At 31.6% G+C, this 248978-nt stretch overlaps 5 protein-coding genes, 50 non-coding genes and 9 pseudogenes across 55 annotated transcripts; 60 read left to right on the top strand and 4 right to left on the bottom strand.

Annotated features, from left to right (window-relative positions):
• The first annotated feature begins 16778 nt into the window (after positions 1-16778).
• On the top strand, positions 16779-17261 carry LOC142242009 (larval cuticle protein 65Ab1-like). Its single transcript, XM_075313915.1, has 2 exons — positions 16779-16924; positions 16987-17261. The coding sequence occupies exons 1-2, from the start codon at positions 16803-16805 to the stop codon at positions 17195-17197; spliced, it is 333 nt and encodes a 110-aa protein (XP_075170030.1). The 5' UTR covers positions 16779-16802; the 3' UTR covers positions 17198-17261.
• Positions 17262-22779: 5518 nt separating this feature from the next.
• Positions 22780-22861, top strand: TRNAS-GCU (transfer RNA serine (anticodon GCU)). Its single transcript has one exon. It is a non-coding gene; the product is annotated as a tRNA-Ser (tRNA).
• A 6424-nt stretch (positions 22862-29285) lies between these two features.
• On the top strand, positions 29286-29404 carry LOC142222752 (5S ribosomal RNA; annotated as a pseudogene).
• Positions 29405-33092: 3688 nt separating this feature from the next.
• LOC142222861 (5S ribosomal RNA) lies at positions 33093-33211 on the top strand. The gene has a single exon (XR_012718454.1). It is a non-coding gene; the product is annotated as a 5S ribosomal RNA (ribosomal RNA).
• Positions 33212-36325: 3114 nt separating this feature from the next.
• Positions 36326-36444, top strand: LOC142222672 (5S ribosomal RNA). The gene has a single exon (XR_012718342.1). It is a non-coding gene; the product is annotated as a 5S ribosomal RNA (ribosomal RNA).
• Positions 36445-36844: 400 nt separating this feature from the next.
• Positions 36845-36963, top strand: LOC142222707 (5S ribosomal RNA). Its single transcript, XR_012718375.1, has one exon. It is a non-coding gene; the product is annotated as a 5S ribosomal RNA (ribosomal RNA).
• Positions 36964-40074: 3111 nt separating this feature from the next.
• On the top strand, positions 40075-40193 carry LOC142222862 (5S ribosomal RNA). The gene has a single exon (XR_012718455.1). It is a non-coding gene; the product is annotated as a 5S ribosomal RNA (ribosomal RNA).
• Positions 40194-40593: 400 nt separating this feature from the next.
• LOC142222732 (5S ribosomal RNA) lies at positions 40594-40712 on the top strand (annotated as a pseudogene).
• Positions 40713-44923: 4211 nt separating this feature from the next.
• On the top strand, positions 44924-45042 carry LOC142222674 (5S ribosomal RNA). Its single transcript, XR_012718343.1, has one exon. It is a non-coding gene; the product is annotated as a 5S ribosomal RNA (ribosomal RNA).
• Positions 45043-45476: 434 nt separating this feature from the next.
• LOC142222863 (5S ribosomal RNA) lies at positions 45477-45595 on the top strand. The gene has a single exon (XR_012718456.1). It is a non-coding gene; the product is annotated as a 5S ribosomal RNA (ribosomal RNA).
• A 3109-nt stretch (positions 45596-48704) lies between these two features.
• LOC142222676 (5S ribosomal RNA) lies at positions 48705-48823 on the top strand. Its single transcript, XR_012718345.1, has one exon. It is a non-coding gene; the product is annotated as a 5S ribosomal RNA (ribosomal RNA).
• Positions 48824-49223: 400 nt separating this feature from the next.
• Positions 49224-49342, top strand: LOC142222734 (5S ribosomal RNA; annotated as a pseudogene).
• A 4213-nt stretch (positions 49343-53555) lies between these two features.
• Positions 53556-53674, top strand: LOC142222677 (5S ribosomal RNA). Its single transcript, XR_012718346.1, has one exon. It is a non-coding gene; the product is annotated as a 5S ribosomal RNA (ribosomal RNA).
• Positions 53675-54108: 434 nt separating this feature from the next.
• LOC142222708 (5S ribosomal RNA) lies at positions 54109-54227 on the top strand. Its single transcript, XR_012718376.1, has one exon. It is a non-coding gene; the product is annotated as a 5S ribosomal RNA (ribosomal RNA).
• Positions 54228-57319: 3092 nt separating this feature from the next.
• On the top strand, positions 57320-57439 carry LOC142222754 (5S ribosomal RNA; annotated as a pseudogene).
• A 400-nt stretch (positions 57440-57839) lies between these two features.
• On the top strand, positions 57840-57958 carry LOC142222678 (5S ribosomal RNA). The gene has a single exon (XR_012718347.1). It is a non-coding gene; the product is annotated as a 5S ribosomal RNA (ribosomal RNA).
• A 3108-nt stretch (positions 57959-61066) lies between these two features.
• On the top strand, positions 61067-61185 carry LOC142222864 (5S ribosomal RNA). Its single transcript, XR_012718457.1, has one exon. It is a non-coding gene; the product is annotated as a 5S ribosomal RNA (ribosomal RNA).
• A 401-nt stretch (positions 61186-61586) lies between these two features.
• On the top strand, positions 61587-61705 carry LOC142222710 (5S ribosomal RNA). Its single transcript, XR_012718378.1, has one exon. It is a non-coding gene; the product is annotated as a 5S ribosomal RNA (ribosomal RNA).
• Positions 61706-64795: 3090 nt separating this feature from the next.
• On the top strand, positions 64796-64914 carry LOC142222746 (5S ribosomal RNA; annotated as a pseudogene).
• A 401-nt stretch (positions 64915-65315) lies between these two features.
• LOC142222711 (5S ribosomal RNA) lies at positions 65316-65434 on the top strand. Its single transcript, XR_012718379.1, has one exon. It is a non-coding gene; the product is annotated as a 5S ribosomal RNA (ribosomal RNA).
• Positions 65435-68517: 3083 nt separating this feature from the next.
• On the top strand, positions 68518-68636 carry LOC142222865 (5S ribosomal RNA). The gene has a single exon (XR_012718458.1). It is a non-coding gene; the product is annotated as a 5S ribosomal RNA (ribosomal RNA).
• A 433-nt stretch (positions 68637-69069) lies between these two features.
• On the top strand, positions 69070-69188 carry LOC142222866 (5S ribosomal RNA). Its single transcript, XR_012718459.1, has one exon. It is a non-coding gene; the product is annotated as a 5S ribosomal RNA (ribosomal RNA).
• Positions 69189-72279: 3091 nt separating this feature from the next.
• LOC142222868 (5S ribosomal RNA) lies at positions 72280-72398 on the top strand. The gene has a single exon (XR_012718460.1). It is a non-coding gene; the product is annotated as a 5S ribosomal RNA (ribosomal RNA).
• Positions 72399-72831: 433 nt separating this feature from the next.
• LOC142222869 (5S ribosomal RNA) lies at positions 72832-72950 on the top strand. Its single transcript, XR_012718461.1, has one exon. It is a non-coding gene; the product is annotated as a 5S ribosomal RNA (ribosomal RNA).
• A 3091-nt stretch (positions 72951-76041) lies between these two features.
• On the top strand, positions 76042-76160 carry LOC142222712 (5S ribosomal RNA). The gene has a single exon (XR_012718380.1). It is a non-coding gene; the product is annotated as a 5S ribosomal RNA (ribosomal RNA).
• Positions 76161-76593: 433 nt separating this feature from the next.
• Positions 76594-76712, top strand: LOC142222713 (5S ribosomal RNA). Its single transcript, XR_012718381.1, has one exon. It is a non-coding gene; the product is annotated as a 5S ribosomal RNA (ribosomal RNA).
• Positions 76713-79824: 3112 nt separating this feature from the next.
• On the top strand, positions 79825-79943 carry LOC142222747 (5S ribosomal RNA; annotated as a pseudogene).
• A 2620-nt stretch (positions 79944-82563) lies between these two features.
• On the top strand, positions 82564-82682 carry LOC142222714 (5S ribosomal RNA). The gene has a single exon (XR_012718382.1). It is a non-coding gene; the product is annotated as a 5S ribosomal RNA (ribosomal RNA).
• Positions 82683-85776: 3094 nt separating this feature from the next.
• On the top strand, positions 85777-85896 carry LOC142222756 (5S ribosomal RNA; annotated as a pseudogene).
• Positions 85897-86329: 433 nt separating this feature from the next.
• Positions 86330-86448, top strand: LOC142222706 (5S ribosomal RNA). Its single transcript, XR_012718374.1, has one exon. It is a non-coding gene; the product is annotated as a 5S ribosomal RNA (ribosomal RNA).
• Positions 86449-90245: 3797 nt separating this feature from the next.
• Positions 90246-90364, top strand: LOC142222679 (5S ribosomal RNA). Its single transcript, XR_012718348.1, has one exon. It is a non-coding gene; the product is annotated as a 5S ribosomal RNA (ribosomal RNA).
• A 401-nt stretch (positions 90365-90765) lies between these two features.
• On the top strand, positions 90766-90884 carry LOC142222715 (5S ribosomal RNA). Its single transcript, XR_012718383.1, has one exon. It is a non-coding gene; the product is annotated as a 5S ribosomal RNA (ribosomal RNA).
• A 3051-nt stretch (positions 90885-93935) lies between these two features.
• Positions 93936-94054, top strand: LOC142222680 (5S ribosomal RNA). Its single transcript, XR_012718349.1, has one exon. It is a non-coding gene; the product is annotated as a 5S ribosomal RNA (ribosomal RNA).
• A 433-nt stretch (positions 94055-94487) lies between these two features.
• LOC142222681 (5S ribosomal RNA) lies at positions 94488-94606 on the top strand. Its single transcript, XR_012718350.1, has one exon. It is a non-coding gene; the product is annotated as a 5S ribosomal RNA (ribosomal RNA).
• Positions 94607-97689: 3083 nt separating this feature from the next.
• On the top strand, positions 97690-97808 carry LOC142222682 (5S ribosomal RNA). The gene has a single exon (XR_012718351.1). It is a non-coding gene; the product is annotated as a 5S ribosomal RNA (ribosomal RNA).
• A 433-nt stretch (positions 97809-98241) lies between these two features.
• On the top strand, positions 98242-98360 carry LOC142222870 (5S ribosomal RNA). The gene has a single exon (XR_012718462.1). It is a non-coding gene; the product is annotated as a 5S ribosomal RNA (ribosomal RNA).
• Positions 98361-101680: 3320 nt separating this feature from the next.
• On the top strand, positions 101681-101799 carry LOC142222872 (5S ribosomal RNA). The gene has a single exon (XR_012718464.1). It is a non-coding gene; the product is annotated as a 5S ribosomal RNA (ribosomal RNA).
• Positions 101800-102227: 428 nt separating this feature from the next.
• Positions 102228-102346, top strand: LOC142222683 (5S ribosomal RNA). Its single transcript, XR_012718352.1, has one exon. It is a non-coding gene; the product is annotated as a 5S ribosomal RNA (ribosomal RNA).
• A 438-nt stretch (positions 102347-102784) lies between these two features.
• On the top strand, positions 102785-102904 carry LOC142222778 (5S ribosomal RNA; annotated as a pseudogene).
• Positions 102905-103337: 433 nt separating this feature from the next.
• Positions 103338-103456, top strand: LOC142222873 (5S ribosomal RNA). The gene has a single exon (XR_012718465.1). It is a non-coding gene; the product is annotated as a 5S ribosomal RNA (ribosomal RNA).
• Positions 103457-106777: 3321 nt separating this feature from the next.
• LOC142222874 (5S ribosomal RNA) lies at positions 106778-106896 on the top strand. The gene has a single exon (XR_012718466.1). It is a non-coding gene; the product is annotated as a 5S ribosomal RNA (ribosomal RNA).
• A 428-nt stretch (positions 106897-107324) lies between these two features.
• LOC142222684 (5S ribosomal RNA) lies at positions 107325-107443 on the top strand. Its single transcript, XR_012718353.1, has one exon. It is a non-coding gene; the product is annotated as a 5S ribosomal RNA (ribosomal RNA).
• Positions 107444-107881: 438 nt separating this feature from the next.
• On the top strand, positions 107882-108001 carry LOC142222780 (5S ribosomal RNA; annotated as a pseudogene).
• Positions 108002-108434: 433 nt separating this feature from the next.
• LOC142222875 (5S ribosomal RNA) lies at positions 108435-108553 on the top strand. Its single transcript, XR_012718467.1, has one exon. It is a non-coding gene; the product is annotated as a 5S ribosomal RNA (ribosomal RNA).
• Positions 108554-111638: 3085 nt separating this feature from the next.
• LOC142222685 (5S ribosomal RNA) lies at positions 111639-111757 on the top strand. The gene has a single exon (XR_012718354.1). It is a non-coding gene; the product is annotated as a 5S ribosomal RNA (ribosomal RNA).
• Positions 111758-112190: 433 nt separating this feature from the next.
• On the top strand, positions 112191-112309 carry LOC142222876 (5S ribosomal RNA). The gene has a single exon (XR_012718468.1). It is a non-coding gene; the product is annotated as a 5S ribosomal RNA (ribosomal RNA).
• A 3096-nt stretch (positions 112310-115405) lies between these two features.
• Positions 115406-115524, top strand: LOC142222719 (5S ribosomal RNA). The gene has a single exon (XR_012718387.1). It is a non-coding gene; the product is annotated as a 5S ribosomal RNA (ribosomal RNA).
• A 434-nt stretch (positions 115525-115958) lies between these two features.
• LOC142222887 (5S ribosomal RNA) lies at positions 115959-116077 on the top strand. The gene has a single exon (XR_012718477.1). It is a non-coding gene; the product is annotated as a 5S ribosomal RNA (ribosomal RNA).
• Positions 116078-118892: 2815 nt separating this feature from the next.
• LOC142222877 (5S ribosomal RNA) lies at positions 118893-119011 on the top strand. Its single transcript, XR_012718469.1, has one exon. It is a non-coding gene; the product is annotated as a 5S ribosomal RNA (ribosomal RNA).
• Positions 119012-122305: 3294 nt separating this feature from the next.
• LOC142231716 (uncharacterized) lies at positions 122306-124195 on the bottom strand. The gene is made up of 3 exons (XM_075302342.1): positions 123970-124195; positions 122676-123899; positions 122306-122520 (listed from the first exon to the last, which is right to left on the bottom strand). The coding sequence occupies exons 1-3, from the start codon at positions 124193-124195 to the stop codon at positions 122306-122308; spliced, it is 1665 nt and encodes a 554-aa protein (XP_075158457.1).
• Positions 124196-129594: 5399 nt separating this feature from the next.
• LOC142222687 (5S ribosomal RNA) lies at positions 129595-129713 on the top strand. The gene has a single exon (XR_012718356.1). It is a non-coding gene; the product is annotated as a 5S ribosomal RNA (ribosomal RNA).
• A 6171-nt stretch (positions 129714-135884) lies between these two features.
• On the top strand, positions 135885-136003 carry LOC142222688 (5S ribosomal RNA). Its single transcript, XR_012718357.1, has one exon. It is a non-coding gene; the product is annotated as a 5S ribosomal RNA (ribosomal RNA).
• A 434-nt stretch (positions 136004-136437) lies between these two features.
• LOC142222690 (5S ribosomal RNA) lies at positions 136438-136556 on the top strand. Its single transcript, XR_012718358.1, has one exon. It is a non-coding gene; the product is annotated as a 5S ribosomal RNA (ribosomal RNA).
• Positions 136557-139645: 3089 nt separating this feature from the next.
• On the top strand, positions 139646-139764 carry LOC142222716 (5S ribosomal RNA). The gene has a single exon (XR_012718384.1). It is a non-coding gene; the product is annotated as a 5S ribosomal RNA (ribosomal RNA).
• A 433-nt stretch (positions 139765-140197) lies between these two features.
• Positions 140198-140316, top strand: LOC142222878 (5S ribosomal RNA). Its single transcript, XR_012718470.1, has one exon. It is a non-coding gene; the product is annotated as a 5S ribosomal RNA (ribosomal RNA).
• Positions 140317-140750: 434 nt separating this feature from the next.
• On the top strand, positions 140751-140869 carry LOC142222691 (5S ribosomal RNA). The gene has a single exon (XR_012718359.1). It is a non-coding gene; the product is annotated as a 5S ribosomal RNA (ribosomal RNA).
• Positions 140870-147324: 6455 nt separating this feature from the next.
• Positions 147325-147443, top strand: LOC142222879 (5S ribosomal RNA). Its single transcript, XR_012718471.1, has one exon. It is a non-coding gene; the product is annotated as a 5S ribosomal RNA (ribosomal RNA).
• A 434-nt stretch (positions 147444-147877) lies between these two features.
• LOC142222880 (5S ribosomal RNA) lies at positions 147878-147996 on the top strand. Its single transcript, XR_012718472.1, has one exon. It is a non-coding gene; the product is annotated as a 5S ribosomal RNA (ribosomal RNA).
• A 3075-nt stretch (positions 147997-151071) lies between these two features.
• On the top strand, positions 151072-151190 carry LOC142222717 (5S ribosomal RNA). The gene has a single exon (XR_012718385.1). It is a non-coding gene; the product is annotated as a 5S ribosomal RNA (ribosomal RNA).
• Positions 151191-160422: 9232 nt separating this feature from the next.
• On the top strand, positions 160423-160504 carry TRNAS-GCU (transfer RNA serine (anticodon GCU)). Its single transcript has one exon. It is a non-coding gene; the product is annotated as a tRNA-Ser (tRNA).
• Positions 160505-160646: 142 nt separating this feature from the next.
• TRNAS-GCU (transfer RNA serine (anticodon GCU)) lies at positions 160647-160728 on the bottom strand. Its single transcript has one exon. It is a non-coding gene; the product is annotated as a tRNA-Ser (tRNA).
• A 28528-nt stretch (positions 160729-189256) lies between these two features.
• Positions 189257-203604, top strand: LOC142221820 (uncharacterized). The gene is made up of 2 exons (XM_075291653.1): positions 189257-189398; positions 201837-203604. The coding sequence occupies exon 2, from the start codon at positions 201933-201935 to the stop codon at positions 203361-203363; it is 1431 nt and encodes a 476-aa protein (XP_075147768.1). The 5' UTR covers positions 189257-189398; positions 201837-201932; the 3' UTR covers positions 203364-203604.
• Positions 203605-206449: 2845 nt separating this feature from the next.
• Positions 206450-207650, bottom strand: LOC142231730 (uncharacterized). The gene is made up of 3 exons (XM_075302358.1): positions 207454-207650; positions 206919-207390; positions 206450-206672 (listed from the first exon to the last, which is right to left on the bottom strand). The coding sequence occupies exons 1-3, from the start codon at positions 207605-207607 to the stop codon at positions 206450-206452; spliced, it is 849 nt and encodes a 282-aa protein (XP_075158473.1). The 5' UTR covers positions 207608-207650.
• Positions 207651-214571: 6921 nt separating this feature from the next.
• Sgsh (N-sulfoglucosamine sulfohydrolase) lies at positions 214572-216476 on the bottom strand. The gene is made up of 2 exons (XM_075291654.1): positions 216366-216476; positions 214572-216285 (listed from the first exon to the last, which is right to left on the bottom strand). The coding sequence occupies exon 2, from the start codon at positions 216243-216245 to the stop codon at positions 214671-214673; it is 1575 nt and encodes a 524-aa protein (XP_075147769.1). The 5' UTR covers positions 216246-216285; positions 216366-216476; the 3' UTR covers positions 214572-214670.
• Positions 216477-248978: the final 32502 nt, after the last annotated feature.

The raw sequence follows: 248978 nt of genomic DNA on the forward strand, positions 1-248978 counted from the left end.
TTAAAAAATTAATTGGATCAATTAATTTCGTGATTGAATCAGAAAAAAATTTTTTTGTGTGTATAATGAAAGTAAATTTTGTTTGACTAAGGTCAACTTGGCTTTAACAAATCTGAAAAATCCTTCAAAATAATGAAACTGTGTATAAATTTGTTGTCTTTTTGCATCTTAACTACAAAGCAAAAAAAGAAAGGCGTTTAAAAAGATGAGTTTTTTTCAACACTTTAACTTGAAACAAAGCCTAATTTCTACTTGTAGTCCGAATTTGAAAATTTAGAGGGCTCCTCGATGAGTGAGTTCGTTAACGTAACTGAAAGATTCGCTCTCTCCCTCTCTAAATATGAGTTAACTGATTTCAATTCCAAGTATTCCATTATAATTTATGCAACTCTTCAGTATTTTTAAATCCTTATCCGTAAAAGTGGTGTGTGTCTTCTTCTCCATAAACATTTTTCAAATAAAATTTGCATTTCCATAATGTATTTACTACATTAATGAGTTAGCCATCGTATATTATTATTTTTCTGAATTTCTTAAGAAAAATATAATAAAAAGTTTATATGATGCTAATGTTACCGAAACCTGCCAACAACTAAAGAGCGCACCCTCTCTCAAAAGAAATCAATGTTAAGGTCATTCGAAGAATAAACCCTCATAAAAAATTTAGAGAGTATATTCGAAAGCAATTAAATATATGCCTTACCCCCACTTCTATTACCAGAGTTGTTAGCTTATCTTCATGGTATTAGAAGGTGGAAGCTTGTGTTACCGTATCCACCAGAAAAAAGCCTTCTAATTCGATTCATTCCATCAACTAGCCGCAGCAATAAATTGAACCCAACCAAAAACAAAAAAAAAACAAAGTGAACTTTAAAAGGTTATTGACCATCACTTTTCGACCACTATGTACGCAATGAGCATAAACTACCCTCGCTACACTACACGCTTACCATTTATCCAAGTATTTGGAGTTGGTCAATCGTAGATGGGAGTTGGTCTCGATGATTATGAGGTAATACGAGTGGTAATAGCTGAGGCTCACAGCGATTATCTGGTTAACAAAAACGATGTCCAAACAAGCTATGCCACGGGTGGTCAGTAGCATTAGAAAATGTTACCATCGTAATTTTTGTCTCGAATGTGTTGAAACATGCTGAGCATAGCCAGAGTTGTAAATTGGCAGTTTTAATAGCCTCCTACTAGCTTACCCAAGCAAGGTCAATGTAAGAAATGTTTGTAGAGATATAAGAACAAAACCCCTAGATTTAATTAGGGAATATGAAAGTTAATTTAGCGCGAATTAGAAATAAATTTCATTAATTTTATTATTTTGACAATGAAACGGGAGAGGAATAATGGATGTCATGAGTAATTCGCAGACTTAGATATGCCCGAAAACATTTAGTTTTACAAACTACAAAGGAATAATTTGATAATTTTCTGTAGAAAAATCAAGAAGGAAATATTTTTATATAAATTTATTGCTTGACCAGCATCAATGTATAAACTGTTTTCCACGCGGATGCAAATTACTGTTTTTGATATGTTTCGGTATAAAAATGATATGTTTGGAACTTAAATATTTAGCACGTTATTTGTAAGTGCAAGTATATAATGTTCATAAACCAATATAACATGTTTGGGACATGGTTAGGTTAGGTTATGTGGCAACCCGATGTATCAGGCTCACTTCTCTTCTCTCTGAGTGCTGCCCGATTCCATGTTAAGCTCAATGACAAGGGACCTCCTTTTTATAGCCGAGTCCGAACGGCGTTCCACATTACAGTGAAACCACTTAGAGAAGCTTTGAACCCCCAGAAATGTCACCAGCATTACAGAGGTGGGATAATCCACCGCTGAAAAACTTTTTGGTGTTCGGTCGTAGCAGGAATCGAACCCACGACCTTGTGTATGCACGGCGGGCATGCTAACCATTGCACCACGGTGGCTCCCTTTGGGACATATATGTTAATATGTTAGAACATAACAGGTTGGCTGATAAGTCCCCGATCTAACAAAGAAAAACACATTTTTTTGTCAAAATTCGTTTTTATTATTCAACATAGTTCCCTTCAAGAGCGATAAAACGATTATGACGACCTTCCAATTTTTTGATACCATTTTGGTAGTACTCCTTCGGTTTTGCCTCAAAATAGGCCTCAGTTTCGGCGATCACCTCTTCATTGCAGCCAAATTTTTTTCCCTGCGAGCATCCTTTTGAGGTCTAAGAACAAGAAAAAGTCGCTGGGGGCCAGATCTGGAGAATACGGTGGGTGGGGAAGCAATTCGAAGCCCAATTCATGAATTTTTGCCATCGTTCTCAATGACTTGTGGCACGGTGCGATGTCTTGGTGGAACAACACTTTTTTGTTCTTCATATGGGACCGTTTTGCCGCGATTTCGACCTTCAAACGCTCCAATAACGCCATATAACAGTCACTGTTGATGGATTTTCCCTTCTCAAGATAATCGATAAAAATTATTCCATGCGCATCCCAAAAAACAGAGGCCATTAGTTTGTCAGCGGACTTTTGAGTCTTTCCACGCTTCGGAGACGGTTCACCGGTCGTTGTCAGCCGACTGTCGATTGGACTCAGGAGTGTAGTGATGGAGCCATGTTTCATCCATTGTCACATATTGACGGAAAAACTCGGGTGTATTACGACTTAACAGCTGCAAACACCGCTCAGAATCATCAACACGTTGTTGTTTTTGGTCAAATGTGAGCTCGCGCGGCACCCATTTTGTACAGAGCTTCCGCATATCCAAATATTGATGAATAATGTGACCAACACGTTCCTTTGATATCTTTAAGGCCTCTGCTATCTCGATCAACTTCATTTTACGGTCATTCAAAATCATGATGTTTTCGTCGGTAACCACCTCTTTCGGGCGTCCACTGTGTTCACCGTCCTCCGTGCTCATTTCGCCACGCTTGAATTTTGCATACCAATCAATTATTGTTGATTTCCCTGGGGCAGAGTCCGGAAACTCATTATCAAGCCAAGTTTTTGCTTCCACCGTATTTTTCCCCTTCAGAAAACAGTATTATATCAAAACACGAAATTCCTTTTTTTCCATTTTTTTTCACAATAACAAAAGTTGCTTCACAAAAGACGCTTTATCTCACAAACTAATTGACTTACAGACAAATTTTGACACGAATCAGATGAACGTTGGTACTATATAAAAATAATATGCATTTAATACTACCGACGCCATCTATGTGTCAGACCGGGCACTTATCAGCCAAACTGTTAGAAGACGTATTTCTGTAATATAAAGTTTTTTCTTTGTCTAAAAGACGATAAACCTTTCACTGAAGTCGTATTGTCCTTATAATTGCGTGATTTAACTTAAAAATGGGTATCATAAAATGAAAGAAAAAATTTTTTGGGGTAAAGTCAACTTGACTTAATTAATAAAAAAAATCTTTTAAATAAATTAATTGTCTTTAAATTTGCTGCCTTTTTGCATCTTGACTACAAAGCAAAAAATCAAAAATTGAAAAATAGGACATGCTTTTCAATACTTTATTTTAAAGACTTTTTTACTTGAAACATACATACTTTATTTTAAAGACTTTTTTACTTGAAACAAAGCATAATTTCTACTGGAAGTCGAGTCTTAATTTGGAAAATAAAGTCGTCGCTAACTCGTTTTTAAAGGACTTTGATAGCATATGAAGAAAAAAAGCTGAAAAAAAACGAAAAATTAAAATTTGCTTCCTAGAAGCAAGAACACAAAAGCCAAATTTAAAGGAGAATTGTGTCTTAAATGTATACTTTCTTGTATTCTCGGCTTCTTTGACTCGGAATTAATACCAAAATTGTTAAAGTAAAGACAAACTCTTTGGAACCTGACATGCATTTTTATACCCTCCACCATAGGATGGGGGGTATATTAACTTTGTCATTCCGTTTGTAACACATCGAAATATTGCTCTAAGACCCCATAAAGTATATATATTCTGGGTCGTGGTGAAATTCTGAGTCGATCTGAGCATGTCCGTCTGTTGAAATCACGCTAACTTCCGAACGAAACAAGCTATCGACTTGAAACTTGGCACAAGTAATTGTTATTGATGTAGGTCGGATGGTATTGTCGGTCCACCCTTATGTATAGCCCCCATATAAACGGACCCCCAAATTTGGCTTGCGAGGCCACGCTAACTTCCGAACGAAACAAGCTATCGACTTGAAACTTGGCACAAGTAATTGTTATTGATGTAGGTCGGATGGTATTGTCGGTCCACCCTTATGTATAGCCCCCATATAAACGGACCCCCAAATTTGGCTTGCGAGGCCTCTAAGAGAAGCAAATTTCATCCGATCCGGCTGAAATTTGGTACATGGTGTTAGTATACGGTCTCTAACAACCATGCAAAAATTGGTCCACATCGGTCCATAATTATATATAGCCCCCATATAAACCGATCCCCCGATTTGGCTAGCAGAGCCTCTAAGAGAAACAATTTTCATCCGATCCGGCTGAAATTTGGTACATGGTGTTAGTATATGGTCTCTAACAACCATGCAAAAATTGGTCCACATCGGTCCATAATTATATATAGCCCCCATATAAACCGATCCCCCGATTTGGCTTGCGGAGCCTCTAAGAGAAGCAAATTTCATCCGATCCGGCTGAAATTTGGTACATGGTGTTAGTATATGGTCTCTAACAACCATGCAAAAATTGGTTCACATCGGTCCATAATTATATATAGCCCCCATATAAACGGATCCCCCGATTTGGCTTGCGGAACCTCTAAGAGAAGCAAATTCATCCGATCTGGCTGAAATTTGGTACATGGTGTTAGTATATGCACCACATCGGTGCATAATTTTATATAGCCCCCATATAAACCGATCACCAGATTTGACCTTCGGAGCCTCTTGGAAGACCAAAATTCATCTGATTCAGTTGAAATTTGGTACGATGTGTTAATATATGACCTCAAATACCCATGCAAAAATTGATCGAAATCGGTCCATTATTATATATAGCCCCCATATAAACCGATCCTCAGATTTGACCTCCGGAGCCCCTTGGAAGAGCAAAATTCATCCGATTCGGTTGAAATTTGGTACGTGATGTTAGTATATGGTATCCAACAACCATGCAGGAATTGGTTCATATCAGTCCATAATTATATATAGCCCCCATATAAACCGATCCCCAGATTTGACCTCCAGTGCCTTTTGGAGGAGCAAACTTCATCCGATCTGGTTGAAATTTGGTACGTGGTGGTTGTATATGATATTTAACAACCATGTGAGTTGAAATTTGTGGATGACAGTCTTTCGTAGAAGTTTCTACGCAATCCATGGTGGAGGGCAGGGCTGTGGAGCCTGAAGATTTTGCTGGAGTTTTGTAACTAAGCAAGTTTTTACGCAAATTAGTTTCCATTGCGTTATTCATTCGATCAATGTACAGCATGATTGTAAATGAAAATCAACTTCCATTACGGCTATCTTTTTATGTTTCCTAGAATGTTAGTCTAGCAGATGGGCTGGATCGATCCACTTTAATGCCCATATCAATTTATTTGAAATATTTCGAACAATTGAATTTATTTTTTTAATTTTATTTTAAGGCCATATACATATGTGGAATATTGACAGAACCTTTTTTCAAAGTTGTGTTTTTTATAGAAAATTTTTTCAAAATATTATTTCTATAAAAAGTTTTGTCAAAATTTTTTTCTATTGCAAATTTTGTCAAAATTTTATTTCAATAAAAAATTTATTCAAAATTTTATTACTATAGAAATATTTTTTGTATAGAAAATTTAGTCAAAATTTTATTTCTATAGAAAATTAAGTCAAAATTTTGTTTCTAGAGAATATTTTGCAAAATTGTATTTCTATAGAAAAATTTGCAAAATTTTGTTTGTTACACAAAAATTTTTTCAAAATTTTATTTCTATTGATAATTTTATTTCTATAAAAATTTAAGTCAAAATTTTATTTCTATAGAAAATTTTGCCAAAATTTTATAGTAATAGATTTTTTTATTAGAACACAATATTTTGCAGAATTTTATTTACTACACAAAAAATTGTATTTTTATTGATAATTTTTTCAAAATGTTATTTCTATAAGAAAAAAATGTCAAATTTTATTTCTATAGCAAATTTTCTCAAAATTTTTTTCTTACTGATGCTCACTGATACTCACTGCTATAAAAAATGTATTCAAAATTTTATTACTATAGAAATATTTTTTTTTTTTCTATATAAAATTTAGTCAAAATTTTGTTTCTGTAGAAAATTAGTCAAAATTTTGTTTCTATAGAATATTTTGCAAAATTTTATTTCTATAGAAAATTTTGCAAAATTTTATTTGCTACACAATTTTTATACCCTTCACCACTACTGTGGCACAGGGTATAATAAGTTTGTGCATGTGTATGTAACGCCAAGAAGGAGTAATCATAGACCAACCTTTTAGTATACGGATCGGCTGAGTCGATTTAGCGATGTCCGTCTGTCTGTCTGTCCGTCTGTCTGTCTGTCTGTTGATGTATTTTTGTGTGCAAAGTAGAGCTCGCAGTTTTAGTCCGATTGTTCTAAAATTTGGTATAGGGTCCTGTTTCGGCTCAAAGACGATCCCTATTGATTTTGGAAAAAAACGGTTCAGATTTAGATATAGCTGCCATATATATTTTTCACCGATCTGGTCATAATTGGCGTGTATATCAACCGATCTTCTTCAAATTCGGTACATCCGAATATTTTATGAGTCTCGAAAAGCTTGCAAAATATCAGCAAAATCGGTTCAGATTTAGATATAGCTCCCATATATAGCTTTCGCCCGATTTACACTCATTTGCCCACAGAGGCCAATTGTTTGCTCCGATTTAGTTGAAATTTTGCATAGGGAGTAGAATTAGCGTTGTAACTATGCGTGCCAAATTTGCTTGAAATCGGTTCAGATTTGGATATATCTCCCATATAAAGCTTTCGCCCGATTTACACTCATATGACCACAGAGGCAAATTTTTAACTCCGATTTAGTTGAAATTTTGCACAGGTAGTAGAATTAGCATTGTAGCTATGCGTGCCAAATTTGGTTGAAATCGGTTCAGATTTAGATATAGCTTCCATATATATGTTTTTCTGATTTCGACAAAAATGGTCAAAATACCAACATTTTCCTTGTAAAATCGCCACTGCTTAGTCGAAAAGTTGAAAAAATGACTCTAATTTTCTTAAACTTCTAATACATATATATCGAGCGATAAATCATAAATAAACTTTTGCGAAGTTTCCTTAAAATTGCCTCAGATTTAAATGTTTCCCATATTTTTTTACTAACATTGTGTTCCACCCTAGTCCATTAGCCGACTTAAATTTTGAGTCTATAGATTTTGTAAAAGTCTATCAAATTCTGTCCAAATTGAGTGATATTTAAATGTATGTATTTGGGACAAACCTTTATATATAGCACCCAACACATTTGACAGATGTGATATGGTATCGAAAATTTAGATCTACAAAGTGGTGCAGATCTACAATATAGTCGGCCCCGCCCGACTTTGGACTTTCCTTACTGGTTTTTAAATTGTATTTCTATTGATAATTTTTTCAAACTTTTATTTCTATAAAAATTGTATTTCTATATATTTGGTCAAAATTTGATTTCTATAGAAAATTTTGCCAAAATTATATTTCTATAGAAAATTTAGTCAAAATTTTGTTTCTGTAGAAAATTTTATAAATTTTATACAGAAATAAAATTTTGCAAAATTTTATTTACTAGACAAAATTTTTTCCAAAATTGTATGCTCACTGATACTCACTGCTAAGTTGAAAACTTGTAGAAATGACTCAAATTTTCAAATTTTTCAATGAATGAATCATAAATGCATTTTTGCGAAATTGTCTAAACAATTATAAATATTTCCCAAATATTGCCCGAGATTTTGTAGAAGTCTGATTTGAGATTTTATCAAAATGTAGATCTAAATACAAAGTTGTGCAGAGTATATTATAATCGGCCCGCCCGACTTTATTTATATCATTATTTTATTTATTAAACATTGCCCTAAATTTGAAATATAGAGTTCAATTGGCATCTAATGTGAAATTAAGACCTTTTTTTGCACACATAAATAAATACGATACTTTATATCGATCCACTTACGGTACCCCCACAATATAACTACAAATTAGTGGTATTAAAATGAGATTTAGTTATATTACCCGGAGTCGAGCTGATGAAAAATGCTGGAGTCGGAGTCGAGCAAAATTGGCTCGACTCCACAGCCCTGGTGGAAGGTACATAAGATTCGGTCTGGCCGAACTTACGGCCGTATATACTTGTTATATAGTATTTTTACTTCAAATAAAACCTTTTTCAAATCAAATGAATCCTTTTTCAGATCAAATGAAATCTTATTCAAATCAAATGAAATCTTTTTCAAGTCAAATGAAGCCTTTTTCAAATCAAATGAAACCTTTTTAAATCAAAGAAACTCTTTCTAATGAATGCATTTATAGTTAGCCCACAAAATTATTATCGAATAAATTACTTTCTTACGTGTAGAGGTTTAGGAAAATTAGAGCCATTTTTACAATTTTTCGACTAAGCAGTCGATTTCACAAGGAAAATGTTGGTATTTTGACCATTTTTGTCGAAATCAGAAAAACATATATCAATAGGGTTCTATTCTGAGCCAAAACACATACTTGTGCCAAATTTGAAGTCGATTGGACTAAAACTGCGACCTAGACTTTGATTACAAAAATGTGTTCACGGACAGACGGACATGGCTATATCGACTCTGGAGCCCACCCTGAGCATTTTTGCCAAAGACACCATGTGTCTATCTCGTCTCCTTCTGGATGTTGCAAACATATGCACTAAAAATGTGTGGATGTATAGAATTTTATATGCTTTTACAATATTTGGTGTCTCATCAAGAAAACAAAGGAAATCACTCAATTGCAGACGTAAAAGAGCCCTCTACGATGTGCAGACAAACTACAGCGCTGTAGATTCACTTGAGATATCTATACCTTAATTGGTCTATGTATAAACTCCCAAACATATTCTGCTTCAAATATATATATTTTCAGAAAGTGTTCAAACATAAAATTGTTTGTACTGAGCAAACATATTATGCTTAGGTGAAGCATATATTTTTTAAGGTTCCAAATATTTAATTTCAATTTCTACTAATTTGTTTTGTAGCAGCAAAATGTCTTATATAATGTCGATAAGCAATCATGGGCGTTTAGTCAGCAAACTACACTTTAATTTGTTGTAATTAAATTTTTTTTACATATCTTTAAAAAATTTTTGTTATCTATCTCCCTCGCTATCTAAAAGGTTGGCTGATAAGTCCCCGGTCTAACGAAGAAAAACACATTTTTTTGTCAAAATTCGTTTTTATTATTCAACATAGTTCCCTTCAAGAGCGATACAACGATTATAACGACCTTCCAATTTTTTGATACCATTTTGGTAGTACTCCTTCGGTTTTGCCTCAATATAGGCCTCAGTTTCGGCGATCACCTCTTCATTGCAGCCAAATTTTTTCCCTGCGAGCATCCTTTTGAGGTCTGAGAACAAGAAAAAGTAGCTGGGGGCCAGATCAGGAGAATACGGTGGTTGGGGAAACAATTCGAAGCCCAATTCATGAATTTTAGCCATCGTTCTCAATGACTTGTGGCACGGTGCGTTGTCTTGGTGCAACAACACTTTTTTGTTCTTCATATGGGGCCGTTTTGCCGCGATTTCGACCTTCAAATGCTCCAATAACGCCATATAATAGTCACTGTTGATGGTTTTTCCCTTCTCAAGATAATCGATAAAAATTATTCCATGTGCATCCCAAAAAACGGAGGCCATTAGTTTGCCAGCGGACTTTTGAGTCTTTCCACGCTTCGGAGACGGTTCACCGGTCGCTGTCCACTCAGCCGACTGTCGATTGGACTCAGGAGTGTAGTGATGGAGCCATGTTTCATCCATTGTCACATATCGACGGAAAAACTCGGGTGTATTACGACTTAACAGCTGCTAACACCGCTCAGAATCATCAACACATTGTTGTTTTTGGTCAAATGAGAGATTGCGCGGCACCCATTTTGCACAGAGCTTCCGCATATCCAAATATTGATGAATGCTATGACCAACACGTTCCTTTGATATCTTTAAGGCCTCTGCTATCTCGATCAACTTCATTTTACGGTAATTAAAAATCATTTTGTGGACTTTTTTGATGTTTTCGTCGGTAACCAACTCTTTCGGGCGTCCACTGCGTTCACCGTCCTCCGTGCTCATTTCACCACGCCTGAATTTTGCATACCAATCAATTATTGTTGATTTCCCTGGGGCAGAGTCCGGAAACTAATTATCAAGCCAAGTTTTTGCTTCCACCGTATTTTTCCCCTTCAGAAAACAGTATTTTATCAAAACACGAAATTCCTTTTTTTTTCATTTTTTTCACAATAACAAAAGACGCTCTATCTCACAAACTAATTGACTTACAGTCGTCAAATTTTGACACGAATCATTTGAAGGTTGGTACTATATAAAAATAATATGCATTTAATACTAGTGACGCCATCTTTGTGTCAGACCGGGGACTTATCAGCCAACCTGTTATTTCCCCGGATACTTTTCTTAATAAATTAATTCCAAAAGACAAAGCTATCCATGCTTTACGAATTTTCCATACATGATTCGAAATGTTAAAAATATAATCGTCTTCATATGTGTTGTCGCACTTCTAATTTAGAGTTTTGGTTGAAATCCCAAACATAGTACCCGCCTTTAACTGAAGTACACAATCAATTAATATTTTAACTAATTCAATAAATCAATTATTATTATTTTTTTAATTTATTTAGTAATTTTTTTAATTAATTGATTTAATAGTGGTAGAAATGGGTAATAAAATTCTCGTAGACCCAAAATGTGTTCTCTCCAGCCACAAACATTAAGGAAATTCGCTTTAGCCTGCGAAGAAACATGTATAGCTAGGCTTGTGTAGATTGGTATCTAGCGGAGGTGGTGCGAGTAGCACTTTTTTAGGTTTTCTAAACTCAAACGTAGTAAATGTCAAAAATACCTACAAACACTTCTCAGCAAAAGAAGCGTCGCCAAAAAAGCAGTGAAAATGTTCTTTTTGGATCCGGAAGTGGTGCAAAATTGGCGCACAAGTGATGAATTTAACATGGGCTTGTCATAGGACGGATGTCCTTTCAACAGATGAATTTGCATCACTTCTTAAGGTGTGATCCGAATGCAGTGTTTTGGATGTGAATTAAAAAGTTTTGTGATATTTTGCTAAATAAATAATTTATTTAATTATTTATGATTTTTTATGCATTCTAACGCTTGTCTGCAACCTTCGACTTCAAAAATGTACAAAAGATCGCAATTTTTCTAGAATGGATATTGCATTTTTTTCTACAAAATTTTAATAATTTGTACCATTTTATTAATTCTTACTCAGTTTTTAACTTATTTGAAACAAAAAAGTTAAAAATACCCATTAACAATATGTAAAAGTGTAGTTATAAAAATTGAATTAAAAGAACTTCCCCTGTAGTTAAACAAAAAACATCATTGGGAGGACATTTTTGGAAGTTCTTTTAAAGTTGTTCCTTTAGAAGAACTTCCAATTTTTTCGCTGGGTATTTTTAATATCCTACGTCATGAAAACGTCGTTTTGAAGTATTATAGATTTTTTTTATAAAAATATTTTGAAATTTTTATTTGCACAATTTTCAGGCATAAACTTATGAATTCAACGCGTTTTCAATTTGCTTCGGATTTAGGTACAACGTGATGGCATGCAAAATACCAACCACGCAGATTTAAATTTATTAATAACTCCGACTTTAATACGGCTATATGAAATCCAACTGGCAGTAGTACGCCTATATTTACTATTTTTTTTTATAAGGAACTTCTCCAATCAAGTAAGACATAAATGGTTCTAAAAAACGTATGCTGTACCTAAAATACTTTTATTGCATTTGTTTTTTCGATTTGCATTTAGATTTGCAATCGTTTTTTTTTAGTTTGCATTTTGATTTGGAATTGCTTTTTTTTTTGGTTTGCATTTTTGATATGTTTTTTTGGTTTGCATTTTGATTTGGAATCGTTTTTTTTTGGTTTGCATTTTCGGTATGTTTTTTTGGTTTGCATTTTGGTTTGGAATCGTTTTATTTTTTTTTTTGGTTTGCATTTTTGATTTGTTTTTTTGGTCGTTTTCCGACTATATAAAGTATATATATTCTTGATCAGGGAGAAATTCTAAGACGATATAACGATGTCCGTCTGTCTGTTGTAATCACGCTACAGTCTTCAATAATGAAGCAATCGTGCTGAAATTTTGCACAAACTCGTCTTTTGGCTGCAGGCAGGTCAAGTTCGAAGATGGACTATATCGGTCCATATTTTGGTATATCCCCCATATAAACCGATCTCCCGATTTTACTTCTTGGGCTTATAGAAACCGCAGTTTTTATCCAATTTGCCTGAAATTTGAAATCTAGAGGTATTTTATGACCATAAAGAGGTGTGCCAAAAATGGTGAGCATCGGTCCCTGTTTTGGTATAGCCCCCATATAAACCGACCTCCCGATTTGGGGTCTTGGGCTTATAGAAACCGTAGTTTTTATCCAATTTGCCTGAAATTGAAAATCTAGAGGTACTTGAGGACCATCAAAAGATGTGAAAATGGTCCGTATCGTTCCATGTTTTGGTATAGCCCCCATATAGACCGAACTCCCGATTTTACATCTTGGGTTTATAGAATCCGTAGTTTATATACAATTTGCCTGAAATTGGAAATTTATAGGTATTTTAGGACCATAAAGAGGTGTGCCGAAAATGGTGAGTATCGGTCCATATTTTGGTATAGCCTCCATATAGACCGATCTCCCGATTTTACTTCTTGGGCTTATAGAAACCGCAGTTTTTATTCAATTTACCTGAAATTCGAAATCTAGAGGTATAGTAGAACCACAAATACGTGTGCCAAAAATTGTGAGTATCGGTCCATATTTTGGTATAGCCCCCATATAAACCGACCTCCCGATTTGGGGTCTTGGGCTTATAGAAACCGTAGTTTTTATCCAATTTGCCTGAAATTGAAAATCTAGAGGTACTTGAGGACCATCAAAAGATGTGAAAATGGTCCGTATCGTTCCATGTTTTGGTATAGCCCCCATATAGACCGAACTCCCGATTTTACATCTTGGGTTTATAGAATCCGTAGTTTATATACAATTTGCCTGAAATTGGAAATTTATAGGTATTTTAGGACCATAAAGAGGTGTGCCGAAAATGGTGAGTATCGGTCCATATTTTGGTATAGCCCCCATATAGACCGATATCCCGATTTTACTTCTTGGGCTTCTAGAATCCGAAGTTTTTATTCAATTTACCTGAAATTGAAAATCTAGAGGTATTGTAGGACCACAAATACGTGTGCCAAGAATTATGAGTATCGGTCCATATTTTGGTATAGCCCCCATATAAACCGATCTCCCGATTTTACTTCTTGGGCTTATAGAAACCGCAGTTTTTATTCAATTTACCTGAAATTGAAAATCTAGAGGTATTGTAGGACCACAAATACGTGTGCCAAAAATCGTGTGTATCGGTCCATGTTTTGGTATGGTACTCATATAAAACGACCTCCCGATTTGGGGTCTTGGGCTTATAGAAACCGTAGTTGTTATCCAATTTGTCTGAAATTGGAAATCTAGAGGTATTTTAGGACCATAAAGAGGTGTGCCGAAAATGGTGAGTATCGGTCCATATTTTGGTATAGCCCCCATATAGACCGATATCCCGATTTTACTTCTTGGGCTTCTAGAATCCGAAGTTTTTATCCTATTTGCCTGAAATTGGAAATCTAGAGGTATTTTCGGGTCATAAAGAGGTGTGCCGAAAACGGTGAGTATCGGTCCATATTTTAGTATAGCCCCCATAAGAACGATCTCCCGATTTAACTCCTTGGGTTTCTAGAAACCGTAGTTTTTATTTGATTTGCCTGAAATTGTAAATATTCTGGTATTTTAGGCTCACAAAAATTAAGTTTTTATCGGTCCATGTGGTAATGCCTCCATATAGACCGACTTCACTTCTTGAGGGTGTAGAAGGCGCAAATCAAGACGTTATTTTATAATTTTCTTGCACACTTACAAGAGATGTTAATAATTCCTCTAAAACTCAAACAAAAATGGTTCCAGAATCTGATATAGTCCTCATAGGTGAAATCTTTAAATTTATCTTCGGGAAGTGTCCTCAAGTCCTCAAGCTCTCCTGAAATTTCAAAGAAAACCCTAATATGTGGTTCATGGTGGTGGGTATTTGAGATTCGGCCCGGCCGAATTTACTGCTGTATATATTTGTTTTTTTTTTTTTTTTTTTTTTTTTGGTTTGCATTTTTGATATGTTTTTTTTTTTGGTTTGCATTTTGATTTGGAATAATTTTTTTTGGTTTGCATTTTGATTTAGAATCGTTTTTTTGGTTTGCATTTTGATTTGGAATCGTTTTTTGGCTTGCATTTTTGATATGTTTTTTTTTTCGTTTGCATTCGTTGCATCGTTTTTTTTATACAAAGAAATCGTTTTTTTATATAAAGAAATCGTCTTTAACTCAACTGACATATTGCAGCTTTAAAATTAAGATAAAATCGCTTCAAATATAGGCTAAGACTTATTTTAAGGAATTGCATCTTTGGTTTAAAGTGTTTTTTTAACATTAAGAAAATGTTTTTACTTTGAAGTACCTGTCATAATTTGGATTTTAAATTGGAATTTGTTTGTACATAAATACCTTTATTAATATATCGCGAAAAGAGGATAAAAATTCGATGAATAGGATCTGTATCTAATTTTAATTTTATTTATCCTAGATTTACAGCCAGGAAGGTCCGTCAAAGATGTCTTTATTTTAAAGAAGCCGCATCTTTGGCTCGGAATCAATACCAAAATCCTTAAGGAAAGGTCAAAGTCTTTGGATCCAAGTAAACTTTTTTTTTGAGTGAACCATGCAAAACTTGGTTCATATCAGTCCATAATTATATATAGCCCCCATATAAATCGATCCCCAGATTTGACCTCCGAAACCTCTTGGAGGAGCAAAATTCATTCGATTCGGTTGAAATTTGGTACATTGTGCTAATATATGGCCGCTAACAGCCATGCAAAAATTGGTCCATATCGGTCTAGTTATATATAGTCAATGGCCAATCACACAAAAATTGGTCCATATCGCCAAAAATAATCTACCAAAATTTTATTACTATAGAAACTTTTGTCAAAATTTTATTACTATAGAAAGTTTTGTCAAAATTTTATTTCTGTAGAAAATTTTGTCAAAATTTTATTTCTATAGAAAATTTTGTCAAAATTTTATTTCTATAGAAAATTTTATTAAAATTTTATTTCTATAGAAAATTTTGTTTTGTTTAATATATCCCCCGCCCCCGCATGGACTAACTTACAATTTAGAAGACGTTGTTAAGGATTTTTTAAGATACCTTGCCATCGGCATGTGTTTCCGCAATCCAAGTAATTCGATTGTGGATGACAGTCTTTAGTAGAAGTTTCTACGCAATCCATGGTGGAGGGTACATAAGATTCGGCCTGGCCGAACTTACGGCCGTATATACTTGTTAAACTTGCATTTGTTTGTACGTGAATAGATTTATAAATATAACCCGAAAAGAGAGGGAAAATTCGATAAATGAGATTTGTATACTCATTTTAATTTTATTGATCCTTTATTAACCCTTTCACTACCGAAATAAACCTAATGTTAAAAACTTTAATTTTTCTTCTGTTTTTACTTGTACTAACAGCATGTAGAACAAAAATTGTCATTTTGAGAACCTACCTCAATTACTTCAAGAGCTATATGAGCTTGTTCTGAAAACTTGATTCTTGAATTGTGACCAAATGGCCTTACGAAAATAAGCGCTATTTGGCCTATAATAACTTTTAAAGTGTGAGCAAAACTACAAAAAAGAACACGAAACAGTATCAGCTATAGTTTTTGTATGAATGTCCATTTACTAGAAACATACAGTAGAAAAATTGTCTCAATTTTTCGTTCATTGTTAAAGAAGTTTATAAAAATGTGTTTTAGTGCTCACCAATATGGAAAATATTCATAGCTTATTTAGATTAAAGCCTCTACTCTAAAATAACATCGATAAATAAATCGAAACTAAGTGGGAAAATAGAATTTTGTGTCTTTTTCGAATGTCCTTCTAAGTGGACATCGGAACTGAAAGGGTTAAAAGCCAGATAGGTCGCTAAAAAATTACCTTATTTTGAAGAAGCCGCATCTTTGGCTCGGAATCAATGCCAAAATCTTTAAGGGAAGTGCTTAAAATTTCATAAAAATATATGAACCTTCGGATCGAAGTAATTTTTTGTCCTAAATTAATATTGAGAGAATCCGTTATAGAAAATAATACTTTTGACTAGTTCTTATTCCCTCTAGTATCCGTCGTTTGTCTTTAATATGACCCTAATAGAATTTTGATATTTAGAAAAAAATTGCATTTATTTCTAACTGCACATAAATATCAAAACTAAAGGCTAAATAAATATGAAACAGGTATATTAACTAAACCTTATTATTTATGTTATTATATAGCTAAACATGAGAATTCGGTTATTAAACCAGAACAAGTTCTTGCAAATTGAGATTAACATTTCGTGAACACTAGCTTCTAGACTATAAAAATGCTAGCTTATCGTATCATTGTTATCCACAAAGTTGTGTACTTTCTCTGGAACAGAAACCAATCACTAGCAAACATGAAATTCCTCATTGTCTTAGCTGCCCTCTGTGTTGTTGCCTTGGCTGCTCCTGGTCACGAAGAACATGCTGAAATTATAAAGCAAGACTCCAAGGTTGATCATGATGGATACTCTTTCGAGTAAGTTTACAGTTCGAATCCGTATTCGATTATTTTAGTAACATACAATTATATCTTTCCAGATGGGAGACCAGTGATCACACCAAACACCGTGAGGAAGGTAAATTAGTTGGTGGTGATGGCCATGACGACCACGGACACATTGAGGTTCATGGAGAATACAAATGGACTGATCATGTTGATGGCAAGGAATACCATGTCAAATATACCGCTGATGACCATGGTTTCCAACCTTCTGGTGATCATCTCCCTCATTTACCCAACGATTATTAAGTTTTAGAGCATTTTGAGATATAACTTGTAAATAAATAGCAAATAATTGAATTTGAAATCAAAATTCGTAGACCGTGTCTAGTGAAAGGAGGAATCAAGTATATACGCCCAAAAGTTCTACTAAGGTACAAGGTTCTACTAGCGACTGTCAAATTAATCGAATTACTTCGGATATTGAACAGTTGCCAATGGAAAGGTATACTTCTTAATATTGTTCGGTAAAATGTAAGTAAGTTCGCATGGAGTCTATTTTAAAATAAACACCTATATAGTCCACTATAGTTCTTGGTCGATTTATATCGAGGAATCTATAAATAATTATGAAACGATATGAACTAATTTTCGAATGTAGTTAGATGGACTAATTTCAACCGGGTCGTTTAAAATTTGCTTCTCCAGGAGGCTAAAGAAGTAAAATTCGCAGATCGGTATATATGGGACCAATTTTTGTTACAGGGCATATACTAACATCACGTACCCACACTGAAAAAATATTGTCGTAAGGTCAAAGATTTCATGTCTTTAAAATACGAATGTGAATTTTGCTTAGCATAGAAGACGTATTTCTCTAATATAAAGATTTTTTCCTTGTCCAAAAGTCGAGAAACTTTTCAATGAAGTCGTATTGTCCTTATAAATAAGTGATTTCAATTAAAAATGGGTATCATAACATGAAAAAAAATGTTTGGGCTAAGGTCAACTTGACTTTAATAATTCAGAAAAATTCTTTAAATTTAATGAAATTGTCTTTAAATTTGTTGTCTTTTTGCATCTTGACTACAAAGCAAAAAATCGTTCAAAAATCGTTCAAAAATAGGACATGTTTTTCAACTCTTTATTTTAAAGACGTCTTTTACTTGAAACATAGCATAATTTCTACTGGAAGTCGAGTCTTAATTTGGAAAATAAAGTTGTCGTTTTTAAAGGACTTTGATAGCACATGAAAAGCGAAAAATTAAAATTTGCTTCCTAGAAGCAAGTACACAAAACCCAAATTCAAAAGAGAATGGTGTCTTAAAAGTATCCTTACTTGTATTCCCCAAAATTTTTAAAGTAAAGACAAAATCTTTGGAACCGGGCATGCTTTTTTTTCAGTGCAAATTCTACATGATCGTATGAAATGTGTTCTTCCAATGGAATAGGTAGAGGGCTATTATAATTATGGCCTGATATGAACCACTATATGCTTGGTTGTTAGAGGCATATATTACGTGTCGTAGCTACGGATGAAATTGCTCATCCACACTGACAAAAATATTGTGGTGAAGCAAAAGATTTTCATGTCTTGGCTTGCGGAGCCTCTAAGAAACGAAAATTTCATCCGATCCGGCTGAAATTTGGTACATGGTGTTGGTATATGTTCCCTAATGACCATGCAAAAATTGGTCCATATCGGTCCATAATTACATATAGCCCCCATATAAACCGATCCCCCGATTTGGCTTGCGGAGCCTCTAAGAAACGAAAATTTCATCCGATCCGGCTGAAATTTGGTACATGGTGTTGGTATATGTTCCCTAATGACCATGCAAAAATTGGTCCATATCGGTCCATAATTATATATAGCCCCCATATAAATCGATTCCCAGATTTGTCCTCCGGAGCCTCTTGGAGGAGCAAAATTCATCCGATCCGGTTGAAATTTGGAACATGGTGTTAGAATGTGGTCTCTAACAAACACGCAAGAATTGGTCCATATCGGTCCATAATTATATATAGCCCCCATATAAACCGTTCCCCAGATTTGATCTCCGGAGCCTCTTGGAGGAGCAAAATACATCCGATCCGGTTGAAATTTGCAACGTGGTGTTAGTATAAGGCCGCTAATATCCATGCCAAAATTGGTCCATATCGGTCTATAGTTATCAGAGATGGTCTGTATCAAACTTTTTTAGGTTTGCGACTGTCGCAAAGTTGTAAACGTCGTAAACGTCACATACGTGTCGTAAATGTAGAAAAAGTAACAAAAGTCGCAAATTCAAAATACTTTAGTCGCGTCAGCTAGGCAGCAAATTTGATGATATCCAAGACGATGGTATGTGCGAAGAGAAGGTTTTAGTCCCCACATTTTCCCTATTGCCTTTTGCACGAGTACAGGATAACCGTGGATTTTCACGTCCTTTCTTAGCTTTAAGTTCAGTCTCCTGTCCAATATAACCCCAAGGTATTTTGCAAACTCCCCAACGGGAATTTCGATACCACCTAAGAAAATAGGCTTGAACGTGGGAAAACTTTCACAAATTTCTGCAGAAACTCACAGCGAATGCTGTCAAGCTAAATTAAAAAATGTTCAGGATTTCTTCTATTCAAAATTATGTTTTCTACAGTAGGTTTACGACTTTTGCGACATACGTATTATACTGTCGCAAATGTATGTCGCAAAAGTCACAGTTTGTGACAGGCCAACCCTGATAGTTATATATAGCCGATCCCCAATCACACAAAAATTGGTCCATATCGGTTCATATTCATGGTTGCCACTCGAGCCGAAAATAATCTACCAACATTTTATTTTTATGAAAAACATTGTCAAAATGTTATTTCTATAGACGATTTTTTCAAAATTTTATTTCTATAGAAAATATTGTAAAAATTTTATTTCTATAGAAAATTTTGTCAAAATTTTATTTCTATAGAAAATTTTGTCAAAATTTTATTTCTATAGACAATTTTTTCCAAATTTTACTTCTAGAAAATGTTGTCAAAATTTTATTTTGTCAAAATTTTATTTCTATAGAAACTTTAAACTTAATTATATACGTATTTAATCGGCCTTTTTTAATTTAATATATACTACGTATGGACTACCTTGTAATTTAGAAGACGGTGTTAGGAAGTTTTAAGATACCTTGCCATCGGCAAGTGTTACCGCAACCCAAGTAATTCGATTGTGGATGACAGTCTTCAGTAGAAGTTTCTACGCACCCTCCCATGGTGGAGGGTACATAAGCTTCGGCCTGGCCGAACTTACGGCCGTATATACTTGTTTTTTTTTTTTTTTTTTGTTTGGTTTGCATTTTTGATAAGTTTTTGTGGTTTGCATTTGATTTGGAATCGTTTTTTTTTTTTTTTTTTTTTGATTTAGAGTCGATTTTTTTGGTTTGCATTTTGATTTGAAATCGTTTTTTTTTGGGTTTGCATTTTTGATATGTGTTTTCGGTTTGCATTTTGATTTAGTTTGCTGGTTTGTTTGTTGGGTTGCATTTTGATTTACAATCTTGTTTTTTTTTTGTTTGCATTTCGATTTGGAATGGTTTTTGTTTTTGGTTTGCATTTTTGATATGTTTTTCTTTGGTTTGCATTTTGATTTGCAATCGTTTTTTTTTTTTGTTTGCATTTTGATTTAGAATCATTTTTTTTTTGGTTTGCATTTTGATTTAGAATCGTTATTTTTTGGTTTGCATTTTGATTTAGAATAGTTTTTTTTTGTGGTTTGCATTTTGATTTGTTTGTCGTTTTTTTTTTGGAATCGATAGGCGAACACTTGTTTTTGTTTACATGGAATGGTTATATTTACACATTAAAGGCAGGGCAGTGATAAAGGTAGTGGTATCCAAGGTATTATCATTCTCGAAACACGCCCTACATGCACAATGTAGGGCGCTTCTTCTATTGGGCACAGGTGTGCATTCAATTCTAGGTGCCCGGTCTTTATTTCCTCGGTCCTCCTGACAGTCGTCCTACACGCTCACAAAAATTCGCTTCTGTAACATATACTCCCAAACATATTTTGCTTCAAGCATATACATTTTTGGGTATTGCCCAAACATTTATATGTTTGATCTCTTCCAATATATAATATGTTTGAAAGCATATTGGTCTAAACAATATATGTTTGGGTAGTCTAAGTTCCAAACATTTTGTATTTTTTGCATCCAAATTCAATAATGTTGTCTTCCAAAAAACAATATGTTATTATGTGAACATATAATATGTTTGGAAGCATTTTGCACCCAAAAATATTATATGCTTAAAAAAAATTCTCCCAAGCAATATTGTGCTCAAAATTTTATTTATTTATTTATATATTTACAATCATATTGAATTATGAAAATAAACAGGTAATATAGGTGCTAACAACATAGGTTTTCGACCTGAATGCTCAAAATTTTGTTTCTGCCCAATTGTATATTCCCCCACATCTTTCTCACTTCCACGAGATGTTTTAGTTCTTAGCACCTTTTTCTGTAATACAAACATTGTAGAAGAAATTATTCAATTGTATGATTTTTTTATTTTAATTTTACCTTTTGCCGGACGGGGATTCGAACAGCGGACCACACAGTTTGTAAGGATCAAAGAAGTAGCTGATCAATTGCCCAAGGAATAATAAAATGTTAATTTTGTAATAACAAGCAACAACCACCAACTTAATTCAATATCGCTCCCTGTTAAATAGCGCTCCAAGCTACTAAACACATATATGTTTATAGGCTATTTCTAAATTAATATATGTTTGCATCCAAGCATATTATATTTACAAACATTTTATGTCCCAAACATAATATGTTCTAACATATTAACATATATGTCCCAAACATGTTATGCTAGTTTATGAACATTATATGGTTGCACTCAAAAATATTGTGTTTAAAAATTTGTGTTCCAAACATATAATGTTTATAGCCAAACATATGAAAAACAGTCTTTTTCATCCGTGTACTCTCTTTGAGTAGTTCTCCACTCTTTTTTTATTTGGGTTACCCCATAGTATTTTCTTCGCCCTTCCGACCGTTGGTCCACATCGCTTTATGTGACTCCTTTGCCCATTTATCCAACTCAGTTCGCGTTGTCTGCACTAGCTTTGCATTCTCTAAGTTCCTAGCGATTATCTTATTGGTAAATACAAAAATTGTAAAAAAAGTGCAAAATAAACCGTTCTAAAATAAGTATACTGTACAAATTCTTATATTATCAAAAACTAAGTTTTTTACGAAGGTTTACGCCCTTTTTGATGTATGGTAAAATACGTCGTAAATGTATGTCAAATACCTTACACGTTACGACAGACCATCTCTGGTATCTCGCAATAACGTCATAATATCAATTCCTTAATCTTCTTTGTCCAAGAAAACTCAATATAATTATATTACTATTTTTTGAGAAACTCTATATTTTTCACCAAAGTTAATTATTAACAATTTGAATTAAACAAAAAATGAATGTGCACAATCACTGAGATGATTGTCAGCGACATCTTTGAGTCATCAATGAAAACCTAAACAACCTTGATTATTAACAATTTCAAGTAAAACATGAATGTACACAATCACTGAGATGATTGTCAGCGATATCTTTGAGTCATCAATGAAAACCTAAACAAACTTGATTATTAACAATTTGAATTAAAACATGAATGTACACAATCACTGAGATGATTGTCAGCGACATCTTTGAGTTATCAATGAAAACCTAAACAACCTGATAATACCGTGTCAAATTCTCCTCATAATTTTGGCAGCATTGTGTGAATGGTATGGCAATGTTTTGTTGAATACGCTTGTGTGTGGTGAAAAGGCATTTCAAACTCAACATAATAATATCTGGTGACAAAACAGCCATTGGCAACAGCCGTTAACATCGACGAGGTGGCCGAGTGGTTAAGGCGTTGGACTGCTAATCCAATGTGCTCTGCACGCGTGGGTTCGAATCCCATCCTCGTCGGATTTATTTTTTTATTTTAGGAATAGACAGAGAGAAAATAGTGTTAAAATATCGATGTCTCTATTCCAAAGTACGCTAAGTCCAAAAAGTGAATTGTACAGGAAATAACATAAGTTCAACGTTTTTTTGTTTTTGGAATTTCTCAAAACCCGTATAAGATATAAATTCACTTTTTTCGGTCTTAAAATCATGTTTATTGTAGATTTTTTTAGTATGTACGAATTCAAAATAGTGATAATAGAACATGGCTAAAATGACCTAGGCCACTTTAGACCGAACAAAGCTTTTTGCTATTTTTGGATTGGAAATTTTTAAAACTTTAGTCACAGGCTACGTAGAAGTGTGTAGAAGTGTATAAATTCGAACTTTTGGCAGTATGCAATTCACATCAATCCGAATAAAAAACAACGAACTCCATCAAAAAATGCTAAGTCGACTTAGCGTACTCTGGAATGAGGACATCGATATGATCCGGACTGGACGAAAGATTTTTAAATTTAGTCCAATGCACTAGGGCTAAATCATGATTTTAGCGGCAAAAAATACTTCCAACCAAGTTAGCTTCACAAAATTTGTTGAGTAGATTTGCAGTTATAAAAAATGGATTTTAGAAAAAATGGGCGGGCCACGCCCCCTTTTTAATGTAATGGCCATAAATACTTAAAAAAAACGGTGTTTTTTGCTTATTCATCCTTCAGCAAAGTTGTAGCTCTTGACTAGGCAAACAAAAATGTTGAATATATTAAGTCGGAAATTTCATCTTCATCTCAAAAAAAAAAAAGTGAACTCTCTACTTCACTAAAGCCAATTTAACTTTATTTTAGTTCATGGAATTATTGTGTTTGGAAAAAGTTTCCTCTACTCTAATAATTTTTTACGTACGTTAGTTAAATTAACTAAAACCGAGGAAAAAATATACACAAATGAAGGATAAAGATTAACTAAATTCGTGTCTTCCACAAAATAGTTCAATATTTCTTTAAATTTGTAAATTTTACTACAAATGCGTTCATCGTGAACTTCGGATGTCACTAAAGACATTCTTGCAATTTTGAACTCCAATTTTTTCCTTAAAACTACAAAATTTTCTTTAACAAGTGAAAAAATTTATTTATGTCTAATAAATTTTCTTGAATTTGTCGAAAAATATTTACTTATTTTTATGACATCGGCGTGATGCCAGCGTTTGTTATACTGTTTAGTTAAAAATTTTCCAAAAATATTCAAAATTTTCTAAGATTAACCGAAATTTTTCTTGCTGGTGGGTTCACTGTTTTTTCAGTGCATGCTCAAAACCCCAAAAAATGTCGAAAAAATTAAAATTTTTTCACCGATCTTTTCGGGTTTCCAACTACAGCTCATGAACTATTGAAAATTTCAAGAATCAATCAAGGTAAGAAATGTAGCCTATATAATTATGAACAACTTTCTAGAACACACAAAGTTCATAGAACTACTGCTTAAGAAAAATTGTTATTTGTTTTTTTTTTTTTTTTGTTATCCAGTCATTTTAAAACGTTTAGTGACTTTCCGAGCAAATTGATGTCTTTTTTATTTTTTTTTAATTATGGTATTTGTAGGTTCTTGTAAACAAGAAATATATGAGCCAGAGCTATCCATAGTTCAGAGGTGCATGTGAAGTATATTGTGCACTATTGAATCCTTACGAGAGGTACCTGTTCGATCTTTTCTTCAAAACTTGTTTCGGGGCTCAGATTAATTTTCTGCAAGGAAATCTACAGTTACTACTGAAACCTTGTTTCTTTGAGATAAATATACTAATATTTTGTATATTGTGGCAGACATCGGGGATAATTCATATTTTGTGAAAAATATTTCACTATTTTTAATGCAATTAGCGAGATTGGAGTACCATTTTCAAATTCCGAGGAGAAAGCTCTTAAGATTGGGTGTAAATGTTTTAAAACCCAATACTAATACCAGTAAAAGATGTTAAAAAAATGTCCTTTCGAGAAAATGATCTTCTCTCTTTCGTACGAGAAATGGTTTTCATCATCACTGTCATTTGATTTCGGCTTTTCGACATGAAGACACAACAATTTTGCTTTAATTTTTGGTTTGTTGACAAGACTACGCATGCAAACGACTTATTCATACCTCAAACCGTCAGACTTCAATATGTAATTTCTATAATATAATTCCAATCATTTCTCTTATTTGCGAACAAAAACTCAAAGATTTCAAATTTTTTAAACCTGAGTGTTTCTGGAAAAATATCATTCATTCATTCATTGGCAGTCAAATGCAGACAGTTTTGCCATGGCATAAAACTGGAGATTACTACAAACAATCACATGTAAAAATTGCCCATGACACTTCAAAACATTTTTAGTTTTACTGCACGAAAAACGATAAAACTCTTCAAAATTTCACAAAAAAGTACACACAAAAAACCATCAAAATAACTACGAAATACAAATGGTAATCATCGGTACGGTTATATCAAAGAGCGATGTTATATTATCCTCCAGAAAAGCCAACTGATGATCAGGAGAATCGATGCAGTATATAGATGACCAATCTACAAGAAAAAGTTGCCGCCTCAGAGCTGAATAGTCAATGTTCCTAAAATCCCCGTAGGAATAAGTGTCAGTTCCATATGGAACACGTAGTATTAGAACACATACTTACATAATTTTTTTTTTATAAAAATATTTATCTAAAAAAACAGTTTTTAATTTTACGAAAAATGCGCTGCTTTACTCCTTTACACCTATTAAAAGTTTTGTCAACATTAACGGTTGTTTGTGCATAAACAGTGCTGCCAACAATAACTATCAATATGTTCGTTAGTAAACCCCATTGAAAATTTCAGCCATAGTGCAATGGTTATAGACCGATCATCTTCCATGGTGGTGGATATTTAAGATTCACCCGGGCTGAAAATTTGGGCCCAATTTAATCATTTGAGACAATGTTCGAAATTTTCAAGTATATATTGTCGGACACATTTTTATTTTGCAAGCCAGTCTAAAGGCTGGCGGGGCCTACTATATTATACCCTTCACATTTTCGATACCATAGCAAAACCGTCAAATTAATTGGGTGCTATATATAAAGGTTGATGTTCCCATATACATATATTTAAATCTAACTTGATCTGGACAATATTTGTATTTTGGCCATTTTTGTCCAAATCAAGAAAAAACATATATATGGTAGCTATATCTAAATCTGAACCGATTTAAAATTCAAATTTTACATGCATAATTACTATGTTAATTCCACTTCAAGTAAATCGGAGTAAAACTTTCGCCTCCGTGGTTATATGAGTGTAAATCGGGCGAAAGATATATATGGGAGCTATTACTAAATCTGAACCGATTACAACCAAATTCGGCATACTTTACGACACTATCAGTTGCACTCTCTATGTAAAATTAAAAGCAAATCAGCGAAAAACTCTGGCTTCGGGAGCCATATAAGTACATATCGGACCAAACATATATATGGGAGCGATATCTAAATCTGAACCGATTTCTTCCAAAACCAATAGGGTTCTATTCTGCGACCTAGACTTTGATTCGATAACTGTGCTCACAGACAAACGGACATGGTTAATTCGACTCAGGGGTCGACCCTGAGCAATATTGCCAAAGACTCAATATGTCTATCTTATCTTCTTTGGGAGCCCCCGTGGTGCAATGGTTAGCATGCGCGCCTTGCATACACAAGGTCGTGGGTTCGATTCCTGCTTCGACCGAACACCAAAAAGTTTTCCAGCGGTGGATTATCCCACCTCAGTAATGCTGGTTACATTTCTGAAGGTTTCAAAGCTTCTCTAAGTGGTTTCACTGGAATGTGGACCGCCGTTCGGGCTCGGCTATAAAAAGGAGGTCCCTTGTCCTTGAGCTTAACATAGAATCGGGCAGCACTCAGTGATAAGAGAGAAGTTCACCAATGTGGTGTCACAATGGACTGAATAGTCTAAGTGAACCTGATACATCGGGCTGCCACCTAACCTAACCTAACATCTGTTCCACAGTGTGCGAAGGGTATAAAATTTAATAATTTTATTAACCCATTAACGCCCAAAATGAAACTGCCGGACAAAAATTTATTTTATGGGTTTTTTCTGTAACGAATAAATGAAAAGATTTAAATAAAAAAAACTGCCACTTTTTAGCAATAGGATATCCCCATGGGGGACATTGGGCAGATTAAGTATGAAATTCTCCAAAAATCTCCATTACCTGGTGGTACAATTTTAAACATTTTACCGACATATAATATGCGACGACTTATAGATCAAAGACCACTTGGTACACATAAAACTATTGAAAGTTTTTTTTTACGAAAGTTATCCGAATAATAACAAGAATATAACGCACTAATATGACACTTGTTTATCAAACGCGACCACGTGTCTTTCTTTGTAGATCTGATGCAGTATACAGCTGTCATACGTGTACATATTTAAAATTACAAAAATAACGGGTAGCTCATAGTTGTTTGACTTTAAACAGATGTCCTCATATGGAGACAGAGCGCGGTAATAGGTTAAAGGTTGAGTTATATACCATGCGTCCGTTGATTGAAGAGTTGAATTTTCACTTTGAAAGAAAACGTTTTGTTAGAGTGCTTCAAACTGAAAAATATCAACCCTTTCTTCAAAGCACGGATTAACGTATGATATGTAACTCAACCTTAATGGAGGTAAAAGCGTCAAAACCAATATATGGATGATAGGGAGTCAAATCGCCAGGCTTCTTTCGCCAACGACCATAATACGTCTGCCATATGTTTTTTTTAATGGAAATACAAATGAAATGAATGGAGAGGGGCAAACACGTTGTGAGTTCTGATATAATTCATTTGTTTTTGTAGGAAAAAATAAATAAAGCTAACAACAAAATAAGTTACAGTAAATAGTTTAACTAACGAACTTTTAAACCGTATTGTGGACATAGCTGTCACCTTGTGTTTATATTTCATATGATAGTTAGGAACTTAACTGCCGACAATTTTTCAGTTCAAGTTAACCGAAGGAAAGATATTTGCATTTTACTTTCTGATAACTGGGAGTTAAAGCCTAACTGAGCTACATGAAAATGGCCGTAAATTGTATACATTTGCTAGTAAAGACAGAATCATCTGCCTAGAAATGAGGAAGTAAGTTTTGTTAATAAAATATTTCCAAGGTTTCGTGGCTTAGACGGCAACGGATATCGGTTAATAGTAATTTTAGCACGTTCTATGGCTATCTATTATTCCAATATTTTTAAAGTACTTTACACATTCACTAAAATAAAATTTACCGATTGCGAAAAATATAGAAATATAAAGAAAAATAAAAACACGATAGTTTTAGTATTTTCAATATATAACAAATCAGGGGCTTTATTGATAAGGGTAAGGTTCAACGATATAGATAGATTGCTTATCGGATAGCAGAGAGTAGGAAAATACAAGAGAACTAATCTGTGAAGTGAAACTGCGTAATATGTGGCAGTCATGAGGAAAAATTCTCAAATGTCAACAGTTCTCTGTCAGCTTTACGAAACTTAAGGCAAATAGGATTTAGAATTTTGTACTAACAAATGTTCTTACTTATAAATGCTTTCATTCTATTAAATTTTTGGCAGACAATTTGAAATTACAACCGCCGATGCTTCCATAATCAATTTATTAAAGCAGCGCTTCGAACGCAACGCCGGCGGTCATTGTGCGATATCTATACGTTTGACATTTGGGAACACCGCGTGTTGTTGGCATCGTCCAACTTTTTTCTATTAATTTCTCGCTACTTCATATCCAATGAAGTCATTCATTTCTTGTACATATTTTGATGATAATTTCTCATACATTCGTTGTAAATAACAACAACAAATTACTATCCTTTTCTGCCTTTTTGTAGTAAGCGAAACTATTTATGCACATTTTCGTAGAAAATGCTACCAATAATTCATATTGAATGAATTTTAATTTCCTTATGAAATTAAAAAAAAAGAAATTGGAAAAGTTTCTAATAGCTACTAACATAGTCACTATCAATTTATGACCTTAACGAACTGTTGCTAACATCAATGGCAATATTGAATTAAATAAACAAGAAATTCTTACTAAGCATTCAAGTGTATTTGAAGCAAATGCATTTCGATCCTTTTCTGCCTTTTTGTAGTAAGCGAAACTATTTATGCACATTTTCGTAGAAAATGCTACCAATAATTCATATTGAATGAATTTTAATTTCCTTATGAAATTAAAAAAAAAAGAAATTGGAAAAGTTTCTAATAGCTACTAACATAGTCACTATCGATTTATGACCTTAACGAACTGTTGCTAACATCAATGGCAATATTGAATTAAATAAACAAGAAATTCTTACTAAGCATTCAAGTGTATTTGAAGCAAATGCATTTCGACGGTTGATGATATGCAGTCAAATAGTCAGCCTTCTTTCGCCAACGACCATACCACGTTGAGTACATCGGTTCTCGTCCGATCACCGAAATTAAGCAGCGTCGGGCGCAGTTAGTACTTAGATGGAGGACCGCTTGGGAACACCGCGTGTTGTTGGCATCGTCCAACTTTCTTTCTATTAATTTCTAGTATTTGGTCGTATATCCAATAAAAAAAAATGAAAAATCCATCCAGTATGTACATTAGTGGAATCATATCCATGGACTAATGGGTCATTTTTTAAATTATCCTCAGAACACATTTGAAATAAAAAATATTATAAAATTAGACATAATTTACATTTGCCAGTATACCATTTTGTATGTAAGGTGGGTATTTAGTTCTATTTTAGCCGGCAATATCTCCATTTTTCACGATTACTTTTCTTTGATAATCCATTTTAAAGAATATAAACTTTATAAATAAACTTGCTTTGGGCTATTCTCCATCAAGTTTGCATCGAAGTCGTATAATTGTATACTTTTCGTACTGTTTTTTTATTTTACCGGCTAAGCTCGAACTTGGTACTCACCTTTAGCAATTGCTGTAACATAAAATATATAGATTCAAAAAAATGTTTTCATCTCCAACCTGTGATCCGGATGTAGTGTAAATATAGATCATCCTATTACAACTCATGTTGTCGCATATTTTTCATGTAAATGAGTTTGACAAAAATATACTGTTCTTTAATCGGTTATTTGTTTTTTAGTCCTTTCGTTTATTTTTATCAACATAAAGTGTTTCTGTTTTCTCCACATCACAACATTCAATGCTCAGTTTCTAAATCTTTTCGAAATAAATGTATTTCATTAACAAACACCAACACAATTTTCAATAAATACTACGTGCACAGAAAAAAAAAGTGTCTCGTAAATTTAAGAAGATTTTTACAATAATTTATTACAAGAATTTTCCAGAATTTTAGTTCATTTTTCGTATCTTCAACGAAAATTAACTACTCGAAAGGAAATTTTACAAATTCTAAGTAGCAATCGTTTAGTTCATGGTAGGCTGTCCATTACATCTCTTTTAAAGAGAACATGTTCTCTTTTTGTGTTCGTATCTTTTTGTTCACTCTCTTTTTTTGGTGCCGTAGTTTTATATCCAACAGTGCTCTTTATGTACTCTATTTCAAAACAACTCCTAGATTGATGGAATTTTATTTACTTAGTAGGAATTCGCCACAATTGTTCGCCACTAATTGTTTACTGGGTTAAATCTGTTGACAAATTAAAGGCCGGAACACAATTGCGACGTTTCGACGTACTGCGTAAAAATTAGAAATAGATGTAATTGAACGTACGACGTAAATACGCCAATACGTTGTCGTCAATTGTGGGCGAGATCATAGGAACATGTGTGTTTTATTTTTGACAGCGTATTTTTGAATTTATTCTGTTTATTTTTTCAGAAAATGTGATTCTTTTTATTTTTTATTGTTTTATTATATATTTATTTCGTTGTTTCTATCATTAGAAACTATTATTATTTTAATTTTAACATCAATAAAATTATTAATTATTTAATAAAGAATTTTTTAAGTTAAAATGTTCTCTTTTTTTAAAGCGAAAGTTCTCTTTTGAAAACTATCCATATGGAAACCCTAGTTCATGGCCTACAAAATACGATGGAAATTTCCTTAAAAAACTTCTTAACTGGTAGTTAAAAATTCGTTTGTCATGCTATAAAATTCCTTATGAAATGTAAAGTATTTTCTAAATAATAAGTGCAATTTACCATAAGATTTTTTTGTATGAGAAAATATTTTTTACGAAAAATGAACTTGAAAGTGGATAGCCATTTCTTACTGACAATTCCTATAGTTAATAATTGTTGGTAAAAAAATACCCAATGAAATATTTTTAGTTCACATGTAATTAAATTTATAGACATTTTCGTCAAAAATGGGTAGATATCATTTCATGAAGTTTTTGCTAATTTTAAGTTAAACGTTTCATCGTTCTTATACTGATATGCATTTAAGAGTATTGTTTTTAGAGTAAATTGTGGACAGATGAGATGAACTAATGCATAGTACAGAGATCTTTCTCGTCAAAGTGGAATATGTTTAATGTAAAGATGATGTTACTTGAAATTTTTTTGAGAGTGAGAGCATGCAATGCAATAATGAGAAATGGTAGCGAATGATGGGGATGTTGTGTATATCTGAGCGTGGGGTTGTTTTTGTTCTTTCAGTGGTTTCTGTGTGTGTGTTTATTATTCGCGAATGGTTTATTTGTCTGGATGAGGTGATGTTTTCAATGAAGGCACATGTGTTTTTGTTGTTGTAGGAATGTTTTGGTTTTGCTTTGTTTTGTTTGGCATGCTTCAGTTGTATAGTTGGCGTGGGCTGTTGCATCTTTTTAGCAAGTATGTAAAAAGGGAATATAAAGGTATGGAATATTTTGTTTTTTTTTGCGACATATATAGGTGTTTGTTTATTAAAACTTTGAAATGAAAGTTATTAATATTTTAGCGATGAGATGTACGATGGCGAAGTGATGATCGGTAGCTTAGAAAAAAGTTATTAAGAATGTTCAATATTTAGGAAAAAATGCTGAAATGGAAAGTATATTGAAATTGTTTTATCTAATTTAATTTTTATTATTCAATGTAAAAAAAAAAATATTCAATTTCAGAGTAACTCCAGATGAATTTGGAAAATTGTTTGTTACACCTCAGCGTATAGTTTAATGATAAATAGTTAAGAGTTCTTTTTTAATGTGGTTTTCTTTTACAAAATAATATTCTTTATGTATATTATTATTTGCTAATTATTATTATTATTTTTTTAACCAGTTTCGTGTTTTTCTTTGTTGTAAAAAAATATTTAAGTTAAGAGCAACCCCAGATGGATTCGGGAAATTTTTTATATTTCTCCTCAGCGTATAATTTAATAGAGAAGTGGTAAGTTTTCTTTTAAAAATTGACTTTCTTCTCACTAGAATATTTACGTTTTAATGACCTCTTTATTGTCAAAATTACAGGTTTTTAATACCTTATTTTAGTATTACATTAATCAAATATTTTTGGAAACCAATTTAATATTTTTAATGTAAAAAACAAATATTTAATTTAAGAATAACAATTTGGAAACATTTTGATGAATTGGTAAACTTTCTTTAACATTCTATTAATCAGAATATTTTTTTATGCATATTATTTCTTTAATTAGATTTTTTGGAAACCAATTTAATGTTTTCTATTCAATGTAAAAAATAAATATTTAATTTCAGAGTATCCCCAAATGAATTTCGATAACTTTTTAACCTAACCGCCGATGCTTCCATAATCAATTTATTAAAGCAGCGCTTCGAACGCAACGCCGGCGGTCATTGTGCGATATCTATACGTTTGACATTTGGGAACACCGCGTGTTGTTGGCATCGTCCAACTTTTTTCTATTAATTTCTCACTACTTCATATCCAATAAAGTCATTCATTTCTTGTACATATTTTGATAATAATTTCTCATACATTCGTTGTAAATAACAACAACAAATTACTATCATTTTCTGCCTTTTTGTAGTAAGCGAAACTATTTATGCACATTTTCGTAGAAAATGCTACCAATAATTCATATTGAATGAATTTTAATTTCCTTATGAAATTAAAAAAAAAAAAAAGAAATTCGAAAAGTTTCTAATAGCTACTAACATAGTCACTATCGATTTATGACCTTAACGAACTGTTTCTAACATCAATTGCAATATTGAATTGAATAAACAAGAAATTCTTACTAAGCCATTCAAGTGCATTTGAAGCAAATGCATTTGATATGCAGTCAAATAGTCAGTCTTCTTTCGCCAACGACCATACCACGCTGAGTACATCGGTTCTCGTCCGATCACCGAAATTAAGCAGCGTCGGGCGCGGTTAGTACTTAGATGGGGGACCGCTTGGGAACACCGCGTGTTGTTGGCATCATCCAACTTTTTTTCTATTAATTTCTAGTATTTGGTCGTATATCCAATAAAAAAAAATGAAAAATCCATCCAGTAGGTACATTAGTGGAATCATATCCATGGACTAATGGGACATTTTTTAAATTATCCTCAGAACACATTTGAAATAAAAAATATTATAAAATTAGACATAATTTACATTTGCCAGTATACCATTTTGTATGTAAGGTGGGTATTAAGTTCGATTTTAGCCGGCAAAATCTCCATTTTTCACGATTACTTTTCTTTGATAATCCATTTTAAAGAATATAAACTTTATAAATAAACTTGCTTTGGGCTATTCTCCATCAAGTTTGCATCGAAGACGTATAATTGTATACTTTTCGTACTGATTTTTTTTATTTTACCGGCTAAGCTCGAACTTGGTACTCACCTTTAGCAATTGCTGTAACATAAAATATATAGATTCAAAAAAATGGTTTCATCTCCAACATGTGATCCGGATGTAGTGTAAATATAGATCATCCTATTACAACTCATGTTGTCGCATATTTTTCATGTAAATGAGTTTGACAAAAATATACTGTTCTTTAATCGGTGATTTGTTTGTTAGTCCTTTCGTTTTTTTTTTATCAACATAAAGTGTTTCTGTTTTCACCACATCACAACATTCAATGCTCAGTTTCTAAATCTTTTCGAAATAAATGTATTTCATTAACAAACACCAACACAATTTTCAATAAAAACTACGTGCACAGAAAAAAAGTGTCTCGTAAATTTAAGAAGATTTTTACAATAATTTATTACAAGAATTTTCCGGAATTTTAGTTCATTTTTCGTATCTTCAACGAAAATTAACTACTCGAAAGGAAATTTTACAAATTCTAAGTAGCAATCGTTTAGTTCATGGCCTACAACGTTTAGTTCATGGCCTACAAAATACGATGGAAATTTCCTTAAAAAACTTCTTAACTGGTAGTTAAAAATTCGTTTGTCATGCTATAAAATTCCTTGTGAAATGTAAAGTATTTTCTAAATAATAAGTGCAATTTACCATAAGATTTTTTTGTATGAGAAAATATTTTTTACGAAAAATGAACATGAAAGTGGATAGCAATTTCTTACTGACAATTCCTATAGTTAATAATTGTTGGTAAAAAAATACCCAATGAAATATTTTTAGTTCACATGTAATTAAATTTATAGACATTTTCGTCAAAAATGGGTAGATATCATTTCATGAAGTTTTTGCTAATTTTAAGTTAAACGTTTCATCGTTCTTATACTGATATGCATTTAAGAGTATTGTTTTTAGAGTAAATTGTGGACAGATGAGATGAACTAATGCATAGTACAGAGATCTTTCTCGTCAAAGTGGAATATGTTTAATGTAAAGATGATGTTACTTGAAATTTTTTTGAGAGTGAGAGCATGCAATGCAATAATGAGAAATGGTAGCGAATGATGGGGATGTTGTGTATATCTGAGCGTGGGGTTGTTTTTGTTCTTTCAGTGGTTTCTGTGTGTGTGTTTATTATTCGCGAATGGTTTATTTGTCTGGATGAGGTGATGTTTTCAATGAAGGCACATGTGTTTTTGTTGTTGTAGGAATGTTTTGGTTTTGCTTTGTTTTGTTTGGCATGCTTCAGTTGTATAGTTGGCGTGGGCTGTTGCATCTTTTTAGCAAGTATGTAAAAAGGGAATATAAAGGTATGGAATATTTTGTTTTTTTTTTGCGACATATATAGGTGTTTGTTTATTAAAACTTTGAAATGAAAGTTATTAATATTTTAGCGATGAGATGTACGATGGCGAAGTGATGATCGGTAGCTTAGAAAAAAGTTATTAAGAATGTTCAATATTTAGGAAAAAATGCTGAAATGGAAAGTATATTGAAATTGTTTTATCTAATTTAATTTTTATTATTCAATGTAAAAAAAAAAAATATTCAATTTCAGAGTAACTCCAGATGAATTTGGAAAATTGTTTGTTACACCTCAGCGTATAGTTTAATGATAAATAGGTAAGAGTTCTTTTTTAATGTGGTTTTCTTTTACAAAATAATATTCTTTATGTATATTATTATTTGCTAATTATTATTATTATTTTTTTAACCAGTTTCGTGTTTTTCTTTGTTGTAAAAAAATATTTAAGTTAAGAGCAACCCCAGATGGATTCGGGAAATTTTTTATATTTCTCCTCAGCGTATAATTTAATAGAGAAGTGGTAAGTTTTCTTTTAAAAATTGACTTTCTTCTCACTAGAATATTTACGTTTTAATGACCTCTTTATTGTCAAAATTACAGGTTTTTAATACCTTATTTTAGTATTACATTAATCAAATATTTTTGGAAACCAATTTAATATTTTTAATGTAAAAAACAAATATTTAATTTAAGAATAACAATTTGGAAACATTTTGATGAATTGGTAAACTTTCTTTAACATTCTATTAATCAGAATATTTTTTTATGCATATTATTTCTTTAATTAGATTTTTTGGAAACCAATTTAATGTTTTCTATTCAATGTAAAAAATAAATATTTAATTTCAGAGTATCCCCAAATGAATTTCGATAACTTTTTAACCTAACCGCCGATGCTTCCATAATCAATTTATTAAAGCAGCGCTTCGAACGCAACGCCGGCGGTCATTGTGCGATATCTATACGTTTGACATTTGGGAACACCGCGTGTTGTTGGCATCGTCCAACTTTTTTCTATTAATTTCTCGCTACTTCATATCCAATAAAGTCATTCATTTCTTGTACATATTTTGATAATAATTTCTCATACATTCGTTGTAAATAACAACAACAAATTACTATCATTTTCTGCCTTTTTGTAGTAAGCGAAACTATTTATGTACATTTTCGTAGAAAATGCTACCAATAATTCATATTGAATGAATTTTAATTTCCTTATGAAATTAAAAAAAAAAAAAGAAATTGGAAAAGTTTCTAATAGCTACTACATAGTCACTATCGATTTATGACCTTAACGAACTGTTTCTAACATCAATTGCAATATTGAATTGAATAAACAAGAAATTTTTACTAAGACATTCAAGTGTATTTGAAGCAAATGCATTTCGACGGTTGATGATATGTAGTCAAATAGTCAGTCTTCTTTCGCCAACGACCATACCACGCTGAGTACATCGGTTCTCGTCCGATCACCGAAATTAAGCAGCGTCGGGCGCGGTTAGTACTTAGATGGAGGACCGCTTGGGAACACCGCGTGTTGTTGGCATCGTCCAACTTTTTTCTATTAATTTCTAGCATTTGGTCGCTACTTCATATCCAATAAAGTCATTCATTTCTTGTACATAATAACAACAACAAATTACTATCCTTTTCTGCCTTTTTGTAGTAAGCGAAATTATTTATGCACATTTTCATAGAAAATGCTACCAATAATTCATATTGAATGAATTTTAATTTCCTTAAGAAATTTAAAAACAGAAATCGGAAAAGTTTCAATAGCTACTAACATAGTCACTATCGATTTATGACCTTAACGAACTGTTGCTAACATCAATCGCAATATTGAATTAAATAAACAAGAAATTCTTACTAAGCCATTCAAGTGCATTTGAAGCAAATGCATTTCGACGATTGATGATATGCAGTCAAATAGTCAGTTTTCTTTCGCCAACGACCATACCACGCTGAGTACATCGGTTCTCGTCCGATCACCGAAATTAAGCAGCGTCGGGCGCGGTTAGTACTTAGATGGCGGACCGCTTGGGAACACCGCGTGTTGTTGGCATCGTCCAACTTTTTTTCTATTAATTTCTAGTATTTGGTCGTATATCCAATAAAAAAAAATGAAAAATCCATCCAGTAGGTACATTAGTGGAATCATATCCATGGACTAATGGGACATTTTTTAAATTATCCTCAGAACACATTTGAAATAAAAAATATTATAAAATTAGACATAATTTACATTTGCCAGTATACCATTTTGTATGTAAGGTGGGTATTAAGTTCGATTTTAGCCGGCAAAATCTCCATTTTTCACGATTACTTTTCTTTGATAATCCATTTTAAAGAATATAAACTTTATAAATAAACTTGCTTTGGGCTATTCTCCATCAAGTTTGCATCGAAGACGTATAATTGTATACTTTTCGTACTGATTTTTTTTTATTTTACCGGCTAAGCTCGAACTTGGTACTCACCTTTAGCAATTGCTGTAACATAAAATATATAGATTAAAAAAAATGGTTTCATCTCCAACATGTGATCCGGATGTAGTGTAAATATAGATCATCCTATTACAACTCATGTTGTCGCATATTTTTCATGTAAATGAGTTTGACAAAAATATACTGTTCTTTAATCGGTGATTTGTTTGTTAGTCCTTTCGTTTTTTTTTTATCAACATAAAGTGTTTCTGTTTTCACCACATCACAACATTCAATGCTCAGTTTCTAAATCTTTTCGAAATAAATGTATTTCATTAACAAACACCAACACAATTTTCAATAAAAACTACGTGCACAGAAAAAAAGTGTCTCGTAAATTTAAGAAGATTTTTACAATAATTTATTACAAGAATTTTCCGGAATTTTAGTTCATTTTTCGTATCTTCAACGAAAATTAACTACTCGAAAGGAAATTTTACAAATTCTAAGTAGCAATCGTTTAGTTCATGGCCTACAACGTTTAGTTCATGGCCTACAAAATACGATGGAAATTTCCTTAAAAAACTTCTTAACTGGTAGTTAAAAATTCGTTTGTCATGCTATAAAATTCCTTGTGAAATGTAAAGTATTTTCTAAATAATAAGTGCAATTTACCATAAGATTTTTTTGTATGAGAAAATATTTTTTACGAAAAATGAACATGAAAGTGGATAGCAATTTCTTACTGACAATTCCTATAGTTAATAATTGTTGGTAAAAAAATACCCAATGAAATATTTTTAGTTCACATGTAATTAAATTTATAGACATTTTCGTCAAAAATGGGTAGATATCATTTCATGAAGTTTTTGCTAATTTTAAGTTAAACGTTTCATCGTTCTTATACTGATATGCATTTAAGAGTATTGTTTTTAGAGTAAATTGTGGACAGATGAGATGAACTAATGCATAGTACAGAGATCTTTCTCGTCAAAGTGGAATATGTTTAATGTAAAGATGATGTTACTTGAAATTTTTTTGAGAGTGAGAGCATGCAATGCAATAATGAGAAATGGTAGCGAATGATGGGGATGTTGTGTATATCTGAGCGTGGGGTTGTTTTTGTTCTTTCAGTGGTTTCTGTGTGTGTGTTTATTATTCGCGAATGGTTTATTTGTCTGGATGAGGTGATGTTTTCAATGAAGGCACATGTGTTTTTGTTGTTGTAGGAATGTTTTGGTTTTGCTTTGTTTTGTTTGGCATGCTTCAGTTGTATAGTTGGCGTGGGCTGTTGCATCTTTTTAGCAAGTATGTAAAAAGGGAATATAAAGGTATGGAATATTTTGTTTTTTTTTTGCGACATATATAGGTGTTTGTTTATTAAAACTTTGAAATGAAAGTTATTAATATTTTAGCGATGATGTACGATGGCGAAGTGATGATCGGTAGCTTAGAAAAAAGTTATTAAGAATGTTCAATATTTAGGAAAAAATGCTGAAATGGAAAGTATATTGAAATTGTTTTATCTAATTTAATTTTTATTATTCAATGTAAAAAAAAAAATATTCAATTTCAGAGTAACTCCAGATGAATTTGGAAAATTGTTTGTTACACCTCAGCGTATAGTTTAATGATAAATAGGTAAGAGTTCTTTTTTAATGTGGTTTTCTTTTACAAAATAATATTCTTTATGTATATTATTATTTGCTAATTATTATTATTATTTTTTTAACCAGTTTCGTGTTTTTCTTTGTTGTAAAAAAATATTTAAGTTAAGAGCAACCCCAGATGGATTCGGGAAATTTTTTATATTTCTCCTCAGCGTATAATTTAATAGAGAAGTGGTAAGTTTTCTTTTAAAAATTGACTTTCTTCTCACTAGAATATTTACGTTTTAATGACCTCTTTATTGTCAAAATTACAGGTTTTTAATACCTTATTTTAGTATTACATTAATCAAATATTTTTGGAAACCAATTTAATATTTTTAATGTAAAAAACAAATATTTAATTTAAGAATAACAATTTGGAAACATTTTGATGAATTGGTAAACTTTCTTTAACATTCTATTAATCAGAATATTTTTTTATGCATATTATTTCTTTAATTAGATTTTTTGGAAACCAATTTAATGTTTTCTATTCAATGTAAAAAATAAATATTTAATTTCAGAGTATCCCCAAATGAATTTCGATAACTTTTTAACCTAACCGCCGATGCTTCCATAATCAATTTATTAAAGCAGCGCTTCGAACGCAACGCCGGCGGTCATTGTGCGATATCTATACGTTTGACATTTGGGAACACCGCGTGTTGTTGGCATCGTCCAACTTTTTTCTATTAATTTCTCGCTACTTCATATCCAATAAAGTCATTCATTTCTTGTACATATTTTGATAATAATTTCTCATACATTCGTTGTAAATAACAACAACAAATTACTATCATTTTCTGCCTTTTTGTAGTAAGCGAAACTATTTATGTACATTTTCGTAGAAAATGCTACCAATAATTCATATTGAATGAATTTTAATTTCCTTATGAAATTAAAAAAAAAAAAGAAATTGGAAAAGTTTCTAATAGCTACTACATAGTCACTATCGATTTATGACCTTAACGAACTGTTTCTAACATCAATTGCAATATTGAATTGAATAAACAAGAAATTTTTACTAAGACATTCAAGTGTATTTGAAGCAAATGCATTTCGACGGTTGATGATATGTAGTCAAATAGTCAGTCTTCTTTCGCCAACGACCATACCACGCTGAGTACATCGGTTCTCGTCCGATCACCGAAATTAAGCAGCGTCGGGCGCGGTTAGTACTTAGATGGGGGACCGCTTGGGAACACCGCGTGTTGTTGGCATCGTCCAACTTTTTTCTATTAATTTCTAGCATTTGGTCGCTACTTCATATCCAATAAAGTCATTCATTTCTTGTACATAATAACAACAACAAATTACTATCCTTTTCTGCCTTTTTGTAGTAAGCGAAATTATTTATGCACATTTTCATAGAAAATGCTACCAATAATTCATATTGAATGAATTTTAATTTCCTTAAGAAATTTAAAAACAGAAATTGGAAAAGTTTCTAATAGCTACTAACATAGTCACTATCGATTTATGACCTTAACGAACTGTTGCTAACATCAATGGCAATATTGAATTAAATAAACAAGAAATTCTTACTAAGCATTCAAGTGTATTTGAAGCAAATGCATTTCGACGGTTGATGATATGCAGTCAAATAGTCAGCCTTCTTTCGCCAACGACCATACCACGTTGAGTACATCGGTTCTCGTCCGATCACCGAAATTAAGCAGCGTCGGGCGCAGTTAGTACTTAGATGGGGGACCGCTTGGGAACACCGCGTGTTGTTGGCATCGTCCAACTTTCTTTCTATTAATTTCTAGTATTTGGTCGTATATCCAATAAAAAAAAATGAAAAATCCATCCAGTAGGTACATTAGTGGAATCATATCCATGGACTAATGGGACATTTTTTAAATTATCCTCAGAACACATTTGAAATAAAAAATATTATAAAATTAGACATAATTTACATTTGCCAGTATACCATTTTGTATGTAAGGTGGGTATTTAGTTCTATTTTAGCCGGCAATATCTCCATTTTTCACGATTACTTTTCTTTGATAATCCATTTTAAAGAATATAAACTTTATAAATAAACTTGCTTTGGGCTATTCTCCATCAAGTTTGCATCGAAGTCGTATAATTGTATACTTTTCGTACTGTTTTTTTATTTTACCGGCTAAGCTCGAACTTGGTACTCACCTTTAGCAATTGCTGCACTCAAAAAAAAGTGAACTCTCTATTTCACTAAAGCCAATTTAACTTTATTTTAGTTCATGGAATTATTAGCTTTAGAGAAAGTTTCCTTTACTCTAATAATTTTTTGTGTACGTTAGTTAAATTAACTAAAACCGAGGAAAAAAATAAACTCAAATGAAGCATAATGATTAACTAAATTCGTACCTTCCACAAAATAGTTCAGAATTTCTTTAAATTTGCAAATTTTACCAAAAATGCGTCCATCATGAACTTCGTATATCACTAAAGACATTCTTGCAATTTTTAACTTCAAGTTTTTCTTCCAAACTACAAAATTTTCTTTAACAAGTGAAAAAACTTAGTTATGTCTAATAAATTTTCTTGAATTTGTCGAAAAATCTTTACTTATTTTTATGACATTGGCGTGATGCCAACGTTTGTAATACTGTTTAGTTAAAATTTTCTACAAATATTCAAAATTTTCTAAAATTAACCGAAACTTTTCTTCCTGGTGGGTTCACTGTTTTTTCAGTGTGTAACATAAAATATATAGATTCAAAAAAATGGTTTCATCTCCAACCTGTGATCCGGATGTAGTGTAAATATAGATCATCCTATTACAACTCATGTTGTCGCATATTTTTCATGTAAATGAGTTTGACAAAAATATACTGTTCTTTAATCGGTTATTTGTTTTTTAGTCCTTTCGTTTATTTTTATCAACATAAAGTGTTTCTGTTTTCTCCACATCACAACATTCAATGCTCAGTTTCTAAATCTTTTCGAAATAAATGTATTTCATTAACAAACACCAACACAATTTTCAATAAATACTACGTGCACAGAAAAAAAAAGTGTCTCGTAAATTTAAGAAGATTTTTACAATAATTTATTACAAGAATTTTCCAGAATTTTAGTTCATTTTTCGTATCTTCAACGAAAATTAACTACTCGAAAGGAAATTTTACGAATTCTAAGTAGCAATCGTTTAGTTCATGGTAGGCTGTCCATTACATCTCTTTTAAAGAGAACATGTTCTCTTTTTGTGTTCGTATCTTTTTGTTCACTCTCTTTTTTTGGTGCCGTAGTTTTATATCCAACAGTGCTCTTTATGTACTCTATTTCAAAACAACTCCTAGATTGATGGAATTTTATTTACTTAGTAGGAATTCGCCACAATTGTTCGCCACTAATTGTTTACTGGGTTAAATCTGTTGACAAATTAAAGGCCGGAACACAATTGCGACGTTTCGACGTACTGCGTAAAAATTAGAAATAGATGTAATTGAACGTACGACGTAAATACGCCAATACGTTGTCGTCAATTGTGGGCGAGATCATAGGAACATGTGTGTTTTATTTTTGACAGCGTATTTTTGAATTTATTCTGTTTATTTTTTCAGAAAATGTGATTCTTTTTATTTTTTATTGTTTTATTATATATTTATTTCGTTGTTTCTATCATTAGAAACTATTATTATTTTAATTTTAACATCAATAAAATTATTAATTATTTAATAAAGAATTTTTTAAGTTAAAATGTTCTCTTTTTTTAAAGCGAAAGTTCTCTTTTGAAAACTATCCATATGGAAACCCTAGTTCATGGCCTACAAAATACGATGGAAATTTCCTTAAAAAACTTCTTAACTGGTAGTTAAAAATTCGTTTGTCATGCTATAAAATTCCTTGTGAAATGTAAAGTATTTTCTAAATAATAAGTGCAATTTACCATAAGATTTTTTTGTATGAGAAAATATTTTTTACGAAAAATGAACTTGAAAGTGGATAGCCATTTCTTACTGACAATTCCTATAGTTAATAATTGTTGGTAAAAAAATACCCAATGAAATATTTTTAGTTCACATGTAATTAAATTTATAGACATTTTCGTCAAAAATGGGTAGATATCATTTCATGAAGTTTTTGCTAATTTTAAGTTAAACGTTTCATCGTTCTTATACTGATATGCATTTAAGAGTATTGTTTTTAGAGTAAATTGTGGACAGATGAGATGAACTAATGCATAGTACAGAGATCTTTCTCGTCAAAGTGGAATATGTTTAATGTAAAGATGATGTTACTTGAAATTTTTTTGAGAGTGAGAGCATGCAATGCAATAATGAGAAATGGTAGCGAATGATGGGGATGTTGTGTATATCTGAGCGTGGGGTTGTTTTTGTTCTTTCAGTGGTTTCTGTGTGTGTGTTTATTATTCGCGAATGGTTTATTTGTCTGGATGAGGTGATGTTTTCAATGAAGGCACATGTGTTTTTGTTGTTGTAGGAATGTTTTGGTTTTGCTTTGTTTTGTTTGGCATGCTTCAGTTGTATAGTTGGCGTGGGCTGTTGCATCTTTTTAGCAAGTATGTAAAAAGGGAATATAAAGGTATGGAATATTTTGTTTTTTTGCGACATATATAGGTGTTTGTTTATTAAAACTTTGAAATGAAAGTTATTAATATTTTAGCGATGAGATGTACGATGGCGAAGTGATGATCGGTAGCTTAGAAAAAAGTTATTAAGAATGTTCAATATTTAGGAAAAAATGCTGAAATGGAAAGTATATTGAAATTGTTTTATCTAATTTAATTTTTATTATTCAATGTAAAAAAAAAATATTCAATTTCAGAGTAACTCCAGATGAATTTGGAAAATTGTTTGTTACACCTCAGCGTATAGTTTAATGATAAATAGGTAAGAGTTCTTTTTTAATGTGGTTTTCTTTTAAAAAATAATATTCTTTATGTATATTATTATTTGCTAATTATTATTATTATTTTTTTAACCAGTTTCGTGTTTTTCTTTGTTGAAAAAAAATATTTAAGTTAAGAGCAACCCCAGATGGATTCGGGAAATTTTTTATATTTCTCCTCAGCGTATAATTTAATAGAGAAGTGGTAAGTTTTCTTTTAAAAATTGACTTTCTTCTCACTAGAATATTTATGTTTTAATGACCTCTTTATTGTCAAAATTACAGGTTTTTAATACCTTATTTTAGTATTACATTAATCAAATATTTTTGGAAACCAATTTAATATTTTTAATGTAAAAAACAAATATTTAATTTAAGAATAACAATTTGGAAACATTTTGATGAATTGGTAAACTTTCTTTAACATTCTATTAATCAGAATATTTTTTTATGCATATTATTTCTTTAATTAGATTTTTTGGAAACCAATTTAATGTTTTCTATTTAATGTAAAAAATAAATATTTAATTTCAGAGTATCCCCAAATGAATTTCGATAACTTTTTAACCTAACCGCCGATGCTTCCATAATCAATTTATTAAAGCAGCGCTTCGAACGCAACGCCGGCGGTCATTGTGCGATATCTATACGTTTGACATTTGGGAACACCGCGTGTTGTTGGCATCGTCCAACTTTTTTCTATTAATTTCTCGCTACTTCATATCCAATAAAGTCATTCATTTCTTGTACATATTTTGATAATAATTTCTCATACATTCGTTGTAAATAACAACAACAAATTACTATCATTTTCTGCCTTTTTGTAGTAAGCGAAACTATTTATGCACATTTTCGTAGAAAATGCTACCAATAATTCATATTGAATGAATTTTAATTTCCTTATGAAATTAAAAAAAAAAAGAAATTGGAAAAGTTTCTAATAGCTACTAACATAGTCACTATCGATTTATGACCTTAACGAACTGTTTCTAACATCAATTGCAATATTGAATTGAATAAACAAGAAATTTTTACTAAGACATTCAAGTGTATTTGAAGCAAATGCATTTCGACGGTTGATGATATGTAGTCAAATAGTCAGTCTTCTTTCGCCAACGACCATACCACGCTGAGTACATCGGTTCTCGTCCGATCACCGAAATTAAGCAGCGTCGGGCGCGGTTAGTACTTAGATGGAGGACCGCTTGGGAACACCGCGTGTTGTTGGCATCGTCCAACTTTTTTCTATTAATTTCTAGCATTTGGTCGCTACTTCATATCCAATAAAGTCATTCATTTCTTGTACATATTTTGATAATAATTTCTCATACATTCGTTGTAAATAACAACAACAAATTACTATCCTTTTCTGCCTTTTTGTAGTAAGCGAAATTATTTATGCACATTTTCATAGAAAATGCTACCAATAATTCATATTGAATGAATTTTAATTTCCTTAAGAAATTTAAAAACAGAAATTGGAAAAGTTTCTAATAGCTACTAACATAGTCACTATCGATTTATGACCTTAACGAACTGTTGCTAACATCAATCGCAATATTGAATTAAATAAACAAGAAATTCTTACTAAGCCATTCAAGTGCATTTGAAGCAAATGCATTTCGACGATTGATGATATGCAGTCAAATAGTCAGTCTTCTTTCGCCAACGACCATACCACGCTGAGTACATCGGTTCTCGTCCGATCACCGAAATTAAGCAGCGTCGGGCGCGGTTAGTACTTAGATGGGGGACCGCTTGGGAACACCGCGTGTTGTTGGCATCGTCCAACTTTTTTTCTATTAATTTCTAGTATTTGGTCGTATATCCAATAAAAAAAAATGAAAAATCCATCCAGTAGGTACATTAGTGGAATCATATCCATGGACTAATGGGACATTTTTTAAATTATCCTCAGAACACATTTGAAATAAAAAATATTATAAAATTAGACATAATTTACATTTGCCAGTATACCATTTTGTATGTAAGGTGGGTATTAAGTTCGATTTTAGCCGGCAAAATCTCCATTTTTCACGATTACTTTTCTTTGATAATCCATTTTAAAGAATATAAACTTTATAAATAAACTTGCTTTGGGCTATTCTCCATCAAGTTTGCATCGAAGACGTATAATTGTATACTTTTCGTACTGATTTTTTTTATTTTACCGGCTAAGCTCGAACTTGGTACTCACCTTTAGCAATTGCTGTAACATAAAATATATAGATTCAAAAAAATGGTTTCATCTCCAACATGTGATCCGGATGTAGTGTAAATATAGATCATCCTATTACAACTCATGTTGTCGCATATTTTTCATGTAAATGAGTTTGACAAAAATATACTGTTCTTTAATCGGTGATTTGTTTGTTAGTCCTTTCGTTTTTTTTTTATCAACATAAAGTGTTTCTGTTTTCACCACATCACAACATTCAATGCTCAGTTTCTAAATCTTTTCGAAATAAATGTATTTCATTAACAAACACCAACACAATTTTCAATAAAAACTACGTGCACAGAAAAAAAGTGTCTCGTAAATTTAAGAAGATTTTTACAATAATTTATTACAAGAATTTTCCGGAATTTTAGTTCATTTTTCGTATCTTCAACGAAAATTAACTACTCGAAAGGAAATTTTACAAATTCTAAGTAGCAATCGTTTAGTTCATGGCCTACAACGTTTAGTTCATGGCCTACAAAATACGATGGAAATTTCCTTAAAAAACTTCTTAACTGGTAGTTAAAAATTCGTTTGTCATGCTATAAAATTCCTTGTGAAATGTAAAGTATTTTCTAAATAATAAGTGCAATTTACCATAAGATTTTTTTGTATGAGAAAATATTTTTTACGAAAAATGAACATGAAAGTGGATAGCAATTTCTTACTGACAATTCCTATAGTTAATAATTGTTGGTAAAAAAATACCCAATGAAATATTTTTAGTTCACATGTAATTAAATTTATAGACATTTTCGTCAAAAATGGGTAGATATCATTTCATGAAGTTTTTGCTAATTTTAAGTTAAACGTTTCATCGTTCTTATACTGATATGCATTTAAGAGTATTGTTTTTAGAGTAAATTGTGGACAGATGAGATGAACTAATGCATAGTACAGAGATCTTTCTCGTCAAAGTGGAATATGTTTAATGTAAAGATGATGTTACTTGAAATTTTTTTGAGAGTGAGAGCATGCAATGCAATAATGAGAAATGGTAGCGAATGATGGGGATGTTGTGTATATCTGAGCGTGGGGTTGTTTTTGTTCTTTCAGTGGTTTCTGTGTGTGTGTTTATTATTCGCGAATGGTTTATTTGTCTGGATGAGGTGATGTTTTCAATGAAGGCACATGTGTTTTTGTTGTTGTAGGAATGTTTTGGTTTTGCTTTGTTTTGTTTGGCATGCTTCAGTTGTATAGTTGGCGTGGGCTGTTGCATCTTTTTAGCAAGTATGTAAAAAGGGAATATAAAGGTATGGAATATTTTGTTTTTTTTTGCGACATATATAGGTGTTTGTTTATTAAAACTTTGAAATGAAAGTTATTAATATTTTAGCGATGATGTACGATGGCGAAGTGATGATCGGTAGCTTAGAAAAAAGTTATTAAGAATGTTCAATATTTAGGAAAAAATGCTGAAATGGAAAGTATATTGAAATTGTTTTATCTAATTTAATTTTTATTATTCAATGTAAAAAAAAAAATATTCAATTTCAGAGTAACTCCAGATGAATTTGGAAAATTGTTTGTTACACCTCAGCGTATAGTTTAATGATAAATAGGTAAGAGTTCTTTTTTAATGTGGTTTTCTTTTACAAAATAATATTCTTTATGTATATTATTATTTGCTAATTATTATTATTATTTTTTTAACCAGTTTCGTGTTTTTCTTTGTTGTAAAAAAATATTTAAGTTAAGAGCAACCCCAGATGGATTCGGGAAATTTTTTATATTTCTCCTCAGCGTATAATTTAATAGAGAAGTGGTAAGTTTTCTTTTAAAAATTGACTTTCTTCTCACTAGAATATTTACGTTTTAATGACCTCTTTATTGTCAAAATTACAGGTTTTTAATACCTTATTTTAGTATTACATTAATCAAATATTTTTGGAAACCAATTTAATATTTTTAATGTAAAAAACAAATATTTAATTTAAGAATAACAATTTGGAAACATTTTGATGAATTGGTAAACTTTCTTTAACATTCTATTAATCAGAATATTTTTTTATGCATATTATTTCTTTAATTAGATTTTTTGGAAACCAATTTAATGTTTTCTATTCAATGTAAAAAATAAATATTTAATTTCAGAGTATCCCCAAATGAATTTCGATAACTTTTTAACCTAACCGCCGATGCTTCCATAATCAATTTATTAAAGCAGCGCTTCGAACGCAACGCCGGCGGTCATTGTGCGATATCTATACGTTTGACATTTGGGAACACCGCGTGTTGTTGGCATCGTCCAACTTTTTTCTATTAATTTCTCGCTACTTCATATCCAATAAAGTCATTCATTTCTTGTACATATTTTGATAATAATTTCTCATACATTCGTTGTAAATAACAACAACAAATTACTATCATTTTCTGCCTTTTTGTAGTAAGCGAAACTATTTATGTACATTTTCGTAGAAAATGCTACCAATAATTCATATTGAATGAATTTTAATTTCCTTATGAAATTAAAAAAAAAAAAGAAATTGGAAAAGTTTCTAATAGCTACTACATAGTCACTATCGATTTATGACCTTAACGAACTGTTTCTAACATCAATTGCAATATTGAATTGAATAAACAAGAAATTTTTACTAAGACATTCAAGTGTATTTGAAGCAAATGCATTTCGACGGTTGATGATATGTAGTCAAATAGTCAGTCTTCTTTCGCCAACGACCATACCACGCTGAGTACATCGGTTCTCGTCCGATCACCGAAATTAAGCAGCGTCGGGCGCGGTTAGTACTTAGATGGAGGACCGCTTGGGAACACCGCGTGTTGTTGGCATCGTCCAACTTTTTTCTATTAATTTCTAGCATTTGGTCGCTACTTCATATCCAATAAAGTCATTCATTTCTTGTACATAATAACAACAACAAATTACTATCCTTTTCTGCCTTTTTGTAGTAAGCGAAATTATTTATGCACATTTTCATAGAAAATGCTACCAATAAATCATATTGAATGAATTTTAATTTCCTTAAGAAATTTAAAAACAGAAATTGGAAAAGTTTCTAATAGCTACTAACATAGTCACTATCGATTTATGACCTTAACGAACTGTTTCTAACATCAATGGCAATATTGAATTAAATAAACAAGAAATTCTTACTAAGCATTCAAGTGTATTTGAAGCAAATGCATTTCGACGGTTGATGATATGCAGTCAAATAGTCAGCCTTCTTTCGCCAACGACCATACCACGTTGAGTACATCGGTTCTCGTCCGATCACCGAAATTAAGCAGCGTCGGGCGCAGTTAGTACTTAGATGGGGGACCGCTTGGGAACACCGCGTGTTGTTGGCATCGTCCAACTTTCTTTCTATTAATTTCTAGTATTTGGTCGTATATCCAATAAAAAAAAATGAAAAATCCATCCAGTATGTACATTAGTGGAATCATATCCATGGACTAATGGGTCATTTTTTAAATTATCCTCAGAACACATTTGAAATAAAAAATATTATAAAATTAGACATAATTTACATTTGCCAGTATACCATTTTGTATGTAAGGTGGGTATTTAGTTCTATTTTAGCCGGCAATATCTCCATTTTTCACGATTACTTTTCTTTGATAATCCATTTTAAAGAATATAAACTTTATAAATAAACTTGCTTTGGGCTATTCTCCATCAAGTTTGCATCGAAGTCGTATAATTGTATACTTTTCGTACTGTTTTTTTATTTTACCGGCTAAGCTCGAACTTGGTACTCACCTTTAGCAATTGCTGCACTCAAAAAAAAGTGAACTCTCTATTTCACTAAAGCCAATTTAACTTTATTTTAGTTCATGGAATTATTAGCTTTAGAGAAAGTTTCCTTTACTCTAATAATTTTTTGTGTACGTTAGTTAAATTAACTAAAACCGAGGAAAAAAATAAACTCAAATGAAGCATAATGATTAACTAAATTCGTACCTTCCACAAAATAGTTCAGAATTTCTTTAAATTTGCAAATTTTACCAAAAATGCGTCCATCATGAACTTCGTATATCACTAAAGACATTCTTGCAATTTTTAACTTCAAGTTTTTCTTCCAAACTACAAAATTTTCTTTAACAAGTGAAAAAACTTAGTTATGTCTAATAAATTTTCTTGAATTTGTCGAAAAATCTTTACTTATTTTTATGACATTGGCGTGATGCCAACGTTTGTAATACTGTTTAGTTAAAATTTTCTACAAATATTCAAAATTTTCTAAAATTAACCGAAACTTTTCTTCCTGGTGGGTTCACTGTTTTTTCAGTGTGTAACATAAAATATATAGATTCAAAAAAATGGTTTCATCTCCAACCTGTGATCCGGATGTAGTGTAAATATAGATCATCCTATTACAACTCATGTTGTCGCATATTTTTCATGTAAATGAGTTTGACAAAAATATACTGTTCTTTAATCGGTTATTTGTTTTTTAGTCCTTTCGTTTATTTTTATCAACATAAAGTGTTTCTGTTTTCTCCACATCACAACATTCAATGCTCAGTTTCTAAATCTTTTCGAAATAAATGTATTTCATTAACAAACACCAACACAATTTTCAATAAATACTACGTGCACAGAAAAAAAAAGTGTCTCGTAAATTTAAGAAGATTTTTACAATAATTTATTACAAGAATTTTCCAGAATTTTAGTTCATTTTTCGTATCTTCAACGAAAATTAACTACTCGAAAGGAAATTTTACGAATTCTAAGTAGCAATCGTTTAGTTCATGGTAGGCTGTCCATTACATCTCTTTTAAAGAGAACATGTTCTCTTTTTGTGTTCGTATCTTTTTGTTCACTCTCTTTTTTTGGTGCCGTAGTTTTATATCCAACAGTGCTCTTTATGTACTCTATTTCAAAACAACTCCTAGATTGATGGAATTTTATTTACTTAGTAGGAATTCGCCACAATTGTTCGCCACTAATTGTTTACTGGGTTAAATCTGTTGACAAATTAAAGGCCGGAACACAATTGCGACGTTTCGACGTACTGCGTAAAAATTAGAAATAGATGTAATTGAACGTACGACGTAAATACGCCAATACGTTGTCGTCAATTGTGGGCGAGATCATAGGAACATGTGTGTTTTATTTTTGACAGCGTATTTTTGAATTTATTCTGTTTATTTTTTCAGAAAATGTGATTCTTTTTATTTTTTATTGTTTTATTATATATTTATTTCGTTGTTTCTATCATTAGAAACTATTATTATTTTAATTTTAACATCAATAAAATTATTAATTATTTAATAAAGAATTTTTTAAGTTAAAATGTTCTCTTTTTTTAAAGCGAAAGTTCTCTTTTGAAAACTATCCATATGGAAACCCTAGTTCATGGCCTACAAAATACGATGGAAATTTCCTTAAAAAACTTCTTAACTGGTAGTTAAAAATTCGTTTGTCATGCTATAAAATTCCTTGTGAAATGTAAAGTATTTTCTAAATAATAAGTGCAATTTACCATAAGATTTTTTTGTATGAGAAAATATTTTTTACGAAAAATGAACTTGAAAGTGGATAGCCATTTCTTACTGACAATTCCTATAGTTAATAATTGTTGGTAAAAAAATACCCAATGAAATATTTTTAGTTCACATGTAATTAAATTTATAGACATTTTCGTCAAAAATGGGTAGATATCATTTCATGAAGTTTTTGCTAATTTTAAGTTAAACGTTTCATCGTTCTTATACTGATATGCATTTAAGAGTATTGTTTTTAGAGTAAATTGTGGACAGATGAGATGAACTAATGCATAGTACAGAGATCTTTCTCGTCAAAGTGGAATATGTTTAATGTAAAGATGATGTTACTTGAAATTTTTTTGAGAGTGAGAGCATGCAATGCAATAATGAGAAATGGTAGCGAATGATGGGGATGTTGTGTATATCTGAGCGTGGGGTTGTTTTTGTTCTTTCAGTGGTTTCTGTGTGTGTGTTTATTATTCGCGAATGGTTTATTTGTCTGGATGAGGTGATGTTTTCAATGAAGGCACATGTGTTTTTGTTGTTGTAGGAATGTTTTGGTTTTGCTTTGTTTTGTTTGGCATGCTTCAGTTGTATAGTTGGCGTGGGCTGTTGCATCTTTTTAGCAAGTATGTAAAAAGGGAATATAAAGGTATGGAATATTTTGTTTTTTTGCGACATATATAGGTGTTTGTTTATTAAAACTTTGAAATGAAAGTTATTAATATTTTAGCGATGAGATGTACGATGGCGAAGTGATGATCGGTAGCTTAGAAAAAAGTTATTAAGAATGTTCAATATTTAGGAAAAAATGCTGAAATGGAAAGTATATTGAAATTGTTTTATCTAATTTAATTTTTATTATTCAATGTAAAAAAAAAATATTCAATTTCAGAGTAACTCCAGATGAATTTGGAAAATTGTTTGTTACACCTCAGCGTATAGTTTAATGATAAATAGGTAAGAGTTCTTTTTTAATGTGGTTTTCTTTTAAAAAATAATATTCTTTATGTATATTATTATTTGCTAATTATTATTATTATTTTTTTAACCAGTTTCGTGTTTTTCTTTGTTGAAAAAAAATATTTAAGTTAAGAGCAACCCCAGATGGATTCGGGAAATTTTTTATATTTCTCCTCAGCGTATAATTTAATAGAGAAGTGGTAAGTTTTCTTTTAAAAATTGACTTTCTTCTCACTAGAATATTTACGTTTTAATGACCTCTTTATTGTCAAAATTACAGGTTTTTAATACCTTATTTTAGTATTACATTAATCAAATATTTTTGGAAACCAATTTAATATTTTTAATGTAAAAAACAAATATTTAATTTAAGAATAACAATTTGGAAACATTTTGATGAATTGGTAAACTTTCTTTAACATTCTATTAATCAGAATATTTTTTTATGCATATTATTTCTTTAATTAGATTTTTTGGAAACCAATTTAATGTTTTCTATTTAATGTAAAAAATAAATATTTAATTTCAGAGTATCCCCCAAATGAATTTCGATAACTTTTTAACCTAACCGCCGATGCTTCCATAATCAATTTATTAAAGCAGCGCTTCGAACGCAACGCCGGCGGTCATTGTGCGATATCTATACGTTTGACATTTGGGAACACCGCGTGTTGTTGGCATCGTCCAACTTTTTTCTATTAATTTCTCGCTACTTCATATCCAATAAAGTCATTCATTTCTTGTACATATTTTGATAATAATTTCTCATACATTCGTTGTAAATAACAACAACAAATTACTATCATTTTCTGCCTTTTTGTAGTAAGCGAAACTATTTATGCACATTTTCGTAGAAAATGCTACCAATAATTCATATTGAATGAATTTTAATTTCCTTATGAAATTAAAAAAAAAAAAGAAATTGGAAAAGTTTCTAATAGCTACTAACATAGTCACTATCGATTTATGACCTTAACGAACTGTTTCTAACATCAATTGCAATATTGAATTGAATAAACAAGAAATTTTTACTAAGACATTCAAGTGTATTTGAAGCAAATGCATTTCGACGGTTGATGATATGTAGTCAAATAGTCAGTCTTCTTTCGCCAACGACCATACCACGCTGAGTACATCGGTTCTCGTCCGATCACCGAAATTAAGCAGCGTCGGGCGCGGTTAGTACTTAGATGGAGGACCGCTTGGGAACACCGCGTGTTGTTGGCATCGTCCAACTTTTTTCTATTAATTTCTAGCATTTGGTCGCTACTTCATATCCAATAAAGTCATTCATTTCTTGTACATATTTTGATAATAATTTCTCATACATTCGTTGTAAATAACAACAACAAATTACTATCCTTTTCTGCCTTTTTGTAGTAAGCGAAATTATTTATGCACATTTTCATAGAAAATGCTACCAATAATTCATATTGAATGAATTTTAATTTCCTTAAGAAATTTAAAAACAGAAATTGGAAAAGTTTCTAATAGCTACTAACATAGTCACTATCGATTTATGACCTTAACGAACTGTTGCTAACATCAATCGCAATATTGAATTAAATAAACAAGAAATTCTTACTAAGCCATTCAAGTGCATTTGAAGCAAATGCATTTCGACGATTGATGATATGCAGTCAAATAGTCAGTCTTCTTTCGCCAACGACCATACCACGCTGAGTACATCGGTTCTCGTCCGATCACCGAAATTAAGCAGCGTCGGGCGCGGTTAGTACTTAGATGGCGGACCGCTTGGGAACACCGCGTGTTGTTGGCATCGTCCAACTTTTTTTCTATTAATTTCTAGTATTTGGTCGTATATCCAATAAAAAAAAAATGAAAAATCCATCCAGTAGGTACATTAGTGGAATCATATCCATGGACTAATGGGACATTTTTTAAATTATCCTCAGAACACATTTGAAATAAAAAATATTATAAAATTAGACATAATTTACATTTGCCAGTATACCATTTTGTATGTAAGGTGGGTATTAAGTTCGATTTTAGCCGGCAAAATCTCCATTTTTCACGATTACTTTTCTTTGATAATCCATTTTAAAGAATATAAACTTTATAAATAAACTTGCTTTGGGCTATTCTCCATCAAGTTTGCATCGAAGACGTATAATTGTATACTTTTCGTACTGATTTTTTTTATTTTACCGGCTAAGCTCGAACTTGGTACTCACCTTTAGCAATTGCTGTAACATAAAATATATAGATTCAAAAAAATGGTTTCATCTCCAACATGTGATCCGGATGTAGTGTAAATATAGATCATCCTATTACAACTCATGTTGTCGCATATTTTTCATGTAAATGAGTTTGACAAAAATATACTGTTCTTTAATCGGTGATTTGTTTGTTAGTCCTTTCGTTTTTTTTTTTATCAACATAAAGTGTTTCTGTTTTCACCACATCACAACATTCAGTGCTCAGTTTCTAAATCTTTTCGAAATAAATGTATTTCATTAACAAACACCAACACAATTTTCAATAAAAACTACGTGCACAGAAAAAAAGTGTCTCGTAAATTTAAGAAGATTTTTACAATAATTTATTACAAGAATTTTCCGGAATTTTAGTTCATTTTTCGTATCTTCAACGAAAATTAACTACTCGAAAGGAAATTTTACAAATTCTAAGTAGCAATCGTTTAGTTCATGGCCTACAAAATACGGTGGAAATTTCCTTAAAAAACTTCTTAACTGGTAGTTAAAAATTCGTTTGTCATGCTATAAAATTCCTTGTGAAATGTAAAGTATTTTCTAAATAATAAGTGCAATTTACCATAAGATTTTTTTGTATGAGAAAATATTTTTTACGAAAAATGAACTTGAAAGTGGATAGCAATTTCTTACTGGCAATTCCTATAGTTAATAATTGTTGGTAAAAAAATACCCAATGAAATATTTTTAGTTCACATGTAATTAAATTTATAGACATTTTCGTCAAAAATGGGTAGATATCATTTCGTGAAGTTTTTGCTAATTTTAAGTTAAACGTTTCATCGTTCTTATACTGATATGCATTTAAGAGTATTGTTTTTAGAGTAAATTGTGGACAGATGAGATGAACTAATGCATAGTACAGAGATCTTTCTCGTCAAAGTGGAATATGTTTAATGTAAAGATGATGTTACTTGAAATTTTTTTGAGAGTGAGAGCATGCAATGCAATAATGAGAAATGGTAGCGAATGATGGGGATGTTGTGTATATCTGAGCGTGGGGTTGTTTTTGTTCTTTCAGTGGTTTCTGTGTGTGTGTTTATTATTCGTGAATGGTTTATTTGTCTGGATGAGGTGATGTTTTCAATGAAGGCACATGTGTTTTTGTTGTTGTAGGAATGTTTTGGTTTTGCTTTGTTTTGTTTGGCATGCTTCAGTTGTATAGTTGGCGTGGGCTGTTGCATCTTTTTAGCAAGTATGTAAAAAGGGAATATAAAGGTATGGAATATTTTGTTTTTTTTTTTGCGACATATATAGGTGTTTGTTTATTAAAACTTTGAAATGAAAGTTATTAATATTTTAGCGATGATGTACGATGGCGAAGTGATGATCGGTAGCTTAGAAAAAAGTTATTAAGAATGTTCAATATTTAGGAAAAAATGCTGAAATGGAAAGTATATTGAAATTGTTTTATCTAATTTAATTTTTATTATTCAATGTAAAAAAAAAAATATTCAATTTCAGAGTAACTCCAGATGAATTTGGAAAATTGTTTGTTACACCTCAGCGTATAGTTTAATGATAAATAGGTAAGAGTTCTTTTTTAATGTGGTTTTCTTTTACAAAATAATATTCTTTATGTATATTATTATTTGCTAATTATTATTATTATTTTTTTAACCAGTTTCGTGTTTTTCTTTGTTGTAAAAAAATATTTAAGTTAAGAGCAACCCCAGATGGATTCGGGAAATTTTTTATATTTCTCCTCAGCGTATAATTTAATAGAGAAGTGGTAAGTTTTCTTTTAAAAATTGACTTTCTTCTCACTAGAATATTTACGTTTTAATGACCTCTTTATTGTCAAAATTACAGGTTTTTAATACCTTATTTTAGTATTACATTAATCAAATATTTTTGGAAACCAATTTAATATTTTTAATGTAAAAAACAAATATTTAATTTAAGAATAACAATTTGGAAACATTTTGATGAATTGGTAAACTTTCTTTAACATTCTATTAATCAGAATATTTTTTTATGCATATTATTTCTTTAATTAGATTTTTTGGAAACCAATTTAATGTTTTCTATTCAATGTAAAAAATAAATATTTAATTTCAGAGTATCCCCAAATGAATTTCGATAACTTTTTAACCTAACCGCCGATGCTTCCATAATCAATTTATTAAAGCAGCGCTTCGAACGCAACGCCGGCGGTCATTGTGCGATATCTATACGTTTGACATTTGGGAACACCGCGTGTTGTTGGCATCGTCCAACTTTTTTCTATTAATTTCTCGCTACTTCATATCCAATAAAGTCATTCATTTCTTGTACATATTTTGATAATAATTTCTCATACATTCGTTGTAAATAACAACAACAAATTACTATCATTTTCTGCCTTTTTGTAGTAAGCGAAACTATTTATGTACATTTTCGTAGAAAATGCTACCAATAATTCATATTGAATGAATTTTAATTTCCTTATGAAATTAAAAAAAAAAAAGAAATTGGAAAAGTTTCTAATAGCTACTACATAGTCACTATCGATTTATGACCTTAACGAACTGTTTCTAACATCAATTGCAATATTGAATTGAATAAACAAGAAATTTTTACTAAGACATTCAAGTGTATTTGAAGCAAATGCATTTCGACGGTTGATGATATGTAGTCAAATAGTCAGTCTTCTTTCGCCAACGACCATACCACGCTGAGTACATCGGTTCTCGTCCGATCACCGAAATTAAGCAGCGTCGGGCGCGGTTAGTACTTAGATGGAAGGACCGCTTGGGAACACCGCGTGTTGTTGGCATCGTCCAACTTTTTTCTATTAATTTCTAGCATTTGGTCGCTACTTCATATCCAATAAAGTCATTCATTTCTTGTACATAATAACAACAACAAATTACTATCCTTTTCTGCCTTTTTGTAGTAAGCGAAATTATTTATGCACATTTTCATAGAAAATGCTACCAATAATTCATATTGAATGAATTTTAATTTCCTTAAGAAATTTAAAAACAGAAATCGGAAAAGTTTCAATAGCTACTAACATAGTCACTATCGATTTATGACCTTAACGAACTGTTGCTAACATCAATCGCAATATTGAATTAAATAAACAAGAAATTCTTACTAAGCCATTCAAGTGCATTTGAAGCAAATGCATTTCGACGATTGATGATATGCAGTCAAATAGTCAGTTTTCTTTCGCCAACGACCATACCACGCTGAGTACATCGGTTCTCGTCCGATCACCGAAATTAAGCAGCGTCGGGCGCGGTTAGTACTTAGATGGAGGACCGCTTGGGAACACCGCGTGTTGTTGGCATCATCCAACTTTTTTTCTATTAATTTCTAGTATTTGGTCGTATATCCAATAAAAAAAAATGAAAAATCCATCCAGTAGGTACATTAGTGGAATCATATCCATGGACTAATGGGACATTTTTTAAATTATCCTCAGAACACATTTGAAATAAAAAATATTATAAATTAGACATAATTTACATTTGCCAGTATACCATTTTGTATGTAAGGTGGGTATTAAGTTCGATTTTAGCCGGCAAAATCTCCATTTTTCACGATTACTTTTCTTTGATAATCCATTTTAAAGAATATAAACTTTATAAATAAACTTGCTTTGGGCTATTCTCCATCAAGTTTGCATCGAAGACGTATAATTGTATACTTTTCGTACTGATTTTTTTTATTTTACCGGCTAAGCTCGAACTTGGTACTCACCTTTAGCAATTGCTGTAACATAAAATATATAGATTCAAAAAAATGGTTTCATCTCCAACATGTGATCCGGATGTAGTGTAAATATAGATCATCCTATTACAACTCATGTTGTCGCATATTTTTCATGTAAATGAGTTTGACAAAAATATACTGTTCTTTAATCGGTGATTTGTTTGTTAGTCCTTTCGTTTTTTTTTTATCAACATAAAGTGTTTCTGTTTTCACCACATCACAACATTCAATGCTCAGTTTCTAAATCTTTTCGAAATAAATGTATTTCATTAACAAACACCAACAAAATTTTCAATAAAAACTACGTGCACAGAAAAAAAGTGTCTCGTAAATTTAAGAAGATTTTTACAATAATTTATTACAAGAATTTTCCGGAATTTTAGTTCATTTTTCGTATCTTCAACGAAAATTAACTACTCGAAAGGAAATTTTACAAATTCTAAGTAGCAATCGTTTAGTTCATGGCCTACAACGTTTAGTTTATGGCCTACAAAATACGATGGAAATTTCCTTAAAAAACTTCTTAACTGGTAGTTAAAAATTCGTTTGTCATGCTATAAAATTCCTTGTGAAATGTAAAGTATTTTCTAAATAATAAGTGCAATTTACCATAAGATTTTTTTGTATGAGAAAATATTTTTTACGAAAAATGAACATGAAAGTGGATAGCAATTTCTTACTGACAATTCCTATAGTTAATAATTGTTGGTAAAAAAATACCCAATGAAATATTTTTAGTTCACATGTAATTAAATTTATAGACATTTTCGTCAAAAATGGGTAGATATCATTTCATGAAGTTTTTGCTAATTTTAAGTTAAACGTTTCATCGTTCTTATACTGATATGCATTTAAGAGTATTGTTTTTAGAGTAAATTGTGGACAGATGAGATGAACTAATGCATAGTACAGAGATCTTTCTCGTCAAAGTGGAATATGTTTAATGTAAAGATGATGTTACTTGAAATTTTTTTGAGAGTGAGAGCATGCAATGCAATAATGAGAAATGGTAGCGAATGATGGGGATGTTGTGTATATCTGAGCGTGGGGTTGTTTTTGTTCTTTCAGTGGTTTCTGTGTGTGTGTTTATTATTCGCGAATGGTTTATTTGTCTGGATGAGGTGATGTTTTCAATGAAGGCACATGTGTTTTTGTTGTTGTAGGAATGTTTTGGTTTTGCTTTGTTTTGTTTGGCATGCTTCAGTTGTATAGTTGGCGTGGGCTGTTGCATCTTTTTAGCAAGTATGTAAAAAGGGAATATAAAGGTATGGAATATTTTGTTTTTTTTTTGCGACATATATAGGTGTTTGTTTATTAAAACTTTGAAATGAAAGTTATTAATATTTTAGCGATGATGTACGATGGCGAAGTGATGATCGGTAGCTTAGAAAAAAGTTATTAAGAATGTTCAATATTTAGGAAAAAATGCTGAAATGGAAAGTATATTGAAATTGTTTTATCTAATTTAATTTTTATTATTCAATGTAAAAAAAAAAATATTCAATTTCAGAGTAACTCCAGATGAATTTGGAAAATTGTTTGTTACACCTCAGCGTATAGTTTAATGATAAATAGGTAAGAGTTCTTTTTTAATGTGGTTTTCTTTTACAAAATAATATTCTTTATGTATATTATTATTTGCTAATTATTATTATTATTTTTTTAACCAGTTTCGTGTTTTTCTTTGTTGTAAAAAAATATTTAAGTTAAGAGCAACCCCAGATGGATTCGGGAAATTTTTTATATTTCTCCTCAGCGTATAATTTAATAGAGAAGTGGTAAGTTTTCTTTTAAAAATTGACTTTCTTCTCACTAGAATATTTACGTTTTAATGACCTCTTTATTGTCAAAATTACAGGTTTTTAATACCTTATTTTAGTATTACATTAATCAAATATTTTTGGAAACCAATTTAATATTTTTAATGTAAAAAACAAATATTTAATTTAAGAATAACAATTTGGAAACATTTTGATGAATTGGTAAACTTTCTTTAACATTCTATTAATCAGAATATTTTTTTATGCATATTATTTCTTTAATTAGATTTTTTGGAAACCAATTTAATGTTTTCTATTCAATGTAAAAAATAAATATTTAATTTCAGAGTATCCCCAAATGAATTTCGATAACTTTTTAACCTAACCGCCGATGCTTCCATAATCAATTTATTAAAGCAGCGCTTCGAACGCAACGCCGGCGGTCATTGTGCGATATCTATACGTTTGACATTTGGGAACACCGCGTGTTGTTGGCATCGTCCAACTTTTTTCTATTAATTTCTCGCTACTTCATATCCAATAAAGTCATTCATTTCTTGTACATATTTTGATAATAATTTCTCATACATTCGTTGTAAATAACAACAACAAATTACTATCATTTTCTGCCTTTTTGTAGTAAGCGAAACTATTTATGTACATTTTCGTAGAAAATGCTACCAATAATTCATATTGAATGAATTTTAATTTCCTTATGAAATTAAAAAAAAAAAGAAATTGGAAAAGTTTCTAATAGCTACCACATAGTCACTATCGATTTATGACCTTAACGAACTGTTTCTAACATCAATTGCAATATTGAATTGAATAAACAAGAAATTTTTACTAAGACATTCAAGTGTATTTGAAGCAAATGCATTTCGACGGTTGATGATATGTAGTCAAATAGTCAGTCTTCTTTCGCCAACGACCATACCACGCTGAGTACATCGGTTCTCGTCCGATCACCGAAATTAAGCAGCGTCGGGCGCGGTTAGTACTTAGATGGGGGACCGCTTGGGAACACCGCGTGTTGTTGGCATCGTCCAACTTTTTTCTATTAATTTCTAGCATTTGGTCGCTACTTCATATCCAATAAAGTCATTCATTTCTTGTACATAATAACAACAACAAATTACTATCCTTTTCTGCCTTTTTGTAGTAAGCGAAATTATTTATGCACATTTTCATAGAAAATGCTACCAATAATTCATATTGAATGAATTTTAATTTCCTTAAGAAATTTAAAAACAGAAATTGGAAAAGTTTCTAATAGCTACTAACATAGTCACTATCGATTTATGACCTTAACGAACTGTTGCTAACATCAATCGCAATATTGAATTAAATGAACAAGAAATTCTTACTAAGCCATTCAAGTGCATTTGAAGCAAATGCATTTCGACGATTGATGATATGCAGTCAAATAGTCAGTCTTCTTTCGCCAACGACCATACCACGCTGAGTACATCGGTTCTCGTCCGATCACCGAAATTAAGCAGCGTCGGGCGCGGTTAGTACTTAGATGGCGGACCGCTTGGGAACACCGCGTGTTGTTGGCATCGTCCAACTTTTTTTCTATTAATTTCTAGTATTTGGTCGTATATCCAATAAAAAAAAATGAAAAATCCATCCAGTAGGTACATTAGTGGAATCATATCCATGGACTAATGGGACATTTTTTAAATTATCCTCAGAACACATTTGAAATAAAAAATATTATAAAATTAGACATAATTTACATTTGCCAGTATACCATTTTGTATGTAAGGTGGGTATTAAGTTCGATTTTAGCCGGCAAAATCTCCATTTTTCACGATTACTTTTCTTTGATAATCCATTTTAAAGAATATAAACTTTATAAATAAACTTGCTTTGGGCTATTCTCCATCAAGTTTGCATCGAAGACGTATAATTGTATACTTTTCGTACTGATTTTTTTTATTTTACCGGCTAAGCTCGAACTTGGTACTCACCTTTAGCAATTGCTGTAACATAAAATATATAGATTCAAAAAAATGGTTTCATCTCCAACATGTGATCCGGATGTAGTGTAAATATAGATCATCCTATTACAACTCATGTTGTCGCATATTTTTCATGTAAATGAGTTTGACAAAAATATACTGTTCTTTAATCGGTGATTTGTTTGTTAGTCCTTTCGTTTTTTTTTTTTTATCAACATAAAGTGTTTCTGTTTTCACCACATCACAACATTCAATGCTCAGTTTCTAAATCTTTTCGAAATAAATGTATTTCATTAACAAACACCAACACAATTTTCAATAAAAACTACGTGCACAGAAAAAAAGTGTCTCGTAAATTTAAGAAGATTTTTACAATAATTTATTACAAGAATTTTCCGGAATTTTAGTTCATTTTTCGTATCTTCAACGAAAATTAACTACTCGAAAGGAAATTTTACAAATTCTAAGTAGCAATCGTTTAGTTCATGGCCTACAACGTTTAGTTTATGGCCTACAAAACTTCTTAACTGGTAGTTAAAAATTCGTTTGTCATGCTATAAAATTCCTTGTGAAATGTAAAGTATTTTCTAAATAATAAGTGCAATTTACCATAAGATTTTTTTGTATGAGAAAATATTTTTTACGAAAAATGAACATGAAAGTGGATAGCAATTTCTTACTGACAATTCCTATAGTTAATAATTGTTGGTAAAAAAATACCCAATGAAATATTTTTAGTTCACATGTAATTAAATTTATAGACATTTTCGTCAAAAATGGGTAGATATCATTTCATGAAGTTTTTGCTAATTTTAAGTTAAACGTTTCATCGTTCTTATACTGATATGCATTTAAGAGTATTGTTTTTAGAGTAAATTGTGGACAGATGAGATGAACTAATGCATAGTACAGAGATCTTTCTCGTCAAAGTGGAATATGTTTAATGTAAAGATGATGTTACTTGAAATTTTTTTGAGAGTGAGAGCATGCAATGCAATAATGAGAAATGGTAGCGAATGATGGGGATGTTGTGTATATCTGAGCGTGGGGTTGTTTTTGTTCTTTCAGTGGTTTCTGTGTGTGTGTTTATTATTCGCGAATGGTTTATTTGTCTGGATGAGGTGATGTTTTCAATGAAGGCACATGTGTTTTTGTTGTTGTAGGAATGTTTTGGTTTTGCTTTGTTTTGTTTGGCATGCTTCAGTTGTATAGTTGGCGTGGGCTGTTGCATCTTTTTAGCAAGTATGTAAAAAGGGAATATAAAGGTATGGAATATTTTGTTTTTTTTTGCGACATATATAGGTGTTTGTTTATTAAAACTTTGAAATGAAAGTTATTAATATTTTAGCGATGATGTACGATGGCGAAGTGATGATCGGTAGCTTAGAAAAAAGTTATTAAGAATGTTCAATATTTAGGAAAAAATGCTGAAATGGAAAGTATATTGAAATTGTTTTATCTAATTTAATTTTTATTATTCAATGTAAAAAAAAAAATATTCAATTTCAGAGTAACTCCAGATGAATTTGGAAAATTGTTTGTTACACCTCAGCGTATAGTTTAATGATAAATAGGTAAGAGTTCTTTTTTAATGTGGTTTTCTTTTACAAAATAATATTCTTTATGTATATTATTATTTGCTAATTATTATTATTATTTTTTTAACCAGTTTCGTGTTTTTCTTTGTTGTAAAAAAATATTTAAGTTAAGAGCAACCCCAGATGGATTCGGGAAATTTTTTATATTTCTCCTCAGCGTATAATTTAATAGAGAAGTGGTAAGTTTTCTTTTAAAAATTGACTTTCTTCTCACTAGAATATTTACGTTTTAATGACCTCTTTATTGTCAAAATTACAGGTTTTTAATACCTTATTTTAGTATTACATTAATCAAATATTTTTGGAAACCAATTTAATATTTTTAATGTAAAAAACAAATATTTAATTTAAGAATAACAATTTGGAAACATTTTGATGAATTGGTAAACTTTCTTTAACATTCTATTAATCAGAATATTTTTTTATGCATATTATTTCTTTAATTAGATTTTTTGGAAACCAATTTAATGTTTTCTATTCAATGTAAAAAATAAATATTTAATTTCAGAGTATCCCCAAATGAATTTCGATAACTTTTTAACCTAACCGCCGATGCTTCCATAATCAATTTATTAAAGCAGCGCTTCGAACGCAACGCCGGCGGTCATTGTGCGATATCTATACGTTTGACATTTGGGAACACCGCGTGTTGTTGGCATCGTCCAACTTTTTTCTATTAATTTCTCGCTACTTCATATCCAATAAAGTCATTCATTTCTTGTACATATTTTGATAATAATTTCTCATACATTCGTTGTAAATAACAACAACAAATTACTATCATTTTCTGCCTTTTTGTAGTAAGCGAAACTATTTATGTACATTTTCGTAGAAAATGCTACCAATAATTCATATTGAATGAATTTTAATTTCCTTATGAAATTAAAAAAAAAAAAAAGAAATTGGAAAAGTTTCTAATAGCTACTACATAGTCACTATCGATTTATGACCTTAACGAACTGTTTCTAACATCAATTACAATATTGAATTGAATAAACAAGAAATTTTTACTAAGACATTCAAGTGTATTTGAAGCAAATGCATTTCGACGGTTGATGATATGTAGTCAAATAGTCAGTCTTCTTTCGCCACCGACCATACCACGCTGAGTACATCGGTTCTCGTCCGATCACCGAAATTAAGCAGCGTCGGGCGCGTTTAGTACTTAGATGGGGGACCGCTTGGGAACACCGCGTGTTGTTGGCATCGTCCAACTTTTTTCTATTAATTTCTAGCATTTGGTCGCTACTTCATATCCAATAAAGTCATTCATTTCTTGTACATAATAACAACAACAAATTACTATCCTTTTCTGCCTTTTTGTAGTAAGCGAAATTATTTATGCACATTTTCATAGAAAATGCTACCAATAATTCATATTGAATGAATTTTAATTTCCTTAAGAAATTTAAAAACAGAAATTGGAAAAGTTTCTAATAGCTACTAACATAGTCACTATCGATTTATGACCTTAACGAACTGTTGCTAACATCAATCGCAATATTGAATTAAATAAACAAGAAATTCTTACTAAGCCATTCAAGTGCATTTGAAGCAAATGCATTTCGACGATTGATGATATGCAGTCAAATAGTCAGTCTTCTTTCGCCAACGACCATACCACGCTGAGTACATCGGTTCTCGTCCGATCACCGAAATTAAGCAGCGTCGGGCGCGGTTAGTACTTAGATGGCGGACCGCTTGGGAACACCGCGTGTTGTTGGCATCGTCCAACTTTTTTTCTATTAATTTCTAGTATTTGGTCGTATATCCAATAAAAAAAAAATGAAAAATCCATCCAGTAGGTACATTAGTGGAATCATATCCATGGACTAATGGGACATTTTTTAAATTATCCTCAGAACACATTTGAAATAAAAAATATTATAAAATTAGACATAATTTACATTTGCCAGTATACCATTTTGTATGTAAGGTGGGTATTAAGTTCGATTTTAGCCGGCAAAATCTCCATTTTTCACGATTACTTTTTTTGATAATCCATTTTAAAGAATATAAACTTTATAAATAAACTTGCTTTGGGCTATTCTCCATCAAGTTTGCATCGAAGACGTATAATTGTATACTTTTCGTACTGATTTTTTTTATTTTACCGGCTAAGCTCGAACTTGGTACTCACCTTTAGCAATTGCTGTAACATAAAATATATAGATTCAAAAAAATGGTTTCATCTCCAACATGTGATCCGGATGTAGTGTAAATATAGATCATCCTATTACAACTCATGTTGTCGCATATTTTTCATGTAAATGAGTTTGACAAAAATATACTGTTCTTTAATCGGTGATTTGTTTGTTAGTCCTTTCGTTTTTTTTTTTTTATCAACATAAAGTGTTTCTGTTTTCACCACATCACAACATTCAATGCTCAGTTTCTAAATCTTTTCGAAATAAATGTATTTCATTAACAAACACCAACACAATTTTCAATAAAAACTACGTGCACAGAAAAAAAGTGTCTCGTAAATTTAAGAAGATTTTTACAATAATTTATTACAAGAATTTTCCGGAATTTTAGTTCATTTTTCGTATCTTCAACGAAAATTAACTACTCGAAAGGAAATTTTACAAATTCTAAGTAGCAATCGTTTAGTTCATGGCCTACAAAATACGATGGAAATTTACTTAAAAAACTTCTTAACTGGTAGTTAAAAATTCGTTTGTCATGCTATAAAATTCCTTGTGAAATGTAAAGTATTTTCTAAATAATAAGTGCAATTTACCATAAGATTTTTTTGTATGAGAAAATATTTTTTACGAAAAATGAACTTGAAAGTGGATAGCAATTTCTTACTGACAATTCCTATAGTTAATAATTGTTGGTAAAAAAATACCCAATGAAATATTTTTAGTTCACATGTAATTAAATTTATAGACATTTTCGTCAAAAATGGGTAGATATCATTTCATGAAGTTTTTGCTAATTTTAAGTTAAACGTTTCATCGTTCTTATACTGATATGCATTAAAGAGTATTGTTTTTAGAGTAAATTGTGGACAGATGAGATGAACTAATGCATAGTACAGAGATCTTTCTCGTCAAAGTGGAATATGTTTAATGTAAAGATGATGTTACTTGAAATTTTTTTGAGAGTGAGAGCATGCAATGCAATAATGAGAAATGGTAGCGAATGATGGGGATGTTGTGTATATCTGAGCGTGGGGTTGTTTTTGTTCTTTCAGTGGTTTCTGTGTGTGTGTTTATTATTCGCGAATGGTTTATTTGTCTGGATGAGGTGATGTTTTCAATGAAGGCACATGTGTTTTTGTTGTTGTAGGAATGTTTTGGTTTTGCTTTGTTTTGTTTGGCATGCTTCAGTTGTATAGTTGGCGTGGGCTGTTGCATCTTTTTAGCAAGTATGTAAAAAGGGAATATAAAGGTATGGAATATTTTTATATATATAGGTGTTTGTTTATTAAAACTTTGAAATGAAAGTTATTAATATTTTAGCGATGAGATGTACGATGGCGAAGTGATGATCGGTAGCTTAGAAAAAAGTTATTAAGAATGTTCAATATTTAGGAAAAAATGCTGAAATGGAAAGTATATTGAAATTGTTTTATCTAATTTAATTTTTATTATTCAATGTAAAAAAAAAAATATTCAATTTCAGAGTAACTCCAGATGAATTTGGAAAATTGTTTGTTACACCTCAGCGTATAGTTTAATGATAAATAGGTAAGAGTTCTTTTTTAATGTGGTTTTCTTCTAAAAAATAATATTCTTTATGTATATTATTATTTGCTAATTATTATTATTATTTTTTTAACCAGTTTCGTGTTTTTCTTTGTTGTAAAAAAATATTTAAGTTAAGAGCAACCCCAGATGGATTCGGGAAATTTTTTATATTTCTCCTCAGCGTATAATTTAATAGAGAAGTGGTAAGTTTTCTTTTAAAAATTGACTTTCTTCTCACTAGAATATTTACGTTTTAATGACCTCTTTATTGTCAAAATTACAGGTTTTTAATACCTTATTTTAGTATTACATTAATCAAATATTTTTGGAAACCAATTTAATATTTTTAATGTAAAAAACAAATATTTAATTTAAGAATAACAATTTGGAAACATTTTGATGAATTGGTAAACTTTCTTTAACATTCTATTAATCAGAATATTTTTTTATGCATATTATTTCTTTAATTAGATTTTTTGGAAACCAATTTAATGTTTTCTATTCAATGTAAAAAATAAATATTTAATTTCAGAGTATCCCCAAATGAATTTCGATAACTTTTTAACCTAACCGCCGATGCTTCCATAATCAATTTATTAAAGCAGCGCTTCGAACGCAACGCCGGCGGTCATTGTGCGATATCTATACGTTTGACATTTGGGAACACCGCGTGTTGTTGGCATCGTCCAACTTTTTTCTATTAATTTCTCGCTACTTCATATCCAATAAAGTCATCCATTTCTTGTACATATTTTGATAATAATTTCTCATACATTCGTTGTAAATAACAACAACAAATTACTATCATTTTCTGCCTTTTTGTAGTAAGCGAAACTATTTATGCACATTTTCGTAGAAAATGCTACCAATAATTCATATTGAATGAATTTTAATTTCCTTATGAAATTAAAAAAAAAAAAAGAAATTGGAAAAGTTTCTAATAGCTACTAACATAGTCACTATCGATTTATGACCTTAACGAACTGTTTCTAACATCAATTGCAATATTGAATTAAATAAACAAGAAATTTTTACTAAGCCATTCAAGTGTATTTGAAGCAAATGCATTTCGACGGTTGATGATATGTAGTCAAATAGTCAGTCTTCTTTCGCCAACGACCATACCACGCTGAGTACATCGGTTCTCGTCCGATCACCGAAATTAAGCAGCGTCGGGCGCGGTTAGTACTTAGATGGGGGACCGCTTGGGAACACCGCGTGTTGTTGGCATCGTCCAACTTTTTTCTATTAATTTCTAGCATTTGGTCGCTACTTCATATCCAATAAAGTCATTCATTTCTTGTACATATTTTGATAATAATTTCTCATACATTCGTTGTAAATAACAACAACAAATTACTATCCTTTTCTGCCTTTTTGTAGTAAGCGAAATTATTTATGCACATTTTCATAGAAAATGCTACCAATAATTCATATTGAATGAATTTTAATTTCCTTAAGAAATTTAAAAACAGAAATCGGAAAAGTTTCAATAGCTACTAACATAGTCACTATCGATTTATGACCTTAACGAACTGTTGCTAACATCAATCGCAATATTGAATTAAATAAACAAGAAATTCTTACTAAGCCATTCAAGTGCATTTGAAGCAAATGCATTTCGCCGATTGATGATATGCAGTCAAATAGTCAGTTTTCTTTCGCCAACGACCATACCACGCTGAGTACATCGGTTCTCGTCCGATCACCGAAATTAAGCAGCGTCGGGCGCGGTTAGTACTTAGATGGGGGACCGCTTGGGAACACCGCGTGTTGTTGGCATCATCCAACTTTTTTTCTATTAATTTCTAGTATTTGGTCGTATATCCAATAAAAAAAAATGAAAAATCCATCCAGTAGGTACATTAGTGGAATCATATCCATGGACTAATGGGACATTTTTTAAATTATCCTCAGAACACATTTGAAATAAAAAATATTATAAAATTAGACATAATTTACATTTGCCAGTATACCATTTTGTATGTAAGGTGGGTATTAAGTTCGATTTTAGCCGGCAAAATCTCCATTTTTCACGATTACTTTTCTTTGATAATCCATTTTAAAGAATATAAACTTTATAAATAAACTTGCTTTGGGCTATTCTCCATCAAGTTTGCATCGAAGACGTATAATTGTATACTTTTCGTACTGATTTTTTTTATTTTACCGGCTAAGCTCGAACTTGGTACTCACCTTTAGCAATTGCTGTAACATAAAATATATAGATTCAAAAAAATGGTTTCATCTCCAACATGTGATCCGGATGTAGTGTAAATATAGATCATCCTATTACAACTCATGTTGTCGCATATTTTTCATGTAAATGAGTTTGACAAAAATATACTGTTCTTTAATCGGTGATTTGTTTGTTAGTCCTTTCGTTTTTTTTTTTATCAACATAAAGTGTTTCTGTTTTCACCACATCACAACATTCAATGCTCAGTTTCTAAATCTTTTCGAAATAAATGTATTTCATTAACAAACACCAACACAATTTTCAATAAAAACTACGTGCACAGAAAAAAAGTGTCTCGTAAATTTAAGAAGATTTTTACAATAATTTATTACAAGAATTTTCCGGAATTTTAGTTCATTTTTCGTATCTTCAACGAAAATTAACTACTCGAAAGGAAATTTTACAAATTCTAAGTAGCAATCGTTTAGTTCATGGCCTACAAAATACGATGGAAATTTACTTAAAAAACTTCTTAACTGGTAGTTAAAAATTCGTTTGTCATGCTATAAAATTCCTTGTGAAATGTAAAGTATTTTCTAAATAATAAGTGCAATTTACCATAAGATTTTTTTGTATGAGAAAATATTTTTTACGAAAAATGAACTTGAAAGTGGATAGCAATTTCTTACTGACAATTCCTATAGTTAATAATTGTTGGTAAAAAAATACCCAATGAAATATTTTTAGTTCACATGTAATTAAATTTATAGACATTTTCGTCAAAAATGGGTAGATATCATTTCATGAAGTTTTTGCTAATTTTAAGTTAAACGTTTCATCGTTCTTATACTGATATGCATTAAAGAGTATTGTTTTTAGAGTAAATTGTGGACAGATGAGATGAACTAATGCATAGTACAGAGATCTTTCTCGTCAAAGTGGAATATGTTTAATGTAAAGATGATGTTACTTGAAATTTTTTTGAGAGTGAGAGCATGCAATGCAATAATGAGAAATGGTAGCGAATGATGGGGATGTTGTGTATATCTGAGCGTGGGGTTGTTTTTGTTCTTTCAGTGGTTTCTGTGTGTGTGTTTATTATTCGCGAATGGTTTATTTGTCTGGATGAGGTGATGTTTTCAATGAAGGCACATGTGTTTTTGTTGTTGTAGGAATGTTTTGGTTTTGCTTTGTTTTGTTTGGCATGCTTCAGTTGTATAGTTGGCGTGGGCTGTTGCATCTTTTTAGCAAGTATGTAAAAAGGGAATATAAAGGTATGGAATATTTTGTTTTTTTGCGACATATATAGGTGTTTGTTTATTAAAACTTTGAAATGAAAGTTATTAATATTTTAGCGATGAGATGTACGATGGCGAAGTGATGATCGGTAGCTTAGAAAAAAGTTATTAAGAATGTTCAATATTTAGGAAAAAATGCTGAAATGGAAAGTATATTGAAATTGTTTTATCTAATTTAATTTTTATTATTCAATGTAAAAAAAAAAATATTCAATTTCAGAGTAACTCCAGATGAATTTGGAAAATTGTTTGTTACACCTCAGCGTATAGTTTAATGATAAATAGGTAAGAGTTCTTTTTTAATGTGGTTTTCTTCTAAAAAATAATATTCTTTATGTATATTATTATTTGCTAATTATTATTATTATTTTTTTAACCAGTTTCGTGTTTTTCTTTGTTGTAAAAAAATATTTAAGTTAAGAGCAACCCCAGATGGATTCGGGAAATTTTTTATATTTCTCCTCAGCGTATAATTTAATAGAGAAGTGGTAAGTTTTCTTTTAAAAATTGACTTTCTTCTCACTAGAATATTTACGTTTTAATGACCTCTTTATTGTCAAAATTACAGGTTTTTAATACCTTATTTTAGTATTACATTAATCAAATATTTTTGGAAACCAATTTAATATTTTTAATGTAAAAAACAAATATTTAATTTAAGAATAACAATTTGGAAACATTTTGATGAATTGGTAAACTTTCTTTAACATTCTATTAATCAGAATATTTTTTTATGCATATTATTTCTTTAATTAGATTTTTTGGAAACCAATTTAATGTTTTCTATTCAATGTAAAAAATAAATATTTAATTTCAGAGTATCCCCAAATGAATTTCGATAACTTTTTAACCTAACCGCCGATGCTTCCATAATCAATTTATTAAAGCAGCGCTTCGAACGCAACGCCGGCGGTCATTGTGCGATATCTATACGTTTGACATTTGGGAACACCGCGTGTTGTTGGCATCGTCCAACTTTTTTCTATTAATTTCTCGCTACTTCATATCCAATAAAGTCATCCATTTCTTGTACATATTTTGATAATAATTTCTCATACATTCGTTGTAAATAACAACAACAAATTACTATCATTTTCTGCCTTTTTGTAGTAAGCGAAACTATTTATGCACATTTTCGTAGAAAATGCTACCAATAATTCATATTGAATGAATTTTAATTTCCTTATGAAATTAAAAAAAAAAAAAGAAATTGGAAAAGTTTCTAATAGCTACTAACATAGTCACTATCGATTTATGACCTTAACGAACTGTTTCTAACATCAATTGCAATATTGAATTAAATAAACAAGAAATTTTTACTAAGCCATTCAAGTGTATTTGAAGCAAATGCATTTCGACGGTTGATGATATGTAGTCAAATAGTCAGTCTTCTTTCGCCAACGACCATACCACGCTGAGTACATCGGTTCTCGTCCGATCACCGAAATTAAGCAGCGTCGGGCGCGGTTAGTACTTAGATGGGGGACCGCTTGGGAACACCGCGTGTTGTTGGCATCGTCCAACTTTTTTCTATTAATTTCTAGCATTTGGTCGCTACTTCATATCCAATAAAGTCATTCATTTCTTGTACATATTTTGATAATAATTTCTCATACATTCGTTGTAAATAACAACAACAAATTACTATCCTTTTCTGCCTTTTTGTAGTAAGCGAAATTATTTATGCACATTTTCATAGAAAATGCTACCAATAATTCATATTGAATGAATTTTAATTTCCTTAAGAAATTTAAAAACAGAAATCGGAAAAGTTTCAATAGCTACTAACATAGTCACTATCGATTTATGACCTTAACGAACTGTTGCTAACATCAATCGCAATATTGAATTAAATAAACAAGAAATTCTTACTAAGCCATTCAAGTGCATTTGAAGCAAATGCATTTCGCCGATTGATGATATGCAGTCAAATAGTCAGTTTTCTTTCGCCAACGACCATACCACGCTGAGTACATCGGTTCTCGTCCGATCACCGAAATTAAGCAGCGTCGGGCGCGGTTAGTACTTAGATGGGGGACCGCTTGGGAACACCGCGTGTTGTTGGCATCATCCAACTTTTTTTCTATTAATTTCTAGTATTTGGTCGTATATCCAATAAAAAAAAATGAAAAATCCATCCAGTAGGTACATTAGTGGAATCATATCCATGGACTAATGGGACATTTTTTAAATTATCCTCAGAACACATTTGAAATAAAAAATATTATAAAATTAGACATAATTTACATTTGCCAGTATACCATTTTGTATGTAAGGTGGGTATTAAGTTCGATTTTAGCCGGCAAAATCTCCATTTTTCACGATTACTTTTCTTTGATAATCCATTTTAAAGAATATAAACTTTATAAATAAACTTGCTTTGGGCTATTCTCCATCAAGTTTGCATCGAAGACGTATAATTGTATACTTTTCGTACTGATTTTTTTTATTTTACCGGCTAAGCTCGAACTTGGTACTCACCTTTAGCAATTGCTGTAACATAAAATATATAGATTCAAAAAAATGGTTTCATCTCCAACATGTGATCCGGATGTAGTGTAAATATAGATCATCCTATTACAACTCATGTTGTCGCATATTTTTCATGTAAATGAGTTTGACAAAAATATACTGTTCTTTAATCGGTGATTTGTTTGTTAGTCCTTTCGTTTTTTTTTTTATCAACATAAAGTGTTTCTGTTTTCACCACATCACAACATTCAATGCTCAGTTTCTAAATCTTTTCGAAATAAATGTATTTCATTAACAAACACCAACACAATTTTCAATAAAAACTACGTGCACAGAAAAAAAGTGTCTCGTAAATTTAAGAAGATTTTTACAATAATTTATTACAAGAATTTTCCGGAATTTTAGTTCATTTTTCGTATCTTCAACGAAAATTAACTACTCGAAAGGAAATTTTACAAATTCTAAGTAGCAATCGTTTAGTTCATGGCCTACAAAATACGATGGAAATTTACTTAAAAAACTTCTTAACTGGTAGTTAAAAATTCGTTTGTCATGCTATAAAATTCCTTGTGAAATGTAAAGTATTTTCTAAATAATAAGTGCAATTTACCATAAGATTTTTTTGTATGAGAAAATATTTTTTACGAAAAATGAACTTGAAAGTGGATAGCAATTTCTTACTGACAATTCCTATAGTTAATAATTGTTGGTAAAAAAATACCCAATGAAATATTTTTAGTTCACATGTAATTAAATTTATAGACATTTTCGTCAAAAATGGGTAGATATCATTTCATGAAGTTTTTGCTAATTTTAAGTTAAACGTTTCATCGTTCTTATACTGATATGCATTAAAGAGTATTGTTTTTAGAGTAAATTGTGGACAGATGAGATGAACTAATGCATAGTACAGAGATCTTTCTCGTCAAAGTGGAATATGTTTAATGTAAAGATGATGTTACTTGAAATTTTTTTGAGAGTGAGAGCATGCAATGCAATAATGAGAAATGGTAGCGAATGATGGGGATGTTGTGTATATCTGAGCGTGGGGTTGTTTTTGTTCTTTCAGTGGTTTCTGTGTGTGTGTTTATTATTCGCGAATGGTTTATTTGTCTGGATGAGGTGATGTTTTCAATGAAGGCACATGTGTTTTTGTTGTTGTAGGAATGTTTTGGTTTTGCTTTGTTTTGTTTGGCATGCTTCAGTTGTATAGTTGGCGTGGGCTGTTGCATCTTTTTAGCAAGTATGTAAAAAGGGAATATAAAGGTATGGAATATTTTGTTTTTTTGCGACATATATAGGTGTTTGTTTATTAAAACTTTGAAATGAAAGTTATTAATATTTTAGCGATGAGATGTACGATGGCGAAGTGATGATCGGTAGCTTAGAAAAAAGTTATTAAGAATGTTCAATATTTAGGAAAAAATGCTGAAATGGAAAGTATATTGAAATTGTTTTATCTAATTTAATTTTTATTATTCAATGTAAAAAAAAAAATATTCAATTTCAGAGTAACTCCAGATGAATTTGGAAAATTGTTTGTTACACCTCAGCGTATAGTTTAATGATAAATAGGTAAGAGTTCTTTTTTAATGTGGTTTTCTTCTAAAAAATAATATTCTTTATGTATATTATTATTTGCTAATTATTATTATTATTTTTTTAACCAGTTTCGTGTTTTTCTTTGTTGTAAAAAAATATTTAAGTTAAGAGCAACCCCAGATGGATTCGGGAAATTTTTTATATTTCTCCTCAGCGTATAATTTAATAGAGAAGTGGTAAGTTTTCTTTTAAAAATTGACTTTCTTCTCACTAGAATATTTACGTTTTAATGACCTCTTTATTGTCAAAATTACAGGTTTTTAATACCTTATTTTAGTATTACATTAATCAAATATTTTTGGAAACCAATTTAATATTTTTAATGTAAAAAACAAATATTTAATTTAAGAATAACAATTTGGAAACATTTTGATGAATTGGTAAACTTTCTTTAACATTCTATTAATCAGAATATTTTTTTATGCATATTATTTCTTTAATTAGATTTTTTGGAAACCAATTTAATGTTTTCTATTCAATGTAAAAAATAAATATTTAATTTCAGAGTATCCCCAAATGAATTTCGATAACTTTTTAACCTAACCGCCGATGCTTCCATAATCAATTTATTAAAGCAGCGCTTCGAACGCAACGCCGGCGGTCATTGTGCGATATCTATACGTTTGACATTTGGGAACACCGCGTGTTGTTGGCATCGTCCAACTTTTTTCTATTAATTTCTCGCTACTTCATATCCAATAAAGTCATCCATTTCTTGTACATATTTTGATAATAATTTCTCATACATTCGTTGTAAATAACAACAACAAATTACTATCATTTTCTGCCTTTTTGTAGTAAGCGAAACTATTTATGCACATTTTCGTAGAAAATGCTACCAATAATTCATATTGAATGAATTTTAATTTCCTTATGAAATTAAAAAAAAAAAAAGAAATTGGAAAAGTTTCTAATAGCTACTAACATAGTCACTATCGATTTATGACCTTAACGAACTGTTTCTAACATCAATTGCAATATTGAATTAAATAAACAAGAAATTTTTACTAAGCCATTCAAGTGTATTTGAAGCAAATGCATTTCGACGGTTGATGATATGTAGTCAAATAGTCAGTCTTCTTTCGCCAACGACCATACCACGCTGAGTACATCGGTTCTCGTCCGATCACCGAAATTAAGCAGCGTCGGGCGCGGTTAGTACTTAGATGGCGGACCGCTTGGGAACACCGCGTGTTGTTGGCATCGTCCAACTTTTTTCTATTAATTTCTAGCATTTGGTCGCTACTTCATATCCAATAAAGTCATTCATTTCTTGTACATATTTTGATAATAATTTCTCATACATTCGTTGTAAATAACAACAACAAATTACTATCCTTTTCTGCCTTTTTGTAGTAAGCGAAATTATTTATGCACATTTTCATAGAAAATGCTACCAATAATTCATATTGAATGAATTTTAATTTCCTTAAGAAATTTAAAAACAGAAATCGGAAAAGTTTCAATAGCTACTAACATAGTCACTATCGATTTATGACCTTAACGAACTGTTGCTAACATCAATCGCAATATTGAATTAAATAAACAAGAAATTCTTACTAAGCCATTCAAGTGCATTTGAAGCAAATGCATTTCGCCGATTGATGATATGCAGTCAAATAGTCAGTTTTCTTTCGCCAACGACCATACCACGCTGAGTACATCGGTTCTCGTCCGATCACCGAAATTAAGCAGCGTCGGGCGCGGTTAGTACTTAGATGGCGGACCGCTTGGGAACACCGCGTGTTGTTGGCATCATCCAACTTTTTTTCTATTAATTTCTAGTATTTGGTCGTATATCCAATAAAAAAAAATGAAAAATCCATCCAGTAGGTACATTAGTGGAATCATATCCATGGACTAATGGGACATTTTTTAAATTATCCTCAGAACACATTTGAAATAAAAAATATTATAAAATTAGACATAATTTACATTTGCCAGTATACCATTTTGTATGTAAGGTGGGTATTAAGTTCGATTTTAGCCGGCAAAATCTCCATTTTTCACGATTACTTTTCTTTGATAATCCATTTTAAAGAATATAAACTTTATAAATAAACTTGCTTTGGGCTATTCTCCATCAAGTTTGCATCGAAGACGTATAATTGTATACTTTTCGTACTGATTTTTTTTATTTTACCGGCTAAGCTCGAACTTGGTACTCACCTTTAGCAATTGCTGTAACATAAAATATATAGATTCAAAAAAATGGTTTCATCTCCAACATGTGATCCGGATGTAGTGTAAATATAGATCATCCTATTACAACTCATGTTGTCGCATATTTTTCATGTAAATGAGTTTGACAAAAATATACTGTTCTTTAATCGGTGATTTGTTTGTTAGTCCTTTCGTTTTTTTTTTTATCAACATAAAGTGTTTCTGTTTTCACCACATCACAACATTCAATGCTCAGTTTCTAAATCTTTTCGAAATAAATGTATTTCATTAACAAACACCAACACAATTTTCAATAAAAACTACGTGCACAGAAAAAAAGTGTCTCGTAAATTTAAGAAGATTTTTACAATAATTTATTACAAGAATTTTCCGGAATTTTAGTTCATTTTTCGTATCTTCAACGAAAATTAACTACTCGAAAGGAAATTTTACAAATTCTAAGTAGCAATCGTTTAGTTCATGGCCTACAACGTTTAGTTCATGGCCTACAAAATACGATGGAAATTTCCTTAAAAAACTTCTTAACTGGTAGTTAAAAATTCGTTTGTCATGCTATAAAATTCCTTGTGAAATGTAAAGTATTTTCTAAATAATAAGTGCAATTTACCATAAGATTTTTTTGTATGAGAAAATATTTTTTACGAAAAATGAACATGAAAGTGGATAGCAATTTCTTACTGACAATTCCTATAGTTAATAATTGTTGGTAAAAAAATACCCCATGAAATATTTTTAGTTCACATGTAATTAAATTTATAGACATTTTCGTCAAAAATGGGTAGATATCATTTCATGAAGTTTTTGCTAATTTTAAGTTAAACGTTTCATCGTTCTTATACTGATATGCATTTAAGAGTATTGTTTTTAGAGTAAATTGTGGACAGATGAGATGAACTAATGCATAGTACAGAGATCTTTCTCGTCAAAGTGGAATATGTTTAATGTAAAGATGATGTTACTTGAAATTTTTTTGAGAGTGAGAGCATGCAATGCAATAATGAGAAATGGTAGCGAATGATGGGGATGTTGTGTATATCTGAGCGTGGGGTTGTTTTTGTTCTTTCAGTGGTTTCTGTGTGTGTGTTTATTATTCGCGAATGGTTTATTTGTCTGGATGAGGTGATGTTTTCAATGAAGGCACATGTGTTTTTGTTGTTGTAGGAATGTTTTGGTTTTGCTTTGTTTTGTTTGGCATGCTTCAGTTGTATAGTTGGCGTGGGCTGTTGCATCTTTTTAGCAAGTATGTAAAAAGGGAATATAAAGGTATGGAATATTTTGTTTTTTTTTTGCGACATATATAGGTGTTTGTTTATTAAAACTTTGAAATGAAAGTTATTAATATTTTAGCGATGATGTACGATGGCGAAGTGATGATCGGTAGCTTAGAAAAAAGTTATTAAGAATGTTCAATATTTAGGAAAAAATGCTGAAATGGAAAGTATATTGAAATTGTTTTATCTAATTTAATTTTTATTATTCAATGTAAAAAAAAAAATATTCAATTTCAGAGTAACTCCAGATGAATTTGGAAAATTGTTTGTTACACCTCAGCGTATAGTTTAATGATAAATAGGTAAGAGTTCTTTTTTAATGTGGTTTTCTTTTACAAAATAATATTCTTTATGTATATTATTATTTGCTAATTATTATTATTATTTTTTTAACCAGTTTCGTGTTTTTCTTTGTTGTAAAAAAATATTTAAGTTAAGAGCAACCCCAGATGGATTCGGGAAATTTTTTATATTTCTCCTCAGCGTATAATTTAATAGAGAAGTGGTAAGTTTTCTTTTAAAAATTGACTTTCTTCTCACTAGAATATTTACGTTTTAATGACCTCTTTATTGTCAAAATTACAGGTTTTTAATACCTTATTTTAGTATTACATTAATCAAATATTTTTGGAAACCAATTTAATATTTTTAATGTAAAAAACAAATATTTAATTTAAGAATAACAATTTGGAAACATTTTGATGAATTGGTAAACTTTCTTTAACATTCTATTAATCAGAATATTTTTTTATGCATATTATTTCTTTAATTAGATTTTTTGGAAACCAATTTAATGTTTTCTATTCAATGTAAAAAATAAATATTTAATTTCAGAGTATCCCCAAATGAATTTCGATAACTTTTTAACCTAACCGCCGATGCTTCCATAATCAATTTATTAAAGCAGCGCTTCGAACGCAACGCCGGCGGTCATTGTGCGATATCTATACGTTTGACATTTGGGAACACCGCGTGTTGTTGGCATCGTCCAACTTTTTTCTATTAATTTCTCGCTACTTCATATCCAATAAAGTCATTCATTTCTTGTACATATTTTGATAATAATTTCTCATACATTCGTTGTAAATAACAACAACAAATTACTATCATTTTCTGCCTTTTTGTAGTAAGCGAAACTATTTATGTACATTTTCGTAGAAAATGCTACCAATAATTCATATTGAATGAATTTTAATTTCCTTATGAAATTAAAAAAAAAAAAAGAAATTGGAAAAGTTTCTAATAGCTACTACATAGTCACTATCGATTTATGACCTTAACGAACTGTTTCTAACATCAATTACAATATTGAATTGAATAAACAAGAAATTTTTACTAAGACATTCAAGTGTATTTGAAGCAAATGCATTTCGACGGTTGATGATATGTAGTCAAATAGTCAGTCTTCTTTCGCCACCGACCATACCACGCTGAGTACATCGGTTCTCGTCCGATCACCGAAATTAAGCAGCGTCGGGCGCGTTTAGTACTTAGATGGGGGACCGCTTGGGAACACCGCGTGTTGTTGGCATCGTCCAACTTTTTTCTATTAATTTCTAGCATTTGGTCGCTACTTCATATCCAATAAAGTCATTCATTTCTTGTACATAATAACAACAACAAATTACTATCCTTTTCTGCCTTTTTGTAGTAAGCGAAATTATTTATGCACATTTTCATAGAAAATGCTACCAATAATTCATATTGAATGAATTTTAATTTCCTTAAGAAATTTAAAAACAGAAATTGGAAAAGTTTCTAATAGCTACTAACATAGTCACTATCGATTTATGACCTTAACGAACTGTTGCTAACATCAATCGCAATATTGAATTAAATAAACAAGAAATTCTTACTAAGCCATTCAAGTGCATTTGAAGCAAATGCATTTCGACAGTGTTGCCAATTTGGTGCTTTTAGCACCAAATTTAGTGCTTTTTGATTTCTAAAAAGCACCAAATTGCCTTTTTGGTGCCTTTTCAAAAAAAGCACCAACTTGGTGCTTTCTGGCGTTTTCATTTAGTGCTTTTGGTGCTTTTTTTATTTTGAACAGTATTAAGTTTAATTGATACAAAAATTTTGATTAGACTTTCAAGAGCCGAAGAAACTCAAATTTATTGCCAAATATAGAATTTGATTGTTATGAAGTTGGTATTGATTATTTTTTAAAAAATATTGTAGGGTATTCTGTAGGAAAGTCGAGCGATGAGCGTCAAATTTTTGAATTTGGTAAAGATGTCATTAAAAACGTTTGTATTAAATTCACAAAAGCACGCACAACTGAAATAAGCAATAGACTCCTTCCATATATTAATATTTTGAAAGTAGAAAAACATAACATATCAAAATGAATTGGACGAAAGCATTAAAAGTGATCAAAGTGTATACTTGAATAGCGGTTCATAATGGTGAGTACTAAGTTCGAGTTTTGCCGCTAAAGTGAAAACTATATCAGTAAAAAAGGCATAAAATTATGCATATTTGCTGCAAATTTTATTATAACTTGATGGGGAATAGCCAAAAGCAAATTTTCACAAAGTTTGTATTCCTTAGAATGAATTATTAAAGAAAAGTCATTCTGAAACAAGTATATACGGCCGTAAGTTCGGCCAGGCCGAATCTTATGTACCCTCCACCATGGATTGCGTAGAAACTTCTACGAAAGACTGTCATCCACAATCGAATTACTTTGGTTGTGGTATCTTAAAACTTCTTGACATCGTTTCCTAAATTGTGAGTTAGTCCATATGTGGTATATATTAGACAAAAAAGTTATGTATAGTTAAGTCTACAAATAATTACGAATCGATATGGACTTTTTGTACGTAGAGAGTCAGAATTGAAATATGGGTGTCGCTTATATGGGGGCTATACACAATTATGAACTTGATATGGACCAATTTTTGTGTGATTGGGGATCGATTTATATGAGGGCCATATATAACTATAGACCGATATGGACCAAGTTAGGCATGGTTGTTAACGACCATATACTAGCACAATGTACCAAATTTCAACTCACTCGGATGAAATTTGCTCCTCCAAGAGGCTCCAAAACCAAATCTCGGGATCGGTTTATATGGGGCTATGTATGATTATGGACTGATATGGACCACTTTTGGCATGGTTGTTAAATATCATATACTACAACCACGTACCAAATTTCAAGCAGATCGGTCAAATTTGGGGATCGGTTTATAAGGGAGCTATATATAATTATGGACTGATAGGAACCAATTCCTGCATGGTTGTTGGATATCATATATCAACATCACGTACCAAATTTCAAGGGGCTCTGGAGGTCAAATCTGGGGATCGGTTTATATGGGGCCTATATAAAATTATGGACCGATATCGACCAATTTTTGCATGGGAGTTTGAGACCATATACTAACACCATGTACCAAGTTTCAGCCGGATCGGATGAAATTTGCTTCTCTTAGAGGCCTCTCAAGTCAAATCGGGGGATCGGTTTATATGGGGGCTATATATAATTATGGACCGATGTGGACCAATTTTTGCATGGTTGTTAGAGACCATGTACCAAATTTCAGCCGGATCGGATGAAATTTGCTTCTTTTAGAGGTCTCGCAAGCCAAATTTGGGGGTCTGTTTATATGGGGGCTATACGTAAAAGTGGACCGATGTGGCCCATTTGCAATACCATCCGACCTACATCAATAACAACTACTTGTGCCAAGTTTCAAGTCGTTGGCTTGTTTCGTTCGGAAGTTAGCGTGATTTCAACAGACGGACAGATCAGATCGACTCAGAATTTCACCACGACCCAGAATATATATACTTTATGGGGCCTTAGAGCAATATTTCGATGTGTTACAAACGGAATGACAAAGTTAATATACCCCCCATCCTATGGTGGAGGGTATAAAAATGACTATTTTAGCAGCTAAACTCGATCGTAATACCCACCTTAACTTCTTAAAATTCAATTCACAAAAGTTCTATAATACATCTTCGGAAGTTTGTTTTTTTTTTTTTTTTTTTTTTTTTAGTAGAGCATTTTCGATTGAGTGGTGGAAGGTGGTATGTTAGAATTTCTAATATATTTTTGGTGCTTTTTGGCCTTGGGGAGTTGGCAACACTGCATTTCGACGATTGATGATATGCAGTCAAATAGTCAGTCTTCTTTCGCCAACGACCATACCACGCTGAGTACATCGGTTCTCGTCCGATCACCGAAATTAAGCAGCGTCGGGCGCGGTTAGTACTTAGATGGCGGACCGCTTGGGAACACCGCGTGTTGTTGGCATCGTCCAACTTTTTTTCTATTAATTTCTAGTATTTGGTCGTATATCCAATAAAAAAAAATGAAAAATCCATCCAGTAGGTACATTAGTGGAATCATATCCATGGACTAATGGGACATTTTTTAAATTATCCTCAGAACACATTTGAAATAAAAAATATTATAAAATTAGACATAATTTACATTTGCCAGTATACCATTTTGTATGTAAGGTGGGTATTAAGTTCGATTTTAGCCGGCAAAATCTCCATTTTTCACGATTACTTTTTTTTGATAATCCATTTTAAAGAATATAAACTTTATAAATAAACTTGCTTTGGGCTATTCTCCATCAAGTTTGCATCGAAGACGTATAATTGTATACTTTTCGTACTGATTTTTTTTATTTTACCGGCTAAGCTCGAACTTGGTACTCACCTTTAGCAATTGCTGTAACATAAAATATATAGATTCAAAAAAATGGTTTCATCTCCAACATGTGATCCGGATGTAGTGTAAATATAGATCATCCTATTACAACTCATGTTGTCGCATATTTTTCATGTAAATGAGTTTGACAAAAATATACTGTTCTTTAATCGGTGATTTGTTTGTTAGTCCTTTCGTTTTTTTTTTTTTATCAACATAAAGTGTTTCTGTTTTCACCACATCACAACATTCAATGCTCAGTTTCTAAATCTTTTCGAAATAAATGTATTTCATTAACAAACACCAACACAATTTTCAATAAAAACTACGTGCACAGAAAAAAAGTGTCTCGTAAATTTAAGAAGATTTTTACAATAATTTATTACAAGAATTTTCCGGAATTTTAGTTCATTTTTCGTATCTTCAACGAAAATTAACTACTCGAAAGGAAATTTTACAAATTCTAAGTAGCAATCGTTTAGTTCATGGCCTACAAAATACGATGGAAATTTACTTAAAAAACTTCTTAACTGGTAGTTAAAAATTCGTTTGTCATGCTATAAAATTCCTTGTGAAATGTAAAGTATTTTCTAAATAATAAGTGCAATTTACCATAAGATTTTTTTGTATGAGAAAATATTTTTTACGAAAAATGAACTTGAAAGTGGATAGCAATTTCTTACTGACAATTCCTATAGTTAATAATTGTTGGTAAAAAAATACCCAATGAAATATTTTTAGTTCACATGTAATTAAATTTATAGACATTTTCGTCAAAAATGGGTAGATATCATTTCATGAAGTTTTTGCTAATTTTAAGTTAAACGTTTCATCGTTCTTATACTGATATGCATTAAAGAGTATTGTTTTTAGAGTAAATTGTGGACAGATGAGATGAACTAATGCATAGTACAGAGATCTTTCTCGTCAAAGTGGAATATGTTTAATGTAAAGATGATGTTACTTGAAATTTTTTTGAGAGTGAGAGCATGCAATGCAATAATGAGAAATGGTAGCGAATGATGGGGATGTTGTGTATATCTGAGCGTGGGGTTGTTTTTGTTCTTTCAGTGGTTTCTGTGTGTGTGTTTATTATTCGCGAATGGTTTATTTGTCTGGATGAGGTGATGTTTTCAATGAAGGCACATGTGTTTTTGTTGTTGTAGGAATGTTTTGGTTTTGCTTTGTTTTGTTTGGCATGCTTCAGTTGTATAGTTGGCGTGGGCTGTTGCATCTTTTTAGCAAGTATGTAAAAAGGGAATATAAAGGTATGGAATATTTTGTTTTTTTGCGACATATATAGGTGTTTGTTTATTAAAACTTTGAAATGAAAGTTATTAATATTTTAGCGATGAGATGTACGATGGCGAAGTGATGATCGGTAGCTTAGAAAAAAGTTATTAAGAATGTTCAATATTTAGGAAAAAATGCTGAAATGGAAAGTATATTGAAATTGTTTTATCTAATTTAATTTTTATTATTCAATGTAAAAAAAAAAATATTCAATTTCAGAGTAACTCCAGATGAATTTGGAAAATTGTTTGTTACACCTCAGCGTATAGTTTAATGATAAATAGGTAAGAGTTCTTTTTTAATGTGGTTTTCTTCTAAAAAATAATATTCTTTATGTATATTATTATTTGCTAATTATTATTATTATTTTTTTAACCAGTTTCGTGTTTTTCTTTGTTGTAAAAAAATATTTAAGTTAAGAGCAACCCCAGATGGATTCGGGAAATTTTTTATATTTCTCCTCAGCGTATAATTTAATAGAGAAGTGGTAAGTTTTCTTTTAAAAATTGACTTTCTTCTCACTAGAATATTTACGTTTTAATGACCTCTTTATTGTCAAAATTACAGGTTTTTAATACCTTATTTTAGTATTACATTAATCAAATATTTTTGGAAACCAATTTAATATTTTTAATGTAAAAAACAAATATTTAATTTAAGAATAACAATTTGGAAACATTTTGATGAATTGGTAAACTTTCTTTAACATTCTATTAATCAGAATATTTTTTTATGCATATTATTTCTTTAATTAGATTTTTTGGAAACCAATTTAATGTTTTCTATTCAATGTAAAAAATAAATATTTAATTTCAGAGTATCCCCAAATGAATTTCGATAACTTTTTAACCTAACCGCCGATGCTTCCATAATCAATTTATTAAAGCAGCGCTTCGAACGCAACGCCGGCGGTCATTGTGCGATATCTATACGTTTGACATTTGGGAACACCGCGTGTTGTTGGCATCGTCCAACTTTTTTCTATTAATTTCTCGCTACTTCATATCCAATAAAGTCATCCATTTCTTGTACATATTTTGATAATAATTTCTCATACATTCGTTGTAAATAACAACAACAAATTACTATCATTTTCTGCCTTTTTGTAGTAAGCGAAACTATTTATGCACATTTTCGTAGAAAATGCTACCAATAATTCATATTGAATGAATTTTAATTTCCTTATGAAATTAAAAAAAAAAAAAAGAAATTGGAAAAGTTTCTAATAGCTACTAACATAGTCACTATCGATTTATGACCTTAACGAACTGTTTCTAACATCAATTGCAATATTGAATTAAATAAACAAGAAATTTTTACTAAGCCATTCAAGTGTATTTGAAGCAAATGCATTTCGACGGTTGATGATATGTAGTCAAATAGTCAGTCTTCTTTCGCCAACGACCATACCACGCTGAGTACATCGGTTCTCGTCCGATCACCGAAATTAAGCAGCGTCGGGCGCGGTTAGTACTTAGATGGAAGGACCGCTTGGGAACACCGCGTGTTGTTGGCATCGTCCAACTTTTTTCTATTAATTTCTAGCATTTGGTCGCTACTTCATATCCAATAAAGTCATTCATTTCTTGTACATATTTTGATAATAATTTCTCATACATTCGTTGTAAATAACAACAACAAATTACTATCCTTTTCTGCCTTTTTGTAGTAAGCGAAATTATTTATGCACATTTTCATAGAAAATGCTACCAATAATTCATATTGAATGAATTTTAATTTCCTTAAGAAATTTAAAAACAGAAATCGGAAAAGTTTCAATAGCTACTAACATAGTCACTATCGATTTATGACCTTAACGAACTGTTGCTAACATCAATCGCAATATTGAATTAAATAAACAAGAAATTCTTACTAAGCCATTCAAGTGCATTTGAAGCAAATGCATTTCGACGATTGATGATATGCAGTCAAATAGTCAGTTTTCTTTCGCCAACGACCATACCACGCTGAGTACATCGGTTCTCGTCCGATCACCGAAATTAAGCAGCGTCGGGCGCGGTTAGTACTTAGATGGTGGACCGCTTGGGAACACCGCGTGTTGTTGGCATCATCCAACTTTTTTTCTATTAATTTCTAGTATTTGGTCGTATATCCAATAAAAAAAAATGAAAAATCCATCCAGTAGGTACATTAGTGGAATCATATCCATGGACTAATGGGACATTTTTTAAATTATCCTCAGAACACATTTGAAATAAAAAATATTATAAAATTAGACATAATTTACATTTGCCAGTATACCATTTTGTATGTAAGGTGGGTATTAAGTTCGATTTTAGCCGGCAAAATCTCCATTTTTCACGATTACTTTTCTTTGATAATCCATTTTAAAGAATATAAACTTTATAAATAAACTTGCTTTGGGCTATTCTCCATCAAGTTTGCATCGAAGACGTATAATTGTATACTTTTCGTACTGATTTTTTTTATTTTACCGGCTAAGCTCGAACTTGGTACTCACCTTTAGCAATTGCTGTAACATAAAATATATAGATTCAAAAAAATGGTTTCATCTCCAACATGTGATCCGGATGTAGTGTAAATATAGATCATCCTATTACAACTCATGTTGTCGCATATTTTTCATGTAAATGAGTTTGACAAAAATATACTGTTCTTTAATCGGTGATTTGTTTGTTAGTCCTTTCGTTTTTTTTTTATCAACATAAAGTGTTTCTGTTTTCACCACATCACAACATTCAATGCTCAGTTTCTAAATCTTTTCGAAATAAATGTATTTCATTAACAAACACCAACACAATTTTCAATAAAAACTACGTGCACAGAAAAAAAGTGTCTCGTAAATTTAAGAAGATTTTTACAATAATTTATTACAAGAATTTTCCGGAATTTTAGTTCATTTTTCGTATCTTCAACGAAAATTAACTACTCGAAAGGAAATTTTACAAATTCTAAGTAGCAATCGTTTAGTTCATGGCCTACAACGTTTAGTTCATGGCCTACAAAATACGATGGAAATTTCCTTAAAAAACTTCTTAACTGGTAGTTAAAAATTCGTTTGTCATGCTATAAAATTCCTTGTGAAATGTAAAGTATTTTCTAAATAATAAGTGCAATTTACCATAAGATTTTTTTGTATGAGAAAATATTTTTTACGAAAAATGAACATGAAAGTGGATAGCAATTTCTTACTGACAATTCCTATAGTTAATAATTGTTGGTAAAAAAATACCCCATGAAATATTTTTAGTTCACATGTAATTAAATTTATAGACATTTTCGTCAAAAATGGGTAGATATCATTTCATGAAGTTTTTGCTAATTTTAAGTTAAACGTTTCATCGTTCTTATACTGATATGCATTTAAGAGTATTGTTTTTAGAGTAAATTGTGGACAGATGAGATGAACTAATGCATAGTACAGAGATCTTTCTCGTCAAAGTGGAATATGTTTAATGTAAAGATGATGTTACTTGAAATTTTTTTGAGAGTGAGAGCATGCAATGCAATAATGAGAAATGGTAGCGAATGATGGGGATGTTGTGTATATCTGAGCGTGGGGTTGTTTTTGTTCTTTCAGTGGTTTCTGTGTGTGTGTTTATTATTCGCGAATGGTTTATTTGTCTGGATGAGGTGATGTTTTCAATGAAGGCACATGTGTTTTTGTTGTTGTAGGAATGTTTTGGTTTTGCTTTGTTTTGTTTGGCATGCTTCAGTTGTATAGTTGGCGTGGGCTGTTGCATCTTTTTAGCAAGTATGTAAAAAGGGAATATAAAGGTATGGAATATTTTGTTTTTTTTTTGCGACATATATAGGTGTTTGTTTATTAAAACTTTGAAATGAAAGTTATTAATATTTTAGCGATGATGTACGATGGCGAAGTGATGATCGGTAGCTTAGAAAAAAGTTATTAAGAATGTTCAATATTTAGGAAAAAATGCTGAAATGGAAAGTATATTGAAATTGTTTTATCTAATTTAATTTTTATTATTCAATGTAAAAAAAAAAATATTCAATTTCAGAGTAACTCCAGATGAATTTGGAAAATTGTTTGTTACACCTCAGCGTATAGTTTAATGATAAATAGGTAAGAGTTCTTTTTTAATGTGGTTTTCTTTTACAAAATAATATTCTTTATGTATATTATAGAGGTCTGCATCGAATAACTTTTCACTACATGTATGCAATTCGCTGTCGAATATAGTACATACACTATCTTTCTCTCAGAGCGCAAGTAGTGAAGTGAAGAGAACACTTGCTTGTCAAATACCACCAAGTACTTATCCGAAAAAATATGTGTTCCGAAAAAAAGGAACAATAAAAATGCAAGTACTTGAGAAGAAGTACAACATGGATTCCCTTCACTTCACGTGGTACCACAAGTATTTCTCAGTTATGTGCGAAGCAAAACTTTCCATTATTATTAATCATAGATATGTATGTATGTCACATATTTCATATATTTATGTATGTCACACACTTAACTTAACGTTTGCCGTTCTTTATAACAAACCGAAAACATTTATTATGGAGAGTAACTGTTTTTATGTATTTCTGAAACTGCACGTGGTACATGGAGTACTCTATGAAGTTTTGTTCTAGCAACATACTCGACGTGATCACTCTGAGTACACTTCAATAAGAGAGAAAGAGGAATATGTGTTTGTTGGTAGCGAAGACATCAGAGTAGCAACAAGAAGTTACTCGTGGCTTTTGGTGTTCATCAAAATGTGTACCAATTGTTTTTCGAATCTCTCAAATAGATGTACTCATGTAGCAAGTACACGTGTACTCTGCATTTACAAATGGAATTGTGCAGACCTCTAGTATATTATTATTTGCTAATTATTATTATTATTTTTTTAACCAGTTTCGTGTTTTTCTTTGTTGTAAAAAAATATTTAAGTTAAGAGCAACCCCAGATGGATTCGGGAAATTTTTTATATTTCTCCTCAGCGTATAATTTAATAGAGAAGTGGTAAGTTTTCTTTTAAAAATTGACTTTCTTCTCACTAGAATATTTACGTTTTAATGACCTCTTTATTGTCAAAATTACAGGTTTTTAATACCTTATTTTAGTATTACATTAATCAAATATTTTTGGAAACCAATTTAATATTTTTAATGTAAAAAACAAATATTTAATTTAAGAATAACAATTTGGAAACATTTTGATGAATTGGTAAACTTTCTTTAACATTCTATTAATCAGAATATTTTTTTATGCATATTATTTCTTTAATTAGATTTTTTGGAAACCAATTTAATGTTTTCTATTCAATGTAAAAAATAAATATTTAATTTCAGAGTATCCCCAAATGAATTTCGATAACTTTTTAACCTAACCGCCGATGCTTCCATAATCAATTTATTAAAGCAGCGCTTCGAACGCAACGCCGGCGGTCATTGTGCGATATCTATACGTTTGACATTTGGGAACACCGCGTGCTGTTGGCATCGTCCAACTTTTTTCTATTAATTTCTCGCTACTTCATATCCAATAAAGTCATTCATTTCTTGTACATATTTTGATAATAATTTCTCATACATTCGTTGTAAATAACAACAACAAATTACTATCATTTTCTGCCTTTTTGTAGTAAGCGAAACTATTTATGTACATTTTCGTAGAAAATGCTACCAATAATTCATATTGAATGAATTTTAATTTCCTTATGAAATTAAAAAAAAAAAGAAATTGGAAAAGTTTCTAATAGCTACCACATAGTCACTATCGATTTATGACCTTAACGAACTGTTTCTAACATCAATTGCAATATTGAATTGAATAAACAAGAAATTTTTACTAAGACATTCAAGTGTATTTGAAGCAAATGCATTTCGACGGTTGATGATATGTAGTCAAATAGTCAGTCTTCTTTCGCCAACGACCATACCACGCTGAGTACATCGGTTCTCGTCCGATCACCGAAATTAAGCAGCGTCGGGCGCGGTTAGTACTTAGATGGAGGACCGCTTGGGAACACCGCGTGTTGTTGGCATCGTCCAACTTTTTTCTATTAATTTCTAGCATTTGGTCGCTACTTCATATCCAATAAAGTCATTCATTTCTTGTACATAATAACAACAACAAATTACTATCCTTTTCTGCCTTTTTGTAGTAAGCGAAATTATTTATGCACATTTTCATAGAAAATGCTACCAATAATTCATATTGAATGAATTTTAATTTCCTTAAGAAATTTAAAAACAGAAATTGGAAAAGTTTCTAATAGCTACTAACATAGTCACTATCGATTTATGACCTTAACGAACTGTTGCTAACATCAATCGCAATATTGAATTAAATAAACAAGAAATTCTTACTAAGCCATTCAAGTGCATTTGAAGCAAATGCATTTCGACGATTGATGATATGCAGTCAAATAGTCAGTCTTCTTTCGCCAACGACCATACCACGCTGAGTACATCGGTTCTCGTCCGATCACCGAAATTAAGCAGCGTCGGGCGCGGTTAGTACTTAGATGGCGGACCGCTTGGGAACACCGCGTGTTGTTGGCATCGTCCAACTTTTTTTCTATTAATTTCTAGTATTTGGTCGTATATCCAATAAAAAAAATGAAAAATCCATCCAGTAGGTACATTAGTGGAATCATATCCATGGACTAATGGGACATTTTTTAAATTATCCTCAGAACACATTTGAAATAAAAAATATTATAAAATTAGACATAATTTACATTTGCCAGTATACCATTTTGTATGTAAGGTGGGTATTAAGTTCGATTTTAGCCGGCAAAATCTCCATTTTTCACGATTACTTTTCTTTGATAATCCATTTTAAAGAATATAAACTTTATAAATAAACTTGCTTTGGGCTATTCTCCATCAAGTTTGCATCGAAGACGTATAATTGTATACTTTTCGTACTGATTTTTTTTTATTTTACCGGCTAAGCTCGAACTTGGTACTCACCTTTAGCAATTGCTGTAACATAAAATATATAGATTAAAAAAAATGGTTTCATCTCCAACATGTGATCCGGATGTAGTGTAAATATAGATCATCCTATTACAACTCATGTTGTCGCATATTTTTCATGTAAATGAGTTTGACAAAAATATACTGTTCTTTAATCGGTGATTTGTTTGTTAGTCCTTTCGTTTTTTTTTTATCAACATAAAGTGTTTCTGTTTTCACCACATCACAACATTCAATGCTCAGTTTCTAAATCTTTTCGAAATAAATGTATTTCATTAACAAACACCAACACAATTTTCAATAAAAACTACGTGCACAGAAAAAAAGTGTCTCGTAAATTTAAGAAGATTTTTACAATAATTTATTACAAGAATTTTCCGGAATTTTAGTTCATTTTTCGTATCTTCAACGAAAATTAACTACTCGAAAGGAAATTTTACAAATTCTAAGTAGCAATCGTTTAGTTCATGGCCTACAAAATACGATGGAAATTTACTTAAAAAACTTCTTAACTGGTAGTTAAAAATTCGTTTGTCATGCTATAAAATTCCTTGTGAAATGTAAAGTATTTTCTAAATAATAAGTGCAATTTACCATAAGATTTTTTTGTATGAGAAAATATTTTTTACGAAAAATGAACTTGAAAGTTAATAATTGTTGGTAAAAAAATACCCAATGAAATATTTTTAGTTCACATGTAATTAAATTTATAGACATTTTCGTCAAAAATGGGTAGATATCATTTCATGAAGTTTTTGCTAATTTTAAGTTAAACGTTTCATCGTTCTTATACTGATATGCATTAAAGAGTATTGTTTTTAGAGTAAATTGTGGACAGATGAGATGAACTAATGCATAGTACAGAGATCTTTCTCGTCAAAGTGGAATATGTTTAATGTAAAGATGATGTTACTTGAAATTTTTTTGAGAGTGAGAGCATGCAATGCAATAATGAGAAATGGTAGCGAATGATGGGGATGTTGTGTATATCTGAGCGTGGGGTTGTTTTTGTTCTTTCAGTGGTTTCTGTGTGTGTGTTTATTATTCGCGAATGGTTTATTTGTCTGGATGAGGTGATGTTTTCAATGAAGGCACATGTGTTTTTGTTGTTGTAGGAATGTTTTGGTTTTGCTTTGTTTTGTTTGGCATGCTTCAGTTGTATAGTTGGCGTGGGCTGTTGCATCTTTTTAGCAAGTATGTAAAAAGGGAATATAAAGGTATGGAATATTTTGTTTTTTTGCGACATATATAGGTGTTTGTTTATTAAAACTTTGAAATGAAAGTTATTAATATTTTAGCGATGAGATGTACGATGGCGAAGTGATGATCGGTAGCTTAGAAAAAAGTTATTAAGAATGTTCAATATTTAGGAAAAAATGCTGAAATGGAAAGTATATTGAAATTGTTTTATCTAATTTAATTTTTATTATTCAATGTAAAAAAAAAAATATTCAATTTCAGAGTAACTCCAGATGAATTTGGAAAATTGTTTGTTACACCTCAGCGTATAGTTTAATGATAAATAGGTAAGAGTTCTTTTTTTAATGTGGTTTTCTTCTAAAAAATAATATTCTTTATGTATATTATTATTTGCTAATTATTATTATTAATTTTTTAACCAGTTTCGTGTTTTTCTTTGTTGTAAAAAAATATTTAAGTTAAGAGCAACCCCAGATGGATTCGGGAAATTTTTTATATTTCTCCTCAGCGTATAATTTAATAGAGAAGTGGTAAGTTTTCTTTTAAAAATTGACTTTCTTCTCACTAGAATATTTACGTTTTAATGACCTCTTTATTGTCAAAATTACAGGTTTTTAATACCTTATTTTAGTATTACATTAATCAAATATTTTTGGAAACCAATTTAATATTTTTAATGTAAAAAACAAATATTTAATTTAAGAATAACAATTTGGAAACATTTTGATGAATTGGTAAACTTTCTTTAACATTCTATTAATCAGAATATTTTTTTATGCATATTATTTCTTTAATTAGATTTTTTGGAAACCAATTTAATGTTTTCTATTTAATGTAAAAAGTAAATATTTAATTTCAGAGTATCCCCAAATGAATTTCGATAACTTTTTAACCTAACCGCCGATGCTTCCATAATCAATTTATTAAAGCAGCGCTTCGAACGCAACGCCGGCGGTCATTGTGCGATATCTATACGTTTGACATTTGGGAACACCGCGTGTTGTTGGCATCGTCCAACTTTTTTCTATTAATTTCTCGCTACTTCATATCCAATAAAGTCATTCATTTCTTGTACATATTTTGATAATAATTTCTCATACATTCGTTGTAAATAACAACAACAAATTACTATCATTTTCTGCCTTTTTGTAGTAAGCGAAACTATGCACATTTTCGTAGAAAATGCTACCAATAATTCATATTGAATGAATTTTAATTTCCTTATGAAATTAAAAAAAAAAGAAATTGGAAAAGTTTCTAATAGCTACTAACATAGTCACTATCGATTTATGACCTTAACGAACTGTTTCTAACATCAATTGCAATATTGAATTGAATAAACAAGAAATTTTTACTAAGACATTCAAGTGTATTTGAAGCAAATGCATTTCGATGGTTGATGATATGTAGTCAAATAGTCAGTCTTCTTTCGCCAACGACCATACCACGCTGAGTACATCGGTTCTCGTCCGATCACCGAAATTAAGCAGCGTCGGGCGCGGTTAGTACTTAGATGGAGGACCGCTTGGGAACACCGCGTGTTGTTGGCATCGTCCAACTTTTTTCTATTAATTTCTAGCATTTGGTCGCTACTTCATATCCAATAAAGTCATTCATTTCTTGTACATATTTTGATAATAATTTCTCATACATTCGTTGTAAATAACAACAACAAATTACTATCCTTTTCTGCCTTTTTGTAGTAAGCGAAATTATTTATGCACATTTTCATAGAAAATGCTACCAATAATTCATATTGAATGAATTTTAATTTCCTTAAGAAATTTAAAAACAGAAATCGGAAAAGTTTCAATAGCTACTAACATAGTCACTATCGATTTATGACCTTAACGAACTGTTGCTAACATCAATCGCAATATTGAATTAAATAAACAAGAAATTCTTACTAAGCCATTCAAGTGCATTTGAAGCAAATGCATTTCGACGATTGATGATATGCAGTCAAATAGTCAGTTTTCTTTCGCCAACGACCATACCACGCTGAGTACATCGGTTCTCGTCCGATCACCGAAATTAAGCAGCGTCGGGCGCGGTTAGTACTTAGATGGAGGACCGCTTGGGAACACCGCGTGTTGTTGGCATCATCCAACTTTTTTTCTATTAATTTCTAGTATTTGGTCGTATATCCAATAAAAAAAAATGAAAAATCCATCCAGTAGGTACATTAGTGGAATCATATCCATGGACTAATGGGACATTTTTTAAATTATCCTCAGAACACATTTGAAATAAAAAATATTATAAAATTAGACATAATTTACATTTGCCAGTATACCATTTTGTATGTAAGGTGGGTATTAAGTTCGATTTTAGCCGGCAAAATCTCCATTTTTCACGATTACTTTTCTTTGATAATCCATTTTAAAGAATATAAACTTTATAAATAAACTTGCTTTGGGCTATTCTCCATCAAGTTTGCATCGAAGACGTATAATTGTATACTTTTCGTACTGATTTTTTTTATTTTACCGGCTAAGCTCGAACTTGGTACTCACCTTTAGCAATTGCTGTAACATAAAATATATAGATTCAAAAAAATGGTTTCATCTCCAACATGTGATCCGGATGTAGTGTAAATATAGATCATCCTATTACAACTCATGTTGTCGCATATTTTTCATGTAAATGAGTTTGACAAAAATATACTGTTCTTTAATCGGTGATTTGTTTGTTAGTCGTTTCGTTTTTTTTTATCAACATAAAGTGTTTCTGTTTTCACCACATCACAACATTCAATGCTCAGTTTCTAAATCTTTTCGAAATAAATGTATTTCATTAACAAACACCAACACAATTTTCAATAAAAACTACGTGCACAGAAAAAAAGTGTCTCGTAAATTTAAGAAGATTTTTACAATAATTTATTACAAGAATTTTCCGGAATTTTAGTTCATTTTTCGTATCTTCAACGAAAATTAACTACTCGAAAGGAAATTTTACAAATTCTAAGTAGCAATCGTTTAGTTCATGGCCTACAAAATACGATGGAAATTTACTTAAAAAACTTCTTAACTGGTAGTTAAAAATTCGTTTGTCATGCTATAAAATTCCTTGTGAAATGTAAAGTATTTTCTAAATAATAAGTGCAATTTACCATAAGATTTTTTTGTATGAGAAAATATTTTTTACGAAAAATGAACTTGAAAGTGGATAGCAATTTCTTACTGACAATTCCTATAGTTAATAATTGTTGGTAAAAAAAATACCCAATGAAATATTTTTAGTTCACATGTAATTAAATTTATAGACATTTTCGTCAAAAATGGGTAGATATCATTTCATGAAGTTTTTGCTAATTTTAAGTTAAACGTTTCATCGTTCTTATACTGATATGCATTAAAGAGTATTGTTTTTAGAGTAAATTGTGGACAGATGAGATGAACTAATGCATAGTACAGAGATCTTTCTCGTCAAAGTGGAATATGTTTAATGTAAAGATGATGTTACTTGAAATTTTTTTGAGAGTGAGAGCATGCAATGCAATAATGAGAAATGGTAGCGAATGATGGGGATGTTGTGTATATCTGAGCGTGGGGTTGTTTTTGTTCTTTCAGTGGTTTCTGTGTGTGTGTTTATTATTCGCGAATGGTTTATTTGTCTGGATGAGGTGATGTTTTCAATGAAGGCACATGTGTTTTTGTTGTTGTAGGAATGTTTTGGTTTTGCTTTGTTTTGTTTGGCATGCTTCAGTTGTATAGTTGGCGTGGGCTGTTGCATCTTTTTAGCAAGTATGTAAAAAGGGAATATAAAGGTATGGAATATTTTGTTTTTTTGCGACATATATAGGTGTTTGTTTATTAAAACTTTGAAATGAAAGTTATTAATATTTTAGCGATGAGATGTACGATGGCGAAGTGATGATCGGTAGCTTAGAAAAAAGTTATTAAGAATGTTCAATATTTAGGAAAAAATGCTGAAATGGAAAGTATATTGAATTTGTTTTATCTAATTTAATTTTTATTATTCAATGTAAAAAAAAATATTCAATTTCAGAGTAACTCCAGATGAATTTGGAAAATTGTTTGTTACACCTCAGCGTATAGTTTAATGATAAATAGGTAAGAGTTCTTTTTTAATGTGGTTTTCTTTTAAAAAATAATATTCTTTATGTATATTATTATTTGCTAATTATTATTATTATTTTTTTAACCAGTTTCGTGTTTTTCTTTGTTGTAAAAAAATATTTAAGTTAAGAGCAACCCCAGATGGATTCGGGAAATTTTTTATATTTCTCCTCAGCGTATAATTTAATAGAGAAGTGGTAAGTTTTCTTTTAAAAATTGACTTTCTTCTCACTAGAATATTTACGTTTTAATGACCTCTTTATTGTCAAAATTACAGGTTTTTAATACCTTATTTTAGTATTACATTAATCAAATATTTTTGGAAACCAATTTAATATTTTTAATGTAAAAAACAAATATTTAATTTAAGAATAACAATTTGGAAACATTTTGATGAATTGGTAAACTTTCTTTAACATTCTATTAATCAGAATATTTTTTTATGCATATTATTTCTTTAATTAGATTTTTTGGAAACCAATTTAATGTTTTCTATTTAATGTAAAAAGTAAATATTTAATTTCAGAGTATCCCCAAATGAATTTCGATAACTTTTTAACCTAACCGCCGATGCTTCCATAATCAATTTATTAAAGCAGCGCTTCGAACGCAACGCCGGCGGTCATTGTGCGATATCTATACGTTTGACATTTGGGAACACCGCGTGTTGTTGGCATCGTCCAACTTTTTTCTATTAATTTCTCGCTACTTCATATCCAATAAAGTCATTCATTTCTTGTACATATTTTGATAATAATTTCTCATACATTCGTTGTAAATAACAACAACAAATTACTATCATTTTCTGCCTTTTTGTAGTAAGCGAAACTATGCACATTTTCGTAGAAAATGCTACCAATAATTCATATTGAATGAATTTTAATTTCCTTATGAAATTAAAAAAAAAAAAGAAATTGGAAAAGTTTCTAATAGCTACTAACATAGTCACTATCGATTTATGACCTTAACGAACTGTTTCTAACATCAATTGCAATATTGAATTGAATAAACAAGAAATTTTTACTAAGACATTCAAGTGTATTTGAAGCAAATGCATTTCGATGGTTGATGATATGTAGTCAAATAGTCAGTCTTCTTTCGCCAACGACCATACCACGCTGAGTACATCGGTTCTCGTCCGATCACCGAAATTAAGCAGCGTCGGGCGCGGTTAGTACTTAGATGGAGGACCGCTTGGGAACACCGCGTGTTGTTGGCATCGTCCAACTTTTTTCTATTAATTTCTAGCATTTGGTCGCTACTTCATATCCAATAAAGTCATTCATTTCTTGTACATATTTTGATAATAATTTCTCATACATTCGTTGTAAATAACAACAACAAATTACTATCCTTTTCTGCCTTTTTGTAGTAAGCGAAATTATTTATGCACATTTTCATAGAAAATGCTACCAATAATTCATATTGAATGAATTTTAATTTCCTTAAGAAATTTAAAAACAGAAATCGGAAAAGTTTCAATAGCTACTAACATAGTCACTATCGATTTATGACCTTAACGAACTGTTGCTAACATCAATCGCAATATTGAATTAAATAAACAAGAAATTCTTACTAAGCCATTCAAGTGCATTTGAAGCAAATGCATTTCGACGATTGATGATATGTAGTCAAATAGTCAGTCTTCTTTCGCCAACGACCATACCACGCTGAGTACATCGGTTCTCGTCCGATCACCGAAATTAAGCAGCGTCGGGCGCGGTTAGTACTTAGATGGGGGACCGCTTGGGAACACCGCGTGTTGTTGGCATCGTCCAACTTTTTTTCTATTAATTTCTAGTATTTGGTCGTATATCCAATAAAAAAAAATGAAAAATCCATCCAGTAGGTACATTAGTGGAATCATATCCATGGACTAATGGGACATTTTTTAAATTATCCTCAGAACACATTTGAAATAAAAAATATTATAAAATTAGACATAATTTACATTTGCCAGTATACCATTTTGTATGTAAGGTGGGTATTAAGTTCGATTTTAGCCGGCAAAATCTCCATTTTTCACGATTACTTTTCTTTGATAATCCATTTTAAAGAATATAAACTTTATAAATAAACTTGCTTTGGGCTATTCTCCATCAAGTTTGCATCGAAGACGTATAATTGTATACTTTTCGTACTGATTTTTTTTATTTTACCGGCTAAGCTCGAACTTGGTACTCACCTTTAGCAATTGCTGTAACATAAAATATATAGATTCAAAAAAATGGTTTCATCTCCAACATGTGATCCGGATGTAGTGTAAATATAGATCATCCTATTACAACTCATGTTGTCGCATATTTTTCATGTAAATGAGTTTGACAAAAATATACTGTTCTTTAATCGGTGATTTGTTTGTTAGTCCTTTCGTTTTTTTTTTTTTTATCAACATAAAGTGTTTCTGTTTTCACCACATCACAACATTCAATGCTCAGTTTCTAAATCTTTTCGACATAAATGTATTTCATTAACAAACACCAACACAATTTTCAATAAAAACTACGTGCACAGAAAAAAAGTGTCTCGTAAATTTAAGAAGATTTTTACAATAATTTATTACAAGAATTTTCCGGAATTTTAGTTCATTTTTCGTATCTTCAACGAAAATTAACTACTCGAAAGGAAATTTTACAAATTCTAAGTAGCAATCGTTTAGTTCATGGCCTACAAAATACGATGGAAATTTACTTAAAAAACTTCTTAACTGGTAGTTAAAAATTCGTTTGTCATGCTATAAAATTCCTTGTGAAATGTAAAGTATTTTCTAAATAATAAGTGCAATTTACCATAAGATTTTTTTGTATGAGAAAATATTTTTTACGAAAAATGAACTTGAAAGTGGATAGCAACTTCTTACTGACAATTCCTATAGTTAATAATTGTTGGTAAAAAAATACCCAATGAAATATTTTTAGTTCACATGTAATTAAATTTATAGACATTTTCGTCAAAAATGGGTAGATATCATTTCATGAAGTTTTTGCTAATTTTAAGTTAAACTTTTCATCGTTCTTATACTGATATGCATTAAAGAGTATTGTTTTTAGAGTAAATTGTGGACAGATGAGATGAACTAATGCATAGTACAGAGATCTTTCTCGTCAAAGTGGAATATGTTTAATGTAAAGATGATGTTACTTGAAATTTTTTTGAGAGTGAGAGCATGCAATGCAATAATGAGAAATGGTAGCGAATGATGGGGATGTTGTGTATATCTGAGCGTGGGGTTGTTTTTGTTCTTTCAGTGGTTTCTGTGTGTGTGTTTATTATTCGCGAATGGTTTATTTGTCTGGATGAGGTGATGTTTTCAATGAAGGCACATGTGTTTTTGTTGTTGTAGGAATGTTTTGGTTTTGCTTTGTTTTGTTTGGCATGCTTCAGTTGTATAGTTGGCGTGGGCTGTTGCATCTTTTTAGCAAGTATGTAAAAAGGGAATATAAAGGTATGGAATATTTTGTTTTTTTGCGACATATATAGGTGTTTGTTTATTAAAACTTTGAAATGAAAGTTATTAATATTTTAGCGATGAGATGTACAATGCCGAAGTGATGATCGGTAGCTTAGAAAAAAGATATTAAGAATGTTCAATATTTAGGAAAATATGCTGAAATGGAAAGTATATTGAAATTGTTTTATCTAATTTAATTTTTATTATTCAATGTAAAAAATAAATATTCAATTTCAGAGTAACTCCAGATGAATTTGGAAAATTGTTTGTTACACCTCAGCGTATAGTTTTATGATAAATAGGTAAGAGTTCTTTTTTAATGTGGTTTTCTTTTAAAAAATAATATTCTTTATGTATATTATTATTTGCTAATTATTATTATTATTTTTTTAACCAGTTTCATGTTTTTCTTTGTTGTAAAAAAATATTTAAGTTAAGAGCAACCCCAGATGGATTCGGGAAAATTTTTATATTTCTCCTCAGCGTATAATTTAATATAGAAGTGGTAAGTTTTCTTTTAAAAATTGACTTTCTTCTCACTAGAATATTTACGTTTTAATGACCTCTTTATTGTCAAAATTACAGGTTTTTAATACCTTATTTTAGTATTACATTAATCAAATATTTTTGGAAACCAATTTAATATTTTTAATGTAAAAAACAAATATTTAATTTAAGAATAACAATTTGGAAACATTTTGATGAATTGGTAAGCTTTCTTTAACATTCTATTAATCAGAATATTTTTTTATGCGTATTATTTCTTTAATTAGATTTTTTGGAAACCAATTTAATGTTTTCTATTTAATGTAAAAAATAAATATTTAATTTCAGAGTATCCCCAAATGAATTTCGATAACTTTTTAACCTAACCGCCGATGCTTCCATAATCAATTTATTAAAGCAGCGCTTCGAACGCAACGCCGGCGGTCATTGTGCGATATCTATACGTTTGACATTTGGGAACACCGCGTGTTGTTGGCATCGTCCAACTTTTTTCTATTAATTTCTCGCTACTTCATATCCAATAAAGTCATTCATTTCTTGTACATATTTTGATAATAATTTCTCATACATTCGTTGTAAATAACAACAACAAATTACTATCGTTTTCTGCCTTTTTGTAGTAAGCGAAACTATTTATGCACATTTTCGTAGAAAATGCTACCAATAATTCATATTGAATGAATTTTAATTTCCTTATGAAATTAAAAAAAAAAAAAAAGAAATTGGAAAAGTTTCTAATAGCTACTAACATAGTCACTATCGATTTATGACCTTAACGAACTGTTTCTAACATCAATTGCAATATTGAATTAAATAAACAAGAAATTTTTACTAAAGGTGGGTATTAAGTTCGAGTTTTTTCACTAAAGTGAAAACTAAATCAGTAAAAAAAGGAATACAATTATACATATTTGTTGCAGATTTTATTATAACTTGATGGGGAATAGCCCAAAGCAAGTTTTCACAAAGTTTGTATTCCTTAAAAAGTATTATTAAAGAAAAGTAATCGTGAAAAAATTGCGATTTTAGCGGCTAAACTCGAACTTAATACTCACCTTAAGACATTCAAGTGTATTTGAAGCAAATGCATTTCGACGGTTGATGATATGTAGTCAAATAGTCAGTCTTCTTTCGCCAACGACCATACCACGCTGAGTACATCGGTTCTCGTCCGATCACCGAAATTAAGCAGCGTCGGGCGCGGTTAGTACTTAGATGGGGGACCGCTTGGGAACACCGCGTGTTGTTGGCATCGTCCAACTTTTTTCTATTAATTTCTCGCTACTTCATATCCAATAAAGTCATCCATTTCTTGTACATATTTTGATAATAATTTCTCATACATTCGTTGTAAATAACAACAACAAATTACTATCATTTTCTGCCTTTTTGTAGTAAGCGAAACTATTTATGCACATTTTCGTAGAAAATGCTACCAATAATTCATATTGAATGAATTTTAATTTCCTTATGAAATTAAAAAAAAAAAAGAAATTGGAAAAGTTTCTAATAGCTACTAACATAGTCACTATCGATTTATGACCTTAACGAACTGTTTCTAACATCAATTGCAATATTGAATTAAATAAACAAGAAATTTTTACTAAGCCATTCAAGTGTATTTGAAGCAAATGCATTTCGACGGTTGATGATATGTAGTCAAATAGTCAGTCTTCTTTCGCCAACGACCATACCACGCTGAGTACATCGGTTCTCGTCCGATCACCGAAATTAAGCAGCGTCGGGCGCGGTTAGTACTTAGATGGAGGACCGCTTGGGAACACCGCGTGTTGTTGGCATCGTCCAACTTTTTTCTATTAATTTCTAGCATTTGGTCGCTACTTCATATCCAATAAAGTCATTCATTTCTTGTACATATTTTGATAATAATTTCTCATACATTCGTTGTAAATAACAACAACAAATTACTATCCTTTTCTGCCTTTTTGTAGTAAGCGAAATTATTTATGCACATTTTCATAGAAAATGCTACCAATAATTCATATTGAATGAATTTTAATTTCCTTATGAAATTAAAAAAAAAAAAGAAATTGGAAAAGTTTCTCATAGCTACTAACATAGTCACTATCGATTTATGACCTTAACGAACTGTTTCTAACATCAATTGCAATATTGAATTGAATAAACAAGAAATTTTTACTAAGACATTCAAGTGTATTTGAAGCAAATGCATTTCGACGGTTGATGATATGTAGTCAAATAGTCAGTCTTCTTTCGCCAACGACCATACCACGCTGAGTACATCGGTTCTCGTCCGATCACCGAAATTAAGTAGCGTCGGGCGCGGTTAGTACTTAGATGGAAGGACCGCTTGGGAACACCGCGTGTTGTTGGCATCGTCCAACTTTTTTCTATTAATTTCTAGCATTTGGTCGCTACTTCATATCCAATAAAGTCATTCATTTCTTGTACATATTTTGATAATAATTTCTCATACATTCGTTGTAAATAACAACAACAAATTACTATCCTTTTCTGCCTTTTTGTAGTAAGCGAAATTATTTATGCACATTTTCATAGAAAATGCTACCAATAATTCATATTGAATGAATTTTAATTTCCTTAAGAAATTTAAAAACAGAAATCGGAAAAGTTTCAATAGCTACTAACATAGTCACTATCGATTTATGACCTTAACGAACTGTTGCTAACATCAATCGCAATATTGAATTAAATAAACAAGAAATTCTTACTAAGCCATTCAAGTGCATTTGAAGCAAATGCATTTCGACGATTGATGATATGCAGTCAAATAGTCAGTCGTCTTTCGCCAACGACCATACCACGCTGAGTACATCGGTTCTCGTCCGATCACCGAAATTAAGCAGCGTCGGGCGCGGTTAGTACTTAGATGGGGGACCGCTTGGGAACACCGCGTGTTGTTGGCATCGTCCAACATTTTTTCTATTAATTTCTAGTATTTGGTCGTATATCCAATAAAAAAAAAAATGAAAAATCCATCCAGTAGGTACATTAGTGGAATCATATCCATGGACTAATGGGACATTTTTTAAATTATCCTCAGAACACATTTGAAATAAAAAATATTATAAATTAGACATAATTTACATTTGCCAGTATACCATTTTGTATGTAAGGTGGGTATTAAGTTCGATTTTAGCCGGCAAAATCTCCATTTTTCACGATTACTTTTCTTTGATAATCCATTTTAAAGAATATAAACTTTATAAATAAACTTGCTTTGGGCTATTCTCCATCAAGTTTGCATCGAAGACGTATAATTGTATACTTTTCGTACTGATTTTTTTTATTTTACCGGCTAAGCTCGAACTTGGTACTCACCTTTAGCAATTGCTGTAACATAAAATATATAGATTCAAAAAAATGGTTTCATCTCCAACATGTGATCCGGATGTAGTGTAAATATAGATCATCCTATTACAACTCATGTTGTCGCATATTTTTCATGTAAATGAGTTTGACAAAAATATACTGTTCTTTAATCGGTGATTTGTTTGTTAGTCCTTTCGTTTTTTTTTTTTTTATCAACATAAAGTGTTTCTGTTTTCACCACATCACAACATTCAATGCTCAGTTTCTAAATCTTTTCGACATAAATGTATTTCATTAACAAACACCAACACAATTTTCAATAAAAACTACGTGCACAGAAAAAAAGTGTCTCGTAAATTTAAGAAGATTTTTACAATAATTTATTACAAGAATTTTCCGGAATTTTAGTTCATTTTTCGTATCTTCAACGAAAATTAACTACTCGAAAGGAAATTTTACAAATTCTAAGTAGCAATCGTTTAGTTCATGGCCTACAAAATACGATGGAAATTTACTTAAAAAACTTCTTAACTGGTAGTTAAAAATTCGTTTGTCATGCTATAAAATTCCTTGTGAAATGTAAAGTATTTTCTAAATAATAAGTGCAATTTACCATAAGATTTTTTTGTATGAGAAAATATTTTTTACGAAAAATGAACTTGAAAGTGGATAGCAACTTCTTACTGACAATTCCTATAGTTAATAATTGTTGGTAAAAAAATACCCAATGAAATATTTTTAGTTCACATGTAATTAAATTTATAGACATTTTCGTCAAAAATGGGTAGATATCATTTCATGAAGTTTTTGCTAATTTTAAGTTAAACTTTTCATCGTTCTTATACTGATATGCATTAAAGAGTATTGTTTTTAGAGTAAATTGTGGACAGATGAGATGAACTAATGCATAGTACAGAGATCTTTCTCGTCAAAGTGGAATATGTTTAATGTAAAGATGATGTTACTTGAAATTTTTTTGAGAGTGAGAGCATGCAATGCAATAATGAGAAATGGTAGCGAATGATGGGGATGTTGTGTATATCTGAGCGTGGGGTTGTTTTTGTTCTTTCAGTGGTTTCTGTGTGTGTGTTTATTATTCGCGAATGGTTTATTTGTCTGGATGAGGTGATGTTTTCAATGAAGGCACATGTGTTTTTGTTGTTGTAGGAATGTTTTGGTTTTGCTTTGTTTTGTTTGGCATGCTTCAGTTGTATAGTTGGCGTGGGCTGTTGCATCTTTTTAGCAAGTATGTAAAAAGGGAATATAAAGGTATGGAATATTTTGTTTTTTTGCGACATATATAGGTGTTTGTTTATTAAAACTTTGAAATGAAAGTTATTAATATTTTAGCGATGAGATGTACAATGCCGAAGTGATGATCGGTAGCTTAGAAAAAAGATATTAAGAATGTTCAATATTTAGGAAAATATGCTGAAATGGAAAGTATATTGAAATTGTTTTATCTAATTTAATTTTTATTATTCAATGTAAAAAATAAATATTCAATTTCAGAGTAACTCCAGATGAATTTGGAAAATTGTTTGTTACACCTCAGCGTATAGTTTTATGATAAATAGGTAAGAGTTCTTTTTTAATGTGGTTTTCTTTTAAAAAATAATATTCTTTATGTATATTATTATTTGCTAATTATTATTATTATTTTTTTAACCAGTTTCATGTTTTTCTTTGTTGTAAAAAAATATTTAAGTTAAGAGCAACCCCAGATGGATTCGGGAAAATTTTTATATTTCTCCTCAGCGTATAATTTAATATAGAAGTGGTAAGTTTTCTTTTAAAAATTGACTTTCTTCTCACTAGAATATTTACGTTTTAATGACCTCTTTATTGTCAAAATTACAGGTTTTTAATACCTTATTTTAGTATTACATTAATCAAATATTTTTGGAAACCAATTTAATATTTTTAATGTAAAAAACAAATATTTAATTTAAGAATAACAATTTGGAAACATTTTGATGAATTGGTAAGCTTTCTTTAACATTCTATTAATCAGAATATTTTTTTATGCGTATTATTTCTTTAATTAGATTTTTTGGAAACCAATTTAATGTTTTCTATTTAATGTAAAAAATAAATATTTAATTTCAGAGTATCCCCAAATGAATTTCGATAACTTTTTAACCTAACCGCCGATGCTTCCATAATCAATTTATTAAAGCAGCGCTTCGAACGCAACGCCGGCGGTCATTGTGCGATATCTATACGTTTGACATTTGGGAACACCGCGTGTTGTTGGCATCGTCCAACTTTTTTCTATTAATTTCTCGCTACTTCATATCCAATAAAGTCATTCATTTCTTGTACATATTTTGATAATAATTTCTCATACATTCGTTGTAAATAACAACAACAAATTACTATCGTTTTCTGCCTTTTTGTAGTAAGCGAAACTATTTATGCACATTTTCGTAGAAAATGCTACCAATAATTCATATTGAATGAATTTTAATTTCCTTATGAAATTAAAAAAAAAAAAAAAGAAATTGGAAAAGTTTCTAATAGCTACTAACATAGTCACTATCGATTTATGACCTTAACGAACTGTTTCTAACATCAATTGCAATATTGAATTAAATAAACAAGAAATTTTTACTAAAGGTGGGTATTAAGTTCGAGTTTTTTCACTAAAGTGAAAACTAAATCAGTAAAAAAAGGAATACAATTATACATATTTGTTGCAGATTTTATTATAACTTGATGGGGAATAGCCCAAAGCAAGTTTTCACAAAGTTTGTATTCCTTAAAAAGTATTATTAAAGAAAAGTAATCGTGAAAAAATTGCGATTTTAGCGGCTAAACTCGAACTTAATACTCACCTTAAGACATTCAAGTGTATTTGAAGCAAATGCATTTCGACGGTTGATGATATGTAGTCAAATAGTCAGTCTTCTTTCGCCAACGACCATACCACGCTGAGTACATCGGTTCTCGTCCGATCACCGAAATTAAGCAGCGTCGGGCGCGGTTAGTACTTAGATGGGGGACCGCTTGGGAACACCGCGTGTTGTTGGCATCGTCCAACTTTTTTCTATTAATTTCTCGCTACTTCATATCCAATAAAGTCATCCATTTCTTGTACATATTTTGATAATAATTTCTCATACATTCGTTGTAAATAACAACAACAAATTACTATCATTTTCTGCCTTTTTGTAGTAAGCGAAACTATTTATGCACATTTTCGTAGAAAATGCTACCAATAATTCATATTGAATGAATTTTAATTTCCTTATGAAATTAAAAAAAAAAAAGAAATTGGAAAAGTTTCTAATAGCTACTAACATAGTCACTATCGATTTATGACCTTAACGAACTGTTTCTAACATCAATTGCAATATTGAATTAAATAAACAAGAAATTTTTACTAAGCCATTCAAGTGTATTTGAAGCAAATGCATTTCGACGGTTGATGATATGTAGTCAAATAGTCAGTCTTCTTTCGCCAACGACCATACCACGCTGAGTACATCGGTTCTCGTCCGATCACCGAAATTAAGCAGCGTCGGGCGCGGTTAGTACTTAGATGGAGGACCGCTTGGGAACACCGCGTGTTGTTGGCATCGTCCAACTTTTTTCTATTAATTTCTAGCATTTGGTCGCTACTTCATATCCAATAAAGTCATTCATTTCTTGTACATATTTTGATAATAATTTCTCATACATTCGTTGTAAATAACAACAACAAATTACTATCCTTTTCTGCCTTTTTGTAGTAAGCGAAATTATTTATGCACATTTTCATAGAAAATGCTACCAATAATTCATATTGAATGAATTTTAATTTCCTTATGAAATTAAAAAAAAAAAAGAAATTGGAAAAGTTTCTCATAGCTACTAACATAGTCACTATCGATTTATGACCTTAACGAACTGTTTCTAACATCAATTGCAATATTGAATTGAATAAACAAGAAATTTTTACTAAGACATTCAAGTGTATTTGAAGCAAATGCATTTCGACGGTTGATGATATGTAGTCAAATAGTCAGTCTTCTTTCGCCAACGACCATACCACGCTGAGTACATCGGTTCTCGTCCGATCACCGAAATTAAGTAGCGTCGGGCGCGGTTAGTACTTAGATGGAAGGACCGCTTGGGAACACCGCGTGTTGTTGGCATCGTCCAACTTTTTTCTATTAATTTCTAGCATTTGGTCGCTACTTCATATCCAATAAAGTCATTCATTTCTTGTACATATTTTGATAATAATTTCTCATACATTCGTTGTAAATAACAACAACAAATTACTATCCTTTTCTGCCTTTTTGTAGTAAGCGAAATTATTTATGCACATTTTCATAGAAAATGCTACCAATAATTCATATTGAATGAATTTTAATTTCCTTAAGAAATTTAAAAACAGAAATCGGAAAAGTTTCAATAGCTACTAACATAGTCACTATCGATTTATGACCTTAACGAACTGTTGCTAACATCAATCGCAATATTGAATTAAATAAACAAGAAATTCTTACTAAGCCATTCAAGTGCATTTGAAGCAAATGCATTTCGACGATTGATGATATGCAGTCAAATAGTCAGTCGTCTTTCGCCAACGACCATACCACGCTGAGTACATCGGTTCTCGTCCGATCACCGAAATTAAGCAGCGTCGGGCGCGGTTAGTACTTAGATGGGGGACCGCTTGGGAACACCGCGTGTTGTTGGCATCGTCCAACATTTTTTCTATTAATTTCTAGTATTTGGTCGTATATCCAATAAAAAAAAAAATGAAAAATCCATCCAGTAGGTACATTAGTGGAATCATATCCATGGACTAATGGGACATTTTTTAAATTATCCTCAGAACACATTTGAAATAAAAAATATTATAAAATTAGACATAATTTACATTTGCCAGTATACCATTTTGTATGTAAGGTGGGTATTAAGTTCGATTTTAGCCGGCAAAATCTCCATTTTTCACGATTACTTTTCTTTGATAATCCATTTTAAAGAATATAAACTTTATAAATAAACTTGCTTTGGGCTATTCTCCATCAAGTTTGCATCGAAGACGTATAATTGTATACTTTTCGTACTGATTTTTTTTATTTTACCGGCTAAGCTCGAACTTGGTACTCACCTTTAGCAATTGCTGTAACATAAAATATATAGATTCAAAAAAATGGTTTCATCTCCAACATGTGATCCGGATGTAGTGTAAATATAGATCATCCTATTACAACTCATGTTGTCGCATATTTTTCATGTAAATGAGTTTGACAAAAATATACTGTTCTTTAATCGGTGATTTGTTTGTTAGTCCTTTCGTTTTTTTTTTTATCAACATAAAGTGTTTCTGTTTTCACCACATCACAACATTCAATGCTCAGTTTCTAAATCTTTTCGAAATAAATGTATTTCATTAACAAACACCAACACAATTTTCAATAAAAACTACGTGCACAGAAAAAAAGTGTCTCGTAAATTTAAGAAGATTTTTACAATAATTTATTACAAGAATTTTCCGGAATTTTAGTTCATTTTTCGTATCTTCAACGAAAATTAACTACTCGAAAGGAAATTTTACAAATTCTAAGTAGCAATCGTTTAGTTCATGGCCTACAAAATACGATGGAAATTTACTTAAAAAACTTCTTAACTGGTAGTTAAAAATTCGTTTGTCATGCTATAAAATTCCTTGTGAAATGTAAAGTATTTTCTAAATAATAAGTGCAATTTACCATAAGATTTTTTTGTATGAGAAAATATTTTTTACGAAAAATGAACTTGAAAGTGGATAGCAATTTCTTACTGACAATTCCTATAGTTAATAATTGTTGGTAAAAAAATACCCAATGAAATATTTTTAGTTCACATGTAATTAAATTTATAGACATTTTCGTCAAAAATGGGTAGATATCATTTCATGAAGTTTTTGCTAATTTTAAGTTAAACGTTTCATCGTTCTTATACTGATATGCATTAAAGAGTATTGTTTTTAGAGTAAATTGTGGACAGATGAGATGAACTAATGCATAGTACAGAGATCTTTCTCGTCAAAGTGGAATATGTTTAATGTAAAGATGATGTTACTTGAAATTTTTTTGAGAGTGAGAGCATGCAATGCAATAATGAGAAATGGTAGCGAATGATGGGGATGTTGTGTATATCTGAGCGTGGGGTTGTTTTTGTTCTTTCAGTGGTTTCTGTGTGTGTGTTTATTATTCGCGAATGGTTTATTTGTCTGGATGAGGTGATGTTTTCAATGAAGGCACATGTGTTTTTGTTGTTGTAGGAATGTTTTGGTTTTGCTTTGTTTTGTTTGGCATGCTTCAGTTGTATAGTTGGCGTGGGCTGTTGCATCTTTTTAGCAAGTATGTAAAAAGGGAATATAAAGGTATGGAATATTTTGTTTTTTTGCGACATATATAGGTGTTTGTTTATTAAAACTTTGAAATGAAAGTTATTAATATTTTAGCGATGAGATGTACGATGGCGAAGTGATGATCGGTAGCTTAGAAAAAAGTTATTAAGAATGTTCAATATTTAGGAAAAAATGCTGAAATGGAAAGTATATTGAATTTGTTTTATCTAATTTAATTTTTATTATTCAATGTAAAAAAAAAATATTCAATTTCAGAGTAACTCCAGATGAATTTGGAAAATTGTTTGTTACACCTCAGCGTATAGTTTAATGATAAATAGGTAAGAGTTCTTTTTTAATGTGGTTTTCTTTTAAAAAATAATATTCTTTATGTATATTATTATTTGCTAATTATTATTATTATTTTTTTAACCAGTTTCGTGTTTTTCTTTGTTGTAAAAAAATATTTAAGTTAAGAGCAACCCCAGATGGATTCGGGAAATTTTTTATATTTCTCCTCAGCGTATAATTTAATAGAGAAGTGGTAAGTTTTCTTTTAAAAATTGACTTTCTTCTCACTAGAATATTTACGTTTTAATGACCTCTTTATTGTCAAAATTACAGGTTTTTAATACCTTATTTTAGTATTACATTAATCAAATATTTTTGGAAACCAATTTAATATTTTTAATGTAAAAAACAAATATTTAATTTAAGAATAACAATTTGGAAACATTTTGATGAATTGGTAAACTTTCTTTAACATTCTATTAATCAGAATATTTTTTTATGCATATTATTTCTTTAATTAGATTTTTTGGAAACCAATTTAATGTTTTCTATTTAATGTAAAAAATAAATATTTAATTTCAGAGTATCCCCAAATGAATTTCGATAACTTTTTAACCTAACCGCCGATGCTTCCATAATCAATTTATTAAAGCAGCGCTTCGAACGCAACGCCGGCGGTCATTGTGCGATATCTATACGTTTGACATTTGGGAACACCGCGTGTTGTTGGCATCGTCCAACTTTTTTCTATTAATTTCTCGCTACTTCATATCCAATAAAGTCATTCATTTCTTGTACATATTTTGATAATAATTTCTCATACATTCGTTGTAAATAACAACAACAAATTACTATCATTTTCTGCCTTTTTGTAGTAAGCGAAACTATGCACATTTTCGTAGAAAATGCTACCAATAATTCATATTGAATGAATTTTAATTTCCTTATGAAATTAAAAAAAAAAGAAATTTGAAAAGTTTCTAATAGCTACTAACATAGTCACTATCGATTTATGACCTTAACGAACTGTTTCTAACATCAATTGCAATATTGAATTGAATAAACAAGAAATTTTTACTAAGACATTCAAGTGTATTTGAAGCAAATGCATTTCGATGGTTGATGATATGTAGTCAAATAGTCAGTCTTCTTTCGCCAACGACCATACCACGCTGAGTACATCGGTTCTCGTCCGATCACCGAAATTAAGCAGCGTCGGGCGCGGTTAGTACTTAGATGGAGGACCGCTTGGGAACACCGCGTGTTGTTGGCATCGTCCAACTTTTTTCTATTAATTTCTAGCATTTGGTCGCTACTTCATATCCAATAAAGTCATTCATTTCTTGTACATATTTTGATAATAATTTCTCATACATTCGTTGTAAATAACAACAACAAATTACTATCCTTTTCTGCCTTTTTGTAGTAAGCGAAATTATTTATGCACATTTTCATAGAAAATGCTACCAATAATTCATATTGAATGAATTTTAATTTCCTTAAGAAATTTAAAAACAGAAATCGGAAAAGTTTCAATAGCTACTAACATAGTCACTATCGATTTATGACCTTAACGAACTGTTGCTAACATCAATCGCAATATTGAATTAAATAAACAAGAAATTCTTACTAAGCCATTCAAGTGCATTTGAAGCAAATGCATTTCGACGATTGATGATATGTAGTCAAATAGTCAGTCTTCTTTCGCCAACGACCATACCACGCTGAGTACATCGGTTCTCGTCCGATCACCGAAATTAAGCAGCGTCGGGCGCGGTTAGTACTTAGATGGGGGACCGCTTGGGAACACCGCGTGTTGTTGGCATCGTCCAACTTTTTTTCTATTAATTTCTAGTATTTGGTCGTATATCCAATAAAAAAAAAAAATGAAAAATCCATCCAGTAGGTACATTAGTGGAATCATATCCATGGACTAATGGGACATTTTTTAAATTATCCTCAGAACACATTTGAAATAAAAAATATTATAAAATTAGACATAATTTACATTTGCCAGTATACCATTTTGTATGTAAGGTGGGTATTAAGTTCGATTTTAGCCGGCAAAATCTCCATTTTTCACGATTACTTTTCTTTGATAATCCATTTTAAAGAATATAAAATTTATAAATAAACTTGCTTTGGGCTATTCTCCATCAAGTTTGCATCGAAGACGTATAATTGTATACTTTTCGTACTGATTTTTTTTATTTTACCGGCTAAGCTCGAACTTGGTACTCACCTTTAGCAATTGCTGTAACATAAAATATATAGATTCAAAAAAATGGTTTCATCTCCAACATGTGATCCGGATGTAGTGTAAATATAGATCATCCTATTACAACTCATGTTGTCGCATATTTTTCATGTAAATGAGTTTGACAAAAATATACTGTTCTTTAATCGGTGATTTGTTTGTTAGTCCTTTCGTTTTTTTTTTTTTTATCAACATAAAGTGTTTCTGTTTTCACCACATCACAACATTCAATGCTCAGTTTCTAAATCTTTTCGAAATAAATGTATTTCATTAACAAACACCAACACAATTTTCAATAAAAACTACGTGCACAGAAAAAAAGTGTCTCGTAAATTTAAGAAGATTTTTACAATAATTTATTACAAGAATTTTCCGGAATTTTAGTTCATTTTTCGTATCTTCAACGAAAATTAACTACTCGAAAGGAAATTTTACAAATTCTAAGTAGCAATCGTTTAGTTCATGGCCTACAAAATACGATGGAAATTTCCTTAAAAAACTTCTTAACTGGTAGTTAAAAATTCGTTTGTCATGCTATAAAATTCCTTGTGAAATGTAAAGTATTTTCTAAATAATAAGTGCAATTTACCATAAGATTTTTTTGTATGAGAAAATATTTTTTACGAAAAATGAACTTGAAAGTGGATAGCAATTTCTTACTGACAATTCCTATAGTTAATAATTGTTGGTAAAAAAATACCCAATGAAATATTTTTAGTTCACATGTAATTAAATTTATAGACATTTTCGTCAAAAATGGGTAGATATCATTTCATGAAGTTTTTGCTAATTTTAAGTTAAACTTTTCATCGTTCTTATACTGATATGCATTAAAGAGTATTGTTTTTAGAGTAAATTGTGGACAGATGAGATGAACTAATGCATAGTACAGAGATCTTTCTCGTCAAAGTGGAATATGTTTAATGTAAAGATGATGTTACTTGAAATTTTTTTGAGAGTGAGAGCATGCAATGCAATAATGAGAAATGGTAGCGAATGATGGGGATGTTGTGTATATCTGAGCGTGGGGTTGTTTTTGTTCTTTCAGTGGTTTCTGTGTGTGTGTTTATTATTCGCGAATGGTTTATTTGTCTGGATGAGGTGATGTTTTCAATGAAGGCACATGTGTTTTTGTTGTTGTAGGAATGTTTTGGTTTTGCTTTGTTTTGTTTGGCATGCTTCAGTTGTATAGTTGGCGTGGGCTGTTGCATCTTTTTAGCAAGTATGTAAAAAGGGAATATAAAGGTATGGAATATTTTGTTTTTTTGCGACATATATAGGTGTTTGTTTATTAAAACTTTGAAATGAAAGTTATTAATATTTTAGCGATGAGATGTACGATGGCGAAGTGATGATCGGTAGCTTAGAAAAAAGTTATTAAGAATGTTCAATATTTAGGAAAATATGCTGAAATGGAAAGTATATTGAAATTGTTTTATCTAATTTAATTTTTATTATTCAATGTAAAAAATAAATATTCAATTTCAGAGTAACTCCAGATGAATTTGGAAAATTGTTTGTTACACCTCAGCGTATAGTTTAATGATAAATAGGTAAGAGTTCTTTTTTAATGTGGTTTTCTTTTAAAAAATAATATTCTTTATGTATATTATTATTTGCTAATTATTATTATTATTTTTTTAACCAGTTTCATGTTTTTCTTTGTTGTAAAAAAATATTTAAGTTAAGAGCAACCCCAGATGGATTCGGGAAAATTTTTATATTTCTCCTCAGCGTATAATTTAATATAGAAGTGGTAAGTTTTCTTTTAAAAATTGACTTTCTTCTCACTAGAATATTTACGTTTTAATGACCTCTTTATTGTCAAAATTACAGGTTTTTAATACCTTATTTTAGTATTACATTAATCAAATATTTTTGGAAACCAATTTAATATTTTTAATGTAAAAAACAAATATTTAATTTAAGAATAACAATTTGGAAACATTTTGATGAATTGGTAAGCTTTCTTTAACATTCTATTAATCAGAATATTTTTTATGCGTATTATTTCTTTAATTAGATTTTTTGGAAACCAATTTAATGTTTTCTATTTAATGTAAAAAATAAATATTTAATTTCAGAGTATCCCCAAATGAATTTCGATAACTTTTTAACCTAACCGCCGATGCTTCCATAATCAATTTATTAAAGCAGCGCTTCGAACGCAACGCCGGCGGTCATTGTGCGATATCTATACGTTTGACATTTGGGAACACCGCGTGTTGTTGGCATCGTCCAACTTTTTTCTATTAATTTCTCGCTACTTCATATCCAATAAAGTCATTCATTTCTTGTACATATTTTGATAATAATTTCTCATACATTCGTTGTAAATAACAACAACAAATTACTATCATTTTCTGCCTTTTTGTAGTAAGCGAAACTATTTATGCACATTTTCGTAGAAAATGCTACCAATAATTCATATTGAATGAATTTTAATTTCCTTATGAAATTAAAAAAAAAAAAAAGAAATTGGAAAAGTTTCTAATAGCTACTAACATAGTCACTATCGATTTATGACCTTAACGAACTGTTTCTAACATCAATTGCAATATTGAATTAAATAAACAAGAAATTTTTACTAAGACATTCAAGTGTATTTGAAGCAAATGCATTTCGACGGTTGATGATATGTAGTCAAATAGTCAGTCTTCTTTCGCCAACGACCATACCACGCTGAGTACATCGGTTCTCGTCCGATCACCGAAATTAAGCAGCGTCGGGCGCGGTTAGTACTTAGATGGAGGACCGCTCGGGAACACCGCGTGTTGTTGGCATCGTCCAACTTTTTTCTATTAATTTCTAGCATTTGGTCGCTACTTCATATCCAATAAAGTCATTCATTTCTTGTACATATTTTGATAATAATTTCTCATACATTCGTTGTAAATAACAACAACAAATTACTATCCTTTTTTGCCTTTTTGTAGTAAGCGAAATTATTTATGCACATTTTCATAGAAAATGCTACCAATAATTCATATTGAATGAATTTTAATTTCCTTAAGAAATTTAAAAACAGAAATTGGAAAAGTTTCTAATAGCTACTAACATAGTCACTATCGATTTATGACCTTAACGAACTGTTGCTAACATCAATCGCAATATTGAATTAAATAAACAAGAAATTCTTACTAAGCCATTCAAGTGCATTTGAAGCAAATGCATTTCGACGATTGATGATATGCAGTCAAATAGTCAGTCTTCTTTCGCCAACGACCATACCACGCTGAGTACATCGGTTTTCGTCCGATCACCGAAATTAAGCAGCGTCGGGCGCGGTTAGTACTTAGATGGGGGACCGCTTGGGAACACCGCGTGTTGTTGGCATCGTCCAACTTTTTTTCTATTAATTTTTAGTATTTGGTCGTATATCCAATAAAAAAAAAATGAAAAATCCATCCAGTAGGTACATTAGTGGAATCATATCCATGGACTAATGGGACATTTTTTACATTATCCTCAGAACACATTTGAAATAAAAAATATTATAAAAATAGACATAATTTACATTTGCCAGTATACCATTTTGTATGTAAGTTCGATTTTAGCCGGCAAAATCTCCATTTTTCACGATTACTTTTCTTTGATAATCCATTTTAAAGAATATAAACTTTATAAATAAACTTGCTTTGGGCTATTCTCCATCAAGTTTGCATCGAAGACGTATAATTGTATACTTTTCGTACTGATTTTTTTTATTTTACCGGCTAAGCTCGAACTTGGTACTCACCTTTAGCAATTGCTGTAACATAAAATATATAGATTCAAAAAAATGGTTTCATCTCCAACATGTGATCCGGATGTAGTGTAAATATAGATCATCCTATTACAACTCATGTTGTCGCATATTTTTCATGTAAATGAGTTTGACAAAAATATACTGTTCTTTAATCGGTGATTTGTTTGTTAGTCCTTTCGTTTTTTTTTTTTTTTTATCAACATAAAGTGTTTCTGTTTTCACCACATCACAACATTCAATGCTCAGTTTCTAAATCTTTTCGAAATAAATGTATTTCATTAACAAACACCAACACAATTTTCAATAAAAACTACGTGCACAGAAAAAAAGTGTCTCGTAAATTTAAGAAGATTTTTACAATAATTTATTACAAGAATTTTCCGGAATTTTAGTTCATTTTTCGTATCTTCAACGAAAATTAACTACTCGAAAGGAAATTTTACAAATTCTAAGTAGCAATCGTTTAGTTCATGGCCTACAAAATACGATGGAAATTTACTTAAAAAACTTCTTAACTGGTAGTTAAAAATTCGTTTGTCATGCTATAAAATTCCTTGTGAAATGTAAAGTATTTTCTAAATAATAAGTGCAATTTACCATAAGATTTTTTTGTATGAGAAAATATTTTTTACGAAAAATGAACTTGAAAGTGGATAGCAATTTCTTACTGACAATTCCTATAGTTAATAATTGTTGGTAAAAAAATACCCAATGAAATATTTTTAGTTCACATGTAATTAAATTTATAGACATTTTCGTCAAAAATGGGTAGATATCATTTCATGAAGTTTTTGCTAATTTTAAGTTAAACGTTTCATCGTTCTTATACTGATATGCATTAAAGAGTATTGTTTTTAGAGTAAATTGTGGACAGATGAGATGAACTAATGCATAGTACAGAGATCTTTCTCGTCAAAGTGGAATATGTTTAATGTAAAGATGATGTTACTTGAAATTTTTTGAGAGTGAGAGCATGCAATGCAATAATGAGAAATGGTAGCGAATGATGGGGATGTTGTGTATATCTGAGCGTGGGGTTGTTTTTGTTCTTTCAGTGGTTTCTGTGTGTGTGTTTATTATTCGCGAATGGTTTATTTGTCTGGATGAGGTGATGTTTTCAATGAAGGCACATGTGTTTTTGTTGTTGTAGGAATGTTTTGGTTTTGCTTTGTTTTGTTTGGCATGCTTCAGTTGTATAGTTGGCGTGGGCTGTTGCATCTTTTTAGCAAGTATGTAAAAAGGGAATATAAAGGTATGGAATATTTTGTTTTTTTGCGACATATATAATGATAAATAGGTAAGAGTTCTTTTTTAATGTGGTTTTCTTTTAAAAAATAATATTCTTTATGTATATTATTATTTGCTAATTATTATTATTATTTTTTTAACCAGTTTCGTGTTTTTCTTTGTTGAAAAAAAATATTTAAGTTAAGAGCAACCCCAGATGGATTCGGGAAATTTTTTATATTTCTCCTCAGCGTATAATTTAATAGAGAAGTGGTAAGTTTTCTTTTAAAAATTGACTTTCTTCTCACTAGAATATTTACGTTTTAATGACCTCTTTATTGTCAAAATTACAGGTTTTTAATACCTTATTTTAGTATTACATTAATCAAATATTTTTGGAAACCAATTTAATATTTTTAATGTAAAAAACAAATATTTAATTTAAGAATAACAATTTGGAAACATTTTGATGAATTGGTAAACTTTCTTTAACATTCTATTAATCAGAATATTTTTTTATGCATATTATTTCTTTAATTAGATTTTTTGGAAACCAATTTAATGTTTTCTATTTAATGTAAAAAATAAATATTTAATTTCAGAGTATCCCCAAATGAATTTCGATAACTTTTTAACCTAACCGCCGATGCTTCCATAATCAATTTATTAAAGCAGCACTTCGAACGCAACGCCGGCGGTCATTGTGCGATATCTATACGTTTGACATTTGGGAACACCGCGTGTTGTTGGCATCGTCCAACTTTTTTCTATTAATTTCTCGCTACTTCATATCCAATAAAGTCATTCATTTCTTGTACATATTTTGATAATAATTTCTCATACATTCGTTGTAAATAACAACAACAAATTACTATCATTTTCTGCCTTTTTGTAGTAAGCGAAACTATGCACATTTTCGTAGAAAATGCTACCAATAATTCATATTGAATGAATTTTAATTTCCTTATGAAATTAAAAAAAAAAAAGAAATTGGAAAAGTTTCTAATAGCTACTAACATAGTCACTATCGATTTATGACCTTAACGAACTGTTTCTAACATCAATTGCAATATTGAATTGAATAAACAAGAAATTTTTACTAAGACATTCAAGTGTATTTGAAGCAAATGCATTTCGATGGTTGATGATATGTAGTCAAATAGTCAGTCTTCTTTCGCCAACGACCATACCACGCTGAGTACATCGGTTCTCGTCCGATCACCGAAATTAAGCAGCGTCGGGCGCGGTTAGTACTTAGATGGGGGACCGCTTGGGAACACCGCGTGTTGTTGGCATCGTCCAACTTTTTTTCTATTAATTTCTAGTATTTGGTCGTATATCCAATAAAAAAAAAAATGAAAAATCCATCATGTAGGTACATTAGTGGAATCATATCCATGGACTAATGGGACATTTTTTAAATTATCCTCAGAACACATTTGAAATAAAAAATATTATAAAATTAGACATAATTTACATTTGCCAGTATACCATTTTGTATGTAAGTTCGATTTTAGCCGGCAAAATCTCCATTTTTCACGATTACTTTTCTTTGATAATCCATTTTAAAGAATATAAACTTTATAAATAAACTTGCTTTGGGCTATTCTCCATCAAGTTTGCATCGAAGACGTATAATTGTATACTTTTCGTACTGATTTTTTTTATTTTACCGGCTAAGCTCGAACTTGGTACTCACCTTTAGCAATTGTTGTAACATAAAATATATAGATTCAAAAAAATGGTTTCATCTCCAACATGTGATCCGGATGTAGTGTAAATATAGATCATCCTATTACAACTCATGTTGTCGCATATTTTTCATGTAAATGAGTTTGACAAAAATATACTGTTCTTTAATCGGTGATTTGTTTGTTAGTCCTTTCGTTTTTTTTTATCAACATAAAGTGTTTCTGTTTTCACCACATCACAACATTCAATGCTCAGTTTCTAAATCTTTTCGAAATAAATGTATTTCATTAACAAACACCAACACAATTTTCAATAAAAACTACGTGCACAGAAAAAAAGTGTCTCGTAAATTTAAGAAGATTTTTACAATAATTTATTACAAGAATTTTCCGGAATTTTAGTTCATTTTTCGTATCTTCAACGAAAATTAACTACTCGAAAGGAAATTTTACAAATTCTACGTAGCAATCGTTTAGTTCATGGCCTACAAAATACGATGGAAATTTACTTAAAAAACTTCTTAACTGGTAGTTAAAAATTCGTTTGTCATGCTATAAAATTCCTTGTGAAATTTAAGTATTTTCTAAATAATAAGTGCAATTTACCATAAGATTTTTTTGTATGAGAAAATATTTTTTACGAAAAATGAACTTGAAAGTGGATAGCAATTTCTTACTGACAATTCCTATAGTTAATAATTGTTGGTAAAAAATACCCAATGAAATATTTTTAGTTCACATGTAATTAAATTTATAGACATTTTCGTCAAAAATGGGTAGATATCATTTCATGAAGTTTTTGCTAATTTTAAGTTAAACGTTTCATCGTTCTTATACTGATATGCATTAAAGAGTATTGTTTTTAGAGTAAATTGTGGACAGATGAGATGAACTAATGCATAGTACAGAGATCTTTCTCGTCAAAGTGGAATATGTTTAATGTAAAGATGATGTTACTTGAAATTTTTTTGAGAGTGAGAGCATGCAATGCAATAATGAGAAATGGTAGCGAATGATGGGGATGTTGTGTATATCTGAGCGTGGGGTTGTTTTTGTTCTTTCAGTGGTTTCTGTGTGTGTGTTTATTATTCGCGAATGGCCCAGCGGGAAAATTGCGAAGTACCGCAAAAAATCATGCCTTCATAACCCATGATTTTCGGATCCATAATACCTTCCCATATGCCTTCTCCAATCATGCATGCTAAAATGCCTTGCACTTCCTTTCTAAAAAATGCTCAGAGACATTATTCTGTGCCTTCTTGGGGAATTGGAAAAAGAAGGACCTACATTGTTGTTATAAGAACGAAAATTCAGTTTTTTATATATATGATTTTTAAAACACATCGGCTTATTTTTTACTTAATCAAAAAAAAAAAAACAAATTTTATACCTCCATTATTAGAAGGACAGTTTTAATCGAATTTGCTCAAATCTTGAATTAGTGAAATTGAATCTGATTTTAAGTGGAAATAAACGCAATATTTCTTCTTTGAGACTTAAAGAAACAAACAAATTGCCTTTGATAGATCAGCTCAATAAGTAATTTTGACAACTTGTTTCACGGTATGAAATTGAAATCTTTTTTAATACGAATCGTACAGCCCAATAGGAAAACACGAATTAACTCATTCTCATATTAATAAACCAAAATTTATTGTTTATATTACTTAACATATCTAATCAAATTAATTATTTTCTTTACATAAAACATCATAATTTATTTAATGAAATTACATTCTTTCTAATTCCGCTTATCACCAAAGCATTTTTCTTTGCAGTGAGAAAGCACTTCAAATTAATATATATGTATATATACATCATAATTTAATTAAAGAAAATACAAAATTTTCTATCACTTATCACTTAAACATTTTTCTTACAGTAATACCACAAATTAAAATTTAATTTAAGAAATTACAGATTTTCTAAATTTTGCTTATCACTTAAACATTTTTCTTTATATATTTTATTTTTTTCTAATTTAAATGATTTTTTAAGCAAATTTTTATATGTATCAAATGTTATGACTTCAGCCTCAACCGATTTATAAAAAAGAATATCCACATTTTGAAACATTTTAAAAGCATGTTTATTTTGAACTCCGTCATAATTGTAATGTTTTATAATCTCTGGTCCTAAGAGATTGTGCAAATTTTTGGTCAAACCTCCTCGTTTGGTGATTCTTTTTACAATTTCGGTAATTTTAATTTCTTCTTCCTTATCATTTAGCAAGGTGTTTAGTTTCTCCAAACCTTCCGAACTCATAATGGGGAATATATCCACATATTTTTCATCGAGTTGTTTTTCCTTTATCAATTGTTGCATACATATTTTTATATGGGCCAATTCCGTTGTGAGAACTTCCTGTTGGGCCTTGTAAGTATTAATAATATCATTAGACTTATCAATTTGCATCCTAATTTCTTTCGTTAGTTGTTTTACTTCAGTTTTCAATTCTAATATAAAATAAACAAAAAAATATTCAGATTACAAAGGAAGAGACACACTATTTATGAGTCTTTCCAATAAAGTTAGCTTCAAATTTTTCGGTGTTTGAAATATAATTTGTCACCTAAGTACAATGGATGAATTTACTAAATATTTTTACTGATCCATATCCAACTAATTTATAGTAAAATATGAATTTTTAAACATTTAAATTAATTTCAAAATTTTTTCTGTAACTTTGTGTGGAGAGACTACATTTTTATATACAGTTCGACAATAAAATATAAAAACACATATAAGTACCTTTAATTTCACTTGGGAAGTGTTTATTGGTTTTCTCCATTTTGCGCTTCGTAAACTTGTTGAAATATTACCTATATTTGTATGAATATGTGTGTTAACGTATAATTTAATATCTCAATTTTTGATTTGTTTTTGGAAGCGTATGTTTTATAAGCAAGTGTGAAGAATGGGTACTAATAAGGAGAGATCGCCGTACGGGAACGCCACTAACTTGCAGTATACTTGCTCTATACTGAAAGTTTCTTCCGTTTCGTCGACTATACTGCCAATATGAATTCCAATACTTGATGAGTCAACAGGACTTTCGTAGAATTGTTTTAAGTTTTGAACTCTAACTCCTCTGATACTTCCTTCTGAAAATCCTGTGATTTTTATAGGTATATACGGATGAATACAGCAAAAATTATTCGGCGGTTTTTGCTGAGGTAAAAATTTTCTGTTTCAATGGCTAGTATATCGCTATTTCGAGATTTTATGAACTTCTTTCGTTGGCTATTTATTGTTATTTTTCTATTGCTGTAAGAGTTTCTTATTTGTTCTAGGATTTTGCTTCCATTTCGAACTCTTTTCTTTAATTCTTGCAAAAAATTTTCAAAGCAATACGCTGAAAAATTCGGCATTACTCCGAAGGTTCTAGCGCATTGGGGCAAGTGCAACAGACTGTGAACATTAAATACAGTACTTGTTTTTCCAAAAATACTGCTGAAATTGTTGACAAATAAATTTAATAATTCTTCTGCTGTAGCAATATTGGACCCATAATGTTTTGGAGTAGAGAGGAGACGATATGCGATATGAAGAATTAAAAACTCGTAGTAAAAATCGTCGTTTGCGACATCTTTCAACACTAAAATTCCATAGTATAGGATGAATTGGCGAAATTCTGTCGCTTTCCATCTCGAAAACTCTTCCAATCCTCGGGGCTTTCTTTGGAATTCTTTAGGAATATAGGGCGCTAATTCTACGAGCCTTCTTGATATGGTGTTTGCTTGTTCAGTTGTGAGTTTTGCCATCGATTGGTTGTCAAGGAGATAACTAACCATCTTCTTTGTAACGCCTAGATCAATCAGGTGCATTGGCTCAAGAGGAAATTGAGAAATCATTCCGATTCCAAGCTCTTCCAATCCTGTTGGGCCATTCATACTATTTTGTTTATGAAACTCTTTCTGAGTACGTTGTTTAAAATCATCATCAGTCCGCAGTTGAGATATATACGACGAATATACTGTAACATGTTCAATTCTAATGCCTTTTTGATAGCATTTGATGCAACCATTTAATGAATTATGTCCTACGATATCACATATGAAAGCACGGGCAGGTGAGTCACATATAAATGCTCTTATCTCTACATAAATTAAACGACCATTCATAAAAATCCCATTTTCCTTTAAATGCTTTGCTTCATATATAAAATCGTGCAGGAAACAGTCTACGTTATGCGGCTTTTTATTTCCTATATAGCAACCAATTAAAAACACTCCTGTTTGATTCAAATTCACAATTTTGCCTAGTATAGGCCAAGCGTTCATTTGAGAACTCTTAAAAAGTGGTAAACCGTCGATTCCAATATCGATTTCTATTTTATTAATAGTTGCTATGAGGGAAACTGGTATTTTTTCTATTTGTTTTTGAAGGCCCAAGTGGTAATATTTTCCAGGGCTCACAGTACGAAAATACGTTCTTTCAGGTTGCCGTTTTAAGAGACCGCTCAAACTTTTTGGTACATTCAGTTTTTCATCTACAAGAATTTTCATCGTACCAGATCAATAACTTCTGAGCTATCGTCACATCATTAGAAGATTCAGTACATTCTTCCACTTCAACATTTGCGTCTCCTATTTCTGATACGTCCACTTGTTTTTCAGTCAATGTTATATCATTTTTAATACATTCCCGTACAACGTATTTCCCATCTTCACACCTACTCTCCCGGCATTTGGGTTCATTTCGATCTTCAGTAGCACGAAAAGTTATTTCTTTTTTAATTTTTTCTTTTTCCAATTTAATAAGCCTTTTTAAGTTGCTTCTGCTCATGTTTTCGGCTTATTCACAGTTCTTCAATCAAATAAAAGAAAAATCTAATAGTTGTGATAGTTATAAGAAGATCAAGCTTTCAACAAAGAAAAATAATAATTACTATGTGAATAAAATGCGCTTCGGAATATTAAACAAAATAAATCTCGCAACGAAAAAAAGTGAGCTATTTTATAGGAAGAATGAACTAACTCGCAAGGAAATTGAACGAAATTTTGGTCCACATTTTGAGATGTCCGAAAAGCGTTGTTAAAATCAATGCCCTGTTGTACTTTTTAACTGCAGTTCACGAAATTACAATTACATAGAGAAAAAAATTAACGAAAAGTAAGGAAGAAATCATTCTTAGTATTTTTTGTGAATCGTACGAAAATTTTCCTTTGCTTAAGTTCATATTGAACTTATGTGTACGATCATTAAACTTTATATCCACGTTTAGTTTATAAAATTTTTGAAGCATACTTAAAAAAGTAAGATTTCATTAAGCTGTGGAAAATTTCGATAGGATTAATAAAATTTAACTACTAGCAAATATTTTTTTTTATTTAGAGTAAGTTTAACTTCGGAAATTTGTTTCTTTGCGTGTACAACATATTGTATGCTATAATTACTGACGTATGGTTTATAAAATTTTTGTTTTAACAGCGTAAAATGTGTATAGTGTAGCTACTAAAATAGAAAACTTTTTTAAATATTAGTGGTTTTGTAATCACACTTGGGAACAATTGGCCACCGTAACGTATTGTTTATATATATTACGTATACGCAAGGTTTTGTTTACCTTTTATAAAAATACGCTGAATGTGCTCGGTTAGTGAAGGTACCTTTTATAAAAAAAACGTAATTTATGTTCTTCTTTTCAGTTATATCGTCAATGGAAAAACATCGTGTAAAGAGTAGTGAAATAAAAAAATTATTTTTGTACTAATTAGTGGAAACGTATTGTAAAGAGTCAGCTGTTTCATTTCTTCGTACATCTGTTGATAAAGTTCGATTACCAGTGGAAACATATGATGCTGGGAACCGGTTACACGAAGTTCGAAACCGGGTTTTGCCGAAAATGTCAATTTTTAAATTACTCGGTTTCGGCTTTTGTAACGGAAGTCAGTTAAATGATCAATTGGTTCCTGATTTGGACATAATAGAACCACTACACGGAAACACAACAGATAATGGTCAAATATAACAATTTATATACGAATATGTCCAATATGAATAGCATAATTGCCTCAATTTTAAAGAGAAATTAATGAAATATAATCAAAGGTATGATAGGTTCGTCTTGCAGCTTCTCTTAACTCGGAATCGATAGTAAAAGTGTTATCTTACTTTCACATTAAATACTATTAACTGTTAATAAATTAAAACAAATAAGCTCATATTGCTTACCTGTAATATTGATTTGCGAATGATGCCTAAAAGGCTCTAAGAGTATAAAATTTAAATTTATATTTTTAATATCAGGTGAAACTAGATGCCAACTCTTAAAAAACATTTCGTAAGATGTTTAATTTGTTATCACATTAAAATTAACTGTTCATATGAGGTGACCGTGGAAGTCTACTTTTGAGAGGTTTTACTGTATTTAATATTTCGACCGCATGGTTTTCGCACATATACATTTTTTGAGGTTATATTGAATTTGTATGATAAATGAGGTTAAGTATATTAGTCATTTATTTATTTAATACCACGTGTTTAACATTTGCAATATACTACATATATTTTATTCTTTTCTTAAATACTCTTGATTAAATTTTCACTATTTCATACATTTATTTCATTTTAACTTTTGTAGGTTGTATGAACTTAATAAAAAAAGAGTTAAAAATATGAATTTAGTGTATTAATATTAGGAAAACTTGATCTTCCTTTATAGATATATACACATTTAAATTATTTATAGTTATAAATCACTTTAGATATTAAATTATATTTTATGCACATTATATTTCATCATTTTTTGTTTTTAATTTTTAGCGAATTTTAAATCCTACTTCAATTTTTTATATTTATCGAAACTCTTTCGCCAAATCAAACACTTTATTATTAAATTTTATTTAAATTAAATTAATGTTTTAAGCACATTTATAGTTCATAAGTTTTTTTACACTGTATTTTAATTTACACTTCAGTTTTTTATCCGCTCTTAAATTTAAACAACCACTTTCGCCAAATACTCCAAATTGAAAGAAAGACAAGATGGCTTTTCTGAAGCAGAAAGCCTCACTGGCAATGCTGGCAACATTTAAATTTAAATTCAAATTTTTGTAACGTTACCAGCATGAAAAATTCTTATAGGAATATTCTCCAGTGATGCCAAGTCATGTAAACGTATATATATATATATATATATATATATATATATATATATATATATATATATATATATATATATATATATATATATATATATATATATATATATATATATATATATATATATATATATATATATATATATATATATATATATATATATATATATATATATATATATATATATATATATATATATATATATATATATATATATATATATATATATATATATATATATATATATATATATATATATATATATATATATATATATATATATATATATATATATATATATATATATATATATATATATATATATATATATATATATATATATATATATATATATATCTGAACCGATTTAGCTGATATTTTGAACATTTTTCTAGATTCATAAATATTTTGATGTACTGAATTTGAAGAAGATCGGCGATAAATATGACAAATGATATATGACAGCAATATCTAAATCTTAACTGATTTTTTTTTCAGAATCTATAGCGCTTGTCTTTGAGCCAAGGTAAAATTCTGTGTCAAATTTTAGGACGATGGGACTTAAACTGTGACCTGTACTTTGTACACAAAATTGCGTTCACAGACAGACGGACACGCTAAATACGAACGCTTAGTTTATAAAATGTTTGAAACATACTTATAAAAAAAAAACATTGGGATGTAAAAAATTTCGAAAAAATAAATATAACTACAAAATGTAGTCGGAAATAGATATTTTGTTGTACTACTCGCTGAACGACAAACTTATAATACCCCCAATACCATTCTGTGACGTCAGGTATAAAAAGGATCCCATACTCATTCTTTATTGGCTGACAAACTATTAATATGCTTATGTCTAGTTACTCCTAACTTTGGCCTTCTAGAAGACATTCTCTGTAACATATAAAAGATCCGATGCCCATTATACGTTCACTTCCCACAGAAGGGAACGCGGAATGACCTCACGTGTAGCTTAAGTTTACCTTTTGGCGCCCACATCACATAAATGTGTTGTAGGCCAGTGGATGAGTGTAGGACTACCAATCACGAGGACCCCGGTTCAAATCTCGACGGAGCAGAAAAATAAAAATACACTTGAGGTAAATATTAAAATCACAAAATAAGATAAACTGTATAAGAAAAGTGACTCTAATTAAATTCTAACGTAAAAGCTGTGAGGGCAAATGTTCAGTTCATAGACAACCTTGCCTTCAAAATATTTATTTTTACACGCTTTCTTTTATGCCTTCCTGTCCAGGCCTTTTTGAGGGCCTTCTTTGGAAGGCATGATTTTTGTACTTAGTATGAAGGCCTGATAACATGGCATCGACGACACCACCTCTAGAAGGCATACGAATAGAAGCGAGAGGCAAGGCCTTGGTCTCCAATCCAATCCAATGTTATTTTGAAATGAACACGTAATGCAGCGCCCAGGCCTTATAGCTACCCGGACAGCACTTCCATCATCGATTCCACGTCGCTTCCATTTCCCGCTGGGGGTTTATTTGTCTGGATGAGGTGATGTTTTCAATGAAGGCACATGTGTTTTTGTTGTTGTAGGAATGTTTTGGTTTTGCTTTGTTTTGTTTGGCATGCTTCAGTTGTATAGTTGGCGTGGGCTGTTGCATCTTTTTAGCAAGTATGTAAAAAGGGAATATAAAGGTATGGAATATTTTGTTTTTTTGCGACATATATAGGTGTTTGTTTATTAAAACTTTGAAATGAAAGTTATTAATATTTTAGCGATGAGATGTACGATGGCGAAGTGATGATCGGTAGCTTAGAAAAAAGTTATTAAGAATGTTCAATATTTAGGAAAAAATGCTGAAATGGAAAGTATATTGAAATTGTTTTATCTAATTTAATTTTTATTATTCAATGTAAAAAAAAAAATATTCAATTTCAGAGTAACTCCAGATGAATTTGGAAAATTGTTTGTTACACCTCAGCGTATAGTTTAATGATAAATAGGTAAGAGTTCTTTTTTAATGTGGTTTTCTTTTAAAAAATAATATTCTTTATATATATTATTATTTGCTAATTATTATTATTATTTTTTTAACCAGTTTCGTGTTTTTCTTTGTTGAAAAAAAATATTTAAGTTAAGAGCAACCCCAGATGGATTCGGGAAATTTTTTATATTTCTCCTCAGCGTATAATTTAATAGAGAAGTGGTAAGTTTTCTTTTAAAAATTGACTTTCTTCTCACTAGAATATTTACGTTTTAATGACCTCTTTATTGTCAAAATTACAGGTTTTTAATACCTTATTTTAGTATTACATTAATCAAATATTTTTGGAAACCAATTTAATATTTTTAATGTAAAAAACAAATATTTAATTTAAGAATAACAATTTGGAAACATTTTGATGAATTGGTAAACTTTCTTTAACATTCTATTAATCAGAATATTTTTTTATGCATATTATTTCTTTAATTAGATTTTTTGGAAACCAATTTAATGTTTTCTATTTAATGTAAAAAATAAATATTTAATTTCAGAGTATCCCCAAATGAATTTCGATAACTTTTTAACCTAACCGCCGATGCTTCCATAATCAATTTATTAAAGCAGCGCTTCGAACGCAACGCCGGCGGTCATTGTGCGATATCTATACGTTTGACATTTGGGAACACCGCGTGTTGTTGGCATCGTCCAACTTTTTTCTATTAATTTCTCGCTACTTCATATCCAATAAAATCATTCATTTTTTGTACATATTTTGATAATAATTTCTCATACATTCGTTGTAAATAACAACAACAAATTACTATCCTTTTCTGCCTTTTTGTAGTAAGCGAAATTATTTATGCACATTTTCATAGAAAATGCTACCAATAATTCATATTGAATGAATTTTAATTTCCTTAAGAAATTTAAAAACAGAAATTGGAAAAGTTTCTAATAGCTACTAACATAGTCACTATCGATTTATGACCTTAACGAACTGTTGCTAACATCAATCGCAATATTGAATTAAATAAACAAGAAATTCTTACTAAGCCATTCAAGTGCATTTGAAGCAAATGCATTTCGACGATTGATGATATGCAGTCAAATAGTCAGTCTTCTTTCGCCAACGACCATACCACGCTGAGTACATCGGTTCTCGTCCGATCACCGAAATTAAGCAGCGTCGGGCGCGGTTAGTACTTAGATGGAGGACCGCTTGGGAACACCGCGTGTTGTTGGCATCGTCCGACTTTTTTTCTATTAATTTTTAGTATTTGGTCGTATATCCAATAAAAAAAAATGAAAAATCCATCCAGTAGGTACATTAGTGGAATCATATCCATGGACTAATGGGACATTTTTTACATTATCCTCAGAACACATTTGAAATAAAAAATATTATAAAAATAGACATAATTTACATTTGCCAGTATACCATTTTGTATGTAAGTTCGATTTTAGCCGGCAAAATCTCCATTTTTCACGATTACTTTTCTTTGATAATCCATTTTAAAGAATATAAACTTTATAAATAAACTTGCTTTGGGCTATTCTCCATCAAGTTTGCATCGAAGACGTATAATTGTATACTTTTCGTACTGATTTTTTTTATTTTACCGGCTAAGCTCGAACTTGGTACTCACCTTTAGCAATTGTTGTAACATAAAATATATAGATTCAAAAAAATGGTTTCATCTCCAACATGTGATCCGGATGTAGTGTAAATATAGATCATCCTATTACAACTCATGTTGTCGCATATTTTTCATGTAAATGAGTTTGACAAAAATATACTGTTCTTTAATCGGTGATTTGTTTGTTAGTCCTTTCGTTTTTTTTATCAACATAAAGTGTTTCTGTTTTCACCACATCACAACATTCAATGCTCAGTTTCTAAATCTTTTCGAAATAAATGTATTTCATTAACAAACACCAACACAATTTTCAATAAAAACTACGTGCACAGAAAAAAAGTGTCTCGTAAATTTAAGAAGATTTTTACAATAATTTATTACAAGAATTTTCCGGAATTTTAGTTCATTTTTCGTATCTTCAACGAAAATTAACTACTCGAAAGGAAATTTTACAAATTCTAAGTAGCAATCGTTTAGTTCATGGCCTACAAAATACGATGGAAATTTACTTAAAAAACTTCTTAACTGGTAGTTAAAAATTCGTTTGTCATGCTATAAAATTCCTTGTGAAATGTAAAGTATTTTCTAAATAATAAGTGCAATTTACCATAAGATTTTTTTGTATGAGAAAATATTTTTTACGAAAAATGAACTTGAAAGTGGATAGCAATTTCTTACTGACAATTCCTACACTGAAAAAACAGTGAACCCTTTTCCATTGCAAAATGAACTAAACCTTAGTAATATTGACCATGATTTAGCCCTTAAGATTTTTTTCAACTTGTCTAGTTTATAATTCTCTTAAATTTTAGTTAATCTATAACATTGTATTTTAGTTCATTTTTACAACACCATAAGATTTATATACCCCTACCAAGTTAAAAAGTCAGTATTATTTTGGTTTACCTGCTTATTTTTTGGGAAACCCGATAATAAAAAGTGGTTAACAGTCTCCTTAAAATGTCGACGACTAAACTATTTTTAAATCAATCATTCCACAGTACAGAGAAATTAAATAATTAAAGGAACAACAACCCGTTTTACTATTATGAAAATTTTCATACATTAAAATTCAACTTTCTTTAAGCAAAAGTACTTTATTATAAAAACTTCTGATGAGAGTTCTTAATACAATGTTTTTGTGAATAAAAATTATGACCACGAGGAACAAGAAAGTAGTTTATTTTAACTCGCTATTTGGACATTTTGACTTTTCCTTCGTTTTTTATTCATCGTTAGTATATTCACATATCTTTCTGAAAAAATGGAAGGAATAATGAAAATTGTTAAAAACTAACATGTAATAAAATATAATTTTTAATCTCTTTAAATTAGCTTGTAACTTACCAAATTTGGGGGCATTTTATTAAGTGGTGTAAGGAATTCAGCTTTTCTTAGATAAACGTACCTCATAAAGTTTGTACCTGAAACAATTAGAGAAATAATGAATTAAGTAATATATTAACTAATAAAACTGTTTTGTTATCGATGTGAAGGACATAATACAATAAATATTCTTGTCAAAAGAAAGCCAAAGTTTTAATATAAAACTTACCAATTCTCTATTAAATTGTACGCTGAGGTTAAAAAGTTATCGAAATTCATTTGGGGATACTCTGAAATTAAATATTTATTTTTTACATTAAATAGAAAACATTAAATTGGTTTCCAAAAAATTTAATTAAAGAAATAATATGCATAAAAAAACTAAATATTCTGGTTAAAAGAATGTTAAAGAAAGCTTACCAATTCATAAAAATGTTTCCAAATTGTTATTCTGAAATTAAATATTTGTTTTTTACAATAAAAATAATAAATTTGCATCCAAAAATATTTGATTATTGTAATACTAAAATAAGGTATTAAAAACATGTAATTTTGATAATAAAAAGGTCATAAAAATTTAAATATTCTAGTGAAAAGAAAGCCAAATTTTAAAAGAAAACTTACGACTTCTCTATTAAATTATACGCTGAGGAGGAATATAAAAATATGCCCGAATCCATCTTGGGGTTGCTCTGAAATTAAATATTTTTGTACAACAAAGAAAAACATTAAACTAGTTTCAAAAAAAAAAAAAAATAATAATAATAATAATAATTAGCAAATAATGATATAAATAAAAAATATCCTTTTTAACAGAAAACCACATTTTAAAAAGAATACTTACCAATTTATGATTAAACTATATGCTGAGGTGTAACAAAAATTTTCCAAAAATATTTGATTAAAGTAATACTAAAATAAAGTATTAAAACCTGTGATTTTTGACAATAAAAATGTCATTAAAACGTAAATATTCTAGTGAGAAGAAAGCCAATTTTTAAAAGAAAACTTACCACTTCTCTATTAAATTATACGCTGAGGAGAAATATAAAAATTTGCCCGAATCCATCTTTGCTCTTAACTTAGATATTTTTTTACAACAAAGAAAAACATGAAACTTGTTAAAAAAATAATAATAATAATTAGCAAATAATAATATACATAAAGAATATTATTTTTTAAAAGAAAACCACATTGAAAAAGAACTCTTACCTATTTATCATTAAACTATACGCTGAGGTGTAACAAACAATTTTCCAAATTCATCTGGAGTTACTCTGAAATTGAATATTTATTTTTTACATTGAATAATAAAAATTAAATTAGATAAAACAATTTCAATATACTTTCCATTCAGCATTTTTTCCTAAATATTGAACATTCTTAATAAGTTTTTTCTAAGCTACCGATCATCACTTCGCCATCGTACATCTCATCGCTAAAATATTAATAACTTTCATTTCAAAGTTTTAATAAACAAACACCAATATATGTCTAAAAAGACCAAAATATTCCATACCTTTATATTCCCTTGTTACATATTTGCTAAAAAGATGCAACAGCCCACGCCAACGCCAACTATATAACTGAAGCATGCCAAACAAAACCAAGCAAAACCAAAACATTCCTACAACAACAAAACACATGTGCCTTCATTGAAAACAACACCTCATCCAGACAAATAAACCATTCGCCAATAATAAACACACACACAAACCACTGAAAGAACAAAAACAACCCCACGCTCAGATATACACAACATCTCCATCACTCGCTACCATTTCTCATTATTGCATTGCATGCTCTCACTCTCAAAAAAAATTCAAGTAACATCATCTTTACATTAAACATATTCCACTTTGACGAGAAAGATCTCTGTACTATGCATTAGTTCATCGCATCTGTCCACAATTTACTCTAAAAACAATACTCTTAAATGCATATCAGTATAAGAACGATGAAACGTTTGACTTAAAATTAGCAAAAACTTCATGAAATGATATCTACCCATTTTTGACGAAAATGTCTATAAATTTAATTACATGTGAACTAAAAATATTTCATTGGGAAATTTTTTACCAACAATTATTAACCATAGGAATTGTCAGTAAGAAATTGCTATCCACTTTCAAGTTCATTTTTCGTAAAAAAATATTTTCTCATACAAAAAAATCTTATGGTAAATTGCACTTATTATTTAGAAAATACTTTACATTTCACAAGTAGTTTTATAGCATGACAAAAGAATTTTTAACTACCAGTTAAGAATTTTTTTAAGGAAATTTCCATCGCATTTTGTAGGCCATGAACTAAACGATTGCTACTTAGAATTTGTAAAATTTCCTATCGAGTAGTTAATTTTCGTTGAAGATACGAAAAATGAACTAAAATTCTGGAAAATTCTTGTAATAAATTATTGTAAAAATCTTCTTAAATTTACGAGACACTTTTTTTTCTGTGTATATTTAATAATTGTTGGTAAAAAAATACCCAATGAAATATTTTTAGTTCACATGTAATTAAATTTATAGACATTTTCGTCAAAAATGGGTAGATATCATTTCATGAAGTTTTTGCTAATTTTAAGTTAAACGTTTCATCGTTCTTATACTGATATGCATTAAAGAGTATTGTTTTTAGAGTAAATTGTGGACAGATGAGATGAACTAATGCATAGTACAGAGATCTTTCTCGTCAAAGTGGAATATGTTTAATGTAAAGATGATGTTACTTGAAATTTTTTTGAGAGTGAGAGCATGCAATGCAATAATGAGAAATGGTAGCGAATGATGGGGATGTTGTGTATATCTGAGCGTGGGGTTGTTTTTGTTCTTTCAGTGGTTTCTGTGTGTGTGTTTATTATTCGCGAATGGTTTATTTGTCTGGATGAGGTGATGTTTTCAATGAAGGCACATGTGTTTTTGTTGTTGTAGGAATGTTTTGGTTTTGCTTTGTTTTGTTTGGCATGCTTCAGTTGTATAGTTGGCGTGGGCTGTTGCATCTTTTTAGCAAGTATGTAAAAAGGGAATATAAAGGTATGGAATATTTTGTTTTTTTGCGACATATATAGGTGTTTGTTTATTAAAACTTTGAAATGAAAGTTATTAATATTTTAGCGATGAGATGTACGATGGCGAAGTGATGATCGGTAGCTTAGAAAAAAGTTATTAAGAATGTTCAATATTTAGGAAAAAATGCTGAAATGGAAAGTATATTGAAATTGTTTTATCTAATTTAATTTTTATTATTCAATGTACAAAAAAAAAAATATTCAATTTCAGAGTAACTCCAGATGAATTTGGAAAATTGTTTGTTACACCTCAGCGTATAGTTTAATGATAAATAGGTAAGAGTTCTTTTTTAATGTGGTTTTCTTTTAAAAAATAATATTCTTTATGTATATTATTATTTGCTAATTATTATTATTATTTTTTTAACCAGTTTCGTGTTTTTCTTTGTTGAAAAAAAATATTTAAGTTAAGAGCAACCCCAGATGGATTCGGGAAATTTTTTATATTTCTCCTCAGCGTATAATTTAATAGAGAAGTGGTAAGTTTTCTTTTAAAAATTGACTTTCTTCTCACTAGAATATTTACGTTTTAATGACCTCTTTATTGTCAAAATTACAGGTTTTTAATACCTTATTTTAGTATTACATTAATCAAATATTTTTGGAAACCAATTTAATATTTTTAATGTAAAAAACAAATATTTAATTTAAGAATAACAATTTGGAAACATTTTGATGAATTGGTAAACTTTCTTTAACATTCTATTAATCAGAATATTTTTTTATGCATATTATTTCTTTAATTAGATTTTTTGGAAACCAATTTAATGTTTTCTATTTAATGTAAAAAATAAATATTTAATTTCAGAGTATCCCCAAATGAATTTCGATAACTTTTTAACCTAACCGCCGATGCTTCCATAATCAATTTATTAAAGCAGCGCTTCGAACGCAACGCCGGCGGTCATTGTGCGATATCTATACGTTTGACATTTGGGAACACCGCGTGTTGTTGGCATCGTCCAACTTTTTTCTATTAATTTCTCGCTACTTCATATCCAATAAAGTCATTCATTTCTTGTACATATTTTGATAATAATTTCTCATACATTCGTTGTAAATAACAACAACAAATTACTATCATTTTCTGCCTTTTTGTAGTAAGCGAAACTATGCACATTTTCGTAGAAAATGCTACCAATAATTCATATTGAATGAATTTTAATTTCCTTATGAAATTAAAAAAAAAAAAGAAATTGGAAAAGTTTCTAATAGCTACTAACATAGTCACTATCGATTTATGACCTTAACGAACTGTTTCTAACATCAATTGCAATATTGAATTAAATAAACAAGAAATTTTTACTAAGACATTCAAGTGTATTTGAAGCAAATGCATTTCGACGGTTGATGATATGTAGTCAAATAGTCAGTCTTCTTTCGCCAACGACCATACCACGCTGAGTACATCGGTTCTCGTCCGATCACCGAAATTAAGCAGCGTCGGGCGCGGTTAGTACTTAGATGGAGGACCGCTTGGGAACACCGCGTGTTGTTGGCATCGTCCAACTTTTTTCTATTAATTTCTAGCATTTGGTCGCTACTTCATATCCAATAAAGTCATTCATTTCTTGTACATATTTTGATAATAATTTCTCATACATTCGTTGTAAATAACAATAACAAATTACTATCCTTTTCTGCCTTTTTGTAGTAAGCGAAATTATTTATGCACATTTTCATAGAAAATGCTACCAATAATTCATATTGAATGAATTTTCATTTCCTTAAGAAATTTAAAAACAGAAATTGGAAAAGTTTCTAATAGCTACTAACATAGTCACTATCGATTTATGACCTTAACGAACTGTTGCTAACATCAATCGCAATATTGAATTAAATAAACAAGAAATTCTTACTAAGCCATTCAAGTGCATTTGAAGCAAATGCATTTCGACGATTGATGATATGCAGTCAAATAGTCAGTCTTCTTTCGCCAACGACCATACCACGCTGAGTACATCGGTTCTCGTCCGATCACCGAAATTAAGCAGCGTCGGGCGCGGTTAGTACTTAGATGGAGGACCGCTTGGGAACACCGCGTGTTGTTGGCATCGTCCAACTTTTTTTCTATTAATTTCTAGTATTTGGTCGTATATCCAATAAAAAAAAAATGAAAAATCCATCCAGTAGGTACATTAGTGGAATCATATCCATTGACTAATGGGACATTTTTTAAATTATCCTCAGAACACATTTGAAATAAAAAATATTATAAAATTAGACATAATTTACATTTGCCAGTATACCATTTTGTATGTAAGGTGGGTATTAAGTTCGATTTTAGCCGGCAAAATCTCCATTTTTCACGATTACTTTTCTTTGATAATCCATTTTAAAGAATATAAACTTTATAAATAAACTTGCTTTGGGCTATTCTCCATCAAGTTTGCATCGAAGACGTATAATTGTATACTTTTCGTACTGATTTTTTTTATTTTACCGGCTAAGCTCGAACTTGGTACTCACCTTTAGCAATTGCTGTAACATAAAATATATAGATTCAAAAAAATGGTTTCATCTCCAACATGTGATCCGGATGTAGTGTAAATATAGATCATCCTATTACAACTCATGTTGTCGCATATTTTTCATGTAAATGAGTTTGACAAAAATATACTGTTCTTTAATCGGTGATTTGTTTGTTAGTCCTTTCGTTTTTTTTTATCAACATAAAGTGTTTCTGTTTTCACCACATCACAACATTCAATGCTCAGTTTCTAAATCTTTTCGAAATAAATGTATTTCATTAACAAACACCAACACAATTTTCTATAAAAACTACGTGCACAGAAAAAAAGTGTCTCGTAAATTTAAGAAGATTTTTACAATAATTTATTACAAGAATTTTCCGGAATTTTAGTTCATTTTTCGTATCTTCAACGAAAATTAACTACTCGAAAGGAAATTTTACAAATTCTAAGTAGCAATCGTTTAGTTCATGGCCTACAAAATACGATGGAAATTTCCTTAAAAAACTTCTTAACTGGTAGTTAAAAATTCGTTTGTCATGCTATAAAATTCCTTGTGAAATGTAAAGTATTTTCTAAATAATAAGTGCAATTTACCATAAGATTTTTTTGTATGAGAAAATATTTTTTACGAAAAATGAACTTGAAAGTGGATAGCAATTTCTTACTGACAATTCCTATAGTTAATAATTGTTGGTAAAAAAATACCCAATGAAATATTTTTAGTTCACATGTAATTAAATTTATAGACATTTTCGTCAAAAATGGGTAGATATCATTTCATGAAGTTTTTGCTAATTTTAAGTTAAACGTTTCATCGTTCTTATACTGATATGCATTAAAGAGTATTGTTTTTAGAGTAAATTGTGGACAGATGAGATGAACTAATGCATAGTACAGAGATCTTTCTCGTCAAAGTGGAATATGTTTAATGTAAAGATGATGTTACTTGAATTTTTTTTGAGAGTGAGAGCATGCAATGCAATAATGAGAAATGGTAGCGAATGATGGGGATGTTGTGTATATCTGAGCGTGGGGTTGTTTTTGTTCTTTCAGTGGTTTCTGTGTGTGTGTTTATTATTCGCGAATGGTTTATTTGTCTGGATGAGGTGATGTTTTCAATGAAGGCACATGTGTTTTTGTTGTTGTAGGAATGTTTTGGTTTTGCTTTGTTTTGTTTGGCATGCTTCAGTTGTATAGTTGGCGTGGGCTGTTGCATCTTTTTAGCAAGTATGTAAAAAGGGAATATAAAGGTATGGAATATTTTGTTTTTTTGCGACATATATAGGTGTTTGTTTATTAAAACTTTGAAATGAAAGTTATTAATATTTTAGCGATGAGATGTACGATGGCGAAGTGATGATCGGTAGCTTAGAAAAAAGTTATTAAGAATGTTCAATATTTAGGAAAAAATGCTGAAATGGAAAGTATATTGAAATTGTTTTATCTAATTTAATTTTTATTATTCAATGTAAAAAAAAAATATTCAATTTCAGAGTAACTCCAGATGAATTTGGAAAATTGTTTGTTACACCTCAGCGTATAGTTTAATGATAAATAGGTAAGAGTTCTTTTTTAATGTGGTTTTCTTTTAAAAAATAATATTCTTTATGTATATTATTATTTGCTAATTATTATTATTATTTTTTTAACCAGTTTCGTGTTTTTCTTTGTTGAAAAAAAATATTTAAGTTAAGAGCAACCCCAGATGGATTCGGGAAATTTTTTATATTTCTCCTCAGCGTATAATTTAATATAGAAGTGGTAAGTTTTCTTTTAAAAATTGACTTTCTTCTCACTAGAATATTTACGTTTTAATGACCTCTTTATTGTCAAAATTACAGGTTTTTAATACCTTATTTTAGTATTACATTAATCAAATATTTTTGGAAACCAATTTAATATTTTTAATGTAAAAAACAAATATTTAATTTAAGAATAACAATTTGGAAACATTTTGATGAATTGGTAAACTTTCTTTAACATTCTATTAATCAGAATATTTTTTTATGCATATTATTTCTTTAATTAGATTTTTTGGAAACCAATTTAATGTTTTCTATTTAATGTAAAAAATAAATATTTAATTTCAGAGTATCCCCAAATGAATTTCGATAACTTTTTAACCTAACCGCCGATGCTTCCATAATCAATTTATTAAAGCAGCGCTTCGAACGCAACGCCGGCGGTCATTGTGCGATATCTATACGTTTGACATTTGGGAACACCGCGTGTTGTTGGCATCGTCCAACTTTTTTCTATTAATTTCTCGCTACTTCATATCCAATAAAGTCATCCATTTCTTGTACATATTTTGATAATAATTTCTCATACATTCGTTGTAAATAACAACAACAAATTACTATCATTTTCTGCCTTTTTGTAGTAAGCGAAACTATTTATGCACATTTTCGTAGAAAATGCTACCAATAATTCATATTGAATGAATTTTAATTTCCTTATGAAATTAAAAAAAAAAAAAGAAATTGGAAAAGTTTCTAATAGCTACTAACATAGTCACTATCGATTTATGACCTTAACGAACTGTTTCTAACATCAATTGCAATATTGAATTAAATAAACAAGAAATTTTTACTAAGCCATTCAAGTGTATTTGAAGCAAATGCATTTCGACGGTTGATGATATGTAGTCAAATAGTCAGTCTTCTTTCGCCAACGACCATACCACGCTGAGTACATCGGTTCTCGTCCGATCACCGAAATTAAGCAGCGTCGGGCGCGGTTAGTACTTAGATGGCGGACCGCTTGGGAACACCGCGTGTTGTTGGCATCGTCCAACTTTTTTCTATTAATTTCTAGCATTTGGTCGCTACTTCATATCCAATAAAGTCATTCATTTCTTGTACATATTTTGATAATAATTTCTCATACATTCGTTGTAAATAACAACAACAAATTACTATCCTTTTCTGCCTTTTTGTAGTAAGCGAAATTATTTATGCACATTTTCATAGAAAATGCTATCAATAATTCATATTGAATGAATTTTAATTTCCTTAAGAAATTTAAAAACAGAAATTGGAAAAGTTTCAATAGCTACTAACATAGTCACTATCGATTTATGACCTTAACGAACTGTTGCTAACATCAATCGCAATATTGAATTAAATAAACAAGAAATTCTTACTAAGCCATTCAAGTGCATTTGAAGCAAATGCATTTCGACGATTGATGATATGCAGTCAAATAGTCAGTCTTCTTTCGCCAACGACCATACCACGCTGAGTACATCGGTTCTCGTCCGATCACCGAAATTAAGCAGCGTCGGGCGCGGTTAGTACTTAGATGGGGGACCGCTTGGGAACACCGCGTGTTGTTGGCATCGTCCAACTTTTTTCTATTAATTTCTAGCATTTGGTCGCTACTTCATATCCAATAAAGTCATTCATTTCTTGTACATATTTTGATAATAATTTCTCATACATTCGTTGTAAATAACAATAACAAATTACTATCCTTTTCTGCCTTTTTGTAGTAAGCGAAATTATTTATGCACATTTTCATAGAAAATGCTACCAATAATTCATATTGAATGAATTTTCATTTCCTTAAGAAATTTAAAAACAGAAATTGGAAAAGTTTCTAATAGCTACTAACATAGTCACTATCGATTTATGACCTTAACGAACTGTTGCTAACATCAATCGCAATATTGAATTAAATAAACAAGAAATTCTTACTAAGCCATTCAAGTGCATTTGAAGCAAATGCATTTCGACGATTGATGATATGTAGTCAAATAGTCAGCCTTCTTTCGCCAACGACCATACCACGCTGAGTACATCGGTTCTCGTCCGATCACCGAAATTAAGCAGCGTCGGGCGCGGTTAGTACTTAGATGGAGGACCGCTTGGGAACACCGCGTGTTGTTGGCATCGTCCAACTTTTTTTCTATTAATTTCTAGTATTTGGTCGTATATCCAATAAAAAAAAATGAAAAATCCATCCAGTAGGTACATTAGTGGAATCATATCCATGGACTAATGGGACATTTTTTAAATTATCCTCAGAACACATTTGAAATAAAAAATATTATAAAATTAGACATAATTTACATTTGCCAGTATACCATTTTGTATGTAAGGTGGGTATTAAGTTCGATTTTAAGGTGGGTATTAAGTTCGACTTTTTTCACTAAAGTGAAAACTAAAACAGTAAAAAAAGGCCTAAAATTATACATATTTGTTGCAGATTTTATTATAACTTGATGGGGAATAGCCCAAAGCAAGTTTTCAAAAAGTTTGTATTCCTTAAAAAGTATTATTAGAGAAAAGTAATCGTGAAAAAATGGCGATTTTAGCGGCTAAACTCGAACTTAATACTCACCTTTAGCCGGCAAAATCTCCATTTTTCACGATTACTTTTCTTTGATAATCCATTTTAAAGAATATAAACTTTATAAATAAACTTGCTTTGGGCTATTCTCCATCAAGTTTGCATCGAAGACGTATAATTGTATACTTTTCGTACTGATTTTTTTTATTTTACCGGCTAAGCTCGAACTTGGTACTCACCTTTAGCAATTGCTGTAACATAAAATATATAGATTCAAAAAAATGGTTTCATCTCCAACATGTGATCCGGATGTAGTGTAAATATAGATCATCCTATTACAACTCATGTTGTCGCATATTTTTCATGTAAATGAGTTTGACAAAAATATACTGTTCTTTAATCGGTGATTTGTTTGTTAGTCCTTTCGTTTTTTTTTATCAACATAAAGTGTTTCTGTTTTCACCACATCACAACATTCAATGCTCAGTTTCTAAATCTTTTCGAAATAAATGTATTTCATTAACAAACACCAACACAATTTTCAATAAAAACTACGTGCACAGAAAAAAAGTGTCTCGTAAATTTAAGAAGATTTTTACAATAATTTATTACAAGAATTTTCCGGAATTTTAGTTCATTTTTCGTATCTTCAACGAAAATTAACTACTCGAAAGGAAATTTTACAAATTCTAAGTAGCAATCGTTTAGTTCATGGCCTACAAAATACGATGGAAATTTCCTTAAAAAACTTCTTAACTGGTAGTTAAAAATTCGTTTGTCATGCTATAAAATTCCTTGTGAAATGTAAAGTATTTTCTAAATAATAAGTGCAATTTACCATAAGATTTTTTTGTATGAGAAAATATTTTTTACGAAAAATGAACTTGAAAGTGGATAGCAATTTCTTACTGACAATTCCTATAGTTAATAATTGTTGGTAAAAAAATACCCAATGAAATATTTTTAGTTCACATGTAATTAAATTTATAGACATTTTCGTCAAAAATGGGTAGATATCATTTCATGAAGTTTTTGCTAATTTTAAGTTAAACGTTTCATCGTTCTTATACTGATATGCATTAAAGAGTATTGTTTTTAGAGTAAATTGTGGACAGATGAGATGAACTAATGCATAGTACAGAGATCTTTCTCGTCAAAGTGGAATATGTTTAATGTAAAGATGATGTTACTTGAAATTTTTTTGAGAGTGAGAGCATGCAATGCAATAATGAGAAATGGTAGCGAATGATGGGGATGTTGTGTATATCTGAGCGTGGGGTTGTTTTTGTTCTTTCAGTGGTTTCTGTGTGTGTGTTTATTATTCGCGAATGGTTTATTTGTCTGGATGAGGTGATGTTTTCAATGAAGGCACATGTGTTTTTGTTGTTGTAGGAATGTTTTGGTTTTGCTTTGTTTTGTTTGGCATGCTTCAGTTGTATAGTTGGCGTGGGCTGTTGCATCTTTTTAGCAAGTATGTAAAAAGGGAATATAAAGGTATGGAATATTTTGTTTTTTTGCGACATATATAGGTGTTTGTTTTTTAAAACTTTGAAATGAAAGTTATTAATATTTTAGCGATGAGATGTACGATGGCGAAGTGATGATCGGTAGCTTAGAAAAAAGTTATTAAGAATGTTCAATATTTAGGAAAATATGCTGAAATGGAAAGTATATTGAAATTGTTTTATCTAATTTAATTTTTATTATTCAATGTAAAAAATAAATATTCAATTTCAGAGTAACTCCAGATGAATTTGGAAAATTGTTTGTTACACCTCAGCGTATAGTTTAATGATAAATAGGTAAGAGTTCTTTTTTAATGTGGTTTTCTTTTAAAAAATAATATTCTTTATGTATATTATTATTTGCTAATTATTATTATTATTTTTTTAACCAGTTTCATGTTTTTCTTTGTTGTAAAAAAATATTTAAGTTAAGAGCAACCCCAGATAGATTCGGGAAAATTTTTATATTTCTCCTCAGCGTATAATTTAATAGAGAAGTGGTAAGTTTTCTTTTAAAAATTGACTTTCTTCTCACTAGAATATTTACGTTTTAATGACCTCTTTATTGTCAAAATTACAGGTTTTTAATACCTTATTTTAGTATTACATTAATCAAATACTTTTGGAAACCAATTTAATATTTTTAATGTAAAAAACAAATATTTAATTTAAGAATAACAATTTGGAAACATTTTGATGAATTGGTAAGCTTTCTTTAACATTCTATTAATCAGAATATTTTTTTATGCATATTATTTCTTTAATTAGATTTTTTGGAAACCAATTTAATGTTTTCTATTTAATGTAAAAAATAAATATTTAATTTCAGAGTATCCCCAAATGAATTTCGATAACTTTTTAACCTAACCGCCGATGCTTCCATAATCAATTTATTAAAGCAGCGCTTCGAACGCAACGCCGGCGGTCATTGTGCGATATCTATACGTTTGACATTTGGGAACACCGCGTGTTGTTGGCATCGTCCAACTTTTTTCTATTAATTTCTCGCTACTTCATATCCAATAAAGTCATTCATTTCTTGTACATATTTTGATAATAATTTCTCATACATTCGTTGTAAATAACAACAACAAATTACTATCATTTTCTGCCTTTTTGTAGTAAGCGAAACTATTTATGCACATTTTCGTAGAAAATGCTACCAATAATTCATATTGAATGAATTTTAATTTCCTTATGAAATTAAAAAAAAAAAGAAATTGGAAAAGTTTCTAATAGCTACTAACATAGTCACTATCGATTTATGACCTTAACGAACTGTTTCTAACATCAATTGCAATATTGAATTAAATAAACAAGAAATTTTTACTAAGCCATTCAAGTGTATTTGAAGCAAATGCATTTCGACGGTTGATGATATGTAGTCAAATAGTCAGTCTTCTTTCGCCAACGACCATACCACGCTGACCATGACCGCTTGGGAACACCGCGTGTTGTTGGCATCGTCCAACTTTTTTTCTATTAATTTCTAGTATTTGGTCGTATATCCAATAAAAAAAAATGAAAAATCCATCCAGTAGGTACATTAGTGGAATCATATCCATGGACTAATGGGACATTTTTTAAATTATCCTCAGAACACATTTGAAATAAAAAATATTATAAAATTAGACATAATTTACATTTGCCAGTATACCATTTTGTATGTAAGGTGGGTATTAAGTTCGATTTTAGCCGGCAAAATCTCCATTTTTCACGATTACTTTTCTTTGATAATCCATTTTAAAGAATATAAACTTTATAAATAAACTTGCTTTGGGCTATTCTCCATCAAGTTTGCATCGAAGACGTATAATTTTATACTTTTCGTACTGATTTTTTTTATTTTACCGGCTAAGCTCGAACTTGGTACTCACCTTTAGCAATTGCTGTAACATAAAATATATAGATTCAAAAAAATGGTTTCATCTCCAACATGTGATCCGGATGTAGTGTAAATATAGATCATCCTATTACAACTCATGTTGTCGCATATTTTTCATGTAAATGAGTTTGACAAAAATATACTGTTCTTTAATCGATGATTTGTTTGTTAGTCCTTTCGTTTTTTTTTTTATCAACATAAAGTGTTTCTGTTTTCACCACATCACAACATTCAATGCTCAGTTTCTAAATCTTTTCGAAATAAATGTATTTCATTAACAAACACCAACACAATTTTCAATAAAAACTACGTGCACAGAAAAAAAGTGTCTCGTAAATTTAAGAAGATTTTTACAATAATTTATTACAAGAATTTTCCGGAATTTTAGTTCATTTTTCGTATCTTCAACGAAAATTAACTACTCGAAAGGAAATTTTACAAATTCTAAGTAGCAATCGTTTAGTTCATGGCCTACAAAATACGATGGAAATTTCCTTAAAAAACTTCTTAACTGGTAGTTAAAAATTCGTTTGTCATGCTATAAAATTCCTTGTGAAATGTAAAGTATTTTCTAAATAATAAGTACAATTTACCATAAGATTTTTTTGTATGAGAAAATATTTTTTACGAAAAATGAACTTGAAAGTGGATAGCAATTTCTTACTGACAATTCCTATAGTTAATAATTGTTGGTAAAAAAATACCCAATGAAATATTTTTAGTTCACATGTAATTAAATTTATAGACATTTTCGTCAAAAATGGGTAGATATCATTTCATGAAGTTTTTGCTAATTTTAAGTTAAACGTTTCATCGTTCTTATACTGATATGCATTAAAGAGTATTGTTTTTAGAGTAAATTGTGGACAGATGAGATGAACTAATGCATAGTACAGAGATCTTTCTCGTCAAAGTGGAATATGTTTAATGTAAAGATGATGTTACTTGAATTTTTTTTGAGAGTGAGAGCATGCAATGCAATAATGAGAAATGGTAGCGAATGATGGGGATGTTGTGTATATCTGAGCGTGGGGTTGTTTTTGTTCTTTCAGTGGTTTCTGTGTGTGTGTTTATTATTCGCGAATGGTTTATTTGTCTGGATGAGGTGATGTTTTCAATGAAGGCACATGTGTTTTTGTTGTTGTAGGAATGTTTTGGTTTTGCTTTGTTTTGTTTGGCATGCTTCAGTTGTATAGTTGGCGTGGGCTGTTGCATCTTTTTAGCAAGTATGTAAAAAGGGAATATAAAGGTATGGAATATTTTGTTTTTTTTGCGACATATATAGGTGTTTGTTTATTAAAACTTTGAAATGAAAGTTATTAATATTTTAGCGATGAGATGTACGATGGCGAAGTGATGATCGGTAGCTTAGAAAAAAGTTATTAAGAATGTTCAATATTTAGGAAAAAATGCTGAAATGGAAAGTATATTGAAATTGTTTTATCTAATTTAATTTTTATTATTCAATGTAAAAAAAAAATATTCAATTTCAGAGTAACTCCAGATGAATTTGGAAAATTGTTTGTTACACCTCAGCGTATAGTTTAATGATAAATAGGTAAGAGTTCTTTTTTAATGTGGTTTTCTTTTAAAAAATAATATTCTTTATGTATATTATTATTTGCTAATTATTATTATTATTTTTTTAACCAGTTTCGTGTTTTTCTTTGTTGAAAAAAAAATATTTAAGTTAAGAGCAACCCCAGATGGATTCGGGAAATTTTTTATATTTCTCCTCAGCGTATAATTTAATAGAGAAGTGGTAAGTTTTCTTTTAAAAATTGACTTTCTTCTCACTAGAATATTTACGTTTTAATGACCTCTTTATTGTCAAAATTACAGGTTTTTAATACCTTATTTTAGTATTACATTAATCAAATATTTTTGGAAACCAATTTAATATTTTTAATGTAAAAAACAAATATTTAATTTAAGAATAACAATTTGGAAACATTTTGATGAATTGGTAAACTTTCTTTAACATTCTATTAATCAGAATATTTTTTTATGCATATTATTTCTTTAATTAGATTTTTTGGAAACCAATTTAATGTTTTCTATTTAATGTAAAAAATAAATATTTAATTTCAGAGTATCCCCAAATGAATTTCGATAACTTTTTAACCTAACCGCCGATGCTTCCATAATCAATTTATTAAAGCAGCGCTTCGAACGCAACGCCGGCAGTCATTGTGCGATATCTATACATTTGACATTTGGGAACACCGCGTGTTGTTGGCATCGTCCAACTTTTTTCTATTAATTTCTCGCTACTTCATATCCAATAAAGTCATTCATTTCTTGTACATATTTTGATAATAATTTCTCATACATTCGTTGTAAATAACAACAACAAATTACTATCATTTTCTGCCTTTTTGTAGTAAGCGAAACTATGCACATTTTCGTAGAAAATGCTACCAATAATTCATATTGAATGAATTTTAATTTCCTTATGAAATTAAAAAAAAAAAAGAAATTGGAAAAGTTTCTAATAGCTACTAACATAGTCACTATCGATTTATGACCTTAACGAACTGTTTCTAACATCAATTGCAATATTGAATTAAATAAACAAGAAATTTTTACTAAGACATTCAAGTGTATTTGAAGCAAATGCATTTCGACGGTTGATGATATGTAGTCAAATAGTCAGTCTTCTTTCGCCAACGACCATACCACGCTGAGTACATCGGTTCTCGTCCGATCACCGAAATTAAGCAGCGTCGGGCGCGGTTAGTACTTAGATGGGGGACCGCTTGGGAACACCGCGTGTTGTTGGCATCGTCCAACTTTTTTCTATTAATTTCTAGCATTTGGTCGCTACTTCATATCCAATAAAGTCATTCATTTCTTGTACATATTTTGATAATAATTTCTCATACATTCGTTGTAAATAACAATAACAAATTACTATCCTTTTCTGCCTTTTTGTAGTAAGCGAAATTATTTATGCACATTTTCATAGAAAATGCTACCAATAATTCATATTGAATGAATTTTCATTTCCTTAAGAAATTTAAAAACAGAAATTGGAAAAGTTTCTAATAGCTACTAACATAGTCACTATCGATTTATGACCTTAACGAACTGTTGCTAACATCAATCGCAATATTGAATTAAATAAACAAGAAATTCTTACTAAGCCATTCAAGTGCATTTGAAGCAAATGCATTTCGACGATTGATGATATGCAGTCAAATAGTCAGCCTTCTTTCGCCAACGACCATACCACGCTGAGTACATCGGTTCTCGTCCGATCACCGAAATTAAGCAGCGTCGGGCGCGGTTAGTACTTAGATGGGGGACCGCTTGGGAACACCGCGTGTTGTTGGCATCGTCCAACTTTTTTTCTATTAATTTCTAGTATTTGGTCGTATATCCAATAAAAAAAAATGAAAAATCCATCCAGTAGGTACATTAGTGGAATCATATCCATGGACTAATGGGACATTTTTTAAATTATCCTCAGAACACATTTGAAATAAAAAATATTATAAAATTAGACATAATTTACATTTGCCAGTATACCATTTTGTATGTAAGGTGGGTATTAAGTTCGATTTTAGCCGGCAAAATCTCCATTTTTCACGATTACTTTTCTTTGATAATCCATTTTAAAGAATATAAACTTTATAAATAAACTTGCTTTGGGCTATTCTCCATCAAGTTTGCATCGAAGACGTATAATTGTATACTTTTCGTACTGATTTTTTTTATTTTACCGGCTAAGCTCGAACTTGGTACTCACCTTTAGCAATTGCTGTAACATAAAATATATAGATTCAAAAAAATGGTTTCATCTCCAACATGTGATCCGGATGTAGTGTAAATATAGATCATCCTATTACAACTCATGTTGTCGCATATTTTTCATGTAAATGAGTTTGACAAAAATATACTGTTCTTTAATCGGTGATTTGTTTGTTAGTCCTTTCGTTTTTTTTTATCAACATAAAGTGTTTCTGTTTTCACCACATCACAACATTCAATGCTCAGTTTCTAAATCTTTTCGAAATAAATGTATTTCATTAACAAACACCAACACAATTTTCAATAAAAACTACGTGCACAGAAAAAAAGTGTCTCGTAAATTTAAGAAGATTTTTACAATAATTTATTACAAGAATTTTCCGGAATTTTAGTTCATTTTTCGTATCTTCAACGAAAATTAACTACTCGAAAGGAAATTTTACAAATTCTAAGTAGCAATCGTTTAGTTCATGGCCTACAAAATACGATGGAAATTTCCTTAAAAAACTTCTTAACTGGTAGTTAAAAATTCGTTTGTCATGCTATAAAATTCCTTGTGAAATGTAAAGTATTTTCTAAATAATAAGTGCAATTTACCATAAGATTTTTTTGTATGAGAAAATATTTTTTACGAAAAATGAACTTGAAAGTGGATAGCAATTTCTTACTGACAATTCCTATAGTTAATAATTGTTGGTAAAAAAATACCCAATGAAATATTTTTAGTTCACATGTAATTAAATTTATAGACATTTTCGTCAAAAATGGGTAGATATCATTTCATGAAGTTTTTGCTAATTTTAAGTTAAACGTTTCATCGTTCTTATACTGATATGCATTAAAGAGTATTGTTTTTAGAGTAAATTGTGGACAGATGAGATGAACTAATGCATAGTACAGAGATCTTTCTCGTCAAAGTGGAATATGTTTAATGTAAAGATGATGTTACTTGAAATTTTTTTGAGAGTGAGAGCATGCAATGCAATAATGAGAAATGGTAGCGAATGATGGGGATGTTGTGTATATCTGAGCGTGGGGTTGTTTTTGTTCTTTCAGTGGTTTCTGTGTGTGTGTGTTTATTATTCGAGAATGGTTTATTTGTCTGGATGAGGTGATGTTTTCAATGAAGGCACATGTGTTTTTGTTGTTGTAGGAATGTTTTGGTTTTGCTTTGTTTTGTTTGGCATGCTTCAGTTGTATAGTTGGCGTGGGCTGTTGCATCTTTTTAGCAAGTATGTAAAAAGGGAATATAAAGGTATGGAATATTTTGTTTTTTTGCGACATATATAGGTGTTTGTTTATTAAAACTTTGAAATGAAAGTTATTAATATTTTAGCGATGAGATGTACGATGGCGAAGTGATGATCGGTAGCTTAGAAAAAAGTTATTAAGAATGTTCAATATTTAGGAAAAAATGCTGAAATGGAAAGTATATTGAAATTGTTTTATCTAATTTAATTTTTATTATTCAATGTAAAAAAAAAATATTCAATTTCAGAGTAACTCCAGATGAATTTGGAAAATTGTTTGTTACACCTCAGCGTATAGTTTAATGATAAATAGGTAAGAGTTCTTTTTTAATGTGGTTTTCTTTTAAAAAATAATATTCTTTATGTATATTATTATTTGCTAATTATTATTATTATTTTTTTAACCAGTTTCGTGTTTTTCTTTGTTGTAAAAAAATATTTAAGTTAAGAGCAACCCCAGATGGATTCGGGAAATTTTTTATATTTCTCCTCAGCGTATAATTTAATAGAGAAGTGGTAAGTTTTCTTTTAAAAATTGACTTTCTTCTCACTAGAATATTTACGTTTTAATGATCTCTTTATTGTCAAAATTACAGGGTTTTAATACCTTATTTTAGTATTACATTAATCAAATATTTTTGGAAACCAATTTAATATTTTTAATGTAAAAAACAAATATTTAATTTAAGAATAACAATTTGGAAACATTTTGATGAATTGGTAAACTTTCTTTAACATTCTATTAATCAGAATATTTTTTTATGCATATTATTTCTTTAATTAGATTTTTTGGAAACCAATTTAATGTTTTCTATTTAATGTAAAAAATAAATATTTAATTTCAGAGTATCCCCAAATGAATTTCGATAACTTTTTAACCTAACCGCCGATGCTTCCATAATCAATTTATTAAAGCAGCGCTTCGAACGCAACGCCGGCGGTCATTGTGCGATATCTATACGTTTGACATTTGGGAACACCGCGTGTTGTTGGCATCGTCCAACTTTTTTCTATTAATTTCTCGCTACTTCATATCCAATAAAGTCATTCATTTCTTGTACATATTTTGATAATAATTTCTCATACATTCGTTGTAAATAACAACAACAAATTACTATCATTTTCTGCCTTTTTGTAGTAAGCGAAACTATTTATGCACATTTTCGTAGAAAATGCTACCAATAGTTCATATTGAATGAATTTTAATTTCCTTATGAAATTAAAAAAAAAAAAAGAAATTGGAAAAGTTTCTAATAGCTACTAACATAGTCACTATCGATTTATGACCTTAACGAACTGTTTCTAACATCAATCGCAATATTGAATTAAATAAACAAGAAATTCTTACTAAGCCATTAAAGTGCATTTGAAGCAAATGCATTTCGACGATTGATGATATGCAGTCTTTCGCCAACGACCATACCACGCTGAGTACATCGGTTCTCGTCCGATCACCGAAATTAAGCAGCGTCGGGCGCGGTTAGTACTTAGATGGCGGACCGCTTGGGAACACCGCGTGTTGTTGGCATCGTCCAACTTTTTTTCTATTAATTTCTAGTATTTGGTCGTATATCCAATAAAAAAAAAATGAAAAATCCATCCAGTAGGTACATTAGTGGAATCATATCCATGGACTAATGGGACATTTTTTAAATTATCCTCAGAACACATTTGAAATAAAAAATATTATAAAATTAGACATAATTTACATTTGCCAGTATACCATTTTGTATGTAAGTTCGATTTTAGCCGGCAAAATCTCCATTTTTCACGATTACTTTTCTTTGATAATCCATTTTAAAGAATATAAACTTTATAAATAAACTTGCTTTGGGCTATTCTCCATCAAGTTTGCATCGAAGACGTATAATTTTATACTTTTCGTACTGATTTTTTTTATTTTACCGGCTAAGCTCGAACTTGGTACTCACCTTTAGCAATTGCTGTAACATAAAATATATAGATTCAAAAAAATGGTTTCATCTCCAACATGTGATCCGGATGTAGTGTAAATATAGATCATCCTATTACAACTCATGTTGTCGCATATTTTTCATGTAAATGAGTTTGACAAAAATATACTGTTCTTTAATCGGTGATTTGTTTGTTAGTCCTTTCGTTTTTTTTTTTTTATCAACATAAAGTGTTTCTGTTTTCACCACATCACAACATTCAATGCTCAGTTTCTAAATCTTTTCGAAATAAATGTATTTCATTAACAAACACCAACACAATTTTCAATAAAAACTACGTGCACAGAAAAAAAGTGTCTCGTAAATTTAAGAAGATTTTTACAATAATTTATTACAATAATTTTCCGGAATTTTAGTTCATTTTTCGTATCTTCAACGAAAATTAACTACTCGAAAGGAAATTTTACAAATTCTAAGTAGCAATCGTTTAGTTCATGGCCTACAAAATATGATGGAAATTTCCTTAAAAAACTTCTTAACTGGTAGTTAAAAATTTGTTTGTCATGCTATAAAATTCCTTGTGAAATGTAAAGTATTTTCTAAATAATAAGTGCAATTTACCATAAGATTTTTTTGTATGAGAAAATATTTTTTACGAAAAATGAACTTGAAAGTGGATAGCAATTTCTTACTGACAATTCCTATAGTTAATAATTGTTGGTAAAAAAATACCCAATGAAATATTTTTAGTTCACATGTAATTAAATTTATAGACATTTTCGTCAAAAATGGGTAGATATCATTTCATGAAGTTTTTGCTAATTTTAAGTTAAACGTTTCATCGTTCTTATACTGATATGCACTAAAGAGTATTGTTTTTAGAGTAAATTGTGGACAGATGAGATGAACTAATGCATAGTACAGAGATCTTTCTCGTCAAAGTGGAATATGTTTAATGTAAAGATGATGTTACTTGAAATTTTTTTGAGAGTGAGAGCATGCAATGCAATAATGAGAAATGGTAGCGAATGATGGGGATGTTGTGTATATCTGAGCGTGGGGTTGTTTTTGTTCTTTCAGTGGTTTCTGTGTGTGTGTTTATTATTCGCGAATGGTTTATTTGTCTGGATGAGGTGATGTTTTCAATGAAGGCACATGTGTTTTTGTTGTTGTAGGAATGTTTTGGTTTTGCTTTGTTTTGTTTGGCATGCTTCAGTTGTATAGTTGGCGTGGGCTGTTGCATCTTTTTAGCAAGTATGTAAAAAGGGAATATAAAGGTATGGAATATTTTGTTTTTTTGCGACATATATAGGTGTTTGTTTATTAAAACTTTGAAATGAAAGTTATTAATATTTTAGCGATGAGATGTACGATGGCGAAGTGATGATCGGTAGCTTAGAAAAAAGTTATTAAGAATGTTCAATATTTAGGAAAAAATGCTGAAATGGAAAGTATATTGAAATTGTTTTATCTAATTTAATTTTTATTATTCAATGTAAAAAAAAAATATTCAATTTCAGAGTAACTCCAGATGAATTTGGAAAATTGTTTGTTACACCTCAGCGTATAGTTTAATGATAAATAGGTAAGAGTTCTTTTTTAATGTGGTTTTCTTTTAAAAAATAATATTCTTTATGTATATTATTATTTGCTAATTATTATTATTATTTTTTTAACCAGTTTCATGTGTTCCTTTGTTGTAAAAAAATATTTAAGTTAAGAGCAACCCCAGATGGATTCGGGAAAATTTTTATATTTCTTCTCAGCGTATAATTTAATAGAGAAGTGGTAAGTTTTCTTTTAAAAATTGACTTTCTTCTCACTAGAATATTTACGTTTTAATGACCTCTTTATTGTCAAAATTACAGGTTTTTAATACCTTATTTTAGTATTACATTAATCAAATATTTTTGGAAACCAATTTAATATTTTTAATGTAAAAAACAAATATTTAATTTCAGAATAACAATTTGGAAACATTTTTATGAATTGGTAAGCTTTCTTTAACATTCTTTTAATCAGAATATTTAGTTTTTTTATGCATATTATTTCTTTAATTAGATTTTTTTGGAAACCAATTTAATGTTTTCTATTTAATGTAAAAAATAAATATTTAATTTCAGAGTATCCCCAAATGAATTTCGATAACTTTTTAACCTCAGCGTACAATTTAATAGAGAATTGGTAAATTTTATATTAAAACTTTGGCTTTCTTTTGACAAGAATATTCATTATATTATGTCCTTCACATCGATAACAACACAGTTTTATGAGTTAATATATTACTTAATTCATTATTTCTCTAATTGTTTCAGGTACAAACTTTATGAGGTACGTTTATGTAAGAAAAGTTGAATTCCTTACACCATTTAATAAAATACCCCCCAAATATGGTAAGTTACAAGCTAATTTAAAGAGATTAAAAATCAAAATATAAAATCAAAAAATATAAAATCAGCAAGATATGTGAATATACTAACGATGAATAAAAAACTAAGGAAAAGTCAAAATGTACAAATAGCGAGTTAAAATAAACTACTTTCTTGTTCCACGTGGTCATAATTTTTATTCACAAAAGAACTTTCATCATAAGTTTTTATAATAAAGTACTTTTGCTTAAAGAAAATTGAATTTTAATGTATGAATATTTTCATAATAGTAAAACGGGTTGTTGTTCCTTTAATTATTTAATTTCTCTGTACTGTGGAATGATTGATTGAAAAATAGTTTAGTCGTCGACATTTTAATGAGACTGTTAACCACTTTTTATTATCGGGTTTCCCAAAAAATAAGCAGGTAAACCAAAATAATACTGACTTTTTAATTTGGTAGGGGTATATAAATCTTACGGTGTTGTAAAAATGAACTAAAACACAATGTTATAGGTTAACTAAAATTTAAGAGAATTATAAACTAGACAAGTTGAAAAAAACCTTAAGGGCTAAATCATGGTCAATATTACTACAGTTTAGTTCATTTTGCAATGGAAAAGGGTTCACTGTTTTTTCAGTGTGTGCACTCCATAAATGCATCAACAGAACTGAATACACCAATAAAACTCGAAGACACAAATAGTCATAAAAGGACGTAAAGAAAAACAAAAGCAGCAAGACAAATAGCAACTCCACACACACGATCCCTTTTTGATCTCGTTATTGCAACAAAACAACTATAACTACAAAAGATACCAACAACACACGAGGAACATTCCAGAAATTCATCCACACTGTCTCTAGAATCAAAACAACCAACAACAGCATAAAACACGCAATAACAAACACAAACAATCATACTAGATATACACAAAATGTCTCTACACACCCCTCATATGATGCAATATTTTTCCAGTGTAAGGTAAAATATATTCCAAATTTACGAGGTATATATAAAAAATCATATACACTTGTTAAGGATTATATTAACTACTTTTTATTCTAACATACTTTATCAAAAATTTTCAATGTGAGGAAAACTACTCCAACTTATAATAAAAAGGGGAATAAGCTGTAGGAAGCCATCATACGAATCGGTAGTGTGGTTAAGTTAATTTTTACTACAAACATTTTTTTTTTCATACAAACATTTTTCTTAGTAAATTGTCCCCATTTCGTAGTGAGATTTTTATATTGCCTATTAATTTTATAATACAATCAACGATGCATTAACTACAGTGTTGGAAATTTAATTAAGGAAAAATCCTTCGCATTTCGTAGTTAGTGAACTAAAAAACATTTACTGAAATTTTATAAATTTTCCTTTAGCTAAGTTAATATTCGTTGTGGTTACGAAAAATGAAATATATTCCAGTAAAAATGGTCCTTAAATTTACAAGACACTTTTTTTCTGTGTATTAAAAAATTGTATGATTTTTAATGCATTCTAACGCTTGTCTGAAACGTTTGACCTCTAATATTTTCAAAAATTTGAAAATTTTCCAGATTGAGATTTAGAGAGAGATTTAGCATTTTTCGACCATTTTATTAATTCTAACTCTGTTTTTAACACATTTGAAACAAAAAAGTTAAAATTATCCATTAAAAATATGAAAGTAGCGAGTTATAAAAAATTTAATTAAAAGAACTTCCTGTGTAGTTAAAATAAAGAAGATCTTTGGGAGGACATTTTTGGAAGTGCTTTTAAAGTTGTGCCTTTGGAAGAACTTCTAAATTTTTTTTGCTGGGTAATTTAATTTCAGAGCAACCCAAGATGGATTCTGACAAATTTTTATATTTCGTCTCAGCGTTTAATTTTCTTTTAAAAATTTGGCTTTCTTTTAACTAAAATATTTACTTTCTTATTAGCATCATATCAGCAAAAACATAGGTTTTAATAGTTAATTTTATTATTTCTTTAATCGTTTTGTTTGGAAACCAATTTAATATTTTTAATATAAAAAACAAATCTTTAATTTCAGAATATCCCCATAACAATTTGGAAAATTATTTATTACTCCTCAGCTTGAAATTTATTAGTGAATTGGCAACTTTTCTTTAACTTTCTTTTAAATAGAATATTTAGTTTTGTATATTAGTATTTCATTAACTAGATTTTTTTTTAAATCCAATTTAATGTTTTTTAATGTAAAAAATAAAGATTTAATTTCAGAGTAATCCCAAATGAATTTGGAAATTTTTTTATATTTCCCCCCAGCGTATAATTTAACAGAGATTTGGTAAGTTTTCTTGTTTTTTAACTTTATTTATTTATTTATTATTATTATTTTTATACCCTCCACCATAGGATGGGGGTATATTAACTTTGTCATTCCGTTTGTAAGACATCGAAATATTGCTCTAAGACCCCATAAAGTAAAAGATATATGGGTCGTGGTGAATATATATTCTGGGTCGTGGTGAAATTCTGAGTCGATCTGAGCATGTACGTCCGTCCGTCCGCCTGTTGAAATCACGCTTACTTCCGAACGACACAAGCTATCGACTTGAAACTTGGCACAAGTAGTTGTTATAGATGTAGGTCGGATGACATTGCAAATGGGCCATATCGGTCCACTTTTACGTATAGCCCCCATACAAACGGACCCCCAAATTTGGGTTGCGGGGACTCTAAAAGAAGCAAATTTCATCCGATCCGGCTGAAATTTGGTACATGGTGTCAGCATATGATCTCTAACAATCATGCAAAAATTGGTCCATATCGGTCCATAATTATATATAGCCCCCATATAAACCGATCCCCCGTTTTGGCTTGCGGAGCCTCTAAGAGAAGCAAATTTCATCCGATCCGGCTGAAATTTGGTACATGGTGCAAGTATATGGTCTCTAACAACTATGCAAAAATTGGTCCACATCGGTCAATAGAGGCTTGCGGAGCCTCTAAGAGAAGCAAATTTCATCCGATCCGGCAGAAATTTGGTACATGGTGTCAGCATATGATCTCTAACAATCATGCAAAAATTGGTCCATATCGGTCCATAATTATATATAGCCCCCATATAAACCGATCCCCCGATTTGGCTTGCGGAGCCTCTAAAAGAAGCAAAGTTCATCCGATCCGGCTCTAACAACTATGCAAAAATTGATCCACATCGGTCCATAATTATATATAGCCCCCATATAAACCGATTCCCCGATTTGGCTTACGGAGCCTCTAAGATAAGCAAATTTCATCCGATCCGGCTGAAATTTGGTACATTGTGTTAGTATATGGTCTCTAATGACCACGCAAAAAATGGTCCATATCGGTTCATAAATATATATAGCCCCCATATAAACCGATCCCCCAATTTGGCTTACGGAGCCTCTAAGAGAAGCAAATTTCATCCGATCAGGCTGAAATTTGGTACATGGTGTTATTATATGGTCTCTAATGGTCCATATCGGTCCATAAATATATATAGCCCCCATATAAACCGATCACCAGATTTGACCTCCGGAGCCTCTTGGAAGACCAAAATTCATCTGATTCAGTTGAAATTTGGTACGTGGTGTTAATATATGGCGTCAAACACACATGCAAAACTTGGTCGAAATCGGGTCATAATTATATATAGCCCCAATATAAACCGATCCCCAGATTTTACTTCCGCAGCCCCTTGGAAGAGCAAAATTCATCCGATTCGGTTGAAAATTGGTACGTGATGTTAGTATATGTTATCCAACAACCATGCAGGAATTGGTTCATATCAGCCCATAATTATATATAGCCCTCATATAAACCAATCCCCAGATTTGACCTCCGGTGCCTTTTGGAGAAGCAAAATTCATACGATCTGGTTGAAATTTGGTACGTAGTGGTAGTATATGATATTAAACAGCCATGCCAAAAGTGGTTCATATCAGTCCATAATCATATATAGCCCCCATATAAACCGATCCCTAGATTTTGTTTTGGAGCCTCCTGGAGGAGCAAATTTCATCCGAGTCAGTTGAAATTGGGTACATTGTGCTAGTATATGGCCGTTAACAACCATGCCTAACTAGGTCCATATCGGTCTATAGTTATATATAGCCCTCAGCATAAGTGTAGGAAGGCCTCTGGGGAGGGGGCTTAGACCCCCCAGAAAAATTTTAGCACCCCCACCCCTTCAGAATTTGAAACTCTATTTATGATTTTCCATTTTTCAATAAATGTCAATAGTTTTTTTAATTTTTATAAAAATTAAACAAGTATATACAATCGCACAAAGTTCCGCTAAAGACTTTCATGATCAATCAAATTACTTGGGTTGTGGTAGCAGTTGCCGATGGCAGTGTTTGAAGTCAGATATTTATGAAATAAAGCTGTGGTTGAACTTATGATTGATTTAGTTTTGTCAATTTAATTAAAAAAATAGTAATTGATATTAAAACTATTCTTTCATAAATTAATATCTTAATAATGCTGCGAAAAAGCGTCGCCAAAAAAGTAGTGAAAATGTTCTTTTTGGGTCTAGAAGTGGTGCAAAATTGGCGGAGAAGCAATGAGTGTAATATGAGCTTGTCATAAGACAAATGTCCACCGTTTCAACAGCCGTTGCAATGAATTTGCATCGCTTCTTAAGGTGAGATCCGAATTCAGTGTTTTGAATGTGAATTAAAAAAATTTGTGATATTTTCCCAAATAAATAATTTTTATATTGTTTTTATGATTTGTAATGCATTCTGACGCTTGTTTGAAACGTTTTTCCTCGAATAATTTCCAAAATTATCGATTTTTCTATAATGGATTTATCAGTTTTGTGGCAAAATTTGAATAATTTGTACCAATTTATTTATTCTTACTCTTTTTTTTTACACATTAAAATATGAAAAAAATGAAGTAAAAAAACTTCCTGTGTAGTTAAAATAATTGAGGAAGTACTTTTAAAGTACTTTGGAAGTACTTTTAAAGTTGTGGCTTTAGAACAACTCACAATTTTTTTGCTGGGAAAAGTGTGGAACTACTTTTAGTTGCTTTATTATAAATTAATTGTCGAATTATTTTGATGTCTAATTTTTTATTCAATTTTATGAAATAAAACAATAATTGAACCTATAAGTTCAGTCTATAAATTTTTAGCTAGGGGGGCTATAGCCCCCCTAGGAAAATTGTCTAGCTACGCTAATGGCCCTCAGATAAATCGATCCCTAATCACAAAAAATTGGTCCATATCAAGTTCATAATTGTATATAGCCCCCATATAAGCGACCCCCATATTTCAATTCTGGCTCTCTACCACGTATGGACTAACTCACAATTTTGAAAACGATGTTAAGATGTTTTAAGATACCACAACCCAAGTAATTCGATTGTGGATGACAGTCTTTCGTAGAAGTTTCTATGCAAACCATGGTGGAGTGTACATAAGATTCGGCCTGGCCGATCTTACGGCCGTATATACTTGTTCTTTTTTTGTTTTTTTTTTGTTTTTGAGTTGATGTAGCTTACTTTATTATTTCTCTAATTGTTTCGGGTACAAATTTTATGAGATACATTTACCTAGGAAAAGTTGAATTCCTTACAACATTTTATAAAAGGCTCCCAATATGGTAATTTACAAGCTAATATGAAGTGAAGAATTAAAAAATATATTTGTTTATTTCATGGTGTTCATTTTTAACAATTTTCATTATTCCTTCCAATTTTTCAGCAATATGTGTGAAAAATATTCTTACGTTGAATAAAGAACTAAGGATAAGTTAAAATGTTCACAAAAACCACTATATTAAGAACTTTCATCATTTTTTTAAGTTTTTATAATAAAGTACTTTTGCTTAAAGAAAGTTTGAAGATTTGAATGTATGAAGATTTTCATAATAGTATAACGGTTTGTTGTTCCTTTAATTATTTAATTTCTCTGTATTGTGGGAAAATGTATTTAAAAATAGTTTATTCGTCGATATGTTAAAGACTTGTTAACCTGTTTTCGGGTTTCCCAAAAAATAATCAAGTTAATCACACCAATACAGACATTTTAACATGGTAGGCCACATAAATCTCATGGGGTTATAAAATTGAACTAAAATACAATGCCATAAATGAACTAAAATTTAAAATAATTATAAACTAGACAAGCAGAAAAATCATGGTCAATTTTACTACAGTTTAGTTCATTTTGCAGTGGAAAAGTTTGTTGTTACAAAAACTATTTTGCATTTCTTTCTGGCTTTTTAGCTAATTTTTGAGAGTTTTTTGGTGAAACAATTCTGACAACGGTGATTGATTCATAATATAATTCAGAAGTTAGACAATTTTGCACTTCTCCAGGTTTAATACGCTATCGCAAACATGATATATAGCGTCATCGCTTATAAAAACTATAGTATCGCACATACATGTATACAAATATTAATTTAAAGTAAAAATTTCCTAATGAATTCATAAAAAGGTTATTTTTGATATGAGAAATTGAACCAAAGTGCGGCACATGACGAGGTGGCCGAGTGGTTAAGGCGTTGGACTGCTAATCCAATGTGCTCTGCACGCGTGGGTTCGAATCCCATCCTCGTCGCAAGACTTTTTTCTCCTCATAAATAATTAAGCATAAATAATTAAGCATATAAGAGTACCGATGTAATTAATAGAGTTTATGTTAAGATAAACAAATAATATAATCTCGCAGAAATAAGAAATAAATATTGGAAAAATTTATTCGACGAGGATGGGATTCGAACCCACGCGTGCAGAGCACATTGGATTAGCAGTCCAACGCCTTAACCACTCGGCCACCTCGTCTGCTTCGACCTTGGCGAGAGAAAGCTAATACGAATATGTTGATAGAGCTTTTGTGTAACAGTACTATCGACAAATGGCAATAACTAACCCTGTGTTATCTACTTTAGTGCAATCAAGTTATCTAGATGGCACTGAACATAACAAACATATAATCGTTTCGCCATTCATAGATGCAAACAATTACACAACAAAAATGGGCTTTGTAGACACTTCAAGTTGCAAACTTGAGCCACATTAAATGTTCCTTTCACATAGAAAAAAGCATCTCGTTATATTTAACGGATATAAGCACATCTCATATAAGAAAAATATGTATGTAAGAAAGTTAATAAAAAAACACCATAATTGCTTTTTCTTAAGAACAATGATTGTCTATAAGAAAAGAAGCGCGTATAAGGAACAAAAAGAGTGTGTTTTCCGAGTTTCTTATATTCGTTACATACTGTATAATTTATTACAAACATTTTACTGTAGTACCGTGTCTTCTACGAAAATTAACCACTCTGATAGACTATTTCAGGAGTCTTTGGTAAGTTGCAAAAATTTATTGTAAGATGCAGTGTTCAAAATGGCTCCGAAGCTCCAGCTCAGCACTTTTTTAAAAAAGGGATGTTCAGTTTTTAAGCTCTTGCTCTCTCTGAATAATCTAAGTGAGCCTGAATCTTAAGCTTTTTTCGAGCTAATTTAAACGAAAAATCTTGCTCACACAGTTCTTTCATATGTGACACAAAAAATATGTAGTAGATGTGTGACACAAATTGAAATTGGTGATGCCATATGTGTACTTTTTAAGTTGAAATACAAATGAAATGAATGGAGACGGGCGAACACGTTGTGAGTTCTGATTTGTTTTTTTTTTTTTTTTAATTGTGTTCGTATACAATTTGTATATAACCCTCTAAATATTAAACCACGATAGTAAGCCACTATGAAAGTCTTAATGATTTCATTGATCGATTACATTTTTTGCAAACAGCTTCACCAGTCTCTTCCTTGGTTTGAAAATATGTCGACAGCGAATTATCAATATCCATTTTTGTACGTCAAATTGCTAATTTTCAAAAATTATTTTTGCAGGGAAAATTTCTGTTAATTTCCGTTATCTCAAAGTTTTTGTAAATTTTAAATGTAAGTGTCCATACCACATATTTCAATAACATCGAGAGTCAGTTGTTAAGGAGATGCAACAAAGTCTTGTTTATTTTTTAAACCTTTTCCTTTTATTAGGTCTTAGTTCTACACTGGACTGATTACCGCCTTCCGGGACGTTTTACATTTATGCTCATATACACAATAATTTACTGACAGTTTATCGAAGGAATTTGTATGGTAACAGTAAATTCTGAATTTTGTTAAACTTTTTCAGATACTAATTTTTCTTGCTCTCTCTCTCTCTCTCTGAATAGTCTAAGTGAGCACAAGAAAACGAAACTGCGTCAGTAGGTGGCAGCCATGAGGAAAATTTCTTTAACATCATGCAGTTTTTCTCGGCACTTCTCTCAAATATCATACAGTTTGCGTCGGTGTCACCCAGTTCAGGTCCCTGCCGACTTTACGAAACGTAAAGAAAATAGGATTTAAAACCTACTTTGTAGTAACAAATGTTCTTTTTATAAATGTTTTCATTCCATTCCATTCATTCCATTTTTTTAATTGGCAGATAATTTGAAATTATAACTGCAGATGCGATTGTCTCTAAAATTTGTGTCAAAAGGAAACTAAAGTAATAAAATTTTGATTTCGTTTGATTTGATTTCAGAAAAGAAAACACTTCTTTCAGGGTATAACAGGCGCACTGATCATGAAAATTGCTTGAAACTGAAAGTAAAATGTCCAGATTTTACTCATCGTATTCATTTACATAATGGCGGAAAATATCTACAGATTTCAAATCAAGGCGTTATTTCGTTTGTCATCAAACCCCCTAAAATTCTATATATTATCTAGAAACCCGCTACGACGAAGAGTTTTCAAAGTAAACTATTATATTTGATTCATGGTGGTGGGTATTTAAGATTCGGCCCGGCCGAACTTACTGCTGTATATACTTGTTTTTTAGTAAAATTGTGCACCATATTTATATACAACTTTTTTCTTATTTGTAGTTCACGTCATTAAAGTAAGCAAAAAATTATTCAAATAAGGAACATTTACTCATATTGGGCAAAATTTTACTAAAATCCACAAATTTTCATAATTTGGGACTAGCGCCATCTTTTTGAGTGTATTTTGTGCTTAATGCCTTCTATATAAATTAATTTAACCTGGAAAATTATTTTTCGCAAAAAATCATTAAATATTGGGGCTTTAGGGTATTTTTTATTAAGATCAACCGGTTATAACTCGTTCTTTGTCACTACACTGAAAAAACAGTGAACCCACCAGGAAGAAATGTTTCGGTTAATTTTAGAAAATTTTGAATATTTGTAGAAAATTTTAACTAAACAGTATTACAAACGTTGGCATCACGCCGATGTCATCAAAATAAGTAAATATTTTTCGACAAATTCAAGAAAATTTATTAGACATAACTAAGTTTTTTCACTTGTTAAAGAAAATTTTGTAGTTTGAAGGAAAAACTTGGAGTTCAAAATTGCAAGAATGTCTTTAGTGATATACGAAGTTCATGATGGACGCATTTTTGGTAAAATTTACAAATTTAAAGAAATTCTGAACTATTTTGTAGAAGGTACGAATTTAGTTAATCATTATGCTTCATTTGAGTTTAGTTTTTTCCTCGGTTTTAGTTAATTTAACTAACGTAAACAAAAAATTATTAGATTAAAGGAAACTTTCTCCAAACATAATAATTCCATGAACTAAAATAAATTTAAATTGGCTTTAGTGAAATAGAGAGTTCACTTTTTTTTGAGTGTACGAGGAAAATTACAAGATATAAAGACATGTGTTGCCCCCTGATTACTCGAAACCCCACCTGAGTGCTATTAATAATTGATGAATATCTATTTTTATATAGGCCTTATAAAATAACAAGTATATACGCCCGTAAGTTCGGCCAGGCCGAATCTTATGTACCCTCCACCATCGATTGCATAGAAACTTTTACTAAAGACTGTCATCCACAATCGAATTACTTGGGTTGCGGTAACACTTGTCGATGGCAAGGTATTGTAAAACTTCTTAACACCGTGTTCTCAATTGTAAGTTAGTCCATACGGGGTATATATTAAACAAAAAAAAGGCCGATTAAATACGTAAATAATTCAGTTTGACTAAATTTTCTGTAGAAATAAAATGTTGACAATATTTTCTATAGAAATAAAATCTTGACACAATTTTGTATAGTAATAAAATTTTTACAAAATTTTTTATAGAAATAAAATTTTGACAAAATTTTCTATAGAAATAAAATTTTGACAAAATTTTGTATAGTAATAAAATGTTGACAAAATTTTCTAAAGTAATAAAATTTTGACAAAATTTTCTATAGTAATAAAATTTAGACAAAATTTTCTATAAAAATAAAATTTTGTTAGATTATTTTTGGGGATCGGCAATATATAATTATAGACCGATATGGACTACTTTTGGCATGGTTGTTAGCGGCCATATACTAGCGCAATGTATCAAATTTCACCATATACCAAATTTCAACCGGGTCGGATGAATTTTGCTCTCCCAATAGCTCCGGAGGTCAAATCGGGGGATCGGTTTAAATGGTGGTTATATATAATAAAGACCGGTATGGACCATATACTAACACCACGTACCAAATTTCAACCGCATCGGATGAATTTTGCTCATCCATGAGGCTCCGGAGGTCAAATATGGGGATCGGTTTATATGAGGGCTATATATAATTATGTACCGATATTTGCATGGTTGTTAGAGACCATATACTAACACCATGTACCAAATTTCAGCCGGATCGGATGAAATTTGGTTCTCATAGAGGCTGCCCAAGCCAAATCGGGGGATCGGTTTATATGGGGGCTCTATATAATTACGGACCGATGTGGACCAATTTTTGCATAGCTGTTAGGGAGCATATACTTACACCCTGTACCAAATTTTAGCCGGATCGGATGAAATTTGCTTCTCTTAGAGGCTCCGCAAGCCAAATCTGGGGATCGGTTTATATGGGGGCTATATATGATTATGGACCGATATGGACCAATTTTTGCATGTTTGTTCACCCAGAGAAGGAATATGATCACCTCAAACATGTTTTAAGAGCAAAATGTTATTTTTGGGTGGTGACCATGCAACATGGTTTTCGCAATTTTTTTTTTTCCATGTACCAAATTTCAGCCGGATCGGATGAAATTTGCTTCTCTTAGAGGCTCCGCAAGCCAAATCTGGGGATCGGTTTATATGGTGGCTATATATAATTATGGACCGATTTTGACCAATTTTTGCATGGCTGTGAGAAATCATAGGCTCCGCAAGCCAAATCTGAGCGTCCGTCTATATAGGGGGGCTATACGTAAAAGTGGTCCGATTTGGCCCATTTGCATTACCATCCGACCTACATAAATAACAACTACTTGTGCCAAGTTTTAAGTCGATAGTTTTTTTCGTTCGGAAGTTACGTGATTTCAACAGACGGACGGGTATGTTTAGACCGACTCAGAATTTCACCACGATCCAGAATATATATACTTTATGGGGTCTTAGAGCAATATTTCGATGTGTTACAAACGGAATGACAAAGTTAATATACCCCCATCCTATGGTGGAGGGTATAAAAAGAAGGCGGGTAGTAATTTCTTATACTACGTTCGCACTAGACACGAAAACCTCGTAAACGAGGGTTTTGGCCGAAATCCTCCTAGATCTCAGTAGATTTGCAATAACGAAATATCAGTTGGCTCGTAGAGAATTTCATCAAAATCACTTTCAAAATCCCCTATACTCCTTGTACAACTGTGGTTTTAGTACTAAAAATGCGCTTTTTGCAACCCTGCCCCAATTTTCCTTGTAGATGAATGTATGTGTCCGTGTCCACATACGGGTTTGTGTTTGTATTTATATATTTACAAACAGTTGTTAAATCCTCAAATCTAGGAAATCTCGTTATTTTGCCAGTCCGAACACTTGAGAATTGTATTTTAGTTCTGAATAGCGAGATTTCGTGTCTAGTGCGAACGTAGTATTACTGGCAATTCTAATAGTTAATAAAAGTTTTTGAAAAAGTTATATTACATTTAAGTTAAACGTTCCAATGTTCTTAATTGTATATGCCATTACGGGTATTGAAAACGCCTCTGCCTTTGCTTTCGAAAAGGGAAATCAATGAAGGACATCCGTGGTGAAGCATGAAATAAATACCACAGATGAAAGACGAATAAAGCAGGCACCACGAAGTGTTCCCCTGGCAGAACGAGACGAAGTCCAAAAGCTCATAAAAGAAATGGTGGAAAGTGCTATGATCGAGCAAACATCAAGTCCTTGGCATTCACCTGTTGTGCTGGTGAAAAAGAAAGATGGAAGCACCCGATTTTACGTGGAGTACAGAAAATTAAAGTCACCAAAAGCTTTCCGCTTCCACGCATTGATGACACATTGGATTACCTGGCCGGAATAACATGGGTTTCCACTATTAATTTGCAGAGTGGCTATTGGAGATCGCCAAAAAAGACAAAAAATGGCTTTTGGCGTTAATGGCGGTCGTTGGCAATTCAAAGTAAAACCATTCGGACTCTGCAATGATCTTGCGACCTTCGAAAGATTGATGGAGCGGCGCTAAAGGGATTACATTGGAAATGATGCTTATATATCATCATAGTGATGGGCAAGACATTTGACTAGAATTTTAAAAATTCAAGGAAGTGATGCAGCCACTTCCAGCGGGATGCTAATTCATCATGTTACAGCAGGGAACAAATCCACCGATGAAGACAAAATCCGTGCTGTAAGAGATTGGCCACGTCCACGAAATCTCCATGAATTGCGCAGCTTCCTTGATTTATGTTCCTATGACAGACGACTCGTTCCAAACTTCGCCAGCATCACCGCTAGTCTCCATAAATCAACGCCAAAAGGTCAGAAGTTCCAGTGGAGCGAAGAAAGGAAGAATTATTTCATCACATAAAAAAAAAACTTTTATATTCAGCTCCTGTTCTGGCGTATCCTACTCCGGGCGAAAAATTTGTTTTGGATACTGATGCTAGCGCGTAAAGTATTGGAGGTGTCTTGTCCCAACAGATAAACGTAAAGAAAAGGTGATTTTTATTTCAGTCGAACGTTGTCTAAGTCAGAAAAGGACTATTGCGTAACGAGAAAAGAGGTTCTAGCCGTCATAGAGAGCGTAAAACATTACTACAAATATTTGAATGCACAGCATTTCCTGCTCAGAACTGATCACCAAATTTGGGAAAGCGAAGATGGCCCAAGTTGCCGAAACTTAATCATTGTATCATGTTTGGGCGGAGTTCCACAATGGTCCCTGTGGAGGTCATTTGGAAATAAATCACACTGCAGAAAAAGTGAAGCAACAATTCTATTGGACTGGATGCCAAAAGTCAATGATTGAATGGTAGCCAACAAGAACACATCGAGGTCATATGCTATTTAACGTGAATCAAATATAATACTTTACTTTGAAAACTCTTCGTCGTAGCGGGTTTCTTGATAATATACAGAATTTTAGGCGATTTGATGACAAATGAAATAACGCCTTGATTTGAAATCTTAAATCTGTAGATATTTTCCGCCATTATGTGAATGAATACGATGAGTAAAATTTGGACATTTAATCAGTTTCAAGCAATTTTCATGATCAGTGCGCCTGTTATACCCTGAAAGAAGTGTTTTCTTTTCTGAGGAACGAAATTTTAGACAAGCATAGTTTCCATTTGACACAAATTTTAGAGACAATCGTTGAATCGCTTATCAAAAATTCGGATTGGTTTGCTCTAAACGAAAATACTTTATACGAAAGGGAAATTTCATTTGTCTAAAATTTCATTCGGGAGGAAAATATTTTTTTCTTTGGGTGTACCCTCAAGAAGTTAAATCGGTCTATATCGATGCCTTAGGGGCCGGTAAAAATAAATGCGATACAGATTTTTGAGGGTCTAAAATTCCAGTATATTTACATTTTTGTAACTAAGGTTTCTAGAAGCCCAAGGAGTTAAATCTGGAGATCGGTCTATATGGAGGCTACACTAAAACATGGGTCGACACACACCATATTCTGCTGACCTATTTGTGGTCAGCCGGATTCCAGAAGTCCTAACAATAAATTCGGGAGTTAGGTCTATATGGGGACTATACCAAAACATGGACCGATACTCACCACCTCTTAATGTTCCTCAAATACCTCTAGAATTTCATTTTCAGACGAATTGGGTGAAAACTATGAATTCTAGAAGCCCAAGAAATTGGGAGATCAGTCTATATAGGGGCTATACCAAAACATGGACCGATACGGGCCATTTTCGACACACCTCTTTATGGTCCTAAAATAACTCAAGATTTCTAATTTTCGGCAAATTGGATAAAAACTACGGATTCTAAAAGCCCCAGGAATAAAGTCGGGAGATAGGTCTATATGGGAGCTATACCAAAACATGACACCATTTGCGACACAAATATCTTCAAATACCTCTGGATTTTCAATTTCAAGCAAATCGGCTAGAAAATATAGTCTCTAGACCGCCAAGAAGTAAAATCGGCAGATCGGTCTATATGGGGGTTATACGAAAAAATGGACCGATACACCTCAATTTCGGCACATCTATTTGTGGTCCCAAAATACCTTTAGATTTCCAATTGCAGGCAAATCGGGTAATAAATACAGTTTATAGAAGCCCAAGAATAAAAATCGCAAGATCGGTCTATATGGCGGCTATTTTTGTCGCGAAATTAATTAAAATTTTAATTGATTCTATTAAAATATTGATTGAAAACCAATCACTGTTTTAATTGATTCAATCACACAATTAATTGAACAACGTGCTGATTTTCAATCAAAATGGGTTATTGATACTATCATTTTCGTGAGTGAAGACATTTCAATTAAAAAATTGATTGAATCCGCGCAAAAAAACTTTGTGTGTATGGACTGATACATTTTTCATTGTGAAAGAAACGGATCGTGTATGTAGAATTTTTGGTCTATTGTTCGATGTTCTTAGTCATTGTTTTTAATATTTTCAATTTATATGTAAATACAATTTTACCTCATCATTTACATTTGCATTGAGGAATCTTTAGTGTTCAATTTTCTTGGCTACAATATTATGGTGCACAAAATATTCCTTCATTTTTAAGTAACGAAAAGAAGGGAAACTATAACAATGCACACGACCGCCCGGAATCAACTTTTTAATTATAGTATTCTGAAGTAAATTACATATTAAAACACCTTAATTCTCTGCGCACAGAATGATATTGAAAGGCATCAAGTTTAAAGATGACTAAAAATACTAGTCATACATTAAAAGTTAAGTTTTGATCGTTTTATAACCGTAATAACGGTAAACCATGAATTATGTTCTAAAAAAACTCAGAAACACACATATGCGCCTTGAAGTTGACTGTTATTCAAATGTAACTGCAAATGACTGGCCTATCTGCGGTGATAGAAGAGAATTTTATAATGCATATGAAAGCTGCTCATCATAAAAAATCAACAATATTTTCAATCATTCAAAAAGACAACATGCAATTGTTGCCTTTACGAGTATATTCACTGATTAGTATTTGGCATGTGAGAAAACCTATGAGGAATTTGTGATGTGAGATGGTTTATAAAGTTTATCATTTGATTTGTTATACACTACTGGTAATTTCTTATTTTTGTTTATGTTGCTAGAAGTAGTCGAACTCAGGCCTGTTGTTTTCTAATCCAACACACTTTACTCTACTCTAATTTCGCAATGTAATGCAGCAAAAGAACTTTGTAACTTAAAACTTGTATTATTCATTGTATTAATATTTTGCATGAGTTTCCGACGATACCACTATACACGGAAATTTGTAAAAATATGTTGCCCCCATATAGCCTGATCTCCAGATTTTATTTCTTGAGCGTCTATATCAATGCAGACGGTCGCCCGGAATCAACTTTTTAATATCCGAATTTCTAACCGATTTCAAAGTTCAAAATCTAGAGTTATTTTTGGTTTCATAAACTAGTGTGCGGAAGATATTGTGTATCGGTATATGTTTCGGCATATAGCCGCTATGCCGAAACTAGAGGTGTGCACGTGACACGAAATTGTCGTGACTCACGAACATTTTCGTGATTCGTGCGTGAGTCGTGAGTCACGCTCATGGCAACAGCGTGAGTGTGCGTGAGCGTGATTAACAAACCAAAATGTCGTGCGTGAGCGTGAGTCACGAAAATAATATCTTCGTGAGTGTGCGTGAGTAAAGAATTACACTCACGAAAATATTCCTGCTCTCCAACATAAAACGCTTAAGAGTTAAATTCAATTACAATTTTAGTGACACCTGGGATGTTAAGAGTTTAATAACACTCTCGATTTTAATAATGCTCATGTTTTCAGACACTTCGGTAAGGTAAATTAATCATAAAATTATTCGTGAGTCACGATATTTTTCGTGAGTCACCGTATTTTTCGTGAGTCACGACGTTTTCGTGCGTGAGTGTGCGTGAGTACAAATATTCTTTTCGTGAGTGTGCGTGAGCGTGAGTCCTACCAAAAAATATCGTGCGTGAGTGTGCGTGAGTATGATTTTTCAGTCGTGAGTGTGCGTGAACGTGAGTAAACTATTACTCACGTGCACACCTCTAGCCGAAACATGGGCTGATCTCCTGATTTGACTTCTTGAGCTTCTAGAAACGGTAATTTTTATCCGATTTGCCTGAAATTGAAATTCTACGAGGGCGGTTCGGAAACTTCTTAGCCAATCAATGAAAGAGAATAGTTAGTTTTTCAAAAATATTTTTATTTTTCAATATAATCTCCTGAAACTTCAATACACTTAGTCCAACGCTTTTCTAGCAATTCTATGCCTTGATTAAAATAGTTTTCCTCAAGGTCTTCCAAATAGTGGTTTACAACTGTAATTACATCTTCATTTGAGGTAAAACGCTTGCCAGCAAGTATTTTTTTAGGGAGTGAGTGAAATTTCACTCACACTCACGCACATTCACGAAGTCAAATATTTATTCACGCACGCTCACGCACGATAAGAGTCGTAGATTTGGGAACAAGTAAAGGTCACTGGGAGCTAAATCAGGAGAATAAGGTGGGTGGTCAAGCAACTCGTACTTTAATTCGTTGATTTTAGCCATTGTTAAAACACTCTTGTGCGCTGGTGCGTTGTCTTGATGAAAAATTATTTTTTTGTGTTGTAAGCCACGACGTTTTTCTCGAATTTGTACTTATAATTGATCCAAAAGGTTGCAATAGTACTCTGGATTTATGGTTTTACCCTTTTGCAGATAGTCAATCAATAAAATACCTTTGAAGTCCCAAAAAACCGTGAGTAAACTATTACTCACGTGCACACCTCTAGCCGAAACATGGGCTGATCTCCTGATTTGACTTCTTGAGCTTCTAGAAACGGTAATTTTTATCCGATTTGCCTGAAATTGAAATTCTACGAGGGCGGTTCGGAAACTTCTTAGCCAATCAATGAAAGAGAATAGTTAGTTTTTCAAAAATATTTTTATTTTTCAATATAATCTCCTGAAACTTCAATACACTTAGTCCAACGCTTTTCTAGCAATTCTATGCCTTGATTAAAATAGTTTTCCTCAAGGTCTTCCAAATAGTGGTTTACAACTGTAATTACATCTTCATTTGAGGTAAAACGCTTGCCAGCAAGTATTTTTTTAGGGAGTGAGTGAAATTTCACTCACACTCACGCACATTCACGAAGTCAAATATTTATTCACGCACGCTCACGCACGATAAGAGTCGTAGATTTGGGAACAAGTAAAGGTCACTGGGAGCTAAATCAGGAGAATAAGGTGGGTGGTCAAGCAACTCGTACTTTAATTCGTTGATTTTAGCCATTGTTAAAACACTCTTGTGCGCTGGTGCGTTGTCTTGATGAAAAATTATTTTTTTGTGTTGTAAGCCACGACGTTTTTCTCGAATTTGTACTTATAATTGATCCAAAAGGTTGCAATAGTACTCTGGATTTATGGTTTTACCCTTTTGCAGATAGTCAATCAATAAAATACCTTTGAAGTCCCAAAAAACCGTGAGTAAACTATTACTCACGTGCACACCTCTAGCCGAAACATGGGCTGATCTCCTGATTTGACTTCTTGAGCTTCTAGAAACGGTAATTTTTATCCGATTTGCCTGAAATTGAAATTCTACGAGGGCGGTTCGGAAACTTCTTAGCCAATCAATGAAAGAGAATAGTTAGTTTTTCAAAAATATTTTTATTTTTCAATATAATCTCCTGAAACTTCAATACACTTAGTCCAACGCTTTTCTAGCAATTCTATGCCTTGATTAAAATAGTTTTCCTCAAGGTCTTCCAAATAGTGGTTTACAACTGTAATTACATCTTCATTTGAGGTAAAACGCTTGCCAGCAAGTATTTTTTTAGGGAGTGAGTGAAATTTCACTCACACTCACGCACATTCACGAAGTCAAATATTTATTCACGCACGCTCACGCACGATAAGAGTCGTAGATTTGGGAACAAGTAAAGGTCACTGGGAGCTAAATCAGGAGAATAAGGTGGGTGGTCAAGCAACTCGTACTTTAATTCGTTGATTTTAGCCATTGTTAAAACACTCTTGTGCGCTGGTGCGTTGTCTTGATGAAAAATTATTTTTTTGTGTTGTAAGCCACGACGTTTTTCTCGAATTTGTACTTATAATTGATCCAAAAGGTTGCAATAGTACTCTGGATTTATGGTTTTACCCTTTTGCAGATAGTCAATCAATAAAATACCTTTGAAGTCCCAAAAAACCGTTGCCATAACCTTACCAGCCGATTGAATTGTTTTCGCCTTCTTTGGGGCACTTCCTCCAGCTTCAGTCCATTGTTTGGATTGTTCTTTTGTCTCTGGAGTATAGTGGTGGATCCATGTCTCATCAACAGTTATGAAACGACGCTTAAAATCCATTTTATTTCGCTTAAAACGATCCAAAAAAGCTTGAGAAATGTTCATTCTTATACGTTTTTGATCGACTGTTAACAAATGCGGCACCCATCTTGCAGAAAGCTTTTTCATCTGTAGTTCTTCATGCAAAATTAAATGGACTCGATCATTTGAGATGCCCATAATATTAGCAATTTCACGCACTATTTATTCGTCGATCATTTAATACCATATCATGCACTTTGGCTAAAATTTCTGTTGTTGTTGCTGTTTTTGGACGTCCACTACGTGGTTCATCTTCAATGCTTGTACGACCACGTTTAAATTCAGCAACCCAATTTTTTTAGTGTTGCACATGAAGGAGCACTTTCACCTTACACATTCACCATATCATTATGAATTTCTTGCCCAGATAAACCTTTTTTATGTAAATATTTAATGTCAGCGCGCATTTCTAATTTTTCCATTGTAAAAAAATTGCGCATGCGTCTTTTTTGCACACCTGTTTCTATATGAAGGAGTTGCCAGATCGAAACAAAATTTAACATGTGTTCATAACAGAGATGGAAGTTTCCAAAACACTTAACTTTTTTCTGTTTATAACACGCTTTTTGTGCTAGGCTAAGAAGTTTCCGAACTGCCCCCGTAGAGGTATTTTAGGGCCAAACATAAGCGTGCCGAAGATGGTGTGTATCGTTCCATGGTTTGGTTATTCCCTCATATAGACCGATCTCCCCATTTGAACTTTGAGCATCTAGATATCCCAATTTTTATCTGATGTGCCTGAAATTCAATATCTGGAGGTATTTTGGGTCCATAGAAGTACGCCGAATATGGGGCGTATCGATGCACATTTTGATATACCCCCATATATGGACCGATCTCCAGATTTGACTTCTTGGCCTTCTACACGGCCGAAAAACTGTTTTTCATATGTTTCGGTGCAAAAAGTATATGCTTGGAACTAACATTTTTAGCACATTATTTTTAAGTGCAAGCATATAATATTAATAAACTAGCATAACATGTTTGCGACATATACGTTAATATGTATAACATATTATGTTTGGGACAAAACATTTTTTTAAATATAATATGTGTGGATGCAAACATATATTAATTCAGAAATTGCCTATAAACATATAATATGCTTAGAAAGAGAGACCGAGAGAGTATGCTGCAAGTAAAAAAATGGAAGTAAGCAATTGGCGCCTTAAAAATATAAACACACAAAGAAAGTTTTATTAAAGTTTTTTTTTTTCAACCAGTGTATGCCTAAGGTGATACATAATATGTTTGAACAATACAAACAATCAGTGTTACCGTTGGAAATTTTGAGAAAATTTCAAAAAAGTCGCATATTCCAAAAAAGGTCGCAAAAAAAAGTTGCATAATGATAAAAAAGTCGCTTACATTTGTGGAGTCTTTTTTTACAAAAAAAAAAAATATATAAAAACCAACACAAAAACAATAAGGGAACAGTCCATTAACACAACATAAAAAGTTATATTACATTTGATATATATAACATTTGTTACTACAAAGTAGATTTTAAATCCTATTTTCTTTACGTTTAGTAAAGCTGGCAGAGAACTGAACTGGGTGACGCCGCCGCAAACTGTATGATATTTGAGAGAAGCGCCAACAAAAACTGCATGATATTAGAGAAATTTTCCTCATGGCTGTCAGCTACTGACGCAGTTTTGCTTCACAGTTTCGTTCTCTTGTGTTTTTATTCTCTCTGTACGTAAGGCGCACGGCTAATTCCCATTTATAATATATATAGATATGGCACTAAAGCCAATTTAAATCTATTTTAATTCATGGAATTATTATATTACAATAATGTACTTCGTACAACAACAGTCTCGAATGCGCGCATCATAGCTGATCTATGCATAAAGATTTACTAAATCCGTGTCTCCCTCAAAACAGTTCAGAATTTCTTATAATTTTCTTTTTTTTAATTTGTCAAAAAATATTAACTTATATTTGCACCCTCAAAAAAAATCGCTTCTCTAACATATGTTCCAAACATATTTTGCAGGAAGCACATATATTATTGGATACTGCCGAAACATTAATATGTTTATTTTATGTGATCATAATATATGTTTGGAAACATTTTGAGCCCAAAAATATTATATGCTTGGAAGAATTTTCTCTAAAGAAGATTGTGCTCATTGCTTCACATAATTTTCACTTCCACGAAATTTTTTAGTTCTTGGCACCTTTTTCTGTAATACAAATAATGTTGAAGAAATTATTCAATTTTATAAATTTGTTAAATTTTACCTTTCGCCTGGACGGAGAATCGAACCGAGGACCATACAGTTTGTAAGCCAACACACTATCCACTGGGCTACGTAGCTGTTATAGTCACCAGTAGACAATTATCGTTATAAGTTACATTTATATAGCATAGTTTGCAGCGCCCACGAGCCCATGCAAACATAACATTATTTAACAAAAACATACATATCAAATTTTTGGCCTTATAATAAAACTGTTTTCCGAAACAACATACAAGCGGTTTCACAGAAATTGCTCTCTTTTCATTCTCTCGCTGTGTTATGTCGATATCTTTCGTCAACCCTCCCGGTTTCCATCTCGGTATCTTTCTCTATACTCTCTCTCTCTCTGTCGCTCTCTGAATAAAATATCTCATCATATATATGTTTACTCGAAATTTGTAAATTTATATATGTTTACATTCACACATATTATTTTTATGAAACATTCATTCAAATATAATATATTCTAACATATTAAAATATGTGTCCCAAACATTTAGTGTTAGTTTAGGAACATTACATGTTTGCTCTTAAATATATTGTGTTCAAAAATTCTGCCCGAAACACATTTTGTTTATATGGGAACATATGAAAAACATATTTTTCTAACAGTGTGTGAAAGTTACCTCTTATCAGAGATGGTCCAAGTAGCAATTTGTTGGGTTTTCTACTGTCAAAAAGTTGTAAACGTCGAAAACGTCATATACCTGTATAAAAGGTAAAAACGTAATAAATGTCAAAAACGCCTACAGGACCCTTAGATTTGATTAAAAAAACTATTTTTAGTATCCTAAGCCATGAAAAAGTCATATTGAAGTATTTTAGATTTTTTATAATAATATTTTGAAATTTTTATTCAAACGAAATTTGCACGATTCGCTGGCATAAACATTTGAATGCAACTCGTTTTCATTGTTGTGGCACAGATTTAGGTACAACGTGTGGGCATGCAAAATACCAACCACGCATATTTAATTTTATTAATAATCATTCTCAAATCAAGTATGACATAAATGGTTCTAATAAACGTACTGTACAAAAAAATATATTTTTGACAAAAACTAAGTATTTTACGAAGGTTAGCATTTTCTTTTTTATAATGAAAAGTCATTCATAAATACAAAAATTAAAAAAAAGTACGAAATAAACGGTTCTAAAAAAGCATTCAATAGAAATTCGTATATTGTCAAAAACTAAGTATTTTACGAAGGTTTACGACGTTTTTGACGTATGGTAAAATACGTCATAAATGTATGTCAAATACCTTACAGTTTACGACAGACCATCTCTGCCTCTTATTCTAAAGTAGAGGTGTGCACGTAAGTAATATTTTGCTCACGCACACTCACGACGGAGAAATCTTATTCACGCACACTCACGCACGATATTTTTGGTAGGACTCACGCTCACGCACGTTCACGAAAAGAAAATTTGTACTCACCCACGAAAATCCTTTAAAATGTCGTAAATCACGAAAAATATCGTGGCTCACAAAAAATGTCGTGACTAACGAAAAATGTCGTGACACACGAAAAACCTCGTGACTCACGAATAATTTTATGAGTAATTTACCAATAGAACCTGAGTGAAAACATGGGTGTAATTAAAATCGAGAGCGTTATAAAACTCTTAACACCTAGGAGCCACCGTGGTGCAATGGTTAGCATGCCCGGCTTGCATACACATGGTCGTGAGTTCGATTCCTGCTTCGACCGAACACCAAAAAGTTTTTTCAGTGGTGGATTATCCCACCTCAGTAATGCTGGTGACATTTCTGATGGTTTCAAAGCTTCTCTAAGTGGTTTCACTGCAATGTTGAACGCCGTTCCGACTCGGCTATAAAAAGAGGTCCCTTGTCATTGAGCTTAACATGGAATCGGGCAGCACTCAGTGATAAGAGAAAAGTTCACCAATGTGGTATCACAATGGACTGAATAGTCTAAGTGAGCCTGATACATCGGGCTGCCACCTAATGTTTTTCCGAAATTCATTTTTTACGCACACTCACGAAGATATTATTTTCGTGACTCACGCTCACGCACGACATTTGGTTGGTTAATCACACTCACGCCGTTGCCGTCACCGTGACTCACGACTCATGCGTGAGTCACGACAATCTCGTGTCACGTGCACACCTCCATTCTAAAGCCCTTCAGTTTTTGTTATATGTCAGTGTAGTTTAACTAATTTTCCGTACACATCTACATGTAAGCGCTTCGACTTTAACATATAAATTTAATAGAGAACTTAAAATTCGGATAGATCTTGTAACACTTTTGTATATTAGGCAATAAACTCACAAATCCCACTTACGAAGTAAAACTATCCATCAAAGATGCATGCCTTCACCATCATCGCTGCAAGCATCAAATTATGACTTTCCTTAGTTTACCACACTCCAACTACATGATCACCAATGATGATTCGGTGGCACGCATTAAGCCACTAAGTACTCCACTCAGTCAGTTCAAGAACAAGATGAGGTAATAAGTAACATCCCCCAGTAAGGCCCCACAGCACTTAAATAAACGAAAGACAAGTTAATGCTCCATCTGTGATCTAATCAACCTGGAAGCAACAACATGTTTTACTTTAATTGTCGGCATTGCCAAATGCACTGGAATTCAAAAGTGCAACAGCAACAACAACAAGAAACCAGAATTCTTAGCCCCAAAGAAGTGAGACTTAGGCAAATGGTCTTGTTTTACAAATTGCAAATGACAACAATGCCACTGCCACCACTCCCGAGGGAGAAATGTGGCGACAATGGAACGAAAAAAATCGTGTGAATTTTCAGATACACGACTTTCGATTAGGTTTAATTTAACGCCATGTGGCTATTATCATCACTTAACGAAAACATACATAAATCGATTGGGTTTTCGACCAGCCATCTTTACCAATAGACATTTGTAAGGACCAACAAAAAAGATGGACATAATATGAATGGAATGAATTTATTGTTGAGGTCGACTTCAGTTATATTGTCTTTCTAGTAAAAATTATGTAACCTGCATTTTAGAATGCAAAAATTATGGACACATTTTTTGATCCTAGGATATTTTAATTAAAAGAAATTTTATAGACTTTGTTTTTAGATTTTTTTATTTAAACATGGCAAAGGTGTCTTTGAAATTTAACATTACACAATTAAATTCAAATATCTTTGAAATAATAACTTTGACCTACAGACTCGTTCATGGTTTAAAGAAATAAATATTTAAGGTAAATAATAATTTTAATATTTTCCCTAAAAACAAACAAAAATATAAAACAAATATATAAATATTTACTACAAAGTATATGTTAGAATTTAGAATTCGCTTCCGAAATAAAATTAAAAAAACCCTAAAATGAATTTTATAACTATCCTAGTTTTATGTACACAAAAAACAAATTTTCACAAATGTTTCCAATTAAAGTCTTAATTGAGTTTTAGAAAATATTCAATTAAAAATTTAATTGATTCAACAAATTTTTTAATTGAAACAAAAACTAATAGCATCAATTATTTTTATACCCTCCACAATAGGTATATTAACATTGTAACACGTCGAAATATTGCTCTAAGGGTCAGTTTCTCAATGTCTTGTTATTATTTATCGTGTCGATAAAACTGCTGATCCCATACAAAAATTTTACTAACAGGAGGTCTATCCACCGGTTAAAATTAATCGGAGGATGAGAAACTGGCCATAAGACCCCATAAAGTATATATATATCGACTTGAAACTTGGCACAAGTAGTTATTATTGATGTAGGTCGGATGGTCTTGCAAATAGGCCATATCGGTCCACTTTTACGTATAGCCCCCATATAAACGGACACCCAAATTTGGCTTGCGGATCCTCTAAGAGAAGCAATTTTCATCCGATCCGGCTGAAATTTGGTACATGGTGTTAGTATATGGTCTCTAACAACCATGCAAAAATTGGTCCACATCGGTCCATAATTATATATAGACCCCATATAAACCGATCCCCCGATTTGGCCTCTAAGAGAAGCAAATTTCATCCGATCCGGCTGAAATTTGGTACATGGTTTAAGTATATGGTCTATAATGACCATGCAAAAATCTGTCCACATCGGTCCATAATTATATATAGCCCCCATATAAACCGATCACCAGAGTTGACCTCCAGAGCCTCTTGGAAGGCCAAAATTCATCTGATTCAGTTGAAATTTGGTGCGTGGTGTTAATATATAGCCTCAAACACCAGAGTTGACCTCCAGAGCCTCTTGGAAGGCCAAAATTCATCTGATTCAGTTGAAATTTGGTGCGTGGTGTTAATATATAGCCTCAAACACCCATGCAAAAATTGGTCGAAATCGGTCCATAATTATATATAGGCCCCATATAAACCGATTCACAGATTTGACCTACGGAGCCCTTTGGAAGAGCAAAATTCATCCGATTCGATTGAAATTTGGTACATGATGTTAGTATATGGTATCCACCAACCATGCAGGAATTGGTTCATATCAGTCCATAATTATATATAGCTCCCATATAAACCGATCTCCAGATTTGACCTCCGGTGCCTTTTGGAGTAGGAAAATTCATCCGATCTAGTTGAAATTTGGTACGTGGTGGCAGTATATGATATTTAACAACCATGCCAAAAGTGGTCCATATCAGTCATATATAGCCTCCATATAAACCGATCTTCCAAACCTCTATATAAACCGAGATTTGGTTTTGGAGCCTCTTGGAGGAGCAAATTTCATCCGAGTCAGTTGAAATTTAGTAGATTGTGCTAGTATATGGCCGTTAACAACCATGCCTAACTAGGTCCATATCGGTCTATAGTTATATATAGCCCTCAGATAAATCGATCCCCAAATCACACAAAAATTGGTCCATATCAAGTTCATAATTGTATATAGGCCCCATATAAGCGACCCCCATATTTCAATACTGGCTCAAAAAGTCCATATCGATTCGTAATTATTTGTAGACTTACCTATACATAACTTTTTTGTCTAAAGGGTGATACGGTCAAAATTTGGTCAATATAAACTTGACGTATTTCTTTCAATTTTGCATTTAAAAAACCTGAACACCCCTCATTTTGAAGGTGTGTGTGTAGAATGTTGGTCCTATTTTGATTTTGGAATTCACTCTTCAGTTGTCAAAATGCCGTCCAAGCAAGAAGAGCAGCGTATCAAAATTTTGCTCGCGCATTGCGAAAATCCGAGCTACCTGCACGCAAAGCTGGCAAAATCGCTAAAAGTTGCCAAATCAACCGTTACAAATGTAATTAAAGTGTTTGGGGAACGTTTGTCGACAGCCAGGAAGCCTGGATCGGGGGGAAATCGAAAACCGGAAGCCGCTGAGACGACAAAGAGAGTTGCCGGTAGTTTCAAGCGAAACCCTAACCTCTCTCTCCGAGATGCCGCAAATAAGCTGGGTGTATCGTCTACAACCGTGCATCGAGCCAAAAAACGAGCCGGACTCTCGACTTACAAGAAGGTAGTGACTCCAAATCGCGATGATAAACAAAATACGACGGCCAAAACGCGATCCCGGAGGGTGTACACGACGATGCTGATGAAGTTTGACTGCGTGGTAATGGACGACGAAACCTACGTCAAAGCCGACTACAAGCAGCTCCCGGGACAGGAGTTTTATACGGCAAAAGGAAGGGGAAAGGTAGCAGATATTTTCAAGCACATAAAACTGTCAAAGTTCGCAAAGAAATATCTGGTTTGGCAAGCCATCTGTACCTGTGGCTTGAAAAGCAGCATTTTCATAGCTTCCGGGACTGTCAACCAAGAAATTTACGTGAAACAGTGTTTGAATAAACGTCTGCTGCCTTTTCTGAAGAAACACGGTTGTTCTGTACTGTTTTGGCCGGATTTGGCATCTGGCCATTACGGTAAAAAGGCCATGGAGTGGTACGCCGCCAACAACGTGCAGGTGGTTCCCAAGGACAAGAACCCTCCCAACACGCCAGAGCTCCGCCCAATTGAGAAATACTGGGCTATTGTCAAGCGGAACCTAAAGAAGACCAAAAAAAAACTCCGATTTGGAGTCACTACCTTCTTGTAAGTCGATAGTCCGGCTCGTTTTTTGGCTCGATGCACGGTTGTAGACGATACACCCAGCTTATTTGCGGCATCTCAGAGAGAGAGGTTAGGGTTTTGCTTGAAACTACCGGCAACTCTCTTTGTCGTCTCAGCGGCTTCCGGTTTTCGATTTCCCCCCGATCCAGACTTCCAGGCTGTCGACAAACGTTCCCCAAAACACTTTAATTACATTTGTAACGGTTGATTTGGCAACTTTTAGCGATTTTGCCAGCTTTGCGTGCGAGTAGCTCGGATTTTCGCGATGCGCGAGCAAAATTTTGATACGCTGCTCTTCTTGCTTGGACGGCATTTTGACAACTGAAGAATGATTCCAAAATCAAAATAGGAGCAGCATTCTACAGACACTCACCTTCAAAATGAGGGGTGTTCAGGGTTTTTAAATGCAAAATTGAAAGAAATACGTCAAGTTTATATTGACCAAATTTTGACCGTATCACCCTTTACTTCTCAGTCAATTCGCCACCTCTCTTATTGCTAATATTTCAGCCTGAAAAACACTACAGTGATTAGGTAATCTTTTCGCTATTCGAAGTTCCAGATCTTTAGAATATACTCCGAAACCCACTTGTCCATCCAATTTGGAGCCATCAGTGTAGAAATCTATATATCTTTTATTCCCCGGGGTCTGTGTACACCACGCCTCACTGTTGGGAATTAGAGTTTCAAAATTTTTGTCGAAAAGTGGTTTCGCCAGAGTGTAATCCACTACGTTAGGCACATCTGGCATTAAAAACTAATGATACGTTCGTTGAAAATGTATATTCATCGAAAGATTAAAAAAACGCAACAATTATCTTCTCAGGTATATATTCCTATGGCACAAAATTGTTTTTTTAAGTAGTTATAAAACATTTAGAAAATTTTAGCATACTGCTTTATAAATAAAAATTTTTATATTGGGTGTATATCACTTATTGTGCAAATGTATTACAATTTTAAAATTTTATGATTTTAGTTAGGGACAACAAGGAAAAGTTCATAATTCCACAAAAAGAGACATGTATGTATGAATATGAGCTTTTGCCTAAATTTTGCGCTTACTGGGAAGATCTCTCGAAACATTGCGCAAATTCTATGCTGCTTTTGTAGCCCAAAAAAATCTGCATGTGCATTCATCAAAAATATATATTGTAAAAAATCTACCAGTTTTTGTAGAAATCTACCAACTGTGGCAACCGTGCTTGGGTATTCAGTACTAAAAGAAAACAGCCCTATTGTTCAAATTTTACTTGTCACCAATTATTATTTCGAATTCACTGTGACGTTGTTTTCCCGATGCCAGTGCAAATTAAAGTGGCCACTGTTTATGTAATTCTACAACAACAAACTTGCCCATAGCCAAGAGCGCACGCGTTTTGTTTTTGTTTTGTTCACTACTAACATTCTTATCTAATTAGCCTTGGCATGAGATGTCCTTGTGCACGTGATATGTTGCTCTCTTGGCGTACTAAATTACTCTACAGTTAGCGATCTAAAAATAAACATTTCCCCACATTGGAACGAACGAGTGAAAGAATTCCAGAATGCAGTTTCTCCTTGGCATTCTTAAGGAGAAGAAGATAAAAGATCACCACCACGACTACCTATGATCACCATAGTCCACCATACCTAAGAGTTCCTAATGGCTTTACAATGTTTGCTGTATTGTTTTGTGGGTAAATGAATGAAGATTGGCGAATTGTTGCAACCGCCTCCTTGCCGCCTCCTTGTGATCAAACCACTTTAATAGAAATTTGTTAACAATGTAGTTAAATGACTATAGCCCTTTGGCTGTGATGTTTGTTTACCAACAATCAAGTCATTGATCAAGTCATACTCGTAGTGTGTATTAAAATACAGCATAGTTGAGTAAGTATCTTCTTTGGCACAACAACAAAATTCTAATGGTATGGTCATACTGGTCAAATTGAGATTTGTCGATTTCTAAAACGCCTTGGCACACGAAATTGAACTCGATGCATCGAAACGTCAACTCAAATTATTATTATGAATAAAATATGAGGAATACAGGCCAACGGCGAATTTATTAGGAATTATTTTTATACCCTGCGCCACACTGTGGAACAGGGTATTATAAGTTAGTGCATATGTTTGAAACACCCAGAAGGAGACCCTAAGTCGATGCCGTTTTTCGGAGAACACATTGCAAGCTATCTGCCTGTGTTCAGGTTGACACCCTGTTAATTTTTAAGATTTAATGAATTGTAAAATACAACCCTGTTTATAAGGATATTTGAAAAAATGATAATATCCAAATATCAAATATCCAAAGGTACGATTGCCCCTGTCAATAAATTCATATTTGATTTATAACAGGTTGGCTGATAAGTCCCCGGTCTAACAAAGAAAAACATATTTTGTTTTATCAAAATTCGTTTTTATTATTCAACATAGTTCCCTTCAAGAGCGATACAACGATTATAACGACCTTCCAATTTTTTGATACCATTTTGGTAGTACTCCATCGGTTTTGCCTCAAAATAGGCCTCAGTTTAATCGATCACATCTTCATAGCAGCCAAGTCTTTTCCCTGCGAGCATCCTTTTGAGGTCTGAGAAACAAGAAAGAGTCGCTGGGGGCCAGATCTGGAGAATACCGTGGGGGGGAAGCAATTCCCAATTCATGAATTTTTGCCATCGTTCTCAATTACTTGTGGCACGGTGCGTTGTCTTGGTGGAACAACACTTTTTTCTTCTTCATATGGGGCCGTTTTGCCGCGATTTCGACCTTCAAACGCTCCAATTACACCATATAGTAGTCACTGTTGATGGTTTTTCCCTTCTCAAGATAATCGATAAAAAGTATTCCATGCGCATCCCAAAAAACAGAGGCCATTACTTTGCCAGCGGACTTTTGAGTCTTTCCAGGCTTCGGAGACGGTTCACCGGTCGCAGTCCACTCAGCCAACTGTCGATTGGACTCAGGAGTGTAGTGATGGAGCCATGTTTCATCCATTGTCACATATCGACGGAAAAACTAGGGTGTATTACGAGTTAACAGCTGCAAACACCGCTCAGAATCATCAACACGTTGTTGTTTTTGGTCAAATGTGAGCTCGCGCGGCACCCATTTTGCACAGAGCTTGCGCATATCCAAATATTGATGAATGATATGACCAACACGTTCCTTTGATATCTTTAAGGCCTCTGCTATCTCGATCAACTTCATTTTAGGTCATTCAAAATCATTTTTTTGATGTTTTCGTCGGTAACCACCTCTTTCGGGCATCCACTGCGTTCACCGTCCTCCGTGCTCATTTCACCACGCTTGAATTTTGCATACCAATCAATTATTTTTGATTTCCCTGGGGCAGAGCCCGGAAACTCATTATCAAGCCAAGTTTTTGCTTCCACCGTATTTTTTCCCTTCAGAAAACAGTATTTTATCAAAACACGAAATTCCTTTTTTTCCATTTTTTCACAATAAGAAAAGTTGTTCACAAAGGCGCTCTATCTCACAAACTAATTGACTTACAGACGTCAAATTTTTACACGAATCATTTGAAGGTACTATATAAAAATAATATGCATTTAATACTAGCGACGCCATCTATGTGTCAGACCGGGGACTTATCAACCAACCTGTTATTTTAAAAACCAAAAATAATTGTGTTTTTATTTACTTTTTACACTCATTGATAAATTATTTTATTTAATACCCTGCCTTTTCAGCTTGCAACTTGGCACAAATAGTTGTTATTGATGTAGGTCGGATAGATTAACTAATGTACCATCGGACCTTTGGTTTAGTCGCCATATAAACTGATCCCCTGATTTAAGTTCCGGAGGAGCAAATTACATCCGATCCGCTTGATATTTACTACTTTATGTTAGTATAGGTCTTCTAACAACCATGCAAAGAATGGTGCATATTGTTTCATAATTATATACAGGGTGGCTGATATGTAATGCAATAAAGTAAAGCCCAAAAATTCGCAAATAACATCAACATTTATAATTAACTAGCGTAACCCGGCCCGCTTCGCTGCGCCTTCTTTACAAACATCGGGGAGAAGGTGTTCCCTTTTCACCAGTTTGTTTAAATTATGTTCTGTATTCAAATCGTTGGACATTCTTCTACTTATCCTGTGAATTTTAAGTGTGGTTTGTCAAGGAGAGGCATCCTTCTCCTCATCATACCGGAAAATTAAGGGTTATATTTCAACAACATACAAAGAATCACTGTTTCCCGTCCAATAAATCGGAAAGAGCAAAAGTACTTACCACATTAACATTTGTTAAAATGTTTGACACAGAGAACATGCCTTTGCAGAATATACACCGTTGTCGGCCAATTTCATGTAAATTTAAGTTTTTTGCTTAAAAAAGTCTGGCAGAAACCTATGCAAAAATCATAAAATTATGTACCGAGTTCCCATTTACGGACAAACCTTTACTTTCAATTTTCAAAAAATCGGACAAAAGGAACCCTCTCCCCACCTTTGCTCTTTTCCAACCAGATACCAGAAAATCACGTACCCTATATTAAATTCACAAACTACCCAACGGTCCATATAAATTCCAAGTAAATCGACAAAGTTTATTTTACAATTCTCCTTCCCCAACCAAATATCGAAAAATCATCTACTAATTTAAAAATCATGTTTTAATTTAATCACCTCCTCCCACGTTCCCTGTAAACTTAAAAGTACATCGGAGAAGGTTAAATTTTGGTCTATTGGTTTAAAGGGCCGTCCCGATATCCCCGATAAAATATTCACCGAAGTGAATAGCACCCTCAACCTTCCCTGAAAATTCCAAGAAAATCTAGAAAATTTCTTTCAAGTATGGGGCAAGGAGGAGAAGGTTCCCACCCCGTCGAAATACCAAAAAAAACAGGTACTCCACATTGATTTCATAAAGCTTCCCCCACGCCTTTTGTATATTTCAAGAAAATTTGCGAATTTTAGTTTTTTCAGTTTTAGAAGAGGTCCCCCTCCCCGACCATATATCGAAAAGTGATGTAGCGTATCTTGTGTAAACGTCCCAGAAAATTTAAATTATCGATTTTCATTACCCCATTTTTGACGATTTCCCAACAAAAGTATCTGGTAACACTGGTTATAGACAAACTTTGGGGACATATGCTTTAAGAAATATGATGGAAAGTGTTAACTTGGTGTTGATACAATACCGACCGCCTTTCCAACTGTATTTTTCAACATTTGTAGATGTTTGGAATTCTATCATTATTCACATGATGCATAATGTATTTAATGTTGTAATGTTTCCGTTATTAAATTTGGAAGTATAGCAAAAACAAAAAAGAAAAAAGTTTTACGAAACAATTGTTTGAAGGATGAATTTTTTATCAACTGCCCGGTATATATATCGATTTCGAAGCTCAGGTTATCCCTGTCATTTTTTAATATCGACATACGTTTTGTATATTCAATTAAAGCCAACCATGGATGCTCATAAATTTTGGTCGAATTGCCGCCATAAATGCGATCATCAAAGGAATTTCCACATTCACGAGTAGTGGGAAGCAGTCTTACTTGTTAGTTTCGTAAACTCTCCCCACGTCCTCTGTAAGTTTCAAGTAAATTGGAAAAGTTTAATTGTTTCTCTGTATGTACTTAAGGAGAAGCGGATGTCTACCTATGCCCTTTTATTTTTACCCGACCAAATATTAAAAAAATCAGGAACCTGATATAAATTTTATAACCTCTCCCAGTTTTTCCGTAATATTTCAGTTGGAGCACTTTAATTTTGTTTTCACTGTACTTTGAAAAATTTGGGCAAAGGGAAGGTCTCCCTCCCCGGCCAAATATAGGAAACTAAAGTGGCCGTTCTTTGTCTAGACGCCCCCTTCAACCTTCCTTGAAAGAGAATTTTCACTGTACAAAGGGGAGGCCCCCCCTGCTACCAAATATCGAAAAATAAAGTAGCTGATCTTTGTCTAGATCAGCTTTGGTCCAATTTTCAAAAAGCCGGACAAAGGGAGGTCCCCTCCGCGACCAGGTGTCAAAAAATGAGGTACCCTATTTTCACCAAATGAACGCCCCCTTCGATCTCTGAAAGTTTCAAGTAAATTGGTTCAACCGTTTCCGAGCTTACCCGGAACATACAAACAAACAAACAAATAAACAAACATACTTTGAATTTTATATATAGATTTATATTTATTCGATCTAAATTGATTCATTGATTCAAACGGCTGACAAAACCATCACATGCTGCACGAAAGTGTCAATCATCTCAAGGTAACACCTTACCGAGAATGGGTCAAAACCACCGCAGTACCACTTTCGTTCAGCGTGTAATGGCTTCAGCCGGAAAAAAGTGACCCCTTCTTCAAGTAAAATGAGCTCATTGTGAAGAAGGTTGAACTTCTTATAGCACCAAAGACAGTTTTATTTCTTTGAACGATGTGATTTTCGTAGAAATTAGGTAGAATGCATTCCATATATTAGTTAATATTTTCCTATATTTATGCTACAGAATGAAAAAATTTAACTGAATTGAATTCATATATGAAATGATTTTATTGAACTTTTTTCATTCATTGGAACAAATCTTACATATTTGTGGCAAAACTTTTACTTCAAAATTAGAACTGCTTACCTTCGTTTTTAAATCCAATTTTATTTATTTATGTAGGCAATGCTTTCTTCAATAAATGACATGTTTTATTAACCCTTTCACTACCGATGTCCACTTGGAAGGACATTCAAAAAACACACCAAATTCTATTTTGACACTTAGTTTCGATTTATTTCTCGATGTTATTTTAAAGTAAAGACTTTAATCTAAGTAAGTTATAAATATTTTCCATATTGGTGAACACTAAAATACATTTAAGTAAGTTATAAATGTTTTCCATATTGGTGAACACTAAAATACATTTTTATAAACATCTTTAACAATAAACGAAAAATACGAAAATTTGAGACAATTTTTCTACTGTATGTTTCTAGTAAATGGACATTTATTCAAAAACTATAGCTGATACTTTTACGAGTTCTTTTTTGTATCTTTTCTCACACTATGAAAGATATAATAGACCAAATGGCGCTTATTTTCGTAAGGCAGTTTGGTCACAATTCAAGAATCAAGTTTTCAGAACAAGCTCATATAACTCTTGAAGTAATAGAGGTAGGGTCTCAAACTTACAATTTTTGTTCTACACGCTGTTAGTGCAAGTAAAAACAGAAGCAAAATTAAAGTTCTTAATATTAGGTTTATTTCGGTAGTGAAAGGGTTAATATATTTATTAAAAATCAACAGCATCGACTGGCCTGCAAATATTAGTTTATTATTCCTGTGCATGTAAAGAGAGTTTAATTTCTTTACAGTCATTTTGAACAAAATTTTCAATTCGAATCGTTTCTCCTTTATGCATTAATTTGAAATCGTATATTTACATAATCTACAAGTATCATCTGTTTATTTGATTATGGATGTGTTAATGAAGATAGTGTTGGATTCTGCTACAATCTTTGTGGTAAATTGCAAAGCAAACTTCAATTAGCAAAAGAATAGCTCAATTATTGAAGCAAATTTTATTAACTAACTGACAAGCCTTAAAGGGATATTTTTTTCTCTTCTTCCTGTGGAATCATGACAAGTACATACCCATATGCTACTGTTTCCGTTTCAAGTGGATCTACACCTAAGATTGGCTGTCATGGAGGAAGAGCTTAAAGGCCACTTAATATATATTTTGTCTGCGAGTGAAATCTTCTAATACAGTGGTGATATATGAGATTGACCATCCTCCCCAAATATGTCAGTTACTTGTGAAGATGTTTAATGCTCTCCACTTACAGATGGGTTAGTTATAAGGCACCTTTACAAAGTACCACCCAGCTATGCCACACCACTTTTAAACAAATAGGTTGGCCTTTCTTTCTATGTACGTTAGCATTTGCGCATGCGCTTATTCATTATAAATTTTTCCCTGCATATTCTGACCGTGAGTGTGTATGTTTGCATGGAGTACTACCACTCCATTTCACTTTATTCCCCACAGCCACAAGAATACCTGTATGCCATTGGAAAAGTACTTATCCATCTATCCAACGTGATCATCATCAAGACATAAACTTAGATCGAGTGGAATCCAGAAGAGAGCTCTCTAAGAGTATATAAAGTTTTAGCACATTTGCAATTTAAAGTTATTTCCAATTCATCCGTTGAAGTGGTTACAAGCAAAGAAATCAAAAGTTTTCGAAAAAGAATATTAAAATAAAAAAAAAATAAATAAAAAATATTATACGTAAAGAGTGAATATTTAAATTGCAAAATATTTGCACAGTTTGTTTGTATTCTCGAAAGTGTAAGTGATATTATTATGACAAAAAAACATATTGCGCATAATATTAATTTTAATCAGTCAATATGAAAATTGAAAATAAAAAAAACTCTTAAAAGTTTGGCCGGGCCGAATCTTAAATACCCACCACCGTGGAACTCATATAATAATTTTTTTGACAACATCTCCTCATAAAGGATAGTCATATATAGTACAAATATAACATCAGGACTTTTCATGTGGATACAAATTGGTGCAAATTGCGCTAAACGCAATGGTTTGAAGTAAATTGTATGTACTTACGAATTTTGACTATAAAAATATTGGTATTGATTCCGAGCCAAAGAAGCGGAGAATACAAGTAAGGATACTTTTAAGACACAATTCGCTTTTAAATTTGGTTTTTGTGTACTTTCTTCTAGGAAGCAAATTTTAATTTTTCGCTTTTTCAGCTTTTTCTCTTCATATGCTATCAAAGTCCTTCAAAAACGAGTTAACGACAATTTTATTTTCCAAATTAAGACTCGACTTCCAGTAGAAATTATGCTATGTTTCAAGTAAGAAACGTCTTTAAAATTGTTGTGTTGAAAAACATGTCTCATATAGTTTAACGAATTTTTGCTTTGTAGTCAAGATGCAAAAAGACAACAAATTTAAAGACAATTTCATTAAATTTAAAGATTTTTTTTCTGAATTATTAAAGTCAAGTTGACCTTAGCCCAAACATTTTTTCTTTCATGTTATGAAACCCATATTTAAGTGAAATCACTTAATTATAAGGACTTTATATTAGAGAAATGCGTCTTCAATGCTAAGCAAAATTTGTATTCGTATTTTAAAGACATGAAATCTTTGACCTCACAACAAAATTTTTTACAGTGTTTATGTCAAAATAAAATAATATATATATATATATATATATATATATATATATATATATATATATATATATATATATATATATATATATATATATATATATATATATATATATATATATATATATATATATATATATATATATATATATATATATATATATATATATATATATATATATATATATATATATATATATATATATATATATATATATATATATATATATTATAACGACCTTCCAATTTTTTGATACCATTTTGGTAGTACTCCTTCGGTTTTGCAAAATAGGCCTCAGTTTCGGCGATCACCTATTCATTGCAGCCAAATTTTTTCCCTGCGAGCATCCTTTTGAGGTATGAGAACAAGAAAAAGTCGCTGGGGGCCAGATTTGGAGAATGGGTGGGGAAGCAATTCGAAGCCCAATTCATGAATTTTTGCCATCGTTCTCAATGACTTGTGGCACGTTGCGTTGGAACAACACTTTTTATACCCACCACCATAGGATGGGGGGTATATTAACTTTGTCATTCCGTTTGTAACACATCGAAATATTGCTCTAAGACCCCATAAAGTATATATATTCTGGGTCGTGGTGAAATTCTGAGTCGATCTGAGCATGTCCGTCCGTCCGTCCGTCCGTCCGTCTGTTGAAATCACGCTAACTTCCGAACGAAACAAGCTATCGACTTGAAACTTGGCACAAGTAGTTGTTATTGATGTAGGTCGGATGGTATTGCAAATGGGCCATATCGGTCCACTTTTACGTATAGCCCCCATATAAACGGACCCCCAAATTTGGCTTGCGAGGCCTCTAAGAGAAGCAAATTTCATCCGATCCGGCTGAAATTTGGTACATGGTGTTAGTATATGGTCTCTAACAACCATGCAAAAATTTGTCCATATCGGTTCACTTTTACGTATAGCCCCCATATAAACGGACCCCCAAATTTGGCTTTCGATTGCTCTAAGAGAAGCAAATTTCATCCGATCCGGCTGAAATTTGGTACATGGCGTTAATATATGGTTTCTAACAACCATGCAAAAATTGGTTCATATCGGTCCGCTTTTACGTATAGCCCCCATATAAACGGACCCCCAAATTTGGCTTGCGAGGCCTCTAAGAGAAGCACATTTCATCCGATCCGGCTGAAATTTGGTACATGGTGTTAGTATATGGTCTCTAACAACCATGCAAAAATTGGTCCACATCGGTCCATAATTATATATAGCCCCCATATAAACCGATCCCCCGATTTGGCTTGCGAGGCCCCTAAGAGAAGCAAATTTCATAAGATCCGGCTGAAATTTGGTACATGGTGTTAGTATATGGTCTCTAACAACCATGCAAAAATTGGTCCACATCGGTCCATAATTATATATAGCCCCCATATAAACCGATTCCCCGATTTGGCTTGCGAGGCCTCTAAGAGAAGCAAATTTCATCCGATCCGGCTGAAATTTGGTACATGGTGTCAGTGTATGGTCTCTAACAACCATGCCAAAATTGGTCCACATCGGTCCATAATTATATATAGCCCCCATATAAACCGATCCCCCGATTTGGCTTGCGAGGCCTCTAAGAGAAGCAAATTTCATCCGATCCGGCTGAAATTTGGTACATGGTGTTAGTATATGGTCTCGAACAACCATGCAAAAATTGATTCACATCGGTCCATAATTATATATAGCCCCCATATAAACCGATCCCCCGACTTGGCTTGCGAGGCCTCTAAGAGAAGCAAATTTCATCCGATATGGCTGAAATTTGGTACGTGATGTTAGTATATGGTTTCTAACAACCATGCAAAAATTGGTCCACATCGGCTCATAATTATATATAGCCCCCATATAAACCGATCACCAGATTTGACCTCCGGAACCTCTTGGAAGACCAAAATTCATCTGATTCAGTTGAAATTTGGTACGTGGTGTTAATATATGGCCTCAAACTCCCATGCAAAAATTGGTCGATATCGGTCCATAATTATATATAGGCCCCATATAAACCGATCCCCAGATTTGACCTCCAGACCCCCTTGGAAGAGCAAAATACTTCCCATTCGGTTGAAATTTGGTACGTGATGTTAGTATATGGTATCCAACAACCATGCAGGAATAAGAAGTTTTAAGATACCACAACCCAAGTAATTCGATTGTGGATGACAGTCTTTCGTAGAAGTTTCTACGCAATCCATGGTGGTGGGTACATAAGATTCGGCCTGGCCGAACTTGCGGCTGTATATACTTGTTTCTTCTTCATATGGGGCCGTTTTGCCGCGATTTCGACCTTCAAACGCTCCAATTACGCCATATAGTAGTCACTGTTGATGGTTTTTCCCTTCTCAAGATAATCGATAAAAATTATTCCATGCGCATCCCAAAAAACAGAGGCCAGCGGACTTTTGAGTCTTTCCACGCTTCGGAGACGGTTCACCGGTCGCTGTCCACTCAGCCGACTGTCGATTGGACTCAGGAGTGTAGTGATGGAGCTATGTTTTATCCATTGTCACATATCGACGGAAAAACTCGGGTGTATTACGAGTTAACAGCTGCAAACACCGCTCGGAATCATCAACACGTTGTTGTTTTTGGTCAAATGTGAGCTCGCGCGGCACCCATTTTGTACAGAGCTTCGGCATATCCAAATATTGATGAATGATATGACCAACCCGTTCCTTTGATATCTCTATCTCTATCAACTGCTAGCTCTATCAACTTCATATTACGGTCATTCAAAATCATTTTGAGGATTTTTTTTATGTTTTCGTCGGTAACCACCTCTTTCGGGCGTCCACTGCGTTCACCGTCGTCCGTGCTGATTTCACCACGTTTGAATTTTGCATATCAATCAATTATTGTTGATTTCCCTGGGGCAGAGTCCGGAAACTCATTATCAAGCCAAGTTTTTGCTTCCACCGTATTTTTTCCCTTCAGAAAATAGTATTTTATCTAAACACGAAATTCCCTTTTTCCGTTTTTTCACAATAACAAAAGTTGCTTCACAAAAGACGCTCTATCTCACAAACTAATTGACTTACAGACGTTAAATTTTCACACGAATCATTTGAAGGTTGGTACTATATAAAAATAATATGCATTTAATACTAGCAACGCCATCTATGTATCAGACCGGGGACTTATCAGCCAACCTGTTATATGTAGATTTCGATATTTTGATGTCTTAGTATCGCTCCATCACCAACCTATGATGGTAGATATAAAAATTAAAACAAAAGTTCTGCCTGTGTTTATATTTTGAATAAAAAGAACAAGTTCTAAATAAAAGCATGACATTTAAAAAATGTATTCATTGATGGTGTTTTGTATTTATATTGAAACATAATCAATTAAGATACACACGAGAATAACTACTATTGGAAAAAAATAGAATAAATACGTATTTCAATTATGATCAAATATAAAACTAAAAAAGCAACGAAGAATGAAACATTAATAAATATAACATCTAAAATGAATATGTAGCGAAATTAATTTAATAATACAGTTAAGTTTAGGTTAATTGAATTAAAGTTAATTTTACATGAATAAGTTTTAATTTATTTTGGTCTACAAAGAAAAATATGTATGTCGCTTATATGGGGGCTATATACAATTATGAACTTGATATGGACCAATTTTTGTGTGATTGGGGATCGATTTATCTGAGGGCTATATATAACTATAGACCGATATGAACATAGTTAGGCATGGTTGTTAACGGCCATATACTAACACAATGTAACAAATTTCAACTGACTCGGATGAAATTTGCTCCTCCACGAGGCTCCCAAACCAAATCTCGGGATCGGTTTATATGGAGGCTATATATGATTATGGACAGATATGGACCACTTTTGGCATGGTCGTTAAATATCATATACTGCCACCACGTACCAAATTTCAACCAGATCGGATGAATTTTGCTTCTCCAAAAGGAACCGGGGGTCAAATCTAGGGATCGGTTTGTATGGGAGCTATATATATAATTATGGACTGATATGAACCAATTCCTGCATGGTTGTTGGATACCACATACTAACATCACATACCAAATTTCAACCGAATCGGATGAATTTTGCTCTTCCAACGGGCTCCGTAGGTCAAATCTGGGAATCGGTTTATATGGGGCCTATATATAATTATGGACCGATTTCGGCCAATTTTTGCATGGGTGTTTGAGGCCATATATTAACACCACGTACCAAATTTCAACTGAATCAGATGAATTTTGGTCTTCCAAGAGGCTCTGGAGGTCAACTCTGGTGATCGGTTTATATGGCGGCTATATATAATTATGAACCGATGTGGACCAATTTTTGCATAGTTGTTAGAGACCATATACTAACACCATGTACCAAATTTGAGCCGGAAATCTGGGTGTCCGTTTATATGGCGGCTATACGTAAAAGTGGACCGATATGGCCCATTTGCAATACCATCCGACCTACATCAATAATAACTACTTGTGCCAAGTTTCAAGTCTATAGCTTGTTTCGTTCGGAAGTTAACGTGATTTCAACAGACGGACGGATGGACGGACATGCTCAGATCGACTCAGAATTTCACCACGACCCAGAATATATACTTTATGAGGTCTTACAGCAATATTTCGATGTGTTACAAACGGAACGACGGTGGAGGGTATAAACAAGTATATACAGCACTAAGTTCGGCCGGGCCGAATCTTAAATACCCACCACCATGAACCAAATATTAGGGTTTCCTTTGAAATTTCAGGAGGGCTTGAGGACTTGAGGACACTTCCCGAAGATAAATTTAAAGATTTCACCTATGAGGACTATATCAGATTCTGGATTTATAAGAACCATTTTTGTTTGAGTTTTAGAGGAATCATTAACATCTCTTGTAAGTGTGCAAGAAAATTATAAAATAACGTCTTAATTTGAAATCTTAAATCTGTGGAAGTAAAATCTAGAAATTTAACATTGAGTTTCAAGCAATTTTCATGATCAGTGCGCCTTATACACCGTCAAGAAGTGAAGTCGGTCTATATGGAGGCATTATCAAATGGACCGATAAAAACTTAATCCGATACACGTTTTTGTGAGCCTAAAATATCAGAATATTTACAAATTCAGGCAAATCAGATAAAAACTACGGTTTCTAGAAACCCAAGGAGTTAAATCAGGAGATCGTTCTTATGGGGGCTATACTAAAATATGGACCGATACTCACCGTTTTCGGCACACCTCTTTATGACCCGAAAATACCTCTAGATTTCCAATTTCAGGCAAATAGGATAAAAACTTCGGATTCTAGAAGCCCAAGAAGTAAAATCGGGAAATCGGTCTATATGGGGGCTATACCAAAATATGGACCGATACTCACCATTTTCGGCACACCTCTTATGGTCCTAAAATACCTCTAGATATCCAATTTCAGACAAATTGGATAGAAACTACGGTTTCTATAAGCCCAAGACCCAAAATCGGGAGGTCGTTTTATATGGGGGCTATACCAAAACATGGACTGATACTCACAATTTTTGGCACACGTATTTGTGGTCCTACAATACCTCTAGATTTCCAATTCCAGGTAAATTGAATAAAAACTGCGGTTTCTATAAGCCCAAGAAGTAACATCGGGAGATCGGTCTATATGGGGGCTATAGCAAAACATGGACCGATACTCACCATTTTTGGCACACCTCTTTATGGTCATAAAATACCTCTAGATTTCAAATTTCAGGCAAATTGGATAAAAACTACGATTTCTATAAGCCCAAGACCCCAAATCGGGAGGTCGGTTTATATGGGGACTATATAAAAACCTGAACCGATACAGCCCATCTTCGAACTTGACCTGCCTGCAGACAAAAGACGAGTTTGTGCATAATTTCAGCACGATTGCTTCATTATTGAAGACTGTAGCGTGATTACAACAGACAGACAGACGGACATCGTTATATAGAATTTCTCCCTGATCAAGAATATATATACTTTATATAGTCGGAAATCGATATTTCGATGTGTTACCTCCATCACCATTCTATGGTGGTGGGTATAAAAAGAAGGAGAATTTTGGTTAATTTTAGAAAAGTTAGTTAGTTAGTGTCGCACGGATTTCACAAAAATAAATAAATATTTATTAAAAAATAATTAGACATAATTATTTTTCACTTTTTAAAGAAAATTTCGTAGTTTGAAGGATAAAATTGGAGTTCAAAATTATTTCAATTTCAAAATCGTTAGTGCCATACAAAGTTCACGATGGGCACATTATTGGTAAAATTTAAAAATTTTAAGAAATTCTGAACAATTTTTTTGGGGAACACGAATTTATGCATTATTTGTGTATAGGTTTTCCGCTTGTATAGTTCATTTAACTAACGTACGCAAAAAAATATTAAAAACCAGGAAAGTTAGCCAAAACTTAATAATTCCGTGAACTAAAATAGAATAAATTTGACTTTAGTGACACATATAGTTTACTTTTTTTTTGAGTGTAATTAAAGTGTTTTCACATCCTGTAAAAGCGTCAACGTTTATCACTAAAATTCTATAATTTTCTTCAAAACAAACTTCCTTATAGCGAAAAGCAATAGCAAATAAAATAAAATTTTCATTTGGGAGGAAAGAATTATTTTTTTTTTGCATGTAGTTTTGTACCTGAATAAAAGTAGAAGTTATTTTTTCGTTTACCTATAATATTATTCCTGTCTGCTCAGATCCATGTTTAGTAGTTGTATATTAATTTGAAGTACAAAAAATTTATTGTTCTCTAATGAGAATCGAAAATCCATTAAAATGCAAATCTATAACAAAGAAATGTCAACCGAAATAAACTACTATAAATATTTTTAATTTCTTATTTTGTGCGTAATAAAAAATAAAAAATACATCTATATTGTCTTTGATATTGCAATATTGTGTAATTGTGGGAACACAAATAGTGAAATGTAAATGCAGCCAAGCAATTCCAAATATTTTTCAATGAAAAACTATAAATTTCACTTTTTTTAGTCAAAATATTTACCCCCTCCCCCGTATAAACATTGCAATTTGCCAACAATATTAACGTAATGACTGATGATTAAATTATACTCGAATTGTTGGCATTTTTTATATTTGCCTGACTGAGTTGACAATTACAATTATCACACCACACGCATGCGCAAATTCATCATTCAGATGAAGGCTTACAAATGCCCTACTTATTCACCAGACTATACCAAGTAAGAAAGTGCAGTTAAACAATAGCTAATGAATTGTGCAAATGTGGCATTTGAAAATCCATTTTACCGCAAAAATTGTTTGCTCTGTGAAAGAATCGCAAAAAATTCCAGTTAAAAGAAATTTTCAATGTTAGTCAATTTAAATTGGCCCAAAAAGTGGGTATTGATTGAAAGAAGACCAAAAAGCATCCAATTCCTATAAATTATCATTACAGCTTCGTTTAGAATTGATTTATTTATTCTTATTTGGACAACTTTATAATTAACCTTATGTCAACATTTAAAGCACGATTCCATAATGTAGGTTAGTAAATCAACTTCAAGTGCATATTGACTGCTGTTTATTGTTGAAAGCTTGATGGGGGGAAAATGGGAATAGAACACAAATGGTCAAGGCAATTCTCCTCAAACCTACTGACCGACCACAACATATTCTTCCATAAGATATTTTTTAGTGTTTAAATGGAAAATGGGATACGTCTAGAAAGGCTTTATGGCAGTTAGCAGCATAAGCGAGAGGTCAATGCAGAAAATTATATGAGCAATCACTGATGATGCTGAAGAATATTACTATGATTCACCCAAGCACTATGGTGAAAATGATCTTCAAAATGATCATAGAATTAAACTATTAATACCAGTTTCTGCCGAGCACCCAATTCTGTGCTCCAGTTTGTCCGCTATTTTTAAATGTTGATATAATTTAATTATTTCTATACTCTCTTGATCTTAAAAGTTGATGGTATCTAAATCGTTCAAGCTGTTTCATGAGAACCTGTCTGTTGGATAGTCCTACTAAATTTTTTAAAGGATTAAATCCGAGTCGTGTCTTAAAATATAAATTTATTTATAGTCAATGGCAAACCCAAGTTAAAGTGGTCGGTCCCTTCCATACGTTTTGACTAGAACTGGGAGTAGTCGATATACACCACACCCTCAGGATTGGTGCAAACAAAATATTGTTTGTATTGTTCAAACATATTATGTTTCACCTTAGGGCATACATTGGTAGTAAAAAATATTAATGAAATTTTCTTTGTGTGGATATATTTTTAAGGCGCCAATTGGTTACTTCCATTATTTTACTTGCAGCATACTCTCTAGCAGGGCTGTGGAGTCGAGCCAATTTTGCTCGACTCCGACTCCAGCATTTTTCATCAGCTCGACTCCGACTCCGGGTAATATAACTAAATCTAATTTTAATACCACTAATTTGTAGTTCTATTGTGGGGGTACCGTAAGTGGATCGATTAAAGTATCGTATTTATTTATGTGTGCAAAAAAAGGTCTTAATTGCACATTAGATGCCAATTGAACTCTATATTTCAAATTTAGGGCAATGTTTAATAAATAAAATAATGATATAAATACCCATCGTAATATGAGAAGATACCAACGGTATATGTATTTGTGGACCAAAATTATTGATACTATCTCAAATCCTTTAAATTTGTTGCGAGCTATATAAAGGTTTATATTCCCATATGCATGAATTTAAATCTGAATCGATTTAGACAAAATTATAAATACTTCTAGAAAATCTTTGACTAAATTTTCTATAGAAATAAAATTTTGGCAAAATTTTCTATAGAAATCAAATTTTGACCAAATATATAGAAATAAAATTTTGAATAAAATTTTTATAGAAATAAAATTTGGCAAAATTGTTTATAGAAATAAAAGTTTGAAAACATTATCAATAGAAATACAATTTAAAAAAAATTGTGTAGCAAACAACATTTTGCAAAATTTTCTATACAAATAAAATTTTGCAAAATATTCTATAGAAACAAAATTTTGACTAAATTTTCAATAGAAATAAAATTTTGACTAAATTTTATATAGAAAAAAAAAATATTTCTATAGTAATAAAACTTTGAAATACATTTTTATAGCAGTGAGTATCAGTGAGCATCAGTAAGAAAAAAAAATTTTGAGAAAATTTGCTATAGAAATAAAATTTGACAATTTTTTCTTATAGAAATAAAATTTTTTAAAAATTATTAATACAAATACAATTTTAGAAAAATTTTTGTGTAGTAAATAAAATTCTGCAAAATATTCTACAGAAACAAAATTTTGACTAAATTTTCTACAGAAATAAAATTTTGACAAAATTTTCTATAGAAAAAAATATTTCTGTAGTAATAAAATTTTGAATAAATTTTTTATAGAAATAAAATTTTGACAAAATTTGCTATAGAAATAACATTTTGACAAATTTTTCTATAAAAAACAACTTTGAAAAAATTTTCTGTCAATATTCCACATATGTATATTGCCTTAAAATAAAATAAAAAAAAATAATTTCGATTGTTCGAAATATTTCAAATAAATTGATATGGGCATTAAAATGGATCGATACAGCCCATCTGCTAGTCTAACATTCTAGGAAACATAAAAAGATAGCCGTAATTGGAAGTTGATTTCCATTTACAATCGTGCTATCCATTGATCGAATGAATAACGCAATGGAAACTAATTTGCGTAAAAACTTGCTTAGTTACGAAAATGTGAAGTGTTTTAAAAAATTTGGTTTAGCCGGAGTCGGAGTCGACCAAAATTTTTACGACTCCGACTCCAGCAAAATCTTCAGACTCCGACTCCAACACTCCGACTCCGGCTCCACAGCCCTGCTCTCTAGGTCTCTCTTTCTAAACACATATATGTTTATAGGCTATTTCCAAATTAAGATATGATTGCATCTAAGCATATTATATGTACAAACATTTTATATTCCAAACATAATATGTTCTAACATATTAACATATATGTCCCAAACATGTTATGCTAGTTTATGAACGTTACAGGCTTGCACTCAAAAATATTGTGTTCCAAACATATAATTTTTACACCCAAACATATGAAAAACAGTCTTTTTCGTCCGTGCAGGGACTGGTCCTGCACCGGTCCTGAGGTTGATCCATTTCCCGTTGGGTGAAACAGAAAACCGAAACTATTTCTAATGAAAAAGTGGGTTGAATTTCCAAACGTAATTAACTTAAAAAATTAACCTGTACAGGGTGGCTGATATGTAATGCAATAAAGTTATGCTTTTTTAATTGTATTGTATAAACTCTAGAATTAGATTTTAGATTTGTTAGAATTGGCGACCTTTGGCACGAATTATGGCCTTTAAACGGTGGCAAAACCATCCCACCCAGCACGAAAGTGGCTCAGTCTTGAAATGATCGACACTTTGGTATTTTACACTCAAAAACAAGTGAACTCTTTATTTCACTAAAGCCAATTTAACTTTATTTTACTTCATGGAATTATTATATATGGAGAAAGTAAAAGTGAAGTAAAAAGTTTTACTAAATTCGTACTTCTCACAAAATAGTTCATTATTTCTTTAATTTTGTAAATTTTACTACAAATGCGCCCATTATGAACTTCTTATGTCACTAAAGACATTTTATCAAACTAAAAATTTTTCTTTAACAAGTGAAAAAAAAAATATTATGTCTAATAAATTTTCTTGAATTTGTCGAAAAATACTTACTTATTTTTGTGATATCGGCGTGATGTAAGCGTTTGTAATACTGTTTAGTTAAAATTTTCTACAACTATTAAACATTTTCTAAAATTAACTAAATGTTTACTTCCTGGTGGGTTCACTGTTTTTTTCAGTGTATAGTGCCAACTTTACTCTAAAAAATGCCACAAGCGCAAAATAGCCCATTTTGCGGTAGAAACGGAGCGAGGAACGAGCGTGAGGCACCATCGAGTACCCGCCTCATTACCGTCGACGGCGCATAAGATCAAAGGTGTACACAGAGAAAAACAATATTTTTGTTTACAATTATGAAATTACTCGATAATTGAACATCGGTGAGCTGTTGCACTTTTTGGAACTTTAATGACTTTAGTATAAGCTCGGTTTTCAATATGGGTTGAATCCATTGTCGCGATATGATCATCTTATGATTTCTGTGGCGTGGATTCTACGAAATCTGGCCTTTACTTTTCGAATCATATTTGATTCGAAATGTTTAGGTTTAGAAATGATAGCGACCTGAAGTTGGTTGTAATACATATCATCCACCCTGTAATTCGAAATATTTGACACATCAACTTATTTTTAACCCCAACGAAATTGAATTGACCTAATATGAAGGCTAATGCAAACTTTAAAAAAAACGCAATTTACACAACATGAAGGACAAATTCCTTAAAATAAAGAAATTTCAATTAAAAGATCGAAAATAATCTTTCCTTTAAAATTTCATTCGAAAATTTAGGACTTAATTCTTAATTGAATTCTTAATGTATTTTTCAGTGTTAGACTGAAATCCTAACGTATTTCTAATATTAAACGAACGTTATATTAGCCATCATATTTTAATATAATCATAAACTTTTGTTACTTTTTAAAATTACAGAGAAAGAGCACAGGCTAAGTGCAATCAACGAGCTATTGAGTTTTCCGTCCAAATAACCAAACTTCCAAACAGAAAATTCCCAAAACACTAAAGAGAATGTGGCTTAAATGTGATTTGCGGCTATTTGTTGTTCTATTATTTTTGATGGTCCAACGAAATGTGGCGATTGCAGCACAGGCCAACAATGTGGCCCAATTGAAAAATCAACAACATCAGCAGACATCAATGTCCCAACCAAACCAACATCATGCACCTACACCCATACAACAACAACATACCTCGACACACCCAGGCAGCAGTTCTGGCAATTCCAACTCTATGGTTCATCATTTGGGTACAGCGTCACCGAGTCTAAGCAGTGGAACATTGTTATCCAATGCTGCAGCTTCAGCATTGCCATTGTCACAGGCCTCAACATCCTCATCGGCAGCATCTAATTTGCCTCCAGCACAATTTGTCGATAAGGAAGCTGCCATGCAAGAAGTATTGAAACATTTCTCTGCTAATGTTGCTGCAACAGATGAGGACTTAAGTGATTCCTATCAAATCCTTAAGGAATTAAAAAGGGAAGTAACATCATCTCAAGGTCAAGCACAGCAGACGCAACAACCACCACCGCCACCCCCACTATTTGGTATGAGTAATAATTACCCATGGAATTTATATGAGAGGGGATCATATGGACCTTTGCCCTATCATCAGATGCCCATTCCCTCAATGTCACCTTTCGCAGGACTTTTTCCTCATCTGTTCAATCCTTATGATGCCTATCAGCAATCATCATTGCCGGTAACTCCGAGATTTTTGCCCTTCATGGGTTATGCTCAACCCATACTCGTACCATATCCTTTCTATATGGCACCCGAGATGTTCTATCCTGGATTCTCTACACCTACACCATCTGTGGCCAATGAATTTGAAGATTCTATGTCCCGAGGAGCTGGATCACAAAGACGTCCCTCGTCATCTTCGCGCAATTCTCCCATCTACTATGTCCGTTTGCCGCCAACGCCTTATATGTTCTTGCCTAGTCTTGGATTGGGTACAGCCACCACTACAGGATTCCCCGCAATGGTACCATATCAATCATTGCCTTCATTTTCGCCTTTCTCGTCAATATTTAATGTTCCCATTAACTTTTTGGCCAACGGAAAACCTGGTAATGTCTATCAAATGGGTGGTTTACCAAACGATGTGCAAAATTCTTTACCGTATACTAATATTCCTGGAAATTTTGCAAATCGTCCCGCACCCAGCTCGAATTCGCAAACAGTAAACAGTGGTTACAGACCCCCATCGACCTTGCACAATTATTACAATGGATCACCACCACCACTTCCATCCCATAATTATGGTGGCTATGGAGCGGTCGGATTAGGTGCATCTTCAGCAACACAACAACCTTTACCAGATTCCAGATTAACCTCTCTGAAGCGTCCATATTTCTTTAATGGGCGCCCCGATGATATTTATGTTCTACCAAATAATTTTAATCCTCTATACTCATCGGATAACAGCTACTACTGAATCCATTGACAGAACAGGCCGTGATGGAATAAGTTTCAAGAGAAGGAAAGCCAAAAAGGAAAAACCCATCAACATCAAATCAAACACTCTGTTAGGGAGAATTCCAGAGGGAATGTCAAAAACATCCCTTTTTTTAAGAACTAAGTTTAGATTCTATAAGAGATGCTATATTTATCTAGATGTAAATAAAATAAATAAAAAAACTGAACTTGGTAAAGTCTGATCTTTTGATCTCAATAAAGCATTGGTTTTTTTAATATTTCATTGCGGCTCCCTTGATGTTGGTTTATGTCCACTTAGACCACTAAAATTCCATTATGGTTCCTCGAGGTAATTTTCTCATCTTCTTTAAAGTTGCTCAAGAACTTCACTACTGTCCATGTATTTGTTGTTCGCAGGATTCCGGTCGGAATTATTAACCGATTTTGATGAAATTTGGTACAGCGAGGTTTTGGGCACAAATCGGATCAAATTTAGATATAGCTCCCATATATATGTATCGCCCGATTTCGACAAATGGGGTCACGTTGCGCTTTTTTCAAACGGATCGTCACCAAATTTGGCATAAGGTAATCTTTTCCATCGCCCTTTAAGTTTGCAAAATTTCATCCAAATCGGTTCAGATTTAGATATAGCTATCATATATATGTATCGCCCGATTTTCCCAAATTTGGCCACAAAATCTTTATTTATCAACCGATCTTACCCAAATTTGGCTAAATATAGTCTTCTATAGCACTAACTATATGTGCAAAAAATCATCAAAATCGGTTCAGATTTAGATATAGCTCCCATATATATGTATAGCCCGATTTTCCCAAATTTGGCCATAGAACCCTTATTTATTAACCGATCTTACTAAAAGTTGGCTAGATCCAGTCCTCTATAATACTAACTATATGTGCAAAATTTCATCGAAATCGGTTCAGATGTAGATATAGCTCCCACATATGTATCACCCGATTTTGAAAAATTCGCCCCTAATAACCTTATGTTTGACCATACATGCCTCATTTCTTAACTGATCTTACTCAAATCTTGCACAAGGTAACCTTTTGTGGTATTAATGAAACCCGCAAAATATTATGCAAATTGGTTCAGATTTAGATATAGCTTCCATATATATGTATCGCTCGATTTTCCCAAATTTGGCCATAGTACTCTTATTTATTAACCAATGTTACTCAAATTTCAAATTTTGATGTACTAGCCGATCGTACTTATACGTACTTGTAGCTCTTACATAAGAATATTTCTCGATTTTTACAAATTTGTATTTATTACCCACACTAATATAACGATTTTCTCTTTTTTAATAATGGGCTCAATATTAGTGGCATACTAACTCCGTAGGTGCAATATCAACACAGCAGTGTTGCTAGAAGTAGGGTAAATCAAAGACAATAAACTCTAGGAAGATAGGAAATTGGCTACTGAGGAGATCAAACCATTTACCGTCTTAGTTTCATACTCGAACCAAACGCGTATACGACAAGTATTGACATAGCATTAAAATGCAAATAAAAATAAAGTAAGTGCACGAAATAAATTTCCATAAAGGGGAAAATGTAATTTTTTTGTTGTAGCCTAAAATTTAACATTGTTTCATTAAGAAAATTAAATTTTTCATTTAAAAAATAAAAACGAAAAATAAATAAAAAAATTACAAACATGTATGGAACTAACATGGTAAATGCAACATTTGGTATGACGCAAGCCAATTTCCTATCTTCCTCAAGTTTATTGTCTTTGGGGTAAATTCCCTATATGTAGGGGTTTTCTAATGTTTAGCGTCTTGTAGGGACATAGGGCCACAATGTAGGACATTTTCACTCAACACAATTTGTAATAATTTTTACATTTTGGTGGCTCTTGATCTTTAACAATGTGTGGTAACAACAGTTACCACTCGTGCCAAAAAAAAAATCTAACAAAATTTGAAGATTACCACAAATTACCACAAATCTACCAAACAAATATTTCTATAGAAATTTTTGTCAAAAAAATTTGTCAACATTTTATTTCTATAGAAAATTTTGTCAAAATTGTATTTGTATAGATTTTTTTTTAAATATTATTTCTATAGAAAATTTTCACAAAATTTTATTTCTATGGAATTTTTTCTCAAAATATTATTTCTATAGAAAAATTTCTCACAAAAATTTGTTTATAGAAACTTTTTCCAAAATTTTATTTTTATAGAGATTTAACAAAAAAAATACTATTTTGGGTAGAATTATACCAACTGTGGCAACCGTGGTGGTAATACAAATTTGTATTCTAAGTTATATACGTTGCATATTCATGTTTTAAGATAATAAAGTACTTAGGACCATTTTTGTTTTGTAAAATTTGTTTAAATTTAATAAAAATTTTGTAGGGAAAATTGTTTGGAAATGTATGGGAAAGTAGGGAACTTTTTTATCCTTGTAGGGTAAACCTAACATTTTCCCTGACAATACTGACAATGAGCTATAGTCAGATTGAGACAAAGCACCCATAAACATGTACCCCTTAATTTTCTTAAATATGCAACTGCGGTTTACCTCCCAGACCTATATCAGTTACACCACAAATGCTTATGATTACTAATTCAGTAAGGGTGGTTTAGGGTATGATATAGTCGGCCCCGCCCGACTTTCTACTTTACTTACTTGTTTTTTTATGGAATTAATTTGTTTACCACGAAAATCATGCAAAATAGTTAAGGATAGAGACAACAGTCATAAAATAAGGCTAATTTCGGCCAACCGGGCGTACATAAATTACATTCTCGTTTCTTATATTTTTATCAATTAGAGAATAAAAACATATATTAATCATCGAACATCTCTTCATTGTTTTGCAAAATATTCCCCATCAAGATCTATACACTTTTGCATGCGTCTGAACCAATTGTCGAAGCATTTTTGCGACTCTGATTGAAATATCTCCAAAACATGTATTCTAAACGCATCAACCGCTTCTTCCGGTGTTGTTTTTTTTTCGTTATAACAATGGACAGAATAATCTAAGGTAAAATAAATCGGGTTTAACGTAACCTGTATTTTTTTCGTTATTCGGTACCAAATCGATGTTTTGAATTCTCAAAAATGCTGTTGTTTGAACCTATGTGTGATCCGTGATCCATCTTCGGCAGTTGGTTTCTCTGATTTCGTGTAACACAACTGGCAAATAACTGGTGGTGTACCACTCAAAAGTGGTACGATTGCAATATGACCAGTTTTTCGAAAAACTAACATGCGATCATTTGCTTGGAAGTACTTCTTGCGCGAGCAACTTTTGTCAACGTCAAGCTTTATGATAGAGCTACCAGTTGGCAGATTGCAACACTAGAGTTGCCCAATCCCGATATATAAAAGGCAACCCGCGTACTTCCAACACATTTTTCTCGTTTGAATCAATAAACAGTATGTCCACCCAAAACATTAGGTTATTTGAATTGATAACACTTTGTGTTAACTACCTTACATATGTACAAACAAATTGACCAAAAACCAACATTCACTAAATCGCATATATGCACTAAACTTTATTCACAATTCAGATATCTACTTAAAAGGATTGAAAAGATTACCAAAGAAACCATCGTCATTGAAATTAAAACCATTGAAAAAATTAAATTTCGATTTGGATGGAGAAGCCGTAGCTGTTGTGTCGGGTAAGGCCCATAAATTAGAACTTCCAAAGCTGTTGTCCATTAAACTATTGCCACCTGTAAAAGCACTTAAGTCTATAAGGGTTGGTGTGCGGCTACCACTATCCAAGGATGTCATCATTGAAGGGGTCATTGTAGGTGACGTACCCAAAGAATGAAAATCATCGGCCCGTCTTAGAAATGTGGTCGAAGGCATCATTGTGGGTGAACTAAAATAATTTCCTGAACTGAACCAACGTGTTGGATAATACATGGTACTTGGTGAGGAACGCAGATACATGGGTGTATGATAGAAGCTACTGGTGGAAGGCCATGAACGTTGATTATAGGAATTCATTTTTCCATTTCGATGTTGTCCATTGTTTGGACCTATGAACAAAAATGAAGGTTAGCTAATTCATTTATAATTTAGGTTGTTTTGCATTTTATTACCTTTCTTGAATGGGGCCTTTAGGCTGCTACCATTTTTCGATTTCCCTTGTTGCCTGGATTTTTTATGTCCTTGTACTGGTGCTCCTTGAACGAATTCTGTGACCAGCAATGATGATATAATCACAGCAATGCATATATATTTTAAATTTGTCATATTTAATATAATATTCAATCTAAAATGTTCACAGTTTTCTTTGGCTGAGAAAAGTCGTCTTTCTTTAACTGCACTTCACCATAAATTGATTAAGTAATTGGCTTTCTTATATAATAAATACTCGACTTACAAGTCTACAAAATGTATTTTTTAAAATGCAAGTACATACTCATAAGACTTTGAACTTCAAATTTTTGTTTGGCCATAATTCAAAATTTAGTCTCCCCTCAATTGGCAAGTGGCTTTCTTTAGGTTTAACAGAAGCCAAATTTGTGTTCATCTACATAACTCAACTCATAACCCACAACATAAACGTAGAGCTCTAGAGAAAGCAGAGCTACATTGAAAAGTAAGCTTAGCTTAGCAAATTGTAGCATATTTTTAGGCTCTACAATTTTATTCCATATTGTGGTATGATGATGATATTGCATGCGAACATTGCATTTTATACCCTTGTAATTACGCTATACGCCCAGAAAAAAAGTGCCTTCGAAACTAAAGGAAAAATTTGCATGAATTTAGTTTAGCCATTTTATTTTCATTAAGTTACATTTCTGTATATAGTAATAAAATTTAGTTGTTTCAGTAAAAAATCCTAAACAGAAAGCAGTTAGAAATAGTTCATTAACTACAATAAAGTATGGAATTTTATTATACCCTCCACCATAGGATGGGGGTATATTAACTTTGTCATTCCGTTTGTAACACATCGAAATATTGCTCTAAGACCCCATAAAGTATATATATTCGTGGTGAAATTCTGAGTCGATCTGAGCATGTCCGTCCGTCCGTCTGTGGAAATCACGCTAACTTACGAACGAAACAAGCTATCGACTTGAAACTTGGCACAAGTAGTTGTTATTGATGTAGGTCGGATGGTATTGCAAATGGGCCATATCGGTCCACTTTTACGTATAGCCCCCATATAAACGGACCCCCAAATTTGGCTTGCGAGGCCTCTAAGAGAAGCAAATTTCATCCGATCCGGCTGAAATTTGGTACATGGTGTTAGTATATGGTCTCTAACAACCATGCAAAAATTTGTCCATATCGGTTCACTTTTACGTATAGCCCCCATATAAACGGACCCCCAAATTTGGATTGCGATTGCTCTGAGGGAAGCAAATTTCATCCGATCCGGTTGAAATTTGGTTCATGGTGTTAGTATATGGTCTCTAACAACCATGCAAAAATTGGTCCACATCGGTCCATAATTATATATAGCCCCCATATAAACCGATCCCCAGATTTAGCTTGCGGAGCCTCAAAGAGAAGCAAATTTCATCAGATACGGCTGAAATTTGGTACGTGGTATTAGTATATGGTCTCTAACAACCAGGCAAAAATTGGTCCAAATCGGTAAATAATTATATATAGCCCCCATATAAACCGATCCCCAGATTTGAACTCCGGAGCCTCTTAGAGGAGCAAAATTCATCCGATCCGGTTGAAATTTGGTACGTGGTGTTAGTATATGGTCTCTAACAACCATGCCAAAATTGGTCCATGTCGGTCTATAGTTATATATAGCCGATTCCCAATCACACAAAAATTGGTCCATATCGGTTCATAATCATGCTTGCCACTCGAGCAAAAATAATCTAGCAAAATTTTATTTCTATAGAAAATTTTGTCGAAATTTTATTCCTATAGAAAATTTTGTCAAATTTTATTTCTATAGAAAATGTTGGCAAAATTTTATTTCTGTAGAAAATGTTGTCAAAATTTTAATTCTATAGAGAATGTTGTCAAAATTTTAAATCTTTTGAAAATTTTGTAAAAATTTTATTTCTATAGAAAATTTTGTCAAAATGTTATTTCTATAAAAAATTTTGTTAAAATCGTATTTCTATAGAAAATTTTGTCCAAATTTTACTTCTATAAAAATGTTGTCAAAATTTTATTTCTATAGAAAATTTTGTCAAACTTAATTATATACGTATGGACTACGTGGTATATATTATGGTATTAGGAAGTTTTAAGATACCTTGTCATCGGCAAAAGTTACCGCAACCCAAGTAATTCGATTGTTGATGACAGTCTTCAGTAGAAGTTTCTACGCAATCCATGGTGGAGGGTACATAAGCTTCGGCCTGGCCGAACTTACGGTCGTATATAAAGGGTGATTTGTTAAGAGCTTGATAACTTTTTAAAAAAAAAAAACGCATAAAATTTGCAAAATCTCATCGGTTCTTTATTTGAAACGTTAGATTGGTCCATGACATTTACTTTTTGAAGATAATTTCATTTAAATGTTGACCGCGGCTGCGTCTTAGGTGGTCCATTCGGAAAGTCCAATTTTGGGCAACTTTTTCGAGCATTTCGGCCGGAATAGCCCGAATTTCTTCGGAAATGTTGTCTTCCAAAGCTGGAATAGTTGCTGGCTTATTTCTGTAGACTTTAGACTTGACGTAGCCCCACAAAAAATAGTCTAAAGGCGTCAAATCGCATGATCTTGGTGGCCAACTTACCGGTCCATTTCTTGAGATGAATTGTTCTCCGAAGTTTTCCCTCAAAATGGCCATAGAATCGCGAGCTGTGTGGCATGTAGCGCCATCTTGTTGAAACCACATGTCAACCAAGTTCAGTTCTTCCATTTTTGGCAACAAAAAGTTTGTTAGCATCGAACGATAGCGATCGCCATTCACCGTAACGTTGCGTCCAACAGCATCTTTGAAAAAATACGGTCCAATGATTCCACCAGCGTACAAACCACACCAAACAGTGCATTTTTCGGGATGCATGGGCAGTTCTTGAACGGCTTCTGGTTGCTCTTCACTCCAAATGCGGCAATTTTGCTTATTTACGTAGCCATTCAACCAGAACTGAGCCTCATCGCTGAACAAAATTTGTCGATAAAAAATCGGATTTTCTGCCAACTTTTCTAGGGCCCATTCACTGAAAATTCGACGTTGTGGCAGATCGTAAGTCTATTCATGATGAAATGTCAAAGCATACTGAGCATCTTTCTCTTTGACACCATGTCTGAAATCCCACGTGATCTGTCAAATACTAATGCATGAAAATCCTAACCTCAAAAGAATCACCCTTTACTTGTTAATAATGATTTTTTCCGGGGTATAATAATTTACAACTGAACAAGACATTTTTATTCACTGATAACAACGCAACATGGCATCGAGCCAGAATCAACAGACTGCCTAGCCTAACCTATGGAACTAATTGAACTCCAGAACATGGTAATAAATACTTCATAGATGAGTCAAAGAAGGAGAGAATGAATTTGGAAGTGTGCGTGGTGGACCAAGTGTCTAATCCGGTTCTGCAGTTCTAAAGAAGAAGCTATGAATATGGTATGTCAGAAGCAGAGAATGAAGCCGACCCATTTTTGTCGGCGGCGGCTAACACTAAATTTTTGGTCCGGCGGCGGCGGCTTGACGGCTAAGTCGATATAAAATTGTCCATTCGGCGACGTAAAATCATTTTGAAGTTTTCCGAGTGAGATTAGTTGTACAACCAATCTACAATCAAATTTACATAGCATTCAAATTTTTTGAGCTAAATTTTTGCAAAATTATTATAGCAACTTGATACAGATGGAATTGGGTGGAAAGTTAAACATTTTGACAAAAATTAAAATTATTGTATAATAATTATTAATAAAGTTTTCTGATATAAATCAATCTTTTTGATTAATTGGCGGCTAAATTTGAGTCGACATATTCGGCGGCGGCATCGGATGGCAAAAATTGGTCGGCGGCGGCTAAAATCGGCGACGCGACTCGGCGGCTTCATTCTCTGGTCAGTAGTTATACTTAGAGAACGCAAGGCTTAAAGTAGAATTACATACCATTTTTTCAATGCGTACAATGCCTCCGATGATTGAAGAGTTGAAATTTCTCTTTGAAATCAAAAGCTCGAATAGTCTGCCGCAAACAGAAAAAAATCAACCCTTCTATCAACGCTCGGATTGACGCATGGTGTATAAATCAACCTTTATAGAGTCCACTAGAGTAGGTAATTGTCGGGAAAACCATGTATTTTGTCTTTGTAAAAATAATTTTCGAGCGGAGAAAAATATATGTTGGCAATAAGCATTTAAATGGTTCTCAAATGCCGCAAATATGTTCTATTATTTAAATTATAGAATTTGAGACCATTACATGGTCGGGCAAATCATGTACCTGACCATTCAACTTTTTTACTTTTTTGAGAGAAGAAACATGATTGTCACAATCATATTCGAAGAGAGAAAATGATATGATAGGAGCTATTTTTGCGGCGACCATGTAACATTTTCACCTGCAACCATGTTGGCTCAGTGAACATGGTTCTAAGAAAAATAAAATTATTCTCATCCAAAATGTTATTATATTGATAAAAGAATTTTGGTTGAATCAAAATACAATGGTCACGATCTAAAATGTTATGGTATTCATCAAACATGGTTTTCTTCCAGTTAAAAGAACATGGTCACAACCTAAAATGTTTTGATCTTTATGAAAAAAACTTTTTTCGTCGTCGAAAAAAGGACTCCACTTGAGAAAAGAAAACCCAAAATTAACTTTATTTATTTGTTTTTATTTATTTATAAACTAATTCATTGTTTATTTGTATTTATAATGTTTTCGTCGTCGAAAAAGGACTCCACTTGAGAAAAGAAAACCCAAACTTAACTTTATTTATTTGTTTTTATTTATTTATAAACTAATTCATTGTTTATTTGTATTTATAATGACACACTCTATTTTGGTTCAATTTCAACAATAAGTAATCATTCCATATTTACTTCGTGCCCATAAAATGTACCAACGCAGACATCATGTAACTGCAAATAAAAATAAATTATACCATATATCAAAATGCAGAACAAAAAACATAAAACCACGTGGCACTTCTGAATAAATAAATTAACACAAAACACAGTAATTCCATATTCTCCGTCCATTCCAAGAAACAATCAACACAAGACTGACGCGCAAAAAGAAAATCGTGTGTAGGTTAGGTTAGGTGGCAGCCCGATGTATCAGGCTCATTTAGACTATTCAGTCCGTTGTGATACCACATTGGTGAACTTCTCTCTTATCACTGAGAGCTGCCCGATTCCATGTTAAGCTCAATGACAAGGGACCTCCTTTTTATAGCCGAGTCCGAACGGCGTTCCACATTGCAGTGAAACCACTTAGAGAGCTTTGAAACCCTCAGAAATGTCACCAGCATTACTGAGGTGGGATAATCCACCGCTGAAAAATTTTTTGGTGTTCGGTCGAAGCAGGAATCGAACCCACGACCTTGTGTATACAAGGCGGGCATGCTAGCCATTGCACCACAGTGGCTCCCTGCTCAATGATTTTATAAAATTCTTTTCGCTGCAAAAAAATATAAAATTAAATGGTCACGAAACCAATGTACATGGTCTTTATGGCCATGTAATGGTTCTAGACATGTCTATACGTAACCTATAAAAATACTTTTTCTCTGCAAAAAAGTAAACAAAATTGAATGGTCAGGTACATGATTTTCCCGACCATGTAATGGTCTCAAATTCTATGATTTAAATAATAGAACATGTTTGCGGCATTTGAGAACCATTATTATTTTTTACAAAGACAAAATACATGGTTTTCGCGACAATTACCTACTCTAGATAAGCATTAAATTGATGCGGCAACCATGTCCAGACATGTTTTTTCTGTGCGTGTGTACAGCAAGAACGACAATAATGCAATGAGGTAAACCTGAGCCCAATCATATCCCGAGAACTACTGAGAGAGGTAAATATAAAACAGGGCGACGAACAGTAGGATCTTGAGAAAAAACATTTAGAAATATTCTCCGTCAGATTGGAGGAAGTTTTGAGACTACGTTGAAGGAAATGTCCACAATCTTTGGCCAAAATCTTTGTCCGAGTCATCTTGAGGAAAAGCTGTGACGTAAGAAAAATTGTTGATGATCATTTTTCAAAAATATCTAGCAACACGGACCTCATCACATGTGGCATCACCATGAAACATTTTTCCGCGATGATTTTTCCGTGAATTAAACTTGTTGGCGAAAATTTCCTCTTGCCGTTAACCGTCAAGGTATTCTGACGCGTATTTCGGGCTTCCAATAAGAAATGCATGTAACATACACAAGTATATATTGGCCTATCGATATGGTTTCTTTCTTGTTTCCGAGTGTTTTTGATACCAATATATCAGGAGGCCAGGCAACAACAATGCCGATGGCAACACTATCCCATTTTCCGCCAATGAAGATTTTAATTTGGCAACAATCTGCCAACATTCACTGTATTCCGTCACTTACTTCCCAGCAAAACAAGCGTCGCCAAAAAAGTAATGAAAATGTTCATTTAGGATCCGGAAGTGGTGCAAAATTGACGCAGAAGCGATTAATTTAACATGGGCTTGTCATAGGTAGAAAGTCCTCCGTTTCAACAGCCGTTGCACTGAATTTGCATCACTTCTTTAGGTGTGATCCGAATTCAATGTTTTGGATGTATATTAAAAAATTCTGTGATATTTTGTCGAATAAATAATTTTTAATAATTTTTAATGGATTCACAATTTTTTCAGATTGGAATTAGCATTTTTTTCGACAAAATTTAAATGATTTGTACCATTTTATGAATTCTTACTCTGTTTTTAACCTATTTGAAACAAAAAAGTTAAAATTACCCATTAAAAGTATGAAAAAACCAAGTTATAAAAAATTGAATTAAAAGAACTTCCTGAGTAGTTAAAATAAAGAACATCATTGGGAGTGCATCTTCTGGATGTGCTTTTAAAGTTGTGCCTTTGGAAGATTTTCCAAATTTTTTGCTGGGTTTAGGCTTCCCATAATAAATCTACGTTGTACTTACACACAAATTTCGCTACACACAAAAACAATTTTTGTGATTGATTTTTGTTTCAATTAAAAAATTTGTTGAACCAATTAAATTTTTAATTGAATATTTTTTAAAACTCAATTTTTTCTATGTAGAGGTGCATACCGGACCTTAGATTAAAAAGTTAAGTAATTTATTTTTATTAATTAATAATACATATTATGAAATACAATTTCAATGAAAAAAAATATATACAATCTTTTTTTGCGATTAAATCAAAACATATTTCTCATAACGAGTCAAAGGTTTATTCAACGCTTCATGACCCAGTGATAAACAAACTGGATTCTCTTTGAAAACTCCTTGGGCCTGCAATACAGCATGGGGAGCACAACGCCAAGGATCATTGGTATCAATTTGCCATTGTAACAAACGTTTTTGCAACATTTTAAAAGTACCCTTATACTTGGGTTTATCGATCAAGTTGAAACGTTCCAAGGAATCCCCTTTTACATCATACAATTCCCATTCGGGTCTTTGATAATAGCTCAAAAGATTCTTATACCATGGCAAGGACTGATGGTTCATGGTGGCATTGAGTATTTGCTGGAATGTTGGTGAGGTATAAAAATCTTGATCTATAGGAAAATATGACCAGTAATTCAGATTATGGATGAGTTTGTAACGACGATTGCGTATCATACGCATGGGATAGTCCATAGTAATCTCATGATAGTTATAAGAACCAAAGATGGCATCTTCTTCTTTTGCCGGAGGTTCCGATTGTAGTAAAGGTAGGAGGGATTTAGTATAACTAGCACTTGATGTAGAATTATCTTGAGTGATATGGAATACATCCAATATAGTGGGAAAAATATTCTGTAGTGAGATCATGGCCGCTGTAGTATCTAAATTGCGATCTTTCGGGTTTGGTGATTTCATAATAAAAGGTGATCTAATACCATGTTCATAGAAATTGGTACGACCCATTGGAAATGGAGGACCATTATCGGAAGTAAATATAATCAAGGTGTTCTCTGTCATGTCCATATCTTGTAATGCCTTTAACATTAGGCCCACGCCTTGATCCAAGCGGGACATGGTCATATATTGAGCTGCCAATTCTTGTCGCACCACATCGGTATCTGGTAAATATGCAGGCACTTGAAGATTACGCCAGTCATAGTAGATGGGCTTCCAATCTGGTATAGTGCCCATACCCTCCTCTCCAGAACCCCAACGTTCACAGAATTCTCCATATTGTGGAGTTATATGACCACAACGGTGGGGATCATGAAAAGCCACCATTAAAAAGAATGGCTTATTCTCTGTCTTTGCCCGTGTCAGAAACTCTCGGGCATAGTCTTTCATACGAGTAATATTTCTTCCAATTTGATTGATTGAATGCTTCTCTTCCGTTTGCTCGTAGTCGAATTTAAAATCCTCGCGTGCACCCACATGCTTTTTTCCTATTATACCACTAAGTATGGATCCTTGGGATTTCTCCCTTAAGACATTAGGTAACGATCGGGTACCGGGTAACACATTAAAATTATGAACACCCTGATGAAGACCATACATACCACTGGCATGGCTCACCTGCCCAGTGAGGATTTGGGCCCGACTCGGTGAACAACTGCTTACCGACGTGAAGGCATTGTTGAAAAGTAAACCTTGACGAGCTAATTTATCCAAATTGGGAGTTTGGCAGTATTTATTGAGATAAGCTCCCATCTCGAAACCAGCATCATCGGCCAATAAAAGTAAAACATTTTTTATATCACCCGCTGTGACCAAAGTTCCGGTCACAGTGAAAACCATTAAAAACTTCCAAAAGACATCCATTTCATGAAAAATTAGATTTGAACGCTTTCTTTGTTATTTTCTATTGTGGAGTAAAAGAAATGTACAATATTTTTTTTAGTATTATTTGTTCATGGTTTTACCAAATACCAAATTACGCACCTGAAAATCCGCTCAATAAACCATTCTCCTTTACCGGCAAATCTAGACTGAGCGCAATTTTACAATTCAAAGTGGATTGAAATACATTTTTTTCTTACGCTATGATCTTAAAAAGCTGTTATGCCTTTCTCTTTCCATGCAGTTCTTTTTTATGGTCTCTATAATTGGATGGGGGGTATATTAAGTTCAGTCTTCCATTTGTAAGAAGTTGTATTTTCCGACTAAATAAGAAAAAAGTGTTGATATAGTATTTGATGAGATATATCGCACAAGCTATCTAAACATCAAATTGATTTTTCTTAATATCTATTGTCCGTATTTATTACTAAATAACTACAGAATTGTAGTAATTAATTAGCTTGTGTGAAAGATTTAATTCAAATTTTTCCTACAGGAAATAGGAATGAATGTATATTGATTGATTGACGTCGTCGACTGGCAAAAAAATCGTCGCCAGTGGCTAATATCGGCGGCGAATTTATCATCTGCAATGTGTCAGGTTAAATTTTAGTATTACTTCTACAACTAATCGTATAATCGTTCAGCATACAATTCAAGGAATGAACACGCTCAATTTTTACCGACGACTGAGCCGAAACAAATTGGCTTATTCGGTCTTATAATATTGTCTACTAAAAAATCCAATTAATCTTGCAATCAATCTTACAATTTATTCATCTCCCCAGCAAAAAAAATTGGAAGTTCTTCCAAGGGCACAACTTTAAAAGCACTTCCAGAAGATGCACTCCCAATGATGTTATTTTTTTAACTACCCAGGAAGTTCTTTTAATTCATTTTTTTATAACTTGGTTTTTTCATACTTTTAATGGGTAATTTTAACTTTTTTTGTTTCAAATAGGTTAAAAACAGAGTAAGAATTTATAAAATGGTACAAATCATTGAAATTTTGTCGACAAAAATGCTAAATCCAATCTGAAAAAAGTGTAAATTTTTGAAAATACTTGAGGTCAAACGTTTCCGACAAGCGTTAGTATCCATTAAAAATTATAAAAAATTATAAAAATTATTTATTTGACGAAATATCACATAATTTTTTAATTTACATCTAAAACATTGAATTCGAATCACACCTTAAGAAGTGATGCAAATTCAGTGCAACGGCTGTTAAAATGGAGGACTTCCGTCCTATGACAAGCCCACACGCAAAGAAATAATTCTTTCCTCCCAAACGAAATTTTAGACAAACAAAGTTCGTTTCTCATTTGCTTTTCGTTGAAAGGAAGTGCATTTGGAAGAAAAGTATATACTTTTTGTGATAAACGTTTATTCTTTTCCAGGATGTAAAAACAATTTCATAAAGACTAACTCAAAAAAAAAAAAAATTTCTGGCTAATTGCATTTTCCCTCACATCTTTCTCACTTCCACGAAGTTTTTTAGTTCTTAGCACCTTTTTCTGTAATACCAACAATGTAGAAGAAATTATACGATTTTATAAATTTTTAAAATTTTTTTACCTTTCGCCTGGACGGAGAATCGAACCGCGGACCATGCACTTTGTAAGCCAACACACTAACCACTGAGCTATGTACCTGTTATGGTCATCAATAGATAAATATCCATATAAGTTATATTTATATAGCATAGCTTGCGGCGCCCACGAACCGAATAAACAAAGTTTATTTAACAGAAACAAACATTTAGTTTGGCACCGTGGAGCAGTGGTTGCTACGTCCGACTTGCATGCCAAGGGTCGTGGGTTCGATCACCGCTTCGACCAAAGTTTTTTTTTTGTTTTTTTTTTTTTTTTTTTACATATATTCCAGATATGTTCGGAAGATTCCGAAAAAATGTTCAACATTACATTGTAGTATATTAAATTTTGAACTGTAAACTGTGTCTTATTAAAGACCTAAAGTCGGAAAAGAACAGTGTTTGATATAAACGAAATGGACTGTGTTGTTGTTTCAAAAATAACTTTTTTTATTGAAAAAATAAAAATTTTGTAACAAACGAATTTTTTTGGTGATAAAAGTTTAAAATTTTCGAAGCAATTCAAAAAACTCTAACAAAAGAAAAACGTTTTCGGTACACGTTTTCCAAAAGTTTTTTTTCTTTGCGTGCATGTTAAATTCATCGCTTCTGCGTCAATTTTGCACCACTTCTGGATCCAAAAAGAGCACGTTCATTACTTTTTTGGCGACGCTTTTTTTGCTGGGTCTTTATTGTGAAAGTATTCTAAAACGAACTCATGAATTATGGTGTTTTCTTTTCTAAAAGAAATTTGTCTGCACAGACGGTACATTTTTAAAATTCCGGCAAAATGTTATCATTTCAACGGACAGAAAAGAATTATAAAGTGCAAACAGGGGAAACGTAAAATGAGCACAAATAAACTTTAAACAACATTCTCGTGTGTTCCTTATTTCTGTCCAATATATTTCTTTGGTATACAAGAAATCTTCAATTTTCATTAATTCAAGTCACCATCAACGGCATATGAACATCTGCTTTTTAGGGCAATCGCAGCACTCTCGCAGTGCTGAATGATGCCCTCAATTTGCCACTGTGCGTGGCACAATTTTCACAACAAAATTCGAAACATTTCCGAACTGCTGTTTTTTTTACAAAATTTTTTTACATAAATAACCTAACCGGAAAACATTCCGGGAAAATGCAAAAAAAAAAAGTGCACATATTTTACAGAAAAAACGACATTAATTTGGATGGATAAACTAATTAGTTTGAATCGATACTAAGTATTTTACAAAGGTTTGAAAAAAGTACAAAAACGGTTATAAAAAACGTTTACTGTACAAATTCTTATACACCGAAAAAAAATTCACGAAAATTTTTCCTATTAAAATTTTAATTGAGTTTTAATCACAAAAATTAATAGTATCAATTCATTTTTTAATTTACGTTCAATTAATTTTTTAATTGATACTATCATTTCTGCGATTGAAGACAATTGGATCAATTAATTTCGTGATTGAATCAAGAAAAACATTTTTTGTGTATTGTCAAAAACTAAGTATTTTAAGAAGGTTTACGAAGTTTTTGTCGAATGGTAAAATACGTCGTAAATGTATGTCAAATACCTTACAGTTTACGACAGGCCATCTCCGATGGTGATGATTTGGCTCCAATGATTTTTTCTTTACGTTTAGTTAATTTTTCGTTTTATTGGAAGAAAGAATTTCATGTATTATGAAAATTAATTATGGTAATTTCAAAAAATGGAAAAAAATTTTGTTTAATTTTCGCAGGAGTTAGTTCATATTTCCCATAACACAGTTTAAGTTTTTTTCTGCGTATATATTTGTAGATTAGTAAAGATTTTCATCCAAAGTAGTTTAAGTCCATTGTGGAGAGTACATGTAATTCGTCTCTACTATACTACTTCTTTACTTGTTTTCATTTTTATGAATTTGGTTTTGTGTATCTTTGAATCTTGTTTTGTAGAAAAAAAAACTTGTTGTTGTTATTATTGTCGATTACTTACTACTCTCCATGTCATAACGTCACATTTGTGCTGGGAATTGTTATCGAATTGACTCACATTCATATCCATTTAAGCACTGTAATCCAGTTTTGTTTTACTCTACAAATTTCTATTGTTTCTGGTATGGGCAACCTATCGATTTGAAACCGCTGTGGAAGGACAGTCAATTCCTCTCCTTGTGGTGTAAGAAATTCCATATAAAATCTAATGAAAGTATTTTTTGAAAAAAGATTTCAAAGTGAAATTTCCGGTTTGACTTCATGAAAGGTTTCTCTTACCTGTAAACAATCTGATAAGCTTGATTAGCCGACTGAGTTGATGTTAATAAAAAAATTCTTTTGTTTCATATAGAAAGTGTAATCATTCCCATGGAAGAATAATTTGAGAATCTCCTACGGTTTAATCAAAGACAAAGCTTGCCATCCACAAGAAATAGATATCTGCTTAAAATGCACTCAAAAAAAGTGAACCCTATATTTCAGTAAAGTCGACTTAATTATATGTTAGTTCATGGAATTATTACGTTTTAAGAAAGTTTCCATGACTTTAATATTTTTTGGCGTACGTTAATTAAATTAACTAAAACAGAGGAAACATTTATACACAAATGAAGCCTTAAGATTAACTAAGGTCGTGTCCCCCACAAAATGGTTTAGAATTTCTTAAAATTTGTAAATTTTCCCAATAATGCGCCCATCTTGAACTTCGTATGGTAGTAGACATTTTTGCAATTTTTAACTCCAATTTTTTTTTCCTTCAAGCTACAAAGTTTTCTTTATATGCCATAAATATAGAAATGATGAAGATGATTCACCTTCATATTTATCTACCACTCAATTTTATTACTTGAGTATTTAGAAGTAACTTCGTTCATAAATACATGGCGACCGAACTCCCACTTTCATTGAACATTTGGAAGATAAGCACCGGTCCTTGTGATTGGTTTCGAAATCTTGCAAGCTGCTTTGGCCTTAAATTATTACTAATTTTTTACCACAGAGTCAACTTCTTTGTTTGTTTTTTTTTTTTTTTTCATAAAAACTTATCGAAGGGGTATTTTTGTGAGGAATTTTAATTTAAATTGGGGATTTTTGGGGACAAAAGCGTCCTTATTTGGGGACAAGGGCAAGAAAAATCCTGGCAACACTGCACGTGTCTTTGTTTATTGATCAGATGCAGTATAAAGCTGCCATACGTGTATTTACAATTACAAAAAGTAACGGATAGCTGCCTACACAGAAAAAAAAGTGTCTCGTAAATTTAAGAAGATTTTTACAATAATTTATTACAAGAATTTTCCAGAATTTTAGTTCATTTTTCGTATCTTCAACGAAAATTAACTACTCGAAAGGAAATTTTACAAATTCTAAGTAGCAATCGTTTAGTTCATGGCCTACAAAATACGATGGAAATTTCCTTAAAAAATTTCTTAACTGGTAGTTGAAAATTCGTTTGTCATGCTATAAAACTACTTGTAAAATGTAAAGTATTTTCTAAATAATAAGTGCAATTTACCATAAGATTTTTTTGTATGAGAAAATATTTTTTTACGAAAACTGAACTTGAAAGTGGATAGCAATTTCTTACTGACAATTCCTATGGTTAATAATTGTTGGTAAAAAATTACCCAATGAAATATTTTTAGTTCATATGTAATTAAATTTATAGACATTTTCGTCAAAAATGGGTAGATATCATTTCATGAAGTTTTTGCTAATTTTAAGTTAAACGTTTCATCGTTCTTATACTGATATGCATTTAAGAGTATTATTTTTAGAGTAAATTATGGACAGATGCGATGAACTAATTCATAGTACAGAGATCTTTCTCATCAAAGTGAAATATGTTTAATGTAAAGATGATGTTACTTGAATTTTTTTTTTGAGAGTGAGAGCATGCAATGCAATAATGAGAAATGGTAGCGAGTGATGGGGATGTTGTGTATATCTGAGCGTGGGGTTGTTTTTGTTCTTTCAGTGGTTTGTGTGTGTGTTTATTATTGGCGAATGGTTTATTTGTCTGCATGAGGTGTTGTTTTCAATGAAGGCACATGTGTTTTTGTTGCTGTAGGAATGTTTTGGTTTTGCTTGGTTTTGTTTGGCATGCTTCAGTTGTATAGTTGGCGTTGGCGTGGGCTGTTGCATCTTTTTAGCAAGTATGTAACAAGGGAATATAAAGGTATGGAATATTTTGTTTTTTTAGACATATATTGGTGTTTGTTTATTAAAACTTTGAAATGAAAGTTATTAATATTTTAGCGATGAGATGTACGATGGCGAAGTGATGATCGGTAGCTTAGAAAAAAGTTATTAAGAATGTTCAATATTTAGGAAAAAATGCTGAAATGGAAAGTATATTGAAATTGTTTTATCTAATTTAATTTTTATTATTCAATGTAAAAAATAAATATTCAATTTCAGAGTAACTCCAGATGAATTTGGAAAATTGTTTGTTACACCTCAGAGTATAGTTTAATGATAAATAGGTAAGAGTTCTTTTTCAATGTGGTTTTCTTTTAAAAAATAATATTCTTTATGTATATTATTATTTGCTAATTATTATTATTATTTTTTTAACAAGTTTCATGTTTTTCTTTGTTTTAAAAAAATATCTAAGTTAAGAGCAACCCCAGATGGATTCGGGCAAATTTTTATATTTCTCCTCAGCGTATAATTTAATAGAGAAGTGGTAAGTTTTCTTTTAAAAATTGGCTTTCTTCTCACTAGAATATTTACGTTTTAATGACATTTTTATTGTTAAAAATTACAGGTTTTTAATACCTTATTTTAGTATTACTTTAATCAAATATTTTTGGAAAATTTTTGTTACACCTCAGCATATAGTTTAATCATAAATTGGTAAGTATTCTTTTTAAAATGTGGTTTTCTTTTAAAAAGGATATTTTTTATTTATATCATTATTTGCTAATTATTATTATTATTTTTTTTTTCTTTTAAACTAGTTTAATGTTTTTCTTTGTTGTAAAAAAAAATATTTAATTTCAGAGTAACCCCAAGATGGATTCGGGCATATTTTTATATTCCTCCTCAGCGTATAATTTAATAGAGAAGTGGTAAGTTTTCTTTTAAAATTTGGCTTTCTTTTCACTAGAATATTTAAATTTTTATGACCTTTTTATTATCAAAATTACATGTTTTTAATACCTTATTTTGGTATTACAATAATCAAATATTTTTGGAAACAAATTTAATATTTTTATTGTAAAAAACAAATATTTAATTTCAGAATAACAATTTGGAAACATTTTTATGAATTGGTAAGCTTTCTTTAACATTCTTTTAACCAGAATATTTCATTTTTTTATGCATATTATTTCTTTAATTAGATTTTTTGGAAACCAATTTAATGTTTTCTATTTAATGTACAAAATAAATATTTAATTTCAGAGTATCCCCAAATGAATTTCGATAACTTTTTAACCTCAGCGTACAATTTAATAGAGAATTGGTAAGTTTTATATTAAAACTTTGGCTTTCTTTTGACAAGAATATTTATTGTATTATGTCCTTCACATCCATAACAACACAGTTTTATGAGTTAATATATTACTTAATTCATTATTTCTCTAATTGTTTCAGGTACAAACTTTATGAGGTACGTTTATCTAAGAAAAGTTGAATTCCTTACACCATTTAATCAAATGCCCCCAAATATGGTAAGTTACAAGCTAATTTAAAGAGATTAAAAATTATATTTTATTACATGTTAATTTTTAACAATTTTCATTATTCCTTCCATTTTTTTCAGCAAGATATGTGAATATACTAACGATGAATAAAAAACTAAGGAAAAGTCAAAATGTCCAAATAGCGAGTTAAAATAAACTACTTTCTTGTTCCACGTAGTCATAATTTTTATTCACAAAAACTTTGTATTAAGAACTCTCATCATAAGTTTTTATAATAAAGTACTTTTGCTTAAAGAAAGTTTAATTTTAATGTATGAAAATTTTCATAATAGTAAAACGGTTTGTTGTTCCTTTAATTATATAATTTCTCTGTACTGTGGAATGATTGCTTTAAAAATAGTTTAGTGGTCGACATTTTAAGGAGACTGTTAACCACTTTTTATTATCGGGTTTCCCAAAAAATAAACAGGTAAACCAAAATAATACTGACTTTTTAACTTGGTAGGGGTATATAAATCTTATGGTGTTGTAAAAATGAACTAAAATACAATGTTATAGATTAACTAAAATTTAAGAGAATTATAAACTAGACAAGTTAAAAAAAAATCTTAAGGGCTAAATCATGGTCAATATTACTACAGTTTAGTTCATTTTGCAATGGAAAAGGGTTCACTGTTTTTTCAGTGTACTACGAATTTCGCTGCCTGATAGGCGATTTTGCAAAAACTATTGGTGCGAAGTATAATGACTATTGTATGAGCTGTCATGATGCGGAGGAAAAGGAATCAATAAAACACCTCTTGTGTGAGTGTCCTGCATTTTGTGTAAGGCGTAAGCAAATTTTAGGGGCATATAGGTTCAGATTACTAGCGGACCTGGAAAACGTTAACTTAAGCAGTCTGCTAATGTTTTTGGAACAATCTGGTTGGTTCAACAGAAGAAAATAATCGAGAAGGTTCAACGGTTAAAACTAGAAGTGCCCATATGTAATAGGTACTTTTAGTTAATGTGGTATCACAATGGACTGAATAGTCTAAGTGAGCCTGAATCTTAATCGGGCTGCCACTTTAACCTAACCTAACCTCACCTAACGGATAGCTCACAGTTGTTTGACTTTAAACAGGTGTCCTCATGTGGGGACAGAAAGCGGTAATGGGTTAAGGGCAATTTTCCTTACTTTGAAGACATACGAGTTTAACACAGGGATGCAAATTTCCAAGATTCGTGTCCTAAATTTAATGAAAATAATTTTTGAAGCAAAGATTACAAACATTCTTATAATTAAAATTGTTATTTTAAAGAAATTTGACCTAAATATTGTGTAAATATCTTGTCCTAAATTTTAGGCAGCATAATCTTTCACATTAGGTTAATATGTTTTTCTCTGTATAATTTTTATTAGGGCTGTTTTCTTTTAGCACTGGATATCCTAAGCCGTAAAGGACTAAAAGAAAACAGAATACTCGTTTATCCAGGACATCTCCAAAAATATGCAACACTGTCATCAGCTGTTTAAAAACAATCACAGTAAATAAGTGAAATCTTGCATTTTTAATATATGAAATGCTTCAATTAGTAATAAATATTTACTGCTGCGATTATTTATGACACTGTACTACTTGGAATTTCATGTTTTTCGAAAAATTAGTCACAATAAATTGCTATTGTGAATCGATGAAGCGTCACTTTATCAATATACAATCTGGCATCATCGGCGCCACTTGCACTGATGAGATGTTCTGGATAAAACACCAGTGCAACGAGATTCTGGATAGCCCCATAGACCTTATAATACATAGATGATCCACTATTCTCTTAAAAAAAATGTGTCAGTTACAAAAATTAATTTTCTGACATTTCGTTTTGATCTTTTCGTAAAGTGTCAGTCCCAAACATTAATTTTCGCGCATTTGCTTTTGTGTTGTTCGTAAAGAACAATGCTGCTCAAAATTAAATTTCATATTTTCGCGGTTTTGGTCACAATTTTTTGTTCAAATATGAACTTTTAATATATTAATTTATTATTTCTAATTTTGTGTAAAATTGGCAAACTACAAAGAGGAAACGTAAGAGATTGTATTTTTCTCGTTTATTCTTAATCTTCGGAACTGTCAAACATAGTTTGACACCCATGGCTCATCTATGTATTATAAGGTCTATGGATAGCCCATACAAATGTTGCATCCAATGCAAAAAAGAAAACATCCCTATTATAATATGAATTTCGTATGGCATTTGTAATTTCTGAATTCAATTTTCTACTTCAAAATACGAAATTGTCAAAAAATATACTTTTTTATTATATCGTCGTTTGTAATATAGGGTTCACTATTTTTTGAGTGTAGCTTTTAGACAACATTATACAATGATGTGACACTTTCGGTAAAGGTATACATCTGGAACTTTCGTTCCAGATGTGTACTTTCTGGTCATGTTGCAACTAAACAAAATCAAATGAATAATATGACCCTACAACATGTTTCTAAACATCTGAGTTTAGCTTCACATGCTGGACCAAAATACAGCTGATGATGTTATGTATCCCCACGAACCTTTGTCAATATATCAGCTGTCTGGTGTAAACAATATAAACTCTTGCATCATCCAATTTTGTATTGGTTGCTTCGCAGAACGAAAAAGAAAATAAGTATGAAGAGAAAAGATTCGCACAGCAACAGTCAATTTAACAACACCTTCATACCATAATGAACTAAGTCAAAAATTTCTATAATGGACATAGAATTTGGTAAATTGTCCCATAACAAATGTGTTTATGGCATTATCGCATTTAATTACCTACACTGACAAAAACAGTGAACCCACCAGGAAGAAAACTGTCGGTTAATTTTAGAAAATGTTGAATATTTGTAGAAAATTTTAACTAAACAGTATTACAAACGTTGGCATCACGCCGATGTCATAAAAATAATAAATATTTTTCGACAAATTCAAGAAAATTTATTACACAAAACTAAGTTTTTTCACTTGTTAAAGAAAATTTTGTAGTTTGAAGGAAAAACTTGGAGTTCAAAATTGCACGAATGTCTTTAGTGACATACGAAGTTCATGATGGACGCATTTTTGGTAAAATTTACAAATTTAAAGAAATACTGAACTCTTTTGTGGAAGACACGAATTTAGTAAACTTTATACTTCATTTGAGTATATTTTTTTCCTCGCTTTTTGTTAATTTAACTAACGTAAACAAAAAATTATTAGAGTAAAGAAAACTTTCTCTAAACATAATAATTCCATGAACTAAAATAAAGTTAAATTGGCTTTAGTGAAATAGAGAGTTCACTTTTTTTTTTGAGTGTACATATCCAAAATTTTTAATTTGATTTATTTTTTAATTTTCAATTTTGCTGATTTGATCGAACGTGGATTCTAATTTTGTCATTGAAAAATTACTCTACGCTGCCATCGCATAACCAGATGTTCTTATAGTAGTTGCAGTTTTAATCAGGAATGATTGTAAAATTCTTATATATGTTGTTTTTTATAAAAACTTTTTTATACAAAATTATTTCCTACAACAACACTAAAAAAGGATGACGCTTTCCTAAAATTTCCTTATATACGTTTTTTTTTTGAAATGTGCTTATATACATTACCTACTGTATTAATTTGAGGACCGAAAATCGCAAGTGTATTTCGGACATGACACCGTCATTTTTCATTTCTCTTCTCATTGTTTTAGTCACATTTTTAAAATAATATTAATTTTACTTTTTATCTCTTAATATACATATGTATAGTATGTCGACTTAGTACCCTTTAGAATTCCATGTTTTATGTTAACACAGGCAACACACCTCCATGAAGATTTATGCTTTTCGAATATTAAAATTAAGGCCACGGAAATGTGTCCAATATAAAATCAAGCAACATATACACACGCATTCATACAGCTACTTGAATAAATTGGTTCACGAGCGGGTTCATACGAACAAATTTAAGCTTTTATGGTTTAGACCCCCCACAAATATGAATCATTTTTATAATAGTCTCTTTAGTTATTATCATGTCGTTTGTAAATCTCGCAACAACATTATCTTGCCGTTAAAAAACAAATAAACAAACAACACAATGACTTGCAAAGTCATACAATTGCGGTAGTACCGTTTACACTACTACAAGTTAAGTATACGTAACTCCTTAGAAAATAGTAGAACAACCACCCAAAGAAGTAAAACTTTACTCAGAAACAAAAGGTTTTTCTTCTCTTCTACACGCAAAGAAAAAAAAACGCTTGAAAAACGGATATCGCATACGTTTTTCTTTCCTTATTTTTTGGAATGTCTTTAAAGAATTAAAACTTTTATCACTATACACCAAAGACCATTAATAAAGAAGACGTGAGATAAGCTTGCTCTTCCTCTTTTTCTTGAAAAAACAGAGATTAATATCATACATGTTCCATGAGACGTTGCAACTTTTTTCGGTTTCTCTTTTCATTTTGCATTCGTAACAAAACTTAATTCGCTTATTTTAGCAATTTTTTAACTCTTAAACGAACAAAAACACTTTGTGAAACATTTTATTAATAATTTAGTGCAACCGACACAGAAATTTGCGTGAAATTTTGGAGAAAATAGCTAAATAAAAATTGTCTGCATCAAACCAGTAAGTTCGGAGCGCTTTTCCAACAAGTATGATATTAATCTCCGTTTTCTATTACTAACACTATCAAAGCCCAATTCACGTCTTCTTTATTAATGGTCTTTGCTATACACGCACAGAAAAAACATGTTTGGACATGGTTGCCGCATCCATTTAGTGCTTATCTACAGCATATAAATGTCGCAAAAACCATGCATTTTGTCTTTGTAAAAATAATTTTCGGGCAGAGAAAAAGTTATGCTGGCAATAAGCATTTAAATGGTTCTCAAATGCCGCAAACATGTTGTACTATTTAAGTGATAGAATTTGAGACCATAACATGATCAGGAAAATCATGTGCCTAACCATTAAATTTTCGACTTTTTTGCAGGGAAAAAAGTATTTTTATAGGTTAGGTATAGACATTTCTAGAACCTTTTTTCGACGACGAAAAGAGCTTTTTCATAAAGATCAAAACATTTTAGTTTGTCACCATGTTCTTTTAACTGGAAAAAACATTTTGACGAATACCATAGCATCGTGACTAAAGGGTGATACGGTCAAAATTTGGTCAATATAAACTTGACGCATTTCTTTGAATTTTGCATTTAAAAAACCTGAACACCCCTCATTTTGAAGGTGTGTGTATAGAATGTTGCTCCTATTTTGATTTTGGAATTCAGTCTTCAGTTGTCAAAATGCCGTCCAAGCAAGAAAAGCAGCGTATCAAAATTTTGCTCGCGCATCGCGAAAATCCGAGCTACTCGCACGCAAAGCTGGCAAAATCGCTAAAAGTTGCCAAATCAACCGTTACAAATGTAATTAAAGTGTTTGGGGAACGTTTGTCGACAGTCAGGAAGTCTGGATCGGGAGGAAATCGAAAACCGGAGACGACAAAGAGAGTTGCCGGTGGTTTCAAGCGAAACCCTAACCTCTCTCTCCGAGATGCCGCAAATAAGCTGGGTGTATCGTCTACAACCGTGCATCGAGCCAAAAAACGAGCCGGACTATCGACTTACAAGAAGGTAGTGACTCCAAATCGCGATGATAAACAAAATACGACGGTCAAAGCGCGATCCCGGAGGATGTACACGACGATGCTGACGAAGTATGACTGCGTGGTAATGGACAACGAAACCTACGTCAAAGCCGACTACAAGCAGCTTCCGGGACAGGAGTTTTATACGGCAAAAGGAAGGGGAAAGGTAGCAGATATTTTCAAGCACATAAAACTGTCAAAGTTCGCAAAGAAATATCTGGTTTGGCAAGCCATCTGTACCTGTGGCTTGAAAAGCAGCATTTTCATAGCTTCCGGGACTGTCAACCAAGAAATTTACGTGAAAGAGTGTTTGCATACACGTCTGCTGCCTTTCCTGAAGAAACACGGTTGTTCCGTACTGTTTTGGCCGGATTTGTCATCTTGCCATTACGGTAAAAAGGCCATGGAGTGGTACGCCGCCAACAACGTGCAGGTGGTTCCCAAGGACAAGAACCCTCCCAACACGCCAGAGCTCCGCCCAATTGAGAAATACTGGGCTATTGTCAAGCGGAACTTAAAGAAGACCAAAAAAACTTCTAAGGACGAGCAGCAGTTCAAGGTTCAAAATCTGATGGCGGGTGTCAAGCGTGAGGCCCGGCAATTGTGTACATTGTTTCTGTTTTTTTTTTCTTTTTTGATACAATATTTATATATTTACTTAATTTTAAGTACAACAAGTAAATACGGCCGTAAGTTCGGCCAGGCCGAATCTTATGTACCCTCCACCATGGATTGCGTAGAAACTTCTATGAAAGACTGTCATCCACAAATTTCAACTCACTCGGATGAAATTTGCTCCTCCAAGAGGCTCCAAAACCAAGTCTCGGGATCGGTTTATATAGGGGCTATAATTGATTATGGACTGATATGGACCACTTTTGGTATGGTTGTTAAATATCATATACTACCACCACGTACCAAATTTCAAAAGGCACCGGAGGTCAAATCTGGCGATCGGTTTATATGCACTAATAGCCAATGAAACGAATTCGTTAATACTACGAATTTTTTCGTTAATATAACGAATTTTCTGCAAATCAACGTAACGTTTCGTACTATTAACGAATATTTTCATTGTTTTAATGAAAATGTTTCGTTATATCAATGAAAATTTTTCGTTGGATGACTTTTAATGAAATTTTCTTTGTGTGTGGGAGCTATATATAATTATGGACTGATAGGAACCAATTCCTGCATAGTTGTTGGATACCATATACTGACATCACGTACCAAATTTCAACCGAATGAGAAGAATTTTGCTCTTCCAAGGTGCTCCGGAGGTCAAATCTGGGGATCGGTTTATATGGGGCCTATACATAAGTATGGACCGATATCGACCAATTTTTGCATGGGTGTTTGAGGCCATATATTAACATCCCGTACTGAATCAGATGAATTTTGGTCTTCCAAGAGGCTCCGTCAAATCTGGTGATCGGTTTATATGGGGGCTATATATAATTATGGACCGATATAGACCAATTTTTGCATGGTCATTAGAGACCATATACTAACATCATGTACCAAATTTCAGCCGGATCGGATGAAATTTTTTTCTTGGAGGGTCTGCAAGCCAAATCGGGGGATCGGTTATATGGGGGCTATATATAATTATGGACCGATGTGGACCAATTTTTGCATGGTTGTTAGAGACCATATACTAACACCATGTACCAAATTTCAGCCGGATCGGATGAAATTTGCTTCTCTTAGAGGCTCCGCAAGCCAAATCGGGGTATCGGTTTATATGGGGGCTATATATAATTATGGACTGATGTGAACCATTTTTTTGCATGGTTGTTAGAGACCATATACTAACACCATGTACCAAATCTCAGCCGGATCGGATGAAATTTGCTTCTCTTAGAGGCCTCACAAGCCAAATTTGGGGGTCCGTTTATATGGGGGCTATACGTAAAAGTGGACCGATATGGCCCATTTGCAATACCATCCGACCTACATCAATAACAACTACTTGTGTCAAGTTTCAAGACAATAGCTTGTTTCGTTCGGAAGTTAGCGTGATTTCAACAGACGGACGGACATGCTCAGATCGACTCAGAATTTCACCACGACCCAGCATACATATACTTTATGGGGTGTTAGAGCAATGTTTCGATGTGTTACAAACGGAATGACAAAGTTAATATACCCCCATCCTATGGTGGAGGGTATAATAAATTAGAATATACACTGGTAGAAAAAAGGAGGTACGTGGCCATTACCGTTTGGTATTAATAGATTGGTTCACGTTACCTTTTAATTTTTATACCACTTTATATGAAATCATTTATATGACGTTCGCACCAAGCATGTTTTGGGGTTTGAAATGTTTTCACTCTATAAACATTTCAAAACGAGTCATTTTCCCCATACAAAAAATCAAGTTCAAAACACAAGTTTTCCTCCAAATCAAGTCAATTTTATAATGTAAACGCCCCTAATTTGGAATATGCTCTGACTGAACATACTGGTTTCAAAATATATTTTAAATTATTCAAATAAACTTCATAGAAAAACGAATAAACAAAGGCTTTGAAGAACATAGGGACGTGAAAATATCTTAAAAAATGTTTTCCCGATCGCGGTATTTATTTGAGTCAACGGTGCATATATTTGAATTTAGATTAAATGGGAATTTCGACTTTCCATGCACACAAAAAAATTCTGATTCAATCACGAAATCAATTGATCCAATTAATTTTTTAATTGAAATGTCTTCAATCACAGTAAAATTTAATGGATACTAAAAAATTATTTGAACGTCAATTAAAAAAATAATTTATCCAATTAATCAGATGGGACATTAAGCTGAATTGGTAGAAAAGCTTTTCATGGAAAAATGATGAGGTGTGTGATATGTATTAAATGCATTAAAAAAGAGTATTTAAATGCATTAACGAAAAAATTATTTGTTACGTGTGTTTTATTAAACTAAATATGTATTACAACAATAAATACCAGTCTTGTATTAAACCCATGCTTTATGTACCGTATGTATCAATAACGTATGGTATCGATTTGAGCCCATATGTTAATAATTTTTCTTTGGGTGTATGAAAGTAAAACAAAACACAATTGTTTTATGCTTTTTTTTCTTATAAGAAAATTCTTTCTTATAGGAATATATTTTGGAAAGATAATTAAAAAAATCCTTTTATAGTTTTCAAATAGATATATTAAAAAAATGAAGATTTAACCCTTCTGTGCGTGATGAGGTCCCGCTGGACCTTTTTGATTTTTATTCATACATAACTTTATCTTTCATATGAATTTCAGCTTGATGGTTTATGACTTCTTGTACTGAAGTGTTTTAAGTTGAAAACTTTAAATTTTTATGTGATTGAATCATTAAATCGGTTTTTATAGGTATTTGAAAAAGTTTAGTGCGATTCTGCGTGATGAGGTCCAATGGGACATATTACTAATTACATTAGTGGTTTTAGCACAGTTTAAAAAGCAGTGTAAAGATATTGCGATTTTCGTATTTGGAACAATTAATAACACTAACATCCTTTCAGAAAATACCGTTATTTGGAAGAATTTGTCATTTTTGAAGTTTCCATTGGTTTCGTTGCTTGGTAGTACATAATTTTATGTCTTCCGTTGATATATCCAATATAGTGAGAGTAAAAGTGCAAAAAAAGTTATTTGAACTTCATGGAAATCGTGGTCGAAATAAGTTTTTATATTTCTATACATTTTCCAGACCTATCGGCTCCTGGAATTTGGCAAGATGTGCCTCAATTTGGACCAAGTTTGAAACAACCACTGTGCACATAATACTGCGAGCAAAACGAACGCCACTAAAAAAAGTCGTATTGTTTTTCCTTCAAAAATCCAGTTTGTTAAGAACATTCAACTACAAAAAACAATATATTGTTGCTTGGTACGTATAAGGATACTTATAGGTACCACGCCTGCGTCAAACATCAGGGCCACTAGTATACTAATCAAAAATTTTAACATTATCTGTATCCTACACTCAAAAAAAAGTGAACTCACTATTTCACTAAAGCCCATTTAACTATATTTTAGTTCATGAAATTATTATATTTGGAGAAAGTTTCATTTACTCTAATAATTTTTTGCGTACGTTAGTTAAATGAACTAAAAGACGGAAAAAAAGTATACACAAATGAAGTAAAAAGTTTTACTAAATTCGTACTTCTCACAAAATAGTTCATTATTTCTTAAAATTTTTAAATTTTACTACAACAGCGTCCATCATGAACTTCGTATGTCACTAAAGACATTCTTGCAATTTTGAACTCCAATTTTTTCCTTCAAACTACAAAATTTTCTTTAAAAAGTGAAAAAAAAATATTTATGTCTAATAAAGTTTCTTGAATTTGTCGAAAAATATTTACTTATTTTTGTGATATCGGCGTAATGCCAGCACTTGTAATACTGTTTAGTTAAAAGTTTCCAAAATTATTCAAAATTTTCTAAAATTAATCAAAAGTTTTCTTCCTGGTGGGTTCACTGTTTTTTCAGTGTATTAAAAATTAAATAAAAATCTATATTTACAACCAAATGTTTATATATGCAAATTTTGCATTATAGAAGAGTCCACCTACAGTAAATGATCGAAAAATATCGTAGGGATAACCTCTCTACCATCCTTTTTTTATTGTAGGTCCCACGGGACCTCATCACGCTGGTATCGCTTCCAGTGTTATCACATACACAAGGGTTAAGAATATATACTTCTCAACTCAAGTTTTACTTTTCAAACTTCTCAAAAATTAACAATATATATTTTAAATTATTCAAATAAACTTCATAGAAAAACCAATAAACAAAGGCTTTGAAGAACATAGGGACGTGAAAATAACTTAAAAAATGTTTTCCCGATCGCGGTATTTATTTGAGCCAACGGTGAATATATTTGAATTTAGATTAAATGGGAATTTCGACTTTCCATGCACACAAAAAAATTCTGATTCAATCACGAAATCAATTGATCCAATTAATTTTTTAATTGAAATGTCTTCAATCACAGTAAAATTTAATGGATACTAAAAAATTATTTGAACGTCAATTAAAAAATTAATGGATCCAATTAATCCGATGGGACATTAAGCTGAATTGGTAGAAAAGCTTTTCATGGAAAAATGATGAGGTGTATGTATTTATGATATGTATTAAATGCATTAAAAAACAGTATTTAAATGCATTAAAGAAAAAATTATTTGTTACGTGTGTTTTATTAAACTAAATATGTATTACAACAATAAATACCAGGGTTTAATACAACCCATGCTTTGTGTACCGTATGTATCAATAACGTATGGTTTCGATTTGAGCCCATATGTTAATAATTTTTCTTTGGTGTAAGAAAGTAAAATAAAACACAATTGTTATATGCTATTTTTCTTATAATAGAATTCTTTCTTATAGGAATATATTTTGGAAAGATAATTTAAAAAAAATCCTTTTATAGTTTTCAAATAGATATATTAAAAAAATGAAGATTTCAGAATATATACTTCTCAACTCAAGTTTTACTTTTCAAACTTCTCAAAAATTAACAACGGCATGGTTAATATAGCAATGACATAGCGTCCATGATTTTAACAATTCAAAAATCAAATTCTCGTTCTTTTAACAACGCATTATGGTAATCACAAAAATGGAATACAAATTTGTTCAAATATAAAACGAAATAGTTCATTCTTCCCATAAAATAGTTCACTTTTTTTCTATACTATGTCGAATATCTTTTCGAAATCATGCAAGCATTCTTGGAATATGTACAAATACATTAATTCTTTTGAATTTAGTACGAAGTTTGTAAGAAAGGGATCAACTGAAGTTTTGTTTCTTTAAATCGGCTTGTTTGTGTCCATCATTTCCAGTTTGTGATTTTGTATTAGCGAATCGAGAAGAAAACAATAAAATATGTTTTTATTATATAAAACCCTTAACAGTTCAATTCAAAAGACCTCGGCCTGACACATATATAGCGCAACTAAAATAAAATACACGCAAAAAGTAATTCTTTCCTCCCAAACGAAATTTTAGACAAAGTTCGTTTCTCATTTGCTTTTCGTTGAAAGGAAGAGTATTTGGAAGAAAAGTATATACTTTTTGTGATAAATGTTTATTCTTTCCAGGATGTAAAAACAATTTCATAAAGACTACCTCAAAAAAAAAATTTTCTAGCTAATTGCATTTTCCCTCACATCTTTCTCACTTCCACGAAGTTTTTTAGTTATTAGCACCTTTTTCTGTAATACAAACAATGTAGAAGAAATTATACGATTTTATAAATTTTGTTTTTTTTTACCTTTCGCCTGGACGGAGAATCGAACCGCGGACCATGCAATTTGTAAGCTAACACACTATCCACTGAGCTATGTAGCCGTTATTGTCATCAATAGACAGTTACCCATATAAGTAATATTTATATAGCATAGCTTGCGGCGCCCACGAGCAGATTAAACAAAGTTTATTTATGGTCGGAAGATTCCGAAAAAATGTTTAACATTACATTCTACTATATTAAATTTTTACTATGAACTGTAAAATGTGTCTTATTAAAGTCCTAAAGTCAGAAAAGAACAGTGTTTGATATAAACGAAATGGACTGTGTTGTTGGTTCAAAAATAACTTTTTTTTATTGAAAAAATAAAAATTTTGTAACAAACGAATTTTTTTGGTGAAGCAATTCAAAAAACTCTAACAAAGAAAAACGTTTTCGGTACACGTTTTCCAATCATTTTTTTTCTTTGCGTGTACATATAAAACTGGATATTATTTTGATTCTAATCTCAAAACATTATCTAGACGCAAAGAAGGAATATGATCACCCTAACCATGTTCCAAGAGCAAAATGTTAATTTTTCACGGAAAAAATGTAACATATTCTTTTCTCGAAAATTATGTTTCTGATTTCGGAAAGAATGTTATCTTTGACGAGAAAAGAATATTTTTGCAACAAAAATGCTACATGGTCGCTGTGAAAAAGTAACATGGTGCTCTTGAAACATATGTTTGAGGTGATCGTATTCCTTCTCTGGGTGTATAGAAGTCGTAGTGGTGTATGAAATATTTTCGCATCCACTGTCAATATACATGCATACATACATAACATATATGTATATCTACATCGTTATTCAAGTTCAAGAATTCCCGGTGGTAACAAAACATGGAATTTCAGGTCAGACGGAGAAAGTATATTCAGTTTGTTATTTGTGTGTGTGGCAGTCTCTCACAATTTGTCAACGCATGCAATAGGGTTGCCAACTCTCGAGTGGTTTCTTGCAAAATGACATAAAAATGCTTTACTTTACCTGTTTTCTTTTAGTACTGGAAGGAACATTTGTTTGCACGTTTTTATTTGTTAAATAAGATGACAATGAGAGTATAAAATTGTCAGAAATGATTGCATCATCAAATATTTATTACTATTTGAATAATTTGGACATTAATCTATAGATACGAGAAAAACAGTCTATTTCTGATAACCGATATCGAGTCTTCGTAGGCATACAAAACGAAAATCATTTGATTTCGGTTTCTCTAAGCTCTATCTAAACGATAAGTAACGAAAATCAATGCGAACGAAAACGTAACATTACCACTACAATTAAGTTTCTCTAACTTCACACTTTGTCAAACTCAATTGGACAAACCTTTCGTTTTGTGACGTAAGTGATTAACTACCGTTCGTTCGCAATTGTTTTCGTTCGGATATCAGGTATTGGCTATAATTTGATTCTACACTGTTTTCATAACAGAAAAAATTTCGGTTTCTCTAAGCTTTATCTAAACGATAAGTAACGAAAATCAATGCGAACGAAAACGTAACATTACCACTACAATTAAGTTTCTCTAACTTCGCACTTTGTCAATCTCAATTGGACAAACCTTTTGTTTTGTGACGAAAGTGATTAACTACCGTTCGTTCACAATTGTTTTCGTTCGGATATCTGGTATTGACTGTAATTTGCTTCTACACTGTTTTCATCACAGAAAAAAGTCCTAAGACCTAAATAAATCAGTTTCATATTTCCCATATCTTACTTTCTTTCTTCCACATGATTTATTTAACTCTCGCCAGTTTCTCTTCTGTAATACAAAGAATGTTGGAGCGAATGCCAGATTTTATAAATAGGTTAAGTTTTACTTTTTGCCCGATGGGAGAATCTAATTACGAACCATTTGGAAGCCAACACACTACACCCCATAAAAACTACCTTTCTCCGGAACGAACAAACGAAACTTCCTTTGTAATAAAATATTTTATTTTAGAGCACATAGACCCAAATTTATAGCAAATCATTCATTGGCTATATTCACTATTTTTTATTTGCCCATCTTACAAGCCTGACTATACATACCCTCAAAAAAAAGTTTACTTGGATCCAAAGATTTTGACCTTCCCTTAAGGATTTTGCTATTGATTCCGAGCCAAAGATGCGGCTTCTTTAAAATAAAGAAATTCTTTTAGCGACCTATCTGGCTTTAAATCTAGGACCAATAAAATTAAGATACAGATCTCATTTATCAATTTTTCATTCCCTTGTCGCGGTTTATTAATAAAGGTACTCACGTACAAACAAATGCCAGTTTAAAAATCCAAATTATAACGGATACTTCAAAGTAAAAAATGTTTTCTTAATTCCAAAAAGACTTTAAACCAAAGACGCCAAATCCTTAAAAATAAGTCTTAGCCTATATTTGAAGCGTTATTATCTTAAATCTAAAGTTTCAATATTTCAGTTAATTTAAGGACAATTTCTTTAAATCGAAAATGTGTTTCTTTACTTTAAGGAAAATTAGCCTTAGTTCAAAGACATGCGACATTAACGGAGGGACGCAAATTCACAAAATTTGTGTCCTAAATTTAATGAAAAAAATTTTAAAGCAATGATTATAAACTTTAATTTAATTAAATTGTCATTATTTTAAAGAAATTTGTCTTCAATATTTTGTAAATTTCGCATCCTAAAATTTAAGTTGCATAATCTTTAATATCACGTAAATATTTTTTTCAGTTTAGGTTTCAGTTTTGGCTAAGTGAGATGATTCGATTTGGGTCTTATATGTTAATTTCCTATGAAAATTACATACGGAATCGTTTCTCCCAAGTTGAACCATTTTTTCACCACCACTGTGCATCATCTTCAAGCACACAAAATTTAATCTTACACTGAAAAAAATATTGTCGTGAGGTCAAAGATTTCGTGTCTTTAAAATACGAATGCAAATTTTGCTTAGCATAGAAGACGTATTTCTCTAATATAAAGTTTTTTCCTTGTCCAAAAGTCAATAAACTTTTGAATGAAGTCGTATTGTCCTTATAATTAAGTGATTTGAATTAAAAATGGGTATCATAACATGAAAGAAAAAATGTTTGGGCTAAGGTCAGCTTGACTTTAATAATTCGGAAATATTCTTTAGATTTAATGAAATTGTCTTTAAATTAGTTATATTTTTGTATCTTGACTACAAAGCAAAAAATCGTTCAAATATAGGACATGTTTTTCAAAACTTTATTTTAAAAAAGTTTTTACTTGAAACATAGCATAATTTCTAATGGAAGTCGAGTCTTAATTTGGAAAATAAAGTTGTCGTTAACTCGTTTTTAAAGGACTTTGAGAGCATATGAAGAAAAAAAGATAAGAAAGCGAAAAATTAAAATTTGCTTCCTAGAAGCAAGTACACAAAACCCAAATTTGAAGGAGAATTGTGTCTTAAAAGTATCCTGACTTGTATTCTCCGCTTCTTTGGCTCGGAATCAATACCAAATTTTTCAAAGTAAAGACAAAATCTTTGGAACCGGGCATGCTTCTTTTTTAGTGTAGGCTTCATTCGACAGAAAGAAAGATTCAAAATTATACTGATAATCGATAATGGGGATTTAATCAATAAGATGAAAACTCAAATTGCCTCGATATAAATATTTCGAAAATATTTTTTCGCCAATAGCTACTATAGCAGCTACTGGCAACTCTAAACATATTAAGTATGAGAATGCTCTCTTTTTCTCTTTGCACAATTCGATGTTACGTCAATAAAAAGTAAACCAGCACTGGCTGCTAAGAAGAAAAAGCAACAAAAATTAGCAATAAAAAAACACACATTCATACAAATGTTTCATGTGAATGGCTCAGTGGTGAGCAATAGAGGAACAGACTGACAGAGAATTTCAGTTGAGTTTATTCGTAAAGCCATTTCGGATGAAATCAAATGCAAGCAACCCAGCTCCAGCTACTGTATAATTAAATAATCAATAAATTGATATTAAAGTGCAATAAATAATTTAAAAAATATTAAATCGCTGTCTAAATACTAATAAATATTCGTATTTAGTTTATCTAAAAGAAAATCTTTTTGATTTAAGAAAAATAACTAAAGCAATAATTACGGAAATAACTTCGTTGACATAGTGCACAGTGAATGAAAAGTTGTGTTTAATCAATTGATGAAATTCAATAATTTTAAAATAAATTTGCGTTTGCAAACCAACCTAATGGCTTTCAGTGCTCGTGAAGAACGTTATAAAGATTTTATATTCATAGAACGTTTATAAATTATTAATAATTAATGTGAATAAAATAAAAAGAAATAAAGTGAAAAACAAAAAAAATATTTTTAACAAAATACTTATATAAACTAAATATTACATATACTGCGAAAGACGCTAAGTTTCATTGATATTTCGTGAATTATAGTTTTAGGCGTAAATTGTTTAAACAAGACAAAACTAAATCTTTTATATTCATTCAATCACGTGTATTAATTTTTACGTAAAAAATCTCGTGCCACATTTGTGCAACATATTCACCGCACTCAACAAAACAAATAAACGTTTTCATCTGTATCTATTATGTTGGCGGATAGTGCTGATTCTTCTTCCTCGCAAGCATCAGCAACAAAAATTACATTTTACCCCTACCAATCTCCTGATCAGCAAATAAGAGCTTGTCATCATATAGAAAACTTTTCTCCCCACATTTTTGCGCGTGGCGCTATTGATATGATTCAACCTTATATCGACGGGCAACAAAAGACATTTAGTTCAGCAACAACACTTTGTAGACATAGTTTCATTGGTTGGCAACCTTGTATCAGCAACAATTTCAATAACTTTATGTTTGGTTGTTCAACTGTCGTTATCCATCCAGAGAAAACGAACAATTTGATAATTAAACGAATCGCAAACATTCGAATTAAAAGTGTAAAACGCCTTGAGAACAATATTAGAATACACGATATTATTGGTGGGAAGAGAAACCCACGAGGCGTTGTATCGGTGAAATTGTATAAGACAGCGTCATCAATGTTGCACAACATGATGCGTGGTAAGTAATAGTAACGATACACATCTATGTAATTAGTTTTTAATTTCGTCTTTTACAACACAAGTTGCATAGAATACTTGGACGTGCCAATGTTTTATTGGTCCACGTATAAGTTTTATTTTCAGTACTTGTCACTTTGTTCTCTTCGAAAAGAACGAAATAGGTCATTGCTTTATAATCAAATAATCTTTTTTTATAAAACGTTGGAATAAAACATAAATTTTTAATTATTTTCAGCAGAAATATTTGTAAAATTTTGTGTGTTTATTTACAAAACAACGTTCAATCTTCTGTGATCATAGCCAAAAGGCTCCCTGATATTTTAATTTAGATCTTTATTTATTTCTTTTTAAATTTGTATTTAAAGTTTGTGTTGGTGGCCACATCCTCAAAAAAAATCGCTTCTATAACATATACTCCCAAACATATTTTGCTTCAAGCATATAAATTTTTGGGTATTGCCCAAACATTTATATGTTTGATTTATTCCAATATATAATATGTTTGAAAGCATATTGGTCTAAACAATATAATATGTTTTGGTAGTCTACGTTCCAAACATTTTGTATTTTTCCATCCAAATTCAATAATGTTGTCTTCCAAAAAACTATATGTTCTTATGTGAACATATAATATGTTTGGAAACATTTTGAACCCAAACAGCGGACCACACAGTTTGTAAGCCAGCACACTAACCACTGGCCTACGTAGCTGTTATGGTCATCAAGAGATAATTATCGTTATAAGTTATATTTATATAGCATAGCTTGCGGCGCCCACGAGCCGATGCAAACATAACATTGTTTAACAACATAACATTGTTAAACATACATTTGTTGGCAGCGTGGAGCAGTGGTTGGTCGTCCGCCTTCCGTGACAGGGGAACTGGGTTCGATCCCTGCTTCGACCAACACCATTTTTTTTTGTTTAATATATTTTTTAACATATATTCCAGATTCGTTCGGAAGTTCCCGAAAAGGTGTTAAGCATTACATACTATTATATTAAATTTTTACTACGAAATTGTAAAGTGTGTTTTATAAAATACTTAAAGTCAGAAAAGAAAAGTGCTTGATATAAACGAAATGGACTGAGTTCAAATCAAATATTATTTTTTTATTGCAACAATAAAAATTGTGTAACAAATAAAGGTTTTTGTATACAAGTTTAAAATTTCGAAGAAATTCAAAAACTCTTACAAAAGAAGAACGTGAAGTCGAGTATACATAAATATTTTTCCATCGAATCCTAAGGTTAACGATAACCATTTAAAAGCACATTATATTTAAATTCTAAACAGTAATTTTAAAACAGCACATAAATTTATTTTGGTGTGAACAATTGTTTGCTAGCATGTAACACCATTAATTTAGAAATACAAATAAATATGAATTTTTATTAACGAATAATTTTGTACATAATTTAATTCTTAAGGCCGGTATAAATTGGCATTATCACGTTAAAATGGCCATGTTTACCCTTTTACTTTTCTTTAATAATTTCTTTTAAAGAAAATAAACTTATTCAATTGTTGCTTTGGATCTTTCCCCACCATGTTATAATACAATTTACCGGAAAAAGTTGTAATGTTATTCTGGTTTTGCCGATAAAATGAGAAATAATTTTAGCGGCAAAACTCGAACTCAATGCCCACTTTTATTTTCGAAAAAATCCGTCAATTCCTCTTGGACTACTCATTAATAAAGAGGAACTAATCTTTGTTTTTATAGATCTTCAAAGGTCGATACTTTCAATAAAGTCGTGTTTTCGTTGTAATTAAGGGATTTGACTTAAAAATGGGTAACATAACATGAAAGAACAAATTTTGGACTAGGGTCAACTTGACTTTAATAATTCAGAAAAATTCTTTAAAATTAATGAAACTATCTTTAAATTTGTTGCATTTTTGCATCTTGACTACAAGGCAAAAATCATTCAAAAATAGGATATGTTTTTCAATACTTTATTTTAAAGACATTTTTACTTGAAACATAGCATAATTTCTATTGGAAGTCTTGTTTTTAACGGACATTTTATAGCATATGAAAAAAGGCTGAAAAAGCGAAAATTGAAATGTGCTTCGTAGAGTCAAGTACACAAAACCCCATTTAAAAGAGAATTGTGTCTTAAAAGCATCCTTACTTGTATTCTCCGCTTCTTTGGTTCGGAATCCCTTTATTTACCTTTGTTTAAATATTTTGACTTACTCGTCCTACGTTTCGATTTCTTTTGACGAAACAAAAAATTTTTTCCGGAATGCGAAAATGATAAACAAAACTCATGCTCTTTTTTTCAAGTATATTTTATCTTGGTTCCGAATGAATTTTCTCTCCGAATACTCATTTTAATATTTTACTTAAGCATATACAATTTTGGGCGAAGTCTTATATCACAACATATATATTTTTACTCATAATATGTAAATTTATACTTGTTTATATTCACACATAGTATTTTTCCTATATTTAATGAAATTTTCTTTGTGTATATATATTTGTAATGCGCCAATTGGTTACTTTTATTATTTTACTTCCAGCATACACGTTGTCTCTCTTTGTAAACACATATAAGTTTATGGGCTATTTCTAAATTAATATATGTTTGCATCCAAGCATATTATATTTACAAACATTTTATGTCCCAAACATAATATGTTCTAACATATTAACATATATGTCCCAAACATATTATGCTAGTTTATGAACATTATATGTTTGCACTCAAAAATATTGTGTTTAAAAATTTGAGTTCCAAACATATAATGTTTATACCCAAACATATGAAAAACAGTCTTTTTCGTCCGTGCATGTGCAGTCGCTTTACATCGAAAATCGTCGAATAAAAAATGAAATAGGGTTTTTTATTTGCATATATAGAGACCGTAAAAACCCGATCCAGAGATAATCTAGGAAAATCAAAAATAAAAATGGTTAATTGGTCGATGTGAAAATCTGCTTGTAAAGAGCACTTGTCACTTACATCGGGCTGCCACCAACCTTGTTTAATTGCCGTAAACTGACTTGTTTGCTCATACTTACAATTTCGCTTTTAGTAATGCTGTAGAGAAGTAGCTTCTCTATAGGACATGTTCTTGCAAAAGTAAACAAGATTTCCACGTAGTGGTAATTGCTTAACAAGTTTGAACTAAGTTACCACCAAAATATTAAAAATAAGAAAATTATTAAATTAAAAATATGAAAGTTCTTCCTGTACGAAGAGAATTAGCTAATGAGAATTCAAGTTTTGTTGCGACCATTTATATAAGTTGTACCATCAACCTTATTGGTGACCATTTTGTGTTGATAATGTCGCAATTATTATGGAATCTTCTTTCATAAGTATTGATATTTTATGAATTGTTTATACCACCCATAGAACTTTTCTATGTTTGATTATAAAAGACGTAAGCTACAGAGTGATAATCATTCGTATTATCTCCGATGCAGCGCTTTTCTCTGTATCCATTAGAACGCTCTCACAAAGTATACAAATCAACATCAATTTAATCATATTCAAATCTTTTTTTGCTGTATCATCGTCGTGTGCAAATCAAAGACAAATTCCCATCAAATGTTAGCCCTCTCAATCTCCTCTTTTGTGTACCGACATGAACGCCATATTGGCTTCGCTGTGATCGTGACATCGTAGTGGTCTGTCTATTTTTAGTCGATGATATTTGGCGAAAGAGAAAATTCAAATTCATGTCATCGACTGAAGAATAGCAAATAAAATCAAATAAATGTCGAAGATGGCGGTGCCAGCCACAAGATGAATGTTTAAACAAATCTGGTAATTGAATAGAAAAAAAATATTATAAAAAATAAAAGCTAATCTTTGTTTTGGTTTTTTGCAACTATCATGTATACAAACGTTAGCGTATGCCGAAAAAAAAAGTGTGTAAAAAATGTTTAAAACGGAAGAAAATAATGATGTACCATTTGAAGAATTACGAGTTAAGAAATTTGGTTTGGTTATCATACTTTGTAGAAGTTTATCATTATCTACATACCTCTTGATATGTTTTCCTAGATAAATAAAGTTTTATGACGTTTTAATAGTTTTTATAAACAATCAATAGTAGAAAGTTCAGCGTCAGCTCAATGTTTTGCTAGGCTTATATTTTCACATAAAAATGATTTGCGGAAATATTGTTTTAACAAATATATAGTTGTCCCTTTTTGTGTTAAACAAAATTTTAATTTTGCCGGTTTCTAAATTATTTTTGTGAGAAATTTGTTCGAATTAAGGATGCTTAGGTCCGTCTTTAACGAATTCTATCAAATTCCATTTAAAAATTCTTAGCGTTTTCAAGAAAATGATATATATGCAAAGTTAAATTCTAATTTAAAATTACATTGAAAGTGCTGGTTTGTGTCTCGGCTAAGGCCTCTGCCGCAATTTTAAATTTGAATTTAATATAACGATGTTGATTTACAAGTGGCAAGTTACATGTTGCTGCGTCTATCAGTCAGTGTTTTTATTCTCGATTGAAGCAGCGTGTCTGTAAAATATCTGAAAAACAATCACTTTATTCCATTTGGAAAGTCAAAAATTGTTCACCAATATACCTTTTACAATTTTAAGCGAAATAACTATGTTTCCAGCACTTCATTGTCCATATTATTTAACTAAATTATAAGAAGCTAGTTGCGCTTGGTGTTTCACAAAATATAAAATGGCTCTTGTAAAAATAGTAATGGCAAAATACTTTCATGTACATTTCATACTTTTTCATACGCTTCCCCCATCATCCGTTTGCTTATATCCGTTATCTACTGTTTGTATTTGTAACCTTTAAATGCTGAGGTGAGATATATTTTACCTCTTTAATTTCTGGAACAATTTTGTTTTAGTTTTGTTTTTTTTTTTTATTTATTTTCTTTTAATATGTGTTAGGTAATCTTGTTTACCATCCTTGTTATTGAACAGGTAATCTTGTTTACCATCCTTGTTATTTAATTTTAAATTAAGCTTACTGCTATACTCCTCATTTTACCCACCCTAAAAAAAAGTGAACTCTCTATTTCACTAAAGCCAATTTTACTTTATTTTAGTTCATGGAGCTATTATGTTTGGAGAAAGCTTTCTTTACTCTAATAATTTTTTGCGTACGTTAGTTAAATTAACTAAAATCGAGGAAAAAAATGTACACAAATGAAGCATAAAGATTAACTAAATTCGAGTCTCCCACAAAATAGTTCAGTATTTCTTTAAATTTGCAAATTTTACTACAAATGCGTTCATCATGAACTTCATATGTCACTAAAGACATTCTTTCAACTTTGTATTACCTCACCCTCTGTAGAGTCCGGACATAAGGTCTTATGGATATATGGAGATCAATTCACGTAGATTTGACGAAAACCCTAACCCACTCAATGCCAAACAGACTACAGGCAGTAGGAAATACTCAGGGCTACCATACAAAATATTTAATATTTTAATATTAATGTTTAAACCAATAATTTTTATTTATTTTTAGTGTACAAGTTTTTTTGGCTAAGTTAAATTAACTTTGTTGGTTTTTGTTATTTATTTCCCTAAACAGAAACGAATCTGACAATACATCCTTCCGTTTTGTAGTCCATATCGCAAGCTTTAATTTAAGGTATACACTGAAAAAACAGTGAACCCACCAGGAAGAAAAATTTCGGTTAATTTTAGAAAATTTTGAATATTTTTAGAAAATTTTAACTAAACAGTATAACAAACGCTGGCATCACCCCGATGTCATACAAATAAGTAAATATTTTTCGACAAATTCAAGAAAATTTATTAGACTTAATTAGTTTTTTTCACTTGTTAAAGAAAATTTTGTAGTTTGAAGGAAAAAATTGGAGTTCAAAATTGCAAGAATGTCTTTAGTGACATACGAAGTTCATGATGAACGCATTTGTAGTAAAATTTACAAATTTAAAGAAATATTGAACTATTTTGTGGAAGACACGAATTTAGTTAATCTTTATCCTTCATTTGTGTACATTTTTTTCCTCGGTTTTAGTTAACTTAACTAACGTACACAAAAAATTATTAGAGTAGAAGAAACTTTCTCCAAACATAATAATTCCATGAACTAAAATAAAGTTAAATTGGCTTTAGTGAAATAGAGAGTTCACTTTTTTTTTGAGTGTAATACATATATATTTTCGTAATTTTTTCATATCGTTTCACAATTTATTTCAAATTGATTGGTGTACAACTTTTTTTTGCTGACTGTAAGTGTAAACAAATGCAATCATTTGAAAAATATTTGCTTTCAAATAACTGCATTTGAAAACGTGTAGAATTCATATATTTACGTATGTATATAGTGTAGCTCTTAAAAACTCATCATACCTAGAGAAATCAATTAACCCTTTTACAGTTTAATATATTGACGACAAATTAATACGCAATTGTAGTAAAATGTCAAAATCACAGAATACATACATTAGCATCTGATGTATCTGATGATGTGGTGAGCAGTCATTGTTCTTATAGGAACTAAATACGTGTTTGTTTTTGTTTGGTTTGCCCAAGAAAAATACTGTAGCAGCAGGTTCAGTATTGGGCATGCACAATCATGCGTTTTGCATTTTTGATGTGCATCAATGTGGTTGGCTATATTGCCAAGCAAACATGTGAATTAAATGCACTTGTCATATGACATTCATCCCGTTGAAGTTTATATACTATATATGTACGTATACGAGTTTACACATGCATGTAAATATCTGCTTATGAAAGAGTGTAGGTAGAACGATGCTCTCTTCTACAAACTTGTTGATGACTCATTCACATTTTGCAAAATAAACCAAGATAAAATCGAACAACAATAACAAAACGCAGACAGTTATGAAAGCAAAGATTCACAGTATGGGTTGGGTAAAAGGGTAGTGTGCTATTTGATAAAGCGACGAAGAATCACAAGCTATGCAAACAAAAACAAATTCAGACATGCCAAAAAGCTCCATCAATTCCACGAATTCAAAAAGTGGTTTGCGTATTAATTATAGATGTTTGTACTTTGTGTTCATGCTTTCGTTTCTCACCTAAACGTTTGAATACGTACAACGTATAGTATAATATGAAGTAAGCAAACGTATGGCTTTGGATGTAAAGCTTTTGGAACTTTGGTATTGGTATATATGTATATGTATACATATGCCGTATACGAACAGCTTTTCAGATAATATGCAAGTAGTAGGTTTTTGGACTCTGTTTTCCATATGCCGCATAACCCAGCATTACAATGGAGTTTTTTTCAACACAGAGAATAGAGTTTTCGTGGGCAGTACACAGATGTCGGTATGACTATTGTTGTTAGTTTGCATACGTTTATTGTACCGTATTCCAGCGTTGCCAATTTGGTTTAGTGTGCTATCAAGTCACTTGTTAATAATAGATTCAATTATCGATCATTTTGGTTAATATAATTCTAAAAATTCCAAACAGAACTGGCGATCGGTCGCTAATTCCATTACAGGAATGTTTGTTTTTATAATGAAAATATATATTTTTTTTGATAACGTTGGGCGAGCATTCCCCTACACCTAAAGATAAAAGATCATATGTCCTAATCACGATAAAATCTGTATCATTGAAATCTTTTTATACAATCAGCCAGATAAATCAATCGTGAAGAAAAACAAAAACATTTTTTTAAATCTGCAAAAAATTAATACTATGAACAAAAATCTTTAGAAATTATTTTTTTCCATGAAATTAAATTAAAGCATTATTATTAAATTAATTAATTAAGCATTATAATAATATTTTAAGAATATACCCTCGCAGAAAAAACTCACAAAATATTTCTAATTATAAGTGGATTGAAGTATTAAATTAAAAAATTAATTGATACAATTAATGTTTCAATCAAATTGAAAAATAAAATCAATTTAGAAAATGATCGAAAATTTTTTACGTTTTCAATTAATATTTTAATCCTAGACAGACACCTTTCGTCAAAATGACGACGCTACAATTTAATTTCGACGTAAAGTGTTTTTTGGTCGCTTGGAAAATGATAAATTTATGTTATACTAAGTCAACCAATATATAATTTTTTGTTTATTATTAATAAAAATTGAACGGAGTAACATACTAAACAAAATTGTTATCATTTTTTATCACGGTGCAATTTATAGAGCCTTGAAATAGGCCGTAGTCAAAATGACAAAGGATGACTTTCCAGGGTTAAATTAGTAGAAACAAAACCAAATTAAACCTATGAATTAACATTTCGTTCGGAAATAGTTTCATACTATTTACAGGATCATTAAATTTTGACTCCAATCTAATGAAAAATCAAAAACAAACAACAAATTCTAATTGGAAAATTCATAAGAAAGTATAAACTCATGTACAATGAAGTATATTATTTATTTCTAATTTTCTGTGAATGATACTACATTTTCGTGGTTGAAGAATTTTCAAACAATTGGATCAATTAATATTGAATATTGATTGAATCAGAAAATACATTTTCTGTGCTATTGCTATTCACATTTGATTAATTGTGAAAAAAAGAACTAGTACTGTCAACTATAAAATATTAAAACTTGT

This window comes from Haematobia irritans, chromosome 1, assembly GCF_050003625.1.
Source record: "Haematobia irritans isolate KBUSLIRL chromosome 1, ASM5000362v1, whole genome shotgun sequence".
Classification (NCBI taxonomy): Eukaryota; Metazoa; Arthropoda; class Insecta; order Diptera; family Muscidae; genus Haematobia; species Haematobia irritans.

Excerpts from the sequence above, each read along its gene's own strand:
- LOC142242009 (XM_075313915.1), top strand. The coding sequence starts at position 16,803 with ATGAAATTCCTCATTGTCTTAGCTGCCCTCTGTGTTGTTGCCTTGGCT. Across the intron at positions 16,925-16,986 it reads CATGATGGATACTCTTTCGA|ATGGGAGACCAGTGATCACA; the intron begins GTAAGTTTACAG and ends ATATCTTTCCAG.
- LOC142231716 (XM_075302342.1), bottom strand. The coding sequence starts at position 124,195 with ATGAGCAGAAGCAACTTAAAAAGGCTTATTAAATTGGAAAAAGAAAAA. Across the intron at positions 123,900-123,969 it reads AAATGTTGAAGTGGAAGAAT|ATGAAAAACTGAATGTACCA; the intron begins GTACTGAATCTT and ends AAATTCTTGTAG. Across the intron at positions 122,521-122,675 it reads ACAAATAAGAAACTCTTACA|GATTTTCAGAAGGAAGTATC; the intron begins GCAATAGAAAAA and ends TAAAAATCACAG.
- Sgsh (XM_075291654.1), bottom strand. The coding sequence starts at position 216,245 with ATGGATGTCTTTTGGAAGTTTTTAATGGTTTTCACTGTGACCGGAACT.
- LOC142221820 (XM_075291653.1), top strand. The coding sequence starts at position 201,933 with ATGTGGCTTAAATGTGATTTGCGGCTATTTGTTGTTCTATTATTTTTG.
- LOC142231730 (XM_075302358.1), bottom strand. The coding sequence starts at position 207,607 with ATGACAAATTTAAAATATATATGCATTGCTGTGATTATATCATCATTG. Across the intron at positions 207,391-207,453 it reads AAAGGCCCCATTCAAGAAAG|GTCCAAACAATGGACAACAT; the intron begins GTAATAAAATGC and ends TTTTGTTCATAG. Across the intron at positions 206,673-206,918 it reads AATCTTTTCAATCCTTTTAA|CTCTATCATAAAGCTTGACG; the intron begins GTAGATATCTGA and ends GCCAACTGGTAG.